At 37.9% G+C, this 288358-nt stretch overlaps 1 protein-coding gene and 1 long non-coding RNA gene across 4 annotated transcripts; one reads left to right on the top strand and one right to left on the bottom strand.

The window, feature by feature from the left end:
- Positions 1–50599: 50599 nt before the first annotated feature.
- TOX (thymocyte selection associated high mobility group box) lies at positions 50600–269584 on the top strand. Of its 2 annotated transcripts, XM_069004805.1 has the most exons (9): positions 50600–50828; positions 165571–165636; positions 183591–183833; positions 227521–227799; positions 234555–234785; positions 246265–246345; positions 258685–259071; positions 267928–268079; positions 269466–269584. In XM_069004805.1, the coding sequence occupies exons 1-9, from the start codon at positions 50727–50729 to the stop codon at positions 269500–269502; spliced, it is 1578 nt and encodes a 525-aa protein (XP_068860906.1). In that variant the 5' UTR covers positions 50600–50726; the 3' UTR covers positions 269503–269584. The 2 variants fall into 2 exon arrangements, with proteins under 2 accessions (XP_068860906.1, XP_068860907.1); XM_069004806.1 differs by lacking the exon at positions 227521–227799.
- An 86-nt stretch (positions 269585–269670) lies between these two features.
- LOC138105142 (uncharacterized) lies at positions 269671–274026 on the bottom strand. Of its 2 annotated transcripts, XR_011148399.1 has the most exons (3): positions 273949–274026; positions 273738–273789; positions 269671–272780 (listed from the first exon to the last, which is right to left on the bottom strand). It is a non-coding gene; the product is annotated as an uncharacterized lncRNA (long non-coding RNA). The 2 variants fall into 2 exon arrangements; XR_011148398.1 differs by having other exon boundaries at positions 269671–273789.
- Between the last annotated feature and the right edge of the window lie 14332 nt (positions 274027–288358).

Genomic DNA, 288358 nt, shown 5'->3' with positions numbered 1-288358 from the left:
GTCAACCGTAATGGGAAGAATATGTAACAAGTAACTGTGCATTACTTGTTTGTGATTTTTATCTTTTATAAATGCAGCCATGTGTAGGACGATAAGATTAACTCTTTGTGCTTTTAAGTGAACATTATATGCAAGAATAATACAACCACTGCTGTTTCTTGTCTTTCTGTCAGTTCCCAGTCTTAAGAACTGGAGCTTTCTCTAATTCCAAAATAACTATATTATTATTTCATTTGGCATGTCTACACATCTACTGCTGGTTATATTATTCAGAGGGATGAAAGACAAAAGAGCCAACACAGCCTACCTGTCTCTTTCCATTTAGCTGCTTATGCTTTCTACCCTGCAGCTTTTCTGTGTCAGACAAAAAGATTTTTATAATTTCTTCAGGATTTCTATAGGGCCTACAAGGGGAGTGCTCTGGATGCACACTGCAACCTGCCTGGCACTGAGGCAGCATGACATGAGAGATATATGTCCTACAGATCAAAATTATTTTTGAGATGCCTACTATATAATTTTGTATACTTATGTCTTATACTCCAGGAATAACATTGAGAAAAAACATCTTTCATGTCCCACTGACTCAAAACTTGAGGAATCCTAATATTGTTTAAGTGTATTGCAGAGGTGTGGCTTTGAGACGGGAAACAAATCAGGGATTTCTGTCAGTTTTCTCACCAGCTATCAGCAGGGAAAAGGAATGGAAGGGTTTTTGTATCTAAGACTCAGAAACTTCATCATATGATGGTGGACAAACATCTCTAAGGAGGACATTAAAAAAAAATTTATGAAATTTCCACATTATCAGAACATTGTCATTATATGTCCAGTGGCATTAAGGTAAGAGGAAGTTATTTATTGCCCTTAAGTTCATATTTATTTCTTGACTCTCAACTATCTCATTGCCTTTAATTGCCTTCGGTAATTTGTACCACTGACAGTAATACACATATGTTCCAGATGTACAGAAATTCTGTATGGAATATGGGAAGTGTTTGCAATTGGAATCAAATCTCGGTCTGTCACTTTGTTGTTCACAAAAAAAAACCAAAACCAAAACCAAAACCAAAAACCAAAAATCTAATTATTTGATCTGGAAACAAATAATTTAAATATGCTTTAGTGCTTTAATGCACTTTCAAGTGGGGACACAATGTAAGAAAATAGTCCATTTCATTTAACATTTGAGAATTTGAAGTTTTAAGTTTCAAAAGAAAGTTCAAAACTGAAGTACATTTTGAAATCAGACCTAAGGATAGTGAAAGCATTTGGTGTGGTGTGAAAATTGGGAAAATTACCTGTCATTTAGTTGTATATTATTACGAAAATAATTTGTCACAATATACGTATTTTATTGCAAGAAATTATTTATTGTCATTTCACTCCATCAAGTTAACCTACTAACATTAACAGTGCAGTATGATCATATTAACTGTAAAAAAAAGTCTTTAATATCAGGTCTTATTTTTGTGCTGTCTTTACATTGATATTGGGGGAAAAAAAAAAAGTTCTATGAAATGAATTACATGTTCAAGGTCCAGTAATACTTGTACAGAGGAAAAGTGAAATTTGTCATCAGTACCATGATACCCCCATTATATATCTTAAGGAAACCTTCTGCACTGCAAACTAATTACACTATTTTGTTATAGCTATCCCTTATCTCTGAATTCAGACAAAACATTAAAAAGAAGAGAATCATCAAATATGATTTCTACTGGATCTTCTTTCACACACTTTTGCATCTCCAATGAAATTTTAAAGTCTTTTAGAACTCAAAGAAAACTACAGGCAAATCAGGTCCACTGTTTAATAGAAAATTAACCATATGAAGTAGTGCAGACTGTACCATCCAGTGCCATTTTGCCCAAACAAGAGGTTAAACAAGGTTTAACAAAGCTTCAACAAGAGAAAAGGTATCAGTACAGAAAAGGAAATTAGTAGACTTAAAAAAAAAAAGTTAATTAAATGCACTGAAGTTCTATACCTAGAATGCTAGAATTACAAAAAAACCCCAAACAGCTATTAGCCATGCAGACTGGGAGAAAATGTGCTCAGAAAAATACAGCAGTCATCTTGAAAAGGCAATGAAAGCAGTTTTAGGGTGTTGCACACAAGATAAACTAATGCTAGAGTCATTAGAACATACAACAACCATTGTTGCTGTGATTATTCTTAAACAATCTATCCAAAAATAAGTGTTGAAAGGATAAGTTGACAAGAAATACAGATTTTGAGGACATACTCAAAGGACATGTCAAGACTGTATAATTTTCTTCTGTGAGACAAAAATTGTTCTTTTTGTTGGTGGAAAGTAATAGATCTAAATTAGTTTGGTATTAGTAAAGCTTTTAAAACTGTCTAAACAATACAATAATAAACACACAAGAGAAAAAATAACCCAGATGAAAAGACCACAAGATAGAAAGTAATAAAAAATTGGACTAAACAAATTAAACTGGGAGGACTTACCAAGGATAATTCAGCAATCTCATCACCCTTTAGAAAAGAAAATTAATAAAATATGAACACAGCAACCAAGAATTATAAGAGAAGTAGAAAGCATAGCATAAAGAAACATTGAAAAAAAAATGATTGCTTAGCCTGAAAAGTGACTTTTCTTTTAATAAATATAAAAAAGACAGTGATCAACATTCTTTGTATCCAGTGAGAGCTGTAGAAGTAATCATCTTAATTTGTAACACAAGACATTTATGGCAGCTATTAGGAGAGAAAAAGAAATGTTCCATCTAGTGTTAAAATAGTTGACCAGCATTTAGCAGTAAAACACAGTGATTTTAAGGGACACCTTGTTTTTCAAAAAAATTGTGTATGTAAGCATCTGTCAGCAACGGTCTAGGTTTGCATTCCCAGCCTAGTAGGAGGAGAAGAAGCAAGATCTCTTCAAGGTAACTTCCATGCACAGATTTTTACATTCTCTCTAACTCCAGATTCATCAATACCAAAAGAGTGAGCATACACCCTCTCTTGGCAAAGTCTCGTATGAATTAGGAGAGTCTTGGGCAGCCTTGAATAATGACTACCCTGTGGTACCTGTACACCGAAGAGGGCAAAGTAGCTTAATTCTTTCCAGAACGAAGAATGGCAATGGGAAAATGTAATTGACCTCTACCAGTCTACTTTTATGCTCACTTCTTAATTCAGAGCAAATTGTGAAGGGCTCATCCAGTTTTTCATGCAGAAAGTTACATTTATACGCCACTCCATGCCCATGCAGTGGCCTCTTATATGGTACCAACTGTTTCAGTAGCAAAGGTATTACATGTAACAGAATCACTAACATGCAGTCCCCACTGCCTAATATAAGATACCAATATCTGAATCTGTGCCCCACAGTCTGGGTCAACAGGCAGCAGCTTCACAGACCAAGCTCAGCCTCTTCTTCTTTCAGCAGAACATACTGACACCAGTTGCCTTCACAAGATGTTAAACTTGACAAGATATCACTGACATGATTTGTGTGCTGCAAATGTCCTGTAGCCAAACTGTCCTCTTCTATGTAAATGCTTACTGAAAGAAATGTCTTAAAACTCTAGACTGAGTGCTGATGTAGCACTTCAGAGGCTGCAGAAATCAGACGTTTACCAAGTTGTCTGAGTTGGTAAGTAGCAGTTTATTTTTAGTGCCTTCAGAAGTGGCGTGAAATGCCTTCCCTGGTTAACATCCCTGCTCCTACTATACGAGCAGTCAGTTAATATGTTAACATATTACACTTGCCAAAATAAAACTCCTAAACCGCACCCACTGACACTAATGATAGGCTGTGGAAAGGTTATTAATAATCTGAGTTCAAGTTTTGCTACCAACTGTCAAATAAAGTGTTATGCTACTGAATTCATAATACTACACTGGAGTGAGGGAATTCTCTACATTTAAAAGATTTATTGTTGCAACTATATTAGTTTTCCATTGTGTATTTTATGTCAAACAGCATAAAGTTCTATTCTCATTTGTACCATTATTTACAGTTTTATCTATTATCCCCGGAAGAAAAAAAAAATGGACTATGAACAACATCAGTTAATCTTTTGGTTTTAACCCTTCACTATGTAAGGAAAATTTTTTTCCAGTGTCCTCACTTGACATGAAAATTTTTCAAGCAGCAGCATGTGCAAACATGTTTTCTTTTTTCCTATGTGTGTTCATAATAAAGTTTGCCTCTTTATTCCACATAAAGCTGGCTGCAATTTTTGTGTGGTTTTGGTTTGGTTTTGGTTTTCTTTTTTCTTAATGAATGGTATCTAGCTAGAGAATGTGATTTTATGCAAAATGAAGAATTAGTGGTGAAATGCACCAGTTACCAAACATTTAGTTGGGAAATTCTGCAGTGGAATGCTTGGCTTCTCAGTTTGGTCACTGATACACGAATCTAAATTTTCCATGTGCACCACCAGTCCTCAGATATTAGCTTGTTCTGAAGCTGATAGTTAATTCCTCTCCAGTTCTCCTCCACTCTGGAGATCACTGACCAAAGAGATTGTCATTACAATTTAGGAGTCACTACAGCACTAAAAGTTTTACTTCATAGTTTGGTTTCCTGGCACCAACTCTTCCATCTTTTTGGATTAAGCACACAACCACTACTCTGTTTGGAACTGCTTATCCTTTTGACTATCTGACAGTGGCAATAAATGGTTTTATTTCTAGTTAGCAAAAGGCTTAAGTATTCTTGTTATGATTTTCTATACTCCTCTGGGAATAAAGCACGATATTTAGAGAAAGAGTAAGCCATTTTTCAAGTTAGAGGAAGGTTACAGCAAGTATTTTAAGGCTCTTTCTGTTGCATCAAAAACTTTCTCACTGAATTTTTTTTGTTTGTTTTATAGAAGCTGCAGTCTAATTAATTGAGTAAAGGCATCATCTTTGTTTTTCTCTGCAATTTACAGCTTGTGACTCTGAGAAACTCCTTTGAAGAGATGATGGTAGACCTTTGTTGCAGCTCTAGATACTGAGGTTATTCCAAAACATTTTTCTTACAAATACCACTGGAAAATCCATGACTACCTGATTCCAACATTGTCTTGGGTTTGTTTCTTACATAAAAACCCCCAAGCTCCTTACCCCATCTCCACAGTACCTGGGGACCTGTCAGCTAAAAGAAGTCTGTGTAAATATTTGTAAATCAGAATAAAATCAACAGAACATTAGCTAGAAAAATAAGGATTCAAAATACTTCAATTTTACAAAATTTGTCACTACTAAATCACTTCCAGTAGTGCAAATCAGATGCAGGAGAAATATCTGTGGGGAAATGTCAAACTTGGAATTGTAGAGGACGATCATCATTTAAAAGTCTGCCACAGCATTCCTCTCCTACTGCACTACAGACATGGTTAGTGCTTGTGGATATTGGCAATTGTTACATGCAATTACTCATATTACTTTATAAAGTGCTCTGTAACTGCACTCTAGTGATTCTGACAGTGTTTTTGTGTCCCTTGGCTGTTTCAGTGTCTCATTGTATAACCTCATGGTGTTGTTTTTGGAGCAAAGCTGTATAACTGCAAAATGCAGAAATGTTCATGTACTTAAGGTGACTCTCGACAAGTTTGTTTAACTTTCAACACATCTCTTTGAATACAAAACTCAGGTCTCAGCCCTGAATACTCATCCACGGCTGTAACAAATTTATTTACTCTCCTGATGATAGTCAGGGCTGCAAATTAAAGCATCAGAGAAACAAGTTATTTAATAATTTTTTAAGCTACCTTTAACACTTCACTTTCATCTTGTTTTGAGATTTATAAAAACATGGGATAGAGTGTATGCGACTTCATAACATTCTAGAGCAGACCATTGGCATTAAAAGGCCAAAAATCATACCATTTGTAATAAATAAACATATTGTAAATACAGAACAAGTATTGCTTTCACACCTTCGAAAGGTTATAAACATGAAATGTGGATTTAAACAAATGGGCAATAAAATTCTTCTAAAAAAATGCTTGTATAGGCTACATGTATTGCAAATGATGAAGAGATGAGAGCATTCTGGCGGATGAAAATGTCCAGGTGTTTCCTAATTCTCTAAGTGGGCATTTTCTGAGCTTAAGAATTTCACACTTGACAGATGCAACTTCCTGAACCTTCTGGTAACACTGTAGATATAGTAGGGAACCCCAAGAGGCAACACTGGCTTTCATTTTTCTTCTCTGCACACCATGCAGGGTCTTTCAGGTCAGCTGCCTGCTAAGTGCCTCCTCCAGACAGCCTACCAGGTCCGATGTTGTGTACATACAAAATGCAAAAGCTGTCTGGGGGTGGAAAACACTGCAAAATTGTAAAGGATTATTATAGTTTCGAAGACACCAACTCTGAGTGCCAGGTTTTTGGTACAAAATACTGATTAGTTTCATGGTAGTGGCTGCTGACAATTGCTACCTAATTAAAAGAGTATTACCATAATTTTTTGCTGTGCTATGAAGATGCACTTCTCTGCAGATTTGTTGTCCCAAGAATGGCTCTCTTTGTAAACTCTTCGTAAATTTTCACTTATTAAGTGAAAATAAGGATCATCACCAATATGCAGTCTACCTAGCAGAAGCTCCTGAAAGCATCAAACTCTTCTTTACTCTACAAAGGTTGCTACTCTTTCTTTCTAATATAAATAGATCATTTGTAGAAAAAAATCTCTAATTGTTTTGGACTTCAGTTCTGCTGGTGCAGCAACAAGACATACAGCTTTACACTTAAATTAAGGTTTATTTTGCTCACAAATTTGCCCCTCAGTGGCACACACATCAGGAAATCAACAGGACAGTAATTTTTCTGTATTTGCAGCTGAGGCAATATATGCTCCCTAATAAAACATAAGCAGAGCCCCTACTCTCCTACCACTGCCTGTGAAGCAAAGATGAGCATGCATTCCAGACTTACATACATTCTTTCCCCTTTTTTTTTCCAACTTTGTCACCTTTTTCTTTGCGTGTATGGATCCACTTCCTCTCCTCCAGTCAGTCATTTTGTTTGGGGTTTTTTTGGGGCGGTGGGTAGTGGGGTTGTGGGTCAGAATTAACTTAGTTTTTTCAGTCATAAAGATGTAATGTTGCAAAAACCCTGCTTGAGAATATGGAAAATGCTCAGATTCTGTAGGAGCTATAGCAAGCAGAGGGCAGCACTTTTGTGACTGTCACCCTCATAGCTTTCATTTCATCCTAGCAATAGGTCAAACCTAGAAAACTGCTGCCTGAGTACATTGAAAATAAAAATCCCTTATACTACAGCACGCCGTTAATAATTTAAATAGAAACAGTGGTAGAAAAATAAAACTTGATGCCACACCCTCTTCACTTCTGAAAGTCTTCCTCATGGCAACTGCATTGGAAAATCAGGGAGTATGCAGTAAGATCTCTACCCTTTGTAATGTATATTAAAGAAAGGTGTGATTATATTCTGAATAGGTCAGTCTCTGTGCCTGGCATTTCTTCTCTTTTTCCTATGACATTTACTAAGTGGGGTTTTTTCAATCTTTTTGGAACTGTCCATCCATTTGAGGCAATGAATATGAGAGGCACAGTTTGACCATATCAGAATTACCGCATTGGGTTACTGCAAGGGCAGAAACCACCTACTGTGGGTGGAACTGTTTCTTCCGTAACAGCATGTCTCTAATTCAGCTTTAACTTTACTTTGTCTTCTGTTTGTTCATCCACATTTCTAAAGATTTAAATAAATGTGCAGTCACATTTGTTCATGGAAAGTAACAAATGAATAAAACTGCACTGGACAGATTTGAGTTTCACAATGTATGCCGAAACAGATGTCTTCTTTACAATGGCTCTGGAAAGAATTATTAATATGGACCTTCCTTGGTTATGAAAGAGACAATTAGGAGCTTTAATCCAATATCTAATAGTTCAAAAATGTTATTTTTTATTAGATTTCAGCAGCAAAGAATACCATTTAGATAGATCACCAGCGTAATAAGCAACATGATGCTGGGTTCCACCCCATCTGTGATATTTTAAAAATACAGTCTACCAGTGCCAACCTTCAGATTTCCCATGGGAGCATTTATAAGAATACAAAGCTCAATAGGCAGCACTGATGCTGTATTAAGGATTTGTGTCATTTCCACTACAGAATAAACATGTGCTATAAAGGGGCATATAGGATTTTATTAGTAGAAAACTGAAGTTTGACTTATATGAAGGATTTGATTCTGTTCAACACAGCACGGAGCTATCACATTTTTAGAATTTTTTCTGCTGTACCAAGACAAAGGTATGGTGAACATTTAAATCCATTGTTAATGCACCAGATTTTAACCCCTTGAGAAATAGTTTTAAATATGGTTTATAATCTGTTCAATGAATATGATAGCTTTATCTTGGTCCCTACTGGATACTTTTCCATATTTCAAAACCCACTCTTCTTCCCAAATTTGGCTCAGTAGCAATTTTTGGTGATACAAAGCCAAGAACTGAAATTCTAGGGTGTTGGAGATTGGGTTTACGGACTATTGGAGAAGCTGTGAAGAGGAGAATATACAAGGTCTGTCACAGCCATCTGTCCCCACCCAAACAATTTAAGGATCAGAAATGCTAAGTGATTTGCTCAAAATGAGCAGGCCTATTCAGGCTGCCATATAGAGATTCCAGAGCTAATCCTGATCTGAGAACATGCACTCAGATAATCCAGTGTAGGACCACACAAAAGCATCATTATACCAGATACACAAGGTTTCATGGTCATTCTCTCATCAATAGATCCAAATGCTTAAACAGTCAGTTCCTCATGGACATGTATCATGGCTACAGTTAAGCCAAGGGTTAGGGAGAGTTGGGGTTCAAGAGTTATATTGAATTGTAATCCTCAAAGCCACAGATATAACTGCCAGCAGAGTGAAACACTCCTTGAATTTCTGTGGCGCTTTTGGATCAGTGAGTATTAAAAAATCCTACAGCTCAGTCTGTGGGGATGAGAGCGCCAAATACAATGCGATGTGTGGAAAAATCCTAAGAAATCTTCATTTCTAGATAGGTGCTGCTCCCTTTATAAGTTTTCTGGCACAAACATCTTGCTCGTGGGGCTAGGATGCAATGACGACAAGGGTTTGACAGAGCAGAGATTACAGTCACTTGGTCACATCACAGTGACAAAAATGGTCCTTAAATAATTCTAGCTCTTAACAGCTAGCTGGCTCCAGCTCGCATTCTAGTTTCTTGCCTTATGAATGCAAAGAAATAAATCTCTTGTTTTCCTGGAAGATTAATCTAGCACAACTATAGACAATGATCCAAACCGCAGATTGTGAGCAAGGGCCCCCTATCAGCTGGGTTTCTTGTTCAGAATATCAGACACCAGTGATTTTGGTTGACTGGTGGATGGATGGTCTGGGACTTGGGCTGTGGTTAGTTTTCAGGAGACCAGAGATGAAAGATCTCAGTGTGCCATTAGGTTTTTAAAAGACCAAAAAGCTTGAACACAGGCTAGAATCACTTCACAAAAAGGTTTATTGATGAGAGCTTTGATAGATGTGGCTTAAGCTTGTTAAGTAGTTACATTGGCAATATGGATAGAAGAACTGACTTTATAGTTTGACTCTTTCAATAGAGCTACAAATATTTCTGATGAGGACTGAGGAAAATACATTCCTACAATATCTGCAGCAGGAAGGATTTTCTAGATCAAAGTAGAATTTGATTAGGATGCCAAAAAAAAGTTGAAGTCCTTGGGTTTTTTAGGCTTTTCTAGGTCTCTTGTGGACTAGGAAGAGGGCTGAGCTTAGTAAGGCTGAGTAGCTTATCTAAGACAGAGCAAGGATCATGCAATATAAGACTAAGATTAGGCTGGGGGTCAGGCACGTGACAAATAGTTCTGAAATGTGTCACTGGATCTTGAAAACACTCTATATTTAAGATGACCATTCTTACCAGACAATGAAGATCATTAATTCTAAGAGGCACATGGATCACAGGGCTACACTTTTACTTAGGACAAGTTGATATCAAGGTGAGTGTTCGGGACACCATGTGAGAGGAACTACATTTAATGATAGAAATTGATCTGACCTATGTAGGAATTCACTCAGAAGGAAATGCTTACAAAGAGGAATGAAATATAATTTTTCTAGATCACTGATAATGCACCTTTGACATAACTACCAAATTTGGTATCACAAGTGGCCTAAACTTACCACAGCTGGTCAGAACTGCCGTTTTCCTTTACTCCCTTTATTGATTGATCAGTACTACATCCACATAGGTACACAAAGAAATTTGGCAGCATTTACAGTACCTTCCTGGAACAGAAACAATAGCATATTAAATCATGTAATCCAGAAAACCAGTCAGCCATGGGTTAGATTGGGTCTGCCTTTCCCTCCTCACAGGATATTAGATTATACCTTTCACTCTCAAAAGCTATACCTCATTAATGTTGCAATAAAATTATATAAAGTTAAGAAAAGTAATGTGCCATCATGCACAATATGCAGATAAAACAACTTCTCACATGTATCTGACCTGCTATATTAGACAAGTTTCCATTTTGAAATCCCATATTTGCAAGCTTTTTTTTTTCAATGCACAGTAGAAAATTGGCTGTATGTGCTGGGCTCATAAAGCAATTTTCTGTGTACTTAGGACAACTGTAGTTTAAGTCTGACTGTTGCTTCTCTTCTTGTTTCTATTTAGTGTCCAGCCAGATTTACTGTTTTTCTTCAGATGAAAATTACAGTGCTTTCTGTGCACTGCTGAATGTGTAATGTCCTACAGGTTGGCAGACACAGTGAAAGCATTTCCCTGGACCATGTCTGACAAAACTGCTGGGGGTATTAGTAACAGGGAAGGGCTTAAAGGCCATGGTGGAGACCACGGTGGGTTTGGTTCTCTGCAACCACGCCTGTATCCCACACTGAACACAAGTGGAGCCAAATTCTCTTTCCTAAAGCCCATTTAAGTATTTGAGTAAAATATTAGACATAGGAGAAGTACTAGAGCTGGAAGGCCTCTAAAATATGAATTTTTGTCAGGACTGATCTATGGCAATGTTCATCAGTCCTCCTGACTCTACCAGTCACTTGTCAAAGCTCACAAATATACCAGAGCCATCTAATGTATTTAAATCATCTCAAAATTCAAGAGAGAGAGGAAACTAGTGCCACTCAGCCTCAGGCTGCCCTGTGCAGGGGAAAATTGTGCTGCACAGACACCTCTACACAGGGAGGTCTGCATTGTATACCTATTATACAGTCTAAGTCAGGGAACTGCACTTGGACTGGGCCACATCCACTTCACAGAAAGTAACCACAGCTACGAGGGCAGAGCAGTGTACAACAGTTCTTGCTAGGAAAAAGGAAACTGGAGGTCAGAGTGAAACTATTTCTCTTTTAAATCTCATTTTAGCAAAGTTCTGGCTCCCTTGAGCATGGTGAATTATGTGTGACTGTGAGCATAGATGAACAAAAAACACATTGAGAAACACACAGAAGTCACTTGTAACTGCCAGATCCCACTTAAAATTAAACACATTCAGCGGATCAATAATATTAGATTAAGATTTTGCTCTGTTCTCCATTTCAAACCATATACACAGTACATGGTTTAGGAATAGGGAGTATAAGAGGTTTCTTGTATTCCTTTTGCAGTTACTAAAAAGTTCTAAGAAAATTGATTTATACTGGAATACTAGATGTAGCTCGTGCTGAAGCTTATGCATATAATCTGCTAATGAAATATTAATTTTATATATATATATTTTAACCTTCTTAGATTTCTGTCTAAAATTTTTGCAGAAGAGTATATTATACCCAACACTTTACACCAAAACTTCAATGTGAAGGCAAATTCTTTACTTTTCAAAAGTAAAGTAAGCCCTCAGAATATCTTTTCAACAGTTCCAAGCTGCTTCTTGAAAAATTTTGGACTATGTAACTAATTTTTCTCCTAATCTCCATTTAGCCTTGCCTGATGCTTGACTCAGAAGGGAGTTGTGAGTGTTGGGTGTTCCAGGAAAGAGCAACTGACAGGCTCTTGACTTTTGTAGCAAGAAAACAAAATTGAATGAACTATTTTGAAACACCTGAATGCTTTCAAAGTGTAGGAAATTTGTAGGAAAAAACCTTATATATTACAGAATGAGTGTTGTGTTTATTTCAATACTATGGACACATTTTGGATGACCTTAATAATCTACCAGCAATGTAAGTTCTTAGGAGTGACCCTCTTTTTCAGAGTCAGGCTACTAAAACTTTTCACAACAGGCCCACTAAAGCAAACAAAGCAGAAGAGGTATTAAAGGATATTCTTGAATCCTTGAAACTTATGTTGAAGTGATTTCCTGATTGGAATGAACCTGAAGACAGGCTTGAGGTCTTTCTTGGACAAGGGCTTACATCACACCATGCAATCACAGAATCATGGTAAAAGGGTACAGATATACAAAGAGAGACAGATAAATTTCTACATTATTTATATTAACGTAATAACCATATCAGTGCTTTAGAAGCATTGAACATGGTGAGATCACCATGTTTCAGACTTTCAGTTCATGAGTTTAATTTCTAAGCATATAATTGCATTTCTTTCTTAATACCCATCAGCTTATTAAACATTCCATGCCTTTATGAATTTAAAAAAGAAAGTAATGTACTGAAAGGAAGAAAAAGCATGCTAAATTCCACATCAAATCGCATGTATTTTCTACAATAAAACAAAAGCTTTATGGTAAATTGAAAGGAAAAGAAAGTGAATATAGTGGGGAACATACAGATGTTCCCAATGAAAAGAGTGGAGCAGGGCCAGGGAAGATGATTCTGATAAGGAGATAACCAGACAGGTCCACAGCTATGAGGCAGGTCCAAAGTGGAGACAGGAAGTCACACTCACAACAGAGCCTGGGTTCAGAGATCTGTGGCAATGCAGAGACATGACCACAGCAAAGCTCAGGTGAGTACCATGGTCGGCAGCCTGAGTTAAAATGCAGTTAAAATGCAGCTCCTGAGCAAAGCAGGGGAGGGACTGAGGAGGTTTTTGAAGGCTGTCTCCCAGCAGGCAGATGCAGTCACAAGTCCAGGAGTGGAGCTGGTCCTCACACTGGCAGCCAGACTCCTGCCTGCAGAGGAGGCTGCTGAGCTTGTAGGGTACTCACATTTCTTCCTGGCTAGGTAAGGATGGTTTGGTGTCAAGGGATGGTATTTACCTATTTACACCAGATGCCTCATCCAATCAAAAGGAAATGGCAGTGACTGGATGAGTGCGTCTGAAATATTGCAGAGTAGGCATCTCTCTGAAACTCTGAACTAATGCTGGTGTATAAAATTGGGACTCATACCGAGCACCACACCTTATTTTCCTGGAAAAACCCACTTATATAACTTCATAGCATGGTGGCAATGGTGCAATCTTTCTCGTATCAAATTCTGCAGCATATGCTGATATTTCTTACTTCATCTGCTTAAAATATAGACTGTATCCCAATGGTGCCTTTACTGTTGGTTTAGCAGTACATTCCCTCTGCAGTCTAACTGGGTTCTTGGACCTTGAAATTTTGGAACAAATTCCTCAATTTTGATTGAAGGTCTTCCATTTGGACTGAAGAGAGGTAGGAGACCATTTTTTCACCTCTACTGCCTTTCTGATGGTCCAGGAAAAAGCATAAGATTTGAATTCTAACAGGACAACTTTCCAAGGGAGGGGCAAGGATAAATAAACTCTTGCATCTCCCTTTCTAAAGTAAGGACTGAAAGCACAAAGCAACTGTGTAAAACATGGTCACCACTCTGACACAGTGGCTTCCCTTCAAGCATAAATTTTTCACACAACTTTTAGACTTTATTTCATTATGGGAAGACTGAAAAAGAAACCTCTTCATGGTATAAACAACTCCTAGGAAAAAAAGCCACAAAAAATGTTTGGTAATTAATGATTCATGATGAAGCTGATTTAATAAATGTGTGAGTGCATGGAGAACAAACTAGGACACTGACAGAAAGGCTTTGGTAGGCCACTTAAAACAAAAGACAACACAGTCCTGAATACGGGAGCTCACTGGAGACCATCCGAGATGGGCAAAACTACTGCTGTCAAAAGAGCAGAATGAAAGGAGTCAGGCACAGCTGGTGGAAATACACAGTAAAATTTCTTGAGGATAATTTCAATTATATTATGATGGTCACAAGAGAGAGGCTGAACTCATGTCCTGATGGAAATTGATTACCCTCCACAAGGTGTCCCTAAGGAGAGCCTCCAAACTGAGCCAATGTTTCCAAAGACAGTCTGGCTTGTAGTCATTGCAGGTTAGCAACGTCCTGTCCTTCTAGCGGTGTAAAAGCCAATCTAATCAGGTGTGAAGCATTTGATGTATGGAAAATTTAACCAGGATCTAGAGGGAGAACCTGGCACAAGATGAAGAAACCTGGCAGCTGAGACAATAGACCTGGCAAAATCTACAGGAGTTTCATTCCAGTTTTGTTGAAGGTAATTCTTTTCAGCTTTCTATTCTACATAGCCTTCCATTCATTTTCATTCTAGGCTGTAAATCCAAATAAGTAAGCAAGCTATTCTGCTGTGTGCCAAGACAGCACTCTGCAGAAAAGCACAAAAAGAACTTTCCATTTATTTATCTCTAAGCTCTTTGTTTCAAAACATGGCTCTGAAACTAATTTTACAAGCATCTTTTTATGGAATGCAAATAATATGAGTTAGAATATCTGAGGATATATTATTAACAAAGTAAAGGCAAAGTAAAGTCTTACCAAATTCAGTAAATGGTCTCACAAAACAAATGGAAAATAGTGTTAATTTTTAATAAAGCACTTAGCTAAAATCAGTGTCTTGCACATTGGAGAATTGCTGAGGGAGTCAGGCAGCTCTTTCATATAATTATTTGTCTACCCAAACAATGCATGCAATATTTTGTTTCGAAACAAAACCAAAACCAAGTACCCACACTTCAGATTTATCTAGCACAGTGTTTTACCCAAAGACACTCTCTCTTAGCTCTTTTTGAAGATAACCCCTTTCTGTCTGTTCTTGGATTTCTTCCGCCTTCTTCCTTGTCGCTTTTTTCTTTTTCCTCTCTGCACAATACTCCTTCAGAAAAAAGAAAAGAAATTACACCCATATCTCTCATCCCAAACTCTCCTCATACATTTCACCTTCCTGAGTATGGCCAGAGTTTTGGGAAAAGCTTTGTAATGTGTAATCTACTTCCCACTCCCCCAAAAAATGAATTAATTTTTTCTGACTGACTAGTGGATCTACCATAGCTTGGCCTTACCAGGATTTTCATATAACTCCTAGAATAAGAAAATATATTTAGAAAAAATAACCCTTTCTTCATTGCAAAGCTTACCTAGACCAAGGTGCTCAGTGATAAGTAGTTTTAATTTTATAACGGCACAATTGAACATCCACACTGTATACCAGCTTGATTTATACCCATGTATTTTCCTCCTAAAACAATGTGGTAACCTGCACTAGTAATTAACATCTTCAGCAGGATGATTAGAGCATCATTTTTCACACTCTACTCTAGAAGAAGCTGATGTCCTTTCTACAAAAGCAATAATATAAACTCCAAACTTAATTTTCTCAGGTACTGCTATCACTGAAAGAGAATTGTGTTGTACTGTATTGATCCTACACTGGCAGTAATTACAGCAGCTGGCACAGCTGGTCCCACACGTGGTAGATGTGTGTCCATGTGTGCACCTCATCAGCTTCTGTTACAGAGGAAATGTGGTGCTGTATTTACTTACATGTACTGAGGATATAAAGTGCAGGATTTGTCCTCGGGCGTGCATGTATATCTCACTACCATGAGACAATTCTAGGATAAGAATGCCACGGCGTGGATCCATCGTGGGGCAAAAGTGCACAGGAGCAGATAAATATGTGGAAGAAAAAGGATGTGGGACAGATGGGAGGATATTCCAGTACAGACCCTTTGCAAGGACTGCGGCTCTTAAAAACTAAGCACTGAGAAATCCGAGTATATTGCAATCTCTGCATTTTCTCTATTCTAGGAAATAGAGGAAATTCTAGGAAAAGGTTTTGGCAGGACAATTAACAGCCTGATGATATCACAACATCATTTTTACTAATAAACAGTAATAAGAAAACTTCCAAAACTGCTGTGAGAACTGCTTCCAAACTGCTTCCAAAACTTCCAAAACTTTTAATGAAGTTGTGTGAACAGCTGCCTCTGACCCTCTGCCATACTGGCACAGGAATACTTAAGGATATGTGCACCTACTCACAAGCTAGGGACTGCTAACATCTAAAAGCAAGCTCTTCCAAACCACTACAAGGCAGCAGCTGACAAATTCTATACTGACAAGGAAACTGTCACTATTGAGATAACAGAAACTTGAAGACAATTGTTGATGTGATTTAATTTTGAATGCTGAATTTAGTGCACTTTCTCCAAATTAAAGAAAATAAATAAATAAAAAGAAAGCAACCATCTCATTGGTGGGGTTAGGTTTAAGGCAGAAAATAAGAACTATGTATATTTTTTTTAATGAACACTACAGTCATGGGCATGGAGATGTGTGATGTTCTGATGGGGCAAAATTACACTGTGCTGTTTCACCATTACATGGTGTGCTTGAAGTTATTTGGAGACAAATCTCTTTAAAATGTACAGGTTTTCAGTGACATCATGGAATCATAGACTGGCTTGGATTAGAAGGCTGATGATGATCATGACACAGATGATCTAGTTCCAACAACCCTGTCACAGGCAGGGAGACTTTTCACTAGACCAGGTTTCTCAAAGCCCATTCCAACCTGGCCTTGAAAACTTCAAAGCATTTCTTCTTAATATCTAATCTAAGCCTGCCCTCTGTCACTTTAAAGCCATTTTCCCCTGTCCTGTCATTACATGTCCTTGTAAAACGTGCCTCTCCAGCTGTCCTGTCCTTTAGGTACTGAAAAGTGCTCTAAGGTCTCCCCAGAGCCTTCCCTTTTCTAGGCTTAACAACACAAATCCTCTCATCCTGTCTTCATAAGAGAGGTGGTTCCTCCCTTTGTGGCCTCCTCTGGGCTTTGTCCAGCAAATTTATGTCTTTCTAAGTTGAGGATCTCAGAGCTGAATGCAGTTCTCCAGCTAGAGTCCCAAGAAGAATAGAGGGGGACAATAATTTTCTTCTGCTTTTTCTGCTGCTGATTCTGGTACATAGACCTGTGGTCTGAACTTCATTCAAGTCACAGAATATTTCTGTGACTCTTACATTTCTTTCTGTGTGGATTGCTATTGCTTTACAATATAGGCTGGGACAGAATGTCCTACCAAAGGTATAGTCATTTCTTCCACAGAAGAAAGAAAATTTCCTCCCTGAGTTCTTCATCTTGACAAAGGCAGTCATTGATACTTTTTTTTCATTTCATGTGCCTCTATTTCATCCCTGTATAACTTCTCAGATACTACCCTACCAAGTATGGTAGATGCAACTAATTTAAAAGAGATTGGGACCTGCTGCATTTGGGGACACTGGGTGTCAAGACAATGAGCCTTATTCTGTTCCACTGGTTATATTTTAGTTATTTCAGGCTTGAGATGCTCCTTGAAGTGTTAAATAAGCTGGAGAACCTTGAGCAGGTCAGGCAGCAACTTCCAAGGCCTTTAGTTATACAGACACACTGTGAATGAATGACTGAGAAAAGACAGCTATAGGAATAGTGGTAAGGAGCCAGCAAGAATCTCTGAAACCTAGAATTTAACTTGTAGGAAAATCCTGAGATTTGACAGCCAGGAGAATAGACATTTTGTGGTGAAAAGAAATAGGGTTTTGAACCAGCATAGGGGGGTTGTGGATAATAAAGCCTTCTCTATTGCTTGGGGTCCATATGCTGGACAATGTCGTGAAACACAGTTATTGTGCTACCAACAGAAAGTGCCAAGAGGCCCTGAAGGGACCTTTTCACTTGATACTACCCCTGGGATTTATAAGTCAAACCCTTACCCCACCTTCACAAGCAAGCCCAAATTCCAAACACAAATAAGGCCAATTTTAAAGAGCTTGTGGCTGACAGGTACAATCCAAGGAAGATTCCAAAAGAAGCATGAAAATAAGTAATAACTGAACAAAACTTCATTTCTTTCAAATTTTAACTTGAAATACACTTTCTAAACTTGTATTTTCCTTGCTTAAGAGCTTCTCTGCCTGCATTATCCTTCCTAGTCCTTCTTCTCCTAAGACTAGCTGGGAGTCTGTAGCATAGCCCAACAAAAGACAGTAAAATTAGTTCATACTTAAGCTTGGTGTGAAAGTGATTTAAAAATCTATGCACATCTACAAGAATACTTAATTATAATAAACTATACTATATTACTGATTACAACATCTACCAAATTTAGTAAAAATAAGTTTGTGATATCTTCACAACTCCACTTATGTGAAGATTATTATTAGGTACACAAAACACAGTGAAGCTTACCAACAAGGAAGAGAGGTGTCAGTAAATACCTTTCATGTAAGAAGTCAAAAGAAGCAAATGCAAAGATATGGGGTTGTGTTTTGTTCTGTTTTACTGAAATTTTCTGGGAAGTCAGTTTCTGGCATTCAAAACTTCACGTTCAGAATATTGGAAGTAAAATGAAATTTTACAGCTCCATGAAGGCCTAAATGTGTCAGGCTGCATAAAGTGAGCATTGCTATGTCCTTGATGGAGAGGACTGCTGAACAGCACATCCACTCCCCGCTGCGTTGGGTGTTGTGTATAGCTATGTGGGCAGGGCGCAGAAAGAAGGTGGTGCTGCTCCCTTTGTTGGTCTTGCACCTGGATTGCTTAGATTTGAAGATGTCCTCTGTGCATATTATATGCTCAATTTTTTGTGTCAGACAGACACAGTTCCTTTAGATACTTGCAGAGGCCCAGAATAGACCAGGATCAACTCAGAGCCCCCATATTTGCCACACTCCTGCAACAAGGGTACACCAGGGTGGGCCAAACAGGGGCACGCAGCCCCACAGAGCTGAGGAATTCTGTGTAAGGAAGCTTGGGCTTACACTGGGTTTATGCTCTTCAGTCTCCTGCTGTGTGAGCTCCAGAGTGATTTTTAAGGGCTGCTTCATGGGAATTGTGTTGTCATGGCTGGAGTCAAGGTATGTAGCACTCATCTGTTTGAAGAAACAATGAGGGAGAAATCTCTAGTAGATGAAGCCCTTGAGAGAGTTTCTTTTGACTCTTCCTAGGCTTTTTAGAACTGAGAAATCAACCTTAATTGGAATTTAAAGACATGATATGGTAGGAATGACCGATGACACTTGATAGTTGAACCCGAATCAAATGCACAAAACAAGTCCTTTGTAGGAAACATTCAAAACAAGGCACTTCTATATATTTAAATATTTTCTCTTAAACCCTCAGCTCTTTAGATCATTATTCATTATTCATAAATAATAGTGTAATGTTCACTTAAATACATATGTGAAAATGTGCTTTTCCATGGAGTTGCAAAAGCTAATGTATTTTTACATCCAGGTACATTCCTAGAGTAAATCAAATGTTGCAAAATGCTCTTTGGTTTAATTGCATGTACAAACACACAGATCAAAAGAGAAATACACTGAGTTTATTCATTATCATGACAGCTCTGGGCAAAAAGATCATACTAGTCTAAGGGCAGTCTTTCTTGATCCTTACTAATTTCATTTCCCACGTCAAAACTAACTTTAAAACTACAAAAAAATAACTTAGTAATAATAACTATGCTCTTTTTAAAAATCTATTTTTATTTTAAGCCAGCTAATCAATTTCTGACAGGTAGTGTAAACACAGAAAGCTGTTCTGTAAACTCAGAAATAGCCACCCTAATAGAGTACAGTCATCATCTACAACTTATATCAGACTTCATCTGACAAAACTCACTTTCAAAAGGCTTACACAATCATTACAGCCTCGATGAGGTACTGAAAAAAAGGTAAATAAAAACACCAAAAAAACATTTCCACTGTGGATTACTTCATAAATTCTGTCAGTCCACTATGTATTGTATGTTCTTCAGAGATTATGACTGATCCATGACATTTCTGAGACAGCCCATTGCAGTTGCAGTATTATGGCTTTAAATGTAATATCGGACATCACCATGAGAAAAGAATACCCCCAGGAGTCGAGGACAGAAGGTAATACAGTGGCTCTTTCAGTGGTGTGGGAGACATGGCAAACTGCTGCATAGCTGAACAGTTCCCCTTTGTTCTCTGTTCAGCTATGGATCCGATTTCTCTGAATTGGGCTTATTACAATAAATATAGATGCACAACATGATTATTTATGGGAAGAAAACAGACAAAAGAGGTTGAGTTGCTGGTACCTAAAACCTCATTTTCTGAGCTTCTCCCCTTGAGGCCCTTTTCATTTGTTGCACCATTGTATTCTCATTGTTGCTCAATGATACAAGCCTAAGCTGTTCATCAATTTACCCACTCCCCCAATCTCTTTCTCTCTCATGTGTGCTTCTTCTCTCTTCCCATGTTAATAGTTCCCCTGAAATCCTATCACTTTGCTGGAGGATTGATGTAAGTCTCCAGCAATTAACATAATTACAAGCCTGATTATCTTCTAATTGCATTATGAGTATTTGGTTATTCACTACACAAATTAGAGAAAATTAAAGAGGAGCAAGATCCTGTGGTGTGGGCGGTATGCTTTCTAAACTGTTATGATCATCTGAATGTTGTGAGATAACAAGAAGGTGAACACGTTTTATATTTCTATTGGCTCACAGTTCTTCTTGCCATTGTGTAATTTCTTTTTCATCTTTCAACTGTGTTTCATGTCACTGAAAGATGCCATCCTACTTCATTTGTTTGGGCAAGGTTATTGACAACCTACAGTAAACTACAGTAAATGCCATATTTTTCTATCTAGATTTGGCAAAGTAAAATGATAGAAATTCAAACAAAAGGCAGCCAGATGATAGGCTTCTCTACAACTGAGAAACATCAATAATTCAAATACATAATTAAGGGATACTCTTCGTGGTGACAGGGGAACATAACAATAAAAACCATCAAGAATTGCAGGTTCTTGCCTGTCTCTTCTAGAGTTTTTGAAGTTACTGCATTAGTTAAATAATCAGGGGTAAATTAAAATAGTAATTGCCAGAGGGCATTTTTAAGCCTGAATAGGACTTTGATGCGGCATAACCAATACAGGATGGAAGTAACTTTCTTTTCAGCAATGCCAGCAATGAAAAGGGGTGCTTAAAATGAACAGAATGAAAATTCAGGGAGGGAAAATTAAGTAACTGGATATATTTTAAAATTATATTTTAGAAAGAAAATAATTGGAGTTTGACCAAAACATGGAGAGAAAAACTTATGACAGGGAAAAGGAGCAGACTTACAGAAAACATTGCTGCTTTTGCTGCTCTTGGGGTTGAAGATTGTGAATGCTGCTGGAAAGACAGCCACCTCATGCCTCATGTAGGACTAACCACCCTGTTGCACACACAAAAACAGTGAGGTAGGAGGTGGGAAGGTCTGTTCAAATCTGAACTCCCCTGGGCAGTGCTTTGAGCATTTTGTGCTGACTTCCACCCTAAGTAACTGCCAACTCTTCTTGTGTTTGGGATAACTCAGTACCTATCTAGTTATAAGCCAAATCCTGTTAATGTTCTTCATTTTACAGATGTGCTGTTAATAGAAAGTAACTTGGAAATGCTCAAAACTGGTGTCCCTGAATGAATTTACAGGATATAGCAGTGATCTAATATCAGTGAATATAACTTTGTCTTCTGTACCAAGAGACCTGTAGTACCCTCTTGGTCCCAACATCCCAGATAGTACAAATGGCATCCAGACACAAGGGAATAAATTGATGACATTTGCTTATTTCAAAAGGGTCAGCACACAGTCTTTGGTCAGGAATTTTGCCTTCTGACCTGGTAACTGCATAGTGTGGAATTCAAATGTGTGACCTAAGCCTTTGTAGGTGTGAAGTGTTCACTATGAAAACACATTCCCATTCACATAATCTGCTTGAACCTACCTGGTGCATTCAGCTGCATTCCCCTCTGGGTTTGGCTGGAGAATTAGGAGCTAATGAAGATAACTTTCTCAACCAAGCAAAATATATACTGCAAAACTTGCTGCTATTTGCATGCAAAGGGAAAATGTAGCTTTGATCTATTCCCTGTATCTCCTTACATATCACCATATGATTTGCTGCCCAGACTATTCCCAAAGACCTTCCATCCAAAAAATCACTAACAACACTCCTTTTCTGCAAATATCTCCTATTGCTTAGCCAGTAGTTGCAAAACTAGATGCATGGATCCTAAATAGGGCCACAATCCTGCAAGCAGCTCTCACTGTCTTATTTGATCTGTCTTATTCGAACTTCTCTATTCATACCTCCTTAGGATGGGAAGGAAAAGAATGCCTTTTTCCACATCCTTTAGGACATAAAAGTAAGTCTTTCTTTGTAGAGCTCCTAAAGTCCATAACTCCTTGACATTTACTGATGAAAGAAGCTGGCCATTATTGTAACATCAATCTAAGACAAATTTAAAGGGGAAAAGAGAACAATCTTAATTATCTATCACTCTACGACAGCCATTAAAAAAAACCCCACAACAACAGAAGAATTTTCTTGCAAACAAATGTATACATATTTTCATTTGATGCTGCCAAGTGTGTACAGAAAACTCTGGGAACCAATCACCAGATCTATCCAGACAGAAAATAAAGAGAGAAGACACACACCATATGAGTCCTTAACAGATAATTTAAAAGTATTTTTCAAGTGGGTTTAAAATAGATTCAACATTATACTGAATTTTTTCAAGTAGGTAAAATTTCATGTAACTTTTTAAAGCTGCATAATTTTAATAGCTGTATACAGTGGGCCAAATTCAGCTTTAATGTAAAACACACTGAATTTAATGAAAAACTTCATTGAATTTACTGGCAATTTGCCCAGTTGCCACAGAATTCAGTTTTGCACCGTCTTTCACTCTCCGCCCACTGCTTCTCAAAGCTGTCATATGTATGTAGTCTAGAAGTTTTCAGAAGTCCAGGACTGGTCGTGAAAGAGGAATTTAATAGTCTAATATCAAAAGGCCCAAGGAGAAAAGCCACCCTACAATTTTTTCAGGGAAAGTAAACAACAGATCACCATTTTCACTGCTGCCTTTATAAAAGGCCATTTTTAAAATTCTACAAATACTTTGTGCTGAATGGCATCCCTGAAATTTAAACTGAAGCCTGGACTCCCAAGTGAAAGAATGAATTAGAAGGAAATAAATGAGGATTCTTTTTGTTTGCACTAGCACTTGACAGTCCCACTTTTACAAGAAATTCTGAGCATCTGATTATGGAAAAGACACAAGTATATCCTTTAAGAAATCTTGTTCAGTACATAGACAAAATTTCCACAACAGAGTGACTCTGAGATCCAAATAAATTGTCCACATGTGTTCTTTACAAGTTATGCAAGAAATTTCTAGGAGGAAATGACAGGATGGTTTAAAGCCATTTCAGATTGTTTTAAAACAGAAAGCAGTACATGACTTAGGAGGCAGACAGTAATACCACACCACAGCTATCCTCAAATTTGAAATGTTATCTTCCTTTTTGATGTAAAACTCCTCCACCACAGTGAAAAGAAAAAAAAAAATATTGTTTCCCTGCTTCATTACTTTAGTAAGAAGGATTGACGACATGCTTAGCTGGCAGGAAAAAATAATTTATTTCTCTGTCACCATATTTGTTCACCTGCTGCAAGGTAAATAAAAGCTAAGTCACTTTTTATTTATTTAGCTTTTGCAAGACACCCATACTGAAATAGCTGGCATTATCTATTACATACAATCACTCTATTATACTGATCACAGAAAATAAAAACAGTGCAAGACCATCTATAACCAACTTCACGCTTTATAGTTAATACTTGGTGAATGCCTTATTTTTTCACTCATCACTTTTCCAATTTATAATGTGTTTTGAAAAGAACAATAATTTAACTTATTTCATGTTCAAAATGTGCCAGGAAAGTAAATAGTCCACAAGTAGGAGCTTTCAGTGTCTGGCTCTTATCTGTTATCACAGATCTATTCGTATTAATTAGTCAAATCTCTGTGTCATAACAGTAAAAAAAAAATTAACCAGTAAATATGTTTGAAAATGCAGTTAAGAGCTGATTCCCATGTTAATTTCTCAGAGAAATTTCCCACTAGGGCGTGGCTGAAAGCAGAGAAAGTGAGTTGGGATTGTACAGAGATTACTATGCATTAGCGTAAAGCGTATCTTTTCCTGTGAAGTGAAGAATGGTATAAGCTCCACACTCAAAATGAGAGTATAAATTTGACTCAACAAAGCAGCCTGCTTACAGGAGCTTGCTTCACTCTCTCATTTCATAGCACAAATAAAATTCTTTTTTATCCTGCCTTTGCAAATAGAGTCAAATATTCTAAATAAAGTAAAATGTTCTATCAAGAGGACAAGCAAAGGAATTATGTTTCAGGAGATTGCCTCATAGTGAAATGAGATGCAGGGTAAGAAGGTAATATGATGAACTCATACAAGACCACAGAAGTGAATGTGGTGGCTTCACTTTTTTCTCTTTCATGCTGTCTTCAGCCCATGCAGCCCTGAACTCATTGTCACTTTGGTGGATTAGCAGTTGGCTCCGACATTTGGCTGCCTGCTGCACGGGCAGACCTGCCACAGCTGGCTAAGTGGGGTGTGCTTTTCCAGAAGTCTGTAGAAAGAATTGAATTCATACTCTTCTTAGCCATAACAAGAAGTTGTCACTGTCTTCACAGATTACAAACATGGACAACATTTCTACCCCGCCATGTGAATTCTGATATGCACTGCTCCTTCCCCTACAGTAAATAAAGAGGTTGCTTACTGTTGCAGTGTTTACCTATTGACATATTGTTATTTCAAGAATGCATTAATATATTTCAAATTTCCTTTTTTTTTACTGTCAAATCCTTGTTACCTTCAAATTTGTCAGAACTCTGATTTTGGAAATATGCAAAAGTTTCCTGAGAACATCACTTACATATTTAAAACAATGGGAGCACATTTGGTGGGGGAAACTGAAACTACCAGCAAGAGGGAGGGCATTCACCTAAGTGGAAAATCCAGGTTCAAGCCTCTTATGTAAAACAGACAGAAGAACATACTGACCTTTGTTCCCTCTTAGTTCAGACATCCATTGGCTGGTTGTCTGTGTTAGGTTTTATTCAGGCTTAACCAGAAAATCCTTCTTGAAACTGAAATTTTGCTGAAATTGGCATATTTCTGGGAAAAGAAAAAAGCCTTCTCATTTCAGCTAACCAACACTTTCACTGAGAGATTCTGACACAGTTCTTATGGTAAAAAGGTATTTTAAAATTTTTATTATGATTCAGTAGTGCTATATTTATGTACAGTACATTACATTCTGTGTTTACTTAATCTCAGAAGATATAACAGTAATATATGGAACAGTTATGCACAGTGGGAAGACTTTATGTATACATTTGATATATTAACCTGCTATTGTTGTATGTTTATGGAACACCAGTGTAAAAATATAAAATACTATAATACTTGATCTTTGATGACATTATTATGCTAATAGATCACATTTTTTGTCTTCTGAAGAGAGTTTTCCTTTCCACTGTAAAAAATCACCATCTCCCATTATTTTTTCAACACTGTTCTATACACATTTGCCAATAGCAGGTTCTTCATTTTCCACACAATTCTGGGGCCAAAAAGACAAGATGTATTCCAAGGTAGACTTGACATCATACTAGACCACACTTACATGTGCACTGTGAAGAAATACCAACCATATTTGAATCCTGGCTTTGCTATATTTTGCAGCTCTGGTCCAGCAGCCATGACTTTGGTCTCCACTTTCAAGCTAAAACAAAAATGCAGAAAGCTGTCTCCAATGTTTCTGTTGGATAAGTATATAAGCTTGCTTTCAGTATCTTTTAAAAAAACCTGGATTTTCTTACACCATAGTTCTGGACTTGCTGTGGTCTTTTGAGCTAGCAGTAAAGGACAAAAATAGACAAGTTAAAGAGCTAGTCGAAAATATTCTGGCAGGAGGCCCTTGCACAAGAGACCAGGGACGTAAATTGAAAATTTGATGTTTTCCTTACACTCATAATGTCTTTTTTTGTCAGCAGCTGAAAATCTGGTGAGCTGCCTCCAGAGCAGTTCTCTTGGAGCACATTTACAGAAACCACCAATGAGCTAATAATAGCTGGGAAATAATACCCTGGCACCCACATTTTATCTCAGGACTGCAGCAGGTGGCAGTCACTGTTATGCCATAATTTTCCTCTATTTTCTAGAAAGGGTTTCTCCAGCAATCTGTGCAGAATTCAACTTTAGCATCAGTAGTTCTCAGATGAAATTGATTTTTCTCTGTTCACCACACTCTGCTATTAACAAGAAATTTCCTATAGACACAAAAATGCGTCTTGCATTAATGTTCATTCTAAACCACTTCAGGCATCTTATTTGTCCACATTTTCCTCATCTCCAGCATCTGGTTGCAATGTAAGAGAAAGCCTGAGCAAAAAGCTAACAACACCTCTGAAATTTTTTCTAAATTTGAGTTATTTTACCATAAAGGATGGCTGCAACTTTTTTCATAAGTTTAATTTTTCTGCCTTTGTTTGTTTTCATGCTGCTTACAGCCTCTTTTGGGATACTTTTGTTGATTTTTGTCACCTTACTTGAGGATGTTTAGAGCTGCTGAAACCCGGCAGAAAAGTCTTATGTAACCGTGGCTGACTCTTTACAGCTTGGTGAAGGAAGCACAAATAGTTTTCACTTTTGAGATTCTGTTTTTCCATTCCACCACTTCAGTGGACAAACTTTCTTGCTGTGACACTTGATAGATGTTGCAAGAGATTAGATGAGCTCATGGAGGTTAGCTCTACCAGAAGGAACTACCGAGCGTACGTGGACATATCAAATGAAAGACCATGCTGTACTCACACTGTTTGCTGTAATCTATTTGTACCCTCCATGGGTTATTTTCAGAGACAAGAGGAAGTGTTTTCCAGCACAGGAATTCTTAAAAACTAAATTTAATATCCAGAAATTTCTTTTCTGTATTTTGAAATTAGCCAGCAAACTTTCTGTCTTACTAATTAGGCCAGTATTCTTCTAAAGGGCATTAGTTTGCTTTGCTTTCAAGTTTACTTATGGAGAATTACCTAATGCAACCACTCCAGTACATTTAAGTCCCTGTTCACTATATTTTCTTTCAAGTTATTTTGATAAATGGACACACTGATGTTTCCTAACCACAGTAGATGATTTTACAGAACATCTTTGAGATACAGACCAAGAGTATTCACATATGGTACAGTTCAAGTGAAAAACACTGCATATAATATATCTATCCTTTGGAGAACACAGTGCAACTCTGGGCTACAAAAACACAATGTTATATGGAAAAACAAGTCACTAGCCCAACTTATGCCTACCCCACTGCAGTAAAACACATCCGTTTAACAAGAACAAAACCCTCATGGATTTAGGATTACTGACAAAAGCCAGTGATAGTGATTTCCAGGTATTTATTCTTTTTCCTCTAAATTTCAAGACAATTTGAAAACTGTATTGCTGCTTTCTTCTAGGTAATCTAGTCCTAAGGGAAACTTTAATAAGATAACTGAAAAAGTAAATAAATAAATAGAAAGGTGAAATGTACCCTCCACCATCCTACGCTCATTCTAATGCCTTTCCTCCCCGTTTAAGTCATTCTTTCATCACACTGACTAAATTCACTTTAGTCCATATTTCACTCAGATATCTTTAGAGCATCTCTCTCTTTTCTCCTCTCCCCAAAAATTAAGTTTGTCACTATAACATTTGTCACAAGTCTTTATTTTTAAAATCCACTAGTTTGCCTCATTTACCATAGTAATATGCCTGAAAAGAATCATACCGATATTTTACAAATTATTAATAAGTTAATTATATTATTATACTATCCCTGCTGATCACTCACTTTAACTTGTCTGACAAGGAACCCCTGTAAAGAAATATGTGAACGTAGTGACTAAGAATGAGGTTTTATGACATGGCATAGCCACTAATTTGTCTAGACAAAATGGTGTTGGAGGGTATCTTGTGTCTTTCCCACTGCATTTGAGATAACCATGACTTTTTTTTAACACAAGACCTTAGGCTCCTTAAATAGCTACTGGTCCATTACATTTGGAAGCACTTCCTAAATAGGGTATGAAATAATATATTCATTTTTTACAGAGACACTAACGGGGAGCAAACAATGACAGCTGAACTTAACACTACTCAACATTTAAATTTAGCTGGGGAATTTCCATCCTAAATTCAGAAAATATCTTCTTAAAGATAAACACTGAAATATATTGAAGATGCATATTATACATGAAGTATTTTAGTATTAACCTTGTCTGACATCTAGTAAACACTTCAGAAAAGCTCTTTTGGTCTCTACTTCATTGATTTTAATGGAAACCAGAGACCTATTCTATAAAGTACATATAGAAGGCCATATACCCCAATGCAAGTAATTTGGCATACATCCATAATTCTTGAAAGGAGAAGCACTTAGAAGTGTGAATGTGAATTGCCTTGCAATCTGCAGTGTGGTAATATAGCTGTCAACCATATTTCATGTTGTGCAGGACTATGGATAGAAAGCATCTCTGAAAGACATGATTTTTAAAGCAGAGACTGAATGACTGACATCCAAATACTTTTTTTTTTTTTCTACTGGGGTCTAAAAAGCCCTGTGAAGAAGTGCAGTAAAGAAGACTACCTTTCATAGAATGCGAGGAACTTACCTAAAATGCTATTTAAATATGAAAAATCCTTCTATGGAGTGTGCATGCAATATTAAAGAAAGAGATCAATGTACTTGCATACATCCAGAAATGTGAAAGTTGGTGGTTTTGGAATGGAGGGTCTGTGACTCCCTAAAAGGTTTCAATTCCTTCTGAGTTTGCACCCTTGAGTTTTACTTTGAGTTATGGGGTGAAAAAAATTATACTCAAAACAATACCTATCAAGCTACCAAGATGCTCCTTTCTTCAAGATGAAATCATTAAAAACCACTAAGACTTGGCAGCATTTCTACCTGAAATTATTTGTTCTATAATATTCTCTGGCTATTTAGCTTCACTGAAAAATTTACAAATTTTGGCATATCTCATCTGAGTTCTAGTTTGTACCAGATCATGAATGCATGAAAGTCTCTACTTGCTTCTGCTTTCATTATGAAAGTTTCCCCACCATTTATGCGTGGCCATCTAAAATAGATAGTAGTGCTGAATTAATGCATTACGGTAATCTGTGATGTGTTAATTCATCTGTAAGGCACCTACATTAATCTAAAAAAAGACGAATTTGACTTCTGTAGCAAAATAAGATGACATGTTAAAACCTTTATTTTCTCACACAATTGCTTATCTCACTTTCAACTACTCTTTGATGCGTTACGTATTCTGAGCAAGCCATCAGATTTCTCTATAGTGCACTTTCTTCCTATTCTGTAATATCAGGATAGCATTTACTTACCTCTGTAAAGATGCTTAGACAATTTAGGACAAATTAAAAACAATTATTACTTTTATGTTCTAACCACTGTATGAGCCATATATATAGGAAAAAGGGTATAGCCTTCACAGAACAGACATTTTAAAATGAAACATGTTTTAAGCATTCAGATTTTGGAATGAGGGAAGGGTTTGAGTTACATACCCAGTAATATTGCATTGAATGTAATATTGCTGCTTAGATGGAATTAATCTTTCAAAAACCTCTTCACTTCTAGAAGACTTAGAATTTAATAACCAGACCAAATTGGTCCAATTCAGGATGTAATCCAAATAACTTTTCTCAAGAAATTATAAAGAAAATATCCCTGCATGTTTGGTGTCCTGTAGCTTCTACGATACACTCATTACATTTCATTTTATATTTCCCTGCTTTTCAGAACTCAATTAGAATAAAAAAAAAAAAAAAGTTTCTAATTGTTGAGAAGGAAACCAATGCATTTGATAGTGGATAAAACCAGGCTCAGTGTCTGATTCGCTGGCGCTTTCCCAGGAATGAGACGTTTTCCCCTGGGGTCATCAGGTCCAGGCAAGCTGCATTCTTTCTGCCAGGCACTTTGTAATGTGCAATGAACAGTGTCATTTATTTTCATTTCCTCATACTTAATTGCATGCTTCTTGCTTCCAATATTAAATCAGAAGGCAGGTGGTAGAAGCAGTAAACTAAACTACTACTAGCTGTCGGAGTTACGGACCATGTTACTCTCCTTTTGGAACAACCTGATTGTTTACAATTCAACAGAAACTGCTGAACTGGAAAAACACTTGCTTCCATTGCACATTCAATAGGGATTTTTTCTTTTATTCTGAAAAAAAGAAAACCAAAAAATGCTTAGCAAACACAGGCTACTTAAATTTATCAACACTTTATCACAGTAGTAGGAAGCAATATGTAAAGTTACTGTTTTTTGTAAATGTACCAAAAATATTTTTAAGAGGGATGCCTGCTTTAGCCAAGTAACATGTCAGTAATGATACTTCTGGAATTAATGAATTCAGTAGTAAGCTAGTTAAAAATTTAATGATCATGCCTGAATATAGAAACAAGACATTTATTAGGTATGCAAAATTTATGGTTATTGTATTTGGAAAAAATTATTTCACTCATTGCAGAAGCTAGCATTTATTTTATTTCCCCCTCCTATAATTAACAAAACAAAATTTTATCAAAGACCTCACTAAAGAACTTACTTAATTTCAGCTTCATGATGCACCTGAGCTTTATTTCTGATGTATTTTACAGATAAGTATGTCACCTATACAGACGAGTCAGATTTATTGGCATATTTATGCCATTTATGCAACAGCTGCATTCATAGGTAGCACTTTATAAGGTACAAGAACTTTTTCAAGTAGTAACTTTTGCCACAGATTTGTGTTATTGTTGAAATATTCTGCTGAAACAGATACTGCAAATCGCTCCATATTGCTGTTAAAAAATGACAGAGGGGAAAAACTAGAGTAAAAATAAATATATTCATGATTCTTTAAAAAATTTCAGTTCTCACTCCACTGATTTCTAACTCTACATGTGTTTTTATAAGAAAGGAGATGCCAGATATTCCTCTGAAATTATCTAACAATTCTAAGTCATGAATACAGATTTATACAAATATTTGCTTATTTGCATAATAATACGTGTTGTAATATAACCAGCTAAAATTCACTATATCAGAACACACTCTCCATTTTAGTTCATAAGTTTTCTATGTACATGTCCTTGCATGTTAATTAGTAACTCTAATAGTATACAATTTCCTGTTTAGCATAAACATAGAGCTGTTCACTTTCTGTAATACCCTACTAAAAGATTACTGATGCTGTTATTACAGGATAGCATACTCCAGATATAAGAAAGACAAATACAGGCAAGTTCAGGCTGAATCCTGCAAAATTTTTCATGGAAAATTCTACATGAAAGACTTTACACCTTGGCACTACACACTCTTGAAGTCAGAAGAGCAATGAGCAAATGAAGGATTGCCTTGCTTGCCCAGTAAAATGGAATTGTGGAGCTCCATATCAGGAGGAATGAGACATCCCACTTAGAAATAGCAGCAACATCACAGCAGGCATACTTCATTAAACAAAAATCCAGTCCTAATCTCTCATGTCTGAAAAAAAGATATAGGCAGGTGGGCAAAAATTAAGTTACATTTTTAACTTTTCTCACTACCAGCAATTCTTGACTGAATTTGTTTATTTTTATAATTTTTTTTTCTTTATAAAATCCTGTGGTGCATCCAGACCATCCTCAACAAACTGAAGATCCAATTACTAAGAAATGAGTGGGAAAAAGGTTAATATTTTGAAAGCTACTGAACTGTCTAAAACATCAAATTTTGATTTGCTTGTATGACATGGATTTTAATATATTTAATTTAATTTGTTTTCAGTGAAACTCAGCTTTGCAGACATAGTTCCTAAAGGTACTCAGGAACCTCATTAGATTTCAAAGAATTCATATAGTCCCATTAAAATCAACGGAAGTTAAACATCTTCTGATAATCCCAGTCTTTTTTCTTTCCATTCTTTAGCATTGAAACCTCATAGGAAATACGATCTTTAAGGCCAGAGTTTTAATCTCATTAAAATACCTATTTCCTAAGTGGCAAGTTAATTTGTTCTGCCTTAAAATCAGTGGTTAAGGACCAAGAAAACTCGAGGTGGGATGAGCAATTTGGAGCTGACCATCATTTTCCATAATCAATTGGAAAAATTTAGAGTGACCCCCTTTATGCCCCTTACCTACACACCCGAAATTAGGTGAGATGCATCAGACCTTACAGACTAAAAATAAGTTCTTTTGGATGTATCTTCAAAATATGGAAGACCATCTTTCTGACCAATGTTTTTTGCTCCACCTCCCACCCTCTCTCTTGTGATCTATATTTTAAGACAAATTAAAGACAAACCCAGGAAAAAAAATGGGAATCCCAACTGAATATAAGGGAAACTTAAATTCTGAAGAATAAAGGGTTTAAAACATTCCTCTGCCCTCAGGATTCCCTATGGCCAAGTTCTTGGTAACAGTACTTTTGAATCATTTTGCATTACCAAAGTCCACCCACATAATGAAGAATGAGCATAAGGAGCAATTACAGTCTTTCTCTACTCCAGTAATGCACTATATAATAACATTTTGAATATAAATTTCTTTTTTTGGTGGGTGGGGGGAGGGAGAGGGAAAGGGACAATCTACCACTTAATACAATTTCTGGCATCCAGCTTAGCTAGCAAAATTTCTTAACAAGTCCTGGGGAGACCTAGGAATGGCACGTGACAGAAATGACCTAGGAATGTCAGTGCATTTAGGAGAAACTGGAAATATCAAAGGGAAGGGACTATTCAAAGTCTTTAGTCTACACAGTTATGTTACATTTAGCATGCATAAGGGAACAGACCTCTGTCCACCAAAGAGTTGCAACACACAATCTTATTATAACCACTGTTTTCATAATCCAAAGGGGAATGAGTCTTTCCTCACACCTCACACCTCACACAGTCTTTTCTCCCAAAGACAGCTGGATGCAGAAGCATTTTCCAGCTCCGGTCCTGCCAAAAAATTTCATTAGGAGAGACAGAGAAAGTAAGATGGTAGCAAGGTGAGCAATGTGGATTACAGCCTGCAGCAGGAGAGACACAGGATTCATCACTTGATTAAAAAAATAAAACACACTAAATTTTTCAAAATTAAATGCCTTATACCTACAAGACAACTAAGTCTTCATTTCTGTAAGAGAAGGCACTAGTTACTAAACCCTTAGCAGTCCCTTATCCCTGGATACTCAGGAAACTGCTAGTTGGGAAACTTTTGCAGTGGGAATGCTGGAGGGCAAAACTTCCACACATATAATTGATAGACCACTAACAGCTACCAGTTAAGTTATGTAGGTTAGTTGAGGAAAAGAATGCTTACTTTGTGAGTTCCAGTAGGGCTTGAATAGGATGTAAAAGACCATGCTGCTCTGCATGGTTAATGCATGGTTAAGATTGCATTTCTCCTGGCATTATCCAAAAAAGACATGTCTCTGTACTGCAGACATTGACAACTCAGGATGCAAATGCTCCTGGCCTTATTCTGCAGCTGATCTGGGGTATTTAGAAATCAGGCAAGATAAATACTTACAGTACTGAGCATAAAAGTCTGTCTGTAGAGTCTAGCCTGACATGTTTTTGGAAATTAAAGTTCTTTCCCAAAGGACTGCGCTATTTGTATTTTTAAAGTCAGTCAAAAGCATTGATTTTTGCAGACTCAAGACTGAAGTCTCCACTGAAAAAATCATACCATTTAGAAAAATGATGATCCTCCAAAGATATATTCACTGGACTTCAGCCAAGAAGACTGCTGAACATGACTACAGCACTAGCAGAGACAGGTTGGCCTGCCTGCAACACAGATTGCTATGGGCTATTAGAACCAAACCATCCAAACAGCAAAATCCACTTCCTTATACCTTTGAGGACTCACTCCATGTTTTCTTGACTGCCATTGTGATACGGTGTTTGGAAGCATGCAGAAGTGTTTGAGGGCTCATTGTAACTAAAAGTATCACAAACTTTAAAAGAGACATTTAATATTTATGCACAGAAATGCCTTTCATGTTGCCATTTGAAGCACATTCAGTGCGTGATCTTGCAGATCACTGATTCACGGGTCATGTCTATATATCTATAAATTCCCAAACTGCAGTGGTTTTTTACATCTATCCAGATGAATACCCCCAAAAAATTACCACTTACCCTTTGACATGATAAATGACTCTATGGGGATTTTATTGCTGAGATGCAAAACTCTGGAGAGTCAGGCAATCATGCAATCTAATTAGTCCTTTAGACGGTGCAACATCATTCAGGGTAGAGATACTTTCCAAATAATATTATCAGGATTCTCTCTTCTCTACCTCTTCCCTAAATTGTCTCCATAGACAAATGTGCACAAATACACTGTCATACACTATCCAAATGACTGTCCTGGATCAGATCACTTCTGCTTAGACAGAACATTGGTTTTTGCTGAATTTCATTTAGAAAGGCTTTTTGAGTTGTAGACAGAATCTTTACAGAGTACACATTGATGAGTACGTTGAATTAGAAGAGAAAAATATTTCTAAGTTCTGTCAGTCCCTATACTCAATTTCAATTTCATTTTTTATGAAGGCATTTGAAAGCAATGGAGAATCTAGTTTGAACTTTTATTTTTATTTTCGTTTTCTCATGTCCAAATTATAAAAGGCAGATCCCAATTCTTTGGGTACTGCAATTTACCTCCAAAGATGCATTTTTTCCCTACTTTTTGCTGTATAGTTGCTCACAGCTGAAGTTGCTCAGTCATAATGAAAACACACTTACTGCATTCCAAATGCTTGCATAAGTATGCATTTGGGGAATAGCTTCCTTTTATTTAAAGTTATCTGCAAGGAAAAATATTGGCAAAATATACCATTCTTGAGATAGTTTTCAGAAAAAGTTAAGCGGAGTTCAAACAATATATTCCAGGGGCCTATTCCATTGAGCTCTAATTTGAGTAGCTCTAGTGTAATGCTGATGTCCAATTTTGCTACCATTTCTGCTCAGGATTTTCCCCTCACCTCTTAAGGAACCTTACAAGAGTACCATGCAGTTTCATAAGAGGGCTGGATATGTTAACTTATACTTAAATTTCTTACCCTTGCTCCTATCAAATTGACTGCAAATTAGATAAAGTAACTACTTTTGTCAGACTGTGATACAGAACACTTTTCAAGCCATTCACTCATTAGAAAAGAGTACAACTTCCTTGAGCTGCATTATCAGAGCCAAATGTTTCATAAACTGTAAAATGACACGTTTATTCTGTTTGTGTACTTAATTCTTAAATTTGCTCATTCATTCATGCCTAACAGAAAAACTAGGTTATTGCCTTCTCAGTCAGAAGCAACAATTGAAAAATAATTACACTGTAGCAAAGGCACAAAATTCTTAAACCTTGATGCACCTTCCAAAAAGTTACCATGAAGTTCTCAATTTTCTTTTTTCTTTATCCCCTCTAAACCCTTTTTTCAGTATTTCAAGTTCATTTACTAGCAAAATATGTCTGCTGAATGGAAGCAACCACTTATTCTTTATCAATACCTTTGCAGCTAAACTATACTGAGGGTAAGAATACTTATTAAAACACAAACATTGAACAAAATTTGGATGAAGCATTTTTCTGTAATCTTTAAAGTTACATAACTACAAAAGATAATGTTAGTAAATGGAACATATACTTGGCTAATTAATGCATGCAATTAAAATAGGGTACATAACTGTCTTTTCATTCCCATTTAGTCCCCTATTCAAAAAAGCACTTAAGAATATCCTACTCTTTAATGTGCCTCCCGTACTCCCTTAGGCATATGACCAACCAAATATTTAAGGATGCACTTAGGCATATGTTTAAGAGGTCTGCTGAAACCAGATGTTAGTCTAGAAGAGCATGCAAAGGAGAGCACTCATCCCCCTTGGATTGAAGAATCTATTAAAAATGCTTCTGAATCAAAAAGAAGCACAGTAAAACAGAGTAAATGTTCATCCCAACTGAAAGCAAAAGGAGGAAATTCTCCCAGAGTCTGACAAAACCTGCTTTTTCTATCACCAAGTCCAAAGAAGTAAGTCAGAGTAAATACAGAAATTTACAGCACTTGCTGCACAACCCTCTTCAGAGTTTCTTGAAATCAGTGATTAAAATCTTCCTAAGTGAAGAGGACAGGAAGGCAGTCATTACACTAGGTATCACAACTAACCTCTACATAATTAAAGCCTTTTTTCATATTCACTTTGTTACTTAGAAGACTGCTTAGTAAACTCATGATGTAGCATAGACTGTTTGTTCATAGTTTTGCTTTTTTCACTACCACAACACCATAGCAACCTAAACACCAAATATTTATTTTCTTTCTCAAACACGGCAAGTTATTTTATGAAAAAATTTATGCAAATTGAGCAATGCATTGATTCATTCTGTTTGTCTCTCTTACATGTATCTCTAAGGCATCTATCACCATGGTGCCTAAATGCTGTGGTACCGTAGTATTTGCCAGCTTTCTTGTATCATAAGTGGTAGCATCATTTTTGTACACTTTTATATAGCCTTTTTATATAAATTCTAAGGAAATATTAGCTAGGACAGAACAGTCATGGATTAAATGGAAAGAGATGTTTTCTGTACTAATACACACAAATCAGTAGTAAAATTAATCGTCCTTACTGTTTTCTTCAGTCTTCATTTACTCTGAAAATAAAGCTTCTACTAGTAGAAGGTGCTCTGTTGTTGAAAGGCTTCTCTGACTTCAAAAATCCTGGGCTCTACTTAAAATCACTTGCATTTCACGTCCAAACCAGCTCTTATAACCCACACCTGCCCACACAACACTGCACTGTCCTAACAATTTTTTGTAGTACATAATTCAACTTATTTCCTTCCTTGGAATTCACTCAGAGTGCATCATCCCCTAAAAAATACTGTGATCATTTTAGATCCAGACCAATGTCTTCCTACAAACAAGTTGGGTTATTGTGAGACCCAGGCTGTGTAAACAATTCTTCAGAGCTTCCATGCTACTACAAACCAGATGAGGGACGAGTAACAGTGACAGTTGTAAAAATACACCTGCTGCTGATGGTAAAAGTTAAGACCTTTTTTTCCCCTCCTCCTCCCTTAATAGCAGTCAAATGGAGAGAACAGGAAACTGCAAATAAACTCTATATTTGAAAAAACTAACATGGGCCAAAACATTGTGATGGTGTATTTGGCTCAACTTAAAATAGAATGATTTTTCTCCTAAAATATTAAATGGAAAAAGTGTAACAAGAAAGAAGTGAAATGGAAAATTGCTAAAGCTGAAGAACATTACACAGGAAAAAAAAAAAAGCAGCATTTTTTCTAACAGCTCTGAGATTACATGAGAAAGACAGAAAGGGTGTGGAGGAGGGGGAGAGGGAGGGAGAGGTAAGACATGGGAACATGAAGCCGACTGAAAACAGAATGTGAAATAATTGTTATGGAAAGACTAAAGAAATTGAGAGAGAGTGCAAAATCTACAGAGGCACATTCAATACTTTAAATATGCTGTAGAGTTGATTTTCCATAAAATCTTAAATATAATTGGGCTGCTCATCATTTATAAAGCTAGATTTTTTGTAGTTCATCTTGCCATGGGCCAGACTGCTTCCACTTCTTTTACCAACAGCATGTTTTACTCTGTGGAGTTTATCTTACTCCCTGCAATGCTACATCATATTTAAGACATAATTCTTAGCCAACGTTTTATTTTAAAACCTGTTTTTTAAACCATTGATAAGATAGGATTATTATTGGAAAATAAGCACCTCCAAACAGAAAAATGTCTCACTCTTTAGTTGTTACTAAGGATGGCAACAAAGTTTGACAGATGACATTTGGCGAAGCAAAAGAGCTTGGAATATTACATGAATCAAGCATATTTTGTCTTAATGGAACATATACAGTAAAATACTCTCCTCTAAATTTAATATTCAGATTCTTCATTGATCATGATGCTTTACCACCAATGAAATGTACTGCACTTTTAGCACATCCAAAGTCATATGAAAGTGATGATTTATATATATACAGCACCTTACATCTTCAAAGAGTTTGTAAATAGCAACACCTTCATTCTCATCCTGTTTCACTAATGCAAAATGCAAGACTTGACATCAGAAATATGTAAAACAAGAAAATTTAGATTTTTCAAAGATCAACTGATATTAAAGAGATCTAAAATTTCCACTGATATATGAGAAACTTTGCCTAGATAAAAACTAGGTCTCTGTGAATTTCCACTCTGTGGAGGTGGGCACAGGCACGAAACCTCTTCCTCTGCAGAAAATAAATGAACATCACAATTTCTTTTCAGTATTACAAAATTTTTTTGTTGACTTAAGTGTTCACAATCTCTGGCCCCTAAAGAATTAAATAATATCATTGATCATATATAAATGAATCATTCAAACCTGTTCTGCTCATCACTGACCCTTTGTCCATGTTCTAGAAATGAGTAGTTGTATTTCTGTATAAGCCATGGCTATACATACAGCCATATAACTAAGGTATAGCTTAAAATTCTGCCACACCACATAGGTTTATATATGCTGTGTTTCAATACATTTTTGAAATTACTTAATTTGATGCATTTTCTTGCAGCTGGCCTACTGCAGTTCAAGATTGCTAGCATAGCCAGTTGCTATGAGAGTTCAAACCTTTTGTACAAATGACTGATAACACTGTGACTGCTGTAAAATTCCTGGACAGATTAAATGAAGCTCATCCCCCTCTAGATCTGAAACCTCTTCAAGCTGCTTTTTTTAAAGCCACATAAGAAGTGTTTTGTCCTTACATTACCGTTCCACTTTTTCTTCCCTGTCTTAAAGGAATTTTCATTATTCTAGTTCTCATGGGAAATTGTGTTAAAATTCAGGAACCTGACCTTAGGTTGCATTGAATATTCCCATTGACTTCAGGCCATAAAAAAGGAAAACTGTGAAGAAGAGTTATATTCTGTCAGGAAGAATATGGCTCCAAATGCTGGAATCATCCTGACAGCTCTATTTCAGAAGTTAGCCATGGAGAAAAAAGGGGCCAGACATCTTAAAAATTACATACACATACCTCACATATATGTGTACACACACAAAGCATGAAGGAGATTAGAAAAGAGAACCTGGAAAGAAACCCTGCCAATTTATCAAGTGGCAGATAAAATATTCCCAAGATTTTCATAGAAGCAGCAGCCACCCCATTTTAAGGTGAAATTTTATTTCAATCTCAGCTGCAGCATAATCTCAGATCCATCTGTTTCCCCCATTCCCCCTCCCTTCCCCTCACAGTCCCCTTGCTCCTTCCCAACTCACATGCCGAGTAACTTTGAGGCATCACTTCCTCTCCAGTACCACAGGTTTCATGGGCCTGTCTAGGTAGGAATTGCAGGAAGATGAATTGGATTGATTTAAAAAAAACAGGTTAGTGACAAATTTATTTCAAAGAGTTTTCATCCCAGTTAAAGCTTATGAATTGTGCGTACCTTTTCCATAATTTTTGGTGTGTTTAAGAGTATTTTCAATATTCTCCCCACCAATGAATGTTCTAGGGAAAACTCATGGAGTTATATGGAAAAAAAATTGGAAAACTGGATCTATGTGAGGTGTCTAGCTCTTACTATTGTTTCCACTAATATCTACTATTTATTTTTCCTGCATGATGGCTCTGCTTCAAGCTCTCTGAAAATTACGCTACACAGAAAGTAAGTCTTAAAAAAAAAAAAAAAAAAGCATTGGAATTTTCCAGTGTTTGGTCTTCCCTAATACCAGAAGCACATTTCACCTCTGAATTTAGCAAGCAGACTCTTAGGTGCTGTTTCATTATTGGCTTAAGCTACCCTAAGTATGGAGTGTGCCAAGAGGCAGGCCCACTCTCACCACCCTCCCCTCTCTCCTTGCCTCAGACCTAGGTAAATATTCCTCTCTTTTTTCATCATCTGTTCTCACGCTGCCTCAGAGTCAGCCAGATCAAAAATACCAAAATGATCCACCTGAGATCTGAGCCACACACGAATTTTCAGATGGTTCCTGACACAGCTGACCTTGAAGCCAGAAGTATGCTCATTCTCCTTAGGGAGACAGCAGAATATACAGCTGGAGCAGGGAGAAAAAGAGAGCTGTACCACCATTTTCAGTAGCAGCACAGATTTAAATTTGCTGAAGCTTACTGCAAAACCACAGCTTCGTTATGCTAGGAACAACTCCCAAATGAACCAAACTGTACAAAAGAAAAAAGCAAACCTTGACCCTTGATTTTAAGTGTTCAAGGAAGACAAGAAAATAGAGAGATTCTCCTGAATCAGAAATGCCAGATGGCACAGAGGCACATTTGAGTATGTTTCCAAAGCAGAACTAGTAATAACACCCTACACCTGGATGCTGTGCCTCCACTAACTCCTGACTTACATGCAGTGCAAGTAATTATGGGAGCATATCCCTTAAGCTGTGTATGAAAACATGTGTACCTCAACGAATTTCTTTCCAATAGGTTAAGGGAGAAATTATCTGGCCTTTTTGGGTGTGCATGAGGAGCACTTTGAAAAGCTGCTGGAAGATACACAATAATAGACATGGGCTGTAGTCCCAGCTTTCAGCAGTAGTGATCCCATGAGACTGACTGCACTAACAGTGCTGGTTTATATCTTTTGATGCCCAGTCAACTCAAGTTTACTGCACTTCAGTGTTTGAGTTGGAATGTTATGAAACTGCATCTATTAAAAATTTGAATAACCACTGCAGCACATTCAAATGTAAGAGATGTCTTTATACCACCTCAGACAGGCAAAAGGCTAGGGAAGCAGGGCAAACACAAGCCTGGTCCAGCCTGATTTTGTTGCCTTCAATTGTGCCAGTGGGCTGGTTTGCTTCTGTGACAGGAGGAAAGCAGTTAACTGCCCTTGTGCAATTCAGTGTCACAAGAACACCACAGTTTGTCACAGAACTATCCAGAGAACCTGAAATGCTGCAGAAATACTTCCAGTTTTAATAGTTGACAACAGCAATTCTAAGTATTCCATTTATATTTCTGCTATGATACTTCAGAACATCTTATCCTGGAACACTTGTGTCTGGTGACTAATTACATAAGAATTGCTCATTTTTGTCCTTATTACCCCAGGAGTATGTTCACAAAGTTAGTCCTTTATCTGTGACACACTTCTGAGAGAGAAAAACAAAAAGGCAGAGAAGCCTGGGGATTTGATTAGTTTCTTCCAAGATATTTAATTGCTATTACAGCCAAAAATACGTACTACACTATAATATAATTTTCTTTTCGAGTGTAAAACTTGGGTTAAATACTAGCACAAATTCCACGTGATAGCAAGTAGTCTCAGGAGTTTTAAAAAACAGAACATGGTAAGCTAGACTTCCACTGGTTATTTGTGGCTCGCTTTATAAATTTTGGGCACAGAATCAAACTTTAACATTCTACATAGAAAGCCAGAATCTTTCTGAAAGATCTTTTACAAATCAGCAAGACTGGAAACAATTTGATAGAAGACTTACTGTGCATGCTCTTTCAGCCATTTCACTAGAAACTCATTTTAGCTTTCTCTGAGGTAGAGATAAACTACAGCTAAGAGACAGTTATTAAATCTTCTTTATACATTCTGTATGAAATGTATTAAACTACAAAAATACTATATTCAAATAAGGTTAAGGGTCTGACTTAAACTCACAAAGACATGGAAATTCAGAAATATTGTGTCTTCCTACCCTTTACTCTCTTCAGTGTGGCTAGGCATTGTAGCAAAAATGACTTGTGCTCAGATTCCTTAAACCTCTTCTTACTGGTACATTTCTCCTTAAAGGTATTTTCTATTTTAAGGTTCTTTCAGTTTGCATCCTCTTTGTGGGTTGAATTCTGCCCTAGACAGTCTGGGGGACTTTTTTATTTGTTTCTTTTGATTTTTGTTTGGTTTTATTTATTTTTTTAATAATTTCTTTTTTTTTTAGTGCTTATAGAAACATAGAAGTGAGAAAATGAAGCAAAAGTATGTATGTATTAGTCTTGGCAACTGCATATTCTTTTATTTTTTAACACATACCTCACAAATCCCATGCTCACGAGAGACAGGCAGGCAGATGTAGGACATGCATGACTCTCAGCAAGTGCAAGCACATGCTTAAGCTCTCTCCCTGCCCCCCATGCAGTTTCACTTATACATATGTAAATACCTATTACATATTTCTCCAGTGAACTAAATAGGAACCTTGCAGTTGACACTGCAAGACTTTGTACCACAAAATGCCTTGGGGCCTTCTTCCATGATGGACTTTTTTGCCTTCTCCTGAATACAACAATGACCAGTGGAGGTCACACTTTATTCAAAAGAAAGTAAGATGCTTGAAGATCCTGCTTCCAGGGGGCTGTCAGCCTTGAAACCACCCCCTACACTGAGGTACAGTAGTTTGGGCCTGCTGACCTCTTGGGCAATTTGCAAATTGTGATAACTTAAACCAGGGAAATTTCACTGCAAGAGGGGGAAGAGTATCTTCGGAGCATGGTGGGGGTTTTTTCCTACATTCTACAACCATGAACAAGTCTGAGTTTCTTCTCATTCTCTTTTATTTCAAAATATTCTTTGTTTTTACTTAGTGATTGTCAGTGTATTATGCAGCCAGGCAACTCTCTCCATGCAGCTCCTATAAATCTATAGGCATTCAACAAATTGTTAGAAATTGTTTGATCACTTCAAATGTGGCCTGGGGTTTGCCCTCCACAAGTTTCATAGCATCTGATTAATACATATATTCAACTCTGTTATACTTACACATGCTACTGAAGAGTCCATTTTCAAAGACAAACAGCCAGTACAGACTATACATTCCCTTCAACTGGTACTCCTGCAAACTGCTAAAAAATAGGGCAATGGCCATTCCAATACGAAAACAGTGTTGATTACACTCTGGTAGCCAGAGTAAAGGGAGATGATTTGGAGGACATCCACAAACATTAATCTTTGCAGTTCGACTGTGATAAAAGTAAACCATTCAAAATCCTCAAACAAATAATCCTCAACAAAATAGTGTAAGACTTTGAAATAATACCAATGATGTAGATTTATCTTAAGATACCATAGAACAAGACACAGGGGATTGAGAGAAATTCCTTAAACAGATAATACTTAACAATAGTAGACAATCTCTGTTAAAGAGTAAGAGAAACAGAAAACAGTAGCCTTGACCCAGAAAAGGTATTTCTGCCTTATACAGCATAAAAGACAGACATTCAAGAAAGGCTCATCCATGAGAAATGGTGATCTTCTGTTGCTGCCAAGGTCAGTCAGACCTGTTGTGATATGTTCTGTAAATGCTGACTCTATCACCGTTTTCCAAGGACTTCTTTAACACCCAGAGCTTTTTTATTTTTATTGTGTAACAAAGCTATGACACGAAACTGTGAAACTAAAAAGCCCAGAAAAGGAAGACAGAGTTTTTGTTAGACTTGAAAGTGACACCTCCACTGAGAAAAACCCCATAATAGTTATAAGGAAGGGGATCTGAAGTTCCTAGAGATCCACCAGAAAAATGCTGAAATGTCAGCAAGGAAGGAAATTTTGCTCTCAAGCCAGCAGTCCAACAGTTTATCACGCCCCATAAAGATTGACTGCAGATGACATGTGGATGACATATCTGTATGAGCCTATCAAGTGTGAATGGGACAGGATTTATTTGCTACAACAGGAAACTCTAATGGAAACTCCCAACATACTTTTACTATACCTCAGTCACAACCTTTTGCACTTGAAATGCCAACTGTGCCCCTTGTGTGGTACTTTTCTGACAGCAAACATAAATCCTTAGGGGAGGAAAATAAATTCAAACAAGTCGTTTTGCTTTCTCTTTACTCCTTCTATTTTATTAAAAAATAAAATTAAATAATAGATAAGCTGTAATACCTTCTAGCCGTAAAAATAATTTTTTACTCTGTGAACTCCGCTATACTTATATGTACTCAGAGAGAATAGAGTTTGGACTTCTCTCTCTATTAGCATCTATAATTCTGAGCTTGAAGTACTAATTAAAGTCACATAAAAGAATGTACATAGACTACTTTTTTACTCTGCTACTTTGAGGTGGGAGCCTCCTGCTAAAACACCTACCTTGCCTGAAGATTTAAGAAACATCCCTCTCTTCACAGAGACCTTGTGAATATAAACGACAATGAAAATTTTCTCTAGCAAAAGATATCTGAAAGAGAAAAGAAGAGGTTTTAAGTAAGCCCATAATGATCTCCTCATGTCTGGGGAGCTCTTGCAGGGGCAATTCAGCTCTATTTGGGGGTTTATCAAATAGGAGAATGTTGACATCATTGTTCTGAATTGAAAACTGATTAATCACCTGCTTGGTATTTGTCTTGCAGATGAGAATTCCCTGTTGCATGCTATGGATAAACTGGTGATACAGACTATTCCTGTCTCTGCTTGTGACCAGTCCTCTTGTTCTGTCTTTTCTTTCTCCTGACTATTCAGCAGACACATTCATAGGTACATTTATAAAACACCTGGAAATACAGATGCTTATTTTTAATGGTATCAACCATTAACACAGATTTGTTCTCAAGACATCTGTAGATGATGCAGTCTCCAGATAACATTTATACAACTTATATGAATCCTCAATTTTTGGAGGAGAAACCAAAATGCCTTTAGACAGCTTTTTAAACTGCAAAATAAATTGCTGAAAACACAACTTTCCTTTAAAAAGTCTAAGTTTCTGAAGTTCCAGTACAGGCCTCCAGTACACTTCAGAAAAAAAACAGCATGAAACCAAAATTCCTGATCCCTTATACCTCTGGATGTTTCATGATTGATTTAACAAGATAAGTGGAAGAGTGGAAAATTGGCAACCTAAGCACTTGGGTGTATCTCGCAATTGAGAGCTAGCATACATCACACTGTGATGTATTTTTGAGCCTTCCTGCATACCATGTGGACAGTGTATCTCATATAAAATCCTTGATAGGATAGGAAATAAAGGAAGAGAATAAGAGGAACTTCATGTTTCCCTTTGTTTCTCTGACCATGAGAAATAATCTAAAGCCCAGTAAAATGTTTTCTTTTGAGACCAAGCTACCTTTCCTATGTCTGCAAGGCCACTTTTAATTTGGTAACTTGAATTGAACCAGCTGGCAGTGTCTTTGAAACATATGGGAATGGATCAAAGCTGCAAATATGCAAGGTGAATTTTACATTTTTATGTTTCTCTCATGGTTATTTAAGTTCTTGATTCTCTGAGATATTTTGTGCTTAATTCCTCCTGTGGGCAATGGCAGATGAGTTGTAAGAACCTTTTCCGAGATGCAAAACAGAGTTCAGCTTCAACCCATGTGTCAATTCCTCCTCTAGGTGTTAAATTGGCTGTGTATCATTTGTTTGAACTGAGAAGATATGGCAATGCTAAGGTTTACTCTCTGCTTTGTAGCAAAGGGACACCAGGGGCTTACTTTAACTGTTAGAAGTAATCTGTACTTCCTTATAGAGAAAAATTTATTTTCATACAAGTGTGATAATTTGGGGCCCATCATTTTCACCACAAACAAATTAAACAGGACAGGAGCAATGGCTAAAATAATAAAATAGCTAGCTCTTTCATTACATGTTTGATAACACTTTGTTTGACACACTATTAGGTAGCCTTACAAACTGTTTAAATACTCTGAAATATATATTACCCCTTTAAGCTTTTATACCATTTGAAGATCTTTCTTTTTCACATTGATTTATGCTGACTTATAAATGCACACACAGAATGTCAACACTTAAAATGAATCAATTTCTTAAAGGATTTGAGTTCATTCTGATGAAACGACCAGATTAATTACATTGTTTAAAATATTCTGCAATCTTAATATCATTATTGTTTGCATCTTCCCAGATCCAAGTGTCATATCCAGTTTAAGAACATGAAACAGGACATCCACACAAAAGCGACAGACCCTTCATCCCATTATTATTTAATTAACTACTATCTAGAAATTGATGAGCACTGACCTTTGTTATGAAAGGTAAACAGTCCTGCGAGTTAGTAAGTAAATCAAAAATTTCAGCAGGAGGGATTTTCTCATCAAAATCTCATTGGTCCCCTTTTAGCTTATCTGTACCTCCTGGCTACCAAAGTACAGTGCACTAAGAAAGAGGCAAAATGATTTTCCGATCCAACCCTTTTTAAAAATATGCAGGAGAAAAAATTTCTTTAAAGAAGAGCCAGCCTCATGAAAAGATTCTTGTGGTGCCTAGCCTATGTATAATAAACACTAAGCCATCATCACAGTCTCACATTTCCTTCTTTCTAGGAAAATCAGGAAGTCTGCTCTTTATAATAGATGATCAAATATCTAGTGCTCCCAAATAAACCCGGGTATATATGTGTGAGATTTAAACAAAAAGATGTGGGACTAGTCTTTTGGAAACTAAGATACTTTATTTCTCTTTGGCTGAGAACATGAGTTATGTCTGCTGATGGCCCCCCACCACACTAGACAGACCAGCTGGGTCAGACAGTAGAGTACACAAGAAAATAACCTGTCACATCAGACATAGTTACTTGTTTCATTTAATTCTGTTCACCTGACCACTGCAGAGACTCAAATGAGAATGTGCAAATGGCTGGACTGGTTCAGACCGAGGGTCTGCCCTACCAGTACTCTGCCTCCAGCGATGGCTCTAGACGTGACAGCCCGAACTGAGGGCAAACATGTACAATACTTCCCACCATTCCCTACCCTCATGTCTCTACCTCCAGCTATTTTCAGCCCAGAGGAGTTACTGATCCATTTATGGTTTCTCTATCTAAGAACCTTCTTAGGTCTCCAGTCTTCTGTGTAAACCTCTTGTGTCCACAATGCTGTTTGGCAAGGAATGCCATACGACTTCTCCATTTCATGGAGAGTATTTACACTGCACAGTCTAACTCCAGCAGACAGCATTTAAAAGAATAACTTTTTTAATATTGGCAGATACAGATCATCTTCCTCAAGGTATTTGTTCCTATTTATATGAGAAAAGCAATGACACTCTTCTCATATGCTGGTATAGCAACCTCTTTCAAGACTATTTTGGAGACATTCACTTGAATGTTGAGTGGCTTTAAAAACTTGGTGTCCTTCTGAACAAATGTTCCTTCCTTTTAAGCTTCTAAAAACTGATTCATTCTTTTAAATCTGTTTCAATTTTTTTTTCTGGAAAATGCCCTTCCATGAACTAAAGTGGCCAAGTTTGATATCCCATTGAATTATCCTGCAAAAGGCCTTGCTTTCTCAGACCATAAAGGCAAAACCTACAATATTATTAAATTTTCAGTTCCAGTCTCCACAAATGCATTATTCTGAAAACCCTAGAGAAAATGTTCCCTACAAAACAAAAGAATGCTTAACAGATTAATATATATAGCTCTTTAATTTTTACAAACTGTACAGATAACTGCCACAAATCTCAGGTGTTTTACCATCTTGATGATTAAATCATCTCTGTAAGTAGCAGCAAAAATTTTATAACTCTCAGGGCCTGCATCATTAAGTACTGAAAATAACTTGAAGAGCTGTGCAAAGCAAATGGTACTGTTGTAAACTCCTACAGACTCCAAGGAACCTGAAGCCCTTTCTAAGGCAATAGTCAGTAATATTTCACATAAATAAAAAGCTAATTCTCTTACTTTTTATTATCAGACATTCTAGTCATTCTGGTATTGACATCGCCAGCTCTGCATTAGCATTTCTGTACCTGCGTACACTTGTATGCGCCTGCACACTGGTTGCCTAGATCAACTCATCTCAAATTGCTATATCTCTACCACCTCTCTCCACAACAGGCTGAAAACTAATCCACTGTCCATGAATAACAAGTTTCTCAACAGCAGCTTTTCAATACGGAGCTTGCAATCTGTCTTCCATTCACTTTGTCAAATTATGGTCCACATATCAGCCATTTGCAGCAGTGATATATCTGTCAGGCGTCAAGTACATCTCTTGCAAAGGAAAGTCTTTTTTAGGATTTTTTAACTTTCAAAATGTCTAATCCCAAACATGCAAAATAATGAGTCAGATGCCAAAAAATCATGAGGGTTTTTTTCTTTCCTTTTTTTTTTTTTTTAAATGTTAATGTCTTTTCCTTTGCTTTCTGGAGCTTTTTCTAGGTCATGTTTTCAAGCTTTTCTCCAAGGCCAGAAGGGTTTCAAACATTATTAAAAAGAAAGCAACTGAGATCCTTTTGTAATTGCATGTTTAAGAAAAACATTTATTGCCATCAAACTTAAATTCTGTTGAACTGACAACCAAGAATCTTCAGAGATGTGTTTGATCAAATAATCTTGAAATAGGAATATTGCTTCAAACCTGTTTTCTCTAGAGTTTTATTTACATTAATTATGTACGTTTTTCCAGATAATTAAGCTTTAACGAAAGCAGGTTGTTAGACATGGAAGAAAGTCATGACTTAGCACTATCTTGAAGGACTCTAAAATATCAAAATACCTGAGGTGTAGATTATATATCTCTGTGTATACATATGCATATCCTCACACAAACAGTGATTTCTTCACCTGAAATTTGTGGTTTGCTCTCCCTCAATACTGAGTCCCCTTAAAACCTCTACAGTGTTTTTTTTTCAGTGATGAGAAGACAGTTTTGTATGACAACGTGCATTACAAATCTTAGATTTCAACTGGTTTGTGATGGAAATGTTCATGAGTACTGATAAGAGTAACCATTCCTGTTAATCATCATCATCTCAGCTTATTTGTGCGGCACTCAGTAATTTGTTTTTATTTAAAGAGAGAAAGGCATTCCTTTCTTTTTATAACACAATTCCTCTGTTGGGCATTATCTAAGCTCAGCATAGAGTCCTTCCTGTGTCCTTTTTCTTCCATCCTTTCTGTCCTGATTAAGACTACTGGATAACTCAGCAGGAAACCCAGTGGGATTGCTCATGGTGTCTTGAAGTCACTCTTTCTTTCATTGTTTTTGCCTGTTAAACCTTGTTTTGCTCATCAATCCCTCTCCTGCATCCCACTGGATTCCCAACTTTCTTTTGTCAGCATCCTTGTTTGCTGCTAATTGAGTTCCTCTTCATTTTCCCTACCCCATTCTCTCGTCCTTCCTTCCTCCCCTCTCAGTTAGCCCATCTCCTCAAACGTCCCTCCTCCATCCTGTGCCTGGTGTCACTGTGCGGCCAGGCCTTAGCACCATGATCTAATGGGGTAGACCCCCAGATGACGAGGTATTTCACGGGTGCGCTTTAGTTTCAACTTGTTTCCTGTTTTCTGGGACGTGCTCACGGATCACAGCGTATTTGTGCCACCACAAACCCTCGGCGACGGCTTCCACTCTGCTGGGACTGGAGACAACGGGCTCTGCTGGCAGCTCGACCCAGATCAACCTCAGAGGGCTGCCAGGGCAGAGGGGTCGCCTGACCCCAACTTTACCAAACGGCCGCGGAAATCGGTCCGAGGGTCTCACAGAGGCACCTCAAGGGACCTGCCCGCGGCCACATCGGCAGCCTGAGGCCGGCCCAACCCAAGCAGCGGACCGAGCCCCCGCTCCCCGCCGCCACAGCCACCTCCCCCTGCCGCCCGCCCCGGCCCCGCGGCGCGGAGGGGGTGCCATAGTAACGGGCGGGGGCCGGGCGGCGCCGGGGGCCGGGCGGGAGGGCGCTGGGAGAGGGCGGGGACGGCGGCGGGATGGCGGGCACGGGAGCGCCCCCTCTCCGCGGCTCCCAGCCCGGCCCCGCCGGCCGCAAATGGCTCTTCTTCCCTCGCCGGCCCCTTTGTGTGAGGCACACTCGGAGCGGCGGCTCCGCGGCGGAGCGCGGTGCGTCCCCTGCCGCCGCCAGCCCAACCCAGCCGGGCCGGGCCGGGCCGGGCCGAGCCGGGCAGAGCCGAGGCGAGAGAGCCGGGCGGCTCGGGGCGGCCATTCCAGCGCCTCGGCGCCCCGCTCCCCCCGGGGGTGTGCGGGGGGCCCGGCTGCTCTCGCCACCTCCCCCCCCCAGTGCCCCCCAAGGCCCTCGCTGTGGTGGGCAACCAAAATACATCTCCACCAAACCGAAACAAATAAATAATAACAATAGTAATAATAATTAAAAAAAAAAAGGACCAAAAAAAAGGGAAGAAAGAAAGAAAGAACGGGAAAAGAACAGAGGGAGCGAGCGAGAGGGAGGGAGGGAGAAGCGAACCAACTCCGAGACTCCCATAAAGAGCGGCACGCACGGAGCGAGCGCCCCGGTGCCGATGCGTGGGGGAAACAATAAGTACTCGAAGTTACCTGCCCTGCCGTAGAAGAAGGAGGGTTCGTGGGTTCTCTCGCAGACATCTGCAGACCGGTGCTTTTTTGGAAGAGATTTTTTTTTTCCTCTCCTCTCCTCTCTCTCTCTTTACAAACCACAAACGGATGTGAGGCAGGGAAGGTGTTTGACTACTGAAGTCAGGCACCTCTTTTTTTATTCTTCTCAGTCTTGTGTGTCCCCCCCCTTCCCTCACACACACACATACACACACACACACACACACACACACACACACACACACACACACTCACACACCCCTTTTTTGCACCAACATTAACGACCAAAAGAAAAGGAAAGGAGTTTACTTGATGTTTTAGTGAAATGGACGTAAGATTTTATTCACCACCTCCTCAGCCTGCAGCCGCTCCTGATACGCCTTGTTTGGGACCTTCCCCCTGCCTGGACCCCTACTATTGCAACAAGGTGACTCGTGTTTTGTGTCGTCCGAGGTGTTTTATCTGTGCTGTCGGTGTGTGCTGTTGTCGCGGCGCGTTGCATGAGCGGGCGCTGCGCTCTGGCGAGCCGCGCACCAAGTTCCCCGGCGAGGCGGAGGGAGGGCAGCGGCACTTGCCGGGGTTTGGGGTTTGGGGAGCGCAGTGCCGCCCGCCGCGGAGCGGTGCCGCCGGGACACAAACCCGCTCCCCCTCAGGCACCCCAAATTAAAACCCCCGGAGTAGTCTGGGGGCGGGCGGCTGGAGCGGGGGGGTGGGTGGGGGAGGCATTTTCCATAACATCTTTTCGGAGAAACGGCGTGGACAGGGATGTTGATGCGGGGGACTTGAATTTCCAGGGTTCCTGTTAATGAGAAAAATCGCGCCCGCCACAAATGTGCAGAAACTCTGCCTCGCAGTTCATGTGTCAAAGAGGTACTTGGCGGTGCCGAAAGCACGTTTGTGTGTGTATGTGACATACACACACACACACACACACACACACACATCTCTCTGTGTGCACAGTAAGTCTGCATAGTGTTGACAAGTCGGTTCAGAACATTGGCTCCACTTTGTCCCGGCTGTGCAACTGCCTTACCAATTTCTCTGTAACTTGATTAAACCTCTGTAAATCGGGTCAGTACCTGAGGAAAGCTAAGTTCTAGGTCCCCGAGCCCTGGGGAAGGAGGAACCGCAGAGGATACTCGCGCTAGCCCAAATTCTGAGTCCGGTTCCGAGAGTTTGGTGCTGCGATCCCGGAGCACTTCGCGTGACTTTTGCTGCCAAGGAAGGGGGCTGGGGTTCCTGCATTGTTACTGCCGCTGTGGCCTGAGCCAGCTGGTGCTTTATGTATGAGCTGCACTTTCTCTGCTGTTACGGAATGGGCTTTACACATGAATAAAACGCTGGCAGTAGGAAATGGTCGGAAAGTGCGAGTTACCCACAGCACTCCTTTGAGCACAGCCCAGCCACGGGGAGCAAGCCGGGAGAGAGCGATGTGTTCAAACCTGCGCGCTCGGGCGCTTGTGTGGAAGCCCGCCGTGGCAGCCCGTGGCGGGCTGCAGCAGCAGCAGATGGCTTTTCGCAGCGCAAACTCCGCCGTGCGCAGGCTCCGCAGGGCCGGCCGCGGGTGCGGAGGGCGGCGGCGGGGCGCGGTGGCCGGCGGAGCGCTGCCGCGGAGGGGTACCCGCCCGGCCGGGCCCGGCGGACAGCCCGGTCCCGCGCCCGGCTATTGTCGTGACGGTCTCACGTGTCAGAGAAACGTTTCGAGACGTCCCTTTCATCCCGGGCAGCTGCCTCGATTCAGAGATAAACAGCAAAATAGAGTGTGTCTGTGCTGAGGCGCGGAGGCTGCGGCTCCCGGGTGAAGCCCTCTCAGTTTTCAGGAAAGGTTTCCCACATGGTCGCATCTACCAATCACAACAGAAAGGACCAAATTCATCCTGGCTGCATTTCACATATACTCAATGGAGTTATAGAATCCAGAGATAAATCTGGCCCTTTGTGGTGGATGCCTCAGGATATTTCAAGAGAGATCCCAGAGGTATGACTGTTAGTGTTGTTTTAAGTAACTGTTTTGCAGCATCTGGCAAACGTGCCCTATATATTGGAAGTTTGTGCCAGGAGTGAACTTGGTTCAGCAGGAAGAGTTCAAATGCAAAGGAGCATTTATGTGTTCATTAATTTTCTGTTAGTGCTCTGAGTAATCATGAGACTACTGCTACTTTTCATCTGTGGTTTGCTGTTATTTTCTCTATTGTCAGTTTTGTAAATTTTAACAGTGAAGTGTTGCCATGTGAAAAGCTTGGGCTGATATTAATGGCATAAGAACCAAAGTGTTTGAAGATCTGTTTGGCAGTGAAACTGGACAAACATTATTAAACCTATCAATGATTTAAAGCTTCAGAAAGAAGGTAATGACTTGAATACACATTTCACTCATCATTCTTGAGATAGTGGGCCAGATTTAATTTAAAAGTTAAATGCTTTGGAAAATCAGGAATTACTTTAATATATTAAATCATTTTCCAATTAAGTTCCTTAAATAATTTTTGGTGTGTTGCACTCCAAATCAAATAAATTAATTTAGAAAGTCGTTTTCAGAATTTTTTTACTAGCTGGTTCAAGCTTCTTTCAAGTCATGCCATGTATGAGGGAGCAAACTGTTCTTTTTAAATGCAAATGAGACACTCATTCTGTAGACAAGTTGCAACTCTTCTATTTCACTTTGCCTGAACTGATAATGTGCTTAAAAGTGCACAGTCATAAGACATATGTTTTATGCTTGGAAAAGACTTACCAGGAATGTTTCAATATAAGATATCTAGTATAGAACAAATGTCTTTCTCCCATGTCTTTACCACTGACCATTGATAACATTAAATGGACAGAGTAGATTTGCCAGGCCCCTTGGAGGCATACATTTAGTGAACATTTCATTTTTCACCCCCTTCACTTTCTCCCTTTGCCCAGCATGATTAACATTGCTGTGAAAACTTATCTGACTTGTTCTAAACATATCGTCATGTTACAGTATTGCTCTGTCACTCATTTTCAGGCTGTGTGTATTTAGGGAGTTTGAAGGGCGAGAGGCCTGCAGAATTTTCTGTTCAATATGTTTGGTTGAGTGTTTGCTTTTAAACTCCCCCAGGAAAGGAGATGATGGCTGGAGTGGGATGGATCCATGTTCTGGGTTAGAATGGGGGTCTTCATTAGGTGTTTACCTGCAAAACTCATTCAGAACTCATTCAAAACCCTCAGGAATCTTGTTTCTTGTAAAGTTAGTTAAAACTTGCTTTTGGCACTTACTAGTGGATTTGGCCCTATTTTTCATACCTAGGTTTTGGTGGTGTTTTTCCTTTTTCAAATTTGCCAGACTTTGATTCTTTACATTTGAAGTCTGCTTGAGCTACTGGTAATTTAGAATGTATTCCACGAATACTTAGGCTTTTAAGTTTTCTAATTGTTCTGTTAGTACTAATTTTTTTCCCTGATCAGATTGTTGTTTGTAGCATATGAGTTCCCAGGCACATGCATGGGAGGTATTGACGGTGCATTTTTCTGTAGCCAAAGGAAAATAATGTAGATTCAAACAATCGCCTCTTATCTTACGATTTTGAGTTGGCAGGCTTTGTTTCAGAAGACTGCTTAGATCTTTATTTTATAAACCTAAAATAGCATTCTAAGCATCTTAACCTAATATTTCTCTATCTGCTGTGAAAGCTCATTATACTCTGCATATATTGTTATGCAGGCTTTTCCTTGTTTCTCTTGCATTACCCATGGAGAGAGAAAAGTGAAAGAGCAATGCAAACAATGTTGGTTATGACAACTGTGTGAGGTATCTCTTATACAAACAGACAGAATGGACAGTATGCTTTGGTATATAGGTCAGCCTTTGAAATAACATAGTGGAGCTCTTATGCTGGACAGATTTAGGGTTGGGGTTGTACTGTTCGCCTCTTGAAACTTGAAGCATAATTGCAGTTCAGATATGTTCAGGCTAATGCAAGTAGTCTGTTCAGTTGAAGTTTATTTTAGGAAGCGTCACGTTCCATAATTGAGTTGAATGATATAAAAGAAATAACTTTGATAATCCAAGTGTCTCAATTTGATAGAATATGGCCAGTGTTTTCATGCTGCCTGAAGAAGTCAGATGGTAAGTTTAAATGTTTATGTAGAGAGAGGTAAATAACAGCCTCATGGCTTTCCCTATTGAAGTGCCACCTCCAAAGACCGCTTCGATCAGTACTGTAAGAAGGATTGGTGTATTTTAATTTTCATACTTGCGACTTTACGGTGTTTTCAGATATCTGCTCACATAAAGCACAGTTATATAATTGTAGTTTGACACAGCTAATGACAGGGATGCTGACCTCTGCCATCAGTAGGCAGAAAATAATGGTCTTTACTGCTCCCAATGGTTAGCCTTGCAGAATTATGCACTGGATTCTTCTGTGATTTGCTACCTTGTTCAAAAATACAGGAGCCTACAGCTCATCTTTCTTGTATTCACTGGTAGTTGTCAGTGCAGTGGAAAAATACAGCCAGACAGCAGAGGTAAAATGATAGACTGTAGTTGTTTTTAAAAAGAGGAATAAAGAAGAGAAAGGAAGGAGAGGGAAGCAAAACCTTTCAAAATGAAAAAAGCAGAGTGAACTTGGGTAGAAGTGGATAAGGAGATATAATACAGTGCTTTGTAAGCAGGTAACAATCCCGCTGGTAATCAGAATTCCATGGAGCAAAAGTGCGTATATTTATACTCAGCGTTTAAAGTAATTTATTGTGTAAACTTAACCCTACCATAGAGACTACTCTAAATAAAATATTCCATGGCTGTTTGCAAAGTGTACATTCTTTCCAGGGGCTTTCTTCCATCCAGTCTCTATCTCAAACTCAGAAGTGTGGCAAGCAGGCTCTCTGAAGGACAGCTCTAAAGCTGAAATACTGTTACTGTTTTGACAGTGTTTTAGATTATGCTCATATTGTTTATCCTGAACATATTTTTTCCCCCTTAAAAAAATACCTTGTCCTCTACCGCATTGGAATCATACTTAAATTTGTTACCATTTCATAAAGATTAAACAGTTGTATTAGGGCTGACTGTTGATTTTCAAGTGTTAAGTCTCTTAGTTTCAAAAATACCACATATGAAGAATGGAAATGGACTTTTCTTTCCTGGGTTACTAGACCTTAGTATATAGACTCAAGAGTTGTGAGTAAGTCTCAAGTGTGCCTCCTTAAATTCCAGTGTTTCAGAAAAGAAGTGGTCCCAGTTTTAGTGGAACACGGAAAATGATTTATGTATGTGCTTTTGAGAAATCTTTCTCAAAGGTGTCTATAAACCAAAGCATTTGCAGTATTTTTTTTTTCTTTCTGCCAAACATCAGTACCTTGAGAGGAATTATGTTTTATTCTCATACCAGAATGATGTGTTTCATCTCTAGAGCATTACCCTCAATCAGCCTATCATGAGGTCTTATGAAAAAAAAGTGAAAACAGTAAATTATTAAGAATGCTGAATTAACTAAACACTACAGCACATGCAGTACCTTTGGTGTTTACATTAAACCAAAGAGCAGCTGGAGCTGACATTGAGAAGCTGGTACTGTGCAAGACTGGGCAGTTCCAGCTCCTGTTGAGTCCGGGGTGTGCTGGGGATGATCACTCTTTACTGTGAAGAACTGAGCACCCTCCAGCCCTCAGATTCCCATGTTAGCAGGACTTTCTCATCTTGCTAAAGACGTAAGCGTTTGGAAATAAACTGTGCATAAAACAAAATTTATATTTAAGCAGAGAATTGTCCTAATCATGGCAGGATCTAGATAAAAATTCTTGGATATTTAAATCCTGTATTGATGGTAGATATAACAAAGCTTAGATGTTGGAAGTAAAAAGCTTCCTTTGACTGCCCTCTCAGCATGGCTCAAGAGTGACCTGAAAGCACCACTTCGCATGGTGAGAGGGTAGTCCCTGGATCAGTGCAGACCTTGGCTTCTGGAACTGACAGCAGAGGCAATTAGTGGCAGCTTTGTTTATCTTTTTGAAGAGGACAGATGCTCTTTGAATGTCTAGCATGGATTGCATGCAATAAAATACTTATTTTAAATATAACCTAAATTTAAGTGTTTTGTTTTTGCAGTTGGACTATGTGATAGTTGTAGATCCCTTCCAACTGAAATAGTCTATTCTGCTGTTTTAGCTATGCAACTATGTACCAACTTTCTGCCCAAAGAATGATTTCTCATTAAAAACGTTGAGTTATAAACCGCTTCAAAACATGGTTTATAGCAGATTCGCCAAATGACTCTTAATTATAGCAATGCTTCCAAAATACTTTCAGGCATGGAATTCACATCAACCCAAATGAGATTTTCTTGGTCATAACGCTTTTCCCCACAGCGTTCAGTTGGAAAATGGCAGCGTTGCATTATTCTATGGTTAGGCACAGATTTTGCAGCCTTAGCAGCAGCACCAAACTCTGCCCTCCACAGAGGTGAGTGCACGTAAGGATCTCTTGTCCCCCCTGCTGCTGGAGTATCTGCCATTTATGTTCATTGGTAGCAATCAGTTTCCATTTAGTAAGTCATCAAATAAAATGTTTAGCTCTTGATTTAGACCTTCAAACTTAAAATTGTTTTTCAGCAGACATCTTGGTGTAACCCACATTTGTAATGTCTGTGGTTTTCTTTTGCTTCTTATGTTTGCAGTAAGTAGTTTATTTTTAGCATTTGAATTTCATATCGCTCTAATAATATTTATATCTTATCTTTCAATTGCACATATGCTAACACTGTTCCTGAACTGTTCATTTAGTATTTCTCACTGGGCTGCTATTTGATTTGCTATAGACCCCTGTTGAATGGTTTCCTCCCAAGGAACACGCTGCTTTCTAAGTTGCAAAACATACTTGAATTACATGAGCATCTGACAAATCCAGGTTAGTGGAAATGTCAGAATGTTTTAGCATTCACATTCTTGACTGTTAAACCACTCTCTACCAATCAAAAGTGGCACAAATGGCTTTTTTCAAAGGTACTGCTGGCTAAGCATGGAAATTGAGCTGCTGTGGTAGTACTTTTGTCTCCTGCTATTGTTGTTGATGATTATATGGTCTTAAAGGTTAAATGGAAGTTACTGTAGCTGGTATGTATTTTTGTTATATTAAGAAAATCTGCAGTGAATTCCAGTTCTAAATGCAAGAAGAATTCAGAACTCTGAAATCAGACAGTGATAACCTGTACTTAGGGAAATGGGTCAGTAAAGGAAGTATAAAGTCTGCCATGTGGAGCAAAAGATTTATCTAGACAGTTCCTGCCAGAAGAGAAGATTACGTAAACATGTAAATTCCTGTTGTATCTATGCTACTCTATATGTATATACACACATAGATTTCTGCTTCATTATATATTGCTGACTTTGAAGGAAGTGAACTTACTCTGAGAATGCATCATTTCTGTCCTTTACTATAAGTAACTGGCTTTGAAGTCATATTCTGGTCACAGTTGCCAGAAGTGGGTAGGTTTGTGTTCGCGAATAAGAGAAAACATTTGTTTCTCATATGATTGTTGTGTTTGCATCAACCTGAAGTAATAATAAATAGTAAAAGAAAAAATAATGTGGAAAAGGGATGATAACCTTTCAAATAATATAATTGATCATTTGGCAGACAAAGTTGTGAACATTAGTCATAGAAACCTGCAGATAGTCGAGGCTTAATATCAAAGCTAATGATTTATTTTATGTTAATGACTTTCTGCTAGGGCATAAAAGACTGCTCATAATGGACTCACAGTGCTGTGTTCAGTTGTGAAGGCTAATGGGATAATCTTACCCAAAATTAAGCTTTTTGAAGTAAATCATGGTGTTGTTTTTTCAAGTTAACTCTTGAAAATGTATTGTCAGATTGATTCCTTAAGAACTGCTTGTAGTCTTTATAAGAAAATATAAGGCAAGTTCTTTTTTCTTCACCAGCAGTTTTCTTAATTGTGTTGGAAATGTCTGTTTATGTTTTTTTTACTGTTCTGAAAAATAATATTCGAGATGTGGAAGTCATTCAGTCACCTCAGTGTTTTTACCATAGGGCAATAGGTTTTTGTTAGGCAGAGTTGTTTTTACAGGTTGAACAAAGGAAAAGAATTATTTTTTTAGTGGCTTAGCCACTTACTAGCTAAATGGCAGTAAAAATCTTCATTTTGCATTGAGAAGTTTTTAAAATCATGTTTACAATTAGTTATAACCAACATTATATTTCAATAAGAGATAATTTGCCTACTAAAGTTCACATAATGTGCTAATCATGTGTAGTGGTTAATAAAGGCCTCCTATCTCACTCCCCTGATGGCTATAAAAGGCTATTATGTTCATGGCAGCAGTTCAGGTACAGCTGCTGTGTGTTAATAATGCATCATTGTCCCACTAATAAACACAGCAAAGGTCAGCAACCCTGAGCACCTAAAACACCCATTCTCTTTCCAAAATATTTATTAACACCTTAATGGTGTATCTATTCATTTTGGCTAGGATTATATCAGTTAATGACCCTCATGGAATACTGTGTGTTCAGGTTCTGCAACCTACATGCTGTTGTGGGCTGCTGCACTCATCTTTCCTCCTAAGCACTTCTTTTTCATCACAACTATGTGTTGTTTTTGAAGACTAGCATTTCATGGTCACCTTATGATTAACTTGCTTCGGTACTTAGTTTGTCAGTTTTCATTTTTTTCCTCAGCTAATTTAACATTCTGTCTAGAGGCGGAATTTTCATTACTTAAGACACTTTGTAGAAATTCTAACTGTGAGCTAAAACACTATGTGACTGTGTAACACACACTGACACATGCATGCACAGAGAGATGCACGTATACATGTGTGTACATGAGCACTACTTCCCCTAGGTTCCACACATAAATTTATACTAGTTACTTATGTTTTCTTTTTAGCATGGATTTCTGTATTCATAAAGGTTTGTTTTAAAATGCATTTTCTACAGACAAAGAACATACTCACATGGGATTTCCATTTTGCCAGGGAAACATGCAAATCGATAGGCCAGCACTTATCTACATTAAAATTAGGTACACTGTAATTTATGGGTGTAGTGATATTGTATTTTTCTTGCATAGCCTCAGATATTCTTTAAGGTAGCCTGGCTCTGTGTCCATAGAGAAAAGCAAAAGTGTTAATCTTGTAGTATTGTCTTTTGTTTTCTGTTACTCATTTTGAAAACCTGATTTTTTTTCTTGTGCTGTGTGATTTACAAACAAATGTTTAGAGGGCAGAAAAATACCAGTACATTTCCATCAAGAGAAATGAAAAAGCTTAACTAACTGAAGGGTTTCTATTTGGTGTAGCACATAGCTTCAATGACACATTTGTCATGCTTTAAATATATAATACATACAATAAAATATGTACAGGCACAGTTGTGATATATGTAGTGTCTGGCTCCATTGCTATTGTTTGTAGTCTCTACGGTTGTCATACATTGTTCTTTGCACATCATACCCTTACAGCAGAATTTGACACAATTTCTAGCTTTCAGTCCTGCACCATTTTCATTGCACAATATACATGAGTTTGACAGGGTGTGTTGAGGACAACTCTGGCAAGCAATTGATATTTTGAAGTGGCAAGCGTTTCAGCAGCTGCCTGCTTGTGAAAAAGGAATGATAAGGTATACTGTATTGTTAGTTTCAGGCAAAGCATTAAGGTTTAAGCTCTGTAAAAATGTACACATTATTCGTCAGTGGTGAAGCAAGCCTTTTATGTTTTTTAGAGCTTAGCTCTCTGGCTGATGTGAACTAGAATGACATTGGTTTAATGGTCAGTAAATGAATAGGAGTACTTTGAATTTGAACCACTGCCAATTTTGCACCGACAAAGAGACTGACAAAAGAAAGATTTTATGTGAAAGCAAAGCACAAGCAATGTTTGGGGAGGTGGGGAGAGGGGCAGAGGAACCCAACAGAAATATTCTCCAACGCCGCCTTGTAATTCTTTTAAAATTGTTAAAACACATCCATTTTGCATGGCTTATCTGCTACGAACCTAAGCTGTTTCATCTAATGTTCTTTAAAACCTGTTGTATACACATAGTCTTTTAGAATATATTCATATGGAATTTACAGTGTGTTTTTCTAAATACCACACTGTGCCCTGAAGGCCTGTTGGCAGAACATCAGAGTTGTCCACTGCTGGAGTTCTCAAGTCTCTCTCTATCTGGTAGTGGGAAATTGTAGTTTAATCAGTTATGGCACTTTCAGTGTGTAACATTCATTAGTAAGGCAATTTGTCATGACTGTTAATAGTTAGGATGCATCTGCTCTCTCTTCAGTTATGGAGTGTGATAAGCAAGAGGGCAAATATTTCAATATTTAATAATATTAGCATGTTTGAAAACTGTAATTCAAGGTTAGTGCTCAAAACACAAACATCAGATTACTAACAATCTATGTATTTTTAATGGTTTTACTTTTACAGATTGGATTTGAAAGTACCCTAAAGCTCTTACGAGTTGTGCATTATGTGACTGGGTATTAGAAAGTAAATGTTAGCATCTTCAATGTTTATCAAAGACTTTTCCTCTCTTTCCCTCTGTAAATTGAAAGTTAGGATATTTTCAAGGAGTTGGAGTTACTTAAAATTATTTTCCACTCTATCAGTAATAAATTGTTCACAGTATCATTTTTGGCAGTAGTGGATCTTTTTCAGTGTTAGTTTTGTGTCTGGGCAGCTCACAATGTAACATTATAAAAGATATTCGATGCCTACCAAATAGACAACATGCAATTAGAATAATGTTCTCTTCTCACTAAAAACCAGCTTGTAATCATTGTTCATTGTTCTAAATATGAAAGGATAAATTGTTTCCTACAGCCAAGAAAGGTTAGAGAGGGATTTTTTTCACATAAATCTGATAACCCTCATGTATTACATAATATGATAGCTTCACACACAATAGCTTTGTGACACATTTTAATTTTTAATGAAAAGCCCCCAAAATTTTAACATAATTATTTCTTTAGAAACCGAGCCCAATCTTGGTAAAATCCGTTCTTGCTAGTAACAAAAGCTGTTACTGTTTAAGTTCCTGTTCAGCAGTTAGTTGGTACGCTTCACTGGATGTTGTCAAAAAGGCTTTTCTCTTGATTGACAACCCCGTAGGAATGTGAATGGAGATTTTAATTGCATATCATGTGTGCATATCAGAGTGAGTGGATTCACTGACTCTGCTTAGCTCTGTATCTCTACAGGTCAGTCATGCCAAAGTACTTCTTTTTTTAATAAGCAATTGATATATTTTCCAATGAGAGAGAAAAAGGGCATGCAAGTAAAGAATGGACTGTAAAGCAAAAGGTTCCTGTGAATTTTGGAAGAAAAATGTGTGCAATAAATTTTAACACAATTAAGAGGTGCTTTGATGATGCAAGTTCATATTAAGTCTACATTGGCCAAAGACTGCTAAAATAGAAGTGTGTTTATATTTTTTCTTTTAATTTTTCTTATTTTTTTTTCCAAGAGTACTTTGAACAAAATCAGTTTAAAAAAAAAGTAAAGTGAGTGGAAAAATTTACTGAGGCAAGCTGCCCTTGAGTCTTCCCCTTGAAAGAGACAAGGGGAAGTGATGGGAGTTTCTTCCTTTTTAGTGAGAGCTAGTGGGGTTTCTTGTTCATACTGGATTTGATCCACACTTTTTGGGCAACACTGTTAATTTAGGGGGAGATTATCTCCATAAGGACCTCAGTTTTAAGTCTGATACTAAAACCAATTTTTATATCAACTGTAATGCAACCAAAATATTTTTGTTCTTAAGAACAGTAAATGATACATCACTACAAAATAACACTGCTAAATAGACCTCATTATTTTCCATAGCCAAGAAAATTGAAGGTGAAAGTAACAAAGCCAAATATTCATTATTATGAATAATAATTATATGTTGATATCTTAAATTAGATTCCAGGTTTCATTTTGCATCAGAAACCACGTCATTGACTGTATTCTTTTTAAAGCTCATAAAGCATCAGCAACTGAAAGCACAGCTACCAGACAGTTGTGAGGAACTTTTAGCTGAGTTAGTGTTTTGTTCCAGTACAGGGACATTAAAATCTAAAGGGGGATGACAGTTGCATTTTTCTGTGAGAACCCCTGGGAAGGAATTGTTACTTAGTGACAAAGTTTCTTTCCTGGTTTCTCCTGGTTTGTTTTGAATGAAAAGCAAATTGACTGCCTTTTGCTCTCTCCCTTTGTGTAAGGCCAACTCTGACTTTCAGGTTATATTTGTGTAAAAAGTGTAGGAAGGAAGGATGCTCACCACTTGTTGAAGGCACATCAAATGGTCTGACAACACGCTGGCACCTATATGGAGCCTGTTTGCTCCTGTGCTGGCTTAAGGTATATCTCACCCAGCTGCATCTTGAACATCAGTAAACCCTCAGGAGTGCTTAAAATAAGTAAATACCTTCAGAAGAAAACCAACAAGATTTGCTTTATTTCTGATGAGACAGATCACTTCTGACTTTATATATGACATCGATGTATGGTTGGACCTCTTAGAATCTGATGCTTCTATGGGTTGCAGTGTTTTTGAGTAAAAAATAGAGCACCAGGTCCACAAGACTCCCAAAGCCAGGGAAGATTCCAGATTTTGAAACTTGAAAGCTGTATGAAATGAGGAATTTTCAGATTTTTTTATCAATGTTGAGGAAAGAATCTACTTAGATTGTGCAGCATTAAATACCAGGGCCAATTTTGTAAATCACCATAGTAGCTCTTGAAATAAAGTTGAAAAGATTGCAACATTGATGTCATGAGGACTTCATTTTTTCAGGATTTTGTTAGGTTACAAAGTCAGACACTAATATTGGGAATGGCAGATTTAAGGATGTCTTGATTTTTCCCTTTAGTGTGTTATCATCGGCAGGAATTGGAGTGAAACAGAGGGTGTGGAATGAGTGATCATGCCATTGCAACTTTATCATTAACGCAGTTGAAAATTGCACCAGAGTAAAACTTCCAGGCAGCCTCAAATTTGGCACTTGTTACATTTTGACTTCATGAATTTCTAACCCAAATAATATTTTAAAAATAATTCTTTTTTTGTGTCTGTTTTGCTGATCCATTGGATCATATCCATGCCATCCATTGCTCTTGTCTGTTCGGAGTGTCTGAGTCTCTTCAGCATTGCTGCACAGATTTTTCTGCTGCTGAATTAACTCTTTTTTAGTAGCAGGGAGAGCTTTGTCATGGTGAGTGAAGTGAGGACCAAGTCTTGGTGTGGCTAGGAAGATCTTGGCCTCTCTCTTACCAATCCTTTCCTTCTGATACTTTGATGCAGGCTGTCATGATGCATGCATTACATTCTATGATTTTGAATTGAACATGAGAATACCTGTGTCACTATTTTGTCCTGATGCCCTCATTTTGGGCTGAGGAACTCAAGCATAAGTTAAGGCCTTAGTATTTTCAACACTTTATCTCTGAACAAAAGGCACTTCTCTATCTCAATATCTTTTCTTCTCCTGAATTTGAAAGTTATCCTGCAAATAATGGAGCTGGTTGAGTTTCCTTAAGGCTAAAAATACCCAAGCTCTAAATACAGATATTGTGACCAAAATTACAGTCACATGTAGTATAGTTAAACCTACAATTGTGAAGTAAGAGAAAGCCTACTGTGTATGTATTTATTATTATATATATGGTTACTATGCTTATTGAAATAATTAAAGAGGCATCTGTTAAGTGTATGCTTATACTAAACTTTCTAAATTTGTATAAATTATTTCAGTTCTAGTAAAACCAGGGGATTCAGTTTACAAATCCTTAGGGCTCGTCCTATCATATTTTTCTTTGGAGTTAGAGAGGAGTCCATGTATTTAATAATGAAATCTCAGAGAAAAAATATTTTTGAAAAGGAAAAATATATTACTCAGCAGAATCCATTGCCCTTTTAAGAATGCTTTCTCAAACAGAACACTACAGTGGAAATACTAAAGTAGCATTCTTAAACTCGGCTGTGATTTTATTAACTCTCTTCAGAAATCCAAAATTTAAATGCTAATATTTACTGCAGAGTAAAACAGTTCTGAATTTAGAAGGAATCTAGAAGGTTTTGGTTGGAGGAGAAGACTGCTTTCTAGGAACAAGTTTATTACAACAGAGACAGCCCTTAACCTGCTGCTTCCTACATGGTTGCCTGGAATTCTAGCAATGCTGGAAGCTCTTTGTTAGAGGTGTAAGCATATTCTGAAGCAATGGGGCACATTGATGTACCAGGTCTGGAAGTTAATTTTCTACCATTCACTCATCAGAATCTTTCCTTATTATTACTACTGAGCTTGTAATGGGCCTATACAAAGCTGAGTAGTTAAAAATAGAATCACAGAATCACTGAATATTCTGAATTGGAGAGTGTAATGATCTTCAGGTCCTACTATCCTGGGTAAGGATGAATTTTTTTGAGGAAACATGAGCTTTTCACACACACTGGTAGCTCAGTGTTCAGTCAAGTGTGGGAGAGGAGAGCAGGGAAGGGGAGCACTGAGTGTTTAAGGAATTCATCTAAGCAAAAGAGCTGGGTCTGTGGTCCCTTGTGCTGGTTCAAGAATCTGTTTGTATTTTACCATCACTGAACACCAGTTTCTGTTCTGTCAGGACACTCCTTTCTCCCTTTACGTTTCGAGTATTTGCCGTACACAGATGCTGAACTTTGAAAAGATGGGTGAATTGCATTCTTAGAGTACCTGTCTCTTGGGGATTAGGAGTTTGTGCTAGAACAGAAGAAAACATGAAGATATTCTGTAGAAAGAAGATTTTCTAGCTGGTCTTGGCTAAAGCTGGATACCATTTCCACCGGTATGGGCACCTTAACTATCTCCAGGGAAAAGCTGACCAGCTGACTCTTAGATGAGAAGGGACACCACCAGAGGGTCCTGAAGTACCTGTACTGCCAGTGGAGAAAGCATGAATGGAGTGGGGGGTGTGCCCCAGACAAACTAATTTTCACCCTGAGTTCTTTGTGGTGGCTCAGAAATCTCTGGTTCACAGACCTAGTGTGACAACATATCTGCTTTAAGGAAAATAGCCAAATTCAGATTTAAATGGCAGCAGAGCTATTAGGATCAGGACAGATCAACTGAAGTAGTGCTGGGTGATGTTAAAAGTTATGTGAATGTGGGTTTGCAGAAGTCTTTACGGTACATATATTGCTTTTTCTGTGAACTTGCAAGACTTTAGGCAATGCTTGCTGGCTCATGGAACAAACTCCCCATGCTGCAGTGGTTTCTCTGTGAAGTGCTTCCTGTCTTAGTCTGTGAAACATCACGTTAGCTATCCCATTGCTGCATTTATCGCTACTTTCCTCACTCATGTTCTTTAGAAAGTCCTGACATCCTGCAACAGAGACTGATTTACCATTTCCGACCAGGAACTTTCTTTTAAGAAGGTAGAATCCAAAAATATCAGAAAATCCTTTTTTTGACCATTATAAAGATGAAGAAATGGGGAAAAATAATGTAACCAAAAATATATCGTGGTGAGAGAAAGAGCAGTGTCCAAAAATGCATGTAGATCCTTCAACACATATTGAATTGTGGTCTACAGAAACACTGTGAGATGCTATGTCATCTCCTATCCCATTCTGCCCCTCCCCCCCTCCCCCATCTCTGAAAAAATCACTCTTCTCCACATCACAATTTGTTATCTCGTAACTTGGATGAGAACCTCATTCTTCCTCAACAGCAGATCTTATTTCAGTCCTTATCTGGTGGTTCAATAACTTATGCCTCTAGCTCTTAAAAAAAAAAAGAAAGGGCTGATGAGTTTGAAGTACAAGGAGCAGACCGCTCAATTATGTGAATTCTTTTTCCTTCAGGGCCACTCCACAGTACTCCATAAATATAATTTTACTATTTGGGTTTTGGTTTTTCCTCTTCTTGGGGTTGATTGTTTAGCTGAGAACCTGGCAAATAAATTATTCTACACAGAAATAGTTAAAAAGCATTAGCTTAAGATTATTAACCACACAAGTGCTAAAGTCATGAAAGGACTTGTTTATACCCATAAAAGTAGGGAAGAGAAAGGTAAGAATTAGAGCTGGAATTCCATATTTAGTTCGAAATTTCTAGTGATGGCAACATATTTTGTATATAGGATTATTACTTTTTGGCAAGCCCTGCTATATCTAAACACTTTTGGGTGGGCTAAGGATGAAGTTTCGTTTTAACTCAGAATTTTCTTGCTTTGTGGTTTCAGACTTTAGATTATAATAACATTTCATGAGCATCAATTTTTATGGTACAGTTCCTTTGTAGAAGATGCTGTTTTTACACAGAACTAGTGCTAGGTCTGTCACATTAGATTTTAAAAGGTGAACTTAATTATATGTGTCCTGACAAAGATTTGTATCGTCTAGGATGCAGAACTGTGACAAGATGTTTTTGAAAGAATTAAACAAATCTTGTATTTTCTTACTACTTTTTTCCCATTATCCTAGGGAGTAATGCCACCACGTGCAAAACTTTACCCTCTTGGTGCCTCATTATATGGGCTGCAGTACACTCCTGAATATCTCATTACATTCTGTATGAACCACTTGTATAGGACTGCCAATGTCTGTCACCAGTTCTGCCTTAATACAGTTTCCCATTCTTAGTATCTTGTGTCTAGACTCAGTGCAGCACAAGTACAAAGCTGCTGTCTTTTTAGTGTTGAATTTTTAATATGTTTCACCATTTGTAATGATTTTGTTATTGAACAGAATCGGACTCTATTTTTGCAGATACCACTGTATTTGAAAAAGTCCCTATTCTTTCCTCCCTTGAAGTGTTTATGGTCCATTGTGTACTTCTCTATGTATCCAAGTCTCCAAATTAGTTCTCTGTGTATCTGAGTCTCCAAATTAGTTTGCATCACTTGTGTTATAAAACTCCTTTTCTTCCACCACTACTCTGAAACTGCCTTGCATACTCAGTGTAACCTATGAATTGGTCCTGCAAGTGAGTCATTCCAAGGCTGTTATTCTTCTCTTATAACTATATTTAATAGAAAATACTGTGCTCTATGTTATGTCCATCTTGTTCAGATGGAACAGTGTCGTCTGAGATGGAAAAGCAGAATGCAATATCAGAATACATTTAAATGTAATAACATCTCTGGAAAATTTCTTTTTATGGTACAGAAATAACAGCTCTTCTACCATTATCACTGCTTTGGCTTTTAGAGCCTTGTGGTACCAGAGTATTTCAATGACTGGCTTGGCCTTTCAGCTCTTACTCTAGGAAAAATGCCACTGATGTCCAGAGGAGTTTTGCATTCTTCAAGGACTGTGATTTGGCCTCAGGTGAGCTATATAGCCCTGTCTTAAGTACCCTTTTTCCCTGCATAAAACATTACATAAAATTTAGCGGTTTGGCTATCCTGCACATTTCTTCTATTAACAAAATGATACACCTGGGGTTAATTTTCAAGATTATTGCATTTTATACTTACTGACCCTAAAGAACTCTTACTGAAAGCATTAAATTCATTTTTTACTGAGCGTTGTTTTTCCTATAAGTACAACCAGTATTAACTATCACACTTACAACATCACATTTTGTCTGGCCCTCCTGCAGTTGCAAAACTGTGGCTGAGGTTCATTTGAGTTACTCTTGCCTAAAAAAGAATCAGTTAGTTTTGTTTTCCCTGTGTAGTGGATCATTGCAAAGGGAATTGCTTTAGCAAGACACAGGCCCACAAGCTGTGAATCTGGGGTAAGAAACAAATGCACAAACCCACAAACTCACTGCCTCTCTGCAACAGCCCCGGTAAGATTCCCTGCAGGTCCTTTTCCTGGTAAGTAGGATAAAGAGTGTTGGTAGCTGTAAGGAAACTTATACTTAACTTCAATAGCTGAGGGAAACTCATGCCGGAAAACTTGTTTTTGTTGTAAAACAATTACATGTCTTTCCATCCACATGTTCTCACCGGATCTTTCAGAAATACGTGACTCACAAGAAGCTGTGATGCTCTCACAGTGTGATTCAGGCTGCTGCCTGCCTGGGACATCTCGAAGACCAACTGTTACTACTTGTAAAAATTTCCTCTTAATGTTTCCTTTAAATCTCCATTTCAAATTCAAAATCCTTGCATAAGTAGATACATGTAATTAAAGAATCACTGTATTTTCCTCAGGAGTTTCTTCACTGTTCCTTTGTTCTGTTTCTTGATCTTCTTCTAGGTTACAGTTTTGTTGCTGTGATCTACAGCATACTGTGGGTGTGGTTGAGTGCTGTGGGCCTGGATAATGTGAATTTATGCTACTCTGCGTGTTGTAGAGTAGCATTCCATGCAGATATATCCATGCCCACCCTTTGTGTGAAGATACTCTGCTTTGAAAAAAAATGGACATTACAGCTTTCTAGTCTTTCATACCAAGTTTTTGTCTTAACTGGTGAGCTGCTCTCGTTTGTCGTGTGGCTGTAGGACAAGTACCAAGAACAGAGGGGGCAGAATTCACCTTTTAGTAACAACTTTAAATAGGTTTTAGCCAGTTCTGAAACTCCACCCTAATGTTACATGGGGATTTTTCAAAACAGGGAATATACTTCAAATTGATATAGGTGCTAATGTGTTTGTGTGTGGAAATCCCATGTATATGTCTACCTTAGGCATATTTTGGAAATAGCCTACATATGCACTATTAATGCAGATAATTCAAGGATGAAATGTCCTAAAATTTACCAGTGGATGTGATTCTAGTGGCAAGCAGTTCTACTTAGAAAGTGAGATTGAATATGGTTCGGCATTGGCAGGCTTGGCTAACTGGAGTATATAGCAACCATTCTAGTTTGCAGTAGTTCTAAGTCTGGCTTTAAAAGTGCTTCAGGAATAATTTTGAAGTAGAAATCTGAGAATATGAGATACACAGAAGGAAGTGTTTCTGTCTGTCATGAAAAATCTGTATCTAGCTAGAGGCTGCAATGATTGTGAAGAATGATAGTATCTCAGATATGCAGTATGCATTTTTGACTGTCAAAATTTGCATGTATTTAATGCATTGAACTGTTTTAAAAACACTATTCTTAGAATACTTGTCAAAATATTTTCTGTAATGGATGAATTTCAATCTAATTAACATATTCATGTTTTAAACTTATTGGCATTTTTTTGTCCAAAGAAGTGCATAATTTATATTTATATATAAATATCTTATACATACTATATTCAGAGGTAGTATATAGCTCAGGTTTAAATTGAAGTTGGATGATGTTCAGTCATAATACATCTTACTCATCGATACAACTTTCTGTAGTTGTTCATCAATATTCTCTGAAAGAAGACAATAAATGTTTTATACTTACAACCTATCTCTTAGGGTTTTTAATGGTGGAATAAAAAAAATTGAGGTAAAGCTGCCTCAGAGACTTGTTTTGTGCAAAATTTGTTCTGTGTGTGCAACACTTATAAATAAAGGTGCAAGAGGAAATAGTTTAGATGTCAGGTAAGATGATGTCTATATAAGCTCTCTGCTGAGTTCTGAGTAATCTTTTGTTAGTTCCCCCAATAACTCAGTCTAATCAAATACAAGGATGTAAGCGATACCATGTAATAGGTTTTTGGAATCAATAAATATGCCAAGGTTTTGAATTACTAGCAGTGTAGATGTGTCTGATAAGCTCAATTTTTGGAAAACTGATCCCCTAAAAGTGAAAAGTGAGATCTTAAAAAAAAAAAATCATATGAAAGCCAAATCTTTTATGAAACAGAAATAAAGTGTGGCCAAGTTCTACTTTTCACAAATAATTAATGATATGATAGAAAGAAATATGCAAGTTTAGCAGTGATATTTTTCAGGATCCAGATTCTTAACAATGGATAAACAAGACTTCTGGGTTAAAGAAATGAGATACGAGTTTTCTCAATCTTCAGAACATCTTCAAAAAAGTGCCTTGGTGTTAATATTTAAATTAGAAACTTAGGTGTGATTGTGACAAAGGTCTGTATGGCTGCTTTCTAAAGATTAACTACAGTCAAAGCTTTGGGACAGGAATCCTCCATAAAAGTGGCATGGACAGTTTAGCAGTAGAGATAGGTAACATAGGTTTCCTCAAAGTATTCTTTTTTTTGTTCATCTGGCTTGCCAGTGTGCCTTAGTTTGTGACTGCCAAGCATCTAAAATTAATGTAACATCTTATTAAAAAGATGGTAAAGTTTATGAATGGTATGCTAAGCTTGTGCATAACCATTGGTACATAAATTCCGTGTTGAAGGCATCCCTGTGTAGCAGAGTTTCCGAATGTTGAACATCTGGGATTTCTGGTGTGTGCTACTGATGATGCCTGAAGTGGCCATCTAAAAACAGAGACTAGACAAGAATACAGGAATAAAAGTAGGTATTTATTTGAAAGGCCTTCAAAGGTACACCCTGGGGAGCCAGAGGCCACTGCCAAGATGGACCCCAAGATGGATGGCAGGTCATGAGTTCTTCACACTTTTACAAGTTTGGTTCATTTGCATATCAGGGTTAATTCTCCAGTTAAAGCTTCAGTTAATGATGTAATTTCCCAATGCTTGTCTCCCTTTAGAGGCTTTTGGTTTATACTTTTTGGGCCTAGGACGGTGTGAGTGTCCTTGAAGAACAGGCCTGGAAAGGCTTTGTTATGTCTACCTAGCACAAGAGAGCAGAAGTTAACAGGCTATGAGAAACTTCAGAGTTTCACACCAGGCAGTACAGGGTTTGAAAAATATGAAAGTTAAAACCTAAGGCATCACTGGTCCTCCTTGGCTGAGGTTCCTTGTTGTGACATCCCATTCTTTATTGGATATGGATTGAACTGTGGGAGTTTTGCCCCACTGTTCAGCAATGAGTTTCAGACTTCTCGCTTTGGTGATGTGAGAGATCTTGTTGAATTTGCATGGGCAAAGTATAGAATTTTTATATATATATAAGATATCCAACATATTTCAGATAGTATGTGGGTTCGCTAAATAACTTTTGTGGTAACTGGTCTTACCTGGGGTGTTTTTAGAATTGGGATCTATTAATCTGACACCCATCTGTTCCATGGGTGCTGGTATTTCTGTGTTGGTGGCTTTATTTGTACCAGTGCACGATGTGGAGGCTGCCTGAGAGGGGAGCTGCTGGGATTGAGTGTGTCGTTGGTACACTTGTTGTGGAGAACAGATAACAGTTTGATGCTTCCTTCCCCATGGTATATATTTTAGTGGAAACTCTGTGTATACTGGCATTTGTAGCACTGAGACATATTTAATGAAGATAATATATTTTGTAACTGTTTTGGTTCAGTACTCATAATTTATTTCTATTTATATCCATATTTAGTGCTGTATAAATTAATAACACTATATTTAGTAAATACGAACTATAATCATTGTGCTATTTAATTTGGGTCTAATAAGTACTTGCCAGACTAATGTGTAGTCATGTAGTTGGGCAGATGTACAAAAATGTCATTAACTTGTTTTGATTTGCGGACAGTAATGTATGTGGCAATGTCTGTGAATACTCCTGCTTTTCTTACACCACAGCTACCTCATTTGCCAAATATGGCTATGATCCTTTGTCCATGTTAATTGAGAATGGCATCCTTATTCATCATGTGCAGGGTTTTTTTCAGCCATTAAAATGCTGTCCAAAGACTACTCAACTGAGGAAAACTACAGAATAATACAGAGTGCTTGTTTATCTGTTGTTGTAAGCCTTCTGTTTTATCCCATTGTAATGAATGGGAAAAGGAACTCTCACATGTGAACGCAATGCTGTTGCTAAAGAGCACAAATTCCTTTTAGAACATCAGCATTAATAATTGGACTGGGACTTGCCTGAAATATTTTCATCAGCTATGTCTCTGTTCAGTGTTTCTTCTTCTTTTCTTTGACCTTCTGAAAAATAAGTGAAAAATGGATTAAGATAATTTACATTAGTTGTCAAAAACTGTGTTTATTTCTTTGATAATAAAGGTTTCCATTCCTTGATTAAATTTATGTTTATATTTGACATTTTCCAGGGTTGCATAAATTCATATGACAGTTAAAGTCTACACACTCCCAGTACCTAGTGCCAGGTTGAGTTGAATTTGGACACTTCACATAAATAAAAGTGGTTTTATGTTTCACCTTCATCTGGTAGGTGAGCATTCCACCTTTTCTTGTGAAACATAATCGGTTTTGACATGCCAAAATTAGATCCTGGCTATTTATTATCTGCTGAAATCAAAAACCATAACTGGGAAAGCATGTGGTAAGTCCATTGGAACAGCTTGCATGCAGAGAAGAAAAGAGAAGGCATTCCAATTTTACAAGCTCAAGGTGATTTTCTCTAACACCTAAACCGTTTTAATTAATTACCCTGAAAGATTGAGTAAATTATTATTTGAATACTTTATGGCATTACATGTTAACATTTCAAGGACAAAGTGCTGTACTTAGCTTTTCAACAATGCTTCATCTGTCAGAATATATCTTCTGAATTTATGTAGTATACTGCAGTGTAAAGGGTAGTCAGAATTTGAGCACTATGAAATATTACAAAGAACTGGAGTCAAATGTGATCTGCTGAAATGGGACCCCTAATGTTTATGGAGACCTGATAGGGACCTACAAATTAAGAAAACCAAGAACTAAGGTTTTTAATTTTTTTTTTTTGTTCTTTTTTTTCTTTTTCTTTCTTTCTTTCTTTCTTTCTTTCTTTCTTTCTTTCTTTCTTTCTTTCTTTCTTTCTTTCTTTCTTTCTTTCTTTCTTTCTTTCTTTCTTTCTTTCTTTCTTTCTTTCTTTCTTTCTTTCTTTCTTTCTTTCTTTTTTTTTTTATGAATAACAGAATGCTGTTAAAATGTTGACTGTAATATGGGTATAGGCTTTGCTGCTAATGGCATGTCCATGAAGTACAGCCCTGCATATTTGCAGGGTGAGATGCTGTTTCACTTGCCCTGCTTACACAATTATGCAGAGCATCTCTGTTTTCTCTTCCTTTATGACTCCCACTTTTGACATTTTAGCTTTGGAAAGAAGGTTTACAATATGAAACTGGTACCTGCTTGGTGGATATACCCACGTGTTTGATATAACCTTTTTGAATCACTGGAGTATGTGAAATGTGATACGTTGTTTAAATGGTGTTTGTAACCAAAACATCAGCTGTACTCCACAAATATAATCCTTCTTCCACTGGAAGACCATACAACCTTTTAGTAACTTCAGCCTAGCATCAGTAGATTAGATTAAATCCCCATTTACTGCATTATATTAATATTTTCAATGGCACACTAATCCAAGAAATAAATGTGTCAGTTTCTATGGCTACCCTGTAATGGCCATGGCCATAAGACTGTGCCTTAAGGCCACATAAAAGACTTAATGTACAGATTGAATAGAAGCACATTATTTATTACTAAGCTATCAAGCTGAGAAAATTTAGTGATCTCATTTTTTAGATTTGCTCATTTGACCTGGGCCAATTTGCTTGGATGATAATGCTCACTATTTAAAACCACAATGTTTTCCCAGTTTTAAGGATAAAGTGATTCACACTAATCTTTCAGTACAATTTTGTGGAATTAATGATTTTTATGCTCCTATAATATTTACTGATGGATCTTTGCATTTTTTGTGGTTTGAAAATTAGGTAAGACTCTTTCAGCCTTGGAATGAACACACTGGAATTCAAGTATACTGCTATACAAAGTAAGGGAGATTCTCCTCCTCTCATATCTTCCCCCAGCCCCCATGATATGTTGAGACATTTGAGCTGTAAATAACTTACCATGAAGTAAGATGGGGTGACCAGCAAGAGTCACAGGGCTTCCCCCGACCCTAGAGAGTCTTTGCTTGTTCAAAGATGGAGCACTGGAACTGCAATGTGCCATTATATTTTCCTACCTGGGGACCTACACATGCAGCTTAACTCTCTGAGATGTGTGATACAAATCTCTTCCCTCTCTGCCTGGGATGACTTTAATACGTTGCTCATAGGGTAATAAAACCAGCCACCTTTGATGTACATTAATCCCCACCACAACTTGGCTTCCAGCAGCAGTGATGGTGTGTGCAAGCAAAGAGGAGGGAGAAGGTGCAGTCCAGGGCATTTCTGTGCTCATTCATACTAGAAGGATCGGTGTCCTTAGAGATGGATTACAGGACTAAAACACTCAGGAGACCTCTTTGGCTGCAAGCAAACATAAAATGACTGGAGGGACTGTTATTACAGAAGGTCTGGGGTCAGAGCCCTCAAATACTTACCTGGCAGATGGGAGATGGTGGGAGAAATGAGGCAGAGTATTGTGAGAATGGTTTCCTTCTCAGAGTGTTACTCCCCCTAACAATACTTCGGGAAGTGGTGATTATATCAACTTGAATGCAGACTATTGAGTCCCCAAGTAATATAACTTTGCTAAAAAATTGTTTCTTAAATATGACTTGAGGAATCTGCAGTTTATTTTCTTTCCTGTGCAGAATTTGTGGTTATCACATTATTTCCAAAAGGTTTGTTGAAAGACAAAATTGTTCTTATAAAATACTCTTTTACACTTCCTAAGAGAACTACTAATAACACTTTCAGACTGTGACACTTGCCAAGAGCTGACATTTTCAGAATTTCAAATGTCAATAAAACTGCTTAAAACCTTGTAAGGAGGCTGAGTGAAGACAAGAGAGACTTAGCAGAACATATTAGTGGTTTTAACACGTGTCTGCTTAAGCCTTAAAATTTATGTTCTGAAAAGGCCCATTTCTAGTAAGTCAAAATAACCTTCATGACAAGTTTCATCAACATAGATGCTAAAGAAGAGTGACAGATATGTATAGCATATAGCTTACATGGAATCTAAATAGAAGTTTTAACCCATTGAAAAAAAATAATGTGTTCATGAAGTAATATAGACCTAGAAAAGCAGAAGGTAATATTTTTGTCACCTCATAATGACTAGCATTTACATGTTTTTTTTGGTGCATGTTTGCCATTACAAACACTACATTTGCTCTTAAGTATGTTTGTCCATTCAGGCACACCTAGCATAACTAACAAATGGTTATTACAAAGTCTCACTTGAGGTTAGAATATCTGATAGAAAAATATCTGGAGCTATTTACAGTGTAAATGTTAGAGGAAAAAGGAGACTTCTGGGCCTGTAAGTGTTGAGCAAAAAACCTAGCAATGTAGGTAGTTTGTGTTATAAAAAAGCCCCTGGACTGTGTGAGATGTAGTGTTTCCAAACACTATATTTACTCAAGACAAATGTTTTGTCCCTCCCACGCAGCACCTTTATGCAATGTGTTCTGTACATGGAAATCACCTGGTGTGCTGAGCAGGTCATTATGTTAGGGACAAAGGCTTATGCAGCAATGCAGTTTAAACCGCTGTAGCTTCTCAAATTTTGTTTCCTGTCTTAGGAGAAAAAAATTCAAGATTTCATCAGCTGCCTGATGTAACTAGTCTTTGCATTCAGTCCTAGTAAAGAGCTTTTATCAGGACAGCCTTTCTGAAAGAGTTCAGGGTACAGTATGAGTCCTACAGTCACAATTCACAAATAGTTCAGATGCTGTCTCGTACTTTCTAGTTTAGCAATGTTGGTAGGGGAATGAATGGCAAAGAAAACAATCCCATTTTAAGCCTTCTGTTTGAAAGAAATGTAATGCTGCTAGGAACAAAATTATTTACCATGTGGACTAAGTCATCTTGTTGTATTACAATACTGTGTATAGCATTATTATAAGCAAATGAGATTTTCCAAGTAACAAGTGCCCTCTGTTTAAACAAATAATTTTCTAAGCAAAGGTTAAACACTGAGATATTTTTCTTGTTTGAGTCATGCTCATGACTTTGGAAAGTCACCAAGCAAGTATGCTTAAAAGAGAAAATGTGAATGGAAAATTCTGAAGCATTTTGCCCTTTTGGTTCCTAAGAGTGAGCTATCGTTTCTCTCCACTGTGGTCATTAATAATGACAGATGTATGTGGTGCAGAGTTCACCTACATTATTGTCAGTAACAGGGATAGAGAGGGAATATTTATTACAGCAGAAGGAGGGAGGGGAAAGACATGATGTTGAACCAGAAGACAAGAGCAGAGTTCAGTGTTTTTCGTTTGTGTGGGGAGGAGGGTTAGCAGAGAGCATGCGCAAAGGTTTCTTGGAGACTGACACAGCTCTCACTGAAATCAGTTGCAATACTGCTACAGGCTGCTGTGAGAGGTGGATTGATTGGATCTTTAATATGTTGTGCTTTACAGTACTTCAGTAACACAGATTTATTTCACCTCAGCAAAAGCTGTTATTGCTTTGGGTTTGCAAACAAGTATGGCAACAACGTATTATTTATTTATTTATGTTGAACTGGTCAAGCATTCAGTCACGATCATGAACTGATGAAAGGACATTCCCAGCTTTAATTTTAGTTAACACCTATTAATTTTGAAAATATAAACAAGTACAGCTTTGGGTTGTGCACCTGTTTTGTAGCACAACTTTCAAATTTTTTTGAAAAATTTCAAATTGCCCTTTAAAGTAAAAAAAAACCAAAAAACCAACCTATGTTCTGTCTTATTTTGCTATGTGAAAAACAAACACGATATCCCCCAGACTAGTGGGGAGACTGACGAGCTGACAGTATGTGGGCATCACTGAAGATTGCCTACCCATTGGCCTATGCTTCATGCCACCTGTCTTTCATTATCTCGTCATCTTGTCTTCAAGAATACTTGGAAGTCGAGGAAGAGAGGTTGCATCTCCAAAGTGGGCATTTAAATATTAGGAGCTTGAGTCAGTGACTGAACTTGGAAGAATTCAGGCCTGCAGGTTGGTGTACAGTTTAAAAATGCATTGAGGAGCTGGGCAATAAGTCCAAAAGTTCATTTGGTAGAGAGTGATGTCTGGATAGAAAGTTTGTGAATATGAAAACATGGTGTAATTTATTTATCACCTGAAAATATGTTCTACTTAAATTATTCACAGATAAACTTAATGTAGCGTGAAAGGCAAATAGATTAAACTAGGATATCTGACTTTTTGCAGAAGATTGGACCATTGTACCTCATCCTTTAAGTGATTTATAAATTTCCCACTTTAAATACAGCCTTCAACTAGTCATTGTATCACAGTTTTGTTACAGTAAGTAGCAATATTAAGTCACATTAGGTCTGGTTGTTTTAATCTACTGACATAGAGTTTTGGACCCATGAAGGGGAAAAAAGGATCCTTAGGAGCCATTTTCATTATGGTAAGCTGTTATTCAATGTGTAAAAGTTGGAAGAGACCTACAAGGATAATGGAACTCCAGCTCCTGGCCCTGCAGGACAACTCCAAGAATCACACCATGTGCCTGAGAGCATTGTCCAAACACTTCTTGAATTCTGTCAGGCTGGTTCTGTGACCACGTCCCTGGGGAGCCTTCTGGATGAAAAATCTTTTCCAAATACTGAATCTAGATCTCCCTGACACAGCTTTGTGCCATTCACTCAGGTCTTGTCACTGGTCACCAGAGAGATGAGAGCAGTGCCTGCCCCTCCTTTCCCTCTTATGAGGAAGTTGTAGACTGCAGTGAGGTCTCCCCTCAGTGTCTTTTTCTCCAGGCTGAACAAGCCAAGGTATCTCAGCCACTTTTGATATGGCTTCTCTTCTATGCCCTTCACCATCTTCATACCCCTCCTTTGGATGTTTTCTAATAGTTTTACATCCTTCTTGTATTGTGGCACCCAAAACTGCATGCAGGACTTGAGGAGAGGCCACACCAGTGTGGAGTAGAGCAGGACAATCATCTCCCTCCAACCAGCAGGCAGTGCTGTGCTTAAAGCATCCCAAGATATGTCTGGTCCTTTTCATAAGCAATTTGGATGCAGGACTGGAAGGGATACTAAGCAAGTTCACAGATGATACAAAACTGGAAGGAGCTGTTGACCCCCTCAAATCCAGGGAAACCCTACAGAGGGACCTCAACAAATTAGAGGGCTGGGCTATCACCAGCTGTATGAAATTTAACAAGGGCAAATATCAGATCCTGCACTGGAAATGGGGCAACTGTGGATGTAAAGACAGACTGGGAATGAGAGGCTGGAGAGCAGCATTGCAGAAAGTGACCTGGGGGTTCTGGTCGATGGCAAGGTGAATATGAGTCAGCAGTGCCCTGGCAGCCAGGAGGGCCAACTATTTAAACTATAACTTTCCAACCTTTTAAAAAGGAGTCTGAAACGTACTTCAGACTATTTTTTCACTTTCTCTAGGAAAATAACTTACATCCTAATGATGCTTTCCAATGTGGGACTGTCAGTTGTGAATTCTATGTATCAGTTCTCATTAATACAAATACTTCTCTTTGAGTAATTTTCAAAGTATAGTAATACATAATTTCTGACAAAATGAATGAGTTTTGAATTTTCTAGTGACTATTTAACAAAGAATAACGTAAGAAAATGAAATAATTACAGTGCTTCATCCTTTATGAATGACAGTGTAAACAACATTATCATTGAAAACAACACTCAGAATAAATACTAGAAAGGGGCTTCATGAAAAATATAAGTAGGTCTGTTACGAAAGAACTCTCTAAGAGAATTTTGGACAATTATGAAATATTTCTTATACTTCATGCATTTGAAAGAACTGTGAGTAGTTCTAGAAATTGAAGAAGGGAAAGAATCGAGATGTGCACTTCAAAGATTGAATTGTACTCTGGTTTGTAAGGAAGCAGTAAGAGTAGATCTTGCCCATAACACAGATGACAATAGTTGGAGGTCTTGAATTCCCCAGGGCAGATAGTTGAACAGATCCTGTCACTGACACTGCTGCAGACCTCCTTGTGAATAGTCTTACTAAACACAAGGCTGGTGAGTGTGTGGGCTGGCAGACAGATTTGTCTTTTCATACCTAATGGGGCCCCCATCAGGTCTGAGTCTGTTTCTCTCTGTGCAACTCTCTGACACATGGTTCAAGAAGGGACTTCTGCATTCAGTTCTGAACTTGGTGCCATATCAGCTCTATCTTCAGGCACCAGAGCAGCAATGGATCCCTGTCTCCTTTTGTACCTTTTAGCTTGTGTTTAATGTGTGGTTGAGCCCACTTCTTTTCATTTATCTCAGTCATGTTTTACAATTCGAAATGTTTGCTTTTCTCTGCTGCTGCTTGACAATCAAAGATTATTTCCTAAGCTGAGTGAATAATGAAATACTGAATTGAGTTATGGTGATGATACAAGCAAAGTTAGCAGATCTACAATCATTACAGAATCAGCTTTGATATACTAAGCTTTGTCATTTACATAGTTCTGATAATTCTGGAAACATATGAATCATAATTTCTTTTAATTTTGGAGAAGGATCTAATGTACAGATAAGTTATTTTGTTTATATTAAAGAGGCAGTACAGAGGTCAAGTAATTCTTCATCTCCATGAAGTGTGTATATGTTCTCATATTTTTCTGATCTAAAAAGACATTGTTTTCTTTCACTGTTAAGTGAAAACCTGCTCTGAGCTGTCTTGCCAAGTTGTACCAACTTTGCTGGTAGTTCTAAAAGACTGTCATCACAGGGTTTTGCCAAGATTAGGCATCGTACACATAGGGCAGGTCCAAATGTGTAAGCAGTTCTTGTCTTCAGGAATTTAAAGATCAGAATAGATATAGAAGAGAAGAGTCATCTGACCCTTTTTATGTTTTCTTGGTTAAGTTTGTGTACTGACATATATTGACACTGCATTCAATAGGAAGCATCTCTATAGTAGTTTAATACACAGAAACCCGTATAAACTGTAACCAAACATTGTGTTACATTATGTCGACAAGGGAAAGGTAGAGAGTTCCAATTCTGCAGGAGTCACCTTCTATTAGGGTTTCTTTCTATCCTTATTCTGTATGTCAGATGGATCGCTACATTTAATTAAGCAGTAACAATTGAGGTGCAGATTATTTCCTGGGGATTAATGACCAGCTGGACAGAGTTGATAGCCCAAGGTATTGGATAGATTATGCTGCATAGCCTCATGGATTAAGTATGAGCTCTATATTGTAGATGTAGTCACTTTGAATAGTGTAGGAGAAAGCATCACATTGAAGATAAAGTCTATTTTTTATCTTTTGTTCTTTCAGCACCAAGTAGATCAGAACATATCCAGTTCTTTATCATGTTTTTTTTTTTTTTTTCTGGAATAACTTATATTTAAAATTACTCTTTGTTCAGGAATACAGCATACTGTTTTAGTTTCATGTTGTCCTGTTGTGGCTAGAAGTGACTAAGGAAGTGACATAGAGGTTTGTAGAGAGAGACTTCATCCTTTTCAAAACATCCCGCAAGCTTTTTGGTGCAGAAGGGATTTTCCAAGTTTATTCCAGTTTGCAGGTGGCTTATGAATGATTTTGTCCTTGTTTTGCACTACAGCATGAATTTAATTTACGTTTCATAGACTTTATTTCATTACTTTTTCCTGTACATTTCGACATGGCTGTTTTTCATAACTATGTTGCATCTTGACTGAAACTATACACATTTAGATGCCTTTTACTGGCCACCAATGTTTGAGGGTGAAAACTTATACTGAGTCCTTCCACTTTGTGTTTTTAGTTTGCCTGGAGTTTGGGAGAGGGGTCATTCTGAGCATATAAACTGCAGAGCCAGTGGCAAAATCACTACAAGCTGTTTTGTGCCTTCACATGCTAAAGAAGGGAGCATATCAAAGGATGGCCCAAAGACCTGGTTCATACTCTAGGGACCTGATGGGAGATCCACCTCCCCCTTTTCTGTAGATTTCCCTACAGGTTCATTACATGAGCTGGGAGTTGGTCACTCTCATCTGTCTTTCCATCTTGAAGTCAGGACATGTTTGAGGGCCTGCACTAGGATGCGCACTGGAGCACACCTTCTTTCGTATTTTATTTCTTCTGGACTGTTTGTTCTCCATGATGGGCTCATTCAGCATCACTTCTCCTGAACCATACTTTCTTATTTATGTCCACAGTTAGGTATTTCTTGTTGCTGTAGAAAAGTAGTTGAGTTCTCAGGGTCACATATATCATAGTGCATGTAATTTTGAGTCTGCTTCCTAGGTACAATTAACAGAAGTGGGGGATGTAATAAAAAGTCAGAATGTTGATAAAAACAACTTTTCCATGAATGCTTCCCTCTCATTCCTTTCATAGTGCAGTTGTACCATCAGCACTATATCTAGGCTCAAAATGCAATATGTAAGAGAAGCACATCAGTTGCTGTCTGTAAATTAATGATTTTCTTCACTCATTCCTTGATAGAAAATGAAAAATTAATAATGTCCTAAATATGCCATGAAATATTTGCAGCACTTTTTCCAACTTGAAAAAAGGAATATAGTATATAGTAGTTCTTGTCAGCTGGTGTCTGTCCTGATGTAATTTATGTTATTGTGGTAGCAATGGTGTGGAGGCCCTAGATGGTCCAGGCTGGGATCAGCTGTGCCTCTGGATCTTCCTCTTGCAAGATGCCTGGGACACTTCATATCCAGGGAGCTCTGGAGATACTGCTGTGGCCTTCTGCCAAGCAGATTGCATGGAACAGGGAGTGCCTTATGCCCCATGACTCTTAGTCTCTGAGTGCCCAAGAGCAGTTGAGACTACCCATTCTCAGGGCAGAAGGCCGTTTATTTTTTATTGTGTTTCCTGTAAAAAAGCTCACTTGAGCCTATGTTACATCTGAGTAATTGGCTGCAAAGTGCAGGCTTCTACATTGTGAAAACATGAGAGCCTCCATCTTGCCAAGCAGTAGGGATTGAATTGCAGACTGCCAGAGCTGAAAACAAAATACTACTGGAGTGAATCAGTCAGGATCTGATACCACATACAGGCCAATGTTCAGAATAAAATTTCATTAAAGAAAACATTTAAAAAATGAAAGGAAAAGACTTTATGTGGAAGTTGCCGTAATGATTTTCTCCTGTGCTGTTTTTCTTTCACATACAGTATATGAGCCTTTTTTTTTTTCTTTAACACATGGTAATTTAATTAACCGAAGTCTTAATTTTTGTTTGCTAAGTGCATACCTGTTGGGGAAAAACACATTTTTAAAATTATTTCTGGTTTCTATATTAAATAAACATTGGACATTGCATTATTTACTTTAATATAGCCATAATTCAAATAAATAAATGAAGCAACTGAGCACATTATTTCTCTGGATAGAAATGGAAGGCAACTTGCTGTACAGAGAATCTGACGTATGCTCATTCAGGCATTAAGAGACCTTATGCAATCATATTTCATTCTCTATGTGAATTTGTGTCATTTGATTTTCTTTGTAGTTTATACTATACATTTCAATATCTGAAACATGTCAGACAAATATCGGATGGATGTATTGGCTAATTAAAACATTTCTCTGTCTGAACATTTGTATATTCAGGAATGTTTTACTTTAACAGTGAATAAATTAAACATAGCATTCTGAAAAGTAAGGTCCAAAGGAATGAAAACTCCTATTTGTAAAACCTTTGAAAGAAAAGAGATGAGGAATGGAAGTGCGTGCCTGAGTGCATGGCAGTTCAGATGAGGATGGGAAGGTGTGACGAAAAAAAAAAGGGAGAGGGTTAAGTTGCATGAGCATCTCCAGATCTGCACATGTCTCATGGGCAAAAGTATCTTGAGGGACCCGATTTTCTGGCTGCAAAGAATGACCTCCTAGCAAAGCAGAGGAAGAAATCTAATAATGGGGAAGAAATAAAACTAAGATAGGGATTTGGTGGACTGGAAATAAAGAAGAGAAATGAAGAGTCAAAAGATAGCTGCTCTGCAGCAATTTTTTGATATACTATCTCTAGAAAGCAAGACTGAGATAATAGAGGGGCTAGGAGCCAGAAGCAGTTAGAAATTGCACAAGATAGGAAACTGTAAGCTACAGACTGCTAGATGATCTCCACCAGCATCTGAGAAAGGCACGACATGCAGTTGGATGTTCCTTCTTGAAAAGAATCAATGCATTTGGCACCAGAGGAGTGAAAAACAATCTATGGACTAGGGTTCATTTTGAGACAGGTAATGTTGTCATCTGCCATAGATCCCTGCCACGGTCTGGGAAAAAAACTCAGAGATCAGAAAAAGAAGACTTTTTTTGTTAAGGAAACTTTGAAACCAGTGTTCAAACAGTGAACCAATGAAATTTTGCTGCAGAATGAGATTAAACTACAAAGAAATGACCTATATTTGTGTACACCTAGTCTTAGGTGTATACAAGTACATACACCAAATGTACCTCTCTGTACACTTATTTTCACGTCTTATTCCTGAATTTAATTTTTCCAATTTGGAAATGGGAAGATTGATAAGAAAGGAAATCAGACTATGGTTAGGGAACAATTGCAGCCAGTACCAATAAGGAAAATCCAGAGAAGCAGAAAGCAAAGCAGTATGTTGAGCAGTTATAAGCTGGCAAATTGGATTGCTTGGCCTTTTTTCTAAAGAAAGAAATACTCTGTTGTTACAAGTAAGGATTTATTTGAATAAGAGAAGTATGTGGGGACAGGAGTTCTCATTTCTCATTTTGATATGAGGAAGATAGTCTTTTGTAGTGTCTTTAAAACACAACTCAAAATAAAGACCTGTGAATTGAAAAATTAAATGTAAGAGAAACTGGGATATTTTTGCAGTCAAAGATGCAGACATTGAGATTTATTTCTAAAACAAAAGCTGAAAAAAGTTTTAATGTTCTGAGAACTCTGGGCCTGATTGAGGAATCATAGAATCATAGAATACCCTGAGTTGGAAGGGACCCACGAGGATTGTCAAGTCCAACTTCTTGTGTCTTGTGCCTGCCCCACACAGCACTATCCCCAAGAGTCACACCATGTGCCTGAGAGCATTGTCCATACACTTCTTGTACTCCGTCAGGCTTGGTGCTGTGACCACTTCCCTGGGAAGCCTGTTCCAGTGCCCAAACACCCTCTGAATAAAGAACCTTTTCCTGATGTCCAGCCTAAACATTCCCTGACACAATTTCAGGCCATACTCTCAGGTCCTGTCACTTATCACCATAGAGAAGAGATCAGTGTCTGCCCATACACTTCCCCTTACAAGGAAGCTGTAGACCATTGGTGAGGTCTCCCCTCAGTCTTCTCCAGGCTGAACAGACCAAGTGACCTCAGCCACTCCTTTTATGGCTTCCCCTCTAGGCCCTTCCCAAATCCTCACAAGAGGACTAATGCCTCTAGGAGAAGTAATAAGGATTGAAGTCTTATAATGGAGGAGAAAATGGTTAAAAAATAAAGCATGTTAGACTTTGCAAATGATATGAAGACCAACAGTCAAGGTTTTTCAACTTTATAAATAAAAACAGAACAAGGAAAGAAGTATAACAGTACAGATAGGTAGAGAGCAGAAATTGTTTATAAGCATCTCAACACTTGAATAGAACATGTTATATTCAGTCAAGAAAAATAATGTTGAGTAGTTGGGGAGAGGAGTATGGATATGGAAATGACAGACAGTGCTGTGCAAAATAATCTTGAGAGAGGTTAAGGTACCACAATCAAGTCAATAGGATTCTGAAAGGACTAGTGAAAGGAATCACAGGACCTGTTGGATTGATTTTGAAATCTTATTTAATGTTTTCTTATTGAATGCTATGATGAGTCATATAAATAAGAGTGCCTTAATTTTGCTCATAACCAGAAATGGAGAGGCACCATTGCTACAAAAAGTCATAGCATGTCAAGAAAAAGTGTGCAGCCCTAAAAGTTGGGAGTGTCAGGATGCTGTGAAAGGGTGGGTGCACAGAGTCACACCCAGCTGAACAGCAGAGCTGGCTGCTGAAGAATAAAAACTGCCCACATGAGCCAGGACAATAATTAGAGCAAACATCCACAGATTTGTCTGGGGGAAGATTTCTGGTAGAGATGGGTAAGGTGCTAAGTTAGACACTGGTGTGACTGCCTGTGTCTGATCACCTGTATTCAAGGGAGACAAGTTTTGAGTGGAACAGGTATAGGGAAGATCTGTTAGGATGATCATGGGAAGGAACAACCTATTGTAAAAGGAGCAAACAATGTCTATTTTTATGTTGACAGCTGTGTTTAACAAGGGTGCTTTGATCCAATTCCCAAGAGCAGGGTACATGTCATGGTATTCCTGAGCAAGGCAGTGTACCCTGCACAGAAAGTGGCTGAGACACTACCATGTCTAGACTAAGCCTGATACTTGAGCTCATGAGGTGTGCAGGAAACATCTGAGTTTGTTTAGTCTGCTAAAAAAGAAGGATGAGAGAAGAGATTATTTCACTCATAACTGTCTGAGGGAGAAAAACTCTAGAGAGGGAAAAGAGCAATTTAAGTGAAAGGATGATATTGGTATAAGGGCAAATGGTTATCAACTGCTGATGAATGAATTTCCAGTCATCAGAACAAGAATTTTCCACCATGCCTGACCAGCAGGAGTAATGGTGAGCAAATTAACTAGGCCTTGACAGATGAAACTGAAGACACTGGCTTCTATGCCTCTGCATTTCCTGAAGTTTTGCTGTGCCTTCTCTTCCTTTCTGCAAGCAGTGAACTAGTTAAATTGCTGAGTAACTCTAGAAACAGTGCAAACAAGCAGCAGCTGCACTATTGTTTCCAAATAAATGTATATTTGAATGACCCGGTGAAGGATGAGATTGAAGTGATAAAGCAGTTGGATGGTGAACATGTAAAATAGAAAGTGTTACTGTAGACTGTGTAATTTTTTCCATTCCAAAGTGTTCTTAATAAGTATTAAAAGTAATCAATGACACATGCCTAAAATTGATCTGATATATTTTATCCCCATGATGAGGACCTCAGGAATGTAGGCATAGGTTTTAAACTAAGGTAGCTTGCCAGCACATGGATTGAATGATCATGATCATTTCATGGAAGGATAATTAGCTTTTTGTTCTGTTCTGGTTTTAGCTGCTTCTATTATTTTAAATGTATGTCCTCACCCTCGTGATAACAGTGAAACCATTTCCTTGTCTCTGACCTCATTGCTACAGAGTGCTAAGAGAAAACCTTCACAGACAGTCTTTGATTTTTATGATGTAGTGGCCAGTGACATGGATCTTCCAAGAAAGTGTCTTTCCCTTCTTTCTCTTTATCACTTTGAAGAGCAGAATGAAATAAATTAAATCTTTGTTTCTAAAGAACAGTCCAGCACTTCTGTTGATAGGTGGACATAAAGAAAAAGCATGCGTGATGGCAGCAAGAAGTTTTATTTAGAAGGAAAAATAACGCATCAAACACAACCACAGTTGTAAACTGTGTAAGGGTTACAATGATTTCCAAACAGACAGATGTTAATTCCTTTGAGTTACTGTGCCTGTGTTGCATAGGCTTGCCCAGCATAAAAAACAGACTATCGTTTTTTCCTGACTCATGTCCCATGTTAGTCAGACAGATTTATTCACACAATTACATGTTTTCTCCATATATTTTAGGTTGCTGTGCTTTTCATAGATCTTTAAAATGAATTGGTTATTTTTTCTTAATTATGAAAATGTTATTGCACTAAATGCAATGTAATTAAAATAAGAATTTCTGCCAAAGCGTTTAAATAAATACAGTATTCTTTTACAAGTATGAAAGGAGTTACTATTTGCTGTTTCATTTCCTCACTAATATGCTGGCATGTTTGGTTTGAACCTGAGCTTGTGGAAGTTTATTCTTAACCAAAGCAGTTCCTTTTTCATGTAAGTAGGTTAAATGTGAGTTGTAGAGCCCTAGGGCTCTTTTTGTTCAGTTTTAAAGCCCCCTCAAGTGGGCCTCTTTTAGAAACCTGGAATCATATGTTTGTAAGGTTGATCCAAATTACCATTAGAATAGCTCTTTTCAACTTCTTATTTATACAAAGAATCGTAAAAAATGCACCAAACTGACAAGGTATTAAATCAAACTGAATAAAGACAGTTAATTTTCTTTTTGCTCAAAAACTTTTTTTTTTTGTCTTTTAAAGGAAACTCTCAAATTGAAAAAATTGTCTGTACAGTATGTTAAGGTGCCATGCAGTATAATAAATTGCTATTACTGTCAAAAAGGTACATGATAAAGTGCATTTGCACAAAAGGCACATATTAATGTCAATCATTTTTGTGTGATTTATATACTAAATGCAGTGTTTTAAGAAGATCAATATTCTTTGTTTTGACAACATTTCAGAGCCTTGTACTTTCCTGACAGTATTAATCTTTCTACCAGAGTATGATAGAATAATTTAAGTAATTAGTGAGTGGTCAGTTTGGTGAAAAGATACACAGTAAAAGTACATTCGAATATAACAAGGTAAAAAGCATAATGCATTTTTGAGTAAGATAAACATGGTAATAATTCTAATTTTTAGTGGAATATAATGTTATGTAATTAGTAAAAAGCTCCTAAAGCAGTGATATTTTCCCATCCCCCAAAATGCATCTTCTGTGTATGTATAATAATTACTCCCATTGCAATACTATCAGTGTCCCCTAAGACATAATAATAGACAGAATTACAGTACTTTGACATGTAATTTTCTGATCTGCTTCTCAGAAGGGATCAGAATTACTTGAATGGCTTTCTTTATTTTCTTTCTATTCCTGCTTTTCAATTCTCTGTTTTTGTCTTTTTATGTTTGTTTAACCCTCTTGTTTGTTATCCGTATGTTGTCCTTGAAGTCCTTTTTTTTTTTTTTTTAAGTAGTAGAGTGGCTAAGCAAAAAATTATGCTCTTTCTTATCTCCTTTTGTGAAGAATTTTTAGCTTTCCCCTCTGCTTGTAAAAAACTCGTTCTTACTTGTTTAAGAAGTTCCACAGCTCCTGGAGACCTCAGCTCTCAGAAAGTTGCCTCCACAAAAGAAGAAATCCTGAATGTATTTTTAGAGACTTCTGAAGAGGTACTGAAGAATTGTGCTTTTCTACAATTTGTTTTTACCATTACTTACCTGTAAGGGCCTGGTTCAGCTGTCTCTCACATCATATACTTCTAATTTATGCAGGATGCTCAGTATCTGTACCACTAAGGCACTAACTTCAAAAGTTGATAACAACAGTAATTTTCAAGACTTTTCATGACTTTTAGTCCTATTCTATTTTAAAAATAACTTGAGACACCATTTGGTAAGCATCTCCAGTACTACAGTTATTTTCTTATCTAAATAACTGAAGTATAAGTCTAGCAGATAACTGCTGTCCAGTGATTTGGTGTTCATGATAACAGCTGTAACAGCTTTGCAAAGGCCAGGTCTGCGTTCTGTATTGCATAACCGTTATCACTCTCACCATTCTAGATATTTTGTAAATTTTTGGTAATAATACTAAAAATATTTCTAGTAATAAAACTTGTTGTAAACTATAGCAAAGACTATGGAGTTAATTGCAGCGAGCAATTATGCATTTCTCCCTCACATGTTTCCCTCTATTAAAAATAATTGCAAAGTAGATATAAATAGCAAAATGTACATACACAGGCTTTCATTACAGCCTTGATGGCCAGGCTTATATTGCCTACACTATGTGTCCTGATGCCTGAAGGACAGACTAACTCTTCTGTAGTTTGCAGTTGTATGGCAACACGTTGACAAGGACACTGACAGCTTCATTTTAGGTCTTATCTTCAGCATGTGAGTTCCCCCTAGGGTGGGTCATAGTGGGTCTCAGTGCCTGTGCTGCAGCAACTGAGCCACAGTGCAGAACAGAGGGAGAGGAACCATGGAGAGCAAAGGGAGTCTGTGAATTTCGGGAAGAAATGGGCTTCTGTGTGCACATCAGTTCATGCTCAACAGCAATTTGTGTATTTGATCGGTGACTTGTGAAAGCAACTTCTGCCTCTGGTGGAAACTTCACAGGTGGAGAATTCATGGAGGAGAGTACCACTCACAACATCTTATATGTGAGCAAGGTTGCCCTTTCAGCCCTGAGAACATAGCACAGCTTTTGTGAAGTGTGATGAATATTTTAGCTCCCTACGATGAGCCATTGTGTTAGGATGGGGACAACAAAGGCAGCAGAGTTTGCCTGGAGCATGATGCTGCATGGGAATACTCATGGGTTGTGCAATTTATACCTAGATTGTTTGTGGTTGTGCTTAAAAGCCTGATCTCACTCTACCATATTTTATTGTTTTCCAAGGTTTTATTAATCAGCTTGGAGTAAGAAAAGTTGTAGGATAATCTGTTCATTTTTCATAGTGAGTTGTATAGTGCTCTATGTGATATGATGAAATGGTGATGGTAATTCAGACTTTTTAAATGATTGGAGGGAAAAAAGAAAACATGAATACTTTCAATTGGCAGCTAATGCCCTATCTCAAGTAATTGGCTTTTATGTTACAAAACTGGAAAAATATCATGAACCATTAAACAACTACATGCTTTTATAATTTTTGTTAAAATTCTGCTCATCAGCTTTCATGTGCCTGTGAACAAATGAAAGTTGATGAGGGTATAGCACTAAGTATACTGGATAATATTCTTTTTAGACATTTTATCTGATAAGCAAAAATTCACTAGATGGTAAAAGTCAATCACTAAATATGTCTTGTTAGAGTTAAAATCTCTATCTTACATTTAGTTCATTTATTTAGCTAAAGAAGATTAAAGGTTAAATTTTAGACATTTTTATGACTGCATTCATGGAAGTTTTTCTTCTTTCTGTTTGCGTTCTGGCAAACAGAGCACTTCTTCAACAGCACTTTTCACAACCCTGCACCTGTTCATTTCTATGGTTAGAAAAAAAATGCTTAAATTAGCACTGAACTCTTTGGGAGGGTGTTTTCTTTTTAATTTAAGATTGTTGTCCTATGTATAGCAGTCATATTACTTGGATTTTCATATCAGTTATAGCTGGGAAATTATTTTTCAAGGTTATCTGTCTAGTACTGCTTATACCAGCCTATTCAGTAATTCCAGAAAAGGCTCTGATTCTATTGGATTCTGTAAAAAAAGCTTCCTGATCTCATTAGGATTGCTTGGAGCTAGAGAAGATCCCTAACTTCCTAGTTAGGCTTGTATCTTCTGTGCTTCAAGAGTTCTCCTATTTAAGTTTTTTGCTGGAAATGGGCGTGTTTGGGGTTTTTTTCCTCATAGAGGTAAACTACAGTATTATCTATCTATGTATCTGTCTGTCTATCTATCTGTCTGTCTATCTATCTATCCATCTATCTTATTTTTATCTAGGTTGCAAGTCTTGGCTCTTTTCCTTTAAGGTTGATCATAATTTTTTTCTACAGTAAAGCCAGTGCTGATGGGGAGCAAGTGCTTGGTTAGGTGAACTTGGCTGATAAGATCAGCAGAAATGAAGACAAAAGTCCTATGTTCTAGGTTCAGTACAGTCTAAAAGAACATTTTAAGTTCAGGCTTCTTATGTGGGAAACAAAACTGTTCTGGAAATTACCTCTTGGAATCAGTGCACTACCACTGAACTGTAGTCACATTTTGTATGAAGTTGGTATTGTATAATATTCTCACCTGAAGTCATAAATGCAGTCATGTGCATTTAAAGCTAACAGTTTGCAGTACCAAAGCTGAAATTTGTCTCCAATAGTATGGACTGTTTGCTTTACTAAAATTATTCACATGAAGGAATTAGCCCTTGGATTATGAGCTTTGTTAAGTTGTACTTTGATGGTATCGGTTTAGCAGTGATGTTTCAGTGGTTTTCTTTGTTGAGCAGAAAATCATATCACAATGTCCTGGTGAATTTAGACAAATGTATGCTGTATTTCTAAAATGAACAATATGTCTTCAAGTGCAGATGAAATTCTTTTTCATATTCATATAGATGAATTTCATATTCATATGAAAATTCATATGCATTCACATTATTCAAGCTTGACAAAACACATAGAAATCCAAGGATCTGCTGCAAGACTTGAAAAGCAGCTTCCCCAGATAATATCAAGCCTCTGACTCCCTCATATCTGCAGTTTACTTCATTTGCAGAAACACTAGTTAGAACAATATTTGAAACCTGCTAGCAGAAGAAGGTGCAAGATTGAGGCCCCAAACAAATCACCTTCAGCTGTTAAAACTTATCACCAACTCAAGCAGCAGAGCCTTTGTAATCCACTACCCTGCCACCAGAGCAACCATCAATAAAGGACAATGCCTTGAACACAAATGAAGACTGCCACTATTTGAATCGTTATTTCATGGATCTCTGGCATTTTCCAGATTTTGCAAATTAAAAAGGCCTGATTAGTTTGTATGATTTGAAATTTAATGTTGGAAAGGGTAAATGTACTTAGATTGGTTTCAAATTACTTGTTCATAGTAGACTTCTCTTTAGAGTAAACTTTATCAGAAACTAGCTGCCTGAGGAGATATGCAGGCACAGAAGAAATAAGTTATCAAAGACAAATGCCAGTCTGAAGCTGACCAGACCCAAGTCTCCATTATCAGGTTTAAAAGAGGCAGCAGACAACTGGAGAAAAAGTCCTTTGAAATGGAGCCCAGGTTCAGCCCGTCCAGGACCACATTTAGATTTCCTGCGTTTTCTTAAGCGCTCTAATTTGACATACTCTTAGAGATGACATGAGGGCGTGATTATGTGTAATTCAGCTTCTGTTTTCTTCCTCTGCTTAAGTTTCTAAAAATTTCTCACACTAATTTAATTCTATGTATCCTAAATAAATCCTCACGTATTTAGGTAATTTGCAGTGAGTAGTTCTTAAGTTTAATTTAATTTAAGGTGTTCTGTTTACATTTGTTGTTTTTTGCCTACTCTTTTGTTCACGTGATACTTCACTTTGGGATAGTTTATAGAATGAAGAAGGATGTTTGTCACTTGGGAGCAAATTGGGTTTGCATACAAGATGAAAGAAATACAGGGTATTCCCTCCCCTTTCTTGGCATGAGTGTTTATCCATTGCACAAGGTTGTATGTGAAAGCCATTGAAGTTCATGAAAGCAAGCTTCCAGGAGCCATTGTTTTTCCCCATCCTGTTGGAAGAAACCAGGGCTGCCCCATTGTGGGGAAGGAGAACATAAAAAGTTCCAAGTCTGCCTCTCACTGATTTCTGTCCCACTCTTAATCTGTGGGAGAGGCAGAAAGGAGCTGCGATTCTTGAGTAAGCATTTCTTTCCTGGGCATCTCACAGCTACGCTAGGCTTCACATGTGCAGAAAGGGGCTGAGTTCATTTATAGATTTAATTTGAATTCAGTAATCATAAATTGCAGCAAATGTTAAATTCATTCAACATACTCAGTGACCTGAAGAAAAAGAATACCTCTGGTGTGTATTTATATTTTGTAATGAACAGGGGTGTTGATGGCTGTAGGTCTATTAATTCCTCTGGCTACAATCATTATGGATATTTTTAAAGGACACACTTTTTTTTCCATTAAATGCATGCTAATTCCTTAAGGTGCTAGATCTCTTATGTACAGAATCACTAGTTCTGGAAGGCTGGAGAAGACAATTAGGTATCTGAAGTATCATCAGTACTTTGAAGTCAGTGTAGAGACTCCCGACAAGTTCAGAATCCTATGCTTAAATTTTACAAGAGCACCTCTCCCTCTTTCTGTGCAGGCAAGCTGCCTGCTGCCAGTGGTAATCAATGCATAGGGATGGGTTAGTTGTTTTTTTTAGATACCACAGCTGGTAACAGTAAAATTTTCATGCTCATACTTAATATATAATATTGTACATAATTCTTGCCATAGAAAGCAATGTCATGGATGTTATTGGTTTTCAAAATTTAAAGCCATTTATAGTGTTCAATACTAACAGACTGAAAACATGAAGTCCATATGTTTTTTAGAATAAAATACAGTGTGAGTGAGAAGCTTCCATTATGCCTTCATTTGCTATGCACCATCCAACACTACTCTTTTTCTTGTGCTGCCATTTTTTTAAAACTATTTTTTGGTATTGTGGTCATGGTGTTTCTTCTACTTTTAACTTGCTTCTCATAATATTTTTTTTTAACTTCTTCATTTCTTAGAAATTATTCCCTTCCTTCCCTCCCTCTCTTGAAAATATTACTGATGGCTTTTACTGAAACAATAGGTCTTGTGGTGTCCTCCACTTAGCATAAAGAAGTTAATTAACTTTAGTTTTAGGCAATAAAACTTTGTAATAAATGTGTTGATCTTACACTTGCCTGAGTTGCACTATGTAAACCAGAGAAGCTTTGAAGTCAACAGAAATATTATCTGAGACAGTGGTAGCTGGGCTTTTGGAGATAATTTGAGACTGAAAATAGCTCATAGTACATCAAAGCAGGAATTATATGAGCTATAACGATAAGATTGCTAGTTGGGAAGACTGAGTGAAATAGAAGGAATATCCTGATATCATTGTATTGGCTTTCATGAATTCTGGATGATACTGTGCATTTTGCTTTCAGCAGTTAAAAGTCTTGTTTGAGTATATTTATAGACCAAAACTTGTAGTGGTTTTTATATGCTAATGAATTTCAATCTTTTATATGTTCACAAGAAATATTTATAATTGAGTTAATTACATCTGAGATCATTTATTGCTATTATAATACAGCTATTCGATTAAGTATTAAAATAACCTTTTTGAATAGTCAGTTTAAAATAATACTGGCATATCTGTAGTTTTGTCTACTTGTTTTTACACTTTTTTCAATACTTCAATCTGTAATCAAGATATTACACAATATTCTAATAACCCAATGACTCTGGAAGTAAAATTATCATTTTGTATACTCCCATTTCAAAGGAGGATAAAAAAATAATGTCTAAAGTAGGAGATATAAGATTTAAAATGTTGGACTTGTCCTTTCAGGGTCCTCTGTGTAACACTCATCAACTCTTAGAAAATGCTCAAAAGCAGTGATTGTTGTCTTGAAGCAGTTCTTATATCTGAGCCCCGGAACATTTATTACTCCATCTTTGTGAACATCTAGAAGTTCAGACTTGCAGAATTGCTTGTAGTGCACGTGAGTGAAGGCTGTGTGTTTGGGACTTACATCATGCTCTTAAGGCTTGAGTTAGAGAGGTCTCAGAGCAAACTCGATTAGGTGACGTTGTATTGTTACAGATTTTATCCTTCATATAAGCCATCATGCCAGGATTTTCTTTCAGTTGGTGGTTGTTGAGTTCCATATCTGAAAACTCCAAAGGTTAATCCACAACTACAAACAATCATGTTCCTTCTCTTATTACTACCTACAGATTGATCCACAGGCTTCATATCATACTGCAGAAATGCTTGTTTGAACACAGTAATTCATTCTGTAAAGCTGTTTGAGATACATGACACTTAAAGAAAAATGGTCAAAAAATGCCAGTACAAACCAAACTGTGTTATAAAGGCTGCATTGCCAGATAAAAGAAAACTGAGTTATTGGTCAGTATAAAAGGAATGAAAACAACAGCTAAAATTATGGTTTATATTTTTCTAGTCAGGACAGGCCAATATATTTTCTTAGACAAACCTGCTGAAATTCTCCAGGCAGTGCAGTAAGGCTGAGAGAATGGTTATTTAGAGTGCATGCAAGCCTATACCAAGTGCTTCATCATTTTTTGTCCTGTTTGTTAGCCTGATGAAGGGAACTTTCAGACAAAAGATGCCTTGTTATATTTATTAATCAAACATTAAGAAGTGAGGAGGAACAGGCAATTGCCCCAGTTTATACTGAGAATAGGTGACTGAATATTATGGTGTCTATATTTCAGTGGAATTAAAGTTACTCAGTGTCAGAGTATTATGTGCTTTAATTTAAACACTGGATAAATCCTCTTCAGTCTACAAAGCATTTTTCTTCAAGGCTTTTCTGGGTTGTTGTTTTTTGGTTTTGTTTTTTTTTTCCCCTAACATCAATAGCAGCTATGTGTATGCAGCAAGAGCAAAACTTGTATTATTAAACTCCTGTTTGGTCTTTATGCAGAAAAATATTGATATTTATATGGAAATACTGTATTTCTGCATACAAATAGATTTAAACATGTTCCTTACACATACATTTGTGCAGAAATATTTTACATAATACTCAGAGGAGGAAGCACTTGTAAAACATTCAGTACAGTTAATTGAAAAAAAAAGTTGGTTTTCGCAGTGTTGTGTTTTATATATATTTATGGGATATAAAACATAGAGTTCAGATCATGTAGCAAAGATAGGTAAGAAACATTTTAAGTCCTAGATTTTCTCTGAAACTTTTTCTAGAGCTGTCCTTTTCTGTCTATTTCAAGTTTTCCATATAATCATGTAAAAGGAAAATTTTATTTTCTGTGATGATGAAATAAAAAGCCAAACAATATAGAATATCAGTTGTTATGAGCTATATAGCATTTCATTTTGGATTTAAACAGCCGGTATAGATTTTATTTTGAAAGGTTGACATCATTCTTGGAACAGGTTATCGAATGTTCACCTCATACAAAAAAAAATATATATAACATTCAGATTCACTGGGGACCCCCTTATACCTATATAATATTTTTTGTTATGACTGTATCCACTGGAACTTGGGAAAGTTAAATTAAGTATCACTGCAAGTGTGGGAAATTCTGAACACCTCTTTGGATTTTGCAAATATTTTTTGACAATTTACTAGTGAAAGAGGGGGAATTATTGCAAAGCAAACCAACTGTAAAATATTTTGAGACAAATTTAAGGTTTAAAAATTGTAATGTAAGTTTCTTGATTTAATGAGCTACATCTCATTTTATAGTCAGCTTAGTGCACTTTTATGTGTGTGGTCTTGTGTGTGCATGTACATATAAAATTGGGACAGTACAACACATAATGACATGTTCATGACTAGGCAGATCAGTTCCATCTATGGCATGAGAGTTTAAACGGGAATCATATTAGAAATACTTTTTGAAGACTTATTAAGTCTGGTGAACAGTACAGAAGTGTACATCAGAAATGTTTCAATGTGATCTCTACAATAACGCATAGTTTAAAGACATGGATAAGTGAGTATGTTCCATTGCCTTCCTTTTCTTTTTCCAGTTGGCACCAGAATTGCTTGAATACCAGACTGCTTTGGTTGCTTTACTCAGTTTTTATCTATGACAGGGTACAATGTCTAATAGAGGTGTTCGTTTTTAAGTCTAAACTGCATACATTGTCAACATCATGGAGTCCTCTACTCCATGTCAGAAAGGGAAAAGAGTACATTTTTGAGCAGTACATTAAAGATAAAATCTTTTCAGTGAAGAAAACTCACTTTCAATGAAGAGTTTTCTCTTGTCATGTTTAGTTTTCCAAATGGACTGGTATTGGAACTTTGTACACATTGAAAAGGTGCTTACATTGATCAACTACTTAATTACCATTGATTCTCAGTGTGAGTACATAATCTTATGGCACAGCCTGAGTAACAATTGTTAACATTTGACTAATCAATTAATTATTTCAGTATTCATGAAAGCAACAGATAAGACTGATTCTCATTTGAAAGCACTACAGGAGAAATGACAGTTTTCATAATTTAATAGCAAGCATTTAATTTTCTATAGCTGAAATACATGAGATATTTGGGCTTTCTATATTCTGTATATAACCATATTAAACAGTCCAATCCTCACAGGGAGACTGTGGTTCAGAGGAAATGTTAAACAGCAACATGTGCTTAGCGTGATCTTTCCACATGTAATATCTTCATTATTACACCCTGTGTTAAATATTGCAAATATTCAGCATTTCTGATGAGGTACATTTAGGGCCCGTAGAAAATACTAGATTAACCAAAATGGAAATTTAGTCTCCCTGCTTGGCTGCTAAATGCATGATCATTGGCAAAAACAGACAAGAACACATTCAACACATTTCTTCCAGTGGTGTGTGGCTTTGGAGGAACTCTGCAACAGGCCGTAAGTAACCTCCTTGGCCAACTGCTCCTTGACATGCATTATCTGTAGATAGCAGATGCTGCCCAACAGTGTTTCTGCCACTTTGGTGTCTGTCTCTGCACAGAGCTTTTCTGGACATCTCACGCATCTGTTTCTGCCCCGTGGAATGGCAAAAAAAGCCATGTTTGACATCTACCTTGAGATGCTGCAGTGATCGCGCTGGGTGGTCTGGTGCCAAATTAATGGTGTGAGCACAGTTGCACAGGGCTAGCTTTGATATGAGAGCTCATGCTGGCCAGTGCTAATGGGGACAAAAGCCTCTTACACCTCTGTCAATTCACAGTACAACTTCCCTTTCATCTGTTAACCTTTCAGGACTGGTGACCTGGAGATGGGCATGCCTGCCATTTCTTACCAAGTTCTTTGTTCATTTAGTTTTTCTTATTAACCAGTTCTGTAATCATGCATTGTGAAAATACTACAATAACATTGCCCATCTTGAAAGAGTTCCTGAGAAATAGGATTTCAGTGAATTACTGAAAAATATTTTTCTGTTTAACATAACAATACCTGCACTTTGTAGTAAAGCGGAGATGCGAGGGAATTATCAGCACATACAATTTTATCAGTGCATACAGCTTGTTTTCCTGAGTATGTTAAGAAGCTTTGCAGTTCTGAAGTTAAAACTTTAACTGTTGTTTAGATTGCCTTGTACCCCCCAGACTTACCTTTCTTTTAAACTGTTAATTTAAAAAAAATCCAAACCAACACCCAACCAGCAACACTTCTGTAGAGAATCAGAAGTCAGGGTTTTCTTAAGCAGAATAAAATACATTTTGCTGTTTTCACTGGCTAACAGTTCATTAGTTTTCTTGAGAAATACAGCACATAATGTCTTCATCTTCAATTTAATATTTCAGTATGTTAAAGTTTATGATCACATAAACATTTTCTTGTCAAATAGTGCCTGTGTGACTGAGGTCACTAAAATGAGAGTCCAAAGCTCCTTCACAGTTTTGTAAATCAGGGGAATTTTGTTCAAGTCAGTGGAATTAAAGTTGCATGAGATCACAGTGAAGTCCAAGGATATTACTCGTGATCATTATGCTGAATATAGGCTTCAGAACTGGATCCATCTGTGCGCAAAAGAGCCATATGCTGAGACTAATACTTGGAAGTGATGGATGGATTCTTCAAACTTTAACATGCAATAACTAGTACGTATTTAGATGTCAGTGTATGTAGCAGAATATGAGCGGGAGTGGCAGGCATAGCCAGCTGTTCCATATCCATGCTATATTTGGCTGAGTAGATTTATAATGCGCTCTCGTTCACTGGCATGTCTTCATTCACCTTCATCAAGTATGAGACACGTTGTTCCTGCCTTTACTCACTGGCTTCCTCTTCCTCCAAAAATGAAAAATGTCTGCAGGTGCCGAAATCCTTTCAAAGGTGATCTCATAGCAAAGAAATAGCTTGTGAGAGTTTCTATCCAAGCAAATCTAAGCATTTGCAGCAAATTTTGCCCATCAAAGTTTCTAATCCTAAACGAAATTATTTTAATACCATTGGAAGTTTTGAAACACAACATCCACAATACACAGACTATGTTCCCACTTAAACAAGATTCTTTTCTAAGTCCTTAGGTATTAATGTAGTATAAGTTGAAGCTATTTTTGTACAATGAAAGCTACAGAAGTAAAGTAAAGTAAAGAACCAGCAATGGAAAAACACCACCATCAAAAATACCAGCTATGGAAAAACACTACCAACAAACATATAAGGTTTATTTTTTTCCCCAAGAATAGTAATTCTGATCTTGGACCACATTCTATTGTAAGTCAAAGATCAGGTTCCCGGGGATGTTGGGAAAAATGTTCATTATTTTCTTTTTGTTCTCCCTGTAGTGGATTTATCAAGAAAGCTTTTTTAACAAAATACTTTTAGGCCTCCATTTTACATTTTATTTTCTGAAACTTTATAGCTGAAAATACTTCTTATTCATGATCTCCTAAATTTATTACTTTTTAACTGCTTAGCAGAAATTACTGGAATACTCATATCAGGCAACAGTTCTGAAAATAGCTCAGACAAATTTCTACAGTAGAAATATGAGTTGCCAGAATACATGATTTTGAATTTGCTTTAAAGCTTAACCTGTTGGCAGTTCCTGAACTGGGCAAGAAAAAGGTGTCATCTGTCAGATATTTGTGTTCTTCATTCAAAGTATTGCTGCAAGCACTTATATTTATTTTTTTCCATGCTGTCAAGCTGTGATTTCTTTTAGCAATGACACTTTTATCTGTTTATTTTGGAATGCTCAGACTTGAAGTGACTAGTTCTTCAAAATTCTCAGTTTCATATTTTAAAATAATTTCTATATCAATGTAGCTGCAGATGCAAAGTGAATGTTTCTCTCATTCAGATTGTAAATCTGAGTCTCCATCAACTCTTTCTAGACATTATTTTTGTTGTCCAGCAACACAACACGTGTAAATATGAAGTAGAAAAAGGTTGTTATTTAGGGTGATTCACCCACTGTAAATAGAAATGAGGGTATAGTGAAAAAACATAGATTGGTACCTTTCATTTCTTCTCATGTAGTGCATTTTGATGAGAAGTGGGACGTGGATGCAAAATGCTGCAAATGGCTCCAACCAGCTGTTGGAGCCAATGAGCTGTTCAGGTCTCATTCCCAGTGATCTCTTGCTGGCAACTCTGTGCATCAGGCTGGCAAATCCAGAACTGGAGATCATATTCTGCGATTGAACAGGACAGTATCTTCAATTGCTATTCATTCCCAGTGGAAGCTGAGCCTTTGGAGAACTCATCCCCATCCCTCTGGTAATGGAGTATACATTATCTTCAGTACACTTCTAGCATTCTGCTCCTGGAGACAAAATAATTTTCTTTCTGATTTAACTTCTCTCCTCTGTAATTCAGAAAGTAAACTGCAGGCTCAAAATAATAGAATTTAGGAGTTACCTCCACTTCATGTTGTTCTTTGAGCTTTTGCCTTGTATTTCAGAGATGGCACATGTTTCTTTCAAATGTTTTCAAACTGAAGCAAAGTCTAAATGGAGACTTGGCTACCCTTTGCATAGGTAGATTGATGAAGTATTGGTTAGTCTCCACTTACTGAAGAGAAGCAGTAAGCTTCTAAATATTTAGTTAAGGAAATTGTCTACGCTTTTCTTTCCCAAAAGGGAATGTTCTCATTTGTGGTCCAGATCCCCTCCAGTGTGGTGACAGCAGTATCAATGTAATTAGGGAAGGAAGAGAGGTGGTATAAGGAGCTGTCCTGGTTTTGGCTGAGATAATTTTCTTCCCAGTAGCTGGTATGTTGCGATGGCTAAGTCCACTTTACACCCCTCAAGTTGCCTTAAAAGTGATCTCTCCTTACAAAACTGTAAGAGAACTAGAAAGTTCTCCCTTTGTCTAGATTCTGCTGGTCACTCGCCCTCTCCCCCTCCCATCCCTTTTCCCATTGGCCCCTGTTATGTCACTCAACCTTGCCTCTGCCCCTGAGCTCTCAGACTATTGGTTTTGGATGCTCTACCTGCTGGGATTTTTTGGGATAAAACAGGTGCAGGCTTTCAGTTGTTGCTCTTTCTTGCCTCTCTTCTCTTTGGGGTGTTGCCATTAAACACCTTGGAACTGCATGCAGAGAGCCCCTCTCGCCTCTCTGTCTCCGGTTTGTGCACAGACTGTGTGTGAGCAGCTGTTCACCACCACCTGTGAAGGTGGGATCGTGTGCACGCGTGGGTGCTGGCAGAGCACCGCCTGAGCGGTCCACGAGAGACCCAGCGGGGACAGACACAGCACTGACCCAGCAAAGCCCTCACTTCTATACTGGTACAGTGCTGTGTTTTGGATGTGGGGTGAGTATAATGTTAATAACATGCTGATGTTTTAGTTGTTGCTGAGCAGTGCTTACCCCAAGTCAAAGACTTTTCAGCATCTGCTATTGTTCCACCAGCAAGGAGGGCAGGGGGCATGAGGAGTCAGAAGGAGATGCAGCCAGGACAGTTGACCCCAATTGACCACAGGGGTATTCCATACATATAACATTATGCTCAGTATATAAGCTGGGGGGAAAGCTGGCCAGGGGCAGATGATTAGGAACTGGCTGGTCATCTGTCAGCAAGTGGAGGCCAATGGCATTGTGCATAATTTTTTTGAGATTCACAATTCTGTTATTCTCTTATTAATTTTTTTCCACATCCATTTCTGTCTTATTAAACTGTCTTTATCTCAACCCATTTTATTTTTTTTCCCCCAAATCTCTCCCCATCTTGCTGGGGCAGGTGAGTGAGTGAGCATCTGCGTCATGTGTAGTTACCTGCCAGTTAGTCCTACGAAACTTTTGACAGGAATGTATGTTGTCCTGCTGCTTTTCTGGATGCCCTGACCTGCCATTCATCCATTACATTAGCAGAGTTCAAAGCTGCTTTTTCTGGCTGAAGCGGAACACTGAGTGAGGATGTAGTAGCCAGGTAGCACATGCAACTGCCAAATATGTGGCTGCCACCTTTGCCAAATGTGTGTCATTGGCATAAGCTACTTATATTTTCAAATCTGTTAATTATTGACACTTCTGGCAGTGTTGATGGCTGCACTCCATTTTTTTTTATAAGACTTATGTAAAAGGAATGGATGCTTGTTTTTTGTAGTTTAAGACTGTGTCATGGTATTTTTAATATGTTCAACTCATTTTTTTTCATATAGGCCCTTTGAAATTTGCACCAAAAGAGTTAAATCTGTGCTATTTTCCCAACATGCTACTTACATATTTCCTTATGGTATAAAAAATTGTTTGCTAGTGCTGTGGTTGTGCTGGGAGCAACTGAGTCATAGAAAACAGAAAAAAAATTTAAAACTCTTCCCTCTTGTGAGAGGGAGTGCTTGTTTACAAAATTTATGTAGACTCAGGAAACAAAGGAGGAAGAAGAGGTACAATACACCCCCAAAACAATGTAGTGTTGTGTAAACTATGGCTTACTCCAACAGGTGTCAGGTCCCATGTTTGGCACAGAAGAAAGGAGGTAGACATTCAGGAATAAGGGCTGGAAATAATGCATAATACCACTGCTTTTGAAAAAGTCACACGATTTCCATCATGGGCATTTTGATAAATGTGTATTTTGATAAAATGAGCCCTTTTTGAATTTTAAACCTGCTCTGATGATTAACTGAAATAAGTTATATTTATTCCTGCTTTAGATTTTGTTCTAGTGTTACAGTGGAGTTTTTTTGCCGTTGTTTTTCTATAATATATTTATTTCTCCATTTGAAATGTACTAGCACACATGTAAACAGCAGTTCGTACTTGAAAATGGAAATATGTTTAAAATTAAGTCAAAAATACTCCACTTTTAACTGGCCCTACTGCTTTGTTAGAGGTGTTTATTGAATCTAAAATAAATACAGACCTCTTTCTGCACATCAGTTTTATTATTCCTTGAGATGTCTCAGCTAAGAAGTGGAAGTGGAGTCAGATCATTTGTAGGAACTGGGTGGTAAAAACTCTGTCCTATTACTGAACAAGTTCCAAATGGAGCTTATGGAGAAGCCATTAAATCTGGAACTGGAGGTGCTATAGCCACCATAATAAAAGATTTAAAAATTATCTGGATAATAAATCTGATAAATGGGCATATATACTCAAAGGATAGTAAGGTTTCCTCTTGAGTTATCTCAGTCAGGTTTTCAGTCTTTCAGTTGAATGCATTCACCTTAGCTATATCATTCAAGGGTGCAACTCATTGATCTGTTTTTATGATTTCTTTACAAAGTGAGAATTTTCTCATTATTCCTTCTGAAAAATAGATCTATGAGGATGAAGTTTCATGGACCCAGCAAAATTCCTGAGTGTCCAGTGCTAGCAATAAATCTCACCCAAGCACAGGCTCACCCCATGGACTATCTGATTAAACACTACAGTCTTCATTCTTCACAGCAGTGGCTGCCTGTCACCTCCTTTTTCTGAATGCCTCTATAGACAGGGATGAGTTGTGCCAGATGAAGCATGAAGGCAGAAAACAGCCAACTGAATGACACAAGACATACTTGGATGTCAACTATCAGCAGCACAAGAAACTCTTTTATGAGTCTGTTACGTCTTTGATGTAACCCAGAGATCCTTTACTCTTTACAAGAGAATCTACAGAATAGTCAGTGGCAATGTATCTTAAAAAGATTTATGCAGGATAATTCCAAAGCAGAGCACTGGAATCATCTTAGCTGTAGGCTGCACTCAGGATAATATTTTTTGGAAAATTTGACATTTTAGAACTCTTTTTTGACTAGTTCTGGTTAGGCAATGGGAAAGGCACTAGCTATACAAAGTGGGGCCTTCTTCGTCATTCTACCTACAGAGCTTTCAGCTCTGAGAGAAATATATTATTTTTTGGCTGTCTACCACATATGGTTGCTGTAGATAACAAATTTCCTTCACTACACCCTTTCAGAGAGATCTAAAATCATAAGATTTTCACAACTACAAGTTATAATTCTACTGCCAAGTATTTTCTGAAGAAAACAAAATGCAATGGTCCAGCATATCCAGTAATGTCTAGATAATGTGACCTGCAAGAGTGTCCTTTGGATCAGATGTCCTTCTTAAGAAGCTATTATTGATATTATTGAGGTCCAACATCAGAATTTGCTGGGTTTAAGGTACCTTAAAAAAGTAGAAACTGGTTTGAGAAGAAGCTTGCCAAAGTTCAGATAGATAATGGCAGTGGTGAATGAAAAGATAATTTTGATGAATCTGAGTAATTCTTGATTACTAAGAAATGGTTCCCAAGCTAGAAGAGCTTCCTTACATTGTCTATAAAGTTAAATGTCTTGAAGTACTCAGATCCACACACCTAAGTCAAGCAAATAGTGATCTGGAGTACTCGTTGCTAAAACTAACCCCAAAGAGAATATTGAATGGAAGTAAATGTCTCTTGATTTTTGCAAATAAACATCCTTCATATGCTTGGACATAGAGTTTATTTAGGTTTAGTGAACCTTCACATTCAGGTCAAGGTTATATTGCATATACTTCCATATTTCTGCCTTTCCTTGTCTATGAGTTCATACAGAATCTCTATCACGTCTATCAACAGCAGACCTTAGGTGGTCTTTAACAAATTTGTGGCCTTTGAAAAAAAAAAAAAAAAAGATAGAAAGAAACAAATGTATCAGAGAAACATCTGTTCTGTAGTATAGTTTCCAGGCAGTGAAAGTTTGAGCACAGGCATATGAAAGTTGCTTAAAATACCTTAGTTTCTGTGTATCCGCATCAGAGAGTTTTCTGGCTTAAGCCCAGTCCCCAGGGATGGCTATGGTTCAATTTACATACAATACAAGTTGGCTTTGGCTCAAAAGGGGCCTCTAGAGATGGCACTACTTACACAAAGATTGCTAGAAAGCTGACTATTCTTCCTTTGCTCCCTTTAGCTTGTATTCATGTCCTCCCAGATGTTCCCTCTAGCCTTGGGTGGGTAGAAAACCACCAGCAAAACCAGTTTGCCATGCTTCTTTTTTGGACAGTTTTTAGCAGTGCTGCTATAATTTATGGAGGCCCCATGAGCAGAGCTGAGGTTTTGATCCATTTCTGAAGTATGCATGGCTTTTAAGATCAGGTTGTCTCTCAGCCTGATTAACAGTCTTTCCCAGTCAACTTAGCCTGTTTCAAGGATAATGAAATTTCAAAATTGTTAACTTACTACAAAGTTTTGTGAAAGTACACACTACTTTTGTGAAGAGGTTTGTTGGTAGACCTGCAACTACTAAAAAAATGTGCTGATGGGGGCACAAATATAATTTTAGATGCCTGAGAATCCACACAGACCTGAGCTGCCAGAAATCATGTTTAAGAAGTTCAGAATTGCTGTGACTAAATTTTTTGGGTTTGTACCATGTTCTTTTATAGTAAATTGTTGACATTTACAGAGTGATGACATTTCCTTTTTCATAGTCAGATATTCAGGAGAGTATATTTACACAAGAAAAGCAAAATACCGAAATCTTTAACAGGTCGCGTGTACTAATATTTTTGACTTTAGAAAGAACAAGTTTTATGGCTCAGTCAATACTTAATCATGAACTTTTAAAATTTACAGGGGAGTGAAAATGAAGCAAGAGGTCTGATCTTCTGTGTTTCACAGTTGTTTTTTCACACTAAGGACTTTTCTTTCATGATGAAGTCAGGATCTGATATCTCAGTCACATGGGTTTTGACTACAGGTTACCTAGGAACAGTAGAGCAATTCTAAACATAAGAAAGATGAACTTTGACCTCCTTTGTAGCAGATGGAACATTTTGTGAACAACTGGTCATGTGTAAATGTTAACTTGTTTGCCTTTCTTAGTAACCAACAAATGAACAACATATGCCTTTATTTTGCAAAGGCTACAGCTCTTTTTTTTTTTCCCTTTTTTTTTTTTCTCTTTTTTTTTGGTGGGGGGGATTTTGTGTTTTGAGCACAAAATATTATGTTCATTAGAAGAGAGTAAAGTCTGACTGTTTGCTTCTGTATCAAATGCACAGCATGTTTGGAAAATTAACATTAACAAACATTATTTCTATCTGAGGTTGTCAGTGTTTAATTAAGAGGGCCCTCTACTTTTTAGGAAGATATTGTTTGCATATATGTTATAAAAGGTTCAAATTTAAATACTGTACAATTAGTTTCCATGAAAAAAATTACTTTTGCAGGCCCCTACAATGGACAGTTTAAAGAAATAACTATTCTGTGTTTAAATTGTGCTCCTTAGTATTTTAAACAGATGGCAATGGCTTTCCTCTTGATTATAACTTTGAGGCATGCTTTACTAAATGGAATCAGCGGGGTTCATTAAGGTCCCATTTGATGTATCAGTATTATAAAAATACCATGTTAATTATCCTCAAACGTTGCAAGTTACCTCCATTTTCCTGCAATCAGAAGATGAGAGAAACCCTGTGAAGCAAATTAGTCCTAATTGAAAGAGGACTGATTAATATTTAAATAAGGCATTGTGTGAGGGATTCTGCCATGAGAAAAATAGGCTGAACATCTGAATTAATTGCATAGCAGGTTAAATTAAATTTCATATAATGGGTTGGAAGATGAGTTGGCACAGTGCTTTAGCAGGGAGCACAATGGCTGAAATACCAGTCTTTTCTTTCACTCTTGGCTGGATTCCACTGAGGTCCTTGTAGCCCTTACCTCTTTGTTGTCTTTCTTTCAATACAAACAAAGGTACTAACAGAAAATTGCAACTACATTTTAAAAAATGTTAATCCATTTTGGGAGACAGCACCTGTCTACATTTTCTCAATTTCTCTTCCACCTTGGCTGCAAAATTGGGAAACATTAGTATCTTTTTCCTTGCCAGATTTAATGAGAATTGATGTCATAAAATGCTAATGGCTGGAATATAGTTAGAACTGTGCTATTAGTGGGTTATCACTGTCTGACATTTTCACTGCACAGGAGCATACATGTGGAGCCTGTTTAAAGTGATTGGGTTACTTAAGGGTCCCTGTTAGGGATATTTAATCCAACATAAATTACTTATGCACTTTGTTAGTGTTCAAAGGAAGAGTGTCACGTTGTACATGTTGGCAGTTTTCCAGTCAAGAGCTGTTAATTACTGTACAGCTAGTGAATACATTTTGTGGCAATGGAAGCCAAAGGGGGAAAAAACTATATCTATATTCCATCTAACTGAAAATGAATAGATGGGCGTGCAGGGGAAAAAGTAGACTGAAGTCATTTTCACCCTTAGGAGTTACAGAGCCATTTGTTTTCATTTTTAAAATAAAAACAAATGACAGTATGATTCCCTGAGGGGGAAGTACTTTAGCTATAAAGAATCCCTGCCAAAAACAAGCTATTATCTATTTGTATGCTGATAAGAAAAAAGCATGTTCTCCAAAGCTCTAATTCATCTACATCTCTGCAGAGTTCAAGGTTCACTAAGATACTCTTTGCTTATCATATTGAATGCACGTGATAACTAGGAAAATGGCTGATAACTACAGTACTCATTTCTTTTTGACATGCAGTTTAGTATAGTCAAATTACTTTATATTCCCACTCTTATATTAACAACTGCTGTTCTTGCCAAGGCTTGTGGGGTTTTAGTGGTGGAGAGACACAGTAAATAACAAGTATCTTTTGATATTATCATGTGGTTCACCTTTGGGAACTAGCCATAAGAAATAACTTTGAAGAGCTAAACACATTTTTTATATGGAACCTCATGGATCATGTAACTGTGCTAGAGGAAAAATGCATAGTTGTGTGAGTAAAGTTACTGTATGGTCTACAAATAAAGAGCCTGTTATAGCCTTGATCTCTACAAATGGAAATAAGGTTTGAATATGGCCTAAAGTGCTATCTTTATTTCATTTTATTATCTAACTGCAGTGCTAGTTATGAAGTTGTCCGTAAGAAGTTCATAACGAAGATACTCCATTTTCTGTCTATATTATTGAAATTGCTAAAGGCGCAATATATGCATGATTGTAGTTATGTAAACATTCCATTTCTCAAATACATCATTTATGAAGCTACAGGGGGAAAACAAAATATCTTGCTTTTGCATAATAATACATCCCACCAAACTTTTTTTTTTTTTAAAGCTAAATTCAAAAGTTTTATTTTCAAGTGTTCTGCTAACACTTTTTACAGGCATTGTGCATTTGACTAAAATTCTCTTTCCTCCTTTGACGTCATCAGATCTTGAGTTTGTGATCTCTATGTATATACTTAAATACTCTAATAACCTTGACTCTCACCTTTTCCAGGTGAGGGCTGATACTCAGGATAGAGAGGTAGATCTGGAGACTGAAGCCTATTTTGGGTTTGAGAAAATGTTCAAAGCTACTATTGTTTTTATATGACTGCTGTAAATGGCTTGGGTTTGTTTGTGTTTGATGCAGATTATTATCACAATAAATCCTAGATAAGTACAAATAAGAACACGTCATTATATATACAGATAGTTTTTGTAATCAGTGGTTGTCACTAGTGCCCTTTGCTCTCCCTCAACTCTTTTGAGATTTTGCAACACCAATGCTTTGTAGTTGGACTTCATAGATGCTGCAGATCCTCAGGCCCAAGACTTTCTTCATTGTTTGCACCACACCTCAAATAACTGAACTTGATTTGGCTTACTGGTAGGGGTTACTAGAGTAAAAATGCTAATTATATATTTTATACAGTTCTCGTCCTACAGTCATGCAGAGACTTAAGTAACTACATTTTTCGTTAAGAATCCCTGAATTGCCACCCAGCCACTTTACATCTTTAGCATCTGAAAGCACTCACACAGGGAGATGCTCCATTCTTGAGCTATTTGTAGCCATAACAGCAATTACTGCTGTGAAAAACTCAAATTGTTCCTACTTAAGGTTGCTCAGGGCTTGCAGCCTAGACATATTTTACCCATTAATTCAATTTTAAGGATAAGGAACCTATTCCTGGCTGAAGGGACAGAGTCCAAGACTCCTACCTGGTTAACAGTTGTAACCATTAGGAAAGAGAACAGAAACTTTTGCATTCAGAATGGTGATTTTGGGTGTCATATCCTATTTCCTGTTGTACATCATGACTTCTGTTTTGGAAAGCTCTACTGTAAGGTGTGATACAAAAAGCTGGCATAACCACACCATTAGTTTAAATATACTCAGAAGAAAAAATTGAGTGCCTGTCCACAGGTGGGACTTTTAAACTGTAGACAGGACTTTAAAAAAAAAATTATTTATCCTATCAAAATGTTGTTTTTTTCTGAATTTAATTCTTTCATTCCTGACTTTCATCATTGATGGGACTGAATAGGCTACTCAATTGAAACTTGAGTTTTCACTGTGGGACCATGTCCTGGGTTTGGTTCATTTTATTCCTAGTAGCTGGTACAGTGCTGTGCTTTGGATTCAGTGTGTGAATAATGTTGATAACACACTGATGTTTAGTTGTTGCTAAGCAGTGCTTACTCTAAGTCAAGGATTTTTCAGGTTCCCATGCTCTGCCACTGAGCAGGTGCACGAGAAGGGAGGGAGCACAGCCAGGACGGCTGACCCAAACTGGCCAAAGAGATGTTCCATACCATAGAATTTCATCCCCAGTATATAAACTGGGGGGAGTTGGTTGGAAGAGACAGTGGGTTGGGCATCACTCAGCAGATGGTGAGCAAGTGTATTGGGCACCACTTGTTTTTCTTGAGTTTTATCCATCTCTTTTTATTATCTCTTTTTTCATAAAAATTATTGTTGTTAGTAGTAGTAGTATATTTTACTTTGTTTCAATTATTAAGCTGTTCTTATCTCAACCCACAGGTTCTACCTTTTCCAACTCTCCTCCCCATTCCGAAGGGGGAGTGAACAAGTAGCTGGGTGGTGCTTAGGTGCCAGCTGGAGTTAAACTACAACAGACCTGTATACCCATCTTTTTCAATACTGAGTTATATTTCCTAAGCATAAATTTGAGAAGATTAAAGCTTAAAATAGATGCATTTAAAAATTAATAATTAGATTATTTACTTTTATTAAAAGCAGATTTTTTTGTTATATACTTCCAATTTCCTTATTAAATTCAATCTTTGTAAACTAAATAAAATAATCTAATTAAATAAACATGACAATGTTCAATATCTCTACTAATTAAAAAAATTTATATGAATATGAATCACTGTTCCAAATCATTGATACAGATTATTTTCCTGGCTGTGAAAATTGAATAATGTTTTATACTCATGCCATTAGTTAATTTGATTATCAAAATATTTTCCCAAACACAGAACTGGAACATTAGTCTTGCTTCTTTAAATACAAAATTAATAGTCACTGCTATTATCTCAAAATCCAATTCTTATTTTACAGGATTTATTGATTTTTCTCAAATCAATACTTACAAATTATGTACTTTGGTTTTATAGTCCTTTCAAGTGATCTTTTACTTCAGGTGAAGATTTTTGGTATAGTGAAATGCATTAAGTAAATAGCAGTTTTTCCTTAAAGCCTGTCTTGCTGACAAATACAGTCCTGTGCCTTGTAATTTTCAGTTTAAGGAACTGTGTTAAGACAGGTTTCATATTTCAGTTTTGGTTTTCCAGGGCCTCTGTCTTATAATGTCTGTACATTTTCATATGGTTTTCAGGGCTGTCTCTGGCAAGGAGGAAGCACTAGGCATGGTGGTAGCAAGGTTGCATTTGGACCTGATAAGCTGTCTGAAACTTTGGCAAGACCCAGCTGAACCTGAATAGATGAAAGGTTCTGCAGATTTCTTTCCCTATTCTATTGTACATGCAACAGGTACATAGATTAGGCACAACCTGTGACATCCAGGAAAGTGTCTTCCTATTTTGGCTATTTCTGTTCTTTCAGAATGTGAGAGCAAAATGAACTCCTTGAGTTCAAATGTCAAGATAGGATATTTTTAATTGTTGATTCTATGTAACTGACTAGTGTAGTAAGCTCAGATCTCTTGTCAAATAAAGATGTCCATTAATAATTGTGTGCTAATAAACAAATAAGGAATGGCCGTTTTAATAGAGTTTTTTTCTCATACAAAAATAGTGTTTGGCTTAATCCAGGAAAAAAAGTGAAGTGGTGCAATATGTTAAGCAGAGGAACTTATTGATTGTGGACTTTTTAGAACTACACACGAATTATCAGATAAGCTGTTCTCTTTATGAAACTTAAGAACTTCTGGTTCTATTCAAAAATGAAGTACTACACATCTGGCTATAATCAGAAAATAAATAGATACCTAAACTCTCTTATTATTAGACATGAACTGAGTAGACATTTTCTCAACTGGATCTCTGTTTTGAAACCTATGTTAAGTATCATTTTAGACACTTGATTCATGATGTTCCAGCTCTGAGTTTTTCTCAGATTTTTTAAGCAGCAAAATGGAGACCTAGTCACAGAAAATCTGAGAGGCAAGAGCATATGACATCAAGATGAGGGTGAGGGTCTACATGTGTGTTTCAGTATCTGGAAATTAATAAAACATCGCGTCTCAAAAGGAATCTTTAGAAAGAAGTGCAGCTTTAACTGGGAGCAGGTGGACTGGGTTTCTGTAGAATTAATGCTTTTTTAATTACCCGCAAATTTACAATGCTATTTCAAGGTTAAATAAAGCTAAAAGTCGAAGCAAACGCTTTCTGCTGGACTTAAATGAACTGCATGATCCTTGACATTTTTTCCAGCCAACGAAATAAACCCAAGGGGTATGTAGCACAGTCCTTAACTATGATCAGGCTATTTATCCTCAAAATCTCATTTCTCACTATCTTTTTTTTTTCCCACAGTTGACAATTACATCATTAAAATAGTATCTAAAGTTGATTTAGGGATAACATATCAGTTAGACAATGCGATGTTAATATCTCATATTTCAAGAATACATATAGGACTCTTTTTGCCAAGGATGCTTGGATCTCCGGATGGCATTCAATCTTTTTCATGGATGATAGCACATCAGATTATAAAAAGGTTTTGTATCTGCATTTCTAATCCCTAAAAACATGAAATCAGCTAAATATGTATGTTACATGAATCTTAAAGAGTATTTACATTGTTGTGATTAGTGCATTTTAGAAGTGTTACTATGCAGTTTAAAATAAATTAACAATCTGCTCAAAAATTTTTGGTATGTAGATCAGATGTTTCAATCTGTCATTCATATTGTATCTATACCCATATAAACCCACATTTATTTACATATAGGCTTACATACCTTCAGCAACTTTTTGCTTTCAGAATTTGGGCTATAATTTATCAAACAGTTTCTACTTTTTTTTTTTTTTTTAATTTCAGCATATCTTTTTATAGTGCTTTAATACTAGCACTCTCTTTTCAAACTTCAGTTTTGAAGGCACTTCTGCCAAATGTGTGAATCTCTCTCTCTGCAGGTTGTCCATGTTTGTTTCTGAGAAGCTCCAAATTGGTAGGAATCAGCTTGAAAGTGTGTAGTAGCTGTCAAATCCTCAGAACAGGCTGCACATGATCTTATGACTGATTTAGCATGTACTGGGAGCCAGAGTAATACAAAATAATTGGTTGTTCCACCCATTCATGTTTGATGGCTAGGAACCTGATCCTCAAAGACGGCATCTCAACTGGGAGAGTCTAAACACTTCCGACTCCCAGAGCTGGTTGTGTTCTGGGACTGGTCCCAGCTCCATCTCACAGCAAGTCTGGGGAGCTCACCCTTTTGTCTGGCAGGCTGAAGTTACACAGGAACGGGTGAGTGCACAGTCCAGCTGAGTGACTGGCCCGAAAAGTTTGGTAAGCAAGACAACAGTCTAGGCTGGGGTGAACATCTGGGTTTCAGTTGGTGATTTTTGGCCTGACCTAGCTTGCCCTAAATATGCATGAGGTGCATGAACTCTCTAGGATTAAGATTCAGCTCTTGACTCTGCCACACAACCACTGTCCTTTCCCCCCCGCCCCCGGTTCAGCGAGTGAGGGAGAGAAGGGGTAGTCTCAGGGATCATCGGGCTGCCCTGGAGAAGACCCCTGGCTGCACAGGAGAGGCAGCTGCAGGCACGTCACTGCACGCTGCCTTAGTGAAGAAAAACTGAGCTGGCATCTGTCTCTTAATGAGCTCCAGCTAGGCTGTATGGCATGTGGCAGCCCTCCAGCCTAATTCTGGAGTAGCTCTGCTAAAACCAGTAGAGTTACAGGTGGAGGTGGAGGTTCAGGCTTCACCTACACTTTTTGTAATGAGTAGCTGTGTCCTGATTTTATTGACTCTTGCAAACACAATGTTAAATGGTAAAAGGAAACTAGATAGTTCATAGAAAAATCAGGAAAACCTTCCTAATTCTTGTCTGCTGTTGAGGTTTAACCCCAGCTATCAACCAAGCCCCATACAGCCACTTGCTCACTTCCCCACCAGCAGGACTGGGGAGAGAATCAGAATGGTAAAAGCTAGAAAACTTGTGGGTTGAGATGAAGACAGTTTAATAGGGAAAGCAAAGGCCATACATAAAAGCAAAGCAAAACAAGGAACTGGTTCACTGCTTCCCATGGGCTGGCAGGTGTTTGGCCATCTCTAGGACAGCAGGTCCCCATCCCACTAACAGTTACTTGGGAAAAACAGCATCAGTCCAAACATCACCCTTCCTTCTTCTTTCCCCACTTTCATATCCTGAATGTGATGGTGTGGAATATCCCTTTGGTCAGTTGGGGTCACCTGTCTCTGCTGTGTCTCCTCCCACCCTCCCATGCACCCCCAGCCTCCTCACCAGCATGGCAGCATGAAAAGCAGAGAAGGCCTTGGCTGTGTGTAAGCCCTGCTCAGCAACAACAAAAACATCTCTATATTATCAACCCTGCATTCATCACAAACCCAAAACACAGCCCCACACCAGACACTGTGGATAAAATTAATTCTATCCCAGTCAAAACCAGTTGTCTGTTAGTTTTGGGTGATGGCTTATGAGCTGTGATAGTTTTCTGAGGGGTCAGAAAATCAAACATTATCCATAATGAGTCTCAGCCTCTGTTAGAACAAAGTAGTAATTTATAGCAATTTATTTTGTTTGCTGATTCTTCTGAGGCTCTCCTACCTAAAGAGGTATGTGGTTTGGGTGTGCATGAGATGGTCTAACTGAAACTTAGTAAACTGTGTATGATTAATTGTGTGCCAATGACTATAGGCCCCACTGTTTGAGGCTTGCATCCTGAAAAGTGCAGGAATAGGAAAGGGTAGTGAGGGCCAAAGACCCAGCAGACTGTCGTTTGTGGTGTGTCCTCAGGTGGACGGTGCAGCCTGCAGTAAGCAGCTGTGTCTGAAAAAGGAGTGTGGTACAGGAACCAGGTGTGGGTTCATTGAATGCTTCTGTGGAGCATTCACCACCACTTTAAATCCTTTTCCCTGGCAGATGGTTGTCCCCATCAGGTTTGAACAGAACCTCCCTGCCTAGAGTAAGCTAAGCCTTTATTAACACGTAAATATTTGCCTTGTTGTTAATGCATATCTGGAGACTGGACTCTCTTCCAAATAAAAACAATGAAGGAGCAGAGAAGAAATTCTGCTACCCTTGTGCACTGCAGAGAAATGTCTAAAACATTCAGCAAAGCATTTTCTTTGTTAAATCAAAGTGCACAGTGTTGACCCTTTGTAAGAACACTGTTACGCATTTTTAATGGGAATGTTGTGAGCAGTTGAGAAGCTGCATAATGAATTTCATGCATTTTACTATGTGTTTGTTCTAGTTTGTGCCCTCACAGTCAAAAGAGGGGAATCACATACCTTGAAAATAATGTTCATAAGTAGTAAGAAGCTTCAGTATGCATACTGTATTCTAATTATACCTTTTATATTAGCATTTAATTTCTGCTAAAGGGCTCACTCAGAATGAACCATAGAATTTTATAGTGAAAACTTGTTCTGATCACTAACAAAAATTTTAAAACATCTGCAGAGTACATTAAGATTTGCAATATCACAATAAATAAAGAAAAGATAATTTTAAGTTGTCATGTAGCTAGGTTAAATATAATGTTCATTTCCCATTCAGCATTTTTGTACCATCTCCAAATAAGTAACTTTTTTTTTTTTTTTTGTCATTTCATAATAAATAGCAAACCACTCTCCCTCCCTTTTCCATGCCAAGATGTAGTGTGATTTGGTTACCTCAGGTATTTTGCTATAGGGAGGGACAGTTTATACCATGCAGAAGAAAAGTATGAACAGGCAAAGACTGTTGGATTCATACCTTTCTTGGAATGCTGCTGCACAGCCAGTGCAGGGTGAAGGTGCCAAAGTACACATGGCAACCTAACCAGCAAGTGCATAAGGACAAGAGAAGTGGTTATGGCTCTGGTAGCTCACAAGAAGTACGGTAGCTCCTGGAACAGCAGGATATGAGCTGCTAGAGCACTAACCCCGATTTTTAATGATCTTAAAAATCTTTTTTTTAGTATAAAGTAGCAGATTTTAATCTCTAGAAAAAAGTGTTATCATTGAAACCTGCAACATACATAGAGAGTTGGAATTGTTTTGAAAAGTACTTTCCATATTTAAAAAAAATGCACCAAAGTCTAAATGCTTAAAAATATTAAACCAAGCAGGCTGGACTTTGAAACTGGCATTTGGCATAGACATAAACCCCCGTAAGGAACTGAAGCTTTACTTACTGTGCAGAGAAACAATTAAAAAATATCTCTGGCATGTTTGTTATCTCAAACTGGTAGAATTAGGAGAGCCTAATGAAGCCATTCCATTTGCAAACTTATGTCACAATTAAAATTTCTTTATTCCAGCTATGACAATAATGTGACATACTTCCTTCTCTCCCAGAAAAGTAAAGGGAATGACAACTGTCCTGAAAATAATTCTTGGTCTCCTTTTATGTGTGAGATTGTTAGTATTTCCTCTCAACTGGAGGGAAAAAGAAGGGAATGGATACCACTATGCATGAAATGTGGAAGATGTAAATAAAAGATTGTAGTGTTTCTGAAGTGTTTCTACAATTGCATTATGCTGTGAAGCGTTCTATATAATTTAGCCTTTCCCTCACAACAGTATTTACTCTCCCTATCTGTTGGAAAGATATTTCTATTATAATAACATCTAGGAGTCTGAGTGCTGTAAACTGGGAGTTGCTTTCAATAGCTTTCAGTAGCTGCCCACAATACGCAGTGTGGTTTGAAACATAATTTACCTTTATCTCATTCACTTTCATGAAAGACATTTTACAGATTTCCTTTTGAAGGTGAAGAAGGTTTATGTCAAAGGTTTATGTCAAAGCATTGTTGAGGTTGTTTGATTAAAAGAAAACCAAACTAATTTTGTCACATATAGGGGAAGACAGGAAAGGGGAAATAGCAAGTTTATTTTAGGGTTGAATGGTATCTTGTGTTTCCTGGAAGAAAGGAAGCATGAGGAAGGTGGCTTCCTGTTCTGTAGACCAAAATCTCATTGTGTATTTTGCAGCATGTGGCAAGTAATTTGTACTAAGCCTCCACACCCCCTCTATGTTCAAGTTAAGGGGAGGGGCAAGAAGAAGCTAATATCTTGGCTCTCTTAAAGAGAAACAGTTTCTGTCTGTACCCACAACAGCTTCATCTAACTCAGCACTACAGGAATCAGAGAATGGTTTGGGTTGGAAGGGGCCTTTAAAAACCATCTCGTTTCAACTTCCCTGTCATGGGCAGGGAACCTTCCACTAGATCATGTTGCTCAGAGCCCCATCCTACCTGGCCTTGACCACTGCCAGGGATGGGGCATCAACAGCATCTCCGGGCAACCTGTTCCAGTGCCTCACTGCCCCCATATTGAAGAATTTCTTCCTTATAACCAGTCCAAATCTACCCTTCCTCAGTTTAAAACTGTTGCCCCTTCTAGCACGAGAAGCCATGGTAAAAGCTCTCTCCATCTCTCTTATAAGCCCCCTTATCACAGAATCACACTGAATCAATTAGGTTAGAAAAGACCTCAAGGTCAACCTATGGCCCAATACTACCATGTTCAGCTAGACCATGGCACTGAGTGCCACATCCAGTCTTTCCTTAAACACCTCCAGGGATGGTGACTCCCCCACCTTCCTGGGTAACCCATTCCAATGTCTCATCACTCTTTCTGGGAATAAATACTTCCTAATGTCCAGCCCAAATCTCCCCTTGCACAGGGGCAAGACTATCCTCTTGTCCTGTTGCTGATTGCCTGGGGAAAGAGGCCAAACCCAACCTGGATGCAACTCCCTTTCAGGTAGTTGTAGAGAGTGATAAGGTCTCCTCTGAGACTCCTTTTCTCCAGGCTAAACAACCCCAACTCCCCCAGCCACTCCTCAAAAGACTTGTGCTCCAAACCCTTCACCAGCTTCGTTGCCCTTCTCTGGACTTGATCCATCACCTCAAAGTCCTCCCTGAAGTGATGCGCCCAGAACTGGACACAGGACTAGAGGTGCAGCCTCACCAGTGCCAAGTACAGGGGGACAATCACTGTCCTGGTTCTGCTGGCCACATAATTTTTGATCCAAGCCAGGATGCCATTGGCCTTCTTGGTCACCTGGGCACACACTGTCTCATAGCCATTTGGCTGTTAACCAGCACTCCCAGGTTCTCTTTCCCTCAGCCCATTTCCAGCCACTCTGCCCTCAGCCTGTAGTGCTACAGGGGTTATTGTTGCCAAAATGTAGGACCCAGCACTTGGTCTTGTCAAACCTCATATAACTGGCCTTGGCTCATCTATCCAGCCTGTCCAGATCCCTCTGCAGAGCCTTCCTACCCTCCAGCAGTTTGAAATTCCAGCCCAATTTGGTGTCTTCTGTTAATTTGCTAATGGTAGCCTCAATCCCCTCATCAATAAAGATATTAAACAGTTTTAATTAAACAATATATTGTTATGTATTGAAAGGCTGCAAAATGTCTCCTCAGAGCCTGCTTGTCTCCAGCCTGAACAACCCCAAATCTCTCAGTCCATCCCAGGGGTAGAGGAGAGAGGGTGAAGCCACATTCTGCTTTCCAGTCTACCACACGGAAGCACAGCAACATTGTCCTCATTGCTTTGCCTTGTGACAAAGCTCCTCTGTGCCATTAAGTTTTATACTCAAAGCCAAAAAATGTTAAAGGAAATTCAAAAGATTGCTACAGGTTTGCCAACTTGGGCATATACTTCTGTATACTGTACCTAGCCAGATACCTGCTCTTTTGCTCTCAGTGTGATATTTGAATATATCTATGTGTTTTCATCTGATTAAAGTTTGAAAATTTTATTAATGTGTATTTGAAATCTCTACTGAATATGCTATAAACAAGATACAGAATAGTTAAATGGCAAGAGTCTTTTGATTTTAAGTAAGTACTTTTCAAATAGATTTATTATTGACTTTTAAATGTTACAGGTTTTTGTTGTTGTTTTTTTTTTTTTTTTAAGAAGTGCCAATTAGGCATACAAATAAATTTAAAAAATATTTACTTGTCAGGAATGTGTATTTTCATTTTAATTTCATCCCACAGATTCCTAAAATTTAGTAATATAAAAGATGTTTTGACTGTTTTTTGGTCAGTAATCATTTTTGTGTTGTCTTCTACTTTTGACAGTTGTTTGTATGCACTAAGTAAAAGGTAGGATGAATGGCCTATTTCTGTCTGTTTTCATTACTGTGCTCTTTCTGTGTGCTCCATCTTATTCTCTGTATATGCCTACTGGGACATTAAAGATTCTGTAATTATTTCAATAAGATCAGGGTTATAGATTTTTTGTTCCACTTAGTTGTTTGCTAATAAACCTGCCTCTGTGCTGAAGGCTAACAAATTCCTTATTTAATACTGTACTTTTTTTTACATGATATATTAGAGAACATTTTAAAAGGTCAAGATTGTGCAATTTACTCTTTTCCCTTGCTGTTGTAACAGTCTCAAGGTAGCTCCTTAACTGAAAATTTCAAAGTCATCATCATCCTTTTGAAAACATAAATATTAAAGCTGTTTTGTTTCTTATTTCAGAATCTGAAGGAAATTGGAATAGTTTGAGATATCACAGTGCTTAAACCCTAGAATGGTTTTAGCTCTAGTAGGAAGTATGTTTGTGGTCTCACAAATAACAATGGGCTAAGGGAGTAACAGAAACTGGATATATTGGAGCAGTGCAGTAATATATCCTTCAGATAAGTGCACAGGGGTTTCCCTACTATCAAGTTTGTTGACATCTGTGGTGTAAAGCAGCATCTTTTACGCTTTTCACCACATGGTTTCAGCCCAGAGTAGGATGGAGGTCTACGCAGGATGAGTGCTTGATGTGCTGTTCCCTAACACTGCAGACCTGTGCCTGAAGTTGGGACCCAGCTTAACAGTGTTGCCATTTTCAAAATTTTCAACGTACTCTGGAAAATTAGTTCCCTGGTGCCTAAAGTGATGCTTATTCTTACATTCAGAAGGGTTCATTTTTTACTAATGCGGAGTAAACCATCATCCTTCTCAGGCCTAAGTACTGTGAAATAGTTCTTGGAAGAGAGCACCTTTCCTGATATCACTGGTATTTTGAAGAGGGATCTCAGGTATTTAATCCAGCTCCAGTTGTTCATAGGCATTGATATTCATGGTTTTTCTGTAGTTGTGCAGCACTTGTCTTAGGAGGCAATTGAAAGCTACTCAGTCTGTGCAAGTCTGATCTATTATTTATTTATTTATTGCTTGCACAAAGCAAAACAATTAACATTAGATCTGTCAGTTGTGCAGGGCTAAACCCTTTGTTTCTCAGGTTCTCTAACTGGACATTTTCTCTGACTTTTTCGCCTGCTCACAGTGACAGCATAGCAATTACCTTCTTAAAAGACTTTTATCCTGTGTACCTATGTAAAAAAATGTTCCCAGTATTGGCCTTATAATTGTCCTGAGTGTATTTTTTACTTAAAGTTTGAATGAACAGAGGACCTTGTGAACTGGCCTTGTCAAACCTTTGGGAGATTTGTGGTGAGTTTAGCATGTATCGTATGCTTTATAGTGTAAGCTGTTATTAGTTCTACTCAACAGCTGAAGCAATTTAGCCAACTGCTCTACAGATAAATTGCTTCTTTGCACTCTGGTCTTTTCTGAGACCAGATGGAATTCTGGGACTTGACCTCAAAAGGAATATTTTTGCTACTTCTTGAGACCACACGTCATATACCCTCGATCTTCAAATTAAGTGTCCAGTGCCAAGAGGCTTCAGTAAATGTTAAGTCTCTTTTGAGGATTCAAGACTCCACATTTCTATAATTCTTTAGGTATTTCCCATCAAAAACTATGCAACTGTAGTTAGCACTCCATACATATCTGAAGTATAGGGAAGGATGAAGACAAATTTGACACGGTCCAGGAAAAATAAGCAACAAGAATGAAAGATCTAGACTACTAACTCACGAAGATGAGAGTTAATAACCACTCTCAGCTTGTAAAAAGGATGAAGATAAAATGCTGGAATAGGATACTTAGAAATATTGTGATTACTCTGTCATTATAGGGCATTTTCTTTTAGAATAGGTTTGATGGTAGTTAGTGGAGAGCTAAGTACTTAGCTCTGCTTCAGTGAAAGAGGTTGGAGATCATTTGAGATGTGGATTGCCATTACTTTTGAGCAAACAGTTGAAGTACTGAAGCATTGTCAGTGGTCATATATTTATCTACCCTATGATGACATAGGTGTTTAAATCAGACACTTAGTAGACTCACTGATTTCCCCCTTACACATGTCACAGAGGAAAGGCAGAAGTTAGAACTTTTTAAGATGATCCATTGCTAAATAATAGCAGGGCTTTTACATGCAGTCTCAAAGGATCCAAATCGCAACTTTTAACACTTGGCTTTCTAACTTTGGCTAAGGTTCTGTCTACCTGACAAAACTCTTGTCATCTTGAATTTGTAACGTTCAGCAGTACAGATGAGCTGCTACATATCATCCTGGATAATAGATCAGCTTTTCTTGGCAACTCTAATCTGTGGCTTAGGCATAGACTTCTAGAATTGTAAGGTGCTGTTCTCATACGAAGACTGACCTCAAGCTCGCACCGAGGCCAAGAAAACAATCACAATGGGAAACTTCTTCATCAGAACTTCTGCTTTGTACATATAGTTTTAATTTAAAGATTCTATTTATGGAAAATACTTCATGTTCCTAGATAAGTTGCTTCTGTGAGGTGTTAATCAAATATGTGTGTTTTCTTTTTGGCATGAATTACCTGTTCCAAACGTTCAAGTGTTTCTCTTTCTCTGTTCATTGATAAAGAGCTCATCAGTAGTACAGATTTCTTGAGTTGATATTTGCAGTTTGTGTTGAAAGCATCTCATAACCTTAGTTTCAGTAAATTATTGAAAATGGGATTCATATAGTCTGACACTGCATCATTCTTTTGGCTCCTGGTTGTTTCTTAATGCTTTGAGATATTACTTGAAGTGGACATGTCAGAACATGTCAGGACAGGGGATTCCAGTACTGGTCTTACTGGTTGCAGAGCTGCTAGAATTCTTTACTCCCTTTCTTACAGTAGACTATTTGCTTGCTCTTGACTGCTTGGTTCTTACCTAAATTTCTCCAGCAGTTCATGTGCAGGTGACTTTACATGGCAATTGTTTTCCAGTCTGCCATTGTTCATTTATGAATGCAACATGCACAAAACTGTGTTCAAATGCAGTTCAAATGAGTGCACTTCTCAGATGCTTTTCTATAGCTCATCTGCCCCATTTGGTATCTGTGACTTCATCAGCTCTTTGCATTTCCTCCAGATTTTACTGGGTGAGTGATAGAGATACTGCAGAGCATCAGGTTGAGAACTTCATGCCTTGAAGCATTTCTCACAATGATATTTCCACAACTGCAGTTATTTTTAGTGGTCTGTCAGTTAGCAGGGTTTCACTGTATATTGTGGGTTATATTGAGTTTGTACACTATTTAAAAAAATGTGGACTGAAATCTAAATGATACAAGAAATACAACTACATTATGTCAATTCAGTCCTTTCTAGTCGGGCTTGTGGTGTCATGAAAAAAGTAGAATTTTCTGAGAAGACCCTTTTTTTGTAAAATAAAATTAAATGTCATTGGTTCACTTGCTGTTTTATTATCTATTGTTGTATCATTTAATAGGCTTTAATGATTTCAGATTCAGGCTAACACGAGTCTTGTCTTACCTTATGCTCTTTATGCTTCTGAAATATTGATGTATTATGGTTTCTGTCCCCAGTCCACTGGAACTTCTCCAGTGTTTCAAAATCTAGTTAAAAAATGAGTCAAGGAAGGGCTCAAGATCTCCTGAGCCTATCCTTTCTAAACCCTTGGGTGTAAGCTGTGATCCAGTGTCATTACATATTTTACTTCACTTTACTGTAGTGTTTAGTATTCAACATAGCTAGAAAGGAAATCACAATTCTTTGGTTTTCACTGCAAATGGTGAATATATCACATTCTGAAATATGTCTTAGATTCACTTATCTTCTGTACCGCAACTGTTAATCTCATTATAAACTTTTGGGACCAGAGCTGTGTTATTGCCCAGATTTCATTGGTTACTGACACTGTTTGCTCATACCAGAAATTATTTTTCTTCTTCAGACTTCTGGCTTCCATTATCAATGCTCTGTGTTTGTAAACTGCTGATTTTTATTTACTTCTGTAAGATTCCACATTTTCACTTCTGCCATATATGAAAGAAAAAAATTATTCTAATAACTTTTCCTCTCAACTCAGATGGGTTTTCACCAAAAAAATTCCTGCTTTCATGATGCAGAATTGTGCAGGCTTTATAGTTGGATTTTCAGAATCTTTTTGCATTAAAATAACTACTTTGCTCAGTTTTGTTTCTAAATTTCTTTTCAATTATTTGGGAACATTTAATTCTTACAGAGGAAGAAATCTGTGTCATGCTTCTTGCATATTGTAATTGAAATTCATTTGTGAATGTTCTAACAGGCAATCACCAGTTTTAGGCAATGATCAGGTTATTTTTATCTATCACACTGAGATCCAGCAAGGAATGATTTTAAGTTGCTTGATTTGCTTTTTATGTTTGAAATAGATGTATAATTTTTACACATTTCGAAAATGCTTTATCACTAGCTTATGTCTTCAGAAACCTGTGTGATTTTCTACGTATTTACATGTACTTAGAAGTACTTTTTAGAGGCTTGCTTCTTCTATTTTGTCATCTGTGTTGGCAGCTAAAAAGAACGCGATATTTTTGTCAATCAGATACAACTATCCTGAATTAGCCTGTAGTTCTAAAGCACGTAAATAGCACTTTTAATGTGGAGTCCCACATTCTCACTCTGCCTGGCTGTCTTTCTTATTAGATTTTACTGATAAGTTTCTGTCATGTGAATTGTCATACCAGGTTTCAGTCCTACCAAATCTTATAAAATTTTATTTCACCAACATATAACTGTGAGTTTTAATTTCCCTTTGTTGCCCTACGGAACAATTTATAGCTCTCTTTAGTTTTATTTGTTTACAAGGATTTTCCTTTAGTTCTCCACCTTATGGCTATGTATTAAAGGGGCCTTTTAGTATGTATTTTAGATGATAAGTTAAAGTTTTTCAGTCTCTTGTTCTGAGGTAGAACCGGAATTGCTTAGAAGAATTACAACTGTAGGAGTTCAATCATGAAAACAAAACAGTGTTTTATGGTGCTGGGTTTTTTTTTCTGTTTGTTTAGCTTGTGGTTGTTATGTAATGAAGAATATATACAGACTCTCTTCTCTTTGCTTAAAACAGATCAAGGTAAACAGTTGAAGCAGAAGGAAACCAACTGTTTTTCCATTCACCTTATTATTGAGCTGTGGTTAAAAGAACTTCCTTTTTGGTACTATCAAAAAGATCTCAACTAAAACTTCAGTTGAATGTGGAGAAGAAATAGATGCTTTCAGGGATGGGAAAATATATAGAGACACTTGCCTTTGCCTAACGAAGTCTGAAAACTATCATGTTAGTTGTGATTTGATAGTTTTTCTAAATTACATTTTGTAGTAGGCCTGGCAGGAAAAAGAAATGTTTCTTTTTGTTCCTTGACTTGATTTAATGTTGAAACTTTGAGCATACAAAATATTGTACATCATTGGTTATCACAGTCTGCAATTTTAGCAATAGGAGTTTAAAATAGAAATACTAAAGGAACTGAAAACAGAGTATTTTAGAAACATGAAGTGTGAAGCCCTGCCCTGTTCTAGTTGAGAGCAAAACTTCTGCTGACTTTATGGAGGCCAAAATTTTGCACAGAATTTACAACCAAATAAGAAAGCACAGCCAGCTGAATATTTTTGGATGGCTGATACATGTTTCAGGAAGAATTACAAGGCATGAAACTAAAGGAGGCATGAATTTAACCACCTGAGAAATGTAATAATCACCCAGGGGTGGGAGGAAGGCAAAGCTGAGTGATGATAAAAACCTGATTTTTTTACCCTAGAACAAATATCCATTTACTGACAAATGTGGAGAGAAAAGGACATCACATAAATCCTAGATTTGTGCTGGTGCTTGGAGTTCCTGGGTTGTTCCAGAGTGCAGGAGACACTGTATAAAGTAAATAAAGAGGTTGGAGACTGGGACCTCGGCCCTAGTGAGATGCAGAGTTAGCCTTTGGCAATCCATCTATGGCCTAATTAATCTTGGAGACTTTTTTTTTTTTTTTTTTACATATCTTAAGCAGTGAGGGAGGAAAGTCCCTTATCCTTTTTTCCCTTTTCCTCCCTCCATGCCCAGGAGTAAGTAACAATTTCAGACATCAGCTGCAAATTATTTCATGCTATCAATGCTGCCATTTTTCACACATTTATTCAGAGAGTGAGATTAGGATCTGAGGTGTCCTGATTCCCTTTTTCTTGGTGGAGAAAGACATACCATTTGTAGAAGAGCTGAGGAGGAGCCAGTGGTGCAAGGGAGGCCAGGTATCTAACGTTCGTTATGACAAAAATAGGCTTTAAACACCCACTTTCAATCTGACTGCAAAAGTTCACTTGTATAGAGAGCTGCCAGTATCAACAGGCTTTGGTGTGTGTGGAGAGCATGCAGTTAATCTGAGCTGGAGCATCCAAATGTAGTCATGGTTGTGTAATTTTCCTGTCAGGTTCAAGTGTTACATTTGTAGAACATCTTCAGCAACCACTCACTTCATCATAAGGTTTAAGAGCCATATTCTCCATTATACTTTAAAATATGAATAATCCTTTCATTATTGAGAAAAAAAATGCCACATTGGTTCAGAAATAGGGGAAAGCAGATGCTTAATTTTGAGATGGGCTTGATTTATCGTTACTCAGGAAAGCCTTACATAACATGCAAAATATGCAGTGTTTAATATCCTTAAGTGCTTTCTTGAATAGAGATGCTTACTTATTTCTTAACAATAAACACCTGCTTGCACCTTTAGAAGTGTTTCATACTTATATACATATTTATTTAATTTTTTTTCTGTGAATAGTCCTGGGGAGGACATAAAACTGTTTACAGATTTAAAATCAAGCACATGCATATGGGATTTCAGGTTTAGGGTTTAATTTGAAATACATAAATTTAAGTCTAAATTAAATTAAAGAACTGCATTCACATCATCCTAAGTGATTGGTATGTCTTAACTACTAAGAATGCATCTGAAGCTGCAATTATAGTATTTTATACAAGTTTTTATCAACAATGATGCTAGCATGTTCATTTGCCACTGGGTGGCCTCTGGACAAAAAATGGTCCAAAAAAATATGACTAAAGTAATGTTCAGTTAATGTTTTTAAGATATTCTCTATAAAAGAGGGTTTTTAAATTAATATTATTTTACACTGGTTTGGGTTTTAGCATAGAAAGAAAACAGCTTTCCTGTTTAGCAAAGAGCAGCCCAAGACCTGCATGTTTGATTGTTATGGTTATATTATCTGAACTAAAACTATTCATAGAACTGCCTCAGTATTTCCATACAGATTTCCTCTGATTTCTGCTTTCCCTGTCATAAATAGTAATCTTGAGAAATTACCACCAACAAATCCCAAAATATGTTTGCCTGGAATATTTGAGCACTATGGCTGGTAAGTCCCAAGATGGAATGACACAAATTTGTCAACAGCTTCCACAAAACCCAGCATGGTTACTACTTTATGGGTATGGATGTAATTAATTAGTAGGTCATCAAAATGAAATGGTTCGGAAAAGACTATTGTCATTTTTGAAAAAAGCTATCACCAAGCTGAGAAATTGCAATTCTCAGCTGTAATCACCATTTTCGGTATTGTCCTTAGCAGTAGCATTGAGAGTGTGGGGGCTGGTTAGAAGTTAAATGACTAAGCCCTTTAATCTCACCCTAGTTTTGGTCATGTTTCTGGTAATTGTCTTAGATCATGTATTTTCTGCTCAGGTTAGATTTTCAGATGATTTCATTTTAGGCATCTCGCCAGTTTTTATGTTTCTACATATTCTCTACAATGCATTCTTATAGTGTCTGGTTTTATTTAAGAGTTAGTTGGCTGTTTGCTTCATTAGTAAAGGGCAAGTGAAAGCTGTAGGTATAAAGCTGCCTTTCTTACATCTATGCCTTTTGTTATCAATTTTTCTTTAGAGTAATACATTTACATTTCATAATCATAAACATGAAATTGAAGATGAAATCAGTTCTTGAAAGATTAATTCAGTCCTGCTCACAGCTGCGAAGACTGTGGAAATAAATATCATTTTGCAGTAACATATTCCTGACAAAGGGCATAACAAAAGACTGATTTCTATTCAGAGATAGTGGGTATATTTATTTTGCATGTTGGGGGGAGGGGCTGTGGTTGACTGCTTGCGACCCTGACCTAGTTTTGTAGCTGCTTATTATTCAGCTATATGTTTGAGAAATCTCTGTAATTTAATTTGGCAACCTCTTCTGCATGTCTGCACGTAGCAGTAGGTGCTGTTAATATTAGTCGTGTCCCATACTGAATCATATTTATTTAGAAAAAGGAAAATCCTAATGCACTCATAACTCAGAAAGAAACTGTTAATTGTTAGCAGAGAACCGCCTGATTACAGACTGGATGTCTCGTCCAGGGCCCTGCCATAATTAGTAACCACTGTTGACATTTAGATTTAAATTGAATTTTCTTCTAATTAAACCCAGAGGGGGTTGATCCTCTCAGATGTACAGGTTAATAAAATTAGTCAGAAACTGTTAAACAGTAAACTGAATTCTCCAAGAGAGCTTTCCCAGTGTATTGTTAGGAATTCTGTAATTAATATTCAAAGGATTCATTAGATTTGGAGTTGTCCTTTTTTGTTTTGGGTTGCATCTGGGTTTGTTGCAGTTATTTCTTTAATTAGGTCTGTTTGCTTTTGATATCTACAGTAATACTAATTTCCATCATGTTTGTGCATGTGTAATTTTAAGTGCTGTAGCAGCATTCATCCATACCATGCAACTGTTATGTGTAATAACAAGCTGTTTTTTTCTGGGCTATTCAGTGAATAGTAATCCCAAAAACTAAAAGCAGTGTAAAATAAATTTTAGGAGTATAGCCTAGATTAATTGGTGTATATTTCTCATCGTCGTACAAATGTTATAACTGCCACAGAGTCATTTACTTTTTTATTCACCATTGTCTTTTGCTGATCCTTCCCAAGCTTTCCGTTTAAATAGGATTACTTTTCTGATGAAATCTAGATGTTTGTATTTTTCCTATTGCTTTTTCAAGTACCATCAGCTGGATTGAGATCTCAGCCTACTTGAAATTAATCTGTGGTTTTGCTTTCTTGTCCTGCTCAAAGATTAAGAAGTTAAGAGTAGGAAAACTATTATTATATGTGTGCCAGGAAATCTCAAGAGTACCAGTCATGTGAGAAAAAGTAGAGTCAGAAGTAACATAAGGAGATCTTTGAACATTAAACTTTGAGAATATCACAAATTTTGCAAAATTGTTCTGTGGGAGTGAAGTTTCTCTAACAAATATAGCTGAACTCACTTGTTTTTTTTCATAGCTCATATACAGAAGAAATCCAGTAAAATATTGGTGGGCACTGAGAAAAATTTAGTACCAGTACTAAAAAGTTTTAGAAACAAAAGTGAAAAATGCATTTTGCCATTTAATGAACCTCATGAAAGTTATGGGTTTGGTTTAAATCAATTTCTGTACCAGTGTAACTTAAAAAAAGAGGGTTCAGAGAAACACAATATGATAAATGAAAATGTGTAAGGAATGCTTTCCTGAAAGATACCTTGAAAGCATAGAACTTGTTCAATACTAGTGAATTGAATTCATTCCCAAAAGGAATATCATTTCTATTCCTTTCTCCTTAATCATGTAAGCCAAACAAACAAAAAATAATCTAGATGACTTCATTTTTCTTGCTTAGTCTGACTAAATAAATTGGATTAGGTAAAGAATGCTTCTTGCTTGGAATTGGCTTCAGATGGTATAAAAGCACTAAAAGTGCATGGAACAATTCACCGCACTGCACGGGTAAATTCCTCTCTCCTGCAGGTTTGTTTTGTAGAAATCACAAGACAGATCAAACCAGAAGTGGCTGAAACTGTCAGGTCCAGGGTAGGAAATTTTAACCCATTTAAAAGTGTTGTTGATCTAAATGAGTCTTTAATAGGAACAGTTTGTAGGGATAACAGCTTCCGGATTCCAGTACAGTTCTTAAAAGACATCTGAAAAAATCTGAATAAGAACAGTGAAACAGAAAACAAACTTCTCTAGCCTGCAGTCCAGACCTTACACTGAAAAGAGACTTAATATTGCTATTGATTTTACACAAAAGGTGTCTACTATGGTGATGGGCAGCAGTTCTGCTGAAATCAATAGGTAATTAAACCCCCAATGAGAATGCAGTCTTAAACTGAATTAAACTAAACTTTTGCAGTAGCCAAATCACGTTACTCTGAAAATATACCCCAAAGTCTCAAAAATTATCTGTAATCACCTCCAAGAGCCATAAACTCAATCCTAAATTTGACAACATAGTAACCTTACTGCATGGAATCTGAGCTTTCATGCATGGATGAGAATATGCTGACCATGATCCTTTTATGAGACTGGGAGTGTCACTGAGAGCCCCTAGTAAGTGATCTTAGATTTTTCCTCAGAATCAAGTACAAGCCTAATCACTGGTGGCAATAAACATACGAAACTTGAATTTGTTTGTATAATTTTTAGATAATGAATTAGGAAGAGGAGGTTTTCGATATCTTGGCAGCTAGGCAGAGCTGTTACAGCAAGCGAAAGCAGATGTGTTATCACCATGCTTTTATTAAACTACGTGCACCTCATTGGTGCCAGCAGGATGCCAATAGGGAAAGGAGAAAAATACAGCAGTTGCCAAAGAAGCCAACAGCATGCCCATCTACTTTGGCATGAAATACTTCAGGTCAACCAACAGTAGTCAGGAAATGTAAAAATGCCCATGTTCCTTAGTTTACTGATGGACCGAGCAGAATACAGACTTGGTAAAGAGCAGAAGGCTTGGACTGCGTTGAAGACTTCTGCCACAGAGCAGGTAAGCTCCTTGCCCAGAAGCCTGGAACAGGTGTACAGTTTGGGGCACCATGATCTGGCCTAGCTCAGTGTCTGACAGCCCTTTTAGAAACACCTCAGTTCCAAGTGAGCCAAGGGAAGTTTAACTGGGCTGGATGGTAAAACACCTGGGTCTTTGCACACACAGTCACAGAACATTGCAGATTTCAAGGAGAGAAATATTCTGTTTGCATGGCCATATGTGATTTCATGAGGAAATGTGGTAAGACGATGCCAAGGCTTTTTGGAGTAAAATAGGCTAGAAATTGCTAAGGACAAATAGCTGAGGTTCTTTCAGGAGTCTTTCACTTGAAACCATCCTCTCTTATTGCTGCCTGTAAGTGTAAATTTTTGAGCCTGTTGCAGGGATATAAAGAACAAAAACAGTTTTCTTACTATTAGTTGTTCTTAGTGTCTAACAATATAACTTTTTACTTCTTTCATTTTTTCATGTGGTTTTGACAGTGGATTAAGTAAGTATTCAGTGCTTAAACTTGTTAGATGTAGGACATAAGCTTTTCTTTTTTCTTTGTTTGAGATATCGTTTGAGACACTTAAGTTCTGAAGGAAGAACTATATTTCTGGAAACACACAACTACTGCCACATAAATATAAACTCCAAACCTTCTTCAGCTTATCTGTTACAGTCAAAACCCCACATTCTAGGTCACCTTGCCAAGTATTTTTATTGAGAAAAAATAACCAGTACCAACAGTATTCTGTATTATCCAAAAAGGGGTAAAAAAAAATGGTGAAAAAATAAGTCACAGAAACTCATTTTTAAATTACGAACAATCTGTTGATAATGTTTCTTTGTGTACATAGTGCCTATGTTAATGCTTGTATTGTGAATGGAGAAAGAATAGCCATTATTTTGCTTACCAGTTCTTGTATTTTAGATGTAAGTTGTCTGTTCCTCAGGTGGTCCCAGTCAGCTAATATTCCTGTGTTAGGTAAAATACTTCCTCAGCTGCAGATTTTTGCATGCAAACTGAGGAACGCATTCTGTACTTATCTTTGTGTAGAGCTTTCCTTTGTGTCAGTGGGAGTTTAGTGTATAGCATGAGGATTGTATATTACTCTAAGTACTTGTAAGAAATATCTCCCTTTATACACTAATAGATTTGTCACTAGTAATTTTTTTCCAGTTATATGCTAGTTCTACCAATGTAGCAACAAAATGAAAATAATAAAGATAACCTGTAATGCTAGATAAATTACATTTGATATACCTTTTGCTTTTTATCCTCAATTTCCCATCACCTGTACGTGATGGCTCACTCTTCAGCCTTTATTTTGTTATTGAACAAATTACTTGTGCAAGCAAGCCCATTGGCCACAATGAGATTGCTTGCTTTGGTTAGTTTTCATGGATAGGAGAGGGCTGCCCCATGGGCCTTTGTTCACAAGGTGCCAGGTTCTCCTAATGAAGGTGGTGGGGAGATTTTCCTCAATGATTGGGCTCCAAGAGTTCATGCAGGAGAAAAAGTAGTGAGTCTGTTCATTCAGTATTTCTCTGACACAGCTGTCCCCCTCCTGCAAATAAGTTTTACTTGAAAACTAGCTGCAAATAGAACAACGTATGGAAGAATTTCTCTTCCACTTTATGGGCAGGAGGATTTGCCATGGAATTAAGTTTGCAAGTGATGAGGGACTTGATAATGCAAAGTAACTTTGCCTTACTCTGTGAATACAGTAATTTTTAGAATAAAGATAATTTTTAGCATTGCATATTAGGAAGCAAATATGGAAGCCAGTGACGTTACAGGATTTATTTTTGTAGCCTAAGTAGGTGAATTCTTTGATGCTTTTGAGTTTTCACAGAGCCAGTGTTAGGTGGAGATTTCCAAAATCACTGGGACATCTCAAAGATTGGTGTTTCTAAACTCATGCAGTCCCTATCAAAGATATTCACCAGCCTGTTACAGATTGAAGCAACTAAATTTTGGGAAATGCTGGATATTTATGGAAATTGTTGGAGCAGACGTATAAACTCTTTCAAAACTCATCCATCTAGGAAAACTTTTTGGAACTACAACATTGAAAAAACATAGGTATTTTACTCTGAAATGCCATTGAGACTGTCCCTCACGAAAGAGGGTTATTAATATGCATTGGTGCCATCCAGTCAAATATAGAAACAAACATTCAGACATACGGTAAATTTTTCCAACGAAAGTAAAAGAAGTTTTATAATACTCCCACAAGTTCTGATAATATTGAAATTAGTATTTTAATGTTTTTAAATATCCAATTGCAATATATAAGACATCTCTTTATTCTTAGCATAGAGGCAAGGTGTATGGGGGGGATAATTTATGGGTTTGGAATGGATTACATAATTAGATTAGCTTTCAAAAAGCAGACCATTCATCAGGTTAATAAATATTTTCAGGTGCAGACCTATCCTGTTCTACAATCCTAAATTATACAGTCCTTTCTCTTCCATGTAGTTATATGTGTGTCTGTGCCTCAGATATTTTGAAACTGTTGAGTGTCCCCTCAGTTTTTATTGAGTTGCAGTGAGAACTGAGAACACTTTGCATGTCGTCAAGAAGCATTCAGCAGAGGAACAGTTGGAAAGAAAAGACACTTCGGTGGATAGAGATAAGATCTTCTTATCTGCTTTTATGTGCATGCGTGTGCACACACATGCGCCATCATCTACTTTATGGTTATGTACGTTTATGTGCGCATGCACATGACAAATCAAGATTTTACGTGGAAATGTGTGAAAAAATGTTGCCTTTCTAATCTTGCTATGAGCTAGACCATATGACTATGTTAGAGAGTTGGAAAGAACCTCTGGTGCAAATATCTGAAATCTGATTTAGCTTTCTAGGCTTCGTGGCTGACAGCAGACTGTATTTTGGGAATGTGCAAGAAAGTATTTAGTAAGAACAAAATACTAAATGGGATAAGTTCTGGACACCATTGCAGCCAAATCTCTGAAATCTGATTTTGGGAGCTGGGATTTATAAAACCAAAGTGCAAAGGCTGTAGAATTTACAGACAGGTTAGAGAGACAAAGCCAGCAAACTATATGTACATGATAGTACATGCAGGTGATACTGTGCTTTAGTGCATACGAGTTTGCTACCAGGTAGTGAACACTAATGCAACAGAATGTGCCTTATGGCCACAGGTATATGGTGTGAAGGATAGTGCATTTAGCCAGAAAACACGAGTGTCCCTGGGGTTAATCCCACAGGTTGAGTGAACAAAAGGACATGGCCCTGACAAAAGGTTGAGGTAGGCAGTGGTGCTCACACTGTAATGGCTTTTGGGTGTATTTTGAGGAGCACTCCTGAAGTAAACTATTGAGGGCTGTGGTTCTTCAAGTTCACAGATACTGTGTATCTGACATTTAGACTGTTTTAAGAATTAGTTGTTCTAGCTGTCATTGGAAAACTGTTAACTTACTCCCTAGTAAAACTATTTTTTTAATTAGTGGTGTTGTTTGGGTGAAATTCTATGTGAGAAGGCTTCTTTGATACTTTGGGTGAATGCATGCTTGTGGAGATCGATTCTGGGGTGGCTGCCTGGTAGTCTAAAGGTAGCCTGGACATTGGTCTTCCGAGGGTAAGGCTTGTGTCCTTCCCAGGAAAGGAGTTGTGCCTCGAGAACTTCATGCAAGTCTCTCAGTAAAGTAAAATAAAATTGAAGGGAATGTGACTTTGTCATTGTGTACATTAGGAAGATTTTACAACCTGGAAATGGAGAAAACTATTTCTGGCTCATCCTGGGCTTCGGCTCTTTAATGTGCTGCTCTGTTGCTTTCTGCTTGCTGGCAGTTACCCATGTGTGGTGTATTGCAAGATCACTGTGTCACTTGTTGCGGTGATGGGTCTATTCCTTACATTTTCATTAGCCATATAAATGTTTTATTTCTGCTGCAAACGCTAATAGTAAATACTAGTGGTTAAGATAATTCACCTCCTTGGGCTTTTTCTTGTTCAAAAAATATTTTAATCCTAATGCATGTTGTGATCTCTTAGGTGCTAATAATAACAAAATATGCCACTTGCAATAGTCATGTTCTCACTTCATAATTAAATGAAGTAAATCACTGAAGATTTGAAAAACTGTTTTAGTACTTTATGCAAATTGAATATTGGTTTGAATAATAATTAGGTTGACAAAGTAGCTATAGGAAGCAATTTAGCATTTCTTTCAAGGAAGGATCAAGATACTTGATACTGTTTTCTTTGGTGAGGAATGGTGCATGATAAAAGTACCTTGTACAATGATCCCTGATATCGGTGTTGAAAAATGCATACATACATTCTTCATTAGTGTGAACGCAGATGTGGTGTAATGCAAAAAGGATTTTACAAGTATTTGGAAACTATTAAATATAAGTTATGCATTTTTCTTGTATTTTTACACTTTAAAATGACAAATTTAAGTCCTCAGAGTCTCCACCAAACACTGCATGGAAAAGGGTGCATTTGGGAGAGCACTTAAAGTCCGTGCAGTGAGGGGTAAAAAAGATAAAGCTGGAGAAAATTGCTGTTGACTGGAATCAAACTACACTAGTGGCTTACAATTGATTGTGCGTTGTTCAGCCAGAAAGATAAATCAGAACATAGAATACTGCAGTAGAAAAGTGGTTTAGATGTCATAGAGACAGTATGACTATTTTTATCTCTCAGTTGTAAACCATAGCTTACAGTGGCTGAAATGACATTGAACTGTTTTTCTCTTTGATGATTTACAGCCTGTGTAGTGAGTTTGTAGGAGCAGATGTCACGTTTTATGTATTTGAAAGTGTCAACACTGATGACTTATGTCTGAAGATTCTGTGCATGAATCAATAGAATGTAGTGATTTCCATTTCTTAAAAGAGTTTTTTCCGACATAATATAAAACACATAGTGAATTTTGGTCATTATAATGCTACTCTTGAACTCTCATTATTTTTCCCTGTATTTTACACTACCAGGAAATCATTATTTTGCAAAATCCACTTTCCTTCCCACCCCATAAGCACAAAAATCTACGAGTAAACTGTCTTCTTTTTTACTTAACCTAGAAGGTGTACAATGCACTTCATTTTCTTTTCAAAAATGAATGATAAAAAACTTGGATAAATTGATAAAAGAAAATGCACCAACATTATCTTACTAAGAATTATACCAAGCAAATCTAGAAAGATCTCATACTCCCAACCTTCTCCCATATTTCAGAATGTTACTCACTGAAAATTTTGGAAAAAGCACTTATTCCATTAAAACCAAAAGTCAAATTTGCATTTAAATAGAAAAACTATCAATAATTCAGCATCAACAATCCTGGAAGTTTTATTTTATTCTTAAAAAAAATCCACACAGATTTTAGCTTGCAAATGTGCAATATGTGTATATGTTGAGGGGTTCATTTATGTAGTCACAAGTCACAAAACCATATAGGAAAGTATTAGCCTCATTTTACATTTTTAATTCTTTGTGTGGAACATCTATCTGTATAGATAAGAATTGGTGTGTAAACAAAGGGCAGAAAAATCCTTTTTAGAATTTTATTAATACTTCTGTATTAAAACAATGTCACAGATTTGATATATGCAAGTGCTGTCCAATCAAAGTTTTGACTGGAAAATAGCCTTTAAAAATGACATTTTTTATGTCTTCCTAATTCCATATGTTCCATCTAGAAAAGGCTAAGTTGAAAGGCAACAAAGCCTGAGATTTTAGAAGATCCTTGACTTTCTGTAGTAGGATTCTCATTTTGCACATCACATACTTCCATCAGAGCAATGTCTTCACACTGAGTGTAAGTTTCTTACTTCATACATGTGAGAAGGGCCTCAACCTTTGGCTTTGACTGCATTTGCTCAGCCAGTCCACTCTGCTACCATGTGTGGGTTCGACGCAGGCTGTGGAGGGCTTCTGGAAAAGGCAGTATGGTTCTCCTCTTTGTATATACAGAACGAAGTCTGAAATATAAATGATGAATTTCGTGGCTAGATCTCATCTGGTGACTCCAACCTCTATTAGTCTATTAAAGAGAGGAGTTGTCTTCCACAAGGGAGAAATGGGGCATGGAATTGTGATTTCAGTTTGAACTGAAGGTGGCTAAATTGCACAAGGAAAGATCTGGTGCTTTTAATTTTGAGAACAAATGTGTTTGCTTTTCAGTTATTATCATGATATTAATGGAAGCTAAGCGTTTTCCTTATGGGTAATTACCGTATGATGTCACATGTTAATTGTGTGAACACATTTTTTCGTTCTTGACAGCAGTGGGGCCATAGATTATTGTTGTCAAAAGTGCTGCCTAGCACTGCAGGAGATCAGGGAAACTGATAGAGCATTTCCTCACATTCTCCAAACCTCTCTACTGAATTCAGTATAACATTATTATACTGACAGCCTTACAGAAATACGTTAGAGTAAGGCTACTGAAGCAGCTATGCCACAGTGTATTTAATAGCAGTGGTAATTATTAGCACAGAGCTCCTGTGTTGTGCTAAGTGTTTAACAGGCTCCTGCCCTGAGGAACTTGCAGCCTTCATGGTGCTCATGACAGACGGGCAAAAATGTGATTCAACTTTACACAGAAAAGTGTCAAACCCCTACAAGCAGAACATATAAATTGTTTCCTCTGCTATGCTAGGCATTCCCCAGTCTGCCTAAGGTGTCTGTCATTAGCTGGGGCTTGATCGTGGCCAAGCTGAGCTTACACAGCAGCAAGCCCTGAAATAATACCTACCTGAAAAATTGTTCTTCTGATTCTAAACTGACGTTTCCCAACTTTAGTACCTGACCTGGTTTCAGCTGGGATAGAGTTAATTTTCTTCCTAACAGCTGATACACTGCTTTGTTTTGGATTTAGTAAGAGAATAGCGTTGACAACACACTGATGTTTTAGTTGTTGCTCAGTAGTGCTTACTGCAAAGCAGTGACTTCTTGGTTTCCCATGCACTGCCAGTGAGCAGGTGCATGAGAAGCTGGGGGGGGTGGGGTAACAGACAGGACATGTGATCCAAACTAGGCAAAAGCATATTCCTTACCATAGAACATCGTGCCCAGTATATGAACTGGGGGAGCTGGCCAGAAGGGGCCAATCGCTGCTTGGGGATGGGCTGGGCATCAGTCAGTGGGTGGTGAGCAACTGTACTGGGCATCACTTGTCTGTCTTGGGTTTTATTCCTCTCTTCTTTCCATTACATCAACATCAACAACAACAAAAATACTTGCTATTGTTAGAATATTTTGTATTGTTTCAATTGTTAAATAGTTCTTATCTCAAATCACAAGCTTTAGTGTTTCTTTTTTAATTCTTCTCCCCACCTGGGAGATTGGGGGATGAGTGAGCAGCTGTGTGGTACTTAGTTGCCAGCTGGGGTTAAACCATGACAGTACCATAACACAGAAGCTCTTTCCTGATTTCGATATTACCTTTATAAACATAACTAATAGTGTATTCGCATAATTTTCTTCAGTACAAGCTTGTCCTTTCTTATCAAAAATGTCTGCAAAAGAACCAAATGCCTGGAAACCCTAATATGTTGCTCTAGGGATATTTGAAAGTTAAAGTTAATGAACTTTGAATCCATCTTTTCATTTGTGCATTAAGTTGGATTCTGGAGTCCAAAGTTATCATCATACACTTTTTGTTGTTACCAACTTTGGCTCATACTGGAAGATACCTTTTGGCTAAGATTGTCAGTTCCGTAGTGATGTTGTAAAATAGCATCTCTGGCAATCACTATAGTGATTTTTCTAGTTAGCTTTTTTTTTTTTTTTTATAGTAGTTCAAGTTTTCTGAAGGGAGAGGTCATAGGTTGGTCTGCATGACAGCAGTCCTCTGGCAAAACATAGGGTACCCCTGTCTCAAATGGGGGAAAGAGTCTTTGCACAGGAGTTAGCAATACTCATTGAGATAGCTTTAAACTAGATTTGAAGGGTGAAAGGGATAAAACTGGGTTCACTGGAAATAAATCTGCAGGCAGCTTGCCAGTGTTTGAGGTACAGTGTGCTAGTGAGGTCCTTTGGTCTGCTGTCTGGAGATAGGGAATGGAAATCTATGTGGCAGCAAAGACACAAGGCTTACCTTATCACTCTAGAACTACCTGAAAGGAGGTTGTAGTTAAGTGAGGGTTGGTCTCTTCTCCCAAGAAAAAAGACAAGAGGAAATGACCTCAAGTGGCACCAGGGGAGGTTTAGACTGGATATTAGGATAAATTTCATCACTGAAAGGGTAGTCAAGCATTGGAACAGGCTGCCCAGGGAAGTGGTGGGTTCACCATCCCTGGAGGTGAATCAAAAGATGTGTAAATGCAGCACTTGCAGACATGGCTTAGTGGTGGACTTGGCAGTGTTCAGTTAATGGCTGGGGTTGATGATCTTAAAGGTCTTTTCCAACCTAAACAAGCCTGATTCTATGATTCTATTATTATGAAAAAATAGGCAGTTTGGACAATGATTCATTTTCCTGAAGTATTTCTATGAAAAAATCTCCTATAGTTTCACACTAAAACTACTGCAATAAAAACATGCTTAAAATATTTGAAAATAATTTTTTAGTGAAGCCCAATAGGGAGTGTTTAAGACTGAGTGGGAAATAATTTACTCTGATCCTAAATATTCCTTTTTTTACTGATCAGGCTCCATTCTCAGGAAACTGTTCCACATGCCAATTAAGCTGAAAGGGTACCATTTAGTCACAGACTAGACTATGCCAGAACTATAGGTTCACATTCAAACTTTGCATGCTCTCTTCTTTTCCAAGAAGAGGGGAGACCTTCCAGTGATTCCTGCTAACAAAGCTGAACATTTAATGATGTTTATTATTATTTTACCAAACAGAAAATTATAATCTCAGCAGATGATTGTATGACATAATTCAGTATTTGTGCAAGCTGATTTTTAGCAGAGCTGCGACTGCAACTCATCCACTTAGGCACAGAATACTCGCAAAGCTTTCATTAGTGTGATCAAACTAAATTTGAGACTCACCGCTTCCCTCAAATTCTTGTCTTCATCATTTGGCAGAGAGTCATATAAAGAAGTAAAATGTATATTTCACTTCACTTTATAGGTTGATCAGCATACAAAATGAGAACTATTACTTTTTTGCAAGTTAAAAGTTCACTTGACTTTACTATGTTTTTCAAATTTCTATTATGGTGAGAAAAACGGTGGTTCTAGATTCAGACAAGGCTTTTTTACCATTAGAGCTTAAAGGCTATAAATCTTTTCATCTTCTTTGCCTTAGTTTTGTTCATTAATGTATCATAACTAAGTAACTGAGTACTATTTCTCTGCCTTGCACAATGATGAGCTGTTCAATGAACACAACAAAAATGCTGAAGTTCATGAAAGGTAATTCTGTATCTTGTCTCAGGATCTGCTAGAATATGCCCAACATGTGCCCTAACAAGACTACAGACTACAAAAGGGGATCATCATGGATACTCTTTCCAATACCATTTGTTTCCTTCTCAGGGCTTGTCAATGACATTATTCTCATATAATTTAAACAGATATTGTGATACCAGATTTTAAACCAGCTGCAGCATGCTGATTAACATTACCAACAATTTTTTTTTTTCCCTGCTTGACAAAACTTTGGATAGCTTTCTTTGTTGTGCATCTAAACCAATAAATGAATTCCAGCAGTTGCAAAGGCTGGTTAGAAGTGAGGATCAGACATTTATATGGGTCACATTTAGGGCTGCTGTAGTAGCAAGCTTCTGTGTTAAACTGGGGAATTGCACAGGCCTTTCTACCTGATTCTAACTAGAATGCAAATGTGTGGCACTGGCAAAAGTACAAAGATATTGCTGTATATGAGCTGACGATAGAATGAACATGTTGAATTTAGCCAAACTGTAATTTAGTCCTGACAGTCCATTTTGTTTAGCATCCAATTTCTACTTGCAGTGAAAAGATTTTCATGGAAAGAAAATGCTCTTTTCAACACTGTACTTGTATATTCTTGTTTTTTTAATAATTAATAATATTAATTTTTTTAAAAAAACTCAAACATTTGACACTCTTCCAGAAAAATAGAGCTGCAAATGCAAAATCTATATATTGTATAGTACATAATCAGTTAATTTCAATTTAAATTAAAAATGTATTTAAAGTGGTGAAGGTTATTGCATACTTTTCAATTTGAATAAATAGAATTTTTCTGTTCAAAAAAAAAGACTGAAAATGTTATAGTAGTTAATGCAAATTTAGAAATCCATACAATTTGCCGAGAGCACATCCATAAGATGTTATTTTTATGGAATTCCTATTTCATAGGAATAATTACCTGAAAAGTTTAAAACTTCTTTATTTAGGATTGAGGGTATAGTGTCAAATTGAAGAGTTATTTTATATTATTGAGTCCTAACATCTCAAATTCATGAAATCTTTGAGTTGTGTAATGAGCTGATTTACAGAGTTCTGTATTTTCTTAAATTTTATGTGTACTATTCTGGTTTTAGGAGTCACCAATTCTCATATTGCTACTTCTAAAACTTAACAGGAAAGCCTGTATTTTCATGATTCACACCAAAAAAAAAGGATGTGATATTTTAAAATAAATTTTAATATTTTCATCCCTAGCAGTACTGTGTTTCAGAACAATGAAAGTGCCCATTTTCATTGCCCAAAATGCAGTTTAAAGGAGAGCATTTAGTGGAAAGCAGATTTAGGCTTTTTGACATCCAAAAACATATTTCAAAAACTTCATTTTAAAATGTGTAATTGCAGGGGATGCATATTTCTTGGGCATAATCTTGCACAGTGAGATGTTTTAAGGGAAAAATCCATATTTCTGTGATAGCCTATGACTTGAGAGTCATCAGGAGTGGCAAGATCGTCTGAACTTTACTGCTCCAGAGCACTAGACTAAGGTACTAGAGCTTGAAAAAACCCTGCAGCATCAGGTTAACAGGTCTCTGGAATTAAACAGATGGTGCTCAGGACCAGGCATGGGCTTGCTGCATTTTGCTGTTGCATTTGTTTTTGGACGTGTATGACTTTGTATCAGCTCAAATTTGGCTGGTCCAAGGGACCTAACACTCATTAACAGTTGCGGTACACCTGGCAGTTTTGCTTCATCCAAAAGTAATCTGTTTGTGTTCTTCTCAATACCTTTATGCTGAAAAATTGCTATGAAAATAAACTTCTCATCAGAGTTAAACACCAAAGTAAAGAAATCCAGTGCCAGCCTGTGGAGAGGGCAATGAAGATGACGTAGGAGCTAAGGGAAATGGCATAATTCTGTGCAGCTTCTTTCTTTGCACTGAAAAGATCTGGGAGGAGTTCCTGATGCTTTTGGTGGAATTTCTGCAGACTACCTTTGTAACGTTTTGCTTAATACCAGATCTTGGCTCTGTGCTCCCATGTACAACTGTTGCATGAAGGATGTATTGATCAGCTGTAAAACTTGAAGTGTTGCATTTGCAAGAGCGATTTGTTGGAGAACATGCTCCTGTTGAAGAATTATTCTTCCTCCAGTCAGTTATTTCAATTGTTGCAGTTTGTTTGTGTTCAAGGTTTTGAGTTTTTAATTTAAAGAGACAAACAGTAAAACAAGTTTTGATTCAGCAATTTTATGATAAGCCTCTTGGAACTACCTAAGCTTTAGTCATTGTCTTTCAAAATAATTATTTTATTGATTCTTAATGCTTCCTAGATATCTCTAGCATTTGGTGGATACTTTTAGGAGCTTATGCTGCAAATCTCAAGAGAGAAGTGTAAGGTGTTGAGAAAACTGTAGCACACCTAAAAGTGGCAAAGAGTGACAGCAAGAAGAGCTTCTGTCATTGTAAGAGCAATAAGAAACCCAAAAGCAAGGAAAATGTGGGGGTGCTGAATCCTTTTTGAGTGAAAATGGCTGCAGATAAACCTGAGATCAATGCTACCTTTACCTCAGTCTCCACTGACAAAATCTCATGGGCCTTTGAGGCTAGAGACAGCATTCAAGGAAGAGAGGATTTACCAGCAGTAGCAGAGAAGATTAAGTCAGGGATCTCTTGAGAAATTTTGACCCATAGAAGTCCATAGGATTGGATGGGGAGCAGCCAGGACACAGAGAGCTGGCTGAAAGCATTGTGAGGCCATTTTCCTTTGCTGTTGAGAGGCTGGAAGAGATTCCCAATGACTGGAGACAGGAAATGTTACACCCATCTTCAAAAACGACAAGAAAAATCATCTAAGGGGCTACAGGCTGATTAAAGCTGATTTGATTCCTGAGAGAATAATCGAGTGTGCCCTCTCAGAAGCTGTTTCTGCATACATGAAGGAGAATAACGTGCTTAGGAATTGCAGCATGGATCTCCTAAGGGCTAATCATGCTCAGTGACCTCTCTGCCATCTGTGGTGAAATCACTGAATCTGTGGGTGAAAGGAGAGTAGTGGATCTTTGATCTTGACTACATGAAGGCTTTGACATGATCTCCCTCAGCATCCTTGTACTCAAGTTGGAACAATACAGTTTAGGTGGGTGCACTGATAGATATGTGTGAGGAACTGGATGGCTCGTCAGACTCCACATGTAGCAGTCAATCGTTCATATGCTGCCTTGAGGTTCATTAAAAACAGAGGTCTTCATGGGTCTCTTCCAGGACCTGATCTGTTCAGCACCTTTTTGAGAGACCTGGAGGAGTTCACAGTTGACACAATCTTGTCAAGTATGGAAATGACACAGAATTGAAAAGGCCAGTTGGTATGCTTGGGGGCAACATCACTGCCCAGAGGCACCTACACAGGTTGGAACAATCATCCAACAAGAACCTCAGGATTTCAACAAAAGCAGAATGCAAAGTCCTACACCTGGGCTGAATGAACCCCTGCATTGATACAGGCTAGAGACTCACTGGCAAGGATCTGATTGACTGGGATTCTGTTGAAAATGACCTGGGGGTCATGATGGGGACAGTGTGCTGAACACTAGCCAGCAATGAGCTGTGGCAGTGGGAGAGACTTACAGGTTACTGGGCTGTACGAACAAGTCTGTTGCCAGTAGATCAAAGGGTGTTGTTATTCCATTTTTCTTCATACTCATTAAAGAACAGAATAATTTAATAACTTGTCCAGGTTTGGGCTCGTCAGTATAGAAACACTTTGTCAACTGGAACAATTTCAATGAAAAGCCACCAAGGCTGTCAAGGAGAGATTTAGAGACCAAGACTTTTTTAACCTAAATAAGAAGTGGATTTGAGGTACCTGAGAGCAGCCCCTCAGAATCAAACAAGGGAGTTTCTGAGAAGACAGAGCCATGTTCTTAGTGAGGTGCATAGTGGATTGACAGGGTGTTCATAAATTGGAACATAGGATGTTCCTATTGGATAGACAGAAAAGAAAATTCTCTCTGGGGATATTTAAGCCCATGCAACTAGTTACCTGGAGATACTGTGGAATCTTGATCCCTGTAGATTTTCAAGACTGAGATGATCAAAGTTCTGAGCAACTTCATCTGAGTAGTGTTGACCCTACATTGGGAAGGAGGTTGGACAAGTGCCCTGCTGGGGTCCCTTCCAACCTGAATGTGTCTGTGATGTGAACCCAGACAAGTCTGTACAGGTTCTGAGAGCTTGCTGCTAATATTTTGTATTGCCACCACTTCATCAGGCTTCTTATTCAATCTTGTGTTTCCTTCAATGGTTTGTAATTAAATATAGTCATGAGAATTTCCAAGGGCCTGTGTGGACATTTTTGGGACTATTGACAACAAAATACAGTGGATTTAGGTGTCTTTACAGATATCTTGCTTCAGTCAAATAGTCAAGCCAGTAGATTTTCTAAAGAGGTGAGTGTCAGCTAGAAATCCAGAGATTCCTTGCACACTTTTTCAAATGATCACTACTGAAGGAAATTACTGCAGCCTTATTCAGTCTATGACATGAGTAAATTGCTGACTAAATAATTCCTGTGGACATTCTTCAAATAAAACTTATGCCCAGATGAATAATTTATTTAGTTACTTAACACTGTATAAGTTAGGTTTTTAAGTATGGCTTTTTTATTTAAGAAATGTTTCATTTTAGTATTCTTTCTTCAAATCATTTCCTGTTCTTTATAACTGTTAGAGCTGATCAGTGTGAGTACTTTTGCTAAAGCATTGTATGAAATGGACATGTTTCTGGTATGTAGTTTGAGTCAAAAATGTTATGCAAAAGAGAATCTGACATACCTGTCTTGGAGGTGGAGAATGGCCTGGCCAGGCAGCAAGCAAGGTCTCTGCTACTAAGTAGTCGTTCAGGTGCCTGCTATGGTTGCCACTGTTGTGTGCATTGTAGAAGGTGGTGGGATGGGAAGCAAAGCTCCTCTTACTCCAGATGGAGTTGAAGAGGAACTGCAGTGAAGTTGATGTGAACACTGTAGTCTATTTACATTGCTGCAAAATAGTATTTAACACTACCCATTGTTCTTTCAGGCATAAGAAACCTCGGAAATGGCTTAGACTTTCGGCACTAGACTTTCTTGTTCCTTCTAGTTCTCATCTATTTTGAATATTGTTATTTCTCTTTCAAAAAAAAAATATATATAGAATCATTGTCATTAGCAGTGATGCAGGAAGACAAAAGACAGCTTTCTTTTCATTGACTGTTAACCCTACAGGCTCGAAATTGTAGAGATGCTGTTTTGATTGGTAAATTGAGTAAATTTGACATGGGAGTGAGAACAGAAAACTGCATACAGCTTTTACAGTGGCTATTTGTGTGTGTGTGTATATATATATACACAAACTACAAATAATGAATGTATTAGCCCTTTGTGGACTATTCTCTTAAAAGCCAAGGATTTTTTGGTTTATGGCCAGTTGACTGATTAACAGAATCTCTGTAAGATTTTGACTGAGTTAATTGCACTCAAATCTGTGGCTGAAGTGAATGGTGGTAAAATGTGTGATCCTGTCTAAATTTGACAATGTTGAAATCTGTAATTTGTAGCCAAATGTTATAAGCAGAACTCACTGGAAGAGTAAATTTATTTTGATTTCTTAGTTTTTATGAGTTAGCAGTTAGCACAAACATTTTCCATTTTTTGTATCCTTTTAATTATAACTTTCCAGTGAACTTCCCCTGCTCTGCACTGCTTAACTATAAATTCTCACTGTTTAGTTTCTTATGCCATCCTTTTCAACTGAACAAATTGTTGGTAGAGTCCATTCTTCATGAGTATTTAATTTTTTTCCCTGCAAATCTGGTTAACCTCTTTAACGTTCAAGACTTTATGTTAAGTCCATAGAAGTAAATGTGGGAGTCTTTCCAATCATTTAGCATATGCACAAGATGCAGAGATATTTTCTTCTCACTGCTGTAGCATTGAACAGATTCATGATCTAAGAGTACCCTGGTAGCATTTGGCAGCAGATTTAAACACTTCTTGCTAAAAAAAGGTTAAAATATTTTTGTAGATTGGGTGATCCAGATCTAAGGGGCCTTATCTGCAGTCATGCCAACAAAGTTATGCTTGACAAAGTTGGAGAGGACTTTTCCTCGATATCATCTAGTGTTACATCTTCAAACACAAGATGTAAAGGAGCACTTCTAGCTATAATCTGTAGAATAAATTATTGGTAAGTGAGGACAAACAGAAAGGCTCAGGGGCCATTTTGGAATCAGTCAAAGGGCTTGATGCCAACTACTTTGCAGGAGCTATTATTATTCCTTTTTCAGGAAACAATCCTTGACATTGTTAAGTCTCTCCAACCTTCATTCTGATCTTAATGTTCCCTTTTTTGGAGACTATAGTCTATCTGCCTGTGTTTAATCTTGAGAACATTATTCCTACAAACCCAAAGTGACACTGGCCTTAATCTCAGTGTTGTGTGAGCACATATGGGGAGTGATGGAGGCCTCTTCTTTTTCTGTTTTGAAAAATTCTTATGGTATTTTATACGTAAAGCCAACTCCTGTCACAGCCCCTGGCTGTGCTCCAGTCAGGACTGGTCCTTCCTTGAGTGACTCCATTGCTTTTTTGCCTGCTCTGTACCATAGAGGGATGACATCAATTTGAGAAAAGGCCCAAGTTTCACCTTTTGAGTCGCTTCCCTATGAGGTTGATACTGCTTTGTCTTTTAGAACACGTTTCAGTCTCTCAATGAATGTTGTCTTCACCGCTTAAAACTGAGTTTGTCCAGCTTTAATTAACCAAGCTGGATCCTCAAACATTAGTTCCAGTGCACTTACGAGTAATATTTTACAGATGTTGCTAAATACTAGCAGTATAGATAGATACACCCATTTTAGACAGTGCTAACACCAAAGGAAAAGTAGTAATAGGGTATCTTTTGGCATTTATTTGGCTTCTTTTTCTGACAGCTTGGCACCAGAGATCAAAAAGCTTTCAAAAGACATTTAAAAATAAGTCTTCCACAAAGCACTCAAAATAGAGATTGATGTTGTATTTTTATATTATTTTGCTGACATTGGCATAAAGAAATATTTAATGTAAGTTCACACTGGAAAATCAAAAACAGGACTAAGAATGGAATTTCCAAATTTTTCACTGGCTGTCCAGTGGCAATATGTATCTCTTTAGGAAGGAGCTGAAGTGCCTTTTAAAGCAACCAGAACCAGGTGTACAGCAGTGTAACTCAACAGATCAGCAGTGTTTCCACTGAAATATTTAGATTTCTGATATATGCTATCATTGTTCTGTAAGATATTTGACAGCTTGTAATTTATTCTTGAATATAAAGTGCAGTTACATTTATTGCAGAATATCTAAACTGCATTAGAGGTAGTTTATGGCAGGGGTCCAAACCAAAATTGACCATATCAAACTATGGCTTTTTTATAATCTCTCAGCGAGCAACAAGAAAAAAGATTATTTCCTCATGATTTTATTCTGAAAGAGGCTTTCTATAGCTCATTTTGTACCAGAACTTTGTTTCTTTTGATGTACTTTTCAAATTCACACACCTAGTAGATCAGAAAATACTCATTCATTTACTTCTGCTGTATGGTGAGCAATAAGAGCTTATTAAGTAGTAATAAATAGACATTGTATGTGCATTGTGCAAATGCAGGTTGTAGGGTCCATTTTACATCTTGTTATCTGTTGTAGGTATACCTACAGATCATGTGTCTCATACTGGGATACTTTTTGGCTGTTTTTCTTCAAAAAGTGTTTTAAAGGAAATGCAAAGCTAATGATCTGTTAATGTGGGGAACTCTCCTACCACATTGGAAATCTGCTCTTACAAAATCAAGCATATGGTAACATTGCACCATATGGTGACTTTTATATTTAGTAAATGCATAAATATGATATAACCTTTATAAATTTCATTTTATTTTATTTTGACTGATAGGGCTACATTTTCAAATAGAACTGAATGCACTCCTTCCCAAATGTGTCATATTGTTGTATTTGCTGAAAAAATCAATGGGAGTTATTAGTACAATGTGAAAAATATTTCCTGTAATTTGTGTGTGTGTACACACACCCCCTAAGCTTACACAGTAATGAATAGAGGGAGAAATGCAGCAGATCCAACAGCCACTGAAATGTGTCATTTTCTAACTGTAGAATCTTAATGACTGTATGGCAGAGATTTACATGAGATGTGCGATATGTGAAAGATCAATTTCAATGTCTGGTCTCTTTTTTTTCTGTATTTTTCTTAGTGAATTTCTGAACCCATTGAATTATATCATAAAAATAATTTGCCTTACTGTTAGCCTTGTTATTAACCTTCCCCCTATCCATAAGATTTATTTGGGTTTTTTTCTCATGCCTCTACAGAACTTATTGAGATACTTTGTCCATGTTTATTTGTCCATTTTCAGTGCTATGTTAAGACTTGTAGAGCTAAATATAACTTAATGTATATTCAGTTTTAACTCCTGCTCTGAATGTGTTCTTGTGGAAATTAGTTTCCCCAGAAAATGCAAAGAGTTACATACCTTCCACTGAGGAATGAAGAATCAAGACCTGTCAAGGAAAAATTGATTAAAAACAATGGCTTAGATATGTCAAGCAAAATACTTCTCAATTCCCACCATAAAACCACACAATGATTCCTTACTCATTTACTTTATTTAGGATGTGTAATGGTTCAGACAAGGATGAATGCTGTAGCAGATACCACAATTCCTATTGTGCAAATTCCAAACATAAGTACTCCCTGTGGCTTTCTTCAGAAAATGTTAATCAGATTAGAAGAGGAAGAATTTCACCTCCTCTCTAACAAGCCCTTATCCCATCATTCAGAATGTATTGCTTAAAATCGTAAGGCGTATATTATCTTTTCTTCGTAAGTATCTTTGCAACCATTTCTAAGTTATCTCCTACTCTGAACTTTCTCATACCTAAAGTGATTGCACAGATTGATTTTCTTACATAAGTAATTCTGCATGTTCTGGAGCAACAATGGAAAATAAGTTCTCTGGCCTCATGTGTCTTTCCAAAGATACACCTTTTCTGTTTGTATGGTTTTCCATGTCCTTCATGGACTCAGTATGTCAGCTGGCACAGGCAGGTAGAAGTATGAATGATGCACTAACTTCAAGTAAGCCAGTCAGGCTGTGAATGTACACCTGCTTTATTTATATTGCAGTTTGGGCAAGCAGGAGTTTGTGATTGCAGAAGGTTATCCAGAAAACATAAACTGCGTGGAAAAGTTTCATTTTTTTTCCTTGTAGAGATGGAAAATGGGTGAGCTCTGTGAAATGAAATTTTTTTAAATGCCACTTTCAAATCAGGAAACTTGGTCAGTCATTAGATACACTGTGCTTACGGTAGTAGTCCTCATCTGTAGGTAGTGAGTGACAGGAGGCAGGAATTCATCAATTGACTGTAATTTCTATTTAACTGTAAAGATCTGAGAGGCTGAATTTTTTATTCTTGGACGTGGGTAGCATAATTCTGATGTAACCCATACTTGTCAAATTCTGGTTTAATTCAGTTTTTCTTCTCCAAAAAGCATTTCTATGTGCCTTCAGTGAGCTATATCCACTAGTCTGAGCATCAGAGATGGATAGCCTGAGGTTGTCCTGCAAGTTTTCCTTTTATCATTGCACAGGCACAGCATGGTATGCCAGGTACAACCACTGTAAGGAGGATTCCAGCACCTCCATCATACGGTAAGTTCCTGTCAGCAAAAGATCTTCTGGGGTGATACACTGCTTAAATTTGACAAAGAACATAGATTGTGTAAATCACACTGTTTTCATTGATTAGAGTCAGAGAGTGCATTAACCTTCCTTAAGGCTCCAGAAATCACTTTCGTAAATGTGAATAGTACAAGAAAATGTTTAGTGAAGCTTTTCATGGATTAGCTCTTTGTTAGAGGATAATGTATCTTTACAGGTACAGATATAGAAGTGATAGTTATACATGGAAACTTTTTTTTTGCCTCCACTGAGCATTTTTGGGTTTGCTGTAACCCTGTGAAGGTTAATTTTCATTTACATTTTGCAGGGATGCGGGGAGGTAGGGACAAGAAACTTTGAAAGACATCTTGTGTTATGCCAACTATTACTTAAAGCAATACTCTGACTGGGGTGAAATTTCTGTGTAGGAAAGAGGTTCAAGTTTAGAATTTAAAAATGATTCCCACAATTACTTTAGGCTTATCACTGTAAGGGCTCTAAAGAAATATGTTTACAATTTAGGGGGTTTTGGAACTGGTTTTGTTCACTTTTAATGTGTATCTTCTGATTAGTTGTTGGACTTCTGTGTTTTAACATTATTGTGAAAGTTTTTTTCCCCCTGAAAAATGAGACTGCCTTTCTGCTTGAGGAAATATGTGATTTACTTCGGTCTTGAGCTTCAGGGCCAGGCCTAATTTTCTTTTTATCGCATTCTTAGTTCCAGAGTAAGCAATTTCCTTTGGCTTCACTGAACTGAAATTCTTTGGATATCGTAATTATAAACTATACATTATGACTTCCTACATTTATTTTTAAAGAGAGAGATTATAGCATGTAGTTTTAGACTGCTTCTATTTTATTGTCTGTGAGTTTATTAATGTTTGTCTATGTAGAGTCTTGAGCTGATAGACTATCAACTGAAAAAGAGCCAAACTTTATATATACTGGAATTCAAAGGCACAGCATAAAGTTGCCAAAATAAAATTGCTAGCACACCTTAATCACATTTTTATTACCTCATACTTCACTCTAAGAAACATATTTTCAACCAAGTTTTATATGAAGCAGATCAAAGCATCTCATAGCTCTGCAAAAACTCATAAATTGAGTGCAAATTATCCTATAGCAATTCAGAAGTCCATTTTGCTTCTGAGCATTGTGCTAAATTGTTTCTTCTTTCCCTGACAGTCTGAACTAATAAATAATGGGTTGTGTTTGTGGGCAGGGGTGCAATATTTTCATGCTCTAGTACCATCAGCCTGTCCATAGATTGACTGCAGCTATGAAAATTCTTCACTGGGAAGACCCTTCATGACTGCTTTTTCAAGTTTGAATCTGCAGGTAGTGCTGCATAAAATGCCTGCATCCATATCCCACAATCTGACCCACTCTTTATTATTTCCTACTCTTGGGAAAAGTGGCACATGCACAAAACTGTTACCCTCAGACAAGGGAATCCTTTAATATAGCAGGCAAAACCATCCTATGGATTCTTCATAATCCCCAGCCCTAATCTCCAAAAGAAGCAGAGAACTGAGATTCTGATGCAGTTTCACAATGCCTCAGTGGTGCCGCTTCAGCTCCTCAGGGATGGAGGACACAGAGGACACCTGGTCCCAGAGAGAGTAAGTGTGCATTTTACACCATCCCATTCACTTTGTGGTGTGCAGTGTTTGGGGTCTGGCTCACAAGTTTTACACGTCTAAAGTTTGAAATATCTGTCCTACAGTCCTTTTATAGTTAGCAGAAGAAAAATATGCAAATCATATAGACACTTCAGCTGGTCTGTCATAGAAAACTGCTTCCAGAGATGGAAAATTGGCTCTAAGGCCTGTCTTCCTTCTCTTTCATCTTTTGTTTCGCTGCCCAGGCAAGATGTGGTCTTTCCTAACCAGGTTTGCATCCTCCTTTAGTCCAGCTTGTATGTCAGTCTTTCTGCAGGTGCTGTGCTTGCATTAGCTGTCATCTGCCTACTTTGGGGAGGCCCAGCATGAACACAGGATTGGGTTCAGGAGCCCACAGGGGTGATGTTCTAGGTCTGAGAACTAGTTTACCCTGTAAGTGGCAGGAGAACATTATTCTTCAGGCTCTGCCTGTCTTTGGAAGAGACATAAAAGTGCATTTTCAAAGGTACTCAGATGCAAAATGGAAGGACTGTTCGCTCAAATGAGTCTAGAGTAAAATGACAGTGGGTATTATTAAAATTGTCCATGTTGTTTAACTGAGGCACAACGACCATGGAGTGAAGTCACTGCGGACTTCTTCAGTTCATCTGCATTACTTTTCCATCTGGCAAGGATATTTATAAATTCCTGAATTTATACTGCTCTGGAGGGTATTCTGAGTAATGTCCCCTTTTCACTACAAAAGTGGCTGTGTTTCACTGAAAATTTACATTTCCATTAGCAAAGCGTGTTAGGCCTTAACTCTTCTTTTCCATATACCCCTCAAAATGGCTACTGGAGTCAAGGAGCGCTGAACACAGAAAAAAGGCAGAATTTAGTCAATATTTGCAAAGCACTTGGGAGTACTTGAGCATGAAAAACATCATATTGGGTAAATATTAGTTTCATTCTGAGTTAAATCCTGAAATCTGTACTTCAAATGTTCATAATTTCTGAGCTGAGGCAGATATGTGCATATGAAAAGATTTTTTTTGACTAAGTTTGCTTGCTTACTAGTTGATCCTAAATGAAATGCAGACTTTTTTTGTTGTTGTTTTTTTGCTTGGCTGAGGGGAAAAAAAAGCAACAGCCCTTCCTACCTCTCTTTTTCTTGTCTGAAAAGTGCAGGCCAGCAAAGAAAAGAAAATCAAATTTGAGTTTTTTGATAGTAAAGAAGAATAAATTTCCCGTATTTTGATTTTTAATAACATAATCTGCCTTTTAAGACTTGTTGTTGTTGTTGTTGTTGTTGTTGTTGTTTAAGACCACTGTAAGCCTGACTGCTTTCATCTACCCTTTTCTAGGAACTGGTGCATCTCAGTAGTTGGACTGTATCATAGCAATGCCCAGTGGTGACATTACACGCTGGGGATGACTGTATTTATGTAATTTTTATTATGTAAAACTTGCAGATTAAGTTGAAGTTGAGGCTGTAGTAGCCATCACTGGAAAAAGTGATATATATTTTTACTTAGACCACTGATTAAAGAGCAAAAGAATATGTTTGTGTTTAGCTATCAGGAAAAACCCCAAGTGATTCCTCATAGTGAAGTGTTGCTGAACCGCCTTTGTCTAGACATCATAGCTCTCAGCTCAAAATGGAGAGTTGGAGAGAATTATCAAGTCCACAAACACACTGAGGAGTACAGTACCTTCCTCTCCCTTTTCAGGTCTTTCCTATCTTTACATATCTCCCCTTTTTACACTGTCTGCAGTGAGTTTATCATTTATCGGTTAATAAGTTGTCTGACAAGATAGCCACTTTGTACCTAATTGTTCAGTTTATTTATGTATTATTGATGAGCCTAGACTTGAACTCTGCTTTCCTTAGAGACTGCTTGATAAATCTGTTGGCTAATCCTATCTAAGGAACTGAATTACCTGCTGTAGCATAATACGTGACATTGCTTTTGCTGTATATTCTTAAAAAGGAGCTGGTTATACATTTCCAATGAGCTGTGTTTAACAGTAAGGAATAAAATCAGATACATAATTCACATTGCTGTCTGTGTTAACAAAAGATCTTCAGTGATGCACTGCAATGCATAAAATACATCCTCAGCTTTTAAATCAATGTTCTGACAATTTTAGCTTTTAAGGTTCTGGCTCATGTAGCTAGAAGAATTTCTGAACAGCAAAATCTTGATTATGAGTAAAACTATTAGGCATGTCAAAACACTTGTGTATTGCTAATATGATCTGAAAATATTGGAAATTAATCACCTTATACTTTTCAAGGCAGCAGTTACTATTTCAAACAAATTAATAAAACACCAAATTAATTTTCTATCAAAACATGAATCTAATGACAGCACATATCCGTACTCTGTTATTATTTCTGAACTTTTGACTTGTAGGCACTGACATAAGGGAAATTGGGGAGTATTACATGAACTGTAAAGCACAGGAAGAAGCAGTGATACTGTATGACTAGCAATTTATGAATACAGCTATTAAGAGTCAGGAGCCTCTGCAAAACCCTGGAGTCTCTTAATACTTCTCCTAGAAGAATTTCACAAAACAGATTGTTGCTGACACTAAAAGAGGCTGTGTGCTGAATGCATGGGCCCATGTAATGGCTTTCCTAAAAATGAGAAAAAAAAAAAACTGCACCTCAAGAAGAGTTGAGTTTCCTGATCTTGATCAATTTTAGGCTTGAAATCAATTGAATTATACCAGTATAGATCCCGACCAGTGTCCTGATACCAACCTCATCTGTGAAAAGGTGTTTAATTCTGAATTGCATTCAAATCAAGGACATTTTGCTCCATCAGCAACTATATGGTTATTTCAACTGGTGCTGTGTTAGTCTTTTAATGTGGGAGGGAAGAGCCAAATATGGGTTTGGAAATATTTATGCAGCTGTTGTGTTTCTGCTGGAGTTGTATATCTGCAAATCTGAGCACAATTTGCCCATTTGATTTTCTTTGTTCCCTCTTACTGGTTTGGTTTGGGGGATTTTTTTACCTAATAAACACAGAATTAAATTATTCTAGATTGGGAAAGTTTAGTTTGGAAAGGAGTTTGACTGTGTGAAGAAAGCTTATTCTGTGTATGTACAGCAGAGAGATAACCTTAGGTATGACCGTTGAAGCTGTCATTTTCAGTGGGTTGCTCCATAACTTTAAAACTTTCAAGATGCATTTCAGTCTTCCAAGAAAAAGAACACTTTTAGACAAAAATTATTCAAGCCATTTATTTCAAGTTTAATGTGTGCTAATTTAATGGTCTTTAGGCATAAAACATTATGATAATTTTCATCACAAGTTTTATCAAATCCTGAGGACAATATATTAATATTTCAGTAGCTTTTACAGAGCGATGAGAGAATATAATATGGAGCACTGAAATGATGAGGCATATTTTCCATGGCATTACTGCTATAGAGTATTTTCATTGATTAATCAAATGGCTAGAGTCTGACTAGGCTATGAGATTGCTGAAGTTAAACAACAATTATTGTACAATTGGGTAAAACAGAAGCAGATATTGTGATGCTGTGGGGAAAATGAAACATCAAAAGCTAATAAGAAACCATTTTTACATCATAAAAGCATAAGAACAGCTCCATCAAGCTTTAATCACATTGTTATAACACACACTTTTTAAAAAATTATGTTAGCTCATTAGCAGGGGTTATAACATAGATTGTTATAATTAGAGTAGGATTAACAAATACTGAGTTCTGCTTCTATTTCAGTGCACTGAAGCACAGCCTGTGTTGTGTGAATCATAGGATTATCTGTATTTCAAGAGGTTTGTTTTTACATTGGTGTCATGGTCCAGTTCAGCTGCTGACATGCACTTTGCAAGGGCTAGTAGTTTAATTCCAGCCAAAATGAGGGAAGGCTGTGTCCACCTTGTCCACAACTCCTCTTCTAGCCATGGGGTTCAGAGTACCTGTGTCCCTCTGGGCAGCTGCAGGTGGAGAATCACTTCCAGTGAATCAGAGCCCTGGCTGGCCAGCAGCAAGCACAGCCTGGAGCTCCTTTCATGGTGAGTGGTGAAAATGAAGCACTTCCCTCATGTCTCTGCATGGCCACTGTAACAGAGTTCAGCTTGTTTCACTGCATTCAGTGACTTCTTAAGTACACCACGCTGGAAATTTTGAAGTGACAGAGTCTTGCCAATATTCAGTTGACAAGACGATAATTGCCAATTTTTTTTTCTGTTCTTAAGAGGAATTTTTCAGGGCCTGAAATTATTTCTGCTCAAAGCTAGAAAGACTGATACCAGTAAATAATGTCTTGTGAGTGAGAGCACTCCACTAGATGTGAGAAAGTTGAATTCACATCTTGATCAACAGATATTTTTAGGAAGTTGATGGCCACAGAATTGATATGGGAAGACCCAGCCTGGACACATCAGGTGTGCAACTGATGTGTGAGGGAGTGGCAGAGTAGGACTGAACCAAGGTTTCCCACAGTGCTACTGTGTGCTTGAACTGCCACGTTCTTCTGGTGAAAGTGTCTTTTTCATTTCTTATGTAAATGCTTAAAGTCAATTTCATCATAAGATTCATCTTGAAAATGCTTTGTTTGAAAAAGACATAGAGCTCTGACTTGGGCCAAAATCCATGGAGCTTAGGTCTTCACCATTTGTCATAGATCATGCTATATACCCTAATTATCTGGCAATTTTCCATACTACTGTATAAATCAGGATAAGCTTTCAAAGATTTCATTTATTAAGGGCTAGCAAAAAGCAAAACATTTTCTAAATAAAGTGTACAGGGAGAAAGAGGTTAATGCATACCCATGGTCTGGAGAACCCTGGGAACAGAAAGCCTGTTCAGGATTATCCATTACCAACTGGAGCACTATATTTATTTTGGACAGCACATGAGATGGTGAAATAGACATCAGTAAAGGGAAGCACTTAAGTGATTACAAATGAAGAAATTCTTGGAAAAAAGCATGTTGCCAGAGAAGGGTAAAGGAATTTTAAATTGGCTTTCTAAAGAAGAGGACAGAGTATCTTTGTATTCACAAGGGTTAGTAAAAGGTAGAAGTCATTAGTCTCAGCAGATTGGAGGGATGGAAAAAGGTCTTAAGATAAAACAGCAAAATGGCTGAAGAGTTTGAACAAAAAGGGGGAAATGCATGAAAATACCATTGCTTGTTGTAAGGCAGGAATTGGCAATAAGCTTTTGTCGATGCTCTGTGAAACCTATTCTGTTGTTATTAGGGGATGGATTTGCCTGCTTGAGGAGCTTCCTCCCAGCACTAATGTTACTGCCTCATGCTGATATGCATGGTCTCTTAGAAAGACAACAGACATGGTGCCAATAACGCCAGGTTTGAGTAACTTTCGCTGAGGACAACTGTGAGGAATGTACAACGGTAATAGATTCATAGTTTATTCATGGGAAAAGCAGCAGCCAGTGCTGAAGGTGGCACCTGTTCTTCAAGCAGGAGGGAGGAGGAGGTGGAACATTTTTTGTCTTTAGAGGGTTTTGATAAGACAGTGGCAGGTACAACTGTAGCTTTATATATTAGCTCTTTACCTTCAAAACTTAGAAAAATTGGAAATATATTTGCATGGACTTGTCTTTTTTTCTGTTAAAAGAAAGTATATCAAGTGTGTAGAGGAAACACTGCTGCAGACTCTTTAAAAAAGCTGTTATGAGTGCAGCTTGACAAAATAGAAAAGATGAAAACAGTCATGGAATAATTTAGTCATAAAGTGAACTTGAAGGTCAAATTTTATATTAAAAGGTGTAGAGAGAACACTTAGAATTTTTGAGAACAGATAAGTGATCTCACATCAAGGACATGTCTTCACTGAAGTTGGTAAGAAAAAAAAAGTAGAACAACTTTTCTGCTTTTGAGTAATATTTTGAACATCTCTAACCACATCTACTCCTGAGTGACCTACTTTTGGATAGAATACTGCAAAGTTCTCTACATTGCTCTGCCAGTGTATCTCAGCTTAATCTGTAGACAATCCTAGCAAAGGAGTAAGTCAAGCTACAAGCCTTGTCAAGGTTCTGAATCTGTTGCAACTCTAAGTGTAAAAATCCATGCTGGTTCAGATTCTTCTTATGAACATTCGTAGGGCTCCATGTTCTTACTTGATGTGGACAGGGAAATAAACCTGTGTGTCATTCTTAATGAAAATAATCCTGTTGACATTAATGAAGATGCTCATATACCAGAGTAACTGTGGATGGAAGTAGGATTGTCCACTTGGCTGCCACAGCAGCTGTTTTAGTAAACTATGATTGTATATCAGCCCCACAACACCCTTGTCATTTAACAGACGTCCATGTTTTCCTAAGTCCTTGCAATTAGTCATTTATGTTATCACTCTCTCCTGGTCTGAATTAGTTCTGTCTAATGAGATCCCATCAGACTGTGCCAAATAATTTGGTTTATCAGAAATTTAACTGATTTTTTCTATCTGAGATTGGTACATACCTAAATATTTTATTCCTGTTCCTGTAAATGTCTGAGCTCTTTTACTCTATTTTATCACATATTTGAAAGGTGCTTGATTTTAAATATTTTCATACTGTCATGCCTTTCAACAGGATAATTTTAATACATGTTGTGCACGTGATTCAAATGACCTCCTGCATTGATCTAGAGTGCTTAAGTTCTTTGGTAATAGTATTTAAAATTGGATTTCTAAATATGGCATAGGTAAAAAAAAATACTTCTACATATGCCATGTGTTTTTTCCCACTTACTCTTTCAAGCATTCAGGAAAGGTTGTTTATTTATCTGACAGTTGTCACCTTTATTTGCTTTTCAAGACCCTCTTTCATAGGATTTTCAGAATAGTAGTGGAATTTTGCTTGTGCTTTTTTGGTTAATGTTGTTCTGGTCCTTTTTATTTCTAAGAGTCTGCTATGCAGAAGGAGATGTACTTGCCCATAGGAACTATATCTATCCCATTCACTATAAATAACACAGTAGATAGAACTCTGTCCATGGATCCCTGTGATACTCCTGCTGCAGTCATGCAAGGCAATGGTTCTGCCCTATTTGTGCAAAACTTGTTGGCCTATGGTCCATGGAACCTCTCTTCTGCAATACTCCAGCACAGGGGGCTCCCCATGTGGATATATAAAAAATACTTTTTAGTCATCTCTCTGCTCTCTGTAGATCCTTTTTATTAACCTTTCCTGTGTTTTATTACATTATCTACCACTTTTCGTGATGAAGCAGAGATGAACATTGACAAAAATTACTCTGAATCTCAAAGAAGATCCCTATTCCCTTACCAGTCTACTGGTTCCTGATCCAGTTCCTGTCCAACTGGCAATAGCACAATTCACTTCACCTTCCATGATGCAGGATCAGATCTTCTCATGAAACTGGCCTTGTCTGTTGGTGTTGGAAAATGTTACAAGCCTACCAGGTTAAACAAATTTCCTCAGCTACTGTGGGCAGAAAAAGAAGGATCTTATCTTAGTTGTTCAAACCTTTCCACCTTATCACCCAATTTTCCCAGTGGGTTTCTACATCTATAATTTAGTGTGAATTGAGTAAAATAATAACAAAAGCACTTGCTGCTTTGATCTTGGTATGTTTATTTAATGAGTGTTCAATATGCAAAAAATAGTTGAGCATAGTAGTCCAGACTACAGTGTGCTGGTTTGGGTTTATTTTATTTTACCTTATTTTATTTTACTTATTTCTATTTTTTTATTTTTATTTTTTTCTGTTTTATTTTATTTACAGAGCCAAGGTTAAAAGGAGCAGGAGGCCAGCTGAGAGAGTTCAGAGTTCATCTCTGCATGTTCACTGTCTTCCATTTAAATGTACACAAAGGACTAATACAGTACCCGCTCTCCCCTGGGCTGTCTTTGATACACTCTGCTGTGCCTGGACTCTGCCACTCCTCCTATCAGTCTGATCCTACTTCTTTTAGCCCGCTGTGCTCAGCACTGTAACCTCATTCAGCTAGTGCTCTGCATGCAGGCTAACAACTTCAAGGCTCTGTCAGGCATTGACACATGCAGGCTCCAAGCGGGAAGCTAAACACTCCCCTTCACCTTTCCTGCAGTTTCACATTAACCTCTATTAAGTGCAGGAAAAACACAAATGCTGTAGTGCCATTATTCAGGTTTTAACTACTAGTGTATATTTAGATATTCAGCCAGCTATCCACCTGTGAGAATATACTCAGCAAATGCTCTGTCTCCTCCCTTTCTCCCAGTGCAAGAGGTAAATAGTGAGTTAGCTAGAGGAATGCAGTGGTGGTAGGTCTGGGTTGGGCATTTATGGCACAAGCATGAAAATCTGAGAGAAAACTTTGACAGCACTGTCTGTACTTTTTTCAGGCAATAGCAGGTGCTATAAATGGAAAATAAGGCAAAAATGGTCTCATTTGAGGAGAATAAAGTGGCATATATACAAAACATTTTGTCTTTGAAAGCCAGGTAGGTGGTAGAAAAGGCACTGTGCAGTGCTAGTCTGCAAGCTCTATCACACTTGGATCCAAGCGCTGAATGGATCCAAGTCTGTTGGGTGCTGTGGGCAGAGAGAGTTTTCTGGCTGTTTCTGGCTTTTTCTAAGATAGGAAATGTCTGACAGCATTTCCTTGCGAAGCAGCACCCTCGCTTCCTGCTCTGGGGCTGCTGCCAGTGCTCACACACCTTTTGGCTGCCCTTAAGACCAGGGCAGATTCCTTCCCAACTTCAATCTGCCTAGTCCACACATCACTATACTTGGATCAATTAAAGACAACATACCCCGTATCCCTGCTTCAGACTCTTTGGCAACATGGAAGAGAATGAAAGGACCAGAGACATAAAGGATTTTCCTAATACTTTGCTCCTGAAAGCAAGTAACAGAATTAAAATTGATGATAATAATACTAATACTAATAATAATAGTAATAAGCTTGAGACATGCCATCTCCCCTCTGTTGCTTGGTTCATCAAACTTTCTGTATCCTGGAGGGCTCCTAGTGTTCCACATGGGACAGGGCTCCTCCAGGTCCTGCCAATCTGCACTAATCAATCACCTTCCTTTGGCCATAGAGGGACATCCAGCTCTGGAAAGAATGTGGCTTCTTTTTGCCATGGTGCTGCATTCAGGCGTTTGCACCCAATCTCGTGGTCTTCCAGTGTGCTCCTCTGCTGATAAACAAGGTTTATGGAAGGAGGGAGGGAAGACAGCAGAACAATCAAAGTTGATGGTACTAGATTGTTTTTTGACAATTTTCCTGTGATAGTCCTTCAGTGAGGTGTCAAGCCTCTTTCCTGGGAAGGATGCCTGTCTGGAATGCATTACTGTAACCTGTCTTGGGTAAATTTAAACATGTTCAAGTACAGCATATAAAATGGAGTTCAGGAGACAAAATGGAGTTTCAATTTAATACAAACATACCACTTTGCCAAACTGTGTCAAGAAAGGGATTTTCCATCGTGTATAATGTTTACAGAGCATCTTTGTTTTTATCTTTAATGGTTGCCCTAACAAGATCAACTGTTTCTTTAGCATAGCAATTTGATGATTTATGTTGTATCCCATTATTATTTTAGTCTCATTTCAGCAGCTCTGAGTAAAATAAAATATCACTCTTTGTCATCAAGCAACCTGAGACAATATCCACTCTTGGCATTTGGTTTAAAATAAACAAAATTACCTAGTTTTAAATGTTTTTCAGGATTAGTGGCTTTTAGATAATGTAAGTTACAAATTATATATATAAGCTGTAAGCAGTAAAATCACTAAATCACTAGAAATAAATAATCGTTTTACACAACGCTATTGCAACATCTTCTTAAAATGAAGTGTAACAAATTGTGCTGGGGCACCACCAGAGTAAGGTAAACTGTGGTTTAATGATATAACTAAAGTTTATATTTAAATCTAAATCTGTCTTCCAGTTCCAATCTAAAATGGGACTAATCTGTGTTTAGATTGTGTAATTAATAACACAGACTTTGAAGATCTGTAATGAATGTCCTTTGAAGAAATCGGGATGTCAAGTCCAAGTGGCTTTACCCAGAACTTATTAAACACAATACCTTTCACCAATATCATCTGTCCCCTTGCTTCTTCTTTAATCTTTAAATTTTAGGATATCACTCTTGGGATATATTTGTGCACAGAATGTTGTCCAAAGTTGCTCCCCCTCCACACCCCTGTCCCAAACTTGTTTTGGCATCAAAAGCCATGTGGGCTCATATTCCTCCTGCTTCACTGCCCACACTGCAGCTGGACGAGATGCAGTGCTGTCACATTGTGCTGCTCTTCAGTATGAAGGGGAAAAAACTCAAACATTCATGTGCTTGATTTTTTGTCTTTTATATAGCTCATATAACTGTGCCTGAAGACTTAGGGCACATAGATATAGATAGATATATATATATATATGTATATGCATACAAAGAGAAAGCAACTATTCAATAACCTAAGAAGTCAAAAACTGGATGAAAAAGGAGTAAAAAAAATAAGCCCTCATTTCACAACAGTGGCAAAGAAGTGTTAGGTAGCAATAAGACAGAGGTAGAGGGTAGAAATATCATTCTCCCTGTAATCCAGATAGCACAGGTGATCCTGGCAATGAAAACAGAGTGACTTGGTATAGAAGAAGGTAGCTCAAGTGGAGGGGAGAACAGGAAGTTAGGCTGAAAACTTGTTTAACGTGTGTCTGTGTGGTAGCTGTCATCTGAACAAGCTACATGAAGCTAATGCAGATATTCATCTGCATTTATAATCTGTATGCGCACATACAGTTACCAGTATATAAATATAAATACTAGTACATAAATATATTTTATTTCCAGTTACCCTCTTTGGTTCTCAAGCCCTTCTAGCTTTGTCTGCCATCTTGTACCTTCCTTTTTGTATTCCAAAGTTTTCTGTGTATGTAGGCAATCAGATAAACATTCTCTCGGTGTCATCATGAGAATTTTGCTGTCTATTCAACCTGTTTATACTATCTTTGTGACATAGTCCATGTAGGGTGTTTTTAACTTACAGCACATTAAGAATGAATTAAAAAATACTGTTCTTGCAAGTTTTGCTATTTCATAATCACTCTTTAAATGCTGATAAAGTTTTCCACAATTTAAATGGGAAGATGAAACAGGCTTCCTGGCCATACATTTTGTGACTGATATCATACCTTGTTAATGGAAGACAAAAGCCAGCCTTGGATCCCTTAAAACATTCTGGGCATTTGCTGAACTCTGTCATACCTCTTGCATCAGTTAGAGTCAGCCAGTGTTTATGTAATTACGTCCCTAACTTCTACAAGTAAATTGTATTTAATAACAGCAGTTGGGTATTTTGTGCATATTGGTTGCTGAACATTACAACTTGTCTTACAAAGGGTCGTTCTGAGGGGGCTTCTAACTGGCCGTGCCATAGTGTTGCCTGTATATTTTATTTACAATAATCATTTAACTAAAGAGTATTGCGCAATCCTGAATTTATATTAGAACTAGCTCCCAGTTATATTTCTTTTCATACTACAATGCAGTCATATTCTTCATTTGCTCTCACCCAAACTTCTCATGCAGTTACACTTTAATGTGAAAAAAAATGTTGTCAAGAGTAGTTATTATCACACACCAGAATATTGTATTAGCATTCACTTTTAATAGATTAAAATGAAAGATTTTGAAATCTGCTCTTAATGATACTGAAGGATCTTGGAGAGACATTGGGAAAGCTTTATATGAAATGTCATATGATATATATACATCATACATAGGTTCATAAAAGACAGTTCATTTAACTGCCTGCCTTTGTATTTCATCTGTTCTGTTGGGATGAGTCATCCACAGGTTAAGTGATGCTTGTGCAGTTTCTTTGCTTGAAATCAAGCACAGTGAGTGGCAGGAAAGTTTAGGGAATATAAGATTCTTGCCGACCTGAGAATGATGAGTACAGTAAGACAATTTTGGAGGCATACAGTGTAACCTGGAAGAAAACTCTGGTAGCTGAAGGCATCTTTGAGTCACATCTGCTCATCTTTTGACTCACTCTGATACAGATATGTTGCTTGACCTGCTGTTGCATACATCACCTTACTTGCAAAGCTGAATTCCAGGTGGATATAGCATGAATTAAGGTGTCCAGGTGGAGAGTTGTTGAGAGGTGCCATGCTGTAGAGCCTGTATGTTATAAAGCAGTCTATTAAAGGTGAAATGATTAAATATTCATTTCTGGGGTTTAGAGTTATGTTTTGGAAGCTTCTAAACTGGTGGGAAAAAAACATGAATAGAACTTTCCAGTTGATCAAATTGTTGGCATTTTTTCCACAGTTTATTGTTTTGATGTGAGATTGTCTCATTTGGGTAAGGTGAGCATTGTATCTGTGGTGCCTCTATTTTTCTGAACTTTTTGTTACTGAAGGCTTGTGCACCCTTTTTTTGGCTGGGGTGGGATGTACAGGTCATCTCTATTCCATGCTGCTTTGGTAGTTGGGAAACGGGATGATGAATAAACAATTCAGTATTGCAGTAAATATTTTGGTTTATTCTGGTATACAAAGATCATAATTTCACTCTTTTATAAACATTTTAGTAAACATGGAGAATGTGAAGGAGGTATCTCCTGGCAATACCTGCTGTATGAAGTACATGTGTATATGTTTCATGCTTTGAGTTTATGGGTGCTTTTCAGGCTCGTGTCCAAAGTCTTAGGAACTTCCAAGAAGCCATGCACAACACTGCACTGGACTGAGGGCAGATAATAATTTAAACAGTGGTAAATGTAGTACAAATACTAACATGGCAAGAGTGCTAGTGTCAGCTGACGCATTACAGTCCACAATCTGCATATATAAATACTACAAAAAATACACATCCCATCAAACCTTGCTGACCTATATAAACTATTACACAACATCTTACACATACTTCTGACAAGCAGATGCTAAATACTGCAGTGACTAAACTCCATGCTTGAATATTGAAGAAATTAAGTAATAAATCAGACAGCTGCTGGGTATTTTTAGGTGTTAACAGGTCACTCAGATTTTACAAACATTATGCATTGATATATTTTTCTGAAAATTTACCCTAACAAATTAATCCAAAATGTTGCAGAAGGTAATTTCTCATGTAAGCATCAATCCCTTTACATTTCTCATGTAAGGTCAAAAGGCCAGGAAGTTTAAATTTAGGTACACTTTTTCTGTTTTGGTTTCTCTTAAACATGCTCACATAAAGCCCACAGACCATGGCAGAATAAAAACATTTCAGAACTAAATAGAGGGCCACAAGCAACAAACAGGAGAGGCTGAGATCCAATATCCTATCATGCCAGGGGGACCACTAATAGCAAGGCACTGATTAGGTAGGCAGATAATCCAAGTACAACACACAGAATTATAAAAAATTCAGTATTCATGGAAAAGTACCTTAGGGAAATTATTCAAAGAATGCAGATTTGATGATTGTAAGCTTGGGAGCAAGGACAGATGACCAAACATTCAACAGTAGGGATTATATGGAAGAATAGTATACTTCATAAAGATTCTTAAATCATAGTCTCATGCATTATGGAAGGCAAAATAAATTGAAATAACCCTTGACTGTAGCTAGTCAGCATGCAGAAAAGAAATTTCTTCATATTCACTGCAACTAAATACGTGCAACACAGTATTTGAATTATAGCCAAGCTTGAAATATATCACAACAAATGTATGAAGATAATGAGGGAAATTCAAAAGAGGAGACTCAAGGAATGATGGTTTCCAGGGCAGATAGGACTCCCATAACCAGCAAGTGTAACTATCCTGTCCATAGGATTTCTTATAAATATGATATGGATTGCATCTGTTCTGAAAAAGATATCAAACTTCATTCTAAAATGTCTGAGAAATGATGAGTTTGCTGTTGACATAATGCTTAATTACCTCCTAAAGTAGGAACTTGTATCTTATTTCAAGACTGAATTTCTGTAATTCCCATTTCTCAACACTAGATCTCATTATACCACTGTCAGGAAGGCTGACATCTTGCTATCAGACATCTTTCCAGGGTGTAAGTACCAATCACAGTGATCAAGGCACCTTTCAGCCTTTCGTCTGACAAGCTGAATAAGTTGAGCTCCTATAGGCCTTGCACTGGAGTGCTTGCTTTTGAACTACTGGCTGTGAAATCTCTCTTCAGAATTTCACCTGTCCATATGAGTAAAAGAAACAATGCATTTTTTTTCCAGTGCAAACAATCCAGATACTAAAATTTTTTCTCCAAAACTCTACTTTGAATGCTGATAAATAAGAGCATTATTGAATGAGAAAGCTGAAAGAAGTGGTACATGTCAACAAGAAACTAAAAAGAAACAAGCATCAATCTCTATTTTATTATCTAATCTAACTATCTCTTTTCTATCAGAATTTGGAAACACTCTATTCCTTATGGCAGATCTGTGTCTGTGGCATAATCCTTTCCCTCCCATGAAACTAGGACTTCTAACAGATAGTCTGTGACTATTAAATAGCTCTGGCCAGGAAGGGCAGACCATCAACTTCTGTGCCAGGAGCTGGCACTTGTTCATATTACTGCTGCTGTTACAAGTCTTGTAGCCTCTGGCAGAGAAAGAGGATGAACAGCTGGAAGCCGAAACCGTTTCAGCCACCTCAGCAAAAATTGGTAGAACTATCTGCCAAAGCCACAGTTTAACTTTGCCACCTTGGGCTAGTTGAATATACTGCACCTTGCAGGTAGAATATCCCCAGAAGCTCAGCACTGATCAAGAAATGTCCATGGGATATTTCATGGGCACCTTCTGTAGGAGCAGAGCAATCTCAGTAGTAGGGACTTCTTAAAAATGCTGCTGCATCATGCAAAACAATGGCTCATGTCCAAAATACGTCACTCTAAGCATTCACACAAGGGGTCAGGTGCAAGTTATTTCAAACAGACCTCGTAACAGCTGGAAATTTGTGGTTGATGTCTGGAGACAGGAATTCCTGCTGTTGTTCATTTCTACTTTAAAGGTTTGAAAAGATTTTCCCTAGTTCCTGAGCAGACAGTGGGACTATCGTCGCCCTGTTGGCACTGCCACTTGAGTGGGTGTGACGAGAGTTCTGCAGGGACATTTTCCAGACTATGTAAGAAATCAGTAGTTTTACACTTCTTTGTGCTGGTACAGGATGAGGCTTCGGATCTGACAGTTTTTCTCCATCTAGGCCTTCAGATTTTAATCAACTCCTTTCTGTGACATTTCCGTTACTTCTTAACTGCAGTTGAGAGAAGAAAAAGAAAAAAAAAAAAAGAAAGAAAAAGAAAGGAAAAAAGGAAACCAGGTTTTTATATATCCTACATATTTCCAGGAATGGTATTTATCATTTACAGAAGGTTATTTTTGCAGTTCTGATTATGAATGTTTACTTTATTCACACATCAAGCAAACTCTCCTCTTACACCATACGGACGGGAGGTATACTGTTTCATACATTCAGATGTCTGAAAGCCGTCTGGAAATGTATTTCCCACTTTCTGATATGGGAACATTTCAATAGGAGGGGGTTTAATTTGTTTTGAAATTTCAACTCTTGTTCTGCTCAGAAGCTAAAGCTGGAATCCATTAAGATGCATTTTAGTGCAGATTCTATTCTCATCTTCCTTTTCTCAGTAAGTGTGCAATTCACTTAGTACTTCATTGCAACCAACAGCAATATGTATACATGGTGCACAAAATGAGCCATTTTGTTTTAAAACAGATTGCAGATGAAAGGAAACCATTCATTTCTTCCTTGCTAGCTGTAATTACTAGAGTGCTAATTACTCCAAATCACTGACATCCAGGGTCAATAAGGATGACAACAGGAACATCAAAGACAAGATGCACACATGCAATTACAAGTCTCTAAAACCAGGCTGTAATATTATTTTATAGCTACTGTTTTTTTCAGTCAATGCTAAAAAATCAAGTTTGCTGAATGTTTACTATTATTTCCTTTGCAGTTTGACGGTGAGAACATGTATATGAGTATGACAGAACCAAGCCAGGACTATGTGCCAGCCAGCCAGGTGGGTTAATTAATCTTCTCTGCCTTGTTTCAAATTGTAATTAAAAAAATTCAAAGAGTTGCATTGCAAATGAGTGGCACTATCAGTAACTGCTGCAATCAGGAATAATCATAATTTATAAACAAAGCATTTAAGCCTTGTTTCCAGTTAATGAGATAGAGCTGATAAAACACCAGAGTTGGCGTTGGTTAAAAGATACTACCTTGTTCCCTCTCCAGAATGCAAGCAGCTGTTTTGCCAGCATGATCTTTCCTAAACAGTTGTTTTACCTTCAGGAAATAAAGTCTTTACAGGTGCAGGTTATTTGTTTATCTGACTGCAGACAAGTTAATCATTATAAGCTATACATGTCACAAATAGCTTTAATTATCACTCATAGGACAGTTGAAGAATTGCATTTTTAACACTAATCCTGTGTCTGAGGAAAGTTGCTATTATTACACAATTAGCAGCGGGGTTGAGACAATGACTTAGCCTTCTGTAGCTTGCAGGCCAAAAGGCTTAATGGGATGTGGATTCTTTATTTTTCAGCCCTTTTCCTTTTGGGCGACCATACACACTAAATTTTGAAACTGGATGTATATTAAAAAATCTTCCACTTTTCCACTTGAACCCAAAGATCCTATAGATTTCTAAGAATTACAAATTTTAATTACTCCTTAAAAAGCAAAAATAGCTTTGAAAGTTTTGCTACATCTCTATGTAGGGGAGAATTTTTCATTTACTTCACGTGTTTCAGTTTAACTTCACACTAGTGAGTGGTGGGGATAGTGCTGCAGGTCAGTTAGATTGTGTCAGAAATTGCCATGAATGACCAGACTTGTGGTCTATGCCATGCAATATTTCAGGCCAGCAGTGCCTGGCCTGACAGGACCAGGAGGCTTATCTGTAGAACTCTCATTAGGTGGGAAATAAGTCTGCATGAAGAGTGATTATGTTTAGATGAGCTGGATGTAACTTAGGAATCAATGGCTTTGTGCATGCAAAACTAAATGTCTTCATGAAGTAGCATTCTTCAGGTGGACAGGTGCATTGGGGCACAGGGAAACAGGAGGCTGTGTGAGATGAGTACATGGTTCAGCCAAAAAGACTGTCTTTAAAGTGTTCCACCACATTGGTTCCCAGCTTTCTGTTAAAGTCACTCTGAAATACCTTTAGAGACCAATAGTACTTTGCATTTAGGAATTGTGCATGATTGAACTTGTTCAGCTAAGAACCCTCCAAGATCCAGAGGTAGTTTAGAATAGAACTGTTTGATTAAAAAATGAAAAATTATATTATTAATTTTTCTCTAACCATTAATCCAAAAACTGTACTGACAAGTTTTATTATTACTATTAGATTAAAGCAGCCTAGTATCATCTCATTTTTGCCTTAAGGGTTTTGAAGTGCAAGGGCTAATTGAATTTGTTTGAAACAGTAGAAATACAAACTCTGTGAATGATTGCTGTTATCAGCTGCTACCTTTCAGAGAATCATTATGTCTGTCTTAAATAGTTTTGAATAAAGAATTGCAAAGCCACATTATACATCAGAATTATTTTTCTTCTGTTGATATTTTTGTACTGTGTATTCATGTAGTTTAAATAATTTAAATGGCATATTGAAAAATTAAGGGTATAAGTTTTAATCTTTTATGCAGTTTCTACATGTGCTAACAAGACCCAGATTCTCCAAGATATTTATGCATCTAACACTCACTGGTTGCAGTGAAAGGTGATTAAAGTAACTTTAAAGAGCCAGGCCTAGGTATTTTAAATGCAAATGACTTTGTCTTCAAGGAAAAAAAAAATCTATCAAATGTGACATTTCCAAATTCAAATATGGAAACCCTGAATGCTTACTAAGGGCTGGAACCAAGAAAGGGCTTACAGAATTAAAATTTGACCATGGCAAAGCTGAGCTCTTGGGTGTCTGACTCCCAGGTAGAGTTCAAAACCCAAAGGCAACCTCTCTGTCCTTTGCTGGGGGATCCATGTGGCAAGAAGCCAGGCACAGTGTTGCCAAGTTGTTGCCAAGTGTATACCAGTCAACCAGGCTTCTGTGCCTGTTTGAGAGTAGCTGTCAGCCTTGGGCTGTCACAACCTCCTTTCCCTTGCTGGGATTTTCTCCTGGGGCTTACACTGTTGCAGTGGTTTTAAGTGAATATACAGAACCCTAGAGTGAATTGGGTTGGAATGGACCTTAAAGATCACCTAATTTCAACCCCCACGTCATGGGCAGGGAACCTTCCACTAGCCCTGATTACTCAGAGCCTCATCCAGCCTGGCCTTGAGCACTTCCAGGGATGGGGAGTCCACAACCTCTCTGGGCAACCTCTGCCAGTGCCTCACCACCCTCATAGCAAAGAACTTCCTAATGTCCAATCTAAACCTATCCTCCTTCAGCTTAAGGCCATTCCTCCTTGACCTATCACTACAGGCCCTTGTAAAAGGTCTCTCTCCAGCTTTCCTGTTGGCTCCCTTTACTTATTGGGAGGCTGCTCTAAGATCTCCCTGGAGCCTTCTCTTTTCCAAGCTGAACAAGCCCAGTACTTTTAGCCTGCCTTCACAGAAGAGGTGTTCCAGCTCTGTGTGGGCTGGAGCATATGTGAAAGCCTGTAATAATAACTGTATTTGAAAAAAATGAAAAAAAAAAGAGGCAAAACAACTTCGCTGGGAGCAGGAATCTGGGGTGTGTTGGAAACCTGCCTCTCATGTTTCATCGAGAACCTGCGACTGTGAGAGAAGCCTTCCAAACCTGTTCCTGACATAGACAGCTGCGAGTCATTCCTCAAAGGAACTAAACAACTCTGCACTGACAGTATCTGTGAGGCCTTCACTGACTGTAATGGGGTGCTGTTCCTTTCTTGGGCATAAGCATTTGGTGGTCAGCCAAAACTGGTGAACTGACTACCATTTCAAGATCCAGCTTGGTGGTTAAAACTGGAAAAAATTACGATATTTCCTGCTCTGAAAACAAAGCATGAAAGACAGTGTAGCTTACAGGGATAGGGAGAGGAACAGTTAAGGGTGCAATTGCATTTCTGAACCTGTTTTTTAGGACTGTTTGTTCATTTTCCTGTTACTGTTCCTGGATGTAAAACACATAATGCCGTAAAAAGAGAGGAGGATGACAGATGACAGCATAGTTGCTCCATTCATAGTTTTGTCCTTTTGCACCTGTGCTCATTTACCATTGCATGACCTCACTGAGAGGAATGCAGGCTCCTTCACACTCTTAATAACTTGGCTTTTCCCTCACAGGATCAGAGATGAGGGATTGAATCCTGTCAGAATAAGGAGTGAATTAATTACTCTGCTTTTCTTGATGGATTCACGTCTGTTAACTAAAATATGAATTCCACATGTAAGGAGATACATGGTCCTATCAGAACCCTCTATTCAAGCTCTGGTCATGCTGACTGAATCAGACATGAGTATCATTTTCTAATTTCAGAGTCTGACACAGCTTATTTGGGAAGTGGGTTGGCAGACTGAGTCATGGTATGCAATACCAAGGACCAAGTGGTTTCCACTTGGCTGTTTTCAGGACTATGGGACCATAGAAGCAGGATTGCTGGGGTCCTGATATATGCTGACAAGCACCTCAGTTCTGTCTGTTTACTGCAAAGTGTTCATACCCAGAAAAACATCACCTTATATTATTTTATGGGTTTTAATCAATTTATCCCCTTTAGGCTAACATAAATAAAAGCTCAGCCATTGGACAGGAAAAATATAGTTTTGTTCCTTTTGCTATATAACATCAAACATCTGCATAGTTTGGTAATCCAAGACAATTTGCCTCACAGCATCCCTCAACAATAATTATCATTTCTGTTCAATTTTCAAATCAGTACATGCTTTGGGACTTACAGACCAAGTTGCTAAGTAGCAACATATGGCTCACTACTGTTCCTGTGATGTTGCTGCAAGCAAATAGCATAATTCTATACTTGAAATGATTTTTACAGAAAGCCAGTGCTGGAACTGAGCCAGAAGTGTAAGTATACAGTAAAAATTAATGATATTCTTTTAAACTGTCCCAAAAGGCTGTTTGGCAGCGTTGTCTCTGTGTACATTTTATATATATGTGTGTAAGTACTGCATTTTTGGTTATGATACATGTAGTACAGGCCTCTACACTGAAAGCATCTCCTAAATGAGTTATGCCAGCCATATTAACAAGCATACACGTTAAAACTGTGACATTTTCACTACTAATTGCACTTCGATCTGAAAGTATTTATCATTTTAAAATAAAACTATGCCAACTTATCTGCATTTGAGATTCCCACCAATTATTTTTTTCTCCCCACACCTATAATTGGAATCTTGGACATAAATTATTCTTTATGTTATTCCTCCTCCTGTAATTTTTGGACCATGCACAGCACGGTATAAAATTATATTGCTTATTTTACATTTCTTCCTAGTCACAATATGGAATGTAATTCAGGACTCTGTTGCACAAAGCTTTACACATTTGTAGCCTTCCTGAGGCCTGATAAATGTTAAGGTTAACGAGTCCAGCTGCCAAATTCCCTGCAAGGTCTAAAAGGAAGGTTGAGACCAGGCCTGGAGCTGATGATTTGGGGCAGTACCCCTGTTGTCCCACTGGGAAGAAAAGATCTGAGGCAGAGGAAGGCATACTGTTTGCTTAGAGATGGTGTTTTCCTGCTTCCCAGAGCTATGCCAGGGAGATCCATCTAAAATATATGTGCATGTTCTTTGATACAGGTGGCACCATGGGTATCAAAACTGTTTTGTCCTGTACAGCTACAGGGTGAAATAGGATGGAATGGCATCCAAAAGAGAGATATTTCATATTAATATTGCCTTATGCACGTGGTTCTACATACAGCCCTAATGTAGTTTTTACATTTTATACTGTAATTTCTTAGATTATTAATGACATAAGGATTGCTCATGTGAAGTAGGGATGGATAAATGCTACACAATAGCTGCCCTCTCTTGCTCTGTATTGGTCCTTCCCTGTAGGTAGGTTAGAATTCCAGGGTACTGCCAGAGGACACAGCTCTTCAATCTTGCTGCCCGGAACGGTCTCCATCCTCAGAGCAAGGCAGGAGTTGGCTGCCTTGGAAAGGACTGAAAAAAAGCAGCATTCTTCGATGGAAAATTATTACATCTAGTCCTGTGCTACCCTGACCTGAAGTCTGTTGCAGTGGGGATACTGCAACACGCCTATATCAAACCAGGAGTCCCGTGGAAAAGAAATATATACGGACCGATTCTTGCTAGATGTTTCAGAGATGTTTATTTCCCCAGCCGCATGGCCGGGCTCTGCCGAGAGACTGCTGCAGTCAGCACCCGAGCTGCTTTGCCCGCGCAGGGGAACACAAACCAACCAATGGGGAACGAGGCTGAGCAGGGGCAGGGAAACCCCGTGCCTCCCTCAGGGCTCCATGGCGCGGGGGAGGGACCCCAACGTCTCACCCGTTTTATTTTAATAAAAGGAGAATGAAGACAACTGGATAACCATAACAAGAACTGCTTCAAAACAAAACAAGCCACCCTCCTGAGTCTTTAAATGTCCAAACAGATTCTGTGGAACATCTTAGGGCTGACAGAAGGGAGACAGAACTCTCTGGACATGCTTGTGGGGAAACTGAGGCAGGAGAGGGTTTAATTTCTTCCCTCCCCCTTTTCATCCCCCACTCGGCATTGGAAAAGGATTTTTGGGGAAACAATTGGCAAAGGCAGGGTTTTGTGAGGGAAACCATGGATGAAAAAACGGATTGGGAATACACTGGGGGTAATAGGACATAGGGTAGAAGGGAAAGGTGGGATTAGGAAGGGGAGACTGTAGGGGGGGTTTACAATGGAGATATTGTCTAACATGACTACGATTTTTTGCATATATACTGCCTTTTACAGGAACACCATCAGGCCCAGTGACCTGCGATGCTTGTAACCCTTTTCTACCTTGTATGATTTTGAATTCCACCACCTCTCCATCTCCCAAGCTTGGGATGCATTTTTCAGGGTTATTCTTTTTAATAGCAGTTCTATGCACGAATATGTCTTGCTGGTTATCACATCTTGTTATAAAACCATAGTTTTGTTTAACATTATACCATTTCACTGTCCCTAAGATCTTAGCTACTATGGTCTTTTCCTTTTTCCGAGTGGCTGCTGTTTTCTGTCTCGCTGTGTCTTTGCTCTCTCTTTCGGTCGCTCCCGTGTTGGAACTATCGGCGCGCTTTTCCCAGGGTCGCGTTCGGGGCCGCGCGGGCCGGGGCGGGCCGCGCCGCTCCGTTCTCCGTGCGTCGCCTCCTCTGCTCTCAGCTGCGTTGCCGCTGCCAGGCGCTGCATCTCGGCCAGGCCCCCGAGCGATGGCCCCCCCGTGCCCCGCTCCAGCGCGCGTCTCGGCTGGGCACGGCTCCGCTCCGCCGCCGCCAGCCGCCGCCCGCGCGCCGCCCCTCTCGTTCGTGCGCTCACGGGGCTCGCTCCACCACGCGCTGCGCGGGGCCGGGCGGGCACTGCCGGGCCGCGCCGCTCCTGCCGCGCCTCGCTCCGCCACCGACACTGCGGCCCGCGTGGCTCCGCCCGCGCACGGGAACCGTCTCGCTGCTGCTCGCAGAGCGCTCGGTGCACGTGGCCTGGGTCGCACGGTCCCTGAGCCAGGCTTCCCTTCACCAGGACACAGCTGACATTGCTCAACAGTCTCGGTTATTAAATAATATTCACGAAAATATTCTTCCATCGGCATATATTTTGACTCAAATATTAACTGGGTCCAAACAGTCTTCCAAAAGCTCTTGGTAAGAATTAAATCCCAAGAAACATAGAAAAAGTCCTTAAACAACCATGCCAGGAAGTGTTTCAGTTCTTTCTGAGCTTGAATCAAGCTAAAATTTACAAACCGTTGTTCAAGAATCATTTTAAGTTTAAGATAAATGTCCATATGAGGCTCTGAAAGCCAAGAGTCTTCCCACGGTTCCTCCATAGTTTAGATATGGAATAGCAAAACAAAACCAAGAAGAGGAATCCAAAGTTTCCAGGGTTTACTCACACAAAGTCGCTTTGGGATCGGGGATCGTTCTGCCCTCAATACTCCACCATTATGTTGCAGTGGGGATACTGCAACACGCCTATATCAAACCAGGAGTCCCGTGGAAAAGAAATATATACGGACCGATTCTTGCTAGATGTTTCAGAGATGTTTATTTCCCCAGCCGCATGGCCAGGCTCTGCCGAGAGACCCTTACAGTCAGCACCCGAGCTGCTTTGCCCGCGCAGGGGAACACAAACCAACCAATGGGGAACGAGGCTGAGCAGGGGCAGGGAAACCCCGTGCCTCCCTCAGGGCTACATGGCGGGGGAGGAGACCCCAACAGAAGTCCAGTGCAATTCTGCCCAAAAGTTGGAAAGCTTTTACTCATTATTTGAGAGACTGCTCCACAGTGAGAAAGAAATGCCACCTGGGCAATCTGCTGGCTGGCTGCAGTCCAGGGCTGTTTTGGACCATATTCTACCTCCCTCTTCCTGATCTACTGTCTTTTAATTTCAAAAATTGGTTATCATCAGAAGGGAGTCTACTTTTTGGTCCTCCATTTCTCTGCAGTAGTCTATAGATGGCACATTAAAAAAACAAAAAAGAAAATGACATAGGTTAAAATGGCCTCAGGGAAAGAAAAACACCAGGCAGTCCTTTCAGATCCTGAACAAGTGGTTAAAGATAGATGCAATTTTACCCTACCTTTCCCTTTTGTGTAAAACGTAGTCTTTTAATGTTATCTTATCATCAGGCACAGAGTCTGGAAAGAACTGAGTCCCTGATAAAAATACATCAACAGTTGCATTAACAAGGTTGTGCATATATTTATAGATGTACATCTTTAGAATCATGGAATAGTTTGAATTGGAAGGCATCTTTGAAGATCATCTAGTCCAGTTCCCTGCAATGAGCAGTTACATCTTCCACTAAATCAGGTTGCTCCAAACCTCATGCAAGATGACCTTGAAAACTTCCCGTGATGGGGCACACACAAATTCTCTGCACAATCCCTTACAGTGTCTCACCACCCTCAGAGTATAGAATTTCTTCCTGCGTCCAACCTAAATCTGTCCTCTCTGTTTAAAACTGTTGTTGCTTGTCCTTACAGGCCTTGGTAAAAAGTCTTTCTCCATCTTTCTCATAAGCCTCATTATATTTTGAAAGGTGTTATTAAGGTCTTCTCAGAGTCTTCTCCAAGCTTAACAACCCCAGCTCAGCCTTTCATCATAGGAGAGGTGCTTCAGCCCTCAGACTTCTGTGGTCCTTCTCTGGACCCAAACAAACAGGTTCATGTCTTTCCTGTGCTGATTACCCCAGAGCTGGATGCAGCACTCCAGATGGGGTCTCACAAAAGCAGAGTAGAGGGGCAGAAACCCCTCCCTCTCCCTGCTGGCCACACTGCTTTGGATGCAACCCAGAACATGATTGGCCTTCTGGGCTGCAAGCACATTGCCAGCTTATGTCCAATTTGTCATCCATCAGTGTCCCTGAGCCCTTCTCCAAAATGTATGAATGTCTTTAGCTTTAATGCAAAAGGTATGAACATGTAGTATGTATATATTCAAGGATTTTTTTTTTTTTTGGCAATCAAATGCCTCAACTTTTATAAAAATAGAAGTCAGAATTAGGGCCTGTTGGCTGGAATTTAAGAGCTTTGACAAATTTCACATTAAAGAGGTAACTCAGGTGAAATACCTTTACCCTCTTTTACTCAAATTCATTTTGGTCAGTTATGTTCAGTAGGTGTGGATCTTGTACTCTGACCAGAAGCAGAAATGTATACCTACTTATCTCTGAAAAAAGAGTTACTTAAACATGCCTTAACTTAATGCTTCTTTCATTTAATGCCTATTCTATAGCACATGCTGTAAAAACACTAAAGAGGGCAAAATCTAGTCCTTAAGGATCCTAAGCAAACATACCCATAATTACAGTTGTATAAACAAAAGTGTCCCTCTCCAGCCTTCAAAAATCATTAGCGCGGATCTGTAAAATTGAGATAATATCAGAAACCTCAGCAAGTATAACACATTTTTCAGCATTCTATTTGTCTTCTGGCTGTGAAACCTTGCACTTATATTTTCTTTACAGCCACGTGGGCAGAAAACTTTTTAATGAAACAGGTTTGGAGGGTAATTGCCTAGCTACAGAATTTGGGGCTTTAGAAGTAAATGTCAGATACTGCTAGAGTAATGCTGAAATTGTGAACTCGGCCCTGTTGTATACACAGTGGTTCTGTGCATCAGTTAAAAGTATTTTTCTTAAGAGTTGCAGATGAGAGGCAAGTAAAGTAAGCACTGCGTCTTGTCTTAGTTGTGGCATCGGGATGATAGCAACTTCAGTGGTAGGCCCACAATAAATCAATAAAGTAAAAATAACAAAAGCTATTATTTTACCATGAAAAAGGTAAACAGAAAATCAATCATCAAATGATGAATTCTCTGTCCAAAAGCCAGAGGTATTTTTTCACATATCACAAGAGAAAAGGCACTACTTTTTGCTGTGCATGTCATGAGAGAACTTTCTGTTTAATGAGCAGCCAGTGTAAAATATCCTTCAAAATGCTTCCCTCTGCTCCTTCATGTACAACTTTTTTAGCATGTGAAAACAGATTACAGACATCATATATTTTAGTTATGTAGTTTCCTTTCCAGGAAACTCTACAGGTCAGCAGTGTGGATGAATTATGGGATGTAACCATGGGAAATGTTAAAGGCAGTATTTTTCAACTGAGCTTCACATAAAATGAACCTTTTTCAGTCCGTAAAACGTCTGGAAGAATTACGTGAATTTGAACTACAAATTAGACCAATTACTATTATACTGTCCCTTTTGGCAAAGGCTGCCACAGTAGAGTCAGTTTGACCTGCTGACCCCTGACCGAATAAACCGATAAGATGCCAGTCTTTGATTAATCTAGTTAGTTTTACAAAATCTGGCATCTCAACAAGCCCAAACTAGTTACTCAAACCAGTCTTCAATGTAACATTCAAATGATCACTCCGTGGAGTCCCAGAGGTATTCATTACAGACAAAATTGCTCTTGTTGCCTTGCATACAAGCTGAGTTTTCAATGGGAAATGAAAGGCTGCCTGGAAAAATAGGCCACCTAATTAAGTTAAACTACTCTAGCATTTGGCTTGACATCTTCATTACTCAAAATTAAAAGATGCTTCACTTGAGCACACAAGTTACTATTGTTTATGTTGTTTTCCTCTTAAATTGGCTTCTTACATAGAAGTCTGTTTTTCAGAATTATATCTTGTAATAACTTGCATATTTCTTGCAGTTTATAAAAATGTCTTAATAGGTACTACACTGCTGATACTTTGTACGACATCAGTACGATTGAGCTTATTACTGAGGTCCCAGCAGTCCCAATGCTTACATGACACTTTATTAAGAGAGGGCCAGATCCTGCCACTTTTACTTGCTTAAATAATCTGTAGTCGTTCATATACTGAGCACTCCTTGGCCTCTTTACTGTGAAGTACTGGTCCAAAATCTAGGTGTTAAAGCAAAGGGGGCCACTGGTAGGAATTGGGAGCTTTGATATACCTCAGCTTTCAGCTTTTCCTGTGATTGGCACAGGGATAAACAAAAGTTACATCAGAATTGCAAAGAGTATCCATGCCTCTGTTTTGATCCTCCTTTTCTCAAGTGGTGACATTTTACATTAAATCAGATTTTTCTCTGGCAATTTCATCAGTCATTCAGAAGTGTAACACAGGTAGGACCCACTGTCCTTTTGAATACTGAGAAGCAATCCATTGTTTTTGAGCTTTTCTAAGAAAAGAAAAAGAAGGAGAAAAAAAAAATCCTGAACAAAAATAAAAGAATCCTTTGTCCTTCATGACTGTGTGCCCTGAGTAAAACATTATTTCATCTTTTGGTGTCTTTCTCAGAAAGGATATGGAAATTTAGACAGACTATTTGCCCCCTAAACAGATAAACTTAAATGTAAATCTACACTATTGCTATTTTAAGAACATTTAAAAATGTAAACATGTGAAGAGCACACAGTCTTGATTGCTGGTTTAGAGTCTATGATGCTAATGAGGCTTCTGACAGGTTAAATGTGGTGTATCATCTATATTTTCAAGCAGCACGATTTGTGAAGATGCGACTTCTATATTTTTTCAGTTCAATTCTCCTTATTAAATATGTATATTGCTAGTTTTATTACCCAGCACTTTGTACTGAGCATAATTTAGGTTAGTTTTGCAGAGAGGGTCTCTAAAAAGTTTTTTTTTATTTTTAATATGCTTTTTACTTCTAGTTGAAAAAGAATATTTAGCAAACATAGTAAGTGATTTATGGAAGTATGTCTTGTAGTGCTGAGTTCAAGATTATACCATACATGATGCTGACTGCATTATAGTACAGACCAAAGCCTGTCAAATAGGATCCTGAGTTACCTTAAGAATTTTAGCTTTCATTAAAATATAATAGTAGTAGTAGTAGTAATAGTAGTAGTAACAACAACAACAACAATAATAATAGTAGTAGTAGTAGTACACACTGTAGGGGGGACCAAGTGCCTTTCTTTTCAGGAGAGAAGAGTGACAGGGGTGCTGGACAATGACCACACTTGGATCCCCACTGGGGACGTGCTAAGGAAGGTGAAAGGTGGTCACAGGTTATAGGGCCAAGACTCCACTTTGGGGGACTAAGGATGCCCCATTTGTGCCTAAAGCTCTTGTAGATTCCTAAGGAACGGCTTTGGCCAGTTGGTCAGTAATTTATAAAAGACTTGCCCTTCTAAGTTTACTCAAATGTTCTAAATAGGAAAAGTGTGGAGCTGTATCTCTGGAGGGAAGTTTAACTGCTTCGATAATGGTGTTGGTGTTTTCAGGCCCCAGATCCTTTAACCTCTTATAATATTTGTGCTCTTACTTATAGTCATCTTTAAACTTTATTTCAATTTAAAGCCTCCATTGAAAACACATTTTCCAGCAAACCACTGTAGTATATGCATAAAATTAATGCAATTAATGAAAAGACTCTCAGGAGTGAAATCTTAAAAAAAGTCTGTTGTTTTACATAGTTCTGTACACTTTGAAAATTATGATTGTCTGAAATTAATAATATAATTGTCAGCACATTCTCCTTCTTGAAAACAGAATTCATCTGGTACAGGAAAATTAATGTTTTGCTTGGGGCTTTGGCCTTTAACTAATGTAAATTAGAGAAATTGATTAACACAATACAAAAAAGTTATACCTTCCCCTCTAATACATTTTTGATAGCTGTGGCTTGATAAATTAGTATATTGTGTGTTTTTAAATGAATATGATTTATTGCTGTTGTCTACCATATGAAGAAACACAAAAAAATTGTTTTCAGGATCATTGACTTGAACATATCAATGGCACTGTTGGACAATTCTTGCTGAGTGTTAAGATGATTTATGTAACAGACCGAAGGTTTCCACAGTAATGCATTATAGTCTCAAGCTATCAAGCCTTGTTCATGCAGAGACAAAAGCAGCTGAAAAACACTTGCTTCAGAAGGTCCTCCGTTTAGAAATTAGAGATAAGATTGATCCTATTAAAACTCCTGGAAATATCCACTGTCAAATATATTATCCTAACTTTCAAATGTGTGTAAGGTACGTGGCTGTTTTTCCGCTTCTAATGAGCTCATTGTTTTTACATTACTCTCGATTCATAAGTATTTCAGTTATGTAACAATGTGTTCAATAATAGAAGAGGAGACAGCCTGAAGCATCTATCTTTTAAAAACTGGCATCTTTCCACAGTTCACATGCAGAAGCCTTGGTGCAAATGAAAAATTAAGACACGCTCTACATAGTTGCCAAAACCATTCATATCAGTTAAATTAAATATCTATAGTCAAATTCCCAATTTTTAAGGAACTGTTGCTAATAGGAGATTGTTGAGTAAATGCATGGTGAGTGATGCAACCATTGAGCACACGAATCAGACTTAGTGCATGTCTGTGCTGTCATATAGGAACAGTTCTGCTCTTTCCAGAGGGATTTACATTGGATGTTTGAAAGCTTGCTGCCCCTTGTGGTCAGTCTGAGCCATCTCCTTTGACTTGCCTTCTCTGATCACTTTTTAAAGTTCTGTTAAAATTATTTTAAAACATCAGTAAGTTTTGCTGGCCAATATGGAGCTATTACCATAGAGTACTTATGGAAAGTGACTGTATTTGTATTTCCTGCCAGCATTTCCTTTATTCCTCTGATGAGTAACCTCAAAAGTAAATACTAGATTTTTTGTGTGTGTCTGTGTTTGTGTTATCAGCACAGCAGGATGTGTAGCCCTAATCTGAGTTATGTGTTGCCAAAGTAAAGAACTGTCTTCTGACATATATGTCCTCTCCATATCCCAGCTTTGCTCCTCCTTTCACAGCTTATTGCTGGATTTGGCCAGGCTAAGTGGCTTAAAAGGTAAATTGAAAGAGGACCAACGTGGTCTTGTTCAGTAACAAAAGCTTGGGTTTGGGTTGGACAGTGAATCAGGTTCATATCATTTTATTCTGGCAAGCTTTCCTCATAAACTTATATGCCAATGTAGAATATAGATAATGATGTTTCTTGATCTCAGAGTGGGCATCTCAATCATCTGTTTTATGAAGTTTCCATCATTTCAAGCAGAAATGTCACAAATATTTAGCCAAAAAACATAGAATATTGTCCTTTAGATTTGGGAAAACATTCTTAATTCAAAAATCTTTCATAACTTTGTGTCTATAGATAGTTCAAACCTTAAGGATAATCCATTCTGAGGTTCTCACTGTGTAGATTCCATCCGAACTAGACTCAAATCTGTTTATAATAAACACAGGTGTAATGAAAATGCTCTTTATAATAAAGAAAAATTTAAGCCTGTGTCTGTCCAGTGCTGTGCAGTTGGTTTAATGGTGTTAATTTGCAGAGGGCTTTCTCTCTGGAACGTAATAAAGGCCTGAGTAGTTCCCCTAAACTGAAGAGCTGATTAACACCTCATCCACTCCTATAGTCACAAGATGAAAGTGAAACCACTGGCAAAGTTCCTAGTAGTTCTGTGGTACAAAAAAAAATAAAGCATTTCTGCTACCTTTTTTTTTTTTTTTTGGTTATTCAAAAGTGAAAAGGTGAGCTTGCTAAGGTTTCTGTGACCAATAGGATAAAAAGGAGCTATTCTGTGTCTTTCTGAATAGAGCAGTCCTGCTGATAGGAAAACCAACTGTGAAGGAAAAACCCTCGGAGTGGAGGGGAAAGACCCTAAACTTCCCCACCCCCAAGAAAAACCTAACAGAGTTGAAGATACAGGCCATTATTATTTATTATTGATACATATGAGCTGTGCTTATGAAATGCGATTGGATACAGGGAATACAGCCTTCCCTGATGCTCTGGATGCTAGATAACTGCTTTCATTGGAAAGTCCAGATGAATAGCTTGTGTTGGAAGAAGTGGTGCTTTAAGGAAGCCCAGAGGCCAGGACAGGATGATGACTGTGAGTGGGAGTTCTTGCTGCAGGGTTAAGCTCAAGCCTGGTTTTTTGCTAAAGTTGCCTAAAATTTCCCTTCACAGAAGAAGGTAACAATACAACATTCCAGGAGAGCCCATTGCCAGCAGTGGATCAGTTGCATCAAGGGCACCCCAGATGGTTACTAAATTAGGTTTTCCAACAGCAAGGGGAGAGGTGGCAGGAAAGTAAGAGTGGGTGTTTGAAGCTTGTAGCTGCTATTCACAGGACAAGCACATGTCCCGTTCCTCACGCCTTTCCTCCAGGCACAGTTGCAACAGCCTTGTTCCTGGGATATGTTGGATTTGCTGCAGATGTATCTAGGAATTTTGGGTTTTGATATGCCAGTGTGCCAAGTCATTACAAGCATCTGAACCAAGCTCCTGGACGAGACAAATGAGTACCAGCAAGTCACTGTTGAAGCAACTTCCCCGAGGAAGTTATGTCTGTATGCGCTACATACACACAATACTGAGCAGGGAAATATCAAATAGGCTGAAAATGTAAAGTGAATAAGGTGCTCCACAGATGCTTTCAAATATCTGTCCATACCATTAGCATATAGCTTGGATGCTGCCTAACTTTATTGAAATAGTACAATAGTTTATGTCTTAAGAGAATATTAAAATAGAGAAACATAGGAAATGCTATAATTTGAATGATATGTTATTTGGTGTGTTATTACTGCTTTTGCTATTCTAATCCTAAGTTTAAGTGTAGCGGACAATGATATTGTAGGTGATGTGGGATCAAATACACTCATAACTGGTTCACAAGCAACAACCATGGTGTGATTTTTTAAAAAATAATTAATCTGAGAGCAACCATTTATTTAAAAAGCTTAGCCCATAAAATGTATATAGCTTTATTAGATACTTACACATGACACAACTTGGATTGTGGAGCTGCTAGTGCTTTATACTTCCTTCTTAATAAATGAAGCTAATGTCCTACTGGCAGTCCAATTGCTTTCACCATTTTTGAAGTATTCTTAGTTAAAGACACATTTGAAACACAAAAAATCAAAAGTAAAACCTGGTCCATCCATATGTGACATGCAAAAAGAGGTGTACAAAGAAGCAGATATGCTAAATGCCTGCAGTAGCCTGTCAATATTTGATTTAGGAATATTTGCTTTTAAAAGTGAACATCAGTCTCACTGGACAGTGGGAGAGAGAGAAAACAGATGTTAATACTTTTTACCTGCAAAATCATGGGAGACAACACTCTTTTGAGGCCATAAGTCTTTTGGGACAGTAGAAAAGACACTGTTGAACATAAAAGTCCTCTTTCCACAGCTAATGAATCCCTCCTGGTAGCTGTAGGCTACATGGATCCAAGCTCACCAGGATTAGTTACCAAATCTAAGTGTGCCTGCAGTGATCGTGCTGGTCCGGGAGAGCATTTTGGATGTTTTCCCTTCCTTCATTTCTGTTCCTTGCTGTTTTGTTATTGTGGTATTAGACCTTAAGCTTACTTTAGGCACCTTTCTCTTCATCATGGATTTTCTATAATAGTAATTAGCAACTAGCCAGTGTTTGCATTGTCCCTAACAGTTTTATTTGGTTTTGCAAAATTTATACATTGTTATTGAGTAAATGTGACATTCTCTTTGCCATGTTTAAGCCTTCTCTCCACTTAGTGAGGGTGTATTTTTACTGTATTTCCCCTTGGAGATGTTTCCACTGATGGCTGCATCATGGCTTCTAAAAGTGGGGGCAAATGCAACTTACAGAGGTCAGTAGACTCACACCAGCTTCCCATTAAGGAGAAAACAGGGGCAAAGGGAGACCAAACTCCTGTGCTGGAGGTGAGAAACACAGATGGAATGCATGGATAGAATCAAAGTCCTCACACATAACAGTGATGATATCACTGTCAAACCCCTTCGTCTCCCTGTTCTGTTGTTTTCATTCTTTAGGATTTTACTTTGGCCGTTCCAGTCTAGACTTTCTGTTCTATTTCATACTTAGATTTTGGTGAAGAGATTAAAACCATGTTGGAAAAAAAAAAAAACAAAGCAGCCAAAACTATGGCAATGTGCATTAGAGGATGTTTTTCTGTGTTCAGCAGCTCACTGAAAACATTTAATACTGTTTGGTTTTGGTCTGATTTAAGTTTATATATACATGCTCGTAGAGAGGAGAGTAACCTCAGGCCTCAGGAGGACATTATTACTATGATGACAAATGAAAAACCCCTTTGTTTATAATTGGTCATTGATTCTTCCCCCGTCCTTCTGCATGAATTCATACACTGTGCTGTCCTCCATTTGGAAACTCATATTGGGGAAAACATTTTCTTCCAATAGCTGCTCTTTGAAATTATGTCCTCATATTCATCCTTTACGGTGATACTTCTCAGAAGCAGAATGTATTTAAATCCATGCATTTCCAGAATTAACAAAAGCAGCACTCAGAGCAGGACTGCTGTGCTGGAGAGGGGCAGGAAGGGTGGGAGTAGTCTCTGTGCTATAAATCTCCTGACTGTGGGCATGGGATGTGCAAAGACTGATCACTTTGCAAAGGAGTTGGCTGTTCTCAGAAAAGCAGAGCTGGCTTTCAGGCTGAGCCATTGCAACTGATCTCTTTAACTCTTTATTATGCTCACCTTTTCCTTTTAAGGAATATGTGCATTCCCACCCTATCCTACAAATGAGCCTACCTGCTCATATAGATAAATAATAGCAATTATCCACCTTGGTGCATTACTCTGACTTTGCCTGTGGCTTTTCCTTGGATAAGATTGAATTGGATGACTTAACAGCAGCAGACAACAAAAGACTTACAGTTGTTTGGTGGAGTTACTAATTCAGATAACTGACAAAATGTATGTATAATTCAGTTTATAGATTAAGAAAGAAAAAAATTAGATTTTTTTATACACTTCAAATGTATTTTTATAAATACAAATTATACTAACTATGTACTGTTTCTGTTTCTTTGTAGCAGAGTAAATGCATGGCACTCCCATAACCATAAAAGTGGTCTCTTTCTTCACTATGTAATTCTTGGTCTGAGTAGCAGGGAGTAAAAGGAACCATTTTGTGCCAATGTTAATTTTATAAATTGCATTCCCTTTTCCACAATTCCCATGAAAAAGGTATTCAGCTAGATGAACGCTCTTGGAAAATTTTAATAGGACCCTTGAAATCTGTTTGAGTTCACCTTCTTTAAAATAAAGTATTTCTAGTGGAAGCTGTGAAAGTATCATAGATTCTTATGCCTTAGAGGCATTTTTTCCTCCACACATAATGGTGAGACTTCACTCATATAATGTATGGGTCTTGAAAATATTCTCTCTGTTAAATTGTAAATTGTGATTAGAAGTATGTGAGTTGAGCTCTTTTTGTTTGCTTTGTATGACTTTTATTATTATTATTGACCAGTGCTCATATGATTTTCATAGCATAGAGTTTCATAGCATACATAGTTGCAAGCAAAAACTTTCCATTTGTTGTTTTTTTTGCAGTCTTTTCCTGGCCCAAGTCTTGAAAGTGAAGATTTTAACATACCTCCTATAACTCCTCCATCATTGCCTGACCACTCCCTGGTACACTTGAATGAGATAGAGTCTGGGTACCACTCTCTGTGTCATCCCATGAACCACAATGGCCTCCTTCCATTCCACCCACAAAACATGGATCTACCTGAAATTACAGTTTCCAACATGCTTGGCCAAGACGGGACACTGCTTTCCAATTCCCTCTCTGTGGTAAGCACTTTTAGTCTTTCCCTTCTGTTCTGTTTTAAGTGCAAAATTATGGAAATACAGACCTGTTTGAAATCCTTCACAGGGGCCAACACCCGCACCTCTCAAATTTTGGAGTTCCCTGGCCCAGCTCTGGGTGTTACATTGCATTTCCTGTGTCAAATCCTCCCCCAGCAGAGGTGGGGGGAATTTCCAGCTGAGTTCCTCAAAGCCAGGATGTTACCTTCCACCACCTTGGGTAGAAGTGTTTCTGCTTTACAGGGATGTAAATAATGACAAAAAGAGGCTCAAGGCTCTGACTTCTGCTGGAGCAGGGTTTGGATCCAGATGGCCGCTGTTCTGTATTTGTCTGAATAGGCTCTTTCCATTCTCATTTGCATGTGCTGAGAGATGTACAAAAATTTAATATCTCCTTTCTTGTTTACCGCACGTTTGGAAAACAGCAAATGTTATTTCTGATTCTAGGCCAAATCTTACAGCCTTTTTACAGTTCCCAGTCCTTAGCCAGCCAGAATCCAATTGAAATGACTGGACAACTTGCTTATAAAGTCTGTCAGACAGTCATTATGGTCATAATCTTGTGAAGCCTGATATTATAAATCACTTCTTTGAATGTTAAATTGCTTGCAACAACTGCAGAGCTACTTTACATGTTACATTTTCAAGTGGGCTCTACAATTAATTAGTATACTTCTTGCATAGCATCTCCAGACAAGGTTATTTCACATAGATGTACAATTCTAACCCAAAGAGTTAAAAACCCCGTGGAAGAGGATGGAGCCTGACATTGTGTGCATCCCCCTGCACTTAAAGCACTAGGTGGGCTAGATGGGCTGCCCAGGAGCTGAAGATCCCAACAGGCTGTTGGGATCCCAAGAATCTGTTGTTCCCAGAGATAAATGGTCTGGGCTTCTCACCAAAAGGTCTGCACTTAGGAACTGAGGCTGTTTAGGCTTCCCAGCTTGCTAGCGCCCCACCACATTATCTAAAAAACTTAAGTCAGTCCTGAGAACCTGAGAGCTAACACAAAACATGTAGGTTTGGGGAGTGAGTGATCTAGGCTCAGCTCTCCATCAGCCCTTCAGACTAACAGCCCCAGAGCCAAGGGCCATGGTGACTGGAAAAGACTTAGTTTATAACAAAAAGCTGCCTTGTCACATGGCTTCATTGCAACTTAATTAAAATAAAGCTACCTTGATTTTGAGGAGCTCTGCATTTCCTCTGAGGATGTCCAACAAGCAGAGGCCAGAAGCCTTGGCCTCTCGTGTGTTACACAGTTGTTATTGATTTACTAGGATGTTGCACACTTTGTGTTTGAGGTCAGAATCTGACCTCAGATTCTAATCTCAGGGTTATGTTCAATAATGGAAGGAATGGGGGAAAGGCAGATTTATATAGAGAAATATAAATGTACTCTATGGAAAGATCCTATATTTTCCTTGCATGTCTACAGAGCTGATGGCATGCATTTAAGAGCTTGAGTGAAATCTTGTGTGGGGTTCTGAAAATCAGAACTATGAAAGGACTTGAAAAATTAAGATAAATGCTTGACACTCTAGTCAAGGCAGCACTATTTCATTGAATTGACCTCTTCTGAGCCATGGTTATGACTCAGAACTGTGCATTCTTTTAAGCTGTGATGTTTCACATTAACCTTTTGCAACAAGCTCTGAACAAAGGGCCTTGAGAGTGGGCAGATCATCACAGTGATTGCATTGAGGGCAAATACAAAAAAGTTGAATAATATAACTAGGCAGTTTTGCTATTGGAATTAGTGAAGATCAGAAGAGATGAAAATCAGATGTCAAGAAAATGTGTGCTAAATTTTGACAGTAATTTCTGAGGATTTGTTCAATAAATAAAGCATGATCCTTGAAGTGTCATGCGCTAAGTCAACTGTTATCACTAACTTGCATGCCCTTTTTTCACAAGAGGACCTCTTACCTAGCAATAGTTTTAGCTCAAGCTGGCTTGTCTGTGCAGGGGATGAAGCTACAGTTCATGTTAGTATAACTGGTAGGATGTTAACTCCTCGATTTCATACAGTTCAAATACTGTTTGGCAGTATAGCTCCTCTGATTTGAATTTGATAACTGGAGAGAAATTAACTTGAGCGAAATAATTTAACTCTTCAGTGAATTCAATGACTTCTTCAGTGAACAGAATGACCCCATTGTTCTTTTGGCTTTGCACTGATGATGAAAAACAGGGGATTTTGAAGAGTTAACATTCTTTACTTAGTTTTGAAGCTTTTCTTTATATCCAGAACATTTAACATTTTTGCTTCAATATGACTCTTTTCTTGTGCTATTACTCATCTCTAAGTTTCCTTTTTACTATCTCATCAAACTCTGATCCATTTAACATGTTCTTGTCTAAATTGCTCCTATATTGCCTCATATAGAACATAATTTATAAGTTTCTCCAATCTATCTAAACCCTTGGTTCCATATGATTTGTAGTATATCAAGCACCATTTAGTGTATTTGGAAACCATGTGTCTCACTTCATTTTTCAGGGCACTAATGGGTATTTTTAGAAAAAATATTCTTAGAAACAAATCTGTTGGCTGTTCTCTATCCCTAATTAATTTCACATCTTCAGCAAATTTTACTTACATTGGGACGAATTCAGCTGCATTGCAATGCGCCTCTGATTGAATTTGGTTATTTTTTCTTTACTTTCAACGTCCTTCTTTTTAGCCAGCTTTTAACCCATGTTGGTATTTTAGCAATAATACCTTCTTTTTTGTCTGTATTAGAACTAGTGAGTGTTTTTCAGTTTGTATTTTTATAGCCAAAGCATTAATTAATGCTAGCCAAATGTGAGAAAGGAATCTCAGTGAGCTCAAAAACAGCTGGAAAATAGTTCATACACTAAGTGTAGTGTTTTTCTTCCATCTCAACTACCAGGTGTTTTCAGATGAGAATTTCTGTGATTTTGGGCAGATTGAAAATTGAGGATGTACCCTTCCTAAAACCCCTTCAAATCTCCCCCCATCAGAAGTCCCTGTTTCATACTGTGCAGTATTCCCTCCAAGCTGCAGATGAAATCCCTTTCAGTAAGGATGGCAGGATTTACCCCAATCTCTGTAAGAATTCTCCTCTGTAGAAGTGCTTATACACACACAATAAGAGCCCAGCACCAGCTCAGTGAATTCATATTAGGGATCAGCTTCTTAGAGATCTTTTACACTGTGGGAATTCTTTCTAAAAATTTTTACGATGCTGGGAGATGAAAATGTCTCATTGCCATTGACTGTGTCTTATACTTAAATTTGGAATTAGACTTCTTTGAAGTTTTTTTGATTGACTGTACTTTCATATTGCATGCCCACTATTTAAAAAAAAAAATCAAACAACAAAACCACTAAAATTTTTCCTTCTCATTATTCTGCTGTCAGTTCACATATTTACTTCTATGTTTGTGTATTTCTGTTTTTCTTCTTAGTTGACATACAGGCATATACACATACAGACATATGCACGCTAATTTATATCATGCTGTCACATACAGATTTCTTTAGATGCTCATTATATCTGGATATCAGGGGGCCAAAAGTCTACAGAATTTGTGCAGAATGTGTCACAGTGGTATTAACACGCGGTCCAGCCCCAACATGGGAGCCCTCTAAAATCCTCATTCAAAATGGACATGACTTCTATTCCTGCTTCTTAATTGGGTCCAGTTTGATATAGATAGAACTGTTTGTTTAACGAAAATGTACTTACTGTCCTGCAAACACGTTTGCTTCTCTAAAATGGAATAGGTATCCCTTCCTGGTTTCCTACCAGTTGAAAACTGTGTGGGTTTCATTCAGTCCCAGCTGGGGCCTGACCTGCCAGCCTTTTTCTGTTGGTGTGAGTTTTCCTGAGGTATCCCAAAGGATATTTTCAATGACTACAAGAGTTACCCTTCGAACAGTTGGGAAAAAATGCATGTTGTATGAGAATGTGTATTTATCTGTAAAAATGCTTTCGTATGTGTTCTACAAAATGAGTTTTTCTGGGTATCAATAAAATTATAGACATTCCAGCTTCTTTAGTATATCCTATAGATGATTGGTTTTTCTGTAAGAAACCAGGGTTAAAAATCTCAGTGCTGTTTTTACATAGTGGGAAAAAAAACCCCAACCTATTTTTGGAATACTTTCATATGTAATCTTGTTCTGATCTTTTTGAAAATGTGGCTCGTTATGGTATACTATTGAAAATTTGCAAGAAAGAAATAAAAGATTTCAGTTTCTTGAAATGCTTCAGATTTCTGGGTTTTAAGTTTAAAGTGGAAAAGATGTTAAAAGATAATAAAATCATGGGGTTTATTTCCCAAATGCTCTACTTGTGCTGGCAACAAAAGCCAGCATAATGTATACACTTAGGTTTATTGTCATTTTTAGTATACAGTCAAGGCACACTTTGAATTCAGAGGCTACTGTACAACTGTTTTGACAACCACCACATCAGTAGGTAATGTGCAGGACACATGAAACTGAAGCAAAAATGTTTCTTTAGGTCTATAGGGAGTGCAGTACATCAAGGAATTCAGATATATTAGAGCAGCATGAATTTCTAATATGTTGCTCTTATGGAAAAGACCACTGGCATATTGAATAATGCTGCTTTCAAAGCAGAGCAGAAAATGTGATTACAGACAATTTCATTGCTGTTTTTAAAATAAATATTTTTGAAATCTTGGGGTGTTTTATTTCATGTAATGCATAAAATATGTAACAGTGCGCTATAGCTAAAGATCTTCTAGGTCACGGAAGAGTAGGTGATGTCAGCTATAATTATTCAGATGTGGAATAATAGAAGCATTAGTTTAAAATAAAATGCATGTCACAAAGGCCCATGTCCTTATATAAAAAAAGGCAATAAAAGGCTTTTTTTTTTGCACACTTAGACAGAAGAATGAAGGCAATGAATAATTATTTAACATTATGCCCCAATTCATCAAAGCCCAAACAATTACATTATATTTTTTTATGAATTATATATTTTAGGTATGCAGCCCATGAGAGATTAGTATCTTAAACAAAACGTGGCATTGTGTAACAGGGAAGAAAGAAGACAGCCACTTTTTTTTTTTCCATTTTTAATTTCAGGTAGAATGAAGCTAGTATTTCTTATTCACAGTACAGTTGCTAATAAATCCAATAAAGGAGGCTGTTGTTGTTGTACCTGGGATGCATTTAAGAGATTTTGTTTTACTAGTTTCATACATGTTAGTTTAAATTCAGTATTTGTGACTCATTTCGAGTCTGACCTATACAGCTGATTCTTTTTTCTTCTACCCTTAAGAGTTAGTGCAAACTACTGAGTCAAACAGAAATTCATTACTTCTGATGAACAAGATGAATAACTTCCATAAAAAAAAAAAATATTTTTGTCTCCTAACCTAAGTGTTGAGATTTGAGTCATGTTTGGATACTTTTTTCTAGCTTGTATTGCGTGGCAGTTGTAGCAGATACGTTTTGTCTCTGGTGAATACTTCGCATTTGTGCCTCATTACCAGTCTCTGGTCTTCAGTTAACATCAAAATTTACTGTTATGCTACACAGACCTGCTGCTACCCCAAATTTTATTGCAGTGAGTTATTGCCATCAGAACCACCAAATCATAAAGCGAAGGTCATAGAACATCTTGTGTTAAAGGTGTTTGTTTTTTTCTCTTATTAAGCAACTTTGTATTCTTGCAGGATATCTTTCTTTTCCCTAAAAAAACCAACCAAACAAGCAAAAAAACAACACCATGTTTTCCAGGCTGGTTTGTTTGTTTGTATTTTTCACTGAAATAAGCCTTGTGTGGAAAAAGGTTACAATAGTTAACGTGTGTTTTGTCAAACAGACTAACCAGCTCGTGTCCGTCAGCATAACTTTATTGTCTCCAGTAGAATTATGATGATATATTCCATCAAGGGCTCTGGGGCATCATTTTTATCTTTCCTTTCTTCTGATGTCTGCTCCACTCTTTTGTCATCAGAAAGACAACAGAAAGGATATGTAGAAGAGCTGATTAAGATGTAATTTGATCAAGGTTTTATAAATACCTGAATATTGCATATCTGCTACTAGAAAGCTCTTTACTGAGGTACAAAAAACATCTGGTGTCAGAAATTATAGCTGTACAAAATCAGAGTGGAAAAAAATCATGCATTTTTAGCAGTGATAGAGATATGCCATTTAGCTATAGTGTACTGTGGGAAGTGGTTGGTTCTCTATGCCTGAGGGTTAAATTCAAATGGGGCATCTCTCAAAAAAAAAGTGCTCTATCTGGGACTGGACTTACAGACCTCACACTACAGCAGGGGGACCAGAACCTTCCCATGGGTCACATTGTCCCTGGGGTGTTCTCAGCAGAAAACATCAGTCCATGCATTCTTGGTAGGGGCCACATTGCTGGTATCACCTCAGCTGTAGCACTTCTGCAGTTTTTCCCTCCCAAGAAAACATCAGCAGAGTGAAAGAAGGCACTCTGTGGCTGCAGGCTGTTGATGGATCCCACCTTCTTCAGGTCAACTAGGACAAGAGTTCTTGTGAAAGTATTTGTGCAGCTTTTTTTTCCTGGTCCTAAGGTAGTATCTGGTAAAGTTATACTTTCTGTCTCTAAGTACTAAGAACTTACCTTAAAGATAGATCAAGTAAATATTTGCACATAACTGTAGGAAAATATTTGTACACCAATGACTAAGACTCTTTTTTAGAATAATTCCAGCTCTCATGTTTAAAACTGAAAATGAATCTGTTGATTTACTGTCAGGGAAATACAGCGTCCTGCTTATTTGAGTGTGGTTGTTGAGACTCCACGTGCCTCACATATTTCACAAACTCAGACAGAAAACAACTTCAGCATAATTTCGAGAAGAAATAACAAGATGGTATATATATTATTTTTGAAAATAGCCTTCTATAGAAAATACTTAGGTGACCTTTTTTCACCGTGGTTACCCATTGTCTGATGGGAATTATTTGCTACACAAAAAAAAAAAAAAAAGAAAAAGAAATGTTTAGCTGTATTAATTATTGTTTCTTAGACTTTATCCAGATAGGCACAGGCTAAGACATGATGAATGTGGTGCAGAGAAAAAAACTTCAGTTGTGGGTGGTAGATTATACAACACCTCACATGTGAAGTACTCACAGGAGTGATTAATGCATAAGCAGCATCATAGCTGCAAGTGTCAAACAAAACAGATAATAGAGTATGCAAATAGAGGAAACATAACACTCAGAAAATGTCAGAAATTCAGAGTTTCGGCAGCAGAGATTGTTGACTTTAATCTGCTGCTTTTAACATTGCATGTAGTTGTCGAGAACAGCACAATAATGAAATGGTTCTGAAGACTCACACTTTGGCAAAAAAAATCTTAGTGATCTTAAGTCCTGTATATGGAATAGAAGTGAAATGTCTTTCTCAAAAACTGTGAACATGCTTCTATGAAGACAGAAAGGAAAGAGAAGCCCACAGTGCAGATAGAAAGGAGGGCTTTATGTATCAGGTGGAGTAGCCTCTATTTCCCCGTTTCATCATCTAAATGCATGAATTTGCATTCCTTGAAACTCAAAAGCAGCTGAGAAGACTGCACATCCCTCATGGATTTGTACTGCATTGATCATCTCATCCCATTTTGTTCAGTAGTAGAAAGGTGTGTGGACAAAAGGAGTCCCACTACAGAATGTTCTGTCTTAACACAAGGTGCCATGTGCACACTGGAAGCTCAGCTGTGTCACATGTTAGAGTGTGAATTCTCCTCCTTCAATCTTGCATATGTAGAGTCATAGATGTTTAGTAAAATTTTTCTTTATTTTGAGGGAAAAAGCACATTTTTGCCTTTCCAAGTTGAAGGAATTTAAATGGTCCAATTAATGGTTTCATGGATTTTTTATCTATTTTAGTGGCTTTTACAGAGTTTTAAGTATCATTGTTTGAGTTTACCAGTGACTTTTTACGTGAGGAATAGAAGAAAAATATTCTACATGGTAGTGTTTTGAGACTTGAAGAAATAATCAGAAGTAAAAAATTACTCATTTGTTATTTTTATCCATTTTTGTTTCAGAAGGCAATGAAGAAATGCTGTAAGTGTAAGGGTGCCTACCCTTCCTAGTCCTTTCAATAACATAAAGATTCATTTTAAATTGACGTTTGCCCCTCTGTTCTTCCTTCCAGCTCCTCTTCATTTATACAAGGCCTGTACTGACGCTCTGTGTAAATGCCACGTTGGGATTCCCTGTGGGCAGCATGTAAATCTCTAACCTCCACTGCTACTGTGGTGCTGTACTTCAGCCTCATGCATGTGACTCAGGGTCTCTGCAGCCTCACTCACACACTTTTGAACTGCACTTTTGGCATGTTGTGCATGCCATTGCTTTTATATTTGAACACTAAAGATATGAAAATGAATGTCCTGAATTCATTTTCTGTGTATATCATGGATGGATGCTGTCACAATAAAGGACTTAAGATATAGAGTTGCAGCAAGAAGCATTATGGAGTGAGGAACACTTCTACGGCATGCTCATGCGTATCTTTCAGCTACAAAATCCCCACAATGGCTGCTTTTCATCTAAACTGAACAAAGGAATTTCAGTTTATCTTACATATTATCAGGGTGTATCCAAAATTCCTCTTTCAACCAACATGCAGGGACATAAAGAGTCAAAGGAGATGTTATAGGTGGTGACAGGCACTCTGTGTGCCTGCCCTGACCTGGAGCTGATGCGGACTGCAGTGCTCAGAGTACATACACATATACATATATACCTGGATACACATATATACATATACATTAACATTTATATGTCTGTATATGTATATGTAAATAGGTATCACAATGTCAGTCACGGAAGCCCTCTGCTGGAAAGGGGGTGTAACAGACAGGATGTAGCATCTGCAACGTCCCCCTTCTCCCCAGATTGTGGATCCATGTTGTTATTAAACAGAGACTGAAACTAAAGCCAAATTATTGAAGTAGATGAAACAGATTTAATTAATGTACTGCTCATGGCTGCATTATACAATTTTTTTACCAAATCCCTGAGTTATAAGTGACGTTACAGTGCCTGACAGTAACTTTAATGATGGCTACTTCTGCTAATTGAGTTAATGAAGGAAGTAGCCTAGTTGCTAAAGTGAGATGTGGCATACCTAATGGATAACAAGATGAAACTCCATATCACATCTTCAAAATCCTGGTTAAAGGACCAGATACTCTGGTCCTTTAACCAAAAAAAAAAGGCCTGCTCATGGAGTATTTACAGGTTCAGGCCCTTGATGAGATGCAATGCTTTTTTTTTCGAAATGGACTTCCTTCTAATACATTTTAAGATTATCTTCATTCACACATAAAGAATTCAGAGATTAACTCATTAACTAAGCTTCAGTTTCCAACACATGCCCTAATACTGAAGTGTGGGATCTCAGTTTAATGAATTTTACGACACTGCCCTTTTCTTATGTAGTAGCATAAAAAGTGTTTAGTGCAATAGGCTTAGTCCTTATCTGGTTATTAAGTGCAGCTTAAGTTGCCTGACAGAAAGTATACAGTATAAAATAACCACTGGCAAAACTTTTAAAAGTTATATTTTGTACACAAAGCAACTGACAGCATTTGAAAAATAATGCTGAGTGGCACTCTGTTCTTCTGCAGCACCTTTCTTGTGCCTTGAAGTGCTTTGCAGTCACTAATTAGCTAAGAAGGTAGTTTACTCATAACAGTACAAATAGATGTTTGCAGTTTCAGTCCCTCCTATCTGTCAAGTACTATACTGTGGGAGAGAAAAGCATTTACTTTATTAAAAAGCTAGTAAAATTTAATTCACAACATACAAAGACAAATGAATCCCAAGTTGAAAAAGAAAGATCTCAAAGGAAGAGGAAGAAAATGACTACATAGGGGGACCTGTAATAATGAAAGTGTTACCAGGAGCTGATTTCATGTTTGATGCTCAGTAAAAAAAAGGTGGTTAGCAGTGTGGTGAGAATCAGCTTTCAATATTAGAACGAGCAGATGTCCTCATATGTGGTAAAAGCAGGACTTAAATGCCATGTGCTACACATCTAATATAAAGCTTTTACAGTGACTGCATATTATGATGGCTGAGACTTTTAAGCTCTCAAGCAACCTGGAAGTGATACAGCAACCTTATTTAAGAGCCATGAAAAAGATGCAGGGATTGCTTTGCTTGTCCTTGAAATGCAGTCTGCTCTAGGGAGAAATGAAGTATCTGTTTAACCACAGAGTGTGATGCTCCACTGCTCCAGATTCCCAGTCCAAGCCCTTACGGGCCAGTTCCATAGCACACGTGTTTCTTCTCACTTGTCATCAGCTTTCATGACTGCAGGGAGAGGAAAACTCACAGCAGAGAAGTTCTCTGCCCAGGGCCTGGCCTGTGTAATTTTAATTGTGAGTGGCACTGTTGCACTGACTTCATCATTTGTGGCCTCTGCTCCTGAACTACATTTTAGGAGTTCTGTGACTGACTCAAAACCTCAGTGGGATTTTCAGAAATATTCTGGCCTAATGTTGATCCTGTCCTACTCCAGCAGGAGCTATCCCAGAGTTTCAAAAGAAACAGAATTAGCCCTATAGCAGATGCTTTCATTTGTTCATAAATTGTGAGAATTTAGATTTTACGTTATATCAAATTAAAGGTGTGTCAACAAAATTGTTTGTCAATAATCATCCACACTCATAATGCCATCATAATTCTGAAATGTTTTTCTTTGTAACATTTGGAAAATCAGTGCAAGCTGTAATAAGACTAAAGAGAAAAATCATGACCTAATGTCCTGTTTTGAAATTTTTATTGTTTTGATTATCATACAATTAAAGACAATATAGGAAAGCTGCACAACAGAAAAGTCACGTGAGTAGCCTGACCTCTTAGATCCTGGCTCAGTGCAGCCTTTATGTTGTGTTACTTACCAAATCACAGAAACTGGTCCAGAGGGAACCGTAATGTCCCTCCCTTAATGTAGTCCAAGATAGGATTCTAAAAGGTCATCTCACTGAAAGCAGGATACTCCATAGGTTTGTCATTTCTGACAGATGCTTATCTAACTTATTTTTTAGAGAATTCATCTAGACTCCTCAGGCAAGCTCTGGATAGAGGTTCTCACCCTTAAAAAAAAATCACCATACATAACACCCAGCAGGCAGCAGAGGTTAACGAAGACCATTTAATATTTTCAATTGTCTGTTATTTATATTTAAGGTGTGCTTATATATATGTATATATTTATATTCATTAAATGTATATTAAGCTAAGAATGTATGATAGGTAATAGATGTTGATGGAACAGCTAGGAGAGAAATAATCAAGAAGATGTATATTAACTCAGACTGTTTTGGTTCACAGCTGACTTGACCATTTAAGAAACAGTTAGAAAAATAATCAGCTTTTCCTAAATCTTATTAGTATGTAATCATGATCCAGACTCTATTAGCCCATAAACTACACTGAGCAAAATAATTCTTCTTGAAGGTTCAGTTATAGTGTTATTTTATGAAATTGTTTATGTGCATATTTTAAATATTATATTTATTTATCATCATCCATTACTTAGAAAGTTAGGCTGAAGGAATGGATGTTTATGATACTTAAGGAATGTCACCTCAAGTAATGGGATAAAAATAAGCAGTGGGTGAAGGTTGGAGAAAAAACCTTTTAATGGCATCCGAATAGTCTGCCAGGTAGTGTTAAAGCACTGGAACATGGACATATGGGAAAATCCTGCACTGGCTGAGAGATGGGTTGGTGATTTAATAGACCTTTCTTTGAGATGTAATTTCTGTAACTGGTTGATACATACACTAGTGTTCAGATATTTGGACTCGTTTCTTGTTTGTCTGGCAAATTGTTTCTTGGGAAAGGTTATAAATTACAATAAATAGACTTTGCAGAAGATGAGCTACATGATATTCTTGGAAAGAATTTTTCAGCTGATATCCAGACGTTAATGCCAAAGCAGAAAAACCCAATAGAGTCCTAATTCCATGGCTTTGCTTGAGTACAGTGCTAGGATGGTGCACTGCCATAAATAATATTTACATTGAATAGAGTCTTTTGTATTCTAACAGCAATTTAGGATAGAAAGATAAAACAGAGAAGCAAATGTTATTTACTTAGATGAGTTTTTTGCTTTCTGATTTTTTAACAAAGAATTCACTGCTAGCAATGGAGGGAAGGACGGGGAAAGAAGGGAAAGCAAGGATTTATAAAAATGTTTATGTAGTTATAATTAGATCCATTTTAGAACCAAAAGTTTTATGCAGAAACTGACAGAAGGATACACAATAATTATAGTTTGCTGACAAGCTGAATAGAGTTTCCTTTTTTTATCTTATGGTTTTAGGAAACCAAACTGTAAATAAATATGCAGTTTGACAGATTGTAATTGCAATCAGCAAGGCGTCTTTTCATTTAATCAGATAGTGTTATTAAAATGGGGTTACAATTAAACATTTTATAGTGTGACGTAGAACTCTATTAAAATTCCCTAGCAAACAGTAATTTGCATTTGATGCTTCTGCAACCAATTTCCATTTGCAGAAACGTTATTGGTTGTGACCTTCCAGTAGTTAGGTCTCAGTTTGCTGTACTCTTCCTACTTTGATACATGATATTAAGTATTCTCTTTCTTTACCTCGCTGTGAAGCTTAAAACATTCATTTTGCATTATTTTATTGTATTATTTTTTACCCTTGTTAAAACTGCGTGACACTGGCCAAAGCAGGTTTGCACCACTGGAAATGTGGAATTACCTAAGCAGACATTTTCTTAACTTTAAGAATTGTAATTTTTTATCAACTGTAAACATGTGGAAATCCGCTATTTATTCCCATAGTTTTGATAAACTAAGTTAAAAAATATAAAGTCAGAAGTGGTTCAATATTCTGCCTTTTAAGACATTTTCAGGCTGTAACTTCTCTCTGAGATCACCATTCTCTAAGAAGTAAAAAAAGAGTGAGAAGAATCATTAGGACACACAATTTTTGGGTCATTCTTCAGGTGCATGTGACCTCACAAATGAAACTCCACATAGAAAATATTTGGAGCAAAGGGAATGAGTGATTTGCATTAGCAAAGAGTGAAAGTCTTTGAATATGAGACAGCAAAGCTACTGTTCCTTTTACTGTGGGGACATTTTTGGAGTAAACATCAGTGGTTTGAGAAAAGTCAACATTTTCCTTTCTGGAAAATAATCAGGCAGTGGTTAGAAAACATACATTCTTGGTTCTTGTCACTAGTAGCTGACAAAGATAAAAATAAGGAGGGAAAGAGAAGAAAAAAAAGAGTAAGAAAAGTCAAGTATTCTTTCTTTTGGTGAAAAGTGAAGTTGTATGAATACTTGAGAGGAAGAAAAAATGGAAAGAAATAATCTGTTCTGACCTACTATGTATTTATTTTAACGTTGCACTATCCTTGACTTGGAACCTCTTTATTCTATCCTATTTTTTACTGATACAACTGTGTGTTGGCTTCCCCTTGTGCTGTTCAACAAGTAAAATCACTGCAGAGTAGGCTAATGCACAGTCTCTGACTCTGTACTGCATGCCCATCAATTTTCCTCTCTTCATTTGTGTGCATATGTGCTGTTTCCTACAGATAATTTTCCTGAGGTATAGCTTCCAAAAGGTTTGTCAGAGATAGAGGTCTTCCACCTTCATGCCATGTGGTTAAAGAATTGTATTGCCAAAACACTCAGAAATTCAGTGGTCGCATAAAAATACAGCAGATTAACAAAGGAAATTTTGAATTGCACCTTGTCATGGTTTGAAGCTGGCTAGGCACCAAGCCCCATGAAATCTGTTATTTTACATAAGGGGAAATAAAGATTATTGAGAAAAACTGAAAAACTGCAAGGCAAAACAGGTTCAGACTTAAACAGTTGCTGTATTAAGAAAGTTTATTACTAACAGAATTAAAAGTAAAAAGAAATAATAAAAAGTTAAAGCAAACTCCCCTCTATTCCAGCACCCCCTCCTTCCCACCAATCCATGCAAAAGGGAAAAACAAAACATGAGATTTGGTCAGTGTTGGAGTTCTTGAAAGTCTCTCCAATATTTAAGGAAAAAGAGTTTCTTCTGCTTTAACATGGTTTCCAAACTGTCACCAGCAACAGTCAGCCCAGAAACAATCTGCTGAGGTGGAAAAACATCTCTCCCATGAAAATCTCACAGTCTATTCATACTGCAGTCATGGGCCATCACATAGGGTTTTAGTCTTTTAAGAATGAGTTATTCTGGCCTGAAAACAAAGGCTCTTGTCTTCAAAATCTCTAAAAAGCCTTTCACCGCTTCTATATAGCCTGGCATAGGCATTTCTCATATCTTCACAGGCCGCATGTGGATTCCCCACCCCCCCACATACTTCAAATGGATTAAAGAGACAAACAGTTTGTGATATGACCGTTTTTATCACGGCCTGCAGGAAGCATTTTTAAGCTGTGCGCTAAAAGCACCTCCGCCCTCTTTTTCCCTGCCGCCATCTTGGCTCTGTCCCATGTGAATTACTTCCCCTTTCTCTCTGAGCTTGGAGACGCCATGTTAAGGAGTTGATCTTGTTCAGGCTTTACATTAGAGAAAGCCTTGCTCCCTTGTATGCTGCTGGCTCCATGATGTCTCTTCGATTCGGTGCGAGCCGTGCTGGCCAGGGGAGGGGGCTCCGCTGGCTCCCGCTGGCTCTGTGCAGGCCCACGCTGGCCGAGTGGAGGGGAGGGGGAGAGGCCTGCTGGTCTCCAGAAGCCGTGACGGGTGGTTTTAGCTGTGTGGAAGTTCATGGCTGGTTTTGGCTGCCTGCGGCTCCGGGATGTTTCCCCCACAGCGACCTGGGGACCTGTGCTGCTGCACCGGGGCAGGGGGAGGCCCGGGCCTGCTCCGAGAAACAGAGCCTGAGGCCCATTTTCCCCATTCCCCACAGGAAAAGCCAGAACAAAAAGGGAACGTCCCACTTTTGTGCTTCTTTAAATATGCAATTCACGAGAAGCGTTTAACAGATTGTCCATCAACTATGTTTCAACCTACTACACACCTCAACCACACCTGATAAGATAAACAAAAGGTTTGACTTTGCTCTTCCTTCCCAATATCAAAACAAACAGGGCTATAAGTGTTGCCTGACTGGTCCTCCCTGCACAACACAGGATTGCTGCCTGTGCATCTTCAACACGAATTTGAGGTCACCAGCCTCTGGTAGATTGTAAATGATTGAGGAAGGGAACTTAAAATATTGCTTGTCACTGAACATTTCCAATGACAAGCCCACACATGTAAGTAGGGAAGTGACATTAAAACATGCGTAGAAAAAAAACATTTAACCAGATTCTCTCCAAGGCTAATTGTATTTTTTTCTAAAATAAAGGACACATATATCTGAGTCTAATGTTCAAAACAAGGAAAACTAATCTGCATCTGGCCTGCATATAGTAACTTTTTTAAGAGCACATCACATGGTGTATATAGGTGTGAAGGAGAAGACAATCAGAATAAGAAATGCAGGTTGAACCCAAAGATCCATCTTAGGGTTTTGTAGTGCTATACATTGTGACACTATCTGAGCACTCTATCTTACCTTATAATGTCTTCACTATTTATTTGAAAAATACAGATCTAATTGTGAAATTTTACTCATACAAGGGCCCCCTTGGCTGGTGTAAGGAAGTGTTTCTCAAGAGGAGGAAAGGCCCGAAACAGCAAGGTGGCAAATGTACATAAAATTGGACATTTGCATTCAGCTGAAACCTGAGGTTTGCTTTAATGATACAGAGAGAGATGCCTGGTCTAGCATACGTGCCTGTCTTTGAATGTCATGTGTTTTAAAAATATGGAAGTTGCGCAGGATATATGGTTTCTTCATTGTGGTTTTTTGCATTTTCAGTTGTGTACTATATATTCACATACCACTCTGCCTTACAATCAAGCCTGTTTGATTACTTCCAATTTTTGCCATAGGATTTTGTCACTCTTGCTGAAAATTTTAAGACATTTTCCTCCAGACTCATTCTTTTTTTTCCCTCAGATTTATTTACTACCTTTAGAAGTAGAAAAGTCCAATTTCAATCATGTCAGAAATAGCTCATTTTAGACAAGTACGTGCTGCTCTGCTTACAAAACATATATGAGTGGAATATGCAATTACCACAACTCAGTTTCCTGCCACAGAAACATTTCAGCATTATAGCATTACAGAAATAGAATGACATGCATAATGAAAGATTTCAAGATTCACCCAAGGCATTTATTCTCTTCACCTTAATGTTCTCAGCAGTAGCAGAGTATCCATTAAAAGGTACGATGAATTATGGTTGCTTAGCAACCACGGGGAGCTTGTAACAGCACCAAAGAATGAAATGGCTGGTTGATAAAATGAATTTTCTCTGAGCATTAGCCTGTTGAAACTGCCTTTTCTTGTGGAACATAAAGTGCATTTATTTGTCTCATGCATTTTTTATTAGAAAATTATTTGAGTTCCAGAGACTTGAATCGTTTTGCTACAGGAGATATTTGATTTTAATGTGTTGTACTAAAATAAGTAATAAAAGACATTTTCTTCAAAGTAAAGACACCAAGGAAACCTAGGTAGCTCCTTTTGAAGTTGGGAATAAAATCTTATATAAGGTATGTCATTACTCATTTCTAATTAAGAGTGACATTAACTAGACTTAAACTTCAATTTTACCTTTGAAGGAAAGTTTGAGACAGTTAGCCAATATGCAGTGACAAAAAGGAGAGGTTTAGAATTGATCTCATGGATTCATCATGAGTGAAGTTTTCCTTCTCTCTTCCCAGGTGGTATGGTAGTCATGTCTCAGAGAAGGCCACAAGTGGTTGCACTTTCATATCTAGCGTTCACTACTTATTTCTGTGCTAAAAATGTGCTATGATGATAGGCTTCCATCCAATAGTGAGGAGATGCTTCACTTTCCACTGACACTCTCCAGGCATTCAACAGCAGTCAGAGTTGGATGAGCATTTTGGCAAAAAAGGGTTTTGTTGGAAAATGCCAGAACAGTGAAACCAAAGTTAAGGCAAGGGGAAAGTATCAGCTGGATTTAGTCTTTTATTGTCAATATTTTCTGAGAATCATGTCTGCATGGTCAGGACATGAGACAAGGGAGATCAAAAGAGAGTGGCACCTGCCCATTCTAAAATATCCAGAACATCTGTCTGGATATATGAGACCAAATCTTGGGCTTCTACACAGCATTATTTAGATGAAGAACTTAACGTTTTGGTTTTGTACTCCATAAGAATGCCCAAATGATTAGTTATTATCAGTTAATAGTTTAGTCTTTCTTGTGAGAGTCAAGACAATGTCATAATTGCTCTTATACAATTTAATAAAGGTCTTTCAAAGGCTTCAGACCTTATTTTACTGTTGAAAATAGTTCTACTGACTCCAGTGTGAACATCTGAGTGAGAAGTGACCATAACCCTGCTCCTGCATGGTGAATCAGTAGATCGTGGCCTGTTGAGAGTGTCCTGGGCTCTGTGTGAGTCCTTGGTGCAAGCTGGAATCTGGGTGGCAGAAGGCCTTCTTGCCTTAGAAGTGTATCTCAAATTCTGGACTGAAGCTAGAGTAAGAAAGCAGATCTAAAAATCAGGGTGAGATGACTCACTTATATCTTACCTTCCTGTCAGGAAAGAATCAGTGTGAGATAGCTTTGAAAAGATTGAAGTCTTGCAGCGAGCTGCCTTGTCATGGAAATTTTAGACCTGTATTTCTGTCTCCATATGGATTCTGCTGATGCTGCTGAGAGTACTGCTATCAACTGCTCTTGGGAAAGGATGGAACTATTGCAGTTAACATGATAGCAAACATTGGCAGCCTAACAAAAACCAGATATTAGTTATGTTGACAACCTGGCAACGTTTTTCACAGAGCATTTTTTACTGAAAATGAAATGCCCTGGGAGATACATAACTACAGGCAGTGATAACCTTTTTTGGACTAAAATATAATTCCGCTCAAGTGAAAATGAAAGGAAACTGATATTAAGCAGTAAGATCTTGCCTCTTTAAAGAACGTGCTAATAATCAAACATTAAAAGTGAAACTCCGGTCATCTACAAAGGTGCAAATTAAAATTCCAGAGAGAGAGCTTGACTGATTTGTTTAACAAAGAGTTTAATACAGCAGAATCCCACTTGAACATAAAACTATTACACTCACAATAATCCTGTCTAGCTGTTGGGAGATCCAAATTAAAACTCTCACTGATATTTGCTTAAATCTCATAAATAGCACAGAATTAGAGCATATTGAAGTTGTGTATTTACTGTGATCTTACTGTCTAATAGGTTTTTAACAATTTAAAATGATGACTGAAAATAAGTATTTTCCCCTCAGATGATTCAAGTAGTGTATATTTTATTCCTGTCTTCTAATTTAATACCCACTTGTTTATTAACTTACTAGTGTCAACATGACAAGGCTGTATTGAATGCAGACTAAATGTTCCATTTAAACAGATAATTTATTTTCTTATTAGTATTAAGGTGTTATGAGGAGATTATTCAGTTGAAGTTGGTGGATTAATACTACTTCTCAAGGAGATATTTTCATGCTCATTTACTATGTTCCATTGTTTCCATTCATATGTATAGAAGAACAGATGTTTGTTTCTTTTCCACTTGTGATTCCAATGATTTAGTAGCAATATTACTTACCATGTTCTGTTCCACTCCTCAGTACCCTCTGGAGGATTTAATTTATGGATTTTTTTTTTTTTTTTTTTTTTTTTTTTTTTTTATGAAAGTCTCAAAATTGTATGAACACATGAAATTCATAGCAGTTTAGGAAAGGAATTGCATTCCTACTGAACATCTCAAATGATTGGCAAGTATTAAAAAATTAGAATTTGTGACCTCTTTTCTCCAGCCCAGCTGCAGTGACATATTCAAGTCTTTTAGGTCAGGTGGGTAAATAGAGGTTTTAAATTTGTTCTTGTCAGTAAGATTCCCCACATTTTAGTTAGGACACATTGCAGATATTGACTTAGAAAAAAAGAGAATAAATCAGGAGTGATAAAAGTAAAATGTGATAAATTAGTAACCTCAGATAGCCACTGCTTTTGCCAGGTTTTGATAGTATGATAAAAATAATCTTGGCATTCACTGTGCAGTCTTTCTTTTGTGAGACTGGTCTAATAAAACAAGAATGTGCACACACCCACCTAAGAAGTAATCATTATTCATGATTTGTGGAAAAAGGTAGAGTTCCAGGTCTGCAGTTCTTGCTCACAGGTACATTATATAAGGAATTATATTAGTGTAATTTATGAAAATGTACAGTTGTGCCATCTGGAGAACATAGAGTCAATCCTGTCTGATGTTGTACATCAGCAAGAATTAATGAACAAGGAACTAACCACTGTTGCAGTAAAAGCAACAGTGGTTAAGGCAGCAGAGAAGACTTATTTTATGAAACGCTCAGACATAAACGGCACCAAAAAAGGACTATAAAGGACACACAAAGTATATATTTGTGTGTGAATAAAGCTGTAACCACAAAACTGTTGCCGTGCTTTGGTTGTGGCCCTCTTCCAAAAGAACTTGTTATATCAGAGCAACATGCCTAATGCATTTTTTTGCATGAATATAATAAAATCAGGGTGTGATTTGACCAAATGCACTAACATAACCACTGCATACATTTATGTGAATCTGTCAAATGTGAAGTATGTTGCATAAGAGCACTCTATTTCTTACAGCTCCCTGAATAAATAATGTACATAAGCCTCCTCAGAAAGAAAGTCAGTAACAAGCTGTCTGGTTACATGTACTTTTGTATGACTTCTGGTTAACTCAAAAGCCCCAAATATGAGATACAGAGCTCTGGAATATGGTGTGAGTTTGAGATTCTCTCTGGGGAACCTTTATCTGCATATAGGGTCTTTTTTAATATGTGACAGTTTTATATCAAGGATAATGATCTTTATATAATAAGTAATCTAAATACAGTCAAACACATCATGAGTGAACATGGTTTATTTGGTAGAACTGTTTCATAGATCAAATTTTAGATATCTTTTTAGTGGTTACATTAAAAAGGATATTTTTGCTGTTTTCTGGCATGTAATGTATCTGTCGCATGCCACTCTGGTTTTTCTGTTGACACATGCTGCAGTCTGTTGGGAGTGTCATAGCCAAGAAAACCACCTTGTAATATTCTTTTCACTTTGCACAGACATGCCAAGAAATGCTGCCTTCCTGCATTACTAACCAGGAAACATTGGCAAATTCTGGGCAGTGACCAGGGAGGCAGCTAATACATTCTTACTATTCCCACTAGTAAATGAAGAATCCTTAGAAATTTTTGTTCAGTGCAATTCTTAAAAACATATATGCTGCTTCAGGGTCTTAAGGCCTCCAGTTTTAGTCAAAGACAACTTTTTCCTATCATCTTTGCAATTGCTGTTTAGGTTTATACCAAGTCCTTTAAAATATTGGCTAAAAAGACTAGCCCATTTAGCCATCTGAAGGAGACATATGGTGAAACAAAATCTCAAGCTTGGTTCAGAGTATGTGTCAAAAACTGTCATAGTGGCCAGCAGCAGAGGGAAAAAAAAAAAATAAAAAGGCAAAGAAACTGCCCATGTCAAGTTTTGAAAAGCAGTTATTCCAAAACACAGAAAGGAGTTGTGTATGGCATAATGTCCATTTACCTAGGGAGATATTTCATTTCCTTTTAAAATAAGACTATGTTCTAATTTTTCAGCTTAGTATCAGTCTGTATATGTTGTGTGCCCACAATAACAATTTTTTTGCATAAGTTTCTTAGTTGCCCAAACAGTTAAATGTGTCATTTCAGGTAGTTAGGTGGACATCCAGCTACTAGAAAATGTAAAGCATAGTATTCATCAGTACTTATTCATGTACACGCAGAGTAGGAGAGTATCACAGTCAAATATGAATTTACAAGTTTAATGATTGATGTGAATTCTGCTTTCATACTGACATTACCATCAACGATAATGTGTGTACATATCTGAAAGGCGAGATGATTCCTTGGGTGTTAATATAGAAGATCAAGTAAAAATCTGTCATTTCCAGCTAAAGATGGAAAAAATAATGAAGGGCATTTAGTGATAATATGAAAGAGGGAATATGAGGTCTTTCAGGCTTGATTTCCCAGCCCTGAACCTTCAGGTTTCCAAGCATATGCAATCGGCAAAGCTACCTTTAGCTGAAAAATCATGTTAAGATGTTTTCAGAACAGGTGTTTATCTCCATCTTTAGCCTTACTGCCTACTGCACTAAGTACAGAATGGAGACATGAAGGATTCCTCAGAGAAGTTCTCATGCTTCCATTGCATTTCTGTGCATTTCACATAGTTCCTGTGACAGGGTCACAGTCCAAACTACAGGCAGGTTAGAGTGAACAATGGAAGAAGAGATCAGACTGGGGACTTAATGGCTGACAGAGAAAGCTACTCCTAAGTTTTCAAATCCCATAAAAATATTTGGAAAGGCTTGCAGTGCTTCTGATGGATTTTGAGTTAGACCTTTGTTATGCATAGAAGTGCTCTTTTCTTGGTTTTTACTTTTGCTTGAGAAATTTCTATGTGCCTCTGTTTCTCTGTCTGAAATGGTGAAAAAGATGTTTATCTGCATTACCAGCACAGAGTGTTTGGAGGGTGTAGTAAAATAGAGTGGTGGGATTAAAAATGCTGTATGTAAAAAGTCTTTTGTACTTAAAAATCCTGTATTATGGATCTCTTGTACAAATAAATTATCTGTTTTAGCTTTCTCATTGTGAAGTTAATGCATTTTCTTAACCTTATACCTGTTTGTTTTGTTAGAGAAAGCAGAAGCTATTCTGCTTCTGTGTTCTTCCTCAATGCAAAATTTGAGTTGAAGGATTACATTTATTGTATCTGAGTACAGGGAAAAAACCCACACCACCAAACAATACAGATATTATAAAAAACCTCATAAATTTGTGTCAGTCTCTGCTTCCCAGGTCTTAATCAAGGTTTTCTCATCTTCATTCATTGTCAGTATTTCCAGAGCAGATTGAGATAAATGTCTTTTATCACCCAACAATTGCAGGTGCACATTCCACTTGGAGGAAGTGGTGGTAAGTGTCTGCATTAGATAGACAGAGTATAAAGGTCCAAAATTTTCCCCTATGGAGAGAGTGGGCTATAAAAGCAAGCAAGAATTTATGCTGTATGTTTGTGTATCTGTGCAATGCTGTGTCCTGATGTATGCCTGTGCACTCCTGCCTGTGCACTCCTGCCTGTGCACTCCTGCTCGTGGGCCATCCCTCCTTTCCTTAGGCTGAATGTGGTATCCAGAGAATCCTCCTCAAGAGATGTGCTGGGTTAGGACAGCATAACCAAAATCCTCCTGGTTGCTGGCAGGGTTCAAGAAGTGGGGCTACAGGTTTACAGTGGCAGCAGTAAGGAGCACGTGGTAGTAAGAAATGCCTGGGAAACATGGAGATCCTTCAAACTGTTTCGAACTATGAGGGGTAGTGGTGACCTGTGGGGGAGCACTCTGAGCAGCCAGAGGGCTGTCCAGATCTATCCTGTAATGCTCAGACTCATTCCTGATGCCAGGAGATGTTGTCATGTGGTGTCTTTTCACTTAGCTCTTCGTTTGCTGGAGGAAGTAAGCAGTATTGTCATTTCATTCATTCTATAATTAATAATTTTAGTTTTTCTCCTGATGGTAGCATTTCCCAGGACCCCAGAAAAGTGCTATAAGGAGCATATACCAGATGTTGTCCTTCTTTGATTTAGCTTTCATAAAACCATGATAGCACAAGTTTTACATGGATGAGGATGGAGAGGCATTCAATGTCTTTGCTTCCTTTTAGTTTAACTGAAGAGTTTTCAACCTCAGCCCGTAGCATAACTTTTACTTTGGCATCAGAATCATTTATTTATTGTCTTGGTTATTGGGAAGCATTTGTGCAGTGAACCAGATTGTTGTCTATTTTGCCACTGGCTTTTTTCCTGGTGTGAATAAAGATACTGTTGTAAAGATTTTATAGCTCACATGGTGAGACTTGTAACTGTTATTCAGTCCTTGTATGTTTTTGTAAGCCCACTAAACCATCCACTCCTGGCTGGAGGAGCAGTCCAGTAGCAGGAATTGAGAACAGCCACAGACTCATTTGCAAAGACTGGTCATAAGCAGAGTGCCAAGTGGAAAGTTTGTTTTGCTAGAATTGTATCTGGATGTAGCAGCAGCACAGAGTTAGGCAAATTTTGGCTAGTATTTCTGCCAGATAGAGATTGATGTGATTTGCACTACTTTAATCATTCTAAAGGTAACTTGGCCAGCAAGTTGTGTGCCATGTCTTGAATGGGTGAAAATTCTCATTATGTGCTATTGAGCTTGTGTTGGCCCCTAGTAGTTGTTCTGTTCTGTGCCAATTTATGCTTATCAAGTGTTAGAGTACTGCCTTGACTTGGGATGGTTCAAGGAGTCTTTGTGAGATGTAATTTCATAGCCATGTAAAAGACCTGGGGTTTGTTCCAAAACATACACATCAACTGGATCCAACTAGAACCAGCTAAACATTTTGTACTGACATTTCTAATAGAGATTCTCTCATTTTTTAGAAGTTTTTAAGCATATTTTCATTACTTTTTGGAGACTTCTGTGCTGGTTACTTAGTTGGTGATTTCTTTGTTAGCATGTGCAAGTGTTCATTTATACTTTTGGCATCCTTATTTTACCATTTGCCTCTGTGGAGGAAAAGCTTTTTAAAATACACCAGTGAAATGTTAACTAAGAGTAAGATGATCATATTTTAAGGTTATATTTTCTGCTTCTCACTGAGTGCTTACTTGGGATGAAATTGTCAGTGGGATGTTGTAATTCTACCCATCCATGTTGGCTGGTCTGAGAGCTCCATTTTGTGCGAAATGGCATTTTTAATTTGCAATTAAAAAATCCCCCAACCTTCTGTAAGTTTGACTACATGCCCACCCCTCTCGTTCTGCATTCGGAGGAACCTGTCATCCTCCTGTGGGGGATGTCTTACAAATTAAAGAAAGGAGAATTGGCCTGTAGAGATTCCACTGTGAATACAGGAAGAGAAATAATCTTACAACATTAGTGCTGTTAACTATACTATTCAAAGCTATTCAGATCACCTTGTTCTTTTGTTTGCAGGCATTCTTATTTCCAAAGTATTTCTACCTCTAATGATACCTTAAGAAAGCCAGATTAGGTAGATAGAAGCACAGCTCCTCCTATTTCAGACTGCAAACACAAAATTGAGATTGCAAACATACAGACTTGGCCTTTTGAATATCTGGTCCTAAATGTTTCATGGCCCTTATGCAATGCACTCTTATAATTGAATTACAGAGAGAGGATAGCATGTTATTGTGTTGTCTTCTGTAGGGTTCATAATAATTCCTATCATGTATTTCCAGAAGACGTTATTTTATTCTTGGCATTACAGACAAGCCTTTAATGTATTTAGTCTTGAAGGGCTCCTTGTGTAAGAGCTACTGTTGAAATGGGTAAAGACAAATGACTTGGGGCTTACTTCTGACACTTAGGCAAAATGCTGTGCAAGAAGAAGAAAATGAAAGTGGAAAGAGCTTTTCATGGAAGCTCAGAGCCATGGTGGCATTTGTGTCTGTCCAAGTGCTGTCTTCACAAGCCAGCACCTGGGTCGAAGGAGCAGCATGACCACCAGTGCCTCTCCCAACCCATCTTTGTCATCCTGTGCATGGTCCCAGAGGGAAAGAGAGCAATGCGTATGTCCAAATGACGGGGCTGTGATCCTACCTTGTCCTGTGTGGTTGTGGGTCTTTCCTCACACCTCCCATGCTGTGTAGCCGTGCAATGCTCGTGGCAGGCAGCAACGAAAAAGAGCACGAGGTGCCAGGCCCTTGTGAACGAGGTTGTGTGTGGTAGCCATGGAGGGGACTGGTCACGCACCCTGTTTAATACAGGAAGCCTTTAGTGTGACTGCAGTAATGTTGCAGAGGAACCACTGTGAGACCAAGCGTTGGACTTAACGTGAAGTTTGCTGAATATCATGAATAAACTGTTTAGTGTTCAGTGGGTATTAATTAAAAGCCTATGTGAAAGTAAAAACATTCTGTAGTTGCACATTGATAAGTCTGAGCTGTAGTTAAGCTATTTAAGTAGTAACTAGAAGTAGTGTATGTAATATAGCAAAAGATTTGCATAACATAAACATTGTGAGTACCAAGTTGTGGCCCATATACTTCCTGTGGTATTATCATTGCTAATCTTATGGCTTAGAACTGCGTGCCTGACAAGCTACTTATACATTATAATAAACTGTTATTACACAGGCACCCATGCAGAGTAACCATAGTTACACACACAGTACCCTTCTTTTGGTTAAAGTAAACACAAATATAATCATTGGGGTCAGTACTACAGCTTTGTAGGTTAAGAGTTTTCTGCCAGCAGTGAATACAAGGAATGTATCCAGCAGTTCAAAGTAAAATTCACTCACCCTCTTATGAAGATTGAAACATGCTATTAAAGTAAATCATTACAGTGATTTGTTTTATTTTTGTCTTTGTGATATGATTACTTTGAGTCATCACCATTTTTTTTTAGAGAACCTGAAAAAAAATCTTTAGTACCAGCCTCATCATCTCAGTAGAGTAGCTTGACAGTCCATTCTAATGCATTTTAACCAACTTATAAATCATTTTCTGGAGGCTAATGATTTATTACTGCTGTAATGAACTTCAGAGGCATCAATACATTAGTATCCACTTTGAAAAAAAGCCATTGTCAAGTCCTATTGGAATGATGATCAGTTTACTATTGTTATTAATGACTCTGATCAACTCTTTGAATCTATGGATAACCCTGTTAGATGACAGAGGTCTTCCATTTGGGCAAAAATCAATGCATATGTAAAATAAAATTATGTGGCTTTCTGGATCTTTTATCAGTGCCTGTGTTCCCATTGTCTGCAAAGATTCAGAACTACTTGTAATTTCACCAAAGCTGGGGTGGTTCAGGAATAGGAATCCCTGGAAATATTTTATGTTCAAAGTTAGGCAATGTCAAATTTCTAGGAGACTGCTTGTTGCTTTTTTCCCCTAAACACATTCCAGGTGTGGATATGTGCTGGCTACTTAATAGACATGTGATGACTCAAATGGAATTCTTATTGCTGTATCCTTTATTTTATTTCTGTGATGGAAGGAGTCTGTAATACAGGGAAGTATATGTTACAGACTGTATATACCAACTGCTGGTTCTCAAGTTTCTGAAGTATAGTGCTTTTTCCCTTTCTTTTTAAAATAGGAAATAGACCTCAGTGGCTTGACCAAAATAGTAATTACCATGTTAGGGTTTTTTTTTTCAGTGTTCAGAGATGTCAGAAATTTGACCTTTGAGGCTTTTAAATCTGACCTTGTTGCTTCTTTCCATTCATTAAGCTACAACCTTTGCTCTCTTGTCATAAAAGATAAATGAAGATTCACACAATCTTTATTTAAGAGAAGATTTATTGTTTACATTAATGTAGATTAAGTAGGAGCAAACCAATTATTTACTGTGCCAATCATGTCTTCTTGAACTTTAAGTTAGTTATCACAGTTCTATAATTACCATTTCCAAATGTTCATTGCAAACTGAAAGCATTAATAGATTTTTTAAATGTCTTTGAAGGTGTTATTTTGTATGAATAAGTGGAAGATTGTTTCTAAACTCTCTTGTAATGATCTAGAGAAAGAAATTAAATTTGATATTTAAATAGACCAAATTTAGTCTTCATACACATAATATTGTCTTAAAATGATTCTTTTGCTCAGTATCTTCTGCTCTGGAAGCAAAAAAAAATAGAATATTCTGTTGCCAGAGAAGTACATTTGTTGACAAATTAAAAACTTGGGAAGTTTTATCAACTTGGTTGTTCAAATTCATCTTTTTTACTTATATAGCTTTTGATGAAGAAATGGATAGGCAAGACTATATTGGTGAGAATTTGTTCACTGAGGTAGAAGCCTGGGGTTTGTCACTGGGTTTGGTTTCATTTTCAGTTTTGTTAATGTATCCATCTGGAAGGAATTTGCTTGAAATTGCACATTTAATGCTAAATTATAATTAACACTATGGATTCACAATGTGACAGGAAGAAAAGAGGCAAGAATACCCTCCAGCATGTGTGCTACCACATTACCCCTGAGGTCTGGCTGAATCCACCATAAATGTTTTTTCAGACATCTCAAGGGAAGGATATATTGCACACCCAGGAGTGATCACCTCTCTCCTTGCTTCAGGCATGACAGTGCCAGAGGCAGACAGAGTACTTCGGGAAATGTGGGAGGAATCTTGCTCTTCCACCACTCACGTGCACCATGGCCTGTAGTTGCTCACTTTCACTATGAAGCTCAGTGGTAACCAGATAGTTTCACTTTTAGCATCTAATTTGTGCTGTAATGTGTGAAACGTATGTGAAACACAATCTTTCAAAAAGGCAGGAAAATCAGCTTTGGACATAAAGATGGTGAGAATAGTGCTGCTTCTAAAGAGAATTCTGGAGATGGATACCACTGGCAGCAGCTTATAGTCCAAAATACAAGGGTTCATTTTGCAGAATATTTTAGACTAATATTGAAGCTAAGCAAAACCATATACAACAGTGGAAATCAATGTGTACATTTAAATGTGAGTTAGGTTGGAGGATCATCCTGATATGTTGTAGCATAGCAGTTCATACATTTCTGATCCTGACTTTTTGAGGCCTTGGGAACCAAAGTATAGCTTAGCTCCTTGATTCATATGCAGTTCAGTGAGGCTTTGCTTCTTAAGCATGTCAGATGAGATCAAGCTTTGCAAATACTTGCAAGTTAACTAGCCAGACCTGCCATCTCAGAGCTACATTGGTAGATAACCCAAAGCCATGTGTCATGTATCCACACCTCTGAGAAGGACACATGGATAGATTGTTCCGGTCAGCCTACACACTGCAATTTGGGAAGAACAAATTAGGTAACAGTGGGATAGCAATTAGGAGCAGCCACTTCATTCAGCAGTTTTTAGAAGGCTAAGTAGTGTGGCACTCATTTCAGTGAACATCTGCTACATAAATTAAATATTTTCCAGGAGTTATCACAGAAATTGAAAGCTGTGTTCTAATTCCACTTGCTGTATTATTCCTAGTGTAAGTGGGAGCTAAACTGTACAAAATTCTCTCTTTAAAATGCACACCTATATCATACCTGCTGAATTCTTCATTAAAGTCAGGATTTAAGTTAGTTATTAAACATTTTATTAGGCATTTTTTTCCTTACATTTAGAATGGGATATAGTTGAATCATCTCTCATCTAGCCATCAGTATATATTATTCTATGCATAACTTGTTTTTAAATACTCTCTTGTATTGATGATCTCCCTAATATAATTACATTAAGTAGTGAAACATATTGATTTCTCCCATGGGAAAACACTGTAACTTTGTTGTTACAAGAACTGAATTCAGAGAATGTAGATTTAAAGTACTTGTTCTGCTTCTTTAAAAAAATGCATTTATTTCTCTGTGTGGGAGAGTGCTTTGCATTTCACCAACATGGTTAGGAAAACAAGATGTCCACAAGATAGTGTGCAAATAACTCATTAAGATTGGTATTTCTAAATATATAAGAAACTATGGCCCTGGTTTAGATCCTGTCAATGTCAAAGGAAAAAAAAATGCTGGGTTTTTCTGTCCCTGAATCAGAATCTATGTGCTAAAAACCTACTCTAAAAGAACCATTCTCAGATGCAGGGCTACCTGATTTCATCTTTTTTTGTAGAGTCTATAAGTTCATTCCAGGAAAAGGGGAGGATTTCCTGTTATACTTTCTACAGTATTAATTACAGCATCTGGATTTGCTAGAGGCAGTAACAGAAAGATGTCTCTTGTTAAATTGTTGACAGTAAAACCAGAGCATTTTCTTTAAACTCAGTTAAGATTTTCACAGTAGTTGCCAGCTACAGTGGTCCAGTCAGACTTTAAAGATTATCACAAGTGACAACCACTGAGTAAGTGTAGAAATTGCATATAACTCTGCAATAAAGGGATGCTCTGGTGATTCAGAATTTTAATCTACATGTTCTAAAATTTCAGTCTTAGAATGCTGCCATAATATTAATGTTAGTAAATAGCATGGAATGAGGTGTAGGAGAAAAAAGCATTAAAGCAAAATAATTAAAAACTGAGATAAAGCTGAAAAGCATGGCTTGTATGTTGGCACAACTACTCACCTATATTTCAGCTGGGGAAATGAAAATTATCCAATGAATTTTAACACCTTGTAGAGTTCCTGTTTGCCCTTTGAGCATGTTTATTTTTGTTAGTCCTGAAGTTACAGAATTAATTTCAAGCTGAAAAATTTGAGCATCACATTGATATCGTTCAAAAGCACTTCTAGTGTGCTCAGTCTACTAACATTGTTTACAAACATATCAAGATTAATCAGTTACAAATCTGCTATCTTTTTCTAAAATTAAGGAAAGCATTTTGGATGCAAGGACAGCTTGTCAGACTCCAGACTGCAACAGATACAGAGGATGTTAGGCCTCAGTGTAGAAGGATGAAGGCACACTTTGGTTCTTTTCATAATGTTTTTTTTTTCTTTTTGTTGTGCTTCCTAACTAGCAGTGGTAGTTACTTACATGCAAAATATTTTTAATTCAAACATAAGATTTAGCATCTGTTATGTTAAAAACTGAAAAGTGTAGTTATTTTTCAGAATATTTTAATACCACTGATACAGTATGATATGAACCAATGCTTATCATTTATCAGTACTTTAAAAACTAAATTATTTTTGCAATACTTTTAGGAGATAGAAATATTACTTGGTTCTGAGCAGGGTTGACTGTATATGGCAGCCCTTATCTCTTTTTTGTGCTGGAATGGAATTGGTTTAGGTGGCAGAGGTTGGTTATTCATCTAGAAATTATTTAAGAATTCAGTTTACCATTTCTTAGCAAAATATGGTCCCACTTAGTATCCTGTGGTTTTGTTGACTCTACAGTGGTGGCAGGAGTTAACTCCCATAAACCTTTTTACCTTATTAAATTTATCAAGGGAAGCAAGTATTGTACATATGACCATACCTGAACAATCTCTCTTAAAAACCCACACTTCTTATGGCAGATGTTGTTTGCTCAACTTTGAGAATAGAAGCGATTTTTTCAGATACCATAAACGTCAACCGTAGCATGTGAATATGCACTGTGCAAAAGCTGTTCAGAATTTTCAAAATAAATCTCTAAATTCTCTTTAAATATAATTTTTTTTAAAGTTTTCCTTTTTTTTCCCCAGATATTGTAGACATAGGAATTAAAATTCTTAAAAATTGGCTTTATAAAAGATTAGGATGAATTAAATGCATGGGCTTGATTGTAAGGTTTCTATAATGGGATGTAGTTTTTACACAGAGCATTACAGAAGGCACTTTAGGATCCTTACTTTTCTCTAACACGCATATTTTATTTTTATTTTGGTACAGTTCTCCTTATAATCCCAGAATGTAAATGTAATCCCAATGCATTACATACATAACTCTTTTATGGTTAATGATCAAGGCTAACAGAAGTATGTAGGTATGTTTGTATTTTATTCTCTTGTCTTCTCAAAGCAAACAAGCCAAGATTTTTTTTTTGTCAATATGGTTTTAAGTGTAGCAACAGAGGTACAATTTGTTGAAATGCCTCTCAGTTGAATGCAGTATGTTTCCTTTATTCCTCAGAGAAGGAGGACATTTGTAAACTCATTCAATTGCTTATCTATAAACACCACTGGGACCCTCTTTTGGCCTTACATTCATGAGGAGCACATCTTCTCAGATGAAGAGTTAGACATTTAAAATGACAATTTCACTTACTGTAAATTAACTATACATATGTAGCTTGTCTGTCTGAAAATCATGGGGCTTCTTGACTACCAGAAAGGGTATGTTGCATAATGAAAATAGGAGAAGGAAGGATAATTGAAGGAACTTGACCTCTTTAGTTGCGTTACTCATCTCCTCTTTCAAAATGAAATGTACAAAAAGGCAAATGTATATGCTGAAGTTGAGTTTTTCCCATTTTTTTCCATATGCTTCTAATTTACTTATTCCACTAGTTGCCCATGCATCCTTCATCATTCCTTCATTAGTTATTATTTATTAGTATTCATTAGTCCCAAGATCTATGTACTAAACCTGAGAAGGTAATTATTAAAATTGCCCATGCAAATTGGGTGAAGGCACAAGTAAATTACCAGTTAGAGACTCAGCTAGTAGTCTGCTTGCATATTTACCTGAATTGCATTCGTAATTGCAGCAATTATGTGAACAGTCACGGATGCAGTTTTGCACACACTGCAATTACATTTTAAAATTTCTTCGTGAAGTGACTAAAATCATTACTTTGCTTAGAAAAGTATGAGAAGATAAGGTAGTTACAAAATTCGTGATTACTAGTAGAGGATGACCCTATTCTAGGTTATTAATGAAACTTAAAAGAGCTTTAGTAACACCATATGAAGTTACACACTGGTTGAATGGTAGACTGCTGTGAAGATCTCAGCTAATATGAAGGCAGCCAGTGGCAGGAGAACAAGACAAAAGACTGCAGATATGCCTTTGTGTTATTTGGGATGATCATCTGTCATGTAATTTTAAGATTATGTGAATTCTAAGCTTTCTAATTGTTAACTATTGTCTTCCATAGCATGTGAGTACTTGCCTGGTCAGAGAGGCTTCCAGGGTTACCTTCCGGCAGTGTAAATGTTTGGCATGTAGATCCCATCTTACATTTGGGTTCATTTTATCCAATTACACTAATCTGGATTGAACCCATTAAGACTGAAAATTAGAACCAAGGCCTCTGGCTGTCAAAAGATCTGATTTATGGGCAGCAGAAGAATTTGAGGATTTCAGAACAACCCTGGGAAATGGAAGAAGCTCCGTTTTGTGTTATATGAGTATTATTACTTATCATCATGTTTTGTGCCAGATAACAGTAGGTTAGATGGTCCCAAACAGAAGTTAGAAGTATATTAGTATGACTGGACCATCATCCAAGAAGAAAAGGAAAGGTGAAATACATCCTAGAGTCTTCAGATTTTCTATAAAATGCAGCAACTGTTCATCCAGATTAAAGTGTTTGAACAATTTGATGAGCCTGTGAGGCTATGCTGAGGAAACACCAGGGCCATTTCTTTGAAATGTTGCTATCTCTCTGAACAACACCACTCTGAATACAGTGGTAACAGCCTTCTCTAGCTTGAAGAATTCTCTCTAAAGCCCAACTTTGCAGGATTTCATTAATCTGCTATGTTATCTTTGTATCCATCTCTTTCTTCACCGTGAAGATGTCATTTCCCTAGCTTGAAAGTTCTTGTATCTCAGGATGGCCTTCTTTAATGTCCTGAGCTCATGTTCTGTAAGTTTCTTCATTCACTATTTTCTCTCTTGCTGATAACAATTGGTTCCTCCCTAATTTTCACTGTAAAACTTTTCTGTATTGTGGTGGATTTAATACAAAACACGACATTTTCTTTGAATTTTGCTACTGTCTGTGTTAGGATATGCAAAACAAGTATTATATCACAGCACATTCTTACCAAAGACTCCACTATGCTTCCCTGGCATTCAGGGATGGAGTTAAATCACTGTATATATAATCATAAAATATTGCTTTCCCAGGTGTTGGTTGCTGCTCAGCAACCAGTTGAAAGTACAAATTTGTAAGATGAAGGAAGAAAGGGAGTTTTCTCAGCCAAACCAAGGTTGGTGCTTTATTCTAAAGATTAATGGGACAGTAAGAGGCTTCATGATCAAAAATAGACTGAATAATGAGTTCAAAAAGAAATAAGAAGTTGTGATTGCCCAAAGTATTCCTTTTCAATAAGTTATGGGTTTTGCTTTTTTCTCTTAAGTTGTTTTGGTAAGTTGATCAGGCTTTATTAAGTAAGATATCCACATTTAGAAATATCAAACCAGGAAAATAAAGATATATTCTTAAATTAAAAATATGGTTCCCCGGATTATTTTCAGTTGCATGCCAGTATAATGGACATTAAGCAAAATAAATTTACTAATTTTCATCTTTTGAGACTGCTGGATATCTGTTCATCTTCTACATAGCTGAAAATAAAATGATTGAGATTTTTCCTGTTTCAGAATTATAATATTGGACTTGGCAAGATGCAGATGGATAATTACACTGGAGATGTTAAATAGGTTTTAGAGACAAAATTGTAAATAATACAATACAGAAGAATAATGGACTTATTAGCATATCATTAAATTGCTTTTTCCCTGAGAGCCAAGCATATTTTTCATAGCTTACAAAAAGTGACTTGCCCAGCAGTAACACATGTGCTTAACATTTGCAAAACCCACAATATTTGACAATGGCATTGAGTTTATATTGCAGAGGAAATTATGACAATACAGTTACAAATATCAGTAAGTTTATCACTTGATAACAAGATCATATGTATGAAAAACAATCTTTTCTGAGTTAAACATTTTGCAGACCTTTTGTTTCAACTTCCATTAGTTCTATCACTCATGCTGAGAATATACAGGGCTGTGACGTTGCAGAAAAAAGATTCATTAAAAGATTCTTTCACTAATGTAATTTAAACCATTCAACTCATTTTTATGTGTCTAAATTACTTTTTTTTTTTTTAAGATTTTGTACTCAATGAAAAGTAGAATTATGTGGGATATGGTGTGATTTTTTCAGGGCTACTGGCATCAGCCAGAAAAAATATCTTTCTCAATGAAAATGAGCTTAGTCCAGAAACTCACAAAATGCACAAACGAAACCGGGACGACTCTGGTTTTCAGCTGAATGATGGATAATGTGCAGTCATAATTCTATGCAGTTTAGTACTAGGGTGGCAGGGAGTTGCAGGAAGCTTCCTATGGTTTAATGAAACTACTGCATGTGGGAATGTAAGAGTGAGCACAGCACCACGGTTCCCAGTACTGAAGTGGCTGGCAAAACAGTTTGCTCAGAGGTGGAATTCATCAATGGGCCTTCAAGAGACAGCTGAGTCTTCCTTAATCCAGCCATGCCTAAAGTTACTCATGTTCAGACTTTGCTTATGATTAATTCTGTAGGAGATTTTGTTGCAGTCACAATGCCTTTTATAAGTCACAACCCCAGACAGGAATCTATGACTCTGGGAAATAATTTCAAAGATGTTCCACATCACAGAGCCCAAGAGGAATAATATAGACAATGGCAGACTTGATCTGACTGTGTGATTTTGATTTCACAAATCCAGCGTTGTATCCCATTGGAGTGGAAGCGAGACCCGTTGTTTGTGCAGAACAGCAGGAATTCTCGTAAACTTAATGATGAGGGTAGTGGGATGACTGGAGCACATAGAAGACACAGGTTTTAGTCCTTTCTCTGCCTTCTGTGTGACAGAAATTTTCACTTGAGGTTCCTTCTGCCCTGTATTTCTGTTTAGTGCCTAAACAGGTGGATGACACTGAAAAGACAGCCAGTCCTCCCTTGCAAAAAATTTTTCAGTGAAGTAGCATACTTAGATTAAATCTCATTGACAGTATTTCAGAAATCTCTTGTTCTAGTTGATGTGCTGCTCCTTTGGGAAGGAATTGCCATTTCTTGTGACTGAGATGAGAGATCAGTTTGGATAATTTAGGGTATTCCTGTAGAGATAGGAGACACAAGACACCCCAGTATTGTACCAACCTTTCAGCTGTCACAGCTGGTTTAGTGTGATTTTCTAACCAGAAGGAATTTTTTGACTCCTCCCACATGGGTATAACTATACCTTGCTGTACATTACTCGAAATGTACCCAATACAAATTCCTTTACTTGGTGGTAGGGAGAGTTTGGTGGTGTGCTCGGGGTACCTTTGTGTGTTAAAATGGATACAGAAAACAACATGTGACAGGTAACAGTCACAGCTCCCAACTCACTGCAGAAAGATAGATTGGTACTGCTGTGCTGAACGCCATAGAAAAAAACACAGAACAGAACAGAATAGAATGGGATACAATAGAGCAGAAGCCAGTGAAGCTTACAGCATCCTCACGCAGGCGACTCTGTTGTTGGTCAGTCACAGGAGTAAAGGATTGCAAAGGCAACAGTAGCTGCCTGCATCCCCTTTTCTCTCCTGCCCTACACCGAGCACCAAGTACACTGCTAGCATTATTTCCAAAGATCTAGTTTGTCTTCCTAGACTTAATCATTTCATGTCCCCTGGATGCCTCTATTCTTATTGTATAAAAGAAGAGAAGACAATGTTGTGTCTCTCAGGCATCTTTCTGACTTCATCTGTTTTGATGAAAGGCTATTGATTCAGGTGTGTTTGAGTGAATCTGCGAATATACTGCTTACTCAGGAGTTCTTTAGCATCACTAAAATAAATGTGAAATGCATAATTGTTTTCCTTATGCAAGTAACTGGTAAAATAGAAAATTGTTCTGTTGTTATTTGCAAAAAAAAACCCCAACAAAACCAGTTTAGTGATAATACTGTTATCAGGAGATGTGTGGATGAATATTTGCCTTGTACCTCCTAGATTCCATTTGTCTGCTGTTAACCTATACCTGCTGTTAAGCGTTAGACACTTTAAAAAAGAGAAAAAGATAACACAAATTATTCACCATTAATTCTTTAAAATGAGTCACTATTAAAAGCTTAATTGTTTGCTGAGAGGGTCCAAATTAGTGGACTTTGCAGGCTCAAACAAAATTGAAGATATTTGTCCAAATTAAAACGGAAACATGCATCCAGAATATACCAAATGAACATGTATGCTCCTGTAATAATAATTTTATTATCTTCAGCTTCCAGGCCAGACTTTTAATTATGACCCTTTATATCAGTGAAAACCATGTATTCAGGATTAAAAACCTATTTCTTTAACTAGTCTAGTTAAAGACTGCAGTTTGATATATTCTATGCTACAACTTTTATAAAAACCAGAGAACACTTCTAATAACACTTTTCTAATTTCATGGTTCAGTGCACAGTCAGTAAAGATTTAAATAATTCAGAAAGAAAGCCCATTCTGTTTCTTTATTAGAAGTTTGAGTCAGGCAAATTCTTTGACATTTAATAGGTTTTTAACCCTTTTAATAACTTCTTATAATGAAATTTATTGGAAGTTGTTTTAAATAAAGGGTTATTATATTAGAGTGAATAGCAGTTGGTAGTTTTTTATGATTAGTTTTGAGACCTTGGCCCTGTGTGACTCAAAGGATATTAAAACATAAAGTAGAAAAGAATGTTAATAGTCACCAAATTAACTGTGTACCAAGAAGTATAGAAAGTGTATATGACTGCATTTTTGTCATTATTTGATCATACCATAAAATTTTGCAGTCAAATTTTGAGTATATAATAGCTTTAATGGGGCTTAAGATCACTTACAGAGCCAGTACTATATAAAACAACCCGAACTGGTTTAATTTTTAACAGAATGATTTTGAAAAGATTAGTGTAGTAGATTTAATAGGAGTGGGGGTTTTATTATTTTTCGTTTAGGGGTCTCTTTACATGTGAGGTTTCTGCTGTTTAATTTTAAGACTGTTTTTCTAATCAACAGAAATTTTGAATGATCCTTTCAATTTATTCTAAAAATGCAGTGGGTGTAGTATATAAAATACTCCTGTGTAAAGCACTAGAATATTCCCCAAATACCCACTTACTTTAAAACTTAGTCTTTCATTATGCAGTTAGGTGATACAGAAGAGAATTATAAAAATGGGATGATGAAAACACACCTCCCCTCCCTCTGTTAGGTGGTGCTTTGAGTTATTCCTTTTAATGTGTTTTGAATGGTTCTCTGTGGTCATTTTACAGTAACCTTGGCTCTCATAAAAAAATCTTTCTTTAGCACTCATTCACTTATAGGCGTGCTAAAACAAGACTTGGTTGCAAGTATTATTTCTACTTCAACTGAATGGAAACAAAGACCTGATAAAACATGACTCTTTTGGCTTGATCACTCTTTATTCATGACAGGACACAGGTACCAAGTACCAGTTTTAGTCACTCGAATCAGTAAACGCAAACTTCCTGTCAGATTTCAGACCTCCAAATATTTGGGTCACTTTTTTGCTTTCCTCTGGTGTATAAATACAGATGTTCAATTTATCTCAAGTTTTAAGCTCTCTCATGAAAGAGCATTGCCATAATGAAAAACAACAGATGAAACTGCATGGTTTGCTTTTGATTCACTTGCCATCAATCTAGGATCCTGACCATCAACATGAATTTAACAACCATGAGGTACTGCTTGATCACCTGTATGAACTGAAAGAAAGGTGTCTAAAATTGACATTTCTGTACTTTTAGACACTCTTTTAAGTTTGAACTTATGGTCATATAGAACCATAGAATATCCTGTATTGGAAGGGATCAACAAGGATCATTTTGTCCAAGTCCTGGTCCTGCACAGAACATCCCCAAGAGTCACACCATTCACCTGAGAGTAAACACTCTCAGGTAAATGGTCCAAACACCTTTTGAACTCTATCAGACTTGGTGCTGTGACCACTGCCCTGAGGAGCCTGTTCATCATCTGTCTGATGAATATTGCTTGCATTTGTAGCACTAAAAAAAATTATTCGGTTTTTTTGGTTTATAAGTTGTCTTGATCATAAGTGGTGAGTGTCATTTCCCAAACACAAGCCCTTCTCAGTGTGCCTGTTCTCACAAACTTGGCTGGCAACTTTAATGTTATCTTTTCTTGTCTTTTGAAACCTTCACTTACAGAATCAAGTGCTTATGTAGGAATTAACTTTTTTCCTCTCTTTTTTAATGAGCGTCTCTTTATCACTGGAAAACATCTTGCAGACGTGCATTGGCTTATGGTAGAAGACAATTAAAGTGCCTGAAATAAAAGCAGTAACATTTCTAAGCAAATTTCATGGCATTTCAGGACGTTGGCACAACCAGGGCTAATACTGCAATTCAATGTAGTATTATTTGGGAACAGAGAAACATTCAGATTTAATATGGCACAGGTAGTAGCACGTTTCCTGGGAATATAAAAGAGAATACTACTAATAACAGAGACCCTTTCTGCCTACCAAAGAGTGTCCAAGATACCTACATGGGGATGCAGGTGGGTCATTCCAATGAAGAAAGAAGCACACTGTGGGTATCTTCATAGATAACACTTAAGATCCCCTGGGGTTTTCGCCCAACTTTTTTTTAATTAATTGATTGAACAATAGCTTCTTATAGTCCAAAAAAATTGTTACTCTCAGACTTACCTTGACCAATCAGACAAGAAGCAAAGAACTGTCAGCCCCTTCTGCAATGTCCATCAAAAATATTCACAAGAGTATTCAACGAGTAGAAAACTAAGCAAAAATTGTTGAAAGACCTGATGGTGGTAACAGTAATAATGTCTGCTTGATATGAATTTTCTCGGAGTAGTGAGATATGTGAATTTTACTTGCTTCAGTGAGTAAGCCCTGTGTATTTCTCCTTATGTTTTGATCTTTTCATCTCCAGTGAATTATCCCTAGTGTTTCTTGCATGTACTTAGACCTGTTGTATTTATTTCGATCTGTTAAGGCAATCTGTCTTTCTTCTTTCATTTAGTGATAACATTTATTATAAATGAATCGAAATAGGGAGGGACTATTGGGACTTCTACAGCTTTTCAGAGAGATGTTTCCTCATGGTTGTTAATTATAACTAGAAAAATAGCGCGAATTATTTTGCTAACAGCACATTCCCTTTGAAACTGCCTGTCTAATGTTTCTTAGAAAAAAATTACTTGCTTCCCAAAGCCACATTCTGGGACACTGGTTAAGAGTCCTGCAATTTGACTCTTTCTGCATCTTGCATGGGTTAACCAGCTTGTATCAAAAAGGCAGATAATTACATTTGGGGTTTTTTATTGCTATGTGCTATGTCCTGGAAGAAATGAAGGATTCTGTCTGGATGCTGTGTCAGATGAAAATATCTCTGTTTTGTGGACTTTGGAGCACAATATTTCAAGAAATATGAAGGTTATTGGGTATAGTCCAGAGGACAGCAGAAAGAATGATCAGAGGTGTAGAAAACACAGCAGATGAACAAAGTCTTTCAATCTTCAGGTTTAGTTGTTTAGTCTAAAAAAGAAAAAAATGAGAAGAAATTCATAATAGCCTTCTAGTGTGTACAACTTTCCTGTAAAGAAGGAGAAAAACATTCCTCATATCCACTGGGAGCAGAGCAAAAAGTAGTAGGTTTAAATTACAACAAAGGAGATTTAGGTGAGACATTATGGAAAAAAGCTCTTTCCACTGTAAGGATAGTTAAGCACAAGAATTGCCCAGGGAGGTTATGAAGAGGTTAGACAAACATATGTCAGAAATGATTTAGGTATAGCTAATCCTGCTGTGAGATAGTGTTGGACTAAATAACCTTTTGAGGTCCCTTCTAGCACTATTTTCTGTGATTCTGTGATTAGGATATTGTACTCACATTGTCCTGTAGTAAGATATTTCTGTACAGGGATGATATCACTGTATTCTGCACTGTATTTTGCTTTGTTTTTACTTTAAGCTGATGAAATGAACGATAGTCTGATGTTTAAAGCTCTTCAGCTTTATTCTTAGTACCTCAGGATCTTTGAGCAGGGCATTAGGAGCTCATCTTCAACTAGACAGCCCTGTTGTGGTTTTGCACTACCCGTGTGCCAATAAGGGACTTTGGTACACACCTTAGATTTAGTGACTTGTACTGTATTTTAACTTGCAGTCAAACACTTATATGGGTGAATGCTCAGTTTCTGCTTATAAGCAAAATGCAAACAGAAAAAAAAAATAGCCATGAAGAGAAATGTATCATAGCTTCCCCATTAGTAAAACCAAAATAAAACCAGGCATGTTCTAAAGCTGAATATAACTCAAGTTGTGAAACATCCTGGAACTGACAGATGGAGAATGATATTATACTGCCAGATATTATCATTATTACCTCATCACAGAGACCATTGAAGACGTCAGTTTAAGACTGTCCTTATCCTCTGTAACGCTCCAAACTCTTTTAACTTTGTTCTTCCATTTGGCATTCTGCCATCCATCAGGATTTCTATTCAGCTTTGCATTCAGCAGGAGTGTGTTCGCAATATTGCCTCTGCATACTGAATATGGCTCCAGCACAGTTACACAGCGGTGGGTTTTGTAAAACTCCATCTGGAGGAACAAGGAATATGAAGTTTCAGATTTAGAAGTAGTTTAGAATAAATTGGTCATACTTTGCATGTAGTTTTGACAGAGTGTCTGATTAGTGTTACTATTCTGCAGAGAAGAGGTTGTCACAGCATCTGTGACAGGGGCATATCATCATGCCACAGCAGTGACCGAGAGGGGGGTTTTCATGGCTGGGTGTGTTCTTGAGCCAACAGAGGAGAAGGGACAGTTCTTGGTTTTGTTGATCCTTTAGGAACCTGAAAGTTCTTCATGTTTTCCACAGTGTGATCTCACAACTTTTTACATGTATGTGATTAGTTGCCCATTCTTACTCAAGGAATGAGCAGTTTCCGTTTTCTTAGACAATCCCACTTTTTCACCAGGTAGGGGCAGGATGGGCAGGCTCTGCAGTGCATGGTAAAGAGATGAGCCAGAAGCCTCATCTGCAGATGTGAATCACATCTGTGGATCCTGAGGGCCACAGCTCTGTGCGATGGACTTAAACTGGCTTGTTCTCTGCAGGCAGGTCCCTTAGGTGAGGGTTTCTGGCTTAGCATCCAAAAGAGAAAATGTACTGCTAAATAAGCTTATTTGCTGTTTACACCTGGTTTTCTGGAGGTAGCCTGGTATTCATCTGATTTAAAAATTCAGGAGACAAGCTGAATTCATGTGAAAAGAAAAACACTGGGTTTTTTTTTACTCCACCACCACACTTGCAGTCCTCACAATTTCCCTGGTGAAGGGTTCTCTTGCAAATATATATACACACGTGTTTTGTATGGGGATACATTCAGTACTGTTCAGTTGTTTTTGTATTATCTGAAAACACAGCCTATGTTCAGTACTGGACCTAAAATTGTATCGCAGACTGTTTAAAAATATATGTTGTTTAAAGAAGAAAAACACAGAATGTTCTGTATTATCTATCTGATATTTGAAGTTCTTAAAGGAGAGATCTTTTTGAATAATAGCAGAATCAGAGAATCACAGAATGGGTCAGGTTGGAAGAGACCACAGTGGGTCATCTGATCCAGCCTTCCTGCTCAGGCAGGGTCATCCCAGTGCAAATGGCACAGGATTCCATCCAGATGGTTCTTGAAAATCTCCAGTGAGGGAGACTCCACAACCTCTCTGGGCAATCTGTGCCAGTGCTCAGTCACCCACTCACACAATAAAGAAGTTCTTCCACATATTCAGGTAGAACTTCCTGTGCATCATTTAAAGCAATTGTATTATATTTTATTTGAGGAAAAGTAAATAAAATGGTAGCTCTTGCCCTGCTTTTAGAGATAGATAATTTTGAAGTTCATTCAAAATAAGAGTTAAAAGTTTCAGATAGTAGTTGTTATGTTTCTAGAGTTCATAAAGTCATTAGGATGCCTACTCTTCCTAAAAAGCAGTCAGACTTTTCCAGCCTTTTGTGGAAGTGTTTGTTCTGCACCATGAGCTGCTGCCTCGTGAAAACCTGAGCGCTCAGCCCCTGCAGGGTGGAGGGTGCCTGGGGACGGCACACACCCACACAGAGCGCTGCAGACAGGGTGAAGGGAGGGCTTTGAGGAAGGGTTTTGCCTCCCTTTGCTCAGCACATGAGGGACTGTGCAGATTCCCATCCCCTTCCCACTTGCCCCGTGCTGGCCAAGAGGACCCAGAGACTCCCCACTGGTGCTCCACCTTCCGCAGCTGCTGCCCAGCTCAGCAGCTGGATCCAGAGCAAAGCATCTGACCAGCAGTTACAGCTTCATGGGCACAACTGTCTTGGTACGGGTTGTCTGCTAGAGGCAGAGATAATGATGGCTTTCAAGGCTAATATGGTTGGCACAGAGGGAGCTGATACTGGAGGGAAGGGACCAAGAAATCAGTAGTAATTTAAAAATATAAATGTCTACCAGGATTCAAATTTCAGCCTTCAATTGATTTCATCTACTGTGCTCTCTGTGCTCCTCTCCTCCGGTGCTTTCATAGTCATTACATGAACTTGGAAAGCAAGTTTGTATTGATAACTCTTTTTTACCAAAAGCTATTAATTTCTAAAACAACATAAATACAGGTATAATTGTGATGTCACATTGTCAGAAGCCAATTCAAATGCTTTTCAGAGACACAAGTACATGTAAAGTGGTAAGTATGCCATAACGAATGGTATTATTAGTTTGATTTATTGCCAACCAGTCACCCTTACAAAAATCAATCCCCAAGCTCATAAAATATCTCCCTAAACTTGATACCTTTTTACACTGTCAATAATAAGAGAAAAGGTGAAGTTACAGGATTATCTTTACTTTTTCCTGTGTGTTACTTTTTGAAAGGTATCTTACAGATTGCTGTGATATATGGGAGTGTGTATATGAGAAAGAGATAGGTTATAAAAGTCATGAGCCATAAAAATATATATAAAAAAAAAATCTGAGTGATCTTTAGACAATTCAGATGACATGTCTAACAAAGACTGTCAGTAGAATAAATGTGACTATGTTAATATACTGAGCCACTAGCACATGTCCTTATCATAATGGAACTTACACAATGGTAGCTCCTGTCAGATTCTACTTTATACATACATACATGTTTGTCTGATGCACAGAAAGACAACCATATCTATTTCACTTCAGCTCTGAATTGATAGTTCAATTTTAAATCACCCACAGAACACCTTAGCTTAAATCAGAGCTCCTCTCTGATACTCTTTGCTATCTGTCATGTTTCTGTGTGAGTATACTGAAAAGATGTTACAGGCAATCTGCTGAGGTCTGTGTGTATGGTGTATTTGACCTCTGGACAAGAAAGGAGTTTCATCCTCCAGTGCTTTTAATTCTTATCCTTACAGAGACTGAATCTGTTGCTTGCATTAAAATAGTATGTCTCGTTAATGCTAAGAGGCAGTGACCCACATAGCACAATGGATTCATTTGTCAATCCTGCGATTTCTGAGCTTTCCATTCATATATGTCTTAGCAGTAAATCGACTCAGAAATCATTTAATCAGTCTATCAATGCATCCTTCTTGTCAATGGTCTGAATCCTGAAAAGTCCAATGTCTGACTGGGCAGCACCAGGTAAAATAGATTTGGACTTAATACTAGATGTTCAGACTCTGAAAACTCCCAGCAGCTCCAAAATTCACAGCTCAAAACCACAAAACTCCTAAGTTAAAAAAGCAGGATCTGGAAACTGTCTTGAATTTTGAGGATGTTCATGTTCTGGTCTAGGTCTGAACTTCAGAGTGCAAACTTATTCCTGTTTGTTAGCATTTCAGAAATACTCTACACACAGTTACAGAAAGCAGCACCCTTTTGTTCCCTCTATAAAAAAAACCCAAGCTTTCATTCCTTTTTTTGCTATTTCCAAAGGCTGAGGCTAGAGCCTGAATTCTTTATAACAGTCAGTGTTATGCAAATGTCAATCATATCCTTACTATGTTTATTTTCAGTATATACATGTTTATTTAAGTACTTGCCATTTCCTTTAAGCCTTACATAGCCAATCAGGCCAACCGAGGTCTAAAGGAACAGAACACTTTATTAGTGATATGCTTAATACAGTTTTTTTCCTCTTGTAGATGCAAGATTTACGGAATACAGAAGGAGCCCAGTATAGTTCCCATCCTCAGATGGCAACCATGAGGCCAAGGGTTCAACCTGCAGATATTAGGCAGCCAGGAATGATGCAGCACGGGCAGCTGACTACTATTAACCAGTCCCAGCTCAGTGCACAGCTTGGTTTGAATATGGGTGGAAACAGTGTTCCTCACAACTCGCCCTCTCCACCTGGAAGCAAATCTGCAACTCCTTCACCATCCAGTTCAGTCCATGAAGATGAAGGAGAAGATAGCTCTAAGGTAGGCTTAGATGCTAGGATTACTATGTAAATGGTGGATATTTTTAGGACCTGCTAAATGAATGATATGGCCACAGTTATTAAGGTGATACTTTATACATGATTGGTGGTTCACTGGAGTGAATAAAGGATTATGAATACAAAACTTACAATATCCAGACAATTCTTCAGGCAGCTTGAGTAAATTACATCATTCCTCTTTGTGAGAGCAAACTGGAATACTGTTAAACATCGAAAGGATAGTCATTCCTTTAGGGCTTTAATATAAGGATTGAGTTTTCTCACTTGCATAGCAGGGATGTTTGTTCCCAGTTAAAGATCAAGTTACTGCTATAAAAAGTATGAACAGTCTGTGCAATATGCTAGTCTTTGCTGCTTGGTCACAGGATGAGTAAACAGAACATCATAGCAACCAGAACAGAAAGATCCTATGAACTTTAAAAACCTTACCTTGAAAATCTGGAAGACCCTGTATGCATTCATGCTTTTGAGAGGTGCTGACACTTCATCATGACATGTTTAAGCTTCATTTTAATGTCAGTACAGGAATGAAGTGATAAGAGTAATTTACATAATAAATTTCTTTAAAGGATAAATGTCAATCTGTATAGCAGATTTTGCATACAAAAATCTCCCAAATCTCCCAAAATCCTGAAAACCTCCCAAAAATACACAAGTCTATTATCTTAATTTTGCAGACAGAAAAGCTGAGACACAAGAAGATTGGGACTTTGTACTATGTCATCCCTTAAACCAGGAATATAGCATATTGAAACTGAGAGCCTCTGTAGCTCTGTTTTGTGGTCACTAGAAAATACCAGTCCTGTTAGAGCACTCCTGCAGTGCAGTGTGTGCCACGTGCACTGTAGTCTGTACCACAGCCATGTCTGGTGGGGAAAAGTTGCAGACTTGCAAGGAATGTGAAGAAAACATATTGTGAGTCACTGAGGAGGTATAATCCAGTCAAGAAATGTAAGTCTGATTTGTTTTAACATTATATTGTTTTTCATGCCTCAAGCTATAAAATAATCATGTAATTGGAGACATATGTTTTACTACAATTTGAATAAATTCTGATTCAAAAGTTTTATTTCAGGACATTCCCCTGATTTCCCAAACTTTAGGTTTTAAAAATTACTGAATAATTCATATATTTTAAATGAGCACTTCCTTACTGAGAGCGACTTTAGAATACAGCTATATAAAAATAATTCCAGGCAGCCTTTACTTTTTCAGAATAATTTATTTGCTACTCCTATTGCATTGCTAATATTTTTACATTGCTGGAAGTATTCAAGGTGCCCTAAACTTCTGGAGAAAATATCCACTCAAATAATTAGGATTTCCTTTCTACTTCTATCAGGTATTTCAGTTATTTAACCTATATTTTTCATGTACTTTTTCACTGTAGCACTTTGTGCTAGCAAAAGTGCAGGGTTGTGGTTCCAAGCAAGCAGTAATTATCTGAAGCTAATGTTTTTAATAGAGAAATACAAAGCACTGCAGACTAAGTAAAACTTGCTCCTTTCTTTGTGAAAGCCAGTTTATATAGTGTTCAACTTTTAACAAGCCATGTTATTTTGGAAAACTCTCTTTAAAATTTCCTCCTGCTTAGTCTAAGCTGAAAAAGATGACAAATGGCACAATGCACAACACAAAATTAAATCCAGTGTGCTAAAGTAGATACATTGCCTTAAAATTATATTTATAATTTCACTGCTAAGAGAAAAGTTTTAAAGGCTATTACATTTGGATAATATTGACGGAGGGCTTAAATTCTTCTCCAACTCTATGGTTTAAGCAAGCCTGATGGGGAGCAGATAATGCCGTACTTGCCTTCTGTGGGATTTCTTAGGGCTTCATGAAAACACCTGAGGCTGCTCACCACTGGAGACAGGCAGTGGGCTGGCACGCCTGATCCCATGCAATGGTTCTTCTGTAGTTCCCTCTTTAAAAGACGAGAGAAGTTGAATAATCAGCCTAAGGAGTAAAGTGTATTGTTGTACTTCAAGATTTAAACCTCTCCAATGTATATCTCTTTGTCACATTGCCCTTCCTGGAAGCTGCCAGTGAGTGGATATGAATACTCAAAATAAATCAGTTTTCTGTGGAGATCTTTCTCCCCAGATACAACAGTATTGCATTTTATCAGAGTTGCTTTGGAGGGGCCTGTGAAAGTTCTAACTCCAGAAATCCTCTTCCCCGCGAAAGAAGGCACTGGATGGGGACAGGAACAGATAGACCTGCTATTCTGTCTCTTGTGAGAACATCTATCTTTTAACAGAATACAACTTTGAGAAATCTGGATTTTTCTCTTTGATTTATTAATGACCATGCAGATGTGTGGTATTACTTAAAAGACCAGGGCCAGAGCTCATTAGCCAATTCTTCAGCAGAAGTGCACATATTGCAGTCATGGGGTCGCTTTGGAGGTTACTTCATGGAGTCAGAGATGTTCCTGCCGTGAGCGCTGCGTAAAAACCAACTCCCTCTGAACTTGCCGTGTCATTAATATCAATAGTGATGTTCTCCCTGTTTAGCCAGTGGGACAAGATGCTTGCCTGTGTACCCACATTGATCAAAAAGACAAAGTACCTTTCCAAATGGAAAATCACCTCAGTGTCAGATGACCATCCTCAGTTTATACCAGCTGAATTGTGTGAAAGAGAAGCTACTGGTCTTTTCATAGCATATTTGGTAGAAAGGTCCCTAAAAACTATACCTATTTCCATCTAGAGAAAAAAAAAAGCAGAAATCTCAATATCCTGTTCATATTTACATGAATTTATAGAAAGAGCCTGAAAGGTATAAAAAATTATGTACTTTATGTACACGTTTGGACTAAAATTACAATTGTTGCCCCATGAAGCACTGATTTCCATGCATGAAGGAAATTACCATTTCAGCTCAATGTATATATTCCAAATTCCAGTATTAACTTTACAAACTTATGTAATTGTTCATGTACTGAGCTTCTTGGATGTTCACTCTAAGATAAATATTCAAATTGTTGTAAGCCTTATCCAACATACACAGAACTAATGGTAGCAGCTGCTAAATATTATTTGGCAATACTCATTCTCATAAAGACTCTTTCATATAGGCTGTTCAGACTTCAACTGTCCTTGCACAAGGAAAGGGAAAGGAGCTGCATTATAGAGGGCTCAGTTTCCCTTCATGCTGTTGCTCTAAAACCAGGACAGCTGAGGCTGCTTGACCATAAGATCAGTGACAACTGTAGCATAATTGTAAGGTTGGATATACATTCAGAGAGCTGCTAAGACCATGGAAATGTGAAATGTAGCCTCAGACTAAGGGTATTGTCTCTGCAAGGGGCGCACATCACTAAGGCCCCTTAATTCTTCTAAATCTCCTATGTGGGGCTATTGTTAGAAGAAGAAAAAAGGGAGAACTTAAAAAGTAGTAGTTGTAAGTACCTATAAAAGCATTCTAAACAAAGTCACCACTTAGCACATGCCTTATTCTGACCACCTCAACACTGGAATATTGCATTTATGTAATTCTTGTCATAATTCACACTGTTGGATCATTAAACATGTACTTCGTTATTGCCAAGCATAATTGTGAGCTGCTGGAAGCATTACTGGTTTGTAAATAAGTATTTCTTCATAGATGGATAAGAGGGTTTTCTTCCATGTTCATTTGCATATCACTTATGAGAGAAATTCAAATAATGTATTTTAGAGGGAAGATAGCAAGAGGACTGCAAGTAGCAAGAATTAAATAACAGAAACACAATTACTAAAGAACTGCTGCAGCATATTCTCCTTATGTGGCAGAGGTTTTACAATATTTACTTTATATGATAGGAGTTATAAGTGGAATTCTGTGTTGTCTGTTCAGCCTATTATGCAGATGGTGCTTGATTAAAATCTATTTTAAACTACAGCGATTACTGCAAGATAGTGTGCATAAAACAGCTCTCCTAGCTCCATTAAAGGCTTTGGTACTATTGCAGTTTATTTTAAATATGCTTATAGACATTTTCCGGGTTCTCAAGGGACATTTAGATATCAACGATGTGCCTTACTTGATAGTTTTAAATCCTGCACTAGATATTCTTGTGATCTATTATGTGTGCAACATGGTTAATGTACACTTTTTTAAAGTGAAAGATTATTGCTTTCTTGTGATAAATAAGTTAAATACATCACCATAATTAAGCAATAAGCCATGACAGGAGGTGGATTACCATGAGTTAACTACACCTCCAGGGATTTTGAGGCACAAGTCTGTGCCTAGCAGAATATATATGGTTTTTATTTTATTTTCCATCTGTCTCTGCTTTGGTGGTTAGAAGTAGAGTCTATGAAGCTGATAGACTGATGGGAGCATAAGGTAGGCTATCATCTCAGCCATTTGCGAGGTTATTAGTACTGGAATTCTGGTATTCTTTTTATTTCGTTATTTTCATATAAGACAAACAGAATTTCCCCTGTGAGTACTCTGTTTTTAACAGTGGGTTTTTGAAGTCTCTTGATCATTAAGGTTGGAGAATAAGGTTTATAGCTGTTCACAGAACAACTTACCAGAAGGCACTTACACAAGTTTCTGTAGTATATCACCTAGTTTAAGGGTAGTTGAAGTAGTGTGGTATCCTAATATACAAAGAAATTTTAAGTCTCACTGGTTCAAAAATAAACTGAAAGGAGAAAAATGTTTGCAAATCACACAGGTAAAATTTTAACTATAGAACTAATTATTGCCACGTCTTCTTGCTCATGCTGTTTGCACGGGACTTCTGAAAAGTTTAGACTAATGTTGTCTAATTAGATAGAGAGCCCTAGTTAATTATACTTTACTGCTAGTTTTGTGTACCCCATAGAATTAAATAATAGCAAGAGACAAAAAGTTGGTTAACTTAATAATGGGTAGCACAGCTTTTTTTTTTCTGTATTTTCCAAATGCTGGCAATAGGCTGCATGTCTATTAACTTTGTATTAAAGTTGCAACTATTGTAACATAATGCTCAGAAAACAAGAAACTTCATTTTCAAATTGTGGTCATCACTTTGTTGCTGTTTTTAGTAAGCCACAGAGATCCAGATTGTTCCCTGTAGTCACGTGGGTTCAGTTGGACACCACATAGTGAGGCATATAGGAAAATAAAAAAGTTATTTTTCTCAAAACGAGGATTTCCAGCCATTTTCCTCATGCAGTTCCAATGATTTGAATACCTGTATCCTCCTGTGCCACTTGATACGCATTATTAAAAAATAATAATAGAAGGAAGGGAAAGAAGTCATGCCTAGTAGATCCTTAGCCTAGAGCATCCCATTTATGCTCTTGATCTTCTCATATTTCAAAATGCTTATGATGCACAGTGCTTTGGTCATGCTGACAAAAGAGAAAAGCCTTTGAACCCACTTGTAAGATCACACACCATTTCAACAGCTACAGTAAATTAAGTGATCATATCAAGAAAAGCTACTTTGCCATGGAGCTCCAATGTGTTGAAGAATCAGGTCATTGTCCCTTTATGTGTTTGTAAGTCATAGAATCCTAGAATTATTTAGGTTGGAAAAGACCTTTAAGATCATCGAGTCTAACTGTCAACCTTATGCTTCCAAATTCACCACTAAACTGCCTGCCCAGGAGACACATCTACACATCTTTTATATGCCTCCAGGGAGAGTGATTCCACCACTTCCCTGGCAGCATGTTCCAATGCTTGACAATCACTTTGGTGAAGAAATTTTTACTAATATCCAATCTAAACTTCCCCAGGGGCAATTTTAGGCCGTTTCTTCTCATTCTATGCCTTGTAACTTGGGTCAAGAGACCAACACTCACCGTGCTACAACCTTCTTTCCAGTAGTTGTAGAGAGTGCTGAGTTGTCCCCCGAGCCTCCTTTTCTCCAGGCTAAACAACCCCTGTTGCCTCAGCTGCTCCTCACAAGTCTTGTGCTCCAGACCCTTCACCAGCTTCACAGGAAAACAGGGTGCTTTGGTGTTTGCATAAATGCTCATGTGCAGGGTTTTTTTCAGGTGGTGCATGAATAAGGCACACAAGCTTTCCTCCATACACCATTCCTTTCCTTAAACCATTTGCTTTTACATGAACAGATATAAAAACGACTCCGCTAAATCCAGATAGGTCAAATCTGATCCTTTAAAAGGCTCTAAACTGTCTATACTGGTAAAGCTTTTTTTCTTCAGACTTTATTAGAAGGTGTGGGGGAATGTCTATAACTTGAATTGCTTGATTCACAACCAGATTTTCTTCAAAGTCCCTGGATGATGTACCACCTGCTGTAGAAGAGATTTATTTGAACAGTAGTCTGGGGTCATTCTGGGGAAGGATGAGAATAAGAAAAAGGTAGAAATGACAGTGTTTCTTCTGTCTGCAGATGGTTCATATTGTTGAACTGATACTCAGGCTATAGAGAAACTAATTTAATTTGAATTTTCTCATTATTTTCATGTCATAGCCACTAGCAATAAAACTTAGAAAAGGTGAAAAGTTGACCAAATGAACTACAGAGATTATAGCAATTATATTAAAGGGAAATATAAAATACTTTAAGGGAAAAAATAGCATAATCTGAAATATTTATAGTGAATTTTCTACATGTGACTAATGCAGATAGTGTCAACATTTGGATTATCAAACATAGCAACAAAAATTCCATTTCTGCATGCAAAATCCAAAATTTTTGCATCACAGAGGCTGTAACAGTGGTTGGAGGCTGTAACTGGCTTTTTTTAATAGTACTTTCCTAATTTTATATTACAGGTCAACGGTGGTGAGAAAAGACCTGCTTCAGATATAGGAAAGAAACCCAAAACTCCCAAAAAGAAGAAGAAGAAGGACCCAAATGAGCCACAGAAGCCTGTGTCTGCCTATGCATTATTCTTTCGAGACACTCAAGCAGCCATCAAGGGCCAAAACCCCAATGCTACTTTTGGTGAAGTCTCTAAAATTGTAGCTTCAATGTGGGACGGCTTAGGAGAAGAACAAAAACAGGTACAATATGTGCTGTAGCTCAGAGGCTTTGTTTCAGGAAAGTCAGGGTCATCTGAGCACTGTAGGTAGCTTCTTTTGTTTGCCGGGATGAAACTTGAATATGTGCCATCTCAGGAACATAACTTAAAGATGCTGAGATAAGGACAGAATTGTTTTATTTCATCTGTATGAAACCACTAAGAGAGTTTGCCTTGTTTTGGGATGTCACACAAGTTTTAAGATTATATTTAGGGATGTTTTATGCTGAAATTGGTGGGCCTAGGATTTTACAATGTCATTGCCCTGTATGTGAAACTGTCGTGTAAAAGGACCTTGCTGCCAAAGCCTATATCTGTGCATGTGACCTGACATATATCTGAGCTCCCACTTGCAGATGTTTCCCTTCCCCATGATCCCATGATGCCAGAAGGGGAGCTGGGCTCACATATGCTCCCAAATCACCTGGCTTTTATGAAAGACGTTAGTGATGTGTTGACCCAAAGAGACCTAGGGTGGACACTGGCAAAGGGCATCCTCTAGCATATATGTGGGCTGTGGAAATCACTTCCCGAGGTTACTTCCATCTTCCATGGAAAGGCCTTGGTTCTGTAATGAGGCCAGCAGAGCTAGACCTGAAACTTGGCAGAAATCCTTCCAAGTCAGTCAAAGCTGTGTAAAAGTGGGCAACTCTGAAAGCTCATCACATTTAAGTGGTGACAGCTGGCAAATACCATTGATCCTCACTGTACCGTACCATTGCTTTTCTGTTGTTACTGGTTGCATTTTTACTAACTGCCAACAGAATGGATTGGATTGATAAAGAAATAGGAACTTTAAGAAAGCAACAGATATGGACGGAAAGGATAGGTTAGATGAGAGATACATTGGCTGCAGGAGGCCTGGACTAGGCTTGATGTTAGCACAGAGAGTGAAAAAGAGCTGGGACTAAACTGAATCTCATTCATTCATTCATACACTGTTATTACAAAAATATAGTTAAAAACCTAAGAATTAAAGAAAAGTTTCTTATGATTTTTTGGTATGTACAATTATTTAGGCTTGAAAAAGAAAAGGGTTACTTTGCTGATAATTGGGTGGTGTAGGTACATTTAGATCCTCGTTAAAGATACCAGGGTAAAAAGAATCAAGATTTGGCACTCACTGACTAACAAAAAAAACAGCTTTTGTTATCTAGTATCCACCATTGAATAAGGCCAGCATTTGGAAAGTTTAGCTGGAGGAAAGGTAATTTTCTGAACACAGGGAACAGAAAGGTCACTTGGACTGGCACATTAGAGTTATTTTGTTGTGCTGTCTCTTTCTTTTCCCTGTTTTAATATGCCCAGCAAAGGCCAGCCTAAAAGACTCTAAAATGCACGTCTTGGAGCTTGTCATGTGTGCGCTACCACCAAAATGTTAAAGCCTTTCCACAGAAATGTGTAAGAAAAGTGCACGAAACCCTGAATTTCCAACTTTAACTTTGATTTCCTATTCATGGTTGAGAGCAAAAATTGTGTAAGTCCTATGCTGTAAGAGCAGAACAAAATTTATCTTCCTTATCTCTGTTGTTGTTAATTCAAGTTGAAACACAGCAGGATGATGTGTTATGGGATCCACATGACATATCTATGTAAAAATGGCTGCGACTACGTTCTTTCAGCCAATTTTTTCAAAAGTTTGGGCTAGCATATCTTTGTTGCTTTTTGACTCATTTTGCCTATTCATTATCATCTATTAAGCACATTTTTAAAACTCCAGGGCCAAACCCCTTCTAATCTAGCACTGTACAAAAATAATAAAAGATAGTCCCCATTTTAAAAAAATAAAATTGGCAATGCTATTTTGTAGAATGAATTTAAACTCATTTTTTATTCCATTAGGAATCTAATAGCACAAAGTCATGATTACAAGACATCTTAACTGACTAGATAGTCTGTATTTTAAAGGCCTAATTTTTCTGATCCAGAGCATTAGTAACTGTTATGAAACCTATGTCTCTGGTAGGAAAATTGGACTCTAAAAATACAGATGATTAATGTAGCATTTGGTATTTGGCATTGAAGAAGCTTCAGAAATTCAAAAATAGTTAAATAAATAAACAGTATCATCATTAGAGGACTACTTATTGATGAATTATACTTGCTGAAAAGGATTCAATTATCATAAAGCTTCTGGCTTATGTTTTGGAAGCTAATGCTTATTCTGGAATTTAAATAGAAGTATGTTTCCAAATTGTGTTTCCTGAATTGGAACTCCTTTTACTATTTAAATAGTAAATATAAATGAATCAGAAAGTAGAACATAATGCAGCTATTGAGAAAGAAGAATAGGCTCATGTTTTCATGCTAAAATGAAATCTTCTTTGTTCGTATGATCTGAGCCATTTTTTTCTGAAATGCATAGAATTCTTGTTTATTCCTGAAGATTGACCACAGAATAAATAAAAGTATAGAAACTCAGTACAATAATGACCTAAGGGCAGTATATGTATGTCCAAGCCTTTGCAACAAATTTTGATAACCTGACATATTAGACTGTAGCTTGAAAAGCTTTGTGCAATAACCACATGTTATGTTTTTCAAACTGTGAAGAGCTAGGAAAGTGGTGTTTGAGAAAATAGGATTTGAATGACAAAAAAGGAAATGTTATTATGAACTAGCTGATGGTGGGTGTCTTACTGAAGTTAGGGGAGGGTTATGCTTTAAAATGGATTGCACTCTGATACTCTTACTGTGAGAATAATGCAATTTATTAGATTAAAGCAGATACCAGTGTACTTCCCTCTTATTATACCATATGAAGACAATTGCATTTTTGAGTCACATTAATTTCTGTGTGTAAAAGGCCCGTTCTCAAACAATGATGGTGTGTGACTGTGGGTTTTTTTTTCCAAATCTATCTACACAGAGGAGTCTAGAAGTTAAAGGGAGTTTAGTGGTCATGGTGGACTTTGTCATGGACTTCTCAAGTTCTGAATAGAGTACAATAATTATACATGATCAGAAGCAGGCACTGTGCATTTTCCTTCATTTTTCATTGTAAATGCTTTCTACAATTGTTCAGATTAATAAATCTGTGAATGGTAGGCAGCTGTAGCAGTAGTATGTTGAGGTACATTCTCCTCAATGGTGTAGCCATCTCACAGGGCTATTTTTTTTCAGTGACTGTTCAGTTCCTCTCTTATGATCACAAACACTATCTTCTCCTTAGTACTATACTTCTGTGCATCTCATTTCTACAGCTTATCTATGTACATCTTTGCCCTTTGCACACTTTTTTACTGCAAAGGGGAGATAAACAGCCCCGAGGAAAGAAGGTTCAGCATGCTAAATGGTTGAGTCTCTGGCTTTCAGACAGAACACTGTTTTAAACCAGGTAAAAAGGCTATTTAGGTCATTTTCTGTCCTTGGATGAAAAAGGAAAGTAATTTTAAATCAGTACCAGATGTGCATGTACTAAATGAACCTTAAGTTTCTAATTGGAGTCCTAGTAAAGCTGTAATAGATGTGGCAAATTACAAACAAAATGTTCTTGTTTACATTAGTGTAACTTTAAAACTTCAGCCAAAGACCTTAATAAATGTTCTGTTATTCTAAAAATGGAATTGAATGTCTATTCAACATTCAACAAAATTAATCTTTGGTGTAACTTCAGTGACTTAACTGGAATTCTAGTAGGAATTAATTTGGCCTCCTATGAACAGCTTAGTGTGCATACTTGTATGTGTGTATGTGTTCCTGTGTGTTTACTTCAATGTTGCGCTGGTCTTACATCTGGGAGAAGGAGAGATTCACCTCAGGCACCCCAAACTAAACAATCAGAAGAAGCAGGTGAAACGACTGTTTGAGTGCTGTGACAGATGATTTCTTTCAGGCTGCATAATTCATAGACAGTAATATTAGCTGCAGCAGTTCAGCTCAATAGCAACACCTCATTATTTTATCCCTCAGTATTTATTCCTATGGTTGACGCCTCATGAAATTACTGTTAATGTGTTTATATAAGGGCAGATCTGACACAAGTGGGAAGAATTTAATTTCCCACTCATTCTTTCCTGCTGATGTGTCCTCTTCCCCTGGTAGAAGTGGCAAGTGTAAATAGTTAATTTGCTTCAATTATGAGCCTGTCCTGCTAAATTAGAAGCAGCAGGAATATGAAGAGCCAGAATTATACATATGAGGCAGCTGACAAATCCTCTGAGCTCACAAAATCAAATCATTTACTCCTCATTGGTGCTCAAAGACCCACTAGATAAAAGCTGCAGTTTATTCTTTAACATCTGATGGAACTTGGATTGTCTGTTACCAATACTTACATAAAACAAAGTCCCTGTGCATTAGCGTCAATATTTGTGACACTGTTACCACTTTCACTAGAACTCACAAGCTTTCAGGAGTTTTTATTTTATCTCTAAAAATAACCCAGACTGATTTGGGCACAAAAAATAACAAAGCATGCTTTATAAGTCTCTCTTTTGACCACAGGGAAGTTTTAGGCAGAGCAGTACATTATCCACTGCTGGAATGAACCAGCTAGATCAGCAGGGGGTTTACAAGTAATGCTGGCCAATACTTCATATCTCCACAGCTTCTCTCATGATGTGAGGCACCACAAGTCAGATCAAAGTGGATCCAAGATCAGTGTTTCAACAGGTCTTGACTCTGCCTGGCCTCTGGGAAAACCTAACCTATATCCTCCCTCCCAGGGTGCAATGGCATCCCATCCTTGACATGACAAATGAGAGCATCCATCCCATGGCTGGAAGAGCCATCATGTCCCCATTGCATTGCCATGCATGTGGGGTGCCTGGTGTCAGGATGTCAGACAGTTCAGGGGGCTGGCTGCTGAAACATAAGAAGATGTGCAGACCATGAGGTCAAGGCAGTCAGTAGCATCTTGAAATCAATTTTCAGTTTCTTCCCTTATATATGCTCAAATACTCCTAGACATTTGTTTATCTATCTCTTATTCTCCCTTTAAAAACCCTTACTTGCTCCATGCTAATGAAGCAATCTCCAAGGAATAACTAACACGCTTGTAAGAGAATGAGAATGTGCTTTCAGTTTAGTAGATAAACAACCACACAAGGTTTAGCTTTGTTTTATTTTTGTAAATGAGAATAGGAAGAGAAGGCACATCTGTGTGTGCACACTGCCAAAGTGAATTATAAGCAAAGTGGATTCAGGAATAGGCACAACAGAGAGCAATCTTACATTTCTCCTCCCAGATACCTGCACCAGCAATGTTGATTTTACCAGTGTTGCATCTTAGGCATGTTTGGGAGAGGCACTGTTTTTCTTCACAAATTTCTATATTGAAATTGCATCTCTACCCTTTGAAGGTCTAGATTGGAGTGTCAAGATTTCAAAACAACTGATCCTCATCTTGGTATATTCTCCTTCTCCCTTCCTCTGAAAGCATCTGGGCTTAATGAGCTGGAACACAAATGGGCCAATAATAAGCACACACGGAGCATGGATACAACACATGTCTATGCACATATATGTAAATTTATATCTTCAGGTTTTTCTATAACCTTGGCTTCTATATGGCCAGTCCTTGAACCCCTTAACTTCCATTGACTTCAGAGGGGAAAAGTATCAGGCCCTCTGGGAACACTGAAGTCACAGGGAACATCAGACACCCCCTGTCCAGGGTGGATTTCTAGCATCCGTTTGCAGCACACAACAAACACAGCTCCTAGAGAAATATTGCACAAGGCCACCGAGTTATGAAATGTTGACTTTAAGTCCACTTCACCTTCTTATTGTTCTTGGAAGCAGCTGGGTCATGGTATCAAGACTATAAGGTCAAATTTAGGCCTGGCACAAATGGCTGCGATTTCCAGTGTTCTCCATAGAGTCTCACTGTTTGTGCTAGAGCTGAATTTGGCCTGTGATCTTTCCCTCACATGCCAGAGACTGAATTCTTTCCCCCAGGCCCCTAATATGTCATCACTATCTTTTCCATGGTCTACAGTCAAAGAGACTACTGAGCCATACAGCTAGCCCTGGGCCTCTTTCTGTTACTGTATGTACTTAGATTAAAAATCAAATGGTAACATATTTCAATGTCCATTAGGCAATTCTGAGGACTTTTTTTCTGACTGCTGTGGGAATATCTTTCTACATATTTTAGATGACTCTGTGAAGCTCTAGGTGCCTTTGATGCAAAATCAGGAGATTAAAACTAGAGATACGTTCCCCACTTGGAAAAAAGTACAAGTTTTCTCTATGAGCCAATGTATTTAGGGCTAGGAATGACAATCTGAATGTGGAATTTAATTCTGGATTGGAGTCTACTGTATTTTATCAGATGACATTCCTGTAGCTGTAGCCTGTGAAAATGACACTCCCATGGGATATAACACTGCAGAGACCAAGAATACAAAATCAGTCATGCTGCTTTTTGATTTACTACTTTTGCATATACTGTTTTGTGGGGCTTCTGGAACACTTCCACCAAAACAAATATGGGCACTTTTACATCCTTTTAAAAAGACAAATATAACTTGCTTGCAAGTGTCAGCTCTAAGGAGATATCCACAAGATAAACAGAAAACTTCCCTTTCTTTGTCATCCTCATACCATCTATTTAGGCAAAGCCAGGGAAGTAGCATGGTTCTTTGTAATTTGCTTTGTTCGCTAGGAGACACAGAGCTTTTGCAGACTTCCATGAAACACAGATTCTGAAAGTCTCTTTTTCTCTTAAAATCATCAGTCAGCTTAGTTTGCTGTCTTCAAGGCTAGTATCATCTCTAATATCAAAGGGGACTGTAGTCACAAGCAATAGTTTTCCACTAGCACTCAAAACTGAGGACATGGTTGCAGACATTTGAGTGCCTGTTTTGGCTCTCATGATGACTTGGGGAAGGGATATCTGTTCCCCTCGGGCAATAAGGGTGCAAGCCACAAGTGACAGGGTAGTAATCCTGCTGCCTAGTGTGCTGTGATGTGTTGGTAATCTTCCACAAGCAAGCTGAGAGGAAGTTCATTGTGAAGAAATGGCTAACTGGAACAAAAACCTGGCTTAAGGCACTACAGGTGTATTTCAGATATATATATATATAGATAGATAGATATAGATATAGATATAGATATAGATATCAGTAATGACCTTCATATTATGGAACACAAAACACAGGAGACATAAAGCCTGCCTCAAGGAATTTATGATCCAAAAAGACAAGAATTAAATAGCAGTTAAAATACATAAAGCAAAACATGACCAGAATTTGGCAGCTTAATGCAGAAGTGCTTAAGTTCTACTGTGGTTTTAATTTGGTGAATCTAGTATTTGTGAGTGGTTGTCCTATAACTCACCACCCCTCTATCTCCGAGTGGAACTTTGGTGCATTCAGTTTAAGGCTGTGTGTGTATCACACAAGAGTTCAGTCCTTGCTGTAGGCTGCATTGCAGCTCTGGTGGCCCACACGTAGGGTCAGCCCAGGAAATGTGAGCTAAAGGTTGCTGGTCCAATGGCCTGGGGGCTGGTACCAGCCTGTGAGAGCTCAGCACATTCGTTTTCCTTGGTGGCCTAATTCAAGTTCTACGTTATATATTTTTATGCACAAAGTAGGGTTTCATACTCACTTCTTTTTGCATGCTTTGCTAAAGAGTGTAAGGGAACTTGAAGCTACCTTAGAAGTGCAATTAAATAAGGACCTGTGTATTATGCTGTCTACATTTGTGTGTGTGAAGCACAGTAGAAAAATAATGCCAGCAAGTTCCATTTATAGACAGTAGTCTTGGTGTTCTGGGGTTTCTATAAGATGCTGAAGAGAAATGAAGAGAAAAAGAATAAATTAAACTGACCCACCCTGCATATGCAAAATGATGTTTTTTTCTGCCAACATTCATTTTTCTGCAGTTGGGACAATATAGAAAATAAAATACTCTGTAAGGAAACAAATATGCTGCTGAATCAGAATGGGCCTTTGCTGCCTGAGTGACAATCAGTTGATGTTCAATTACTGTGTTAAATGAATTAAAGCAAGATGGAAAGTACTTAATTCCATAACTATATGTTCCTGTCAAGTTACTTATTTAATAATTGTTTCTTGCTTGACAAAGGGCAGGAAAATGATCTTATAGGAGATTTCTAAGATGCTATAAATAAAACTAAATATTCCCACTATACAGTATAGATAAGCAACAGAACAGAACCCTGCTTCATGATACTGCGAATGTGTTAATTGTATTGTTGGATATGATGTGTTTTATAATTTGGCACTGTCTTAAGCATGAAGCTCAAAAGAGCTTCAGCTATTTTCTAGAGCACACTTGAATGATGACACAAGACATTTTCCTCCCCAAAAGTGCTGCAAGGATGCAACTCTTATACTTACAACAACACAAAACTATTTAAGCCTGAGGGCTAAAAAATTCTCACAGCTGCAGAAAAAAAAAAAAGAGTTTGGGAGGAACAGCTGACTTGCTCATACCTGCTTGAAGTACTGCTGCAAATGCTGAAGACGCTCCCCACTTGCCCTGCCTTCATAAGCCCCCAGTGCAAGTCCAGGCCAGCACAGAGCCAGTGAATTGGTACCACTGCCAGGACCATATTCATTTGCCTTCAGAGAAAAATATTGATGGCCAGACCAGACCTTGTTGCTATTTATGTTACCAAGTGTTTACTCTGTCCTAGACAGACAGAACTTACCCTAGTTTTTAGTCTAGGCCATGACCAATCAGAATTTCCATAACCAGCGTGAGGATCATAAGCCTACTTGTATAGTAGGCTTTGACCTAAGCAGTGGGCACCTTCAGAAGGACAATGCACATAGACAGGGAGGGCTCAAACTGTTGTCCTCAGAGGACACATCAAAGCTTTTCCAGGGACAAAGTGGGGTGAGCTGATCACCCTCCAGACAAGCCAGCCTGCAGAGACCATTCTTGCCAATGCAAAAATCAAAGCAGTCTGGGGTCATCTAAAACTTTTCCCCACCTAGTAAGGACTTTTTTACTATAACGACTTTCTGTTAAATCATTAAAGTTTATAGTGCCAGGAAAGACAAGGTGTTCATGTGATTATCATTCATTCACCAAAAGATTCAAGAGAAGAGGGCAAGGCAGTGCATACACTAGACATGGTAGATATATAGGTAGGAAATAATTAAATAACTGTCTGATGGTGTTCCTGTGAAGTAGTGATGTTTTAGATGGAGATTTGCAGAATTGTTGTTATCTTCATATTATTGAGTTAACCTTGTGCAATGTGACTATTTGCAGGAAAAGTCGGGTCCCAGAGGACTTTTTCAATTATGCTGTGACTGTAAGAGCACAGCAGGAGTGTCTATTTTTTGTATTTGTGTTATGCAAAATAAAACCCAATGTGGAAGCAGTGGATACATGATCTTTTGAAGAACATTATTATGGTAAAATTCTTTGTTCAGCTCTGTTTTTTAAGTTGGCTATCAGAATGATGCAGAGGCATTGCAATATACAAAGCAGTATAACTTAGTCTTCGTTCTGTAGGTCAAGCTGAATTCATTTTAGCAGCCAGGAACAGACTGCTGACTAATTTCTTATTTGTTTTCAAAACAAATAGTAATTCCCCTAATAATCACAAACGATTACAACTTAAGAAGCAAATTGCTACCTTTTTCTTTTCTTTGCAGAACAATAGGAGATCAGCAAACACTACATATTTATCTTAATCTGGAGAAATTACAAGGGTGCAAAGATACACTTGCACAGCTAAAACCAATCTTTTTACCTCTCTGTCTTTATAGTTACAATTTTAGAAGCCTAAGACTTCTCTGTTTCCATTATGATCTTTTGCTTCCCCTGGGAAGCAAAATCTTTAATCCTTTTAGGCAGCCTCTGAGTTTTCCAGCCTGTGTGTGAGGTTTGTTCTGTGTCTGAAAGCAAAGCCCCAGTGAAACAAAAAATTGTTTCATGAGTACATTCTTTATCAAAATGGTGTTGTGCTGGATCCTTCCAGCCTGAAATTACCACTCTCCCTTTGTAGTCTGCAACTGTATTGTCCTCTGTGTGTACACTCTGTGCTGCCAGGTCCTCTCCATTAGGGGACTGCTGGTTTTACTGAAGGGTTGGAAGATCAAAAGAGAACACTTTAAAGTTTCGTAAAGTTTATCTTTCTGGGGAGGAGATGTTCATATGTACTTCTAGCTGTGGAATTCAGAAGAACACCCCAAAATTGTCCTCCTAAATAGATTTGCCTGTCTTTTAGCTTTGAATCAATAGCCCAGTTAACTAGGCAGTGAGGAGTGGGAGGGGGAAGGTGAACAGTTTTCACTTTCCTCATGGAGGCTTTCCACAGGTGCCCAGGTTGTGCAATTAGCTGGAAAAGTGGACAACAGAGACACAGAGCTGCAGTTTTCATCTTGTGCAATATTATGAATCCCAAATGCCTGTCCACACATGGGTGTGTGGCATGTGACTTAAAAATTGTGAAATATAGCAACAATAAAAAAGTAAATTTTCTTTCCTTTTATTTTTCTCCCTCACTGTTAAACCTTTGGATGTTTTTTAAGCTTTTCATTTCAACAAGAAAGATGAGGAGTCAGTTCTGCTTAGTTACATGAAGCCCAGGTGCATTTATGACTCCTAAATCTCCCCCTTCAGGGAAAAAACCCAAAATATGAAGTAGTGAGAAACTCGTGACAATATTTGCAAACAGAAATGTTGAGTTGTTCCTGAATCTGTCACAGACATGGCTAACAGCAAGTCATTAGCTAGGCTCCATGGGTCAGAAGCTGGTTCTCCTCCTGAGAGCTTTCAACCCTAAACGTTTACACACGTTCTTCTAACATCATGTCACTGTAGTCCTATGAGGTTCTGCCTAACCCTGCTGATAATCTTTGATCTTGACATCTGGGCAAAATTGAAGTGATTCTCCAAGGTCTTTAATCTGAGATTGTGCACATGCCACATTTAAAATAATTTGGTGAGTTGAGAGAAATGTACAGAAATAGATCCATGCTTCTGAGAAGTTAATTAGACCGATATGGGATCAAGACTGGAATAATGACTAACATTTATTATCCTTAGCAGCTTCATGGGCTTCTTTGACTGGCCCCAACAGTTCACCCAGGGAGGAGAGAAATCCTCTTGGCTGATTTGTGGTGCTGTCATCTCCTCCTTCATTTAGCTCAAAAGTCTTTCTGCAGATTCTCGTCTTCCCCAGAGGGTTTTAACTGGTCTCACAAGTGGAAGCCAGAGGAGAGTCACACTTACCTTTTCCCATCCCCAAAGGTCCCACTCGAAAGTATGCCCCACACTTCACTTAGAGCAATTAAACATGAGATGCTATGAGGAATATTGTTTTTTCAGTACTGCTGGTTAGTTAAAAGGGTGTTTCACAGTTGGAACAATATTTTCTTAAAATATTTGATGTTTATTATTTCACTCTTTAGGCAATATGATGAGGAAAGGCTGTTTACTTAGAAAGACATTATGAAAATGCATGAGACACACCGGTGATGTACAAAAACAAAACCAGATTCATTTACCAATGTGCCACTCTTTGTTTTTAGGTATACAAAAAGAAAACTGAAGCTGCCAAGAAGGAGTATCTGAAGCAGTTAGCTGCCTACAGAGCAAGCCTTGTATCCAAGGTAACACATAATGTATATACATACACACAGATATATAGTGACATATTGCAAACCATTTTCAGCTGAGCACCACAGCATTTAGTGCAAATAGCCTTGTTTATTATCACCTTAAACTTGCATTTAAGTTGCAAATGCTCAATAAACACAGTCATCTCTCCATGTAAAGATATCCTTTCCCTCCTGGTCATCAAGACAGCACTTCAGTTTGGGAGGTACATGCTAGTTCAACAGGGGAAGGAGGTAGTGGCAAACAGACCTCAATATAACAAACATGCCAGGCAGCCGCCTATAAGGGAAAAAAATAATCACACACAAAATGCCTGGTTTGGTTTTGTGGGGTTTTTTTTAGTACTGTTTTTTACCTTGAAATCACAATACAGAAATAGTCAAGCCTAGATGACAGTGCAGATTTTCATAAGAAATGTGAATTTCCGTTTTACATCCAGCAAGCTATTGTGAGCACAGCAAAGGTCACTGCTAAGAGAATGGTGGAACCTTCCTTACTGGAACACACCAGTATATCGCAAATATACAGCCAGTAGCAATTTTCTAAGTAGATTTATTCAAACATTCTCAGTGCCCATAATTTTGCAGTAGACTCTTTAGAATTTGTAATAGACTTTTAAATATGCAGAAGAATGTGAAATTACTGTACTGTGTCAATGTGAAAAACCAACTGAGCAGCTTCAGAATCATACCAGTTAGAAGCACGTGTTTTGGATCTATCAAAACAGATTTAGATATATTTTGTTCTTACTTAAACAAAATCAATTTTAGAGGTAAAGATCACAGTGTGAAGGACTGGCATATAGGACATGAGAAAGACTTCTTGGTTAGTTTCAAATATTTTTGGGGCCCTGCATACCATACTACTCTGTATATTATATTAATTTGTACACATTTCAGGGTGTTGCTATATGATTACCCATACAAGGACCTTTCATGCATTTTTCTACGCTATGTCCGTATTTGGTCAGTGTTTGTTCTGAATTTGAAATATGGGGTGTTGCCTCATTCATTTTTGGGAGTTGTGTCCTATAACTTTCTATTTTTTTTATCTGCCTTTATAAATACTCCTGCATTTAGTTAAAGTAATTTACCGAGTACCTTTAATTCCTCTATTAGGACTGTGGGTTCCAGAAATAATCATTGCCTTCAGAAAGAGTAGCATGTGCTCACAAGCAAATCTTTTTGAAATAGCTTGCTTATTAGCAAAAGATAGGTCTAAAAAACTCAAAATATTCCAAGTTTTTTAAGAAATGCATGAACCCAGCTTTTCACTTGAGAAAATAACGTGGCTATCATTATTCAGCACATCATGGACTGTTTACGTAACACTCTATGTGGCTTAATTTTGAAATGCACAATATAAAAAATGGGATTTTTTTTTTAAGAGAAAAAACTATATTATTGCATTTTCTGAAGGGGTTTTTTTAGAAAAAAAACTTAGAAGACTGTTGATCAGTTCAGTGCATGAATCCATTTGTGCAAATATTTAAATTTGTTGTTAGTCAGAAAAGCACTGAAGCATTTTCTTAACTTTTAAGCAATTATTTAAATTCTGCCCATAATGTAATGTTTTCCTCTAGTGTGGAAAGTATAAAAATATAAACTTAATGAAGCTGAGTACTGATTGCTTATTCCCATGAACACACTCAATGAATCTAACAGAGCTGGCATGTAACTAAAGCAAGTCCATTTTGGAATAAGGCTGTAAAATAACCAGTTGTAATATAATATCAGCATATTCTACATTATCATTATTAAATATTTATATGACACTGGAAGAATTGTAGTTCTTTAGACAAGCCTGTAAGCATGAGAAAATATATATAATACATAATTAAGATTATTTGGAGTTAATGTGGTCTTTTATGTCCATGTTGTTATATTATCATCCATAAAAACTACTTTAAGACAATATTATTCAGATTCCAAGACCTCATTATCAAAAGTTTAGACATGCCAAAAGTAACACTCTTTTTTCCAAAAATGTTTTATTACCCTATTAATGATTTTCTCACATATATATTTTATACTTTGTACCTCACTCTGTGGTACCTCACACTTATAATCAGGTGTTCACCCTGGATCCTCCTGAGTTATATTTATTGCATGCTGTTTAACCTTGCTGCTTTATAGAATTTTCTGTGCTGCTCATCCCAACAGTGCTTTGGTGTAAAGAAATTCTCACTAATACTTGGGAGCAGGAAGTTTCTATTGTCCATATTTTCAAACACGATTAAATCGTTGTGAAATCAGGTTCTCAGTCATTTTCTGTGTTCTCCTTGGAACATCTAGAACTTCATTTTTCAAAGTATTTGAACAATATTAAACCCTTTATGTTCAGGGTGGCAGCTATGAGATGCACAATTGTGCTTCACATCCCATCCGGCCATCCTTTTGCTATCCAAATGTTATCCAATTATCAAACTTTCTTTCACATCCCATCCTTGACGACTGTCTGCAGGAAGACGCAGGCGCAAGCAGGCAAGGTTCTGCTCAGGTGCCCTCTGTCCAGCTCAGCAGGTGCCTTACACCTCCCAGAGCAGCTGCTTTTCCTGCTTCCTAACTTTTCAACACTGATTCTGCCACCTTTGTCATTAAGTATTACTGATTTTTAAACAACTAGTGAGCGTATGTGAGTCTTTGTGTATGTTTTTCTGCATTTATTTGCAAGTCTTCTCTTTTCTGAAAAGCAAGGAATGGACATATGCCATGTTCTACCTCACTGGTCTAGACTTGGAGTTGAATTCACAGCGCCCACCTTGGCCATTTGACATTCCAGAACAATCAAAGTAGAAGAGTACAGAGAAGTGGGGTAGATGTCCTATAGCCAGGAGACTTCCTAGCCCCTGCCTGACAGCAAAATAATGACATTCAGACTCATTGGTGTTCATCCCAAGCTCTGGGGTGGACGTGCAGCATAAGGTGGAGATGGTGGCCTACTCCATGACACAGCTCCTTGAGCCTTTACTCTTCTTTTTTTCTCTCCTACCCTCTCTTGTCTCCCATCCCCTCCAAGTTCATTTTCTAGAAAACTGAGCAGTTCTGTTTGGAGTTTGTCACACACACACACAGAGGTCACACACACCCCTAGTGTGTATCATATCAGACTGTATTATTTGACAAAATCAGAGCTGGAAAGAGTGGAATGCCACCAGCAACTCTGGTAATAGGATTGCCAGCCCATCTCTAATACACTTTTAAGTGCTTTCATGATGTCTTTATAAGACATGTATGGCCACCAGCCAGTAAATAAGGTAAACATATGATTGTATAAATATGTCAGTATGCATTAATTCTCATTCATTTATAAGTATATTTCCTGTATTTTCCCCTTTTTTATTCTGGTTGAAATTAATGGGTCTGTTGTTGAGTTTGTTCATGTGTGTAGGAATTGATAGGTAAAGCAAAAACACATAACAAAGCATTATATCTTCTGCTATGCAGATTGCCATATTGCTTATAGTACTGACTAAGCCTTTGCATTGTAAACAAGTGTCTTTATATTTGCCCTTAGTTGCAACTTTTAGTACTATTCAGGTCCAGAAATGCAGTCTCTGGTATCTGGTAATTTGTACAGCATTACATAAAATGCTGTGAATTGCAATTTTACTTTTTCATAAAACAAGCACTTTTTCTAGCTTAACCAGCCTTTTTTTCTGGCTGACATTGGAGTTTTTGCTGCATCTTTCAAATATATATATTTAAAATAGATATATATGGGTAAATGTCAAATACTTTCATATATTACATATGTTCATCTATGTATATTTATAAAACAATATATGCATGTTATATATTCACCATGCATAATATATTTATGTGCATCTGATACATATATGTATGTTAATTATAGCAGTGCAAATGTAACTGTTTCAGTAGTACAAGAAAGATTTCTCTTCCCTGTTTTATTCTTTCTGACTAGATGAATCTTTAATTCTCTCTGTGTAGTGATACAATTTCAATTTTCATGAAGATATATATTACCAACTATGGCTGAAGCTAAAACCTCTTAGCAAGGGGAATATTATTAAAATTCAAAATACTCAAGCAGACTTCAAAACTCAGATGTTGTATCTAAGTCAAAGTGGTGTCCTCACTTGACTTTGAAGTGAATGCATTGGACATTTTTCCGTTTTGTGGACAGTGCAAATCCTTTGGACATGTAAAATTGCTTCTTGAAACGTATGGCAGACTTAGCTTTTCCTAGTCCATCATCTTGCAATTGCGGTTCATAAGAAAACTAAAGGTCATGTCTGTAAGGCTGACATAGCCTTAATGCCATTAGCACAGCAATTTGTAACCAGAGAGTTCCAGGGACCCAAAGTATCTGTTACACTGCCTGCATTGTAATAAAAATGATCAGCCTAAGGAATTAAAGTCTCTTAAAATGCAGTAGACATACATGAAAACATTTGGCCTACTTGTAAAGAGCAATATGGAGACCATGATAAAAAAACACAAAACAACAAAACCAACAAAACAAGCAAACAAAAACCAAACAAAAACTAAAAAGCAAAACCCAATAATAACCCAAAACTGAAATGGCAACATTGGCATTAGTTTCCAGTTTCATATATGTATGGGGTGAGAGCACTTGCCTAACATATAAATAAGCAAAAAGACATATTAGCTCTCCCAGATCATTCATTTCCCAACTCCTAAATAAATGTGTGTGTGCAGATGTGTTCTCATCACAGTTTTCTTTCTGTAACTGCATAGCTTCATAGAAGCCAAGCTTCAGATGTAGGGGGCATTATATCCTGGCTCACTCCTTCCTGAAATAAGCAGCTGATGGGGTTTAGGACATTTCTTTTGGGAATAAAATTCTTAATATCTCTTGACAAGAGTCAATGACTGAACTGTCTTGTCTCCTGGTCAGTGCTTTAACAAGTTGGCTATTGCATGCAAGGAGAACAGCATCCCTTCTGCTGCGGGCAAAAAGGCACCTGCTTCTGAGAACAGCTTTTCCTACATTATATCTAGCCCTAGTCCACGCAGATGTTTTTGGCATTTCATAAACCAGTTTAGGCTGTTCTCAGTGAAAGTGTAAGAGAAAAAATAAATAAAAAAATATGGTTATGTTTGATGCATGATTTTTTTTTTTTTTTTGGTAGCTATTAAAGTGCTACAAGGCATATGGCAATATTTCCCTTAAACAATAACAAAAAAATCCCAGAATGATGACATACACAAGCATGTTTTACTTTTTTCCATTACATTAGAATTGCTAGATGGAAAAACTATAATGAAAGGCTTCCAAAGCAGGTATTTCATGTTTCTGTGATACCTCATTCTTTCACTATTTCTGGAGTTATGATGTAGTCAGAAATTTTCAAAGAATCATAAATAAAATCATGTATGTGCAAATATGTGATGTATCAGAGTATGTGCTAAGTAAATATGTGTATTTATAAAACAATTGCCTAATCTCATCATAATACAAGTCCAAACATTTTTTTGTCTAGCAAGGAAACCAATGATCTACTGCAGCTGAAAATAAAGAGCAAACTACATTTTAAGTTAGTGCCATGAATTTGATTTGAGGCTAAATCATGTGATGCTTTACATTCAGCTGTGCAAAAACCGAGAGATGCTCTCACATAATTTCTGCCAAAAAGTGGCAGAAATATCTTGATCTTGATAGAAACCAGATTTTGATTTGAAGAGAAACTGTGTTTGTTTTTGAAGAGAGTTAATAAAACTAGATTTCACTATTAGCCTAGTGCTTCCATTTGGGGAATTAAAACACTTGTATCAAATTAAAGTTGCATATCCTTTATCACATGTACCCAGGTTACATTCATAAAACATCCATTTTTACTTACATACCCTAAATGAATCCATGACAATCCCCTGTAGATGATGACAAAATGTATATTTAGATTTGAAGATGTTCTTCTGAGCCACCTTGACTAATTATAGATGACAACCCATGGCTTATTCCTTTGTTTCTGAAACATCAAGAATGTGTCAAAAAGCTTTCTGAACTCTCTGGGGTCCCAGATGTTGTTATTGCAATAGGTGACTGGAATTAACAAAATGGCAAACGTCATTTGCTAAGAGCCTCTTGTGACTCGTGTAGGAAGGCAGCTGCACTGCAAATATGCATATGAGTTATCTGCCAGAGTGGACAGAGTTAAATCAAAGGAATCTCTAAAGGAGTTAAAGAGCTAAGCACAAAGAGAAAGCCATGCTGGAGAGAAGTCATTCTCTCATAAACATCTTCACAGGGGTATTAATAAAATGGCTGAGCCCATGCAGGCTAGAAAAAGGGATTCTTCTCAAGGACAGGCTTGGGGTTGGAAGTGACCTAAAATGTCAAAAACATTACAAACAGACAGGATTATGTGAACACAGAAAAGCTGAGAGAAGGAATAAACAATTCAAGATGCTCCTTCCACCAAAGAGACAGCAAAGACAGCAGATGCAAACTTAAGCTTAGGTAAGCTTTGTAGGAGCTCCATAAATATGCAGCCAATTTCCTTCTATTTGCCTCTTTAATGTCACAGTACTGAAGATAACTCATTTTAAGCTGAGTCAGGCCTGCCTAAGTTTGATCACAGCCTGCACAGCCTGGACCATCCTGGTACTAGCTGACATAATCACTGCTGTTTCCTGAATGTAACCTTCATTCTGGTCACAGAGTCCAAAAATTGTTGAATTCCTCAGCATGGCTCAAGGACAGACACCAGTCTCCAGGTGTGAGCATGGCACCATCATGAAAAGAGACAGTGTGACAACTGTGTAGGTTTATGATACATATTCATGTAAAACCTGAATTAGGTTCAGCTCTTTTCTAGGCTTTGAAATACTCACATAGTACATGTTCTGGTCTATAGAGAGAGGATGCCAGACCTCCATTTCTCATTTAAAGAGAAACATCTGTTTCTCATTTAAAATAGAACTTTGTTACACCATTATGGCTTTGTAAAAAAGAATTTCTGAATTTGGAATGTATTGTGTTTGCCCACAGGTAAAGCTGCTTGCACTGTTTGTTGTTTGCATATTGGCCATGAGGCTCACTTTGCCCTTGAGGAGGTCTCTCAGCATATATTTAAAGGACACATAAGCATCCAGTAGTAACAAGAACATTTACTGAATGTTCTGAATGTACTGAATGAATTTACTGAATATTTTGCTACAAAGGAGAGCTTAATTGGTGTCATTAATAAAGAAGTATTTTGATAATATCTCATCTGTAAACAACTGAAATTATATTGCTCCAACTGAAAGGCTTTGATCATTAACTAATTTTCTGAAATCAATAGAATAAGAAAAAAACCCCTTTTTTCTCCGTTAATAGAGCATCTCTGGTTTCTTTGAGACAACACTGACTTTTTGGTTTTACATTGCAAGGAGCAGTATTACTTGAGCACTGCTTACTAGAGTGAAATTAATGCAAAAATCTATTTAATTCCCATATATTATTCTACAGTAGGTAAGAATTCTGAATATAAAGCATGTATAAATTATGTAAGTTGAAGATGTCCATATACATTATGTGTGAATACATCTATGTAGTCCTACTTGCTGGCAACATTTCTAAGAAAAACTGCATTAATACATTAACAGCAGAAGTAAGTATAGGCACTTGTAGTTTCTAGGTGTGCTTCTGATGAATCAGAGGTCAAAAGTAGTGATCATCATCTGGGAATGGTTCTCAGCCTCTGACAGATCCTATCTGCTTTTCATGAAAAATGAAATGGACATCCAGACATTAGTACTTAAATAACAGTAATGGTGGTGGGCTGTGATCCAAATTCTGTTGGAGTTAATAAGAGATTTTCCTTTAAATTCAGTAGTCTAGGGATCAGGCCCTTAGAGTACTGCCTTGTTAAAACATGTCCTTGCTTTACTTTCAATCACATGGATGTTTATCTTCCAACAGAAATGGGATTAGAAGCTCCAACAGCAGCCAGAAGGCAGCCACAATTTGGAATCAATACCCATGTGTAGGTTTCAAGAGCTGTTTGAAACCTAGGTGAGGGTTTAGAGCGTGAGTTTTCAAAGTGAAAATCAAATTATATCCCAAAGGGAGCTGTGGAGATGCCAAAATGGCATCACCTAGGATGATGGTTTTTTCTCTAATGCAGCTAAATTGAGCAGGATGTCTTTACCAAAAATAATTTCTCAACCGCAGGAGTGAGTTGGATGTTATGGGATGAGGGAAATCCCAGCGAGACTTTCCTTAAGGAACAGACACACTCCCTGTGCCTGAATTCAGTCTGTGAAAAGAATGACCATTAGTCCCAGGGCAGTACCCTTCAGAAAATAAAACATAGCCAGGTGAGCAATGCTTAACCCCTCATCCTAATTTAATTCTTTAATTCGCCAATAAAGCATAAGGAGTTTTGACACACAGTAGGGGAGTTGAGGTGCATGGGAAAGTTCTGTTTGCTCTAAAATTGGAAGGAAAGTCATGAGTTTGGTGAAAACCATGGGGAAGAACTTCATTCAGCACTTTTCAAACTTTGTGCAAAATTATCAACTCTGAACACTTTCTCTTAAGAACAGCACTCACCTGTATCATCACTCACTTCCTTTAAAATATTATAGGAATAAAATAATTTTGTGGACTGAGGGTCATGCACCACCAGTACTTTTAGTTAATGTAATTATACTCATTATCATCAGAATTACAGTAGTACTTACTTTTTTCCTTTCCTTTTCTTATTTCTCTTCTACTTTCATTATCTTTCTGTTGGGATTTCAAAATTTTCTTCCCTTTTATAACTTGCGTTTCAGTAAAACAACAGATTCTTTGGGGGAAGGGGATGGGAAGCGGATTTGTGTTGTGCCTAAAGGGCTGTCATACCTTCTCTGCAGCATTACATTGCCTTGGCCTACCTACCTTGTCTTCACCTTCTGATTTATTTTCTCTTTAAATTTAGGCAGGAGTATTAGGAGATGATGTTAGATGGAAAGACAGGTCCATAGGAAATCCTTCTCTTAGACTATGAAGAATTTGAAGATTTAGAGTAAGGCTTCACCTTGATCTCCAGAACAAGTATAAGCCACTCAAAGAGCATAAAGGACTGTCAAGAAAAACTAATTTGTTGTCCCAATGTACGTTTGCCAAGTACGTGCAAAATACCACCCCCTACCAATGACTAAATGTAATATTCTGTCACCCTCTAGTGGTGGGTTTACACCACCATTTTTCAGGTAGTAGTGATGAAAGATGGTCTCGCTGCATGTCTAGTAGAAGACTTTTTAGCATTTAGGAGTTACTAAACACCAGGGTTTGGTGGCCTGTGTGTATGGATTTATAATTTTTATCTCCACTGCATATATCTGAATTTTATTTTAGAACTTCATCCTATAAATTAGTATTGGTTTGGGGCTGATTAATTAGAGGTTTGTGGGGGCTTTTAGAATTATTTGTGCTCTTCTCCTTGGATAACTCAAGAGAAAATTGGCTGAAATCCAACTTGAAAGCTAGGGAGCATGACTGTGCATTTGAAGCCCATGTTGGCCAATCAAATCCCTTCTTTCTTAGTTCCAATTTTTACCCATAATAAAAGTCCTTGTCTAAGACGGTCTGATGCTGCACTGGACCAGTGCAATGCCCATTCTAGTCTGTGAAAGCAGCAATTGTGCCCAAAATCATAGTGTGACTTATGCATCATATACGCCTCTTGGTTTATTTCACAGCAAAGTGACATCACAAATCTGAAAGACTTGACATCACCTATTTTATTAGCTCCAGCAATATGTACATAATCCGTGTTTCTGACCCAGCTGCAGAAAAAAAGCTGAAAGTGCAGTATGCTGGAGAATAGAATTTAATGGGTTCATTTATCAAGATTCCCAGTAACTGATAATATTGATGTGTTTTACACTGATATTGGACCATTTGGTTTCAGATCCCATATGACTTAAAGCGTCCTAAGTTACAGCAAAATACCTGGTCTTAAGCTGAAGTGTTGTGCTTTTTACTGGATGAAGATCTGGTGAAACATATAGAAAGTTGATTCAATACTTGAGATAACTGAAACTGTCCCTTTTGATCACTTTGCTGAGCTCTTCTCAGAGGTATAACAAGTGTTATTCATCTCTGACTAGAGACTGTGCAATTCCTCTTGACATAAAGGATAAAATGTTACTACCTATATGTCTGTAATTTTATCAGTATGGGCCATGCATCCACTGCTTATGTGTGAACTCAGAATTGTCCAGTAATTAGAGTGGTTCCCTGTATCTCTGTTAAAGAGGTGTATGGCAGCATCCTTGTAGTTACGAATGAAATATAAGTGTCTGTCAGTATGTCAGCAAAGGCTTTCTGCAGCACTCACCTCACCAGGAGGATTAGTTTAACCAATCTGCCCTTAGACACTTCAGGAGCAATTATCCCTGCTTGGACTACACAGAGCCTGCCAGCTACATCATGGAAAGACAAGCAGTTTTCATGAGGGGACTGTGCTCTCAGTAAAACTTCCAAGTCTGTCAAGAAAGAACACAGCCTACACTTCCTGTAATGTGTAATAAGCCTGGGACACCCAAGAGGAGTCTCTTGAACCATGTTGCTAATTAGCAAACCTTCTGAATTGCTGAAATTTTAGCAAACCTGCCAGTTGTTGCTTCTACACTCACGAGAGTGTTCTAAAAATGCAAATGGGAAGAGAGGGGGGGAAAATACTTGCCACATTGTTATGAACATTAATCTCTGTCATTAATTCAGTGTTTTAAAAATAATGTCCAAATAATGGCAGATTTTGCAGCTACTTTCAGGCTTTTATGTCTACGTCTGGATCCTGCAAACATTGCACACGTGTACACCCACATGCAAGCAGAGCTAGGCAGATCCACGGAGACAGAGATTTGCATTAACTTTTTCATATTCATTTAATTTTCCTTCATTTACTGGAGAAAACAAGGGGTTTTTTGCTAATGGAACTGCAGTTACACATAGGGAAAAGGAAGTTATCAGTCTCATCTTTATCATCACATATAATGAAGCAATTTCAGTAACGCACGGGTCAACTGATTGTTGGTGATGGTGCATCCTTCAGAAAGAATGCAAATAGACTTCCCTGACCCTGGAGTGCTGAGAGTAACATGAAACTTACTCTGACTTGTAAACTGAGCAAACATGACACGGAGATCACAGAATAAGGGCATATATGCGTCTTTCAGCCTTGTTTTGACAAAGTGACTTCTTTCTCCAGAGGGACATTTCTGCCATTTTTTTCCAGCATGTTTCACCTTTCACTGACTATTAATGCCAGTATGACTTGACTTCAAATTATGATTCCCACTTATAAGCATATGTGAGTTATTACTTAATTTTTTTCATCATTTATTTGAGTATACATCACTCAGGATATCTAAGAAAATAAATGTATGAAAAACAATTGAGCAAACTGAGTTTAATCAAATGTAGCAAGTTACAAATATTAGAACAAAGAGTATTATTAAAATTCATATTCATTAATTGAGGCGTTTTATTACTAGCAACTTTAAGAATTCAGGCCAGACCATAATATTTCATAAACCTGTGCAGTTTCTAATATTCTACACAGTATTCATCTAGCTTTAGACTAAAGATAACTTCCTTGTCTTGTGCAGGCTAACATTTATTTAGCCATAAGTTTTAAACAGAGTTTTCAGAGCCTTATGAATTGGATTAATAAATCATGTTTTGCTAAAAGACGAATTATTCAGAGTATTCTTATTTCTCTTAATGCATGGTCTATGTAATATGTACCATTCCAACACAAAATACTTCAAAATAAAGGCATTGGCACAACAACTAGTGTATTTGTTCCATGCAGAAGAACAGCTGAGGATGAGGTTTAGCCTCTTCACCATGTTAACTAACAGATAAATAACTATTAGCAATATCAATGCATATGGTAAAAGACCCTGAAGATCTTATCCATGGTTTGCAAATGGGAAAACAAGACATTTCAAAAATCATGACAGTGTTTTGCTGTAACCCACTCTCCTAATTCTCTTTTCAACTAGGCCATCAAATCTGAGGACAATAGTAGTGGCTGCTTATGTGAAAAAATATGTCAGGCTTGGTTGTCTTGGTTGTATAAGATATTAGATCAGTGATGCCAGTTCCAAGTTTGGAAAAGGAAAATGCCAGGCTAGACCAGGAAAAAAAGACCTAAATTACTTTTTTTTAACAATGTTGAAGACAAAAGTTTAAGGTGAAAGGGATTAATTCTTTTTCTAGAGTAATAACCAAACTCAATTTCAAAGAAAATTTGGTGGTCCAGGTAAATGTTTTCCTATGGTGTGGCTCTTAAACAGGCTTTGGTGTATAGAACAGCCATATTTGGTAGCTTCTAAGTATTGTCTGATTTTTGTTTTTCTCAACAGAGCTACAGCGAACCTGTTGATGTTAAAGCCTCCCCACAACCTCAGATGATGAATTCAAAGCAGTCAGTGTTTCATGGGCCTGCCCAGGCCCACTCTGCACTGTACCTCAGTTCCCACTACCACCAACAACCAGGAATGAATCCTCACATCACTGCCATGCATGCCAATATCCCCAGGAACATAGCGCCCAAGCCCAACAACCAAATGCCAGTGACTGTTTCCATAGCAAACATGGCTGTGTCCCCACCACCACCTCTCCAGATCAGCCCCCCTCTGCACCAGCATCTCAACATCCAGCAGCACCAGCCGATCTCAATGCAGCAGTCCATTGGAAACCAGCTACCAATGCAGGTCCAGTCTGCTTTACACTCTCCTACAATGCAGCAAGTAAGTTGGAGCTTTTCAGTTCTCTGGGGAGTTATTTTATTGGGGCGGGGGGGCAGGGGGAGGGGAGTCATCCAAAAGTTGGCATAGTGAGAGAGATTTAGGTTAGCTTTAGTTTTGCAGGTTCAAAACCATGGTTTGGTTTAGGTATAGGTTTAGTCTTTCAAGGGCAAGAACAAATTAATGAGTTTACCTAGATGATGGAAAACTGCAGTAGAAGTGTTTGTGCTAGCAGTGATGTCCATCATTGTCCGTAGATCCATCTGCAAATCTGTGAGTATCCTGAAACAGTGAAATGCTAAGTTTTCAGGAATCACACTTCACAAACAAAAGGCTAGAAAACAAATGTCTAGAAAATGATACAAACAATGTCTAGAAAATGATATAATTATAGCTTATGCTGTTATCCCTGTGCTGACTGTGATGTGGAACTGTCAGAGGGAACATAAAGCAACCCAGGTTATGTTGAACATGCTAGATTAAGTGAACAAGAGTGTATTACCTTATGCCACATTCATAATTTCATTTTGCTAAATAGATATACCTTCTTTTTACTGGAAGTAAATGGGCTGTGTCCACCATCTCAATATGGGGCTTTTTTGTTTGGTTTTTTTTCCCTATTCTGAACATTTTGGATAGTTTATTCTCAATATATTTCCTACAAGTGCTGAATTAATGCAGACCATCCATGGTATTGTGCCCTCCAGGCTTATGGAGGGATATTAAGAGAGCAGATAAACTGTTGATTTCATAAGAGAAAATTTCCTTTTGTATTGTATGAGATGTGACTATCAATAATAAGATCTTGCTTTGAAAACTGGCATTAGAATGAAAATTTTTTGAATGGAATTGCAAGAATCTACAAAATTTGTATACACAAAACTTGTCAGTACTGGCTGGTAATACATAGTCATGAACTTGCTCTGTGTTTTAAATTTCTCTGTAAATTCACCTTTGCTGACAAGGTATTTGAATTTGCTTTCCAAGCCAGAAATATGTCATCTCAAGATTGGCCTTTAGAGCTGGGAATACTTGAACACAAACCATAGCTTCTCACTGGGAGAACAATTTAACAGGGAAAGAAATCTTCCAAAGCAGAAAAAAAAAAAACCAAAAGAGTTGAAAGAAATCTGGACTGGTAAACTTGGTTCTTCAGAAGATAAATCAAGGTGTACTCAGGATGATTTGGATTTATTCAGAGACTTTGATCTTAGTCTCAAGAGTGATTTGGAGTAATCAGGAAGGAAAACTTGTAAAGTGTTCACAACTTTTTCCTAGTCCAGTTAATTTTTCACTATCAGAGAAAACAGACTCAACAGACTAATGACCACACGTACGTGGAGTCATGTATTCATGAAGGTTTTCCTGCAGTTAGTGTGAGTGTCCCAGGAGAGCCACACCCAAGTCTCAGAGAAACTCAGGAGCTGACCTCAGGCCTGGGCAGCTGGAACTAACAAGAAGAAGTCCTAGGCAGGTGAGCCAGGAGTGTGACCAGAGATCCTAAGCCTGGCAGAATCCTGGTTGAACCTGAGGCTCAGAGCAATGAGACACAAAGCAATACTCTGGTTCATTTACCAAACATGAGAAGTTACATCTGTGACAGCAACCTGTTGAGATCATATACCTATATTTCAATGAGTTTTTATTGCATGGTAATTTGATCTTCCAAGTTCAGATTGTTTGCCAAGTTCAGTGTCATTTGTATATTACTTGTCCAGTGCAGAACTCCTTATGTCTTTTCCAGAATCGTTAGGCATAATTTACTGAATAGATTGGAAAATCTGTCTCTATTTAGTGAATTAATAGCACAGTTGGGGCTAGCAAAAGATGTAATGCAGATGTTAGATACTTACATATTTATACATAGAACATCATTATTGTATGAATAAACACTTAGGCATTACTCTAAACTCTCTACAAAAGAAAAGCTAATGTAATATGGATCTTCTAATGTCTTATTTTGCCAAGTTGCAGGCTTGTAGCATAAGGTGTGTGCATCCACTTTTTGAAAGTACTTTCAGTCATCTGTGAGATGTGTGGCATGTAGCTGACTTGTTTCTAGCTTAAGAGAAAATCCAGGACGCTTGGTTGTAGAAAACAGAACTCAGAATGTAGACCTGTATCATGATAAGGACAATTACAGTTAAGTAAAAAATGCTGTACCTCTGTGTTCCTGTTAAACTCACGAAATTTTAGGTTAATGCTTTTTACTAACTCCTATTCCTTAGTCAGAAAGCTGATGCTTTTAATGAAGATACTGTGGTGAGATATTTCTGTTTCACTTAAGGTGCTTGTTACTTGTTGAAATTCTGCACTGCCAATCTACATGTCTCTTTAAGTAATATCTGCAAACCAATTTATATTTCTTACGCTCCTGCTTTTGCTTTAAAGTAATGCAGCTTTTGAGCTCTGGAAAATCTATGTCATTTCACTTTGGAGTATTTGTTTGGGGTTTTTTTAGCATACAACAGCTTACAGAGTTTGTGAATCGAATTTAAATATAGCAAAACATATATTACATTTTAGGGTTACAGGTGTACTTACAACACCATGATTTGCCATGACAGAACAGAACAGTGGTATCCTGTTCAGTTTCTTAGGCATGACTCTTTTTAGTCAAGAAATGACAGAAAACACTATCCCCAGGATTTCATACTGTGTTGGAACACAGAAGACAGGTTGGCCACCAGGAGGCAAATAGCAAAAAGTCAAGAGACTACAGCCTGGAAGTAAAGGCCTTTTTCTGACTCAATTGTCAAAGGACTCTGCTCTCCCTTCTGCTTGAAATAAAGCAAACACTCTGCTGATCACAGAGCTTGTTAAAGAGGAAAAGATCTAGTGGGAGAAAAATAGAGCTCTCCCAGCAGCTCAGAGTCAGAAGCAGTAAGGAGAAAGAGGAGGCACCACTCTGTCTGGCCTATGTTGAGGAGGGAAGGGGATCTCTGGATGTGAGGTTCAGTCCCTGTGTAGAACACTTTGCTATGTAAAAAGACAGCCAAGAAGAATGGGAGAATATGTATTCTGATAAAGCAGAAGCAATAGTTGCCTTTAAGTCAACTTTTTTTTACTTCCTCTTCCCTCAAGTTGTTTTATTTCCTCCAGGCTTAGGTGTGGCCACCGTAAACCTTTCCAAAGACTCCATGTAAGCAAGCAGCAAGAACAGAAACTAGTTATCATACCACTCCCTAGAGAATGACTTGCAACAGGAGTCATTTTTGCTCTTTGGAGGCCTCAGCACTACTCACACTAAATAGACTAATACCCTATAAGAAAAAAAGAGGCAAATTTGGTCATGTCACACCACAGCATGAAGCTTAACAGGCAGAAGAGTAAGTCTGCCAACAGCTTCCTAGCAGTCTTCTACTGCCGGTGTTGGCATCCTCACCTGGCTGGGCACCTTCACTGCAGACTGTGCTGGAGGCATGTTAGAAGTCACCAATGGTGTGTTCTCTTTTTTTTTTTCCTTTTTTCCCAAACATCTGGTTTTGAAACAGTTCATGGCTCACTAGCAGTAGTGAGCCACTGCACTCAACAGTAGCAGGCTCTGTGAATCCCTGCTCTCAACAGATCCCCTGCTTTAACTCTGGCTCTGTGGCATTTGGTCAGTAATTTTCTCCAGGAAAAGGAGGATAGTTTCATATCAAAGACCATCTTGTAGTATGTCCGAAGGACTGCCAACTCCAAGAAAAACCACAGAGAGATCCAGATTTCAGTTCTGGCAGGCAGGAGCACTGTTCTCCAAAAACCGTTGTGCGTGAAATTCACGAACTCTTCTGTGCAAACTTTGAGGAGGGACAAATAAGAAGTGCTGACCTGGGGAGAGAGTTCTGTTCCCACTGCTTCCAGAACAATGAGCTGATCTTCATCGGCTCTACGGGGAACAGCATGTCCTTCTCCACATCCAGCACTCTGCCTGCACGTGTGCAGCTGCCAAATCAAGAGTGACTGCCAGCTGGAGAAGAGCAGTCTCTTTTGAGGATCCACAAAATCTACAGAACACCAAGAAAATCAGAAGTGTTGGTAGCCAAAAATCCTCAGTGACTGCACAATTTCTGTTATTTTTAAAATCAATTAACTCTGTGGAGTATGCAGCTGATGCAATGCATCCAAATTGTTCTGAAATGTAATGTAAAATTTTGGTATTAGCATTTTGGTCATACGCCTAGCATTAGTAAATATTTTTTAATTCATTTTAAAAGATTTTCTTTATTTTGAGTTATCTAAATTGTAACTTCTAGGAAGTAGATTATTTTTTCTCTTTTCTCTTCTGTTCCAACAGGTAATGAATAAATTAAAAAGGATCACTACTGTAGACCTTTGGGGTGATTGTTTACAGTTATAGTCCTTTAAACTGTAAAAAAATGACCATTAGTTCTATTCTCATATTTAGATTTAAATTAGATCCTGATTTTTAATTATCTTTAGCTTCTAATTCTGAAATTTATTATACTTTTCTTAAATATCATTAACAGGAGGCATGTTAAAGTTTTAATTTTCAAAGTCAAAATCCACCGTGCCGTAGTTTTTCTTTTATCCACTTTTGACCCACAGGAAGACTCACAGTAGATTAGAAGAGTGTGATTTTTCTTTCATTAAATGCTCGTGTGCACATCTTATCACTGTATAATTTTTTTAAATGATATAGAGTTGTTACTCTCCGGTATGTTTCTTAGGTTTGACATGATGTTTAATTTTTACTCAGCTGGGCTTAGATGATGTTATTCTTAACCCTTGTCATTCAAATCAGCACAATTTCTCCAAAGTTCAGGCTAAAACAGCAGCTGAAGCTGCAGCCTGTCTTCACTTGCAAGGTCATTCTTTCCTTTCTCTACTCACACAGACATTTGTGCCTCTTTCTGAGCATACCCTGCTATCCAGCCTGTTTACTGTGCTGTTTGGTGTGAAGAGTGAGGAGACCGAGGATTCACTCCCTCCTAAATACACCCAGACCTTGTTAAGGAACCCTTTTAAGTAGCCCTACTGGAAGCATCACCTTCCCTGCTCAAAATCCTTCACCCAAGCATTGCATGGGATGGTGAGTCCCATTACCAACTCTGTCCCATTTCAGTTCACAGGTAGAGGAAGCAAAACTAGATCCTTAATGTCTAGTAACCATAGCTGCAAGTGCATGTGCATAACAAAGCACCAGAAGATTAATGTATGTCACTTTTTTAACAAAATTTTTTAATAATAACTCATTTCAGTCTAATTTTAGGTATTTCTTTTCCTTTAGAAAATAAATGTATACAGCAAGATGATTCCATAGCCTGCCAAAAATAATAGCCTCATTTTTTCTGGTATATATTTTATATACAGCATACTCAGGGACCTGCTGTATTTGTCCAGATTTCTTCTTCTTTTTTGTTAAGCTTTGTCTTCGAATGAGGTCAAGAGAAAAAAAAGTCATTAATATCTGTCAACTTCCTTTATAACCTTAAGGAAAAATCTTTGTATGATATCACACAGACAGATTTTCAATTTCCTTGTGTAATAAACAGATGCTTTAGGATTTGGATGTAATTTAAAGGTTTAAAATATCACATTGAGATTGATGAATAAATCAGTTGTGAAGACAAAAACATTGATGCCTGTTGAAAATACCTCTCCAGACAGGCAGGAAATGAAATTAGTTCCTAGTAAAGTGTGGAGATGAGGATCACTCTTTAGTTCTGCTGCAGGCTTTTTAGGACTTGCTACAGTGGCACAACGAAACTGCTAGGGCTACAGAAATCTAATTAAAGAGCAAATGTCCCTCCTGACATCGAATTAATCTTTATCAAGTTCCCTATTTTTATTTCAATCTGGGACAAGAAAATGAAATTTAAAATTCTAGGCATGTTGCAAAACAGTTGGTGATTTTCTCTTGAGCATTACAATGCAAAAACAATCAGCATTGTTTAATTAGACCTCGAAGCACTCATTTTCTGAGCGCTTTTTATTTCATCATTGTTTGTTAAGGGCTTACATAAATAATACCCAAATATTTACCACAAGCCTGGTACAAGGCTGTTTCCTTCTGTTGTACAGATCTATATTTTCAGAGCTTTTTCTGTTGATGAAAAAGCTGAAGTAATTATTGTTTGCATCTTAAACAGTACCATACTTTATCAGTCCTTCATATTGAGTTGAGGTTGCTTAAATGACTTTGCTTTAACAAGCATGCTTTCCATCACCCACAATGCAAGTATTCTGGTAGCCCTCAACCCCCAAGAGGGACCACTGAGACTCTTCTGGGACTGCAGCCTGGCTTAGATACCCCTGCACCATGTTAGCATGTATCCCCTGAGTGTGTCCTAAGAAACAGGCCCCAGTCCCAGGCAGCTGTAAACTAAATAGACTTGCCAGGTACAAGATGAAAGTGTTGTTACGCATTATTTTGCAGGTAGAAGAATTCAGTTTGGCTCTGCAGTCCCAACCTTAACATGAGAGGTACCAATTCAGTCCAAACACACTTGCACATGTGCTTTGCTGGAAGAGAGCCAAAGCAATTTGTCTGTGGCCACACAGAAAACCTGAAAAAATATGAGAATGCATCCCCACCCAGCTCCTGAGTTAAAACACAGGACCCTTCTCTGACATCTAAGCTATTATTTGTCCTAATTCCAGAAGAGATGAAATGGATATTGCACTGGTGGTCTCTTCCTCTAATTTGGAGGAACCATCTCCTTGCTTCATGAGTAATGAAGTATTCCATGGTTGTGGATGCTCCCTCTTCCTGGAAATGTTCGAGGCCAGGCTGGATGGACCTATGAGCAACCTGGTATAGTGGAAGTTGTCCCAGCCCACAGCAGGGGGATTGGAACCAGATGGTCTTTAAGGTCCCTTTCAACCTAAACCATTCTATGATTTTTTGAGTACTTGAGTCTCTGTGCCTGCTCACTTGTATGCTTTGCTACTGGCTACTGTCCCTATATAGTGTTTTTCTTGTATATATGATAGATCAGAGGATTTGCTACCAAAGGTAAATCTGAGTGCCTGAGGGTAGGATGTGTTTCTGTGGTTGGTTTCCTCTTACAGCTGAATTAGAAAGGCCTTATGGTTGATGTTTTGTATAAAAAATTATGACAATGGTATACAAACTCAAATTTTCTGCTTTCAAATTACATAAAACTCCAATTAAAGTCATTGGGAAATCAGCTCAATTACTGTTTCCTTTGGATCTGTTGCAGGCATGGGGGCTGTCTCCTCAGCTTGCTGTATAGGTTTAGAGCCTGGTGAAAAGGCAGTGTACAGAGCATGGAGGTTACAGTCCTCATGGGTGCAAAACCCACCATGGGAAGGCTTTATTTAATCTCATTAGCAGGGCAGTATGTAAATAACATGGCAACTAGATGCACAACTCAGCTGTGAACTTGCTCTCTACTAATAGTCCATTTCTTGGAGTCAACAGGGACAAAGTGAGGCTTCAAAGAGTGTTTAAGGTACTGAAGTGTTACTCAAGGTGTTCTCCATATGGAAAAGGTTAAGGAACAAAGTTGCAGTCATTGATGGTCTAGACTAAAATCCATGATCAGGATGAGTGAAGTGACATGGCAGTGCATATGAGAGGCAAAACACCTGCAGGACCTCAGGGAATAGCCAAGGAAGAGGGATGAGAAGAAGGAAGAGATGTTCTATTTGAAGGAAGGTAATTTCTGTGGATAGAGGGGACCAACTGGAAGCTGAAAATATACATTTATCTTGACAAAAGGTAGTGTGGCTGCCTTCTTACACCTGCAGAAAAACATCTGTCCACAAAATTCCTGTCCTAATGAAGGCTGCGTAAGAAAAGCAATCACACACAACACACTAACACTAAATTAAAAGCTATCAGCATTAATTCTGTCTATTCTGTATGTGGGCTTAGGCTGGGAGGAGTGAATTTCCAAACCAGGCATCTTGGTGCAAGTTCAGTTTCTGACTTAGTAGCTACACCTCCAGCTAACTTGAGTGGGAATTGTATGCCCTTGCCCCAGGAAGGAGTTTGGTCTGGTTTTTTTCAGCAGACAATGATTGCTTTCATACAACATTCCCATGATTTTACCCAGTGTAGCTCTTCCTACTTCACAGGGACACAATGTAGAGGGTGAACCAGATACACTAGCCTTGAAATTTCGATTATTCTCCTGGGTTTGAAAATATTTAAACATCGGAATATATCAAAAGAGCTAAAAATTATTATGACTTTTCATATGACAGATATTTCAGGGAGCAGGTTAGATGTCTCTTTGTAACTTCCACTTTTTTTTCTCGTCTCCTTGGTTTCAAAAGCAAGTTATTCTGTGCTACTTTCACTACATTAGTCCAACAACTGTTAAAAAGCTTTGGTTGAATTTCCGTTTAGTTGAGAGAGAAGTGCAAATAAAAGAAGCAGCAGATGGTCCCTTTGTGACTGAATGAAGAAAAAGGGTTTTGAGAACAATACGTGAATAGGTGTAGTCTAATAAAACAGTCAGCCACCTGCTGCCTACATCCTTCAAAAAGATTCTGTTGCATATTCTGGGAATTAGTGACTAGTGTGTATGCTTACGTTTAATCTAAATGGAAGCTCTAAGGAGCAAACAGACCTTTTTGTCCCAGTGCTGATTGAGTTGTTCTCTTGGTTTTGAATTGTTTCTGCTCTGTCTCTTTTAGTTCCATCTTGTGACTCTGTAACAGCTAACAACGGTTTGGCAGTGTTTCATTTCTCAGACCAAAGAAAGATTTTAAAACTTAGAGAGAACCTGCATATTTTTGCCTATTTTAGGTTTTATAACCAAAATCACATCTGGAAAAGAAGTACTACCATTTCACAGTACACACTGCATTTTTACTTTTTTTAATGCACCCAACCTGTTACTTTGTTTCCATACTTTGTAATGTACTTGTTTTCTCCTCTAGGGATTTACTCTTCAGCCTGATTATCAGAATATCATCAATCCAACATCAACAGCTGCACAAGTTGTTACCCAAGCAATGGAGTATGTTCGTTCAGGGTGCAGAAATCCTCCGGCACAGACTGTGGACTGGAATAATGACTACTGCAGTAATGGGTAAGCAGCCAGTGAATGCCACCTTGTGTTGAGCAACATTCATGACACAAGTATATGATAGACATTTGGGAACAGCGTTGTTGCCCGTTTCCCTACGGCGTTTCAGAAGTGTATCTGTGATGGCACGCATTTATTTAGGTATTTATTCAGCAGTTAGACTGTTGTGGGCAAGTTTTCAATACATACATTTGTTAGACACTGTTGTCACCTTACCTCAGCACATACACTTTCTAGTTCTCAGAGAACTTGCGTCCCATAGAAGATCAGAACTGAAATCTTAGGGAGAAGGAGTAAGAAAGAAGTTTTAAGATCACTGCCTCCTCAATGAGAGACAAATGACATGAACTGTTTTCTAGTCTGGGTCATGAAAATAACTAGTCTAGGTCATGAAAAACCACATCAGTGAGAAGCAGGCCTGATACACGGGATACAAGATACACGGAAGGGAATGGCATGAAGACCACATGACTGTAATGAGAAACAAAACACCCGACCTGTAGGAGCCCTATGCCCCCAATATAACGTTAGTAAATCCTTCCAACCTCCAGCTTCTCTGCAGCATGGGTTTTGTGGAGTCATGGAGTCCAGCCCACAGACTTTTATAGCCACTTACACAGCTCTGAATAGACTGTCCTCTGTCAAACAATCCATAGCCACCTGTGGATTTGATTCCTGGTCTCTTCTGGAAAAAAAGCAATATGTCATTGTTCCCAGAACTGCTCTCCAGGTGTGCACTGGGTGTAACTTCCCATCACTGGCAGCTTTCTCTGAGCAGATATGCCTGTAGATATGCCTACTCTGTGTAGAAAAGCCTTTGTGAATCCGTGTGCCTGAACTTAACCAATCTTTGCTAAGCTTCTGCTGTCCCCTTGCAGGTGCTTACCTGAACCTGCCAACCCAACACGTTTTAGATACAGGCTATATCTGTACTAGTAAATAAAATATGCCAGAGGTATCAGTGGCTGAAACCCATGTTCATGTAACCAAGCTCTCCTGCCTTCTAAGGAAAGTGGCTGCTTTGTATAGGGTGCTTATGGAGCATCATTCCAAGCTCTGTGCTAAATCCACAGCTCTACCCAAGCAGTTTTTGACAGTCAGTGCTGCCAGCCCACTAGTGCAGGTTATCCCAAATCAGGGCTTAAACCCATGTCCCAGTCCTGTGCTGTTTTAGAGCCAGATGCAGTCTCCAGGTTGTGACATGTGTCACTATGATCTTCTTGTTATTACCATGGCAATGCAGCTGTACTTCAGTGATATGCTTGGAATTAATGACATGCAGTGGGGTTGTGGGGCTGATTTCTTTTTCTTTTTTTTTGAAGAATAGGACTAAAAATTTTTCAAACGTAAAAAAAAAAAATCACATTTGTTCTTTTTCTCTTTGAACAGGGGCATGCAGAGGGACAAAGCACTCTACCTTACCTGAAAATCTGAAACACCTCTCCTTTCCACTGAGGAATGCAGGGAAGTCTTTTCATCATGGATTGCTTTATGCAGTCAAGGCAGTTCTGCATTTTATTAGAAAATACAAGTTGCTAAGCACTTAGGACTATTTGAGCTTGTGGGTCACCCACTCTGGAAAAAATAGTCTTGCTTCTTTCCTTTTCTTTTTTTTTTTTTTTTTTTCCCATTTTTTCTCTTTCTTTCTCCTTTCCACCCCTTCCCTGAGATCCTTTAACGGACATTGCTTTTCTTCTTCCTTGAAGGAAACTTGGACCATTCAGATTTTATGTTGGTTTTTGCTGTGAAGTGCTGCGATAGTAACTGCCTTAGCAACTGTAGATGTCTCGGATAAAAGTCCTGGATTTTCCATTGGTTTTTCATAATGGGTGTTTATATGAAACTACTAAAGACTTTTTAAATGGCTTGATGTAGCAGTCATAGCAAGTTTGTAAATAGCATCTATGTTACACTCTCCTAGAGTATAAAATGTGAATGTTTTTGTAGCTAATTGTAATTGAAACTGGCTCATTCCAGTTTATTGATTTCACAATAAGGGTAAAATTGGCAAACATTCATATTTTTACTTCGTTTTTAAACAACTGACTGATAGTCTATATTTTCAAAGTGTTTGGAGAAAAAAGTAAAATAGTCCCAAATTATATTAATTAAAAATATTGGCTTTGTCTCATGAAATAAACACAAAAAACTTAGGAGAAAAAACTAATGTTGATAAAGAGCAAACACATTTATTTTGTACTGCCTAAAAAAATGCTTCTTTTTTTTTAAAGAAAATCACTTTATGTGTACTGGTTAGTAAACGTCATTTAAGTCCTTTTATGTATAAAACTGCCAAATGCTTACCTGATATTTTATTAGATGCAGAAACAGATTGGAGACAGCTAAATTATAACCTCTACATATGGCTATGTATTATTGTTTCTTCATACTGTGTCTGTATTTAATCTTTTTTATGGAACCTGTTGCGCCTATTTATGAAATAATAAATATAGGTGTTTGTAAGTAAATTTGTTAGCATTTTAAAGAGGTTTCTTTGACGCTTTAACTTTTGCTGGCACAAATTGTTCACAACTGATGTGAATACTTTATTTAGTTTTTACAGTGACAAATGTAACAACAAACCTGCTTTATTGGCAGAAAATGAAGGTAACGAAGAACTATTTCTCTATTTCTTTGGTTGTTAAGGAAAAGAAAAAAAGGTATTTTAAGTAATTCCCTTCTTAAAGCATTGTAGCAGGAAGTTGCCCAAAACTAAGACTTGAACCAACAAAACTAACTGAATAAAACTGCATAACGCTGCTTCTTGGAACTTCATCATGTTTTGTTAATTTGTCAAGTGGAATAAACATATTACCAAAAGAAATATTACCAAATATGCTTCAGCCATTTTATTATATATGCAAAAGGTCCTAAAGAATTTTAGGGAGTATATCAGAAATAAATTCTAAAATGAAAGGTAAGTTCAACAGCCACAGGGAAAGGGATAAAAATATCCAAAAGAAGGTATTTTGTCAATGTTTGGGATCAGGGATAGCTCTGAAAATACATTTCTGGATGATTTTGTCCCAGATGCCTGTCCCATTAATGGACAGTACCAGTGATTTGTATTTTCTGTGTGAAATAAAGGAAGCAATTCAGATAGAATACACATTAGGCAATGCCATTGATTTTTCTTTATAAAACAAAACAGAAACAAAGGCATGCTTGCTTCTGAATGATTTCAGGCAATGTACAATCAGAATCACTTGGCATGTAATAACTAATAAATAATGCAGATCAGATGTGATTACTCAAATGACTGTAGCTGAGAGCTCTAATTTTCCTGTCTTGAAACTGTATGAGAACTCGTGATTAAATTCACAGTTTATTGTTTGTCTGTTTAGTACTTTAGAAATATATCAGCACTACTAATTACCCAATGTCTTCTATTTATTATATTATAGTAAACTACATTTTCCACTCATATTAATTCTAAAGAGAAAAGATAATTACTGGGAATGAGAAAAATCAACTTTGATTTTGACAGGCAGTTTTCCTTTTTCTTTTATGGGAAAGAACTGTGTTATCTTCATTTCTTTTAGAGCAGGTGCGCAGTCACATAAAGTTGTTAATTTCGGTATCCAAGCAGAGTTCGAAATAACAAGAAAACTTTAATGTAAATAAAAAAATACATCATGAATAAAATACTTATTCTGTATGAACCTCTGGCTAATTGGTGTCTCTCAGTCTATAAGCATGGGAACCTGCAGTGTGTTAGCTGTGCAGCACTTTACCCATCCAGTGCTCTGAGTGTGGTCCTGTGTCCGGGCTCTGTTCAGATGGGACAACTGTGCTGGAAGAGCAGCAGTTCTGGCCATGGGTATACTGAAACCATTTTTTTCCAAAAGAAAGATGCAGCTTCAATGCATAAATGTCAGTTCCTCATGTCTGACCTTGGGAAAAAGAAATGGTTGCCAGCCATGGGGAATCTGCTGTTTGTTTTTGGCTGAGTACTGACAGATACAAATTGCCAATAGATGGTTTGGATCCTTTTGTAAGCAGGTGAAACTCCACTGCAGCTGGTGAAGACGTGCCCCATCCTTCGCTGCAGCACTGTGCCTTAGGCACCACGGTAACACACACCCCAGTCACTGGTTGTAAGTCACCATCTGTCCTAACCATGATAATGAGAAAGCCCACAGGAACTAAACAACCTGCACATGGAAGCAACACAGTAACAGCAAGCAAATATGATAAAAACATCTGTCAGAGTGATAGAAACCAAAGGAAATAGTCTCCCATTCATTGAAATTAATATATTTTTAAATTATTTTTAAAATGTGGTGGGCAAAATGCAAAGTTGGCGACATATCCACTCTGCAGGTTGTAAATCCCATCTGCTTGCACCAAGGTGAGCAGAGGTTTTGAAAAGCAAAGGCTCTTTGATTTCACTGCTGCTCTCTGTGTGCCATGTTCTGGTGACAGGAGATATCCTGGTCTCTCTATCCCTAGACTCACATATGTTCAAGCAGAAATCTCATCCAGCTGCTACCTCTGACAGAAGAAGCCAAATTCCAATTCAAACGGGCCTGCCATAGGATTTTCCCCTCACATTCATCCACAGGCAGTAAGTAATGTATTCATAGAGGGCCCCAGCCATTCACAGGGAAATGTAATGCATTCATGCCCACTTCTCTCTCTCTCACCAAATACCGGCTCCTGATTCCAGTGGCGTCTCTGCCAAATATTCCCTGTGAGGCTCCTCTGTAAACAGGAAACCCAACAATAAAAGAGCTCATTACTGGAAGGTAAAACACGCTCTTACCACCTTCCTTAGCCTTTTGAGACATCATCCCACCTTGGACTGCCATCTCCAAGTCTGTGTCTGCCTGTTTCTTACCCAATCCTGTAAACATGGCAGATCCACAGAGATATCTTTCTGTGCTTGGGGAAAATGGAGTAGGTAAAAATCCTTCTTTTGCACACACTGTGAGAAGTAGCTAAAGAGCTGTTATGTAGCCAATACAGGAGTTACTCCCCTGGACTCCCATTGATAGGTAGGTATAGAGACAGATATAGCTGCAGATAGAGGCAGAGATATAGACAAGAACGCTAGATAGACAGACAGGCAGGCAGACAGATAAACAACCATTACCCTGTTAATTATTTTATCTGGTGTTTTCAAGCCCTTTTGCATTGAAATAAAATATTTGGTGAGTACAGCAGCATGATGGCAGTGTTGCAGGAGGTGCTGAGCAACCTCAATAGGAGGTGCTTTGTGTCAGGTCTCACAGATACCATTTGCTTTCCTTTGCAAATCCATGTGTTTTATTATTACCCAGCAGCACATTAAATCGTATCTCAAATGTAGCTCTTGCTTCACCAACAAGAGGACAAGTGAGAACAATGACTTGTAACATTTCAGAGTCTGTCACAGTTACTGCCTAATTAGAGAAACCCACTAGCAAATGTGCATCTGCATGGATCCTGTGACTGTCATCATTTCACATTCTATTAAGGACTTGCTGTGATAGACATTTTACAAAGAAATTTCTTTCAGGGTAACACCGAGCTGGCAATCATGTAATCGGCCAGAAAATAAAATGAGAGGAGGAAAAAAAAAAAGAGAAAGAGAGAGGAAGAGGAAAGGAAAAGGAAACCTACCTATTTGGAAAACAATGTGTGCAAAAATCCACAGTATACTGCAGAGAAGATCCTTACCCTCTGACAATTGTGTGTTTACAACGAGTCTGAGTATAATTGCTCTGATGGGCTGTCAAGGAAAAGATTAATTTGGCAAAGATTAGTATTGACTTGCTGTTTATTAAGGCTTTTAAACAGCTGTATCTGGCAACATTCCTGTAAGTGCTTGTCATGTCTGAAAATCAGGCTCACACCCGGGTGCTTGCCAGCTGTTGCTAAACAATCTTACCACTTAGAGTATCTTTCTCCAGGCCAAACAGCAAGAGCAAAGTATTGCCAAATCAGTCTCTTTCATCCTGTCACTTTTCAAGGGATCTGAGAGCTCAGCTATCAGTTGATGGATGAACGGCTGAGCTGATAGCAGCTGCCAGAAGAAGCAGGGTAGTTAGAGAGGTGTTACACCACGCCTAGGGGAGGGGTGCTGCTCTTAGTCACCTCATCGACATGGAAAAGCACAGCTTGCAACTGGTGTTATGTGTAGGGGCTTTAAATCCCTTAACGTCTGGGATCAAAGTTGGGTAGGAGGCAGAGCTCCAGAGCAAGTGGTTCATCCCCTCGGGCTCTGATGGATAAAGCCAGCAGGATAGGAGGGTACAGTAGACACCATTAATCTTTATAAAATGAACCAACATTTTCTTCTATGACTTTTTTACCCAGACTGCTGATAAACAAAAGTCATAAAAGCCATGCACACAAAATACTCTGGAAACCTGTAAAACCTGTAAAAGGAAAGATGTCAGCTGTTATTTCTGTTACATTACTTAAAACATTTCAGCTGGCATTGTAGGCTTTAGTAGCAAGCTCAGAAACAAATAATACCAGTGGAAAGAAGGATAAACGGCTGCAGCTAAATGCCAATACAAATAACCATGTGTTACAATTAAAGTTGATTTGGCCTTTCAAATAGAAGTCTGATTTTCTGGGATTAATCTCGACCTTTTCAAGTTGCATCAGGCTGAAATAAGTTGTCAGAACAGATGTGAATTTTGTTTGCAGAGAACAATTGTAATCCAGTAACCCTTAGAACATCAGCATTTTCCAGACTGCCGGCCAGCTGAGCAGTGAGGATGCGGACAGCAGACACCGAGCACACACAGCAGGCAGAACCAGAGAACTCAGAGCCATGTCCAGAGGCTGGATGTTTAGGTCATAAAATTTAAACTCAAACCAAAATACTTTTCCTTTTAACTCTGAATTTACCAAACAGCAGAGTGTATACACAACCTCCTGGGGAAAAAAAAAATATTAGATCAAGGATGGATATCTTTGTTATCTTTATAAACTGTGTTCTTTAGCTAAATCAAACATACAAGTAGGTGATCTTCCATGTGTCACTTTTTCACAGAAGGCTGGGCACACATTTTGTAATGCAGAAGTCTCCGAAGGCTCTAAGAATCACCCATTTCAGACGCTGCTCTAAGCTGCTTTCTAAGAAGTTCTGCCTTACAATTGGCCTGGCTCCAGTAGTTAAAAAAAAAATAAAATAGAAATGAAGACAAAGAAAACATCTAGTGAACATTCTGGTTTCTCAAACTTTGATGCATGCAGTCAAAAATTTCCCAGCTTTATGCACAGCATATATGCTGACCTTGGTGCTCCCATAGTGCCGAGTTTCAGTGGAAAGTGAAAGAAGTCCAAAACCTTTCCAATATGGGCTGGGGGTGGGGGCACATGGGGTGCTAGCACAATACCTGTGGCAGCATAAGCCCTTTGCAGACACAAAGCCTGCAGGCTGCTTTTGTAATTCCAACTTTCTTCACAATGAAACACCTGGATCCATGTTTGTGCCATCAGTACAGTCATATTGTTAAATACTGAAGATGCAAGAAAGATTTTTCGTGCTGTCTATGTAGCACAGCTTAGATAGCAACATGAAGATCCAAAGTTCATTCAAAAACATGTCACCACTTGAATAAATAAGGCTGATGCCCTAATTAGCAGAGGAAGCCTTCATGTTTTGCTCAGAGTTCAAAATAATGAGCTGAGCCTCTCCACTTCTCTGGCATACAAGCATGTGCTACATGGTTTTGTTAAAGAGATGAATATGAAAGGAGGTAGAGTGATGTGCCCAGGGACACAGAGTAATTTAGAGGAAAGGTAGCTAAGATCTGAGAGTTTTGAAAAACAGTCTTCTGCTTTAGTCATAACTAAAGTTCAAAATCTGTGAAGCAGTGCTCAGGTCCACAGGGGCAGCTTTAACTTAGGTGAGATTTTACAAATAATAAATAGGGGGAAGTTGCCAGGTTTTATTTGTCTTCAGCAGTTCTACTTTTAAGTCATGTGTGGACAGCTGAGTGCTATTTTTGAACTTAACTCTAAATTAATTTTAAAACATTAAAATAAAAAGAGAGAGATGTCTGAGTAATCTCTGGTTTTAGGTTCCTGGAATCCTTGATTAAAATATCAAAGCTCATGAGACTGGAATTTTGACTATATCATTCATATACTTCAAGCTGATTTATTTCTCTCTCTTTTTTTTTTTTTTTTTTTTTTTCAGAATTTCTGCCTAGAACTCAATGAAGCTTTTTACCTGCCTTTCTACATCAGACCTAACAAAGCACCATACATATACATATATCTGCCACCAAGAAGACTGATAAGACTCACCAGGAGAGAGTCATGACAGCTGCATGGGACTGTCCTGCACCTGCATCCACAGCAGAAGCTGCTCTCTGCAAGCAGGTTGGAAGCAGATGCACAATGAGCTCCCAGCAGGAAGGCCATGCCTCTGCAGTACATGGCTGATAGATTTTCAAGGCTGAGTATTTCTAAACTCTCAAGGGAGAATTTTTTGAGGACAATTTGAGCAAAAGTCAGAAATAGGCCATCCTATCTTCTTGTAGTGTTGTCGCCTTCAGACTGGGAAGGAACATGACTCCAGAAGCAGGAACCTTTCCAGAAGTGACCCCGATACAAGGAAAACATTGGCATACTGGAGTGAATCCAGAGGAGGCCATCATGATGGTCAGGAATTGGAACACAGGGCTAAGGTGGAGGGCTGAGAATGCTGGATCTGGTCAGTCTCAAGAAGAGGAGTTCCCTCTGCAGTCTGTAACTGCACAGTGGGTCTTTGTAGAGAAGACAGAGCAAATCTTTCTGGAGGCATACATGAATGGTAAGAGACAACAGACACAAGCTGAAATAAGGAAAGTCCTGATTAGATATTAGGGTAAAAATAAGCACCTGGGGAAGATTGAAAACACTGAAACAGGAGCCCAAAGAGACTGTGGGGTTTCCATACTTGAAGATATTCAAAAGCCAACAGGATAGCCCTGAAGAGCCCGTTCTACATTGTACCAGCTTTGCCTGTAGGCATCAGATGGACCAGAAAACCTGCAGAGATCCCTTCCAATCCAGGTTAGTCTGTGATTCAGTTTCACACAAAACCCCCTACACATAGGATCGAAAGAAAGCCCAGCAGATCATGGTTGTTTGGTTCAAATTGTGAAAGGGGGTGAGAGTTGGTTACTTCCTGTTACACAGCTTGTGCTACAGTAAATTGTGCTATTTTAAACTGAGGTTTTGCAGTCTGGTTTTACATGTACAGAAAAAACAAAAGTGAATGTCATTTGTATCTGAGTTTCCTGTAGAGGTTTATTTAAGGGGAGAAAAAACCTCCCAAGCAAACCATAAATGCTAATCCACTAATCACTTTTCTGAAATGAATTTAGATTGCATTATTGGGAGCACAATTTTTAAGCGAAGACAAGAAGGAGTGTATTGGTTTTGCCAAAGTAAAACTAACTGGTTAAAGCTTGGACTCTGAAGAGCAAGGCCTCAGATAAATGAAGGGAAAGATACAGTTTTCCTTTTTAAATTTTTTTAACATATAGCATTCAGAATAATCTCTGTGGGCTTCAATATGTGACTTTACATTTTAATGTTTTTCCTCCACCAGATGGTTTAGATAAAAACCTATTAGTTTCATTTATGCAAATAGTTTCATACAAAAAATGTCTATTTTTAACATTTTTGCCTCAAGGCTTAGATATAGCTTTTACGTTTTTTTAGAAGTGGAGAAGTTTTCACTGGTGTCTAATAATGTCATCATTCTTACCATTAAATAAAATTCATACCAGAAAGTGGTTGATGAGTTCTCTAAAAGAATTTATGTCCAAAAAAGTGCATTAAAATTACTTCACAATTTGATTTATGCATCTGTTCATACAACCTTTATGTGTTTGCAATTTTCCATGAGCTTAGTTATGATTATTTCAATCTCTGCAAAAGTAGTGTATATGTTCTGTCAAATATAATGATGCAAACCCTTAATCTTCCTTTTTCTTTTTTTGTCTTGATGTCATTGCTTTGGAGAATACATTCAATGTGTGAAAACTGGAGGGGTTTCACTACTGGAAACTCTAGTTGCCATTACATGCAAAATCCTCTCCAGTTTCCAGAGACAGGAAATTCCCCCTAGCATTTAAATTAATGTGGCTCTGCTTTGCACATGCTGAGGGGAGGTTAGGAGGGCATGCCTGAGCCATTTTAAGTGTGTAATGTCTTCCTATATCATTCAAAGAAATCTTTTGGGACTGAGTGAAGCAGAACATGAGAAACACCAGAATCTCCTCATGGTCATCATGGTTGGTCCACACCAGACGCTATGTGCCATTTTCTCTCATCTCAGCAGGGCTCTCCAGGTGCTCAGGGGTGTCCAGCACCCAGCCATTGGTCCTGCAAATCAATAGGACCTAACACCTGATGGAGGCATACTCTTAGGAAGTTGATCGTGCTGGCCTCCCTTTGCAGCCAGAGGAGGAGGATCAGTACCTCCATGGGCCATATTATGTAGGAAAAAAATCCTCTCTCCTTTGCCTAATTCTCTAAAACATATGGAGATCTTAAATACCTATGCCTACACTGGGAAATAATTTTGCTGAGTAGGAGTTGATCAGCTGGTTGAAGAAATGCAGGGGACCAAAGCTCTGACAGATCCTCTGCATCAAGTTCAGGAGTTTCACATAGGACTGAATTTACTGTCTTCCCCTGAACTGCACCTCATCACCTGTAACTCAGCAATCCACACACCAGCAATTAGGGGGCTGAACTCACATTTAGACCCTGGCAGGTATTTAGCAAGCTAAATGCCCTAACTGTTAACACTGAGATTTAAAACAAACAAATAAACCTTACATGTGTTTTCCTGGATTGGGCACTTCAGGTACTGTGCCATAAAAAAAATGTTGACATTCTTGTGGGAAGAAGAAGGTAAGGGAGTCAAAAGCAAGAAAAAAAAAGGAGTAGAAGAAGGGAAATTAAATGCCCATCTGTCTTCAAGATGTGGGTTGGTGTAGTATCACATTCTGTTGGACATTCAGACAACCTGAGCATATGTAAATAGAAACCACTCAGAAGAACAAAACTCTCCATGGAATAAAGGGATTTCCAGTCCTGAGTACATTGCTTGCAGGGTTTACACCACAGGGGCAATACACTGATGGACTGTGACTTTATATATACATCACTGTATTGTTATAGCTCTTAGGATGTTCAGGAGGTTGTAATTAGTGAGCATCAGGGTGTGTAAGCCCCCTGCATAGTGCTGCCAAGGCTAATCCATGTCAGTGCCTACAGGCAATGGTGGAAAATAAAACATTTCAATGAACAGCACCAGGAAAATTTAAGCCAGGCCAAGACAGCCACAAACCCCTGTGATATGAAATAAAAACAAATGAAATAACCCATGGGTCAGAAATACCTGCTGATCCAAGACTTATTTTTATGGTGTGCCTCCTGAATCAAGATAAAAATCTAGATAGGAAAATGGCAAATGGGAATGTTGTGGTGTTTATTTCCTCACAAAATAATCCAAACAGATATAAGCACATCACTTATACTGAGGGCTGGATGAGACATCTCCACCCCACAGAGATTTTTACACCAGGAATAGGTAATTGTCCCATCTGATGCTCTTCAACGGACTGTGAGACGTAGATCCATTTGCCAAGGTCAAAAGTTAGTGAACTCCTTTTGTTATTGATGACCCTCAGCTTTCCATTTGACAGCAGGTAAAGGTTTCAGGGTTTTATTTCCTTTTGGGTCAGTCTGTCCCTTCCCTGGCAACCCTGCTCCACCATAATGCCTTGGCCCCACTTCCTGCCCTCTCAGACACCCGCCCCAGGAGTATGGCAGACACTTAGACTATAGGAGATATCTCTCACAGCCTGGTAAGGAGTCTAATAAGTGCATTTTGGGGGATTTCCACACCCAAAATGCTGCATCAGCACACCAATGCAGCAGCAGGTGGATGGGCAAAGCTACTGAGTTACATCTTCATTTATCCTTCTCCTCCAGCATTTTTTTGATCTTACCTCCACTCCTCTCTGTACTTTGAAGTCAACTGGGTTGTCAGCCTTTGAAGTTGGGCCATCAGCCATTGCCAACTATTTCAGTCATACCTGAAAAATTAACTTTTCAGTCACACCTGAAAAATTAACTATCGTGTGCCATGTAAAACTTAAGTAGACTAAGAACCATCCCCATGGCTGGTATTTTACAGAATTGCATTCCAATTGTATGGAATTCAGCACATTCCTCTGGGTGAGCAGCCTTTTCCCCCACCGTGCTCTAAGGGAACTCTCTCATCACAGCAGCAGATAGTCATTACAGTGATTCTGTTGTGATGAATGTTTGTATCAGGGAAACGGATTCTAAAAGAATAATGTGTATCCAGTTAGAGAAAACGGACCCAAACCATGACCTGTGTGCCCTCAAAAGAGCCATGAGTTGAATTATGATGAACCATTCATGAATAAGCTGCATATCCAGAAACAGCCAGTTCATCTCTCTAAACACCAGGCTCATGGCACACATTTGCAAACAGAAAAACAATGTAACTCATCTTTTGAACAGTCTGCTGTAACTGATTTGCCTGCATTGGTTACTTTCCAAACGGTTCCTTTTATCTTGTTTGGGAAAAGAAATTGATCTTGAGATTTTAATGCCCTTTCCAAATGAATCAGAAGGTGTCCTCTTGAGAGACACATGCAAGTCAAGAAGCCTAAGAAGGTGTTTCTCAAGTAAGACCTCATTCTCTATCATCACAACTAAAGGGACTTTGCCATTGTTTTGAATACAACTGAATAAAAAAGTAGAAAACCAATATAGACTGCAGAAATGTATGAGTGAAGCCAAGCACTGAACAGTATGCAATGAATGCCTTAATTCCATGCTATGCTGTTTTTCAAAAGGGAAACAGATAAAATAGGTAAAGGCACAGAAGCAAACACTTAAAATGAATGAAGCTGTGTTTCAAGAGAGAGACAAAATTCTCTATTGTCCTCAAAACAGAGTCAGCCTTCCTTGTCCTTAGACAAGCCAGAGATTTAATTTTCCTCACACAAAGGAAGAGCTCGCAAAGGAATAAGCATCCAATTTGCAATATGACATGTGACTGTTCCACCTGCTTTGGGCCATGCAGAGAACCTGCCTCTCTCCAGAGGATGCTGCTACAGCAAGGTCTCCATGGGGATTTAAAAAATTACAGAATTACAGCCTGTGATGACTTCTGGATATAAGCAAGTTTGGCCTGAACAGGGATAAAAAAGCTCAGGTAAAAAAAATTGTTTTGCACTTCAGCACATCTTTGGGATTTAAAAGGTGTAGCAGCACTGCCAAATAACTTATTTCACCAGTTCAATGTTGGACCCTGATATCTGTGTTTCTTAAGCAGTGGCTCACTTGAGGGCTCTCTCTTGGAATCATAGAATCACTGAGTAGCTTGCATATTAAATGTCATCTAGTCCAACTTCCCTGCAATGGGGAGGGACAATTTTTGCTAGATCAGGTTGCTACAGGCCCCATCCTGATCTGATTCCTGCTCAGGGCCCCATCAAGCCTGACCTTGAATGTTTCCATTCATGGAATGGGATGTCCAGCATGGGGTGCCCAACAAATTCCTCATCCATCAAACAGGCCATCGATCCAATCCATGTCTCTTCAGTTTAGAGAGAAGGATGTTGTGGGGGGCTCTGTCAAAGGCCTTACAGAAGTCCAGGTAGGTGACATCTTCAGGCCTTCCCTTGTCCACTGCTGTAGTCACTCCATTATAGAAGGCCACTAGGTTGGTTAGGCAGGACATCTTGCTGAAGTCCAGAAGTTCCTCTTCACTCCAGGCCTATGGTTTTAAGTCCATTTCCCTACAGAAACCCATTAGTTTTGTCCTTGAGGATGAACAAGACCATGACAACCCCAGCACCATCCGCACAATGACCATCACCCCTAAGGAGCCTGTTCCCATTCCCTATCTTCCCTGTCATGTGTTCCAACAGTCTACAAAATCCTCATCTCTTAATGCAAACTGATATGTGTGTTGTGGCTCTGGGATGGGATAGGGCCACTTCTGGAGTTGTATGTAAATGTGAAAGGAAAGGAGTTTTAGTTTCAATTTTGAGTTTGCAAGCTATCTCTCTGAGATAGTAAAAATAATTTTGTAAATGTAATAGCATTTTTTTAATGTAGGTTGTGCCAAACAGAGTGCAAACTGAAGGAAACTAATGGGAGAACACAATAGACAACAGCAAGGCTAAGTATTTGATAGTCTCCCTCTACTATCAGTAGCACTAAATTCAGCCATGTGAATTATTATCCTGAGTCATGACTCATAATATGAAAAAGGCCATGTCTGAAAACTCTGATCAACATAAATTATGCAGCTTATAAGTAATTTCCAATTTATGTTTTGTTTCATTTTGTGACTCATGGCTGTAGTGATATCTCAATCCCAAAGCACTGAAGAGTCTGATATATGCCAACTAGAAATGCATCAATTCTGCAAGCAGCAAATGGAGTGAGGTGGACAGAGTGCACAGCCAGATCTGGAGCTGACTGGGAGGTGAAAATGTTTGCTACTAAGTCAGATTCCTGTCATTATCCATAGATGTTTGAATAAAAGCAGGAGAGTTCTTACTCTTTGGGGACAGAGAAAGTTATCTGCCAAGATAGGCATGGATGGAATAGTCTGAGAAGATGATCACTTGTGAGCAGTGACTGTCATTCACTTTGGGGGTAAACCCAGTGGTGTAGTTGTTGCTCACTGTTGAGTACCATAGGACATACAATCCTGAGTGATACCCTCCAGATGGTGGGGTTCTTTTCAGCCTCTGTACCTAGGTCAGGTGGCATTACCACAGGCCTTTTCTATCTCCATGCCATGGAGTTTTAGCCCAAAGTCTAAGAACAGTCTTTTCCAACACAGAATGAGAGAGAGAAGCAGCTGCACAAAGTGTCCCACTGTCATGGAGCAAGACATTACCATAATAGCAGCCAGATGGCCGGCCTTTGCCTTTATTATTGGAATTACCATTCATCTCACAGGAGTGCTGAGATTTCCCAGCCAAAACTGGCACTTGACAGACACATGATAAAATGCATCCTTCACTTACAGAGGTTTCCATCCAAAACATCAGGACAGACAAAAAGGAAGAAGCAGGTATACAGAGAAGTTAATGGCTGACCAGTGGTTCTAAACAGAGCAGTGGCAGAGCTGGAGAGCTGGCGGGTGCAGCACTCCCCTCCTGGCCACACCAATCACCCCACAGCTTCAAGGGCTCACAGCTTCCCAGCCTGCTTGAGACCTGCACAGGCCCCAGTGTGAAAGCTCCCAATCACTTCCTAGGCATGTGCCGGGATTACTCCTGCTGCACCATAGTAAATACTAGTGTGGCAATACCAGAGGGCAAAGCGAAGTTTCAACATGTTAAAGACAGATTGTTCCTGGAAACCATCCTATCCTGGCCACCCCTGGATTAAAAATGATGACAAATAAGTTCTTCCAGTGTCTCCTTGCTCTGTTACTGATACAAACTGATAGTTTTTATCTTTGTCCTCTCCCATTAGGGGAAAAATATCTCAATGGTTAGTAAGAGTGTAGAGAAAGATCCCCCATCAGATAGTATATGCACACTGGCTTTGTTTATTGTAAACCCACAAGGAGTCACATGCCTTTTTGTTTTTAATTTTGCTAAGATCAGAAAAATCAGTTTAACAGAAGCAACAAAACCTTACCCACAAAGGTAAAAAGCCCAGGGTGAAAGATAACCGTATGGGGGATTATCGAGATAGGTCACATTTTTCTCTAAAGTTGAGTAAACTCCTCAAACTGATAAAATCTTACAGACACACTTCATTTGATATGAGAAAGCATCTGTGGGAGGGATGCATCTGTTCATTATCACTCATGGGTTTAATTGTATGGTTCTTATCACCCAGTGGTGTTTTCATAGTTACCACAGGCACTACTGTCTGTCCAACTTCAACGAGAGAGAATATTTTAGTGATGAGTGACTTGTTTCAAAATGGAAGATAGTTCCAAATAACCTGTTTTGCTTCTGAGAAAAGGGAAAGGAGCAAAATCTGGGCAGTGGTGTCTCCTGTAGGAGTCAAACTGATACCTTGGAGAATAGCAGGCTGTTTTGAAAGACCATATGGCTCCAGTGAGTTGGCTATTACTCTGCCTAGCAGTCACTGGAGCTACTGTGATTACTTTTACCTCAGAGAAGAAGACTTACCCTTTTGCCTTACTTTAAAATAAATAAGTGAACCAAAACAATTTTCTATTTCTTTTGAAAAAGCAACTTGGAGCTCAGAAACAAAAAGAAATTCCGGGTGAGAGGTAAAAAGCAGTAGGAATACAGAAAAGAAATATGAAAGACAAATTGATATGAGGGGTGATGTTATTAGAGATATTTTGTCCATGCTTTCTTGCAGTGATGCCCTCAATGCTTGTCACCTCTCCCCTCATGCTCTGCTCCCAGACTCAGGTCTGTGGTTCGAGTTCTAGTTTCCACTCAAAGCCTCCAACATCAGAAAATGAAAAAAAGAGTCACCAAATTCTTTTCAAATCAGTTTTCCTACTTTCCCATGAAAAAGAAATAATCATTGCAGGGCTGAAATAGTCCTCTCAGTGTGAGTTTAATTAATTGAAGCAAGATAGTCCCCAGGAACCAAGTCATAATTCCCATCAAAAACACTGTATAAGTAACCCCGTAGCTATAGATGAGGGAATTTTTTCATTACTATTTCAATCTCAACCCTTCAGAAATCCTTTTTGTATTTCAGCCATGACTCAGCTGATTTAGGTACTTTAATTCCTTCTTTCTTCCTTCTTGCTTTCCACATTATTCTGTATTCTCTGACAATACAGACATGAAATTCATGCTGTGAAAGACGAGAGGTAATCTCTGATAGCTACTTGAAAGCTCGAGTTCAAAATAATCTTGTGACACAAAGGGCTACTTTTCCTTGTTCTGTAGATTTATACTCAATACTGGTCACATGCCAAGGAGTTTACCAAGATGTTTATTTCCCCACATATGGCCATCTCAGTGTCTATTGAACTACTCTCAAGAGTGGCCATCCACTGCAATTAGGTGACATATTACATTAAAAAAAAATAAGCAAACACATTATGATGATATCTGAGGATTTCTTCTCCCTAATGCTCTAAGAAGCTTAAGTTCCCAAAACTGTTTGTTTATCCAAAACTTTGTTATCACAGACACTGAGATTTAGGTGGTTCAATCTCTCTCTCTCTCTTTTGTGGATTCTTTTTTTTTTTTTTTTTTTTTTTTTTTTTAATTGAAAAGCCCTAGATTTGGCTGGGGCAAGGCAGTAAGATAGAGAGTTTTGAATGATCAGCTCCTTTTGGCTTGCACTCCCTCTGGTGCCTTTCCTGTGTTCAGAGTCCTGATGTTCCTGTCTGGTCCCAGAGGTTCTTTTTTTGCTGCCCTGCAGGAAGGCACTGCCTCTGGCTGCCCCCCTCCCTTTCAGCCCCTGCCACAGGCAGTGAGCTGGGCTCAGGACAGTCAAGCTGGTCTCAGGAACTTTGTCTCTTTCCTTTCCAGGATTGGTCCACACCCACGCTTGCCTTGTTGATCCTTTTTTAAGCTGCCTTGACTGAAATTACCGCAAATCCTTTAGAATTTGAACCCGAGGAAGAAATTGTCTAAAATCTACTGAGCATCCACTGTACTCAACACTTTTTTGTTGAGCTGGTGCCTTTCTTTTTGTCTTTTCTCTGTCCTTCAAGTAAAACAATACTAAGTGTCCTGCATATACTGACACTGGCTCTACCATAGAGCCCAATGACTGCAGCTGTGCCCCCTCCCCTCCCAGGCCCTGCTTCTTCCTGAAATTAGTTGCTGCTGGAACTAGCAGAGTTGTGTCCTTTAGGATAAACCCTTCATTCAGTACAGCCCTGATCCCAGTGGTAAGTCTGAGCTCAAAATAAATGTGATTTCCCCAAATTAGGACTTTCAGATCTTGTGCTCCCCAACTTCTTCACATTTCATTTGTCTGTAAACTGTAGTCTGTCTGTAAATGTCTGTAGACCAGCACCATTCAGAGGGCTTTGTCACAACTCATCTGATTCTGTGTCGTTTCAGATCTCTATTAAATCCAAGCAGTTTTAGTAATATTGTGCTACGTTTCCACCATTCAAATTCAAATATAATTGAATTATGTTTCCTACAGCTGTTGACCACACAAAAACAGTAAAGCATATGAAGATACTACTCATTTAAGCAGAAAAAGAGAACACAGAAGAGTTTGTATATGTCCCCTGCAGCCAAAGCATTGCTTCTGTAAGAAACGTAATTGTTGCTTCTTTCAAGTTTTTAATGTTTTTCCTATGCAGATTTTGTGGGTTTGCATTTTATTTCCTGGTTTGGGTGGGATTAAAAAAAAAAGAAAAAAAAGGTGGAGTTATTTGATTTGAGAAAATTATTGATGCTTTGGACGTGAACTCCTAAGTTAAGGGGCATTTTTATGGTGCCCATACTTTCCTTACCTCATCAAAACAATGCCCTTAAAAAATAGAAAACACTTTCTTCCAAGGTTTTTTATGTGTGGTCTGACATTTTCAGTCATAAACCCAGAATTTAAACTTAGAATGCATTTTCAGCATGCTTTTTCTACCTTCTACTTTTCCTTGAACAGTGACTAATGTGGTCCCTTGCTTACAGTTTTAAGTTCCCAAAGAAACAGGGAAAAAGTTATGCTTTGGAAAATTTTTCTGTATCTCCTTTCAAAGGGCAAAGTCCAGTTATCACCAACTGATGGTCTCCTAAATGATGGGCATCATTTATATCAGGGACTGTGTAGTCCGATGGGCAGTGGCTTCACTCCATCTGAAAACTTGTCTCCTGGCAGAGTAAAGAAGACTTTCACTCCCCATTGCCAACGCTTTGGAGGATAGATCCACAGATCCACCACACAAATCTGTTTCTTTATGCTCTTCCAAAACATAACGCAAGTGAAAAACCCGTCCCCGTCCCCGACAGCTACTTATAAATGCTTACTGGAAACACAGGGAAGCCCTTCTCCTACCAACATTCAAATCCACTTTCAGCATTGGGAAAGCATAGCAGGGCAGTAGCTATTGACACCACTGTTACACAGTCAAGGTACCAATGCCCTCTCTCCTAAGGTATTAATAATTATATTCCTCTGTATTAAAGTAATAGTAAGAACTGTCAAATCAAATCATAAGGGTAAACATGGAGCTAATCAGAAAGGAGACTTAGGAGTTAGAGTATAATTCCCCCAAATCCCCCAGCCTAATTAGTGAAGAAGATAAACTGGTTGACAGATTGCACAGCCAGAAAAACATAAAGCAAAGAAGGTTATAATATTTATTATTACTGTATAAGACAGTGATTAGACCCCCAACCTATGTACAGATCTAATCACCATCCACTGGAAAGGATAATAGCCAGCCCTGTGAGTCTAGTTTGACAAATTAATCCAAGCCTGATCCAAATGAAGAGATTTGTAGTTTTCAATGAAAAATTAACTCCCTGGCTGCAGTGGGAACATCACCACATGCACTAATGGCTTTGTTACTGAGAGACAGTGCTGCACCGTTCCTGTGCTCAAGGGTGTATCACACAGCACATGGTTTGGTGCTGCAGCAAGGGAAAAGAATTAATGTAGAAATTTGTGTCTTGCCAAAGCATTAGTCATCATAGGACATAAAACCTAGTCCTAGAATGTAGACAGTAGTCGACAAAGTGTGGGTTGACAAAGCTGGTCATTATCTATTTCATGGCCTTCTTGAAGGACATCTATATATTCCTGAAAGGTTACAGAAAGAAAATTTCTCACACTGAGTATCCCATCCACAGTGCAGAAAAAGATCACACAAAACAGATTTCATTACATATTTGTACTATGACGTGGCAATTTGAGAGCAATGTGAGAAAGAAGTGACATGAGTAGTAGTAGATGAGATGTCATGTGGACACCTACGTTTTGGCCATAGAAAGGAAAAGTGCATGGAGGTTGAAGAACTTAGGAAGCTTCAGAAAACTGCTGGAACAAAAAGCAGAATTGGAGCAAAGAATTTACCCAACTAAAAAACAGTGGGGAAAAGGAAGGCCTGATTTTTTTCCATGTAATGAAGTAGGTTTGCTGGTTTGTCTTCTACAAGAGCTCTAAGGATTTCACATGCTTCCATATATTTAAGGAAATGTCATGGCCATTTATTTCAGTGCTGTGGTCAGCATGGCATTCCCTTGCAGAACAAATGTTGTCCAGATTATAGGCTTTACTTTATTCACCTGAACAGTGCAAAAACTACATGCTGATATATCAAGCAAACACAGTTTCTGCTACAGTGCTTTTAATGAGATGTAGAG

The sequence above is a fragment of the Aphelocoma coerulescens genome, chromosome 2 (assembly GCF_041296385.1).
Source record: "Aphelocoma coerulescens isolate FSJ_1873_10779 chromosome 2, UR_Acoe_1.0, whole genome shotgun sequence".
Lineage (NCBI taxonomy): Eukaryota > Metazoa > Chordata > Aves > Passeriformes > Corvidae > Aphelocoma > Aphelocoma coerulescens.
Note: the sequence above shows the minus strand (reverse complement) of the source record. Positions and strands in the feature narration are given on the sequence as shown.

What these genes read in the sequence shown, in the direction of transcription:
- TOX (XM_069004805.1), top strand. Translation starts at nt 50,727, where the DNA reads ATGGACGTAAGATTTTATTCACCACCTCCTCAGCCTGCAGCCGCTCCT. An exon ending in TAGGAGAAGAACAAAAACAG is followed by an intron (nt 234,786 to 246,264) that starts GTACAATATGTG and finishes CTTTGTTTTTAG; the next exon opens with GTATACAAAAAGAAAACTGA. An exon ending in GAGCAAGCCTTGTATCCAAG is followed by an intron (nt 246,346 to 258,684) that starts GTAACACATAAT and finishes TTTTCTCAACAG; the next exon opens with AGCTACAGCGAACCTGTTGA.